At 43.3% G+C, this 221,728-nt stretch overlaps 7 protein-coding genes and 1 long non-coding RNA gene across 17 annotated transcripts; 4 read left to right on the forward strand and 4 right to left on the reverse strand.

Moving 5' to 3' along the window:
• The first annotated feature begins 828 nt into the window (after window positions 1-828).
• LOC109907793 (adenylate cyclase type 6-like) lies at window positions 829-51,327 on the forward strand. The gene is made up of 23 exons (XM_020506009.2): window positions 829-1,071; window positions 6,091-6,321; window positions 6,551-7,475; window positions 39,243-39,392; window positions 39,644-39,765; window positions 41,992-42,103; window positions 42,200-42,327; window positions 42,486-42,644; window positions 43,259-43,400; window positions 43,904-44,032; window positions 44,300-44,328; window positions 44,523-44,670; window positions 44,799-44,896; window positions 44,985-45,072; window positions 45,168-45,284; window positions 45,455-45,613; window positions 45,781-45,956; window positions 46,057-46,110; window positions 46,290-46,422; window positions 46,543-46,806; window positions 46,996-47,200; window positions 47,424-47,548; window positions 47,896-51,327. Exons 3-23 carry the CDS (start codon window positions 6,552-6,554, stop codon window positions 48,022-48,024), a joined length of 3,591 nt encoding a protein of 1,196 aa, XP_020361598.2. The 5' UTR covers window positions 829-1,071; window positions 6,091-6,321; window position 6,551; the 3' UTR covers window positions 48,025-51,327.
• On the forward strand, window positions 36,117-37,470 carry LOC116354418 (uncharacterized). Its single transcript, XR_004203646.1, has 2 exons — window positions 36,117-36,670; window positions 37,162-37,470. It is a non-coding gene; the product is annotated as an uncharacterized LOC116354418 (long non-coding RNA).
• Window positions 51,328-52,000: 673 nt separating the features above from the next.
• Window positions 52,001-53,727, reverse strand: LOC116354417 (testis-expressed protein 49). 2 transcript variants are annotated; one of them, XM_031793971.1, is made up of 4 exons: window positions 53,478-53,727; window positions 52,832-53,017; window positions 52,601-52,739; window positions 52,001-52,503 (listed from the first exon to the last, which is right to left on the reverse strand). In XM_031793971.1, the coding sequence occupies exons 1-4, from the start codon at window positions 53,611-53,613 to the stop codon at window positions 52,455-52,457; spliced, it is 510 nt and encodes a 169-aa protein (XP_031649831.1). In that variant the 5' UTR covers window positions 53,614-53,727; the 3' UTR covers window positions 52,001-52,454. The 2 variants fall into 2 exon arrangements, with proteins under 2 accessions (XP_031649831.1, XP_031649830.1); XM_031793970.1 differs by having other exon boundaries at window positions 52,832-53,050.
• Window positions 53,728-65,601: 11,874 nt separating this feature from the next.
• On the forward strand, window positions 65,602-76,884 carry g6pd (glucose-6-phosphate dehydrogenase). Of its 8 annotated transcripts, none has more exons than XM_031793972.1 (14): window positions 65,644-65,758; window positions 66,539-66,577; window positions 67,486-67,607; window positions 71,270-71,307; window positions 71,404-71,512; window positions 71,622-71,839; window positions 72,073-72,234; window positions 72,342-72,467; window positions 72,583-72,676; window positions 72,872-73,058; window positions 74,024-74,259; window positions 74,406-74,482; window positions 75,026-75,118; window positions 75,220-76,884. In XM_031793972.1, exons 1-14 carry the CDS (start codon window positions 65,737-65,739, stop codon window positions 75,308-75,310), a joined length of 1,614 nt encoding a protein of 537 aa, XP_031649832.1. In that variant the 5' UTR covers window positions 65,644-65,736; the 3' UTR covers window positions 75,311-76,884. The 8 variants fall into 8 exon arrangements, with proteins under 8 accessions (XP_031649836.1, XP_031649832.1, XP_031649837.1 ...); XM_031793973.1 differs by having other exon boundaries at window positions 65,722-65,758; window positions 72,076-72,234; window positions 75,220-76,882; XM_031793974.1 differs by lacking the exon at window positions 65,644-65,758 and adding an exon at window positions 65,805-65,944.
• A 2,608-nt stretch (window positions 76,885-79,492) lies between these two features.
• On the reverse strand, window positions 79,493-92,662 carry LOC109907795 (glycerol-3-phosphate dehydrogenase [NAD(+)], cytoplasmic). Of its 2 annotated transcripts, XM_020506018.2 has the most exons (8): window positions 92,501-92,662; window positions 88,742-88,919; window positions 86,631-86,771; window positions 82,760-82,898; window positions 81,940-82,052; window positions 81,219-81,455; window positions 80,711-80,817; window positions 79,493-80,488 (listed from the first exon to the last, which is right to left on the reverse strand). In XM_020506018.2, the coding sequence occupies exons 1-8, from the start codon at window positions 92,542-92,544 to the stop codon at window positions 80,392-80,394; spliced, it is 1,056 nt and encodes a 351-aa protein (XP_020361607.1). In that variant the 5' UTR covers window positions 92,545-92,662; the 3' UTR covers window positions 79,493-80,391. The 2 variants fall into 2 exon arrangements, with proteins under 2 accessions (XP_020361607.1, XP_020361608.1); XM_020506019.2 differs by lacking the exon at window positions 86,631-86,771 and having other exon boundaries at window positions 92,501-92,624.
• Window positions 92,663-94,184: 1,522 nt separating this feature from the next.
• Window positions 94,185-177,562, reverse strand: LOC109907801 (acid-sensing ion channel 1-like). The gene is made up of 10 exons (XM_031793980.1): window positions 176,243-177,562; window positions 171,228-171,423; window positions 100,661-100,811; window positions 100,355-100,482; window positions 99,903-100,053; window positions 99,752-99,808; window positions 99,496-99,649; window positions 99,181-99,272; window positions 98,979-99,058; window positions 94,185-98,719 (listed from the first exon to the last, which is right to left on the reverse strand). The coding sequence occupies exons 1-10, from the start codon at window positions 176,602-176,604 to the stop codon at window positions 98,603-98,605; spliced, it is 1,488 nt and encodes a 495-aa protein (XP_031649840.1). The 5' UTR covers window positions 176,605-177,562; the 3' UTR covers window positions 94,185-98,602.
• Window positions 177,563-181,024: 3,462 nt separating this feature from the next.
• Window positions 181,025-182,692, forward strand: LOC109907806 (SPRY domain-containing protein 4-like). Its single transcript, XM_020506037.2, has 2 exons — window positions 181,025-181,187; window positions 181,622-182,692. The coding sequence occupies exons 1-2, from the start codon at window positions 181,055-181,057 to the stop codon at window positions 182,161-182,163; spliced, it is 675 nt and encodes a 224-aa protein (XP_020361626.1). The 5' UTR covers window positions 181,025-181,054; the 3' UTR covers window positions 182,164-182,692.
• On the reverse strand, window positions 182,693-212,034 carry gls2a (glutaminase 2a (liver, mitochondrial)). Its single transcript, XM_020506026.2, has 18 exons — window positions 211,540-212,034; window positions 206,011-206,098; window positions 198,263-198,384; window positions 194,384-194,513; window positions 193,668-193,747; window positions 193,231-193,394; window positions 190,696-190,754; window positions 188,252-188,284; window positions 187,549-187,607; window positions 187,365-187,431; window positions 186,630-186,680; window positions 186,102-186,278; window positions 185,478-185,609; window positions 185,141-185,233; window positions 184,893-184,954; window positions 184,424-184,500; window positions 184,145-184,208; window positions 182,693-183,882 (listed from the first exon to the last, which is right to left on the reverse strand). The coding sequence occupies exons 1-18, from the start codon at window positions 211,752-211,754 to the stop codon at window positions 183,693-183,695; spliced, it is 1,863 nt and encodes a 620-aa protein (XP_020361615.1). The 5' UTR covers window positions 211,755-212,034; the 3' UTR covers window positions 182,693-183,692.
• Between the last annotated feature and the right edge of the window lie 9,694 nt (window positions 212,035-221,728).

Consider the following 221,728-nt stretch of genomic DNA (forward strand, 5'->3'; position numbering starts at 1 on the left):
GGGATGAGTTGGGTCATATATATATATATATATATATATATATATATATATATATATATATATATATATGTATATGAGAGAAAGAGAAGAAATCTTCATGAGATAGACCTGGCTAACCAGGTCAGAATCAGACTCTGAAAACCAGCAGACACTGCGACCCCCAAGGACCAGACCTATGCACCCCTGTTGTAGTTTAACCAAACAATCGTTGGTGTGTGGTATGATCATTAGATAAACATTGCAATCAGGAGTTTGTGATTGGTTGCTGTAACACTGCCTATAACTGTCATACTGTTGTGTGCTATTATCTCTTTATTACTGTATGCTTACACAGCCCAACATCATGACTGTTTTGATTTATAGGCCCTCTAGCTCTTCTGTTGGTAAGTTATCACATGTAATCTGCTGGTAAGAACTCTTAGGTTACAGGTTGGTCATGATAGAAAGTCTATTGTACCACAGTAGGCTACATCACAGTTGGCTACATCACAGTAGGCTACATTTTCCCAACTACATTTGAGGCATTATTCACTGTTTTGCATCCAATTGGGAATTGGGAAAAGTGCATTGGCCTCTCTGGTGTACAGGGTTTTTGAAAGAATTGGGCATTTTGATGGTTGGGCATTTTGATGGTGGTTTATCTGGCATCTGGCTTGGAACTAACCATCACGACCTTTCCTCGACGCACAAAGTGACAGGTGAGAAAAACAATGGTGTTCGTCGGCTGTGTTTTGGTTCCTACAGAGCCAAACACTGTTTCATACAGAGCTGCGCCTCTAGAGGGAGTTGCGAGATGCTGAGCAGAAGACAACTGAGGAGTGTGAGCGGTGGTGCTTCTAAGCTTGGAGAGAGAGGGGGGAGAGGCAGGCGAAGGAGAAGGAAAACATCAGAAGAGGCGCAACGAGAGCGATATTGTGCGTTTATGTCTGTTTGTCATCACTGGACTGGTCCCCCATTCTGACCATTCAAACCGTCAACGGTACCAGTGACTTCAATTCGGCTATCCTGCCCAATATCGGTTTGTCTCATGCGGTCTAGTTTGGAGGGAAAGAAGCGAGAAGGATGATCACGGTGAGTCCTCTTTCCAGCGTGATCCGGCCGAGTATGCGCATGTTTAATAATGTAGGTTTATTTATGCTGTTTAGGGAAGGCCAAACCTTACTAATGCTATCGTACACCCATTTGATTTGAGAAACGGGATTATTGCAATTCCATCAGTGCGTAATTGAAAGGGAGTCGGCAGAATTGTATTTGATTAATATAGGGGCTGTGCGCCGGAGACCTCTGTGTTTTTCGCAGTAGTGGCCCAGTGGGCTAATCGATCCGTGTTTCTTACGGCTCAATAATGTCAATAGCCCTGTATAAGCACTGATATCCAAACAAGCATACAATTAACGTTATAGGCTCTAATATCTTGATTTTAAAATCGATGAGTTTGCAGGTTAGAGAAGCACACTAAAATGACTGCTGCCATCCAGGCATCGCTGTCATAGCCACTAACTCAAAGGTCGCAGCTGCAGGAGGTAGACGTATAGAATGAATTACCAACCGCAGCACTTCTGTTTGTTGCCATGTTCGAGTTATTTCAAATGAAATATAGCCTAGGTCATCATGGTAGGAAGTAAACAATTAAAAAAAAAGTATAGGCTAATGTTTTTGTAGGTTAGCCTACTGATGAGCCAGCCCTACAAAAAATAAACAAGGTGGTGTGATGCGTTGGAATGTGGAATAGTGACACCTCAAGTCCACCAGATCCATCAAACTATTTGCATTCTGGCAGAAGTGATTAATTGTCAATGGATGCAGTGTGTTCCTTGTACCGCAGGCGCTCAATAATTTCAACTCGTGCTCTGCTCTACCGTGCGGTGGTACAAACGGAAGCTTGGTTTTTAGCTAGTTGAAAAGCGAAGCACGTGCTTTCAAGTACGGCGAATGTGGGCTAGACATCCGGCAAAACAAAACACTTATGCATCTGGTGGACTTCGGGCATGACAGTCCACAGTTTGTATTGCCTGTCATGTGTTTATTGATTCATGGCATTTGTTTGTCAGGGCCTGAGGCATGCTTGAATTTCCTCTCCCCTCGCTGGTTGAAGAACAAGACACATAAACTCCTTGGCGGCGGGTGGGACATGCAACATTGTAGCCTACAAGTAGACTAATCGCACACCGCTACTGTACAAAAACAACACAGCGTCAAAATGATAATAGCTGTGACCTCTGTTATGGTTGTCACATAGGCAACACTGAACAGTTATGTAACGAGTGTGTGAATGCCGGCGATAATATAGCCCTCACATAGCCTTTGCATGGAATGATACATTGCATCTAGCCTTGGATACACTCTTATTCGATGTTATTAGGCTACACGGATGTTAGGCCTACATACCATTAATACAACATGTAGTGTATGCTGACATAGGCTATTAATTAAACCAGTCTGCAATAATAAATAGTCTATAACAGACATTATAAACTGGGTGGTTCGAGCCCTGATTGCTGATTGGCTAACAGTCGTGGTATATCAGACCGTATACCACTGGTATGACAAAACACTTATTTTTACTGGTCTAATTACGTTGGTAACCAGTTTATAATAGCAATAAGGCACCTCAGAGTTTGTGGTATATGGCAAATAAACCATGGCTAAGAGCTGTATCCAGGCACTCCCCTTAGCCGTGGTATATTGGCCATATATCACACCTCCTCGTGCATTATTGCTTACATATGGCTGATGATGCGATGATCAAATATTTATTTACTTTGATGCGCTCCTCATAGGCTACAGCACAGTAGACTAAGCTAATAGAAATATAAGCTGTAGTCGAAACACTGAAACAAAGGATCTGATTAATAACAATTATGAATAGATGCCAATCTCAATGCACACGCTGTTTGTATTATGTAACGCCAGTGTGTCGCTGTCGCTGTCCCCCCCCCCCCCCCCCCACACATTCTGTCATAAAAGCGCTAGAGAGGTGGGAAAGGGTTCACACAGTATGTCTACAGCCACATAAAAACAGAGATAAATGCCGTACCAATTGGCAACCTCAAGACATTTGCAATGGGGGCACTGGACAACCTTGTGCACGGGAGAGAATGGAGTTTTCAGAGCTGGAGGGGCTGTAGTAGCGTCCATTGACTGAAGGCAAATCTCCTTGAACTCTCTTGATCCACCAGAAGCCACAATCAGCAGCCTGGACGGATACATGCCAGAGAAGGCACTAGCCATCAGGAATAAATTATATTTTTGCTTCAACAACACAACATGCCTTCCGACATGAGCGCCTGCTCATGTTCCCAATTCCCACAAAAAATATGCAAGGATAGGCGACAGCAGCACATCAGCATTGCGTTAAGTAGATAGAAGCCGTTCTGCACATTCAAGAGCTCTGGTTGTTTTGAGGCCTGTCTGTCCCTGTTATGTTCAGCTGATGCTAGCCTAATGTAGGTAATACTTACGGGAGTACATCAGCTTTGATACTGAAGAGTCGTGATGGTGATCAATCTAATTATTCAGATCATTTTTATGATGTTAAAGGCAATGTGTTCTTTAGTTCTTAGGGAGAACTAGACATATAGTAGCCTAATAATTATATATAACCATATAGTAATAATAAATCATTATGTAAACGATACGCATATATGCCTTAGCTAGGTTGAACTAGTCTTACTATTATCATGTATGAGTAGGCCTATAGCTCTGCACAGATGTAAAATCAGTGGTAGTGATTTGTAAGATAAAGCACCTTTAACACGTTAGAAAAACCTATAATGGGGATTCTCTTTCAATGTGCAATTTATATCAGTGGCTAGATTTGTTATGCTTGTGCCCAAATAGACCTCAATTTACAGGAATGAGAAGAATTCCCTTCTTTATCTAATTGATTCAGGAAATGCAAGTCTGATGGGTCATTAGCCTTGATGGTATACAGTGTCTTGCAAAAGTATTCATCCCCCTTGGCGTTTTTCCCATTTTGTTGCATTACAATCTGTAATTTAAATGGATTTTTTTTTGGATTTCATGTCATGGACATACACAAAATAGTCCGAATTGTTGAAGTGAAATGAAAAAAGAACAAAACAGAAAACAGAAAAGTGGTTCATGCATATGCATTCACCCCCTTTGCTAGGAATCCCCTAAAATGAGATCTGGTGCACCCAATTACCTTCAGAAGTCACATAATTAGTTAAATAAAGTCCACCTGTGTGTAATTTAAGTGTCACATGATCTCAATTTGTTCTGAAAGGCCCCAGAGTCTGCAACACCACTAAGCAAGGGGCACCACCAAGCAAGTGGCACCATGAAGATCAAGGAGCTCTCCAAACAGGTCAGGGACAAAGTTGTGGAGAAGTACAGATCAGGGTTGGGTTATAAAAAAATATCAGAAACTGTGAACATCCCACAGAGCACCATTAAATCCATTATAAAAAAATGGAAAGAACAAGGCACCACAACAAACCTGCCAAGAGAGGGCCGCCCACCAAAACTCACGGACCAGGCAAGGAGGGAATTAATCAGAGCGGCAACAAAGAGACCAAAGATAACCCTGAAGGAGCTGCAAAGCTTCCCAGCGGAGATTGGAGTATCTGTCCAAAGGACCACTTTAAGCCGTACACTCCACAACAAACACGTTTGGTGTTCGCCAAAAGACATGTGGGAGACTCCCCCAACATATGGAAGAAGGTACTCAGGTCAGATGAGACTAAAATTGAGCTTTTTGGCCATCACGGAAAATGCTATGTCTGGCGCAAACCCAACACCTCTCATCATCCCGAGAACACCATCCCCAGTGAAGCATGGTGGTGGCAGCATCATGCTGTGGGGATGTTTTTCATCGACAGGGACTGGGAAACTGGTCAGAATTGAAGGAATGATGGATGGTGCTAAATACAGGAAAATTCTTGAGGGAAACCTGTTTCAGTCTTCCTTCCAGAGATTTGAGACTGGGACAGAGGTTCACCTTTCAGCAGGACAATGACCCTAAGCATATTGCTAAAGCAACACTCGAGTGGTTTAAGGGGAAACCTTTAAATGTCTTGGAATGGCCTAGTCGAAGCCCAGACCACATACCACAGGTTCTCAATTGGATTGACTTAAAGATTGCTGTACACCAGCAGAACCTATCCAACTTGAAGGAGCTGGAGCAGTTTTGCCTTGAAGAATGGGCAAAAAACCCAGTGGCTAGATGTGCCAAGCTTATAGAGACATACCCCAAGAGACTTGCAGCTGTATTTGCTGCCAAAGGTGGCTCTACAAAGTATTGACTTTGGGGGGGGGTGAATAGTTCAGGGGGGGGGGGGGCGGGGGGTGAATAGTGCACGCTCAAGTTTTTTTTGTTTTTTTTGTCTCATCTCTTGTTTGTTTTCACAATGAAAAAATATTTAGCATCTTTAAAGTGGTAGGCATGTTGTGTAAATCAAATGATACAACCCCCCCCCATCAATTTTAATTCCAGGTTGTAAGGCAACAAAATGGGAAAAAATGCCAAGGGGGGGTGAATACTTTCGCAAGCCACTGTAAGTGCTTAGCTGCTCGGAATCAAAGTTGCCACTAACCCACTGATCTAGGTCCAGCTTGTCCTGCCCTAATCTGTATTGGTAAGCAGACGGAGGAGGGTTGTGACACAGGATATCCATGATGGTTGCCCAATCTGATTCGTTTCCTGTGGTCTTGTCTTCATCAGTGAGAGAATGAGTCAGTGATAATATTAATGTCTTCTGTGTTTCCTACCGGCGATGCCAGGCTCCCACCACCTGTTATCTCCTTCCTCCTTTACATCTAACGAGTCAAGCCACCAGACTGGTCTATGATGAAATTATAGGCTGAACCTTGACAAATGTTTAATTTGGGATGATTGTGATGTTGTTGTCTGACATTTCGTTGAAGACACGTATTGAGAGTCGCTCTGCATCTCCAACTGATGATTATATATCTTCCACGTATGACTTGTTTTTGGTTGCTGGCACTGACCCATGACATAATTGTAGTGTTAATTGGATTTCTGGCGTTCTTACTAACACAACTCTTACTTCTAATGCCCTTCTAATTCCACCTCTATTTGTGTGTGTTTTGTGTCTCTCCTCCCAGACTCAGAAGCACTGGAGATCATAGAGTATCCCCTAAACCTTTCACACCACCTGCTAGGTCCGAAGCTCTGGTCTGACACACCCCTGGACCTGCCCCGGTCACACCCACCCACCCACACCCCTGTAGAACAGCGTCTGAAACCCCTCACTTCTTCAAACCTCTGCCCACTGGAATAAATGAGTGGACCTGCTGGAGAGGATAGGGCTGGGATATATACCAGAACCTACACAGGTAAAGTCCACAGTCATACTGGTGTCCGTAGAATAACAGGTTAACTGTTTTTTATAGGATGTTAGGATGAGACAATTCAAGATGGTTGTCTTTTGTGGTTTTTTTCTGTCTAATCTTCAGAAAGACTGCTGCATGTCTAGTTAAAGTTGGTGGATTTATGAATGATTTTTCAAACTCTAACAGCCCCACCTGCCCTACGCTGTGCTTCTCCCCCTTCCCTCCTACACAGAATGTCCTGGTTCAGCGGCTTCCTAGTGGCCAGAGTCGACGACCGCAAGACCGCGTGGGGGGAGCGCAATGGCAAGAAGTCCAAGCAGAAGGGAGGCTCATCCCTCTGCAACCCGCGTTACATGAGCTGCCTGAGGGACCCGGACGCCATGGAGCCCCCCTCTGGAGCCCCCCTCAACCCCCACCACTGCGGAGGGGGGGCCGGGGCGGCGGGCGGGGGGGGCAACTTCGGTGTGCGCTGCATCTGGCAAGAAGACCACTACGGCAAAGGCGGCGTCACCGGTGAAGGGGTGGGGCTCAAATCTGTCGACCTGGGCTTTGAGGACGGGGACCTGAAGGGGAGGAATGGGGGGGGGGGCGGGGAGGCGGGTGATGAGGGCCTCAATGGGGGAGGGGTGGTGACGGCGGCAGACTGCTGGCTGCGGGTGGTGCGGGTGTTCCAGTCCAAGAAGTTCCAGTCTCATAAGCTGGAGCTTCTGTACCAGCGCTACTTTTTCAGGCTCAACCAGAGCTCCCTCACCATGCTGATGGGGGTGCTAGTGATCGTGTGTGGCGTGATGCTGACCTTCCACTGTGTCCACGCGACCCCGGACGTGGCCTACTCCTCGGCCCTCTCCGTGGCCATGGCCCTGTTCATGGCCCTCATGGTTGTGTGTAACCGGAACGGCTTCCACCAGGACTACATGTGGATGGTGAGCTACCTGGTTATCGGGGTCCTGTTGCTGATGCAGGTGTTCGGCGTGCTGATGGTGGCGCCTCGCAGCGCATCTGAGGGCATCTGGTGGTCTGTGTTCTTCATTTACATCATCTACACGCTGCTGCCTGTCAGGATGAGAGCAGCCGTGCTGAGCGGAGGGGTGCTCTCCACCATTCACCTGGTCACCACCTGGCAGTTCAACCAGGAAGACGTGTTCCTCTGGAAACAGGTAGGCTCCTTGGCCTACAGTGTGTCATATTCATTTATTTAGATTTTCCTAAGGCTGCAGTGAGTGTCTGCGCACGCTGAGACTTTGTGGTATCTGGGCCTTACCCTTGGGCCTACAGCACAGGCTACAATATTATTATTGTATCAGTGCAGGCAACCATGTGGTTCTAGTCTGACAAGTAGAGATGGGCATTGGAAATGATATCACTATTTGAAAAATAACACAATATTTTTTTGGGATATCTGGATAGTCGAAATACATGTGTTTAAAGAGTATATATGTTTAAAAAAAAATCAATGTAGACTTGCTCGCTCGACTCAAGTGAGAGCCTGCTTGGAAGGGTGGGTGAGGGGTGAGATTGGAGCAGGGGCCGGTGTGTGTGACTATGTGTCTATGTGTGTGGAACGGAGGGAAAGAGAGAGATAGAAAGTAGCCAAACCGACTCATGCTAGTTAGACTAACTTGTTGCTGCCAAAGTTGATCTATCACACCATCTGGTAGTGACTGTCTTGACTGCATCAACTTGTTGTGAAGAAGCTAGCTAGCTACAGTAGCCAGCTAAGTTAGCAAGCGAGCTAAAGTTGCAAGGCTAATTGAGGCTAACTGAGGCTATTTTGAGGCGTCCTTGCCAACAACTCACTTCACTTGCTACACATGGAGCCGCTGACTGTAGCACCGCTACAGAGTGAAACGTGTGTATGCTACCTGTGCAACTTTCTGTATGGGCCCCCGCATACTTTTTTTCCCCATAAAACACACGATTTTATATAATGATCTCAAAAATGAATACTCTCCAAAAGAAAATCCAATACTAAAGTTGGAATATTCTAATAACCCTGCCCCTCCCTACTGACAATACATCGTTTTTTGGCAGCTTGTATGAATGTGTTTCACTGTGTTTTGCTCAGTGGGTGGAACAGTGTGTTTGTCGCTGTGTTGCCAGTAGATTTCTGAATGTTTTGTAGGCAGTCTGTGTATCTTTGTATCTTTGTGTGTGTGTGTGTATGTGGCCTACTGTATGTTGTGTGTGCGTCATGCCAAGGACCCAGGGGTTAGCTGAAGGTCAATGGGCTGAATGAACCACCTCGGCCGGCCGGATGTGTGTGAGTTTGTGTGTATGTGTTTGCGTGTGTGTGTGCCAGAGAGAGAATACCATAGCCCATAATACTATTAAGCCGTATCACTCAGGTCTCTGTGCTCCCACACAAGGGACACTTTGTGCATTTTTACAATGGTGGGGGTGCTGTATGGAGGCTGAGGCTGGGTGCATTCTGTATGCCTGTAACTGTTGTGTAACTGTTTATGACCATTGGGAGAAGGTATGGGAAAGGAATAAGGGGGAGACTATTCCACAAAAACAATGAGGGGACACAAAAGAATGTTTGGCCTAGTTCATGGTGGAACATTAGTCGTTACAATGTTGTTTCCCCCCTTGATTTAAAATAACAGGATTTCTTCCCACTGGGAGAGTGCTCCGCCTCTGTCCAGGTTCACATTTTCAGAAGGCAATTGTTCACGAAATGACTTCACGTCGGAATTATAGGCTTTATATATACTAGTGATGGTGGAAAAATCGACACAGTTACATATCAGGATATTATTTTTGATGATATATCGTATTATTTTTGATGATATATCGTATTATTTTTGATGATATATCGTATTATTTTGGATGATATATCGTATTATTTTTGATGATATTATCGTATTATTTTTGATGATATTATCGTATTATTTTTGATGATATTATCGTATTATTTTTGATGATATATCGTATTATTTTTGATGATATATCGTATTATTTTTGATGATATATCGTATTATTTTTGATGATTTTATCGTATTATTTTTGATGATATATCGTATTATTTTTGATGATATATCGTATTATTTTTGATGATATATCGTATTATTTTTGATGATATATCGTATTATTTTTGATGATATTATCGTATTATTTTTGATGATATATCGTATTATTTTTGATGATATTATCGTATTATTTTTGATGATATTATCGTATTATTTTTGATGATATATCGTATTATTTTTGATGATATTATCGTATTATTTTTGATGATATATCGTATTATTTTTGATGATATATCGTATTATTTTTGATGATATTATCGTATTATTTTTGATGATATATCGTATTATTTTTGATGATATATCGTATTATTTTTGATGATATATCGTATTATTTTTGATGATATTATCGTATTATTTTGGATGATATATCGTATTATTTTTGGGGACAATATCGCAATATAATTTTTCGTGCTAGTCAGCTGTACATGCTTCAGTACTCTAGTATTTTCCCTTCAGAGCTTGTTCTCCATCATCTTTTTAAATAGTGAGCCAATTTGTTTTCAGCACATTTATTTCCACGACTCGTCAAAACTCCCTTTCTAATTGGCTGGCTCTTATCCCTCCACAGCAAACATGATGAGCGATATGTTTGGAAACAACAAAAACGCAATAACATCACAGTATCGAATTGCAATACATATAGAATTATGAGAATCGTAATACATTGTTTCCTTAACTAAGTATGGTGATAATATCGTACTATGAGTTCCCTGGCAATTCCCAGCCCTGATATATAGACACTATAGACTCCATACACATTATATTTTGTAGAAAGCGTAATTGTTTACCAAAGGATGTTATTGAGGAAGAGGAAAAGGGAACATCTTTGGTTACTACGAAAGAGAGCTAGGAGATAGTTTAAAACCTGTCATACATTGAGACTGAAATATACTAATCTGTCACCTCTGACTAGACTAATGTCTATTATTGATGAGGCATATGTTTGATTGTATTACTCAAGCCACTGTAAGGAAAGATCACTGCTCAAGACTGTGGTAGCCAACCAACATCTGTGTGACATCTTTATTGTGTTATATGGTGAGCACTGGGCTACTGGGCATGTGCGTAATGTAATGGTGTTCTCAATGACCCCCACGTCATGCATGTGACACAAAGCACATAGTGTTTTGTTTGCTGAGCTAAAGTGAACGAGGGTTCCTACTGAATGTAATCATATGTGTGTGTACATGGCTGTACAGTAATAAAGTGCCATCCATCACTTTTATATGCTTGTGTGGAAGTATTTCCCCTTTCTCCGATAACTCATTAACCTCGCTGGGTTTCTGTTGGCGTCGTTAGCTACAGATAATGAATTTGTGAAATCGTTACGCACACACACACACATAGTGGAATGACATTGTGGTATAATTAGGATGTAGGGTATGCTGCCTGCCTGCCACATGCGTGGCTGGCCTCACTCCGCCTGTCACTGATCCAATGCCCCCCCCCCCCCTGCTGAGAACATGGGCTGGATTAGAAATCTAGACCCAGGATGTGTTTGGGCCTTTGCTCTGCCATGGTCTATGTGGAAACAAGATCTCTTCTTCACTCACTGGCAGTGGAGCCTTTTTACAACAAAAAAAATGGAATCGCTTTGGCAGTGTTTTCACAAGTATGTGGTGCATTTTCACAACTCTTAGTACAAAACTCCAAACTGTTCACACTTGTAACGCAGCCAGTCCTTCGTTCAAAACCTGTCATTGTGCATTCATTTGGATTGCAAACATTTCTCACCACACCACCATTTATTCAACATACGTTTATTGTGAAATATAATGAGAACATGGGTTTAGTCACCAAAACACAACATAAGGATACCTTTTCAATTTAGTCGTTCTAACTACCAGTTAATCCAATAGCCAACAATGCAAGACACGTGTTTTAAATCGCCCTCAGGAAGTGCTGAAAGTAATATGCTAAAATACTTACATTACCCAATAATATCTATCCAATGTGTAATCAAAAGTGACCTCAAGGGAGACATTCTCTACAATCATTAATGCAAAAAAAACCATGTTATTTTTCAGATAGAATTGTGTCATTGGTGTACTGTATGTAATCACATGTAAGAAATGACATGAAACAAATGAAATGAATGAAAATAAAACAACATTTAGCACGCATTCATTTGCATCAAGACATGTCTTGAGCCTTTAGCCATAAATTCTCATCCACACCACAGTGAATGTCCTCATTGTTCATGCACTGCGGGATAAACCTTTTGGAATGGTGAATCCAAGCTTGACATTGGTCTGCATTGACGTCGTCGCATGCCTCTTCCATGGCCAGAAGGAGGGTGACACACTCATGGGGATGGCGATTGTGCACCTTCCAACTCCGCGCTGAAAAAGTATCCTCAATAGGGTTGAGGAAAGGAGCGTATGGGGGCAGGTATAGATTGGGTTACAGATTGGAGATGAGTCCGAAACCATGCGTGAACCACCTCTCCATGATGGAACCTGACGTTGTCCCACACAGTGACATAGGTGACCCCTTCACTTTGACAGGCCTGCTCAATTTCATTGAGAAACACAATGAGGTGTGCAGCATTGCAGGATCCAAGTAATGGCCTACATCCTACCACACACCATCTTCAGAGATAGCTGCGCACATGGAGATGTTTCCCCCACGTTGCCCAGGCACTTGGACGTTCGCCCGTTGGCTGATGTGGTTCCTCCCACGGCGCGGCGTTTTGGCCAGGTTGAAGCCCACTCCATCGACAAAGATATACTTGTGATGGTTCACAGCAGCATCAAGCACCATCACCATCTAAAAATATATTTTGGTTAGTATTCTCTAAAATGAGGCAGCTTAAGGTAGAGAAATGAACATCCAATTATCTGGCAACAGCTCTGGTGGACAATTGCACGCTGCCTCAATTTTAAGACATCTGTGGCATTATTTTTTACAATATAGTCCTAATATGGAGTTGTCAAGTAGCATGTGCATCAAACAGTAAGTGTAATACAGTATATAGTGGTGTACCTGAACATACTCGGCCTGCAATTGTTTCACCCGGTTGTTGTTTCTCTCGAAAGGCACCAGGTAAATGTGTTTCATAGATACCTGCTGCCTCTTCAAAAGGCAGGTGATTGTTGGTAGGCTGAGGGATGTCACATTGGCCAAAGGTGTCATCATTCTCCTCATTGGCCTGCTCTATTTCGGAAGCCATATGTCATTCCTGGCCCTTACCATTTTCACCGCTGCCCACTCCTGCTGGTCGGTCAGCTCACGGCCACAGACACAACCATGTGTTCTGTCAATTCTGAGGTTAGAACATAGTATACTGTCAATAGATCATACTGGAAGAATGATGTAGCATGTTTTGGGAAATTACATGCGTTACAGTATGTTATCTACTGTAAATATAATGGTAAAGCGTAGTGCATATCCTGCAGACGTTTTTCTTGGTGAAATGTTCTCACGTTCGAATTGACAGATGATCTTTTCAGATTGGGGGGGACGGGGGACTAATCTGGCAAGCCTCTGTTTACCCCATGGTCAACCAAGATGGCCCGGACTTCATTAGACACAACAGTTCCACGCCGTTTACCTCCCTCTCTCTGATGCCCACCTCTTTGAAAGGGCCCATACCCACCTCTTTGACAGGGCCCATACACACCTCTTTGACCTCTTTGACAGGGCCCATGCCCACCTATTTTACCTCTTTGAAAGGGCCCATGCCCACCTCTTTGACCTCTTTGTTTCAGGGCCCATGCCCACCTCTTTGACCTCTTTGAAAGGGCCCATGTCCACCTCTTTGACCTCTTTGACAGGGCCCATGTCCACCTCTTTGACCTCTTTGAAAGGGCCCATGCCCACCTCTTTGACCTCTTTGACAGGGCCCATGCCCACCTCTTTGACCTCTTTATTTCAGGGCCCATGCCCACCTCTTTGACCTCTTTGAAAGGGCCCATGCCCACCTCTTTGACCTCTTTGTTTCAGGGCCCATGCCCACCTCTTTGACCTCTTTGTTTCAGGGCCCATGTCCACCTCTTTGACCTCTTTGAAAGGGCCCATGCCCACCTCTTTGACCTCTTTGACAGGGCCCATGCCCACCTCTTTGACCTCTTTGAAAGGGCCCATGCCCACCTCTTTGACCTCTTTGAAAGGGCCCATGCCCACCTCTTTGACCTCTTTGACAGGGCCCATGCCCACCTCTTTGACCTCTTTGACAGGGCCCATGCCCACCTCTTTGACCTCTTTGTTTCAGGGCCCATGCCCACCTCTTTGAAAGGGCCCATGCCCACCTCTTTGACCTCTTTGACAGGGCCCATGCCCACCTCTTTGACCTCTTTGTTTCAGGGCCCATGCCCACCTCTTTGACTTCTTTGAAAGGGCCCATGCCCACCTCTTTGACCTCTTTGTTTCAGGGCCCATGCCCACCTCTTTGACCTCTTTGTTTCAGGGCTCATGCCCAACTCTTTGACGGGCCCCTTTGATTTCCTCCTCTCTCTTGCTGTCTATCCTGTTCCATGTTGAAAGAAATTGCAAGTGTTCACATACCTGCTTTTATATGATGACCAAATCAATTAGCAATAACGAGTAGTCATTATGTAGGGTTATCATGTATCATAGATGTTTATACTTTACAAAAACACATTCTATTTCTGTAGTTCTCAAAATCCATGTATAGTAGACAAACCAGTTGAAAGTCTATAGGTTTACCAAACAGTTAAGTGGTTAACCATTAAGCACTGTTGGATTAAGTGATGGTCAAATGTATTGAAACAAATGAGAAGAGAATCATATGAAAAGTATTGTGAGAGGCAATTACTTTATATGAAAGGAATTTCTAGATGAAACACTGATTAGGTTTGGTGAAAAGGTCACTGTGTGATTTTGTGTATTGTACTTAGTCAATTGAAAATGTGCTTAGAGTTTTGAAAATACAGCCTTTTCAAGGATCTGTTTTGAGTTTTGTACTAAGAGCTGTGAAATTTTACCACATACTTGTACCAAAGTGATAAAAAAATGTAATGTGTGTGTTTGTGTATGTATGTGTGTGTTTTGTGTGCCTGTGCCATGTGCGTGGGTACATGTGTGCATTTCTGTATAGGTTGAAGGGACTGCACATATTGTTTCCATTTACAATAATGGAGGGTTCAATGTAAAGACCTTAGTGGGTAGCTGCTGTGTGTGCGTGCACGTGTGTGTGAAAATCCCAATGCAACTCGTATACGTTTTTAAACACTGTAATAATTGCTATTCAAGCTTTATGAAAATCCTGGAATAGATTTACTGCTGTCTGGGGAGGTAAAGGCCAATTCAGGGCGTCTCCAGGCCAAACCATACCCCCAAATGCTAGACTACGGTTACAAAGGGAGGGTATATTACTGGAAACTTTAGAAGTTTACCAATAAACTACCAGAATTTTGGTATCTTTCAAAGACGTTGTGTAATTTATCACAAGACATCTAGTAGGCCTTTTTGGATGCTGCAAATCAAATCCCATTTCATTTGTCAACTGCTTCGTAAACAACAGGCGTAGACTAACGGTGAAATGCAACTATGCAGAGTTAAAGATAAAAAATAAAAAATAAAATAATGATAATCTAAATAATGACACAAGGAATGAATACACAGTGAATAACGGATAACAATAATGAGTCAAAATAACAACGCTTATGTACCACTACCGAGTCGATGTGCAGGGGTACGAGGTAATTGAGGTAGCTACAGTGCATTCAGAAAGTATTCAGACCCCTTCACCTTTTCCACATTTTGTTATGTTTTCCCTTATAAATCTACACACAATACCCCATAATGACAAAGCAAAAACTGTTGTTTTAATTTTTATTTATTTACATACAGTACCAGTCAAAAGTTTGGACACACCTACTCATTCAAGGTTTTTTTTTTTTTTTTTTTTTTTTTTACAATTGTTTACATTGTAGAAAAGTAGTGAAGACATCAAAACTATGAAATAACACATATGGAATCATGCAGTAATCAAAAAGTGTTAAACAAATCAAAATATATTTTATATGTTAGATTCTTCTTCCTTGATGACAGCTTTGCACACTCTTGGCATTCTCTCAACCAGCTTCATGAGGAATGCTTTTCCAAGAGTCTTGAAGGAGTTTCCACATATGCTGAGCACATGTTGGCTGCTTTTACTTCACTCTGCGGTCCAACTCATCACAAACCATCTCAATTGGGTTGAGGTCGGGTGATTGTGGAGGCCAGGTCATCTGATGCAGCACTCCATCACTCTCCTTCTTGGTCAAATAGCCCTTACACAGCCTGGAGGTGTGGCCCAAGCAAGTCTCTTCTTATTATTGGTGTCCTTTAGTGGTGGTTTCTTTGCAGCAATTCGACCATGAAGGCCTGATTCACATGGTCTCCTCTGAACAGCTGATGTTGAGATGTGTCTGTTACTTGAACTCTGAAGAATTTATTTGGGCTACAATTTCTGAGGTGCAGTTAACTCTAATGAACTTATCCTCTGCAGCAGAGGTATCTCTGGGTCTTCCTTTCCTGTGGAGGTCCTCATGAGAGCCAGTTTCATCATAGCACTTGATGTTTTTTGTGACTGCACTTGAATAATTTTTCAGATTGACTGACCTTCATGTCTTAAATTAATGATGGACTGTCATTTCTCTTTGCTTAATCAAGCTGTTCTTGCCATAATATTGACTTGGTATTTTACCAAATAAGGCTATCTTCTGTGTACCACCCCTACCCTGTCACAACACAACTAATTGGCTGAAACTCATTATGGAAAGAAATTCCACAAATTAACTTTTAACAAGGCACACCTGTTCATGGAAATGCATTCCAGGTGACTACCTCATGAAGCTGGTCATGATAATGTCAAGAGTGTGCAAAGCTGTCATCAAGGCAAAGGGTGGCTCCTTAAAATAATCTAAAATGTAAAATATATTTTGATTTGTTTCACACTTTTTTGGTTACCACATGATACATTCAGAGACTTGTCCCGAAGCCACTCCTGCGTTGTCTTGGCTGTGTGTTTAGGATTGTTATCCTGTTAGAAGGTGAACCTTTGCCCCAGTCTGAGGTCCAGTGCGTTCTGGTGCAGGTTTTCATCAAGGATCTCTCTGTACGTTGCTCCATTCAGCTTTCCCTTGATCCTGACTAGTCTCCCAGTCCCTGCCGCTGAAAAACATCCCCACGGCATGATGCTGCCACCGCCATGCTTCACCGTAGTGATGGTATTGGCCAGGTAATGAGCCGTGCTTGGTTTCCTCCAGACGTAGCACTTGGCATCCAGGCCAAAGAGTACAATCTTGGTTTCATCAGACCAGAGAATATTTTCTCTTGGTCTGAGAGTCCTTCAGGTGCCTCCAACCGGGCTGTCATGTGCCTTTTATTGGGAGTGGCTTCCGTCTGGCCACTCTATCATAAAGGCCTGATTGGTGGAGTGCAGCAGAGATGATTGTCCTTCTGGAAGGTTCTCCCATCTCCACAGAGGAAATCTGGAGCTCTGTCAGAATGACCATTGGATTCTTGGTTACCTCTCTGACCCTTCACCCCGATTGCTCAGTTTGGCCGGGTGGCCAGCCCTAGGAAGAGTCTTGGTGGTTCCAAACTTCTTCAAATTAAGAATGATGGAGGCCACTGTGTTCTTGGGGACCTTCAATGCTGCAGACATCTTTTGGTACCCTTCCCCAAATCTGTGCCTCGATACAATCCTGTCTCTGAGCTCTAAGGACAACTCCCCTCTACCTCATGGCTTGGTGTTTGCTCTGACATGCACCTTATATAGACAGGTTTGTACCTTTCCAAATCATGTCCAATCAATCGAATTTAACACAAGTGGACTCCAATCAAGTTGTACTTAGAAACATTTTAATACTTATGTATACTTATGAATACTTATGTAAATAAGGTATTCTTTTTGTTTATATACCTTTGCAAAACATTTAGAAAAACCTGTTTTCGCGTTGCCATTATGGGGTAATGTGCATAGATTTAATTGATTTAATCAATTTTAAAATAAGGCTGTAACGTAACAAAATGTGGAAAAAGTCAAGGGATCTGAATACTTTCCGAATGCACTGTATGTACTGTACATATTGTCACAACTTCCGCCGAAGTCGGTCCCTCTCCTTGTTCGGGCGGTCGACGTCACCGACCTTCTATGCCATCGTTGATCCATTTTTTATTTTCCATTGGTTTTGTCTTGTCTTCCTACACACCTGGTTCCGATCCCATCAATTGCATGTTGTGTATTTAACCCTCTGTTTCCCCTCATGTCCTGGTCGGAGACTGTTTGTTGTATGTAGGTGTTTATTGTTATTTCTGGTGGGCGACGGGTTTTGAACCCTCTATTTGCTATTTTGTATACTTTGGTTTTCAGAGGATTTGATGTTTATTAAACAGCTCAGTTTTTTAACCAAGTTCATTCTCCTGCGCCTGACTTCCCTGCCACCAGCACGCACCACATTACACATATAGGTAGGGGTAAAGTGACTAGGTAACAGGATAGCTAATAGACAGTAGCAGCAGAGTATGTGGTGAGTGTGAAAGTGTGTGTGTGGCGACAGTATGCATGTGTGCACATGTTGTGTATGTGTGTGTTGGGTTGTCAGTGTGTGTGGGTAGAATACAGTGTGTGTGCATAGTTAGTGCAAGAGAGTCAGTGCAAAAAAAGGTTGAAGCAAGGTAGTCCAGGTAGCTATTTGATGAGCTATTTAGCAGTCTTGTTTAGAAGTCTTCTACACCTGCTTCTACACCTGCATTGCTTGCTGTTTGGGGTTTTAGGCTGGGTTTCTGTACAGCACTTTGAGATATCAGCTGATGTACGAAGGGCTATATAAATAAATTTGATTTGATTTGACCTGTTGGTTCCAGACTTGGTGCACTGGTACCGCTTGCCTTGCGATAGCAGAGAGAACAGTCTATGGCTTTGGTGGCTGGAGTCTTTGACAATTTCTGGGGCATTACTCTGACACCGCCTGGTATAGAGGTCCTGGATGGTAGAGAGCTTGGACCCAGTGATGTACTGGGTCGTACTCACCACCCCCGGTAGCGCCTTGCAGCTGGATGCCTTGCAGTTGCCGTACCAAGTGGTGATGCAGCCAGTCAAAATGCTCTCAATGGTGGAGCTGTATAACTTTTGGTGGATCTGAGGGCCCGTGCCAAATCTTTTCAGCCTCCTGAAGGGGTTGAAGCTGTTCAAGGTCCTATTGGTTCCAGACTTGGTGCACTGGTACCGCTTGCCATGCGGTAGCACGGAGAACAGTCTATGGCCTGGGTGGCTGGAGTCTTTGACAATTTCTGGGGCATTACTCTGACACCGCCTGGTATAGAGGTCCTGGATGGTAGAGAGCTTGGACCCAGTGATGTACTGGGTCATACTCACCACCCCCGGTAGCGCCTTGCAGCTGGATGCCTTGCAGTTGCCGTACCAAGCGGTGATGCAGCCAGTCAAGATGCTCTCAATGGTGCAGCTGTATAACCTTTGGAGGGTCTGAGGGCCCATGCCGAATCTTTTCAGCCTCTTGAGGGGGAAGGAGCATTGTTGTTCCCTCTTCATGACCGTGTTGGTGTGTTTGGACAATGGTGATGTGGACACAGAGGATTTTAAAGCTCTTGACTCACTCCACTACAGCCCCATCGATGTGGATGGGGGTGTGCTTGCCCCTCCGCTTCCTGTAGTCCACGATCAGCTCCTTTGTCTTGCTGACATTGAGGGAGAGGTTGTTGTCCTAGCACCAGACTGCCAGGTCTCTGACATCCTCCCTATAGGCTGTCTCATCGTCATCAGTGATCAGTCCTACCACCGTTGTATAATCAGCAAACTTGATAATGGCGTTGGAGTCGTTCACCCACGCAGTCGTGGGGGAACAGGGAGTACAGGAGGGGACTAAGCACACACCCCTGAGGGGCCCCCGTGTTGATGTGGCGGATGTCTTGTTGCCTACCCTTATCGACTGGGTGCGGCCCGTCCCAAAGTCCAGGATCTAGTTGCTGGATCCTGAGCTTGGTGATGAGCTTGGAGGGGACTATGGTGTTGAATGCTGAGCTGCAGTCAATGAACAGCCTTCTTACATAGGTATTCCTTTTGTCCAAGTGGGTGAGGGCAGTGTGGAGTGCTATGGAGATTAGTGGTCGACCGACTATGATTTTTCAATGCCGATACCGATTATTGGAGGACCAAAAAAAGCCAATGCCGATTAATCGGCCGATTTCTATACATATATTTGTAATAATGACAATTACAACAATACTCAATTAACACTTTTATTTTAACCTAATATAATACACAAATAACATCAATTTAGTCTCAAATAAATCATGAAACATGTTCAATTTGGTTTAAATAATGCAAAAACACAGTGTTGGAGAAGAAAATAAAAGGGCAATATGTGCTATGTAAAAAAGCGTTTAAGTTCCTTGCTCAGAACATGAGAACATATGAAAGCCGGTGGTTCCTTTACACATGAGTCTTCAATATTCCCAGTTAAGAAGTTTTTCAAATGTATTATTATTTATTTATTTATTTATTTTATTTTTTATTTTATCTCTTTTTCTTCCCAATTTCGTGGTATCCAATTGTCTCATTGCTCATCGCTATAGGCACTATAGTATTGCCAGCCTAATCTCGGGAGTTGATAGGCATGAAGTCATAAACAGCGCTGTGCTTCAAGCATTGTGAAGAGCTGCTGGCAAACGCAGGAATGTCCTGTTTGAATGAATGCTTAAGAGCCTGCTGCTGCCTACCACCGCTCAGTCAGACTGCTCTATCAAATATCAAATCATAGACTTAATTAAAATATAATAGACACACAGAAATACGAGCCTTAGGCCATTAATATGGTCAAATCCGGAAACGATCATTTCGAAAAAATAACATTGAAGGTTGTGCAATGTAACAGCAATATTTAGACTTAGGGTTGCCACCCGTTCGATAAAATACGGAACGGTTCCGTATTTCACTGAAAGAATAAACCTTTCGTCATAATTATGTAAAATTCTGGCAAATTAATTATTGTCTTTGTTAGGAAGAAATGGTCTTCATACAGTTTGCAACGAGTCAGGCGGCCCAAACTGCTGCATATACCCTGATGTGAATGCTCTTTTGTTAAATCATCACCCGTTTGGCGAAGTATGCTGTGATTCAATGATAAATTAACAGGCACCGTATTGCTAACCTAGTAATTGACAAGCTAGTTAACCTAGTAATATCATCAACCATGTGCAGTTAACTAGTGATTATGTTAAGATTGATTGATTTGTTTTTTCTAAGATAAGTTTAATGCTAGCTAGCAACTTACCTTGGCTCCTTGCTGCACTCGCGTAACAGGTGATCAGCCTGCCATGCAGTCTCCTCGTGGATTGCTATGTAATCGGCGTCCAAAAATGCTGATTACCGATTGTTATGAAAACTTGAAACCTAACCCTAATTAATCGGCCAACCTCTAATGGAGATTGCGTCATCTGTGGATCTGTTGGGGCGGTATGTGAATCGAAGTGGGTCCAGGGTCTCTCGGATGATGGTGTTGATGTGAGCCATGACCAGTCTTTCAAAGAATTTCATGGCTACAGATGTATCTCGGACCTGCCTGGTGTGTTCCTTGTTCTTCATGATGCTCTCTGCGCTTTTAACGGACCTCTGAGACTATCACAGTGCAGGTGCATTTATACGGAGACTTGATTACACACAGGTGGATTGTATTTATCATCATTAGTCATTTAGGTCAACATTGGATCATTCAGAGATCCTCACTGAACTTCTGGAGAGAGTTTGCTGCACTGAAAGTAAAGGGGCTGAATCATTTTGCATGCCCAATTTTTCAGTTTTTGATTTGTTAAAAAAGTTTGAAATATCCAATAAATGTCGTTCCACTTCATGATTGTGTCCCACTTGTTGTTGATTCTTCACAAAAAATACAGTTTTATATCTTTATGTTTGAAGCCTGAAATGTGGCAAAAGGTCGCAAAGTTCAAGGGGGCCGAATACTTTCGCAAGGCACTGTATGTATACTCTACATTGCCATATATTATGTTAATTACCAAAATGATTGAAGACTTTGGTAAAGTTACCGGTAGCTTTGCAACCCGATGCTAGGCTAGTACCTTTAGCTGCATCATAGCCTCTAAATTCAGGGCGTAATCGTCTGGACCGCCTCGGAGGCATAGGATAAAGGTTGAGGCTGAGGGATGGGATGTGGCCCTTAAGTCTTTGAACCTTGTAGCACGAAAAACTGTTACAATGAAGTGACCGTGGCCCGTGGACTCTGGGAGTCGAAGATGACCCGACTGATCAGTAAAGTGTCTAACCGATCATGACGCAACAGCTAGCATACTGTAGCCGAGTGAAAGACACACCGCAGTAACCTGACTGGCCGTCCGAGAGAGTCTAGCTTCACTAATAGTATTAAGGCTAGTAGGTCATGAAGCTCACTGTAGCCAGCTGTTGTTGATAGCAGACTCAAATGAACTAAGACAAGCCTCCTGTGAGTGAGACGTCAGTGAGAGAGAGAGCACAATATAACCACTGATGGTATCTGCTACTGGTGGGGCATCGTAAATCCATATTGTGTAATAGGGCAAGAGGTCTAAATGTAGACCTGAAGGATGCTGCATTTAGAACCAAATATGTCCTATGGATAACATTTCGGGACGTGCCGGCAGTGTCACTAGCATTTATCGCTTCTGTGTGTAGTGTAGTCTCGTTTTTATGTTTGACTATTTTTGGTGTCAAAACCAGCGAAATAGGCCTAAACTTCTTCCTCCTATCTCTGTGTTTTTATTGTAAACAACCAAATAAACATTTTGGAAGTAAGCCTCATTCAATTAGAAAATACTCACCCTCCCCCTATTTTTTCTCTCTCTCTCTCTCTCTCTCTCTCTCTCTCAGTAATCCACAGTCTTCTCTTTTCCCAGCTGGAATCAATTAACTACACACACACACACACACACACACACACACACACACACACACACACACACACACACACAGGGCCAGAACACAACCCCTGGTTTCTGTTGGTTGACACCCTCCCTCAGGGCTCTCATTAAGGGCTTTGTCAGAAATGCCGTTCTTTGTTTTTCCTTAGGAACATGACGGCCAACACATTTTCCTCTGTGTGTGTGTGGTGTGTGTGTGGTGTGTGTGTAACCTCTTGGAGCTCATTAATGGGAACCATCTCACTGAGAGATTGTCGTAATAGTTGTGTGATTCATTGTTGTGATGTAAACATTGGAAAAGTTGGCAGGGTTCTTGTCAATGTGTGTCCGCCACCACAGACAAAGTGGAACTGTAACTGACTATGTACATTTTTGCTGGTCTTTGTAGTTTTTATTTCTTGTTTTTATTTGTTTTAAGAAAGGTGTTGTGGTTGAAACTGTAATACTGTAATAGATATATCTTGACTGTCCAGGAGTCCATGACACAGCAGGTTTGGTGTATTGTAGCGGGTGAACATTGTTGATATAGGGCTTGAGAGAGGTCAGAGACCTCCTAAAAATAACCAGCCCCAGGCGTTTCTGCTAACCGTTGTGTTGCGTCACATGGAACAGTCTTATCAGAGTCTGCGTCATATCAGCCACTCACTCTATCCCGCTCTGTATGCACACACTCCCACTCACAGCAATGCGTGCGTTAGCACGCCACACACGCACTAACACACACTCTCCCTCATGCATAAGCACACACATGCACAAACACACACACACACACACATGCACCAACACACAATAAACACACACACACACATGCACCAACACACATACAAACACACACACACACACACACACACACACACACACACACACACACACACACACACACACACACACACACACACACACACACACACACACACACACACACACACACACACACACACACACACATGCACCAACACACACACAAACACACACACACACACATACACAGGTACTACACGTAAACACACAAAGTCAAACATGCTGGTCATTTTTTCCATGGCACTTAGACAGACAGACAGCCGGACGGACAGACAGACAGAATCTTTCTCAGGCCTGTTTGACTCCTCACGACATGGTTAAAAAAGTATATTTCTTTCATTAGACAAATTAAGTGGAAAATGAGTACTTGTAGCTTCTCACTGTGTTAACAACTGTCTGGATGTCTCAAGTGTAATTGTTTTTCTATAGATATTGTATAAGTGAGTGTTTTTTAAGTGTTTCATAATATATGACCCACAAATATTGTTGAATATTCCCATATTAAGCTTTCGATAATGGGTCTTGAGCAGGAGGCCTACATGTATGATCTTGGACCTTGACGGGGAAGCCAAGGTCCATGTTTCCCTAGACAAGGGAAACATTAAAGGAAACACTGTTTAATCCATGGCATCCTATTCAGCAGTGTAGAACAGGTCATCAGAGGTTTTAACCCCTGAACAGCTATTCGGGTGTAGAACAAGATACCTCATGCGAGGTGGAGGAGGAGGTAGAGAAGGAGGAAGAGGGTGAGGAGGAGGTGGAGGAGGACGAGGTGGAGGTAGAGGAGGAGGAGTGTGTGGAGGAGGAGGAAGAAGAGGAGGAGGAGGTGGAGGAGGGTGTGGAGGAGGTGGAGGAGGAGGAAGAAGAGGAGGAGGAGGTGGAGGAGGACGAGGTGGTGGTAGAGGGTGAGGAGGAAGAGGAGAAAAAGGAGGAGGAGGAGGAGGTAGAGGTAGAGGAGGAGGAAGATGGTGAGGAGGAGGTGGAGGTAGAGGAGGAGGGCGAGGAGGAAGAGGAGCAGGAGGTGGAGGAGGATGAGGAGGAGGTAGAGGAGGACAAGGAGGAGGTGGGGATGGGTGAGGAGGAGGAAGAGGAGCAGGAGGAGGTGGAGATGGGTGAGGAGGAGGAGGAGGAGGAAGAAGATGAGCAGGAGGAGGTGGAGGAGGATAAGGTAGCGAGGCTGTGCAATTGAAGGAGGATAATACGACATTCTTCCCACACAGTCACCCCGATAAATTATTTGTGCGTTTAACACCACAGCAGCATTTTAACAAAGCTACCTGTCACACTGAGATTCTCATCCTTACCAGCACGTCTTCTGGGGATCACAAGAACACAACTGTGGGTTTTTTCAGAGTTTGAGGAAAAGGTTTCATTCCTTTTGCCTGGACAGGATTCTGAGCTGACTGTGTTAGTCATTTTGAGGGGTGTCAGGGGATTCTTCAAGAGATATTACACACTGATCTATACATATACACAGATATACAGGGTTTCTGCTGGTGAGAATACATCTAGTGTCTCGTTTTTACACTTGGCACTTCACACACTTGATATTTGCTGTTTATGAAAGTTGTTGTTTTCATTCCTTTGGAGCAGCAAGCTTTTCTAGGATCTTTGCAACAGGCCCCCTAGAGCAGACAAGGACCAATGAGCAACATGAGAAAGGAATCATCGTTTTAGCATCACTTCTGAGAATGACTGGAACAACAAAAAAAAGGCACCACCACCACTAGCCAATCATGTGTCTCTCTCGGTGCTTGTGTTCAGTTCAGTCCGGCGGTTGCCATGGAAACAACTACAACTCATGTCGTCAAGACCTAGTAGGCTGTGTCGGTATATACAGTTGAGTTGTTGTTGCATTTTAGCATGGGGGGGACATTTATTGTCCCCCCTTTCCATCAGATTGTGGAAAAGGATACCGTATAGGCATACTTGCCTGGTGACAAATTCTGAGCCTGTACCATTCTTGTTTAGTAACCCCAGTTTTTTTACCATCCGAATGGCAGAATTAGCGAGGGAAGGTTAAGACAAGGGTAATGGTTTACGTTAGTGGTCGGGCTGTTCTACGACTTTGTTCCCCTACCACACAAATGACAAAATGGCGGCTAAATGCAGCTGCCATCCACAGGCCTGGCCATAGGAACAGTACATTGGGCTGTAAGCAAGCTGTGCCGACGTGGCACCAGTCCAAATGTAGAATGGACTATGGCTGGGGGAGAGGACACTTGAGTGGAGATTGGGGGCAATGGGTGGGAGGGAGAGGGACACACAGGGTGTTTTTTGTTGTTGTTGCCTGTCGCTTGTCTGGTTCAGAGAAGCTTATCTGCGGTCGGCCAGCTGAGGGGCTTGTGAGGCTGCACGTTTTGGATGCTTCCGGGGCGTTGTGAAAGCTCACTGTTTTTTCAAACCCCGAGGAGTAGGAACTGTGTGGGAGGCTGTAAGCCTGTAACCCGACCCCCCCCCCCCCCCCCACTCTGATAATGGTTTGGCCTGGAGGTTTTGTTTGGGTGTTCCAACATTAGTATTATTATCATCAGACCTGTTCGATTGCTCAGATTCTGAATGATGGCACTGAGAGTTTGTGAGGCCTTGATAGAAAAGGGGTAATAATAAACTGGTGAAACGATGTGCGCTGAGAGTCGGGAGGCAAGTTCAGGGAGTGCGTATTTTAATCAAATAAAACACGAACAACGCACAGACATGAAACTGAAACCGAAACGATGAGGCCTGGGGAAGGAACCATAGGGAGTGACATATATATAGCGAAGGTAATCAGGGAAGTGATGGAGTCCAGGGGGAGTCTGATGACGTGCAGGTGTGCGTAACGATGGTGACAGGTGTGCGCCATAACGAGCAGCCTGGTGACCTGGAGGCCGGAGAGGGAGCACACGTGACAACTAGTTAGTCAGTCAGCAGCTAATCTCTTGTGGACAGATTAGTCTGCACCGATAAACGGTGGTGCAGAGTACAGTAGCGATGGGAATTGCCAGGCACCTCCCGACACGATATTGTCACGATACTGATACGATATGTATTGCGATTCTCTCGATTCTATATGTATTGCGATTCGACACTGGGATTTTATTGCGATTCGATGAGACAGCTCCTTAGAAAATGAGTTTTGATCCGTTATGGAAATAAAAGTGCTGAAAACAGATTAACTCCCTATTTGGGGGAGGCAGCGTAGCCTAGTGGTTAGAGCGTTGGACTAGTAACCGGAAGGTTGCAAGTTCAAACCCCCGAGCTGACAAGTTACAAATCTGTCGTTCTGCCCCTGAACTAGGCTGTCATTGAAAATAAGAATTTGTTCTTAAATGACTTGCCTGGTAAAATAAATACAATTAAAAAGAAGATGGCGAACAACCTATGAAGGAAAAATACTAGCATTTTGGTGCAAGCATAATATTGCGATATTATCAAAAAGATACAACACAATAAGATACAATCCTATTGTTAAACATAGGATCCCGATATGTAACTGTATCGATTTTGTTCCCCCCCATCACTGGAAGACAGGCAGGCTAGAAGAACTGGAATAGGCAGGTCCTCCCTCTCTCAATCTGTCCATACAGCTCTGGCCATTTCAGATAAGGGCAAGGAGAGAACTGTGTAGACATGGAGTCCAGGCTGAGTACACAAACCCAGCAGATGCCTTCCTAGCACGACAGCGGGAGGGAAAGAGGGAGGGAGGTAGGTAGGGAAAGGGAGAGACTGGTAGGGAGAGAAAAAGGGAGCCAATGAGAAACACAAAAAGAAGGGGAAGATGAAGAAAAGTCAACAGAAAAACTGAGAGAGAAATAGCTGAAGAAAAAGAGAGACAATCGCGCACACACACACACACACACACACACACACACACACACACACACACACACACACACACACACACACACACACACACACACACATACACACACACACACACACATACAGGTAGACATGAGGCAAAGCTCATAGAGAATGATTCATGTTCTGCTTTGTCACTAGTTCTCTCTCAGACTGATCTAACACAGATGTTTGAAGGACTTCCAGACGCTTCCGAAAGGCCAAAGCGCTCCGACTGCTCTCTCCCTGGCCCCGTTTCAGCAATAATATCCCATCAGTCACTGTTCCCACTGGGAAAATGGACTTATAAATTCACTGCAGCTCTCCTCTCCGCTTCCTGTATAGTTGTGTCCCACTAAATGGACTTTTCCCACCTAGTGCTTACATGTCTTAGTCCATGTCTTGAAAATGGCCTCAGTAGTAATAGAGTTCTGAGGGTCCTACTGTAAAGCCAGGCTGTTCGGTCTCTAAGACGCCTCAGGTTTCTGCATGTAGAAGGCAGCCCCTTTGTTTTTCCTGGCTGCACAGATTGTTGTGGATAGAATGTAGGAAAATGCATGATCGTGGCGTTCGATTGAGGAAGCTGATGTTCCAGGAGGATTGGTTCTGGATTACAGTGATTAGTTCTAGTTCTGGGTACAGTGAACAAACAAAAAGTGAATGAAAGTCAGTGATTGTGGTCCCAAACAGGGATAGCTAGCTGCTAGCCTGAGCCCCCAACACCCTCCCTCTCTAGACCCAGGTCTGTATCCTCTACTCTCCCTCTCTAGACCCAGGTCTGTATCCTCCACCCTCCCTCTCTAGACCCAGGTCTGTATCCTCCACCCTCCCTCTCTAGACCCAGGTCTGTATCCTCCACCCTCCCTCTCTAGACCCAGGTCTGTATCCTCCACCCTCCCTCTCTAGACCCAGGTCTGTATCCTCCACCCTCCCTCTCTAGACCCAGGTCTGCATCCTCCACCCTCCCTCTCTAGACCCAGGTCTGTATCCTCCACCCTCCCTCTCTAGACCCAGGTCTGCATCCTCCACCCTCCCTCTCTAGACCCAGGTCTGCATCCTCCACCCTCTCTCTCTAGACCCAGGTCTGTATCCTCCACCCTCCCTCTCTAGACCCAGGTCTGCATCCTCCACCCTCCCTCTCTAGACCCAGGTCTGTATCCTCCACCCTCCCTCTCTAGACCCAGGTCTGCATCCTCCACCCTCCCTCTCTAGACCCAGGTCTGCATCCTCCACCCTCTCTCTCTAGACCCAGGTCTGTATCCTCCACCCTCCCTCTCTAGACCCAGGTCTGTATCCTCCACCCTCCCTCTCTAGACCCAGGTCTGTATCCTCCACCCTCCCTCTCTAGACCCAGGTCTGTATCCTCTACCCTCCCTCTCTAGACCCAGGTCTGTATCCTCTACCCTCCCTCTCTAGACCCAGGTCTGTATCCTCCACCCTCTCTCTCTAGACCCAGGTCTGTATCCTCTACCCTCCCTCTCTAGACCCAGGTCTGTATCCTCCACCCTCCCTCTCTAGACCCAGGTCTGTATCCTCCACCCTCCCTCTCTAGACCCAGGTCTGCATCCTCCACCCTCCCTCTCTAGACCCAGGTCTGTATCCTCCACCCTCCCTCTCTAGACCCAGGTCTGTATCCTCCACCCTCCCTCTCTAGACCCAGGTCTGTATCCTCCACCCTCCCTCTCTAGACCCAGGTCTGCATCCTCCACCCTCTCTCTCTAGACCCAGGTCTGCATCCTCCACCCTCCCTCTCTTAGACCCAGGTCTGTATCCTCCACCCTCCCTCTCTAGACCCAGGTCTGTATCCTCCACCCTCCCTCTCTAGACCCAGGTCTGTATCCTCTACCCTCCCTCTCTAGACCCAGGTCTGTATCCTCCACCCTCCCTCTCTAGACCCAGGTCTGTATCCTCCACCCTCCCTCTCTAGACCCAGGTCTGTATCCTCCACCCTCCCTCTCTAGACCCAGGTCTGTATCCTCCACCCTCCCTCTCTAGACCCAGGTCTGTATCCTCCACCCTCCCTCTCTAGACCCAGGTCTGTATCCTCCACCCTCCCTCTCTAGACCCAGGTCTGTATCCTCCACCCTCCCTCTCTAGACACAGGTCTGTATCCTCCACCCTCTCTCTCTAGACCAAGGTCTGTATCCTCCACCCTCCCTCTCTAGACCCAGGTCTGTATCCTCCACCCTCCCTCTCTCGACCCAGGCCTGTATCCTCCACCCTCCCTCTCTAGACCCAGGTCTGCATCCTCCACCCTCTCTCTCTAGGCCCAGGTCTGTAACCTCCACCCTCTCTCTCTAGACCCAGGTCTGCATCCTCCACCCTCCCTCTCCAGGCCCTAGCCTGTACACTGTTGCTGTGATTTTGACAGTAACTTACTGGAAGCAAAGTGGCAAGTAAGTTATTGTATTTCATATTGCAGTACACTACTGTAATCTAAATATAGTATCAAAGCAAGTACTGTGTAATGACACAAAGTAATATACCATATAATTGACTGTATTGTACTGTAAACAAGTACATGCTACCGTAATTGTAATTAATTAATCAATTAATGAAATTCATTGATGGGAGATTTCACAGTGTTTTACCGTAATTTAATGGGATTGGTGCTAGCAGGTTGGTTGCTATAGTAATGTGTTTACACATTACAGCATATCAATGAATATTTTGTGTTTTATATCACTTGCACTTCTAGAGGCCTTAACAAAGGCCTCCAAACTGGCAACATAATAATGCTGATAATAATCAGCATTACCGTATAATTGACAGTTTATCCTGTTACAGTGTACCCTCCACCCTAACTCTCAAGGTCCAGGCCTGTACCCTCAGTGACCCCTCCTGGGTAGTGGGTGGCAGGTCTTTGGAGCCAGTGGAATGTGGGCAATGCCTGCTAAGTGAACACCTTGTGTGGTGCTAGCGTCTCTGACAGGTCAGAGTCTTCCAAGGTGTGAGGCACTGACCTTCGCCACATCGAGGGCTAATGCTAACCACAACCCTTTAACTCTGGGGTTACAGAGAAGGGGAGAGGACAGAGGGATATAGATTTTTTTTTTTAACATCACCATCATTAGTAGTATAATCATCATCAGTGTCATCAAGGTCTATTATCTGCTACACCTAAGTTAATGATTTAAGGACCTTTTCCTGCCCGCGTCGACTATATGGTGTTTCTTTGGTCTTTTGTTTTGAATATTGTATACCTCAGTCTGTGTGAGAGCGTGGGAGGAGCTAACGAATGGGACTTACTGTATGGGATTGTAACTGAACAGTCAACAACAACATCGCACATGGAGACAATCACATGCTCACAGTCACAGCTAGTAACCCAAGGGAAGTAGGTGTGAGGGGGAATGCTCGGAGAAGCGAGCTCAAGTGTCAAATGATTCCACTGGTTGCTGGTTTCACACACACACACACACACACACACACACACACACACACACACACACACACACACACACACACACACACACACACACACACACACACACACACACACACACACACACACACACACACACACACACACACACAAACACACAGTCTTGTACAGCTAACCTTGTGGGGACACACAATTCAGTCCCGTTCAAAATCCTATTTTCCCATAACCCCTAACCCATACTCTTACACTAACTCTAACCCTAACCTTAACCCAAAAACATGACCTTAAACCTAACCCTAGCTCCTAACCCTAACCCTAAAACTAACCCTAACCCTAAAACTAACCCTAGCTCCTAACCCTAAACCTTAATGTAATTCTAATTCTAACCCTAACACTAATTCTAACCTTAACCCTAAACCCTCTAGAAATAGTATTTGACCTTGTGGGGACTAACAAAACTTCCCCAGTCTGGTCCAAACACGTCCACATACACATGCACACACACACACACACGCACACAAACACTCCGAGCTCCTAGCACCCTGCTGTGATCGGTTCCTCAGTGTTGGGTGTTGGGTGTTGGCTGAATATTGTAAAGGGGGAAGAAGGAGGGCATGATGGGAGGAAGAGGGGAGGGATGAGCCTGCTGCAGTGTTACTATACCAAATGTGTCCTTGCTGGGAACTGTAAATCGCTTTGGATAAGAGTGTCTGCTAAAATGTAAAATATAAGTGGAATGAATTGAATGTCATTGAGAAAACATAAAGGTGTCATGTATATATTTTTTGCAAACCTTCCTGAATATAAAAGTAATCCAAGAAGTAATCATTTGTTTTTTCTAAAGTATATGTAATCCGATTACAATGTTTTGTAACAGGTAATGTAACATTACAGTTTTGGAATCAGATTACATCATGGTCATTGTAGTACATTACCACATTTCTGTGGTGAACTAGGTTGAATATTTGCTTAAGCCCAACGTCCCACATAGTTATTGACTTGATTTCTCTCATGAATAATTTGATTTCTCTCTAGAGAAACGGCACATTGGGCTCACAATTACTTTTTTTGAAAAATTGGGGGGGGGTGGGACGTCGGTCGGTTGTGGTTTAGTTGTTTAGTTTTATTTATTTAATAAATAAATAAACAACATTATCACTCAGCACTACTTTCTAACTCTGCTTATATGTGCCTCTACGCCCTTTACAAGCAGCACGAGGCCCCACATAGACCTTGTCCTCCTTCTCAGTTCAGGACAGTTTTAGGTCACACATAATCTCTGGTGACAGAAGTTAAAAGAATAGTCAGCTGCTAGCTTTAGCGTGCGTACGATTTGATTCTGGGTTCTGAGATTAGGTCACCGCCAGCGTTCCCCAAAGGACACCTGTTTGACCATAAATCATATAAAGTATAAGATGTTGGGCTCGGGCAATGCTTGATTGACTTGTAATGGGCAACTAGAAAAGGGATTCTAGACAAATTAGCAGAGTATATTGGACACGAGTGTGGTCCGTGGCACTATTCGAAAGGCGCTATTTAGCATAAGATGATGCTAAGCAAAAGAGCTCACTCTTTCTGTGTCTTTCTCTTCTCGCAGCTGTCTCTTTTCTCCAAATACATTCTGACTTTCTCTCTCCTTCTAAGTACAATTGTTTCCCTGGTGGAACTGATGTGTTGAAAGGATCTCCTCTGGCCTTAAAAGACGATGTTTATAGACACTGGGGCCAGAGCATAGACTTCCTGGTAAAGTAAATGACCGGTGAGCTAAATCCATCATAAAGGAACCGAACTTATAAATAAACCCCCTGGATATTCCATTAACTCACTCTCATCTTCATCTGGCCCTCCAGGGTGATGATGGCTAGGGAGAGCAGATGTAGAGCAGGGGGAGCTGTGGTGGGGTTCAAGGAGGAGAGGAGAGGAAGGGAGTTCAGCGTGGTGGAGCATGGCCTGGGCTGGGGGACTGGGTGTGAATTGCTAGTGGTTGATTGTGTATGTTTCAGTGTATCCACATAAGAATGCATTCTTGTTTATGCCACGATGCTTAAAGAGGTTTAGGTGCAATTCAATCAAACAAGATTATGAGGTTTCCAGGATAAATTCAAAATATATATATATATTTGAGAGCTGCATCAATGCATTTTGGGATTTCTTTACTGAACAAAACAGTATGCACCAATTCAAAACGTTACTGCATATCAACTGGAATGTTCTCTTGCTGTGAGGAACAAAACCAGATTCTGTATGGTTTTAGACGGACAAGTCTAGACTGTAGACTCTTTGGCATCTCAGGTCATCACTGGAGTCCGTCAGCCTTTTATTCCGCTGCGTATTCATTGAGTCATTTGGTCATTTATTGATGGACCCTGCCCATCCACGCTAAGCCTTTTAGAGGCTTTTTAAATGCATTTTAATGTATCCTGTGCTGTTTTTGTCATTGCTGCTGCTGCTGTTCTTTTTCCCTGTCTAAATCAGGGACTACTGGTTCTCTGTCTACAGAGTGGCTGGCTGCCCTCCGTGTGTCACTGGGGGAAGTATGGACTGTACCCCCTGAGATACTACAACTATTATTGTTTTAGAGGGTCCTCCTAATCACTATGTAATAGACTTTTTACCGCAGTGGGCTAAATCCGGTTCACAAACAGTGCTTCTCGGTGCTTCTCGGTCGCCTTGAAGAAATCGACTTTCAAACAAAAGTATGCATCTCGTGACGGGCTTTATAAAAAAGAAAGACACCTGTACCATGTCAGATATAGAGTTGGAATAGTAATTCAATTTTGAGTTTGCGTACACAATATTACACTTTATATACATCACAGAGGACTGAAATATGACAAAACTGTTTGTCATAGAAACACTGTTTTTTTTGGCGTTTAAAAAAAGACATACTGTTAATTAATTATGAAATTATGAAAAGTATTAATAACATGAGGCCACTCGGTCATTTGACTACAGGAAATGATTAATAGACAATAGTAGTATGTCCTACTGTATTGTGGCGTGGACAATATAAGGTTGTGTGTGTGTGTGTGTGTGTGTGTGTGTGTGTGTGTGTGTGTGTGTGTGTGTGTGTGTGTGTGTGTGTGTGTGTGTGTGTGTGTGTGTGTGTGTGTGTGACTGTAGACCGGGACAGGTGTAGGCCCACAACAGGTAGATGGTGCTGAGTGGAGCTCCTGAACAGTACGTGTGTGTGCTGTCGTGTAAACCTGCAGGCTCTCTCACTCTTGAGAAAAGCAAGCGATTAGGCCTGGCCTGTGATCCTACATACATACCGTATAGTACAACTATACACACAGACAACACTCTGTCACAAGCAAGAAGACACACAGGCAATGTCAACTCTCCCTCACATATATGCATACAGTACTCTCTAGGCAGCATACATTCACCTGTACACACAGACAACTTAAGTAAACACACACACACATACACACACACACACACATACCAGGTTTCATTCTTCTCTCTGGGCTGTTTTTGCTTGAACAGTGAGAGTAATGTAAACAGAGCTGAGTGCTAGGAGCCATCTGCCTAATGTCACTGTGGCCCATATCTGTCCTCTCCAGCTCTCTCTCTCTCTCGCTCTCCCTCTCTCCCCCTCACCCCTTCCCCTCGCTCCCTCTCTTACTATCTCTCTCTCCCTCACTCCCTCCCCTCGCTCCCTCCCTTATTATCTCTCTCTCCCTCACTCCCTCCCCTCGCTCCCTCCCTTATTATCTCTCTCTCCCTCTCTCCCCCTCACTCCTTCCCCTCTCTCCCTCTCTTACTATCTCTCTCCCTCACTCCCCTCTCTCCCTCTCTTGCCCTCTCTCTCCCTCACTCCCTCCCTTACTATCTCTCTCTCTCTCTCCCTCACTCCCTCCCCTCGCTCCCTCCCTTACTATCTCTCTCTCTCCCTCTCTCCCCCTCACTCCTTCCCCTCTCTCCCTCTCTCCCTCTCTCTCTCCCTCACTCCCCTCTCTCCCTCTCTTGCCCTCTCCCTCCCTCCCTCACTCCCTCCCTTACTATCTCTCTCTCTCTCTCTCTCTCCCTCACTCCCTCCCTTACTATCTCTCTCTCTCTCCCTCCCTCCCTCCCTCCCTCCCTCCCTCCCTCCCTCCCTCCCTCCCTCCCTCCCTCCCTCCCTCCCTCCCTCCCTCCCTCCCTCCCTTTCTATCTCTCTCTCACTCCCTCACTCCCTCCCCTCGCTCCCTCCCTTACTATCTCTCTCTCCCTCCACTACCACCACATCCTTCCTCCCCTCAACATCCCCCTGTCTTCCATGTTATCTGTTGTTGTCCATTGTATGCTATTCTATTTGTTCTATTCTCACCCCCTTCACCCCTCCCAGTCTCCACCCCATTCCCTTAGGTCACATATATTCCCGCCTCTCAATTTTTCATGACTGTTACTCATTCTATATCTCTTGCTCCCCCCTTGCCCCATGTTCTCCACGTTCCTGGTATATTTCTCTCTTCTTTAATTCTTCCTGTTTTAATTGTTTCCCTCTTTGGTGTAAAAACTCTGCATATCCACCTGTGCACTTGTTTTTCGGAAAGGTCAGGGAGAGTTCAAAGTTCATTCATGGGTCAGATGTGGATTAAGAGATCAGGGGGTATTAGCCACCAACTGACTTTCTTTGACGAAATGCACACATATTTTGGGCTTGGTGGGATTTCATCCCTTTCTGTGTAATATTCTTGGGAGGAAGCCTGTATTGAGGGTTAGAATGAATGGCAGTAGGTACGTGAGAAAACCATAAAAAGGACAAATCCAAGGAGGCCGAGATGCAAAGATATACTTAATTGAATCCGTGCTTAAAAAAATACAAAGCTGAAAGTGCACATTGCAAAAAAGTGCTAAAAGTGCTTTTTTTCTCCTCACTTTTTAGCACCGTGCACTTTCAGCTTTGTATTGTTTCGAGCATGGATTAAATTAAGTATATCTTTGCATCTCGGCCTCTTTGGATTTGTCCTTTTTTGGTTTGAGTGCGAGTATCTTCGGAAACTCTACAGATATTCTTGGGCGGAGGAATATTTTTAAAGTGTGGGAACTAATACGGTTGTATGTTTTGCTGTAAACTGAAATCAATTGAAGTCGTTCAAACCAATCCTACATGTGTTACTGTCTCTGGCCAGTAGGAGGCAGGCTTCACCTGCATAATGATGTGGCACCCCGACTGTCTATTTCAGGATGATTCAAATATTTACAAGGATAGAATCCCTTTCATATTAAGTAAAGGGAGAGCATAAGAGAGAAAGAAAGACGTGGAGGGTTGGCAAAATACATTCTCTTATACCTCAATGGAAAGATGTGGTATAGATTGGGGTGACCTTGTTTAACCCTCTCCGCCTCATTAGCACCATAACAACTTGTCTGTGCTAATTTAGGGTCTCCACATAGGATGTGACATCACAGTGTTTCCTGTTGGCATGCGGCCAGCCTGTGTTTGTGTCCAAAAGCAGTAGAGGGTGGAGGGTTTCTACTCTCTCTCTCTCTCTCTCTCTCTCTCACGCAGCGTGCTGTGAAGAAGAGGCCATCTTTAAAGGAAACTGCTTCTCGTCGGGTCAAAGGGGAGTGGTTTTTCCCACACTGCAGCTGGGGACACTCTGGGGACAGTGTGACATGCACAGGACACATAAAACAAAATGCCTGTTTAAAGTGTAAGGAGTTCAGAAAGCAAGCTGTAAAACATATGAGGTGGTCAATGAGGGGATGAGAACAGGAGGAAACACGATTTCACAAACAGGATCAGCATGCCTCCAAAGGGAATGTTAATGTTGCTGTTGTTGGTGTGCGTGTACATGTGTGGACGCGCGTGGGTGTGAATTTGGGTGTTTGCAGGAGTACATGCATGGATACTGTGTATTTCCATACAAGGTCAGGTGTATGTAAGGTATTATAATGATTTAACTGCACATCTCAGCCCATGAGAAGTACACTTTGTAATTGACCACCTGTGAATCTGTATGGAAGCCATATAGAATAAAAGAAAGAGAGCTGTGTAGGGATGAAACGGTTACCGGTTTCACGATCAACCACAGTACAATTCCCTACGATTAGTATTACCGTTTGAAATTTGAATTATCATTAAAAACTGTGTTTGATTACCACGGTTTGGAAAAACTCGCGGTAAATACTGTCCAGCATCAACCAAATTTAGCAACGGTCTGACGCAGGCGCAGCATGCAACGTGGGTTTTGTTTTGTGTGAAAACATGACGGAAGGAAATGACAGCACTCGGGAGATTTGTCAGCCTTCCAAGAGGACCACATGTTAAGTGTGGTCGTATTTTATTTATTTTTTTACAAGAGTGTTGAGGGGAAACTTCATCGAAGATGATCACCTTGTCTGCAGAACAACAACACCAAAAAATCGCTGCGAAAGGGCGCAACACTTCAAATCTCTTAGGTCAATCTTCATGACCACCACCCCACTACTTTATAGCGAATGCAAGGTAAGTTAACTTTTAGCTCAATGCATGATGTGGGGACTTCGGAATGGGGGGAACATGTCATGGTTTGTCTGTCTGACTTGCTAATATCTTGTCAATCAGGTAACTGAAGCTTTCAGTGTTGCAAACTCTTGTAAAAACACTACACGTTGTTCTGCTGTTGTATGCGTCGTGTGTCTGCAGACTCTATTCGCCAATTACACACGATAACACGTTATGTAGTTTTACCCAACCAATATATTTTGTTCATTTAAAATCCGGTAGACGTCGACTTGTTTCTACAACTGTTCGAGCAGGAGAGCCACTATAGACTCCTATACAAGGCTCCTGTATTTAAGGTCAATTGTTGGGCACATTGCGATTACTATCACAGTCTTAAGACTCATTTGAATTTATGTAAATTGTGCATGGGGTCATTGCATATACTCACACACTCTTGTTTGTGTAATTATAATGTAATAATAATAATACATTTGCTATTCCTTTGTTTACAGAGATGGACGTGCAGCAGGCAAACCCAGTGATGCTTACAGGTCTCTCCTCGTCTACAGTTGTGACACAGACACTCTAGCATTTAAAAAGGCAGGCTGCTTATGCACCCACATCAACAACAACAACAAAAATGCTCAAGACCTCGACTGTAGCCCTTTCATATTACATTGCAAAGGACGTGATGCCATTTCAAATTGTTGAGAGGCCTGGCTTTCTGAGGCTGATGAAGGTTGCCGTGCCTCACTACAATGTGAGTGCTGCTAATTGTATTTGTTGTTTATTGGTTTTCAATATAAAACTTGGTGAAATGATTTCAGTGTGTGTATTAGTACTTTTTGAACATTTCCAGCACATTTGAACAATACTGATAACGGTGATAATTCTGGTCACTAATTGTGATATGGAATTGAAAACAGTTTCATCTCTAGCAGGGGGAGGGGGGAGGGGGAAGGAGAGAAAGATGGGGCGGGGGAAGGGTAGATTGTATGCTATCGGTACATGTATTCATTACGGTATAATCTTGGTCCACTGTGAGGTATCCGTGTACTTTGAAATTCCCATCTAGAGAGTTAGGTGCATTTCCTGGAGATGTTGTCAACTGTAGAAATGTCAGTAGACCTGCGCCACTTTTATTGCATGGCAAGGAAAATACCATTTCAGTGTCAGATTCCTTGTGTAGTTCATTACTGTATGGCTTCTGTACAGTGAGTCCCTATCCAGGTACCCACAGCATGGCTCTACTCTGCCCCCTAGCACAGAATGTTAAAGGTCCAATGTATCTGTTTTTATCTCCATATCAAATCCTATCTGGGTAACAATTAAGTACCGTACGGGGATTGTTTTCAATAAAAATGGTCAGATATAGCAAAAAAATAGCATCGTTCGCAAAGATACATTTCTTAAGCAAAAAATGTAGCTTCTACTGTCAGGGAGTGGTCTGAAAGCAAGCTGTTAACTAGCTATTAACACTATTTACAACCTGGGGATGTTACCAGGCAGACCAAAACTCCATCCCACTAAAACAGGCTGAGATTTCAGGTGGTCTTTTCAAACTGCTCTTACACTCATAATGTTCACAATTTCACAGTATTATCTCATTTTCATAGTGTTCTCATAAAACACAGAGAAATCAAATGTTTGAATGCATTGGGCCTTTCACCCTTTACACTTGTGGGAATTGGCCTATATGGATAGGGCTACATTGAAATGTTTTACACAAGAAATATGGAAAGCGGGGAACTTCTACCTGTCTAACTTCTACCTGACTAAAGGTGAGGACACAACAGTTCACCTGACACGACTGAATCCAAACGTTACATTGTTGATTTTATGTACATTTTGTAATATTTTGCAATATTTGTTGCTAACTAAATTTGAAAATACTCTGGACACATTCAGTAACATAATAACAGTATTGGAAAAAATTGGGGTAGGTGCAACAGAAGACAATGACAAATGACAAAGTTGACGAACAATGACAAAGTTTTGAGTGAGATGTCAAACTGGTGTCTCCAAGTGGCCACACACCTCTCCAAAACGTGCATAGTTCCCAAGTCATTTCAATGCGCTTTTATGACTCAAAGAAGATTCTTCAACTACAAGGTACTTTTTTGAAGCTCTCCAGGCTGTGCCGTTGAGGAACTGGAGCAAGCACACTTGTAGTTGTTTTGTTTGGAACACAGCCCTGCATCCCAGAGTTTTATGATATGGGAAATGTGAAATGCACATTTGGACTCACGGGTGTTTGGCTTGCTTGTATGACATCAAAGCGGTATTTATTATCCTCCACATCTCATCTTTCAAAATACTTTTGAGCCCTCTTCATTTTCAGCTCAAGTTTAGAACGTCGGTCAGTCAAAACCGATACAGCTCTGTGAAGCAGAGACCCTGAGCTCTGACAGCATGTATAGCATGTTACTGTACAGCCACTGCGTTCCAATCTATGAACTTATCAGTGTCCAAATCTGACGTTTTCAACCAGTATACAGGTGTAAAGGGCTACGGGAAAAACGGATCATTTTTAAATGTGGGGTCAAGGCTCTAAATGTCCCCCCCCCCCTCCCTTTATCCTCCTCTCTTCTAGCTGAACGCCAATGTGCTGATCTTCCTGTGCACTAACATCATTGGGATATGTACCCACTACCCTGCCGAGGTGTCTCAGAGACAGGCTTTCCAGGAGACCAGAGGATACATTCAGGCCAGACTGCACCTGCAGAGAGAGAACCAGCAGCAGGTACACCACACACACACACACACACACACACACACACACACACACACACACACACACACACACACACACACACACACACACACACACACACACACACAGACAGACACACAGACAGACATATTAATACAGATACACACAAACACACACTGTAAACACCCCCATTGACTGACAGAAAGCAGGAATTTTGAAGGGCATAACTATTAAATGCAGCTGCTAACCTAGACAGTTTTTTTTTTCTCCCAACACTTCAGGAGCGCCTGTTGCTGTCTGTGTTGCCAAGGCATGTTGCCATGGAGATGAAGGCCGACATCAACGCTAAAAAGGAAGACATGATGTTCCATAAGATCTACATCCAGAAACATGACAACGTCAGGTCAGCATAGACACTTTCGTCTTTATAACCCCTGACAACAACACATCTGTATTCACAGCATTACTTGATCAAACCAAACTGACAAGAGCTATGACTTCTAACGTCTAACACAAAGTTCATGTGTTTTGTCACGCGTTTATCACGCTCCCGAGTGGCACGGCGGTCTAAGGCGTAACTACAGACACCCTGGTTCAAATCCAGGCTGTATCACAACCGGCTATGATTGGGAGTCCCATAGTGCGGCGCACAATTGGCCCAGCATCATTGGCCGGTGTAGGCCGTCATTGTAAATAAGAATTGGTTCTTAACTGACTTTCCTAGTTTAAATAAAGTTATTTTTATTTTTAATTGCTCTAGGCAAACTACTCTTAGAATTTCTGTGCCTCTTATTCAACAGTAGGGGAGAGCTGGGATGAAAGTAACACAGGCAAAAGCAGCTCACCCATTTTCTAAGTTAACACGGAGGCTAGAATGACGTAGTGAACTCAGCTCGTTCCTAATGCGGAGGACGAGCTCCCTGCAACAAAAAAAGCAGCCCTTTCCGAAAATGTTATCAGCAAAAAGGGGTTTCGACCATTGTAGAGTATTTAGTAGTTTAAGGTTCCAAAAATATGTAATTGTCTTAACCCATCTAGTGACTAAATGACAGCATAGGTTTCAAGTATCATACTAGCTACGCTATTAGAAAAAAAGGTTCCAAAAGAGTTATTTGGCTGTTCCTATAGGATAACTCTTTGGTTCCAGCTAGAACCCTTTTTGGTTCCAGGTAGAAAGAACCCTCTGTGGAAAGGGAACCCCAAAAGGTTCTACCTGGAACCAAAAGAGTTCTACCCGGAACAAAAAAGGGAGGGTTCTTCAAAGGGTTCGCCTTTGGGGACAGCTGAAGAACTCTTTTAGGTTCTAGATAGCACCATTTTTCTAAGAGTGTAGTCTTGGGTGTTAGCCTGGGAGAAGTTACAGGTGGAACAAAAGTAACACAATGGTAACTGATGTCCTGGAATAAAATACACTTTTAAGCACAGGCCATTGTCTCTAGTTCATATTGCTTTTATAATGTTAGCAAAATATCAACAAGTGACTGAATGTTTGAAAATTATATATGTCATTTTTAGAATTATGCCTTAATCAATTGAATTGAAGGATCAGCTTCTCACAAGCTTTTATCTACAGGTTAGTGGTTAAAAATATATATATTTATGATTCTGGGGGGTCAATTACTTTGTGTCAAGCCATGGACATGTGTTGAGCAGGATGAGTTTGCAGTTTGTGAAGAGAATTCAAATGTTTATTCTATCAAGACACACGGAGCGCACATGACAAGGACAGCTGTAGCGCACCTGATTGGTTGGGCTAAGCATGAATCGTCACTGACAATTGTGAGAAACATCTACTACATATACTATTAAAGTGAGATGAGAAAATTATGGTTAATATTTATTTAATCTATTTTAGTCAGATTAATATTTTAAGGCAAAATAGCGTGGTTGCGCAACATTGCGATGTTGATGCACGGTTCATTTCCATAAATTTCGATAGCATTGATTATTCAAATCGACACAAACATGAAATGATGGCTGATAGTACATTTGTTGAAAGTAACAAGCATTTACAAACCAGAAACATGGAGAGAAGACAGATATTGTGCACTTCTCGCCAGCTGTTATTTCCTGCACCAAGACTGTGTTTCTCCCGCCCCGCCAGCAGGTGCAAAAGTAACATTGTGGTAGTTCTGTTTTCGGTCTATTTAATTTCAACTAATTTACCTCAAAAAAATGAAATTATAGTTGCTAATGATAGAGGACATAAATAAGTTATTTGTCCTAAAATATGGTCTTTCTAGTGCTATCGATCTCTGAGTAATTACTTGAAAAATGAAGTGTTACTTGCAGATCAATATTCTCATACACACACACACACACACACACACTTAGGGTTTGATAAAGAGCAGGCTAATTAAGGATAGTAAGGGAATACTTAATTACCAGCAGCCAATATAAGATAATCCCCAAAGATGGGGAGCTCCAGCCCAGATTCAATTAAAGCACTGAGTATACACACTAAGTTTCAGATACACACACACACACACACACACACACACACACACACACACACACACACACACACACACACACACACACACACAGAGACAAGCAGAGGAGGCGGATAAAGGATCATCTGATAATTCAGTCAATCAATAATCAAGCCTATCTTTTTCCTTTTCCTCAGTATTCTGTTTGCAGACATTGAGGGCTTCACCAGCTTGGCATCTCAGTGTACGGCTCAGGAGTTGGTCATGACACTCAACGAGCTCTTCGCCCGCTTCGACAAACTAGCATCGGTAAATAAGCATTTCTCTTTCACCTCTCTCTTTTCGCCTTCTCCCCATTTTGTTAATTTTCTCCATTCAGTGTCCTGTGTTAATCTCTCTCTGTAGGAGAACCACTGTCTGCGTATCAAGATCCTGGGCGACTGTTACTACTGTGTGTCTGGGCTTCCTGAGCCCCGCGCTGACCACGCCCACTGCTGTGTGGAGATGGGCGTCGACATGATAGAGGCCATCTCGTGAGTATGAGGAACGTCTGTGTGTGGGGAGATGGCATATTTTCTAGACATGAAAATCATTAAAATATGTATAATGTATTGCCTCGGTCTGTTGGGGTATCATGTGTTTTTTGGAAAGAAATGGAACATACATCTTCTGTGTGTGTCTGTGTGTGCAGGCTGGTGCGAGAGGTGACAGGGGTCAACGTGAACATGCGTGTGGGTATCCACAGTGGCCGTGTGCACTGTGGGGTGCTGGGACTCAGGAAGTGGCAGTTTGACGTGTGGTCCAATGATGTCACACTAGCCAACCATATGGAGGCTGGGGGCAAGGCAGGGTGAGGGAAAAACACGCACGCACACACACACACACACACACAGACACACAGTGCTTTAAGCACCAACTGTCAGAGCAGCTCACAGATTACTGCACCTGTACATAGCCCACCTATAATTTAGCCCAAACAACTACCTCTTTCCCTACTGTATTTATTTAATTTATTTTGCTCCTTTGCACCCCATTATTTTTATTTCTACTTTGCACATTCTTCCACTGCAAATCTACCATTCCAGTGTTTTACTTGCTATATTGTATTTACTTTGCCACCATGGCCTTTTTTGCCTTTACCTCCCTTATCTCACCTCATTTGCTCACATCGTATATAGACTTGTTTATACTGTATTATTGACTGTATGTTTGTTTTACTCCATGTGTAACTCTGTGTCGTTGTATGTGTCGAACTGCTTTGCGTTGTCTTGGCCAGGTCACAATGGTAAATGAGAACTTGTTCTCAACTTGCCTACCTGGTTAAATAAAGGTGTTCTCAACTTGCCTACCTGGTTAAATAAAGGTGTTCTCAACTTGCCTACCTGGTTAAATAAAGGTGAAATAAAAAGAAATACAAAACAGACACATAGAGAGAGAGAGACTGACCTTGTGTCCCTTTTCCAGGAGGATCCACATCACCAAGGCCACTCTGCAGTATCTGAATGGGGATTATGAGGTGGAGCCTGGGTTCGGGGGGGAGAGGAACGCTTACCTGAAGGAGAACAGCATCGAGACCTTCCTGGTGCTGGGCTGCAGCCAGAAAAGGGTTAGTAACAAAACTATTTCCTACACCTGCCAACCACCACACATACAGTTCTGTTACAGTATACAGAGTTCTGGCAAGATGGGAGTACCGCTATGGACCGAAAGTGACTATGTAGCAGGTTATGACAACTAGCGCAGCTGGTTAGGAGAATGAACATAGCTGGTTAGGAGAAGTAGGTTAAGGTTAGGAGAAGGGTTTAGGGTTAGCTTAAATGTTACAGTTGTCCCCGACGCGACTGGAACATTCATCGTTTGGTCCCTAGCTGTACTCCATTTAGCCACAAACATTATACTGGACACTAGAGATCAGTCATGTTTCTCAGCCATTCCAATCAGCTTTACATTTCCACCAGGGTTAGAAACTATTGGGGATGCCTTAAAACGTGGGCAGGAATAACCGTTGTCTTTTTTTATGTTGGGTTGCACCCCTTTAATCCACACCAGGGTTTCACCAGATCAAATTGTCTAACCTCTCTCTCTGTGTGTGTGCTTTCCTCTGTGTAGAAAGACGAGAAGGACATGATGGCCAAGATGCAGAGGACGCGGTCCAACTCCAACGAGGGCCTGATGCCTCCCTGGGTGCCCGACACAAGGTTCTCCAGGACCAAGGACTCCAAAGTCTTCAGACAGATGGTGAGACGGGACCTCTCTCTCGGCTTATCTGTACCTCTCCGGCTTCTACTTATAGTCTCTCAATCGTCTCACCCATTAATGTCACCTCTCCTGAGAGAGCTCTGTGTGTCCACCAATTGTCTCTGCTGTCTCTTCCTCCCCTGTCTCCTGAGGGCCAGCTGCATCTCTCACAGCCAGGGTTTTATCTATTGCCTAATCCCTCTGTTTTACATCTCTCCTCTGGGTTTTTGTATGTTGGTTCATGCTAATTTTCTTTCTCTTTCTCAGGGGATTGATGAGTCATCCAGCAAAGACAAGTGAGTGGTTATTGCCCTGAGGATTTTTGGGATACACACACATAACGTCACCTATATACACACCCAGGTAGACAGGCTCACGCCCCAAGATACACTTTCGCGTACTCTAAAGGTCTTACCATTTGACCTCTCTTCTCTCCCTCGCTCTCTCGCTCCCGCCTCTCCTCCTCCCTCGCTACTCTCCCCCTTTCCAGCCGTGGTGCCCAGGAGGCAATGAACCCCGAGGATGAGGTGGATGAGTTTCTGGGGCGAGCCATCGACGCCCGCAGCATCGACCAGCTGAGGAAGGACCACGTCAAGAAGTTCCTGCTCACCTTCCAGACGTCCAGCTTGGAAAAAAAGGTCTGTCTGCCTCTGGGCATTATTTAGTTCATCCCTGGAGTATTATGTCATTCCTATCCACTGTCAAAGTCCCCTGATGCTTTCTGCTGAGTCCATTTTTAACGGGTTTGGATCTGTCTCTCTGGTAGTATTCGAAGAAGGTGGACGATCGCTTCGGGGGTTACGTAGCTTGTACTCTCCTGGTCTTCTGTTTCATCTCCTTCATCCAGATTGTCATATTTCCACAGTGAGTGACACACACACGCACGCACGCACACACGTGCACGTGCGCGTACACGTTTCTGAGTCCTCCGTCTGTGTGTCTTGTCCTGCAGCACCCCGGTCATGCTAGGGATCTACATCAGTATCTTCATCATCCTCGCCAACATCCTCTTCATCTGTGCCATATATTCCTGCGTTAAGGTAGGAACCTCCACGACACACACATTACCTAGTGTACACACCCACGTGCATTCCGGACACTAAACTCTCTTTCCTCTATTCCTCCTCTCCTGCAGCTGTTTCCAGCTGCGATGCAGACGGTGTCAAAGAAGATAGTCCAGTCTCGTACCAACAGCACTCTGGTGGGGGTGTTCACCATCATCCTCGTCTTTATCTCTGCCTTTGTCAACATGGTGAGACTGAACAGATTGACACGCACGCACACACACACACACACACACACACACACACACACACACACACACACACACACACACACACACACACACACACACACACACACACACACACACACACACACACACACAAATTAACATGTTTGTGTGCGTCTCCTCTGTTGCAGTTTGCCTGTGACACAGAGAGCTTGGTGGTCTGTATCTCCCGGGAGCTGAACATCTCTGTTGCCATGGTGACACCATGTCTCATCCGCAACCTGTCTGTGTCTGTAGACGGGGGTCTAGAGATCTGTCCCAGCCAGGGCCCCTCATGCCCCTTCCCAGAGGTGAGTGGGTGTGTCACTGACATCAGGTATGCCGATTGGAAAAACAACGTTTTTCACACGTCTTTATATGGACCAGAAAATACCTTTTATGTTCTTCGTGATAACAGATCAATTGGATCATCAATCAATCAATGTTGACAAATCCTCTCTGTCCTTCTCTCCCTCAGTATTTCAGCTACAGTGTGCTGCTGACCCTGCTGGCATGTTCAGTGTTCCTCCAGATCAGCAGTATAGGCAAGCTGGCCCTCATGCTGCTCATCCAGCTCACCTTCCTGCTGCTGGTGGAGTGGCCACAGGTGGCGCTGTTCGACAACGCTGACCTCTTTGTCACCTCCAATGCCCTGTGAGTACTGGGGCTGCGTTCAGGAGGGCACAACGTGGTCGTACATGTTTTCCTTTGAAAGTGTATTTGACTAAACCCTTCTCTTATCTTTCACCTCCAGTGATTTCAATGAAACTATTCAATGGTCCAGTTTCAATGAAACTACAGACGAGTGGTAGGTTTGGATTCAAAAGCTTTTCTGATTTTTTTTTAGTTTTAGATCTGTGTAGGGATGTGTGTATTGGCCAGTTTCTCTTTCTTTGACTCACTCCGTCTTTCTGCGGTTTGGCTTGTGTCTTTCTTTGTTTTCTTTCTAGCAATTTCTCTCTGACCTCCTCTTCCGTCTCTCTGCAGCCCGTTCAGTGAGACCAAAGTTTCCCTGAGGGTCATGACTCCTGTGATTCTCACTGTGTTTGTGCTGGCGCTCTACCTCCACGCCCAGCAGGTGGAGTCCACATCACGCCTCGACTTCCTCTGGAAACTACAGGTACCATGAGCCTACAGGGGAGCACTCCTCTTCCTTGACTACAGCAGAACAGTATAGCGTAAGATGCCCCCCCCCCCCCCCCACCTACCTTAACATTGCTCCCTCACATCCTCCTTCCAGGCCACAGAAGAGAAGGAGGAGATGGAGGAGCTGCAGGCGTACAACCGCCGCCTCCTCCACAACATCCTGCCCAAGGACGTGGCCGCTCACTTCCTGGCGCGGGAGCGGAGGAACGACGAGCTCTACTACCAGTCCTGTGAGTGTGTGGCCGTCATGTTCGCCTCCATCTCCAACTTCTCTGAGTTCTACGTGGAGCTGGAGGCCAACAACGAGGGAGTGGAGTGCCTCCGGCTGCTCAATGAGATCATCGCCGACTTTGACGAGGTAAAGAGGGAGAGGATAGGAGAGGGTAGCCCATGGGATTTTGGAGGCTGAGTATCATTGTTAATTCAGTGTCTTTTGCCCTTTGGTGAATTTTCGGTACTATCATCTTTGGTCCTCATGCATTTAAACAGGATACTTTTTTTGGTCTGTCTCGAACCTGAGCCTGTGTGTGTTTTGTCCTGCTCTAAGATCATCAGTGAGGAGAGGTTCCGTCAGCTGGAGAAGATCAAGACCATCGGCAGCACCTACATGGCCGCCTCGGGTCTCAATGACTCCACCTACGACCGCGAGGGCCGCTCCCACATCACGGCTCTGGCCGACTACGCCATGAGACTGAGGGAGCAGATGAAGTACATCAACGAGCATTCCTTCAACAACTTCCAGATGAAGATAGGTGAGGGGAAACAGTCTGAAAAAAGGGAAAACAAAGCTTTAAACAAGCTAGGTGAGGTTGAAGTTCACACAAACCCCTGAAACAGACAGGAATTGAGTGGGATCGAAACCGGTATGGCAGACCAAAGAGAGAGTTGGTTGATAGTAAATGGAGTAGAATTTAGTTGGATGCGTGAGTTTGGTATGAATAACCGCTATGTTAATAACTGGCTCTCTTTTCTCAGGTCTGAACATTGGGCCAGTGGTGGCAGGGGTGATTGGAGCACGGAAGCCACAGTACGATATCTGGGGGAACACGGTCAACGTGGCCAGTCGCATGGACAGCACAGGAGTCCCCGACTGCATTCAGGTATGGAGGATGTCAATCAGTTAACACTCAGTAGCTCATACTCAGCTCCTAATGTTTTTTTTGCATTAAGGTCCCCATTAGCCGGCGCCAATGGCGACAACTAGTCTTGCGGGGGTCCGACACAACGAGAAAGACATTACAGACAAAATACTTTACAATTTACATACATTTAAAATAATTAAACATGTAGTGTGCTTGTGTGTGTGCATCTGTCAGTTACATATACATGTGAGTACATACACACAACAAGTAGGTCACATGGCCATAGTGCAAAAAAAATGTCTCACCTGGTATTTTAGCCAACAACTTTTTTGTTTCTGTTATTCATTTTTCCGCAATCTCCTCAGGTGACCACGGACCTCCACCAGGTGCTTTCAGATATCGGATACGTTCTGGAGTGTCGTGGGGTCGTTAAGGTCAAGGGGAAAGGGGAAATGACGACCTACTTCCTGAATGATGGACCGCCCAATAGTTAGCAGCCGTGGCAGCGCTACCTGGGACCATTCCCACTGCAAGGACACGGCAGCACTCTTGAGGGAGGACTGGCACCGCGAGCTAGCGGCTAACAACTAGCGACGCCATCACTTTGAAACCCGAGCAAAGAGAAAAGACTCCAGGATTTGAGAAGGAAAGTGTTCTTGTGTGGCAGCCATGTTTTGTTAGGATGAGTGTTTTTCTCATGTCTAGCCTCTCTCTCAGAGGCTACTTGAAAGTTGCAAAGTTTGTCTATTTAAAACAACGCCTTTAGCCTGTGTCAAATGAAGGAAAAAGCTGTACATATGGCTACTTTATTTATTTTCTTCATTATGTGTGATTTTTTTTCAGTCATTTTTTATTTCGGGATAATTATGAAACAGGTACTCATGTTTTATTTCTGGGTTACTTATTTATTTTAATCTTGATGTTTTGTGCAAAAAGTCCTTTATGAAAAAGTGCGAATACATATGTGCACAAATATCCAGTTTATTACAAGTGTGTATGTACATGCATATTTGTGTGTGTATAATTGAGAAGGAAAATATTGACCAAAGACCAAAGTATTTACAAAAAAACAAGGCAAGACTTGTCTGTTATGTTCTCGCGGAAGTCTGCCATTATCACTAACTCAATCTGTTGCACGGCAATATCCTCAGTCTTTGTACTTCAGTGCCAAAGGCTATTTCTCAGTATGGGCAAAATGTGTAACAACTTTAATTTTGAGGTCAAGCACAGTTTATCATCGATGACATCTGTAGAATTACTCTGCCTCATCTCTAAAACATGTAATTCAATAGTAAATAGTGGCTTGGAAGCCTTTTTTAAGTCCGGGGGAGAAGGTTCAACAAAATGAGAGGAAATGGTTCCACCCAGGATGATGGTCCCCCTCCTCCTAAACCCTTGTCAGATTGGTTCCCCGCTCCATGGCTCAGTCCAGCTATTAACAGCTCAGAGCTTGAGCATCCAAGGCACAGCTGTATACATCATGGCCATAAAGGCATATAAGGTCAACTGCGCCGTCCCTTTCAATGAGGTATGTTTTCTGTGCAAATGGAAATGAAAGGTCTCAAAACTAAAAAAGATGCCCCAGAACCATTGAGGGGAAAACCTGGGCATTAGATGCACTGGTGCATATATACAATGCATTCAGAAACTATTCGGACTCCTTCACTTTTCCCACATTTTGTTACATTATTCTAAAATGTATAAAATACATAAAAATCCTCATCAATCTACACACAATCCCCCATAATGGCAAATTTTCGTAATTAGAAAAAAACAGAAATAGCTTATTTACATAAGTATTCAGACTCTTTGCTATGGACTCAAACTTGATTGGAGTCCACCTGTTTTTCAGCAGCAGGGACTGGGAGAATAGTCAGGATCGAGGGAAAGATGAACGGAGCAAAGTACAGAGAGATCCTTGATTGAAAACCTGCTCCAGAGTGCTCAGGACCTCAGACTGGGGTGAAGGTTCACCTTCCAACAGGACAACGACCCTAAGAACACAGTCAAGACAACGCAGGAGTGGCTTCGGGACAAGTCTCTGAATGTTCTTGAGTGGCCCAGCCAGAGCCCAGACTTGAACCCGATTTATTAAACATCTCTGGAGAGACCTGAAAATAGCTGTGCAGTGACGCTCCCCATCCAACCTGACAGAGCTTGAGAGGATCTGCAGAGAATGGGAGAAACTCCTCAAATACAGGTGTGACAAGCTTGTAGAGTCATACCAAAGAAGACTCAAGGATGTAATCGCTGCCAAAGGTGTTTCAACAAAGTACTGAGTAAAGGGTCTGAATATTTATGTGAATGTGATCGTTAAAAAAAAATTGTAATACATTTTTAAAATATATATAAAACCTGTATGTGCTTTGTCATTATGGGGTATTGTGTGTATTGACGAGGAAAATAATGATTACTGTGCTTTGTCATCTTGAAGGCCCATAACTATTTTCACTGTGAGGTTTCAATAATGGGACAAACTGCTTTCTTGCCAAACTTAACTTCTCTAAAGCATGTCTGATAGTATTATCCTCTTTTCATTTTTCATTCTGTTTTAACGTTGGGTATCTTGTATCACCTCTGTATTCATCATTTGCGTTATTCTTATGGCTGTTATTATTATGAATAGAATTATGATTCATTATTATGCTCATTATGATATTTCCATTCCAACGATAAGGATCAAAGAGCAGAACGCTTTCTTTTAAAATGCCAGATGTAAGCTCAAGCTCATTGGTACCAACTGATCAACTGCAGCCAACTCACTCAGTGCTGTTCCCTCACCACCCTACAGTATTCAAACACTGGCTCTAGACCTGCTGACACATACACAGTAGCTGTCGCTTTTGCATCAAACCCCAAGTGGTGCATATTCCCCAATCGCGAAGGACTGAAGTGTTTACACGCAGATAAACTAATTATACACTGTACCTTTTTATTGCGCAAACACTACTTCAAGACTTGACTCAGTCAGGTGGAGAGCTGATCCCCTTCCTATCGGACTTCAGGGCAGAGAGACGGGACACAATCAGCAGTGTGAGCAGTATTTCCTACTTGAACTCTAGCTTAATTGAACAAGCCACTGGAGAATACAGTGTGAGCAGGAACTGTGCCTGATTGCCACATCTGAGTTTCACAGTATGTTATACATAGAGAGGGAAGGGTAGAGAGAGAGCCTGTGAAAGCTAATCTAAATCATTTATTGACCTTAGCATGGACACAACACTGAGTTCATTTTGACTTTACGTTTCCCCATAACATCCTCAAAACACCCCAGTCATCGTTCCTCTCTCTACCATACTTAACTATGGCAACTACAGTAACAGTTGATCATGTTCGTACCAAAGCAAGCTAATACTGCCTCATGCTATTGGTCCCTCCCAGTGCAGTGATATTTGGCCTTGAGCGTGTGGGACCGCCAGGCAACAGTAAAGGTCATGGGATCGATAAATGACATAGGTGACCAACTAAGAGTGATTCACATAGAAATATAATACATAGAATGGATGTGGTAAGTAAGATGATGCACGTTGTGTCCATTCTATTTCTATGGGCTGTCCTGTCTTTGGGTTGGGTGGAGGTCGATTGTTGACACTTGGGATGTTTTTAGGGGACAGGGGAGGAAGAGGGTTGTCCCAGTGCTACTGAAACAGTGTTTTGTTCAGGCCTAATGAACCCTTTTCGAACCCTTTCCTTTTTGTTAGTTTGTTTTCTACCCCTGAGTTGAAGGACAAGAGTTGGGGACTTTGACAAAGAGAAAAATAACATTTCCCCTTGAATAAAAAAAAATCTAAAATCAATGGCTGTTTTTGATTAGTTGTATGCGGTATTAGTGCAGCTTTCTTTACCTGCTGTAAAAACTGTGATTACCATTGGCTGATATTCATTGAGCAGATGTTGACCAATGAAAGCCTTAGAGGATGTTGAGAGCAAGCAGCCACAGATACCCACAAACGTTCATACAGGAGAGGATTCGTAGCTTTGTTCCTCCATGCACTGTCATGAAGGAGTTGCAGTGCCAAACATACAGGAACTTGGTAGCTACAGCCACGTCCTCTGAATTGTTAAAGGCCACCATTGAGATGGGTGCGTGGGTTGACTGACTCACTCAATGACCCTGTAATCGGAAACAGCGTCGCTCCTCGGGCAGAGTGGCTCTCTCCCAGATCATTACATTTACACGTGCATATCGGAAAGGTACTAGCAAGTTAAAGCACACTGCATACGAGAGAACAGGGAAGGATCCTACCAGGCGAGGGAGGTGTTAGGATAGGGCAAAGATCATGAATGTCTGAAGGCCTGTTATGCTGCCAAAAGTGTACCGACAGAAAGTTTAAAAAAATGACTGGTGCCTAATAACGTTCCAGTAACATAAAAAAACATATCTGGATATTCCTTTGACCTCATATGTCCTAATAATGGTACTGTAATGTTAGCTGATGTAGAAAAAAGTTTTAAAGGTAACACAAGGAAAACGTTTAGTTATCATTGTATTGCTTTGGTTGATGTACTGAAATGATGCAAAATACAAGCTTTACCAAAAATACAAACACACTATCAAATATTTGGCAGCTAGACACTATTCCGTAACAATATACCCGATCCCAGATATTCAGTTACTGTCCCCAAGGTCTCCTGAATGATCTAAGGTCTACTGAATGCTCTTACTGAGTGACAGTAGCTAATTACTGAAACAAAACTCCCTATTCTTTCCTTGTGGGTATTACCATTTCATTCCTCTGGAGGGAGGCAACAGCTCAACTGTACCAGTTGAAAGGCAGACGTCAACTGACTACATGATACAGTAGCTCCAAAAAATATAGCATGCTATGAAGAAAGTGGCCGTTTATCAAACCACAAGAGTCCTTACAATAGCCCCAAGGGTCTTGGGATCGTGGGAATGCGTGTCTTACTGCAGGATAGGAAATCAGAATAAGCTGAACTCCCGGTCCGTGATTGACATCTCTTTCACGAACCTGAGGAAAAAGAAGTAGGCAGAGTGAGAACAAGGCCACTGACACATCTGACTTCCAAGAAACAAATCGTGAAGCTAAAGTCAGACATGACACTCACTTGGTCATCTCACTGTTCTTGCGGGGGAATCGTCTGACTTGGGTCCAGCGTTCCTGCGAATTCTGTTGGCCTCCATTGGGCATCCACCATCCATACTGCTGGCTGTCTGTCAGGGGCACTGAGTACAGCTGGTTTGGGGCTAGGGAAGAGAGAGCCCATGTCAGTCAATACTGATCCTAGGGATGATAAGTGTATTCCATTAATGCAAAAAAGATGGTCACATAAACTGACATCTGGGTGTCTGAATCCGTTTGAGCATCTCTCTGTATCGCTCCTGGCTCCCCTGGTGTATGTCTGGGCTGAAGGGAGGTGGCTGGTTGTAGATGCTGCAGGTATCAGTGCATTTTGGGGGTCCCCTCTGGACTTGGATAGGGGGCAGTCTTGACTGTTTGGTACAGCTCCTTAAATCAACCTCATCTGTAAAGGTCAGGGAGTTTGGCGTGCTTTTACCTTCAAATGATTATCCATGTCAGCACAGATTAAATAACACAACGTTTATATCATAATTTACAGACTGACAAATTTGGAATTATTATAATTGAACATTAATAATGAACATTTAGCTAAAATGTTCATATTTTGAAATAATAACCAAGTAAAGGTATAAAATAAAATAAAATGCCCCTCAATTTTATTCTGTTACTACACAGTTCTTCCGGTAAATGTGTTTTTGGAAAAATGTCTTTGGAAATTGTTAAAAGTAATCCATGTGCATAGTAGAGTTATATTGTTTGTTAAACTTTGAAATCAATGTTTTTTGTTTGGTATGGCTACATTTTAAAGTGAAACATCTGAATCTCAGCGTAATTCCGTTACTATGGAATTGCCCAAACCAAAGGCCAATGTAGATCGAATTAACAAAGCCCTTGTCACTCACCGCGGTGGGAAGCAGACGCTCGTGGATTCACTAGCATCTTGTCTCCGATGGGATTTTGATAGCCCAAATTTGTTATCCCGAAGAAAGCCATCAAGTACCGTCGCCAGCAACAGTCTGAAGCTGTCCAGGATAGCATAAAAACGTGGGCAAGTCAAGGCAAGCGCTCTGTAAATAAATCACAATGTCTTCTGTTTTACACGGAACCATGGTAACAAGTGCCAACCATCAGCTGGACTTCCGCCTATCAGTGGGTGGAGCCGGGGTTAGCGCTATTTTGAATCCTTGGCACGTCCCTATCCTCCCTAAACCCAACCGGTCTACAGGATCGGTGAGTCTTTAAAACATTTTTTTATTATTAACAACAAATCAATACATAAAGCACATGAGGGAACACAAGCATACATAGATTACAAACAATAAGCAATCGAGCTAGGGGGTACAATATCACATTACAATTACACAAGGACCTTAAGGGACATGCATATACTTACAATTCTAACAGCTTTTTTGTTAGTAGAGCATTTAACCGTCTTAAAATACAGTTCAATTTATTTTTGTAGGGTACGAAAATGTGGTTTTCTGTTTGTAAATTTACATTCGTGTATATGAAATTTGGCCAAAAGAATAATGAAATTAATTACATAAAAATGTTTCCGCTTATTTCTATTGTATGTAAAGAATCCAAACAGTACATCTCTCCACAATAGTGTAAAATAGGATCGGCGAGTCCCCCGCGCTAACGCAGGCTAATGTGACTCTTAAGGATCCGCCCCTTTTTTCAATTTTAGCCTAAAATGACAACCCAAATCTAACTGTTTGTAGCTCAGGACCTGAAGCAAGGATATGCATATTATTGATACTATTTCAAAGGGAACACTTTGAAATTTGTGGAAATGTTAAATTAATGTAGGAGAATATAACACATTAGATCTGGTAAAAGATAATACAAAGAATAAAAGGTTATTTGTTCATATTTTTTTTGTACCATCATCTTTAAAATGCAAGAGAAAGGCCATAATGTATTATTCCAGCCCAGGAGCAATTTAGATTTTGGCCACTAGATGGAAGCAGTGTATGTGCAAAGTTTCATACTGATCCAATGAACCATTCTATTTATGTTCAAAATGTTGTATCAAGACTGCCCAAATGTGCCTAATTGGGTTATTAATACATTTTCAAGTTCATAACTGTGCACTCTCCTCAAACAATAGCATGGTATTCTTTCACTGTAATAGCTACTGTAGATGTATTGTTACTTACAACCTCATGCTCATGTGACAAAGTGAAAATGAAGAGTTTCCATCAATCTCAACCGCAATGTAGATGTCGAAGAACGCCGCAGTTCGCGGGTAGACTAGTGGGTGAAACCATTCACTTCAGGAAAAAGTGTGATACAAATAAAGTTTCCTTTCATTATGTGTTGTTGAATTCATAAGAATATTTGCTGCCATTGTAGTAAGGTTGGCATACGAGAGGTCTTCGGTCTTCGGACCATTTTTGTATTATTTTCTTTGAAAGAACAACTAGTGGTTTTTGAGTGCTTCTCCCTGATTTGGGAAGTTGGTCTGCCTGCTCCTCAGTCTGAGAGAGATATTCTGAGAGCAGGTTCGTGTCCCCTTCCTCTGTATATAAAAACTGTTTAAAACTGTCACAATAGTGTCAAAGTCAATAGTGAATGTGATTATCTTACTACCTTAATAGGTTTATATAAAAAGGCTTGTGCTTGTGCTCTGTATTTATGGATTAATATCACTTCACATTGAGGACATGTATCATTACTGTTGCTCATATCTAAAATATATATTGTGTCCTACCTAACCAGTGAACGTGTGGCTGTGACCATCCTGTCAATGCCTGTCATCACTGTTTGATATCTTTTACTGCAGATCAAAACCGAGTCAACCTGAAGTGTGGGTGTCCATGTGCCTTTCTTCTGAGGGGCTATGTGACGTTGGTTACACTCATTTTAACCAACCCTACCCTTACATAACCCTTACATTAACCGTCCCAAGTATCCCATTTAAACTTTGCCATGGAGCCTGGGCGAAGAAGCAGGGGTCTGTTCAAAAGGTTGAGAAGTTACAAAACATCCAGATATAATTGCATTTTGACAGATGCTCTTCTTGCTCCATTATTTTTTTTAAATCGAACAATGTGCTTGAGACAAAAGGTGAGCAGGGAAGATGTAACAACAGGTACATTAAGAACAATGATATGCTGAGAAGTTTTTATTCGGATCCCCATTAGCTGGGGCGGCAGGTAGCCTAGTGGTTAGAGTGTTGGGCGAGTATCTGAAAGGTTTGCCAGGTCAAATCCATGAGCTGACAAGATCAATAATCTGAACAACCCACTGTTCCTAAGCTGTGATTCTAAATAAGAGTTTGTTCTTAACTGACTTGCCTAGTTAAATAAAATAATCTGTTGAAGAAGCAGCAGTGGAGAACATGACAAAATACGGAACACTAATGGACAAGAACAGCAACACAAATGTAAACTAAGACCACAATGACTAAGGAAACATATTACTATTTAAAAAAGAAGAAGATAGAGAAAATATAGAAAAAAAATCAGCATTGTGCTCTTTTTGCCAGTTTAACATCTTATTTCAAATAATGCATGTACTGTGTTTATTGTAGTCACTGTGACAAACATTCTTTATAGTGGTTCAGAAGGCACACAATAAATTGACCACAAATGTTTCCAACTAAGGCCCCTTTTTTCTCAATTTCCGCCTGAATGACTTGCCCAAATTAAAATGCCTGTTGCTCAGGCCCTGAAGCCAGGATATACATATAATTGGTACCATTGGAAAGACAACACTTTGAAGTTTGTAGAAATGTTAAAATAATGTAGGTGAATATAACACAATAGATATGATAGGAGAAAATCCAAAGAAAAATCAACCGGAATTTTTGTTTTTTGAGAGACAATGCTCTTACAATGGATTGTATAGGGGCATACTGAAATCTAGCTCCCAGGATGCAATTCCTATGGCTTCCACAGGGTGTCAGCAGTCTATGTTCAAGGTTTCAGGCTTGTAACTTCCAAAACGAATAAGAAATATCAGTTTTAGTACCTTGACACAGTCTTGGAAATTCGTGTTTGGTCGCGCCATGAAGACAAGACGCACCTGCTAAAGTCGGCTTCCTATGGAACATACTTATTTCCGTAATAGATATTCTAATTTGATTACATTTTAGGGTATCTGAGGAGTAAATAGAAACTTATTTTGACTTGTTGAAACAAAGTTTAGTGGTAGATTTTTGGTAGAGTCCTTTCTCAGCATGTTGAACGAGTGGATTACTCAAATCGATGGCGCCAACGAAACAGACTTTTTGGGATATAAAGAAGGATTTATCAAGCAAAACGACACTACCTGTTATAGCTGGGACGCTTTGGATGACAGATCAGAGTAAGATTTTCAAAAAGTAACAAATATTTAATCGCTATTTGTGAATTTATGAAACCTGTGCCAATGGAAAAATATTTTGATGTGGGGCGACGTCCTCAAACAATCACATGACATGATTTCGCTGTAATAGCTACTGTAAATCGGACGGTGCAGTTGGATTAACAAGAATTTCAGCTTTCAACCGATATAAGACACTTGTATGTACATAAATGTTTAATATCCATAATTTTTATGATTATTTATTTGAATTGCGCGCCCTCCAGCTTCACCAGAAGTTGTCCCGCTAGCGGGACGCTTAGCCCTAAGAAGATTTATTGTGGTTCAAAAGGCACATAATAAATAGACAACAAATGTTTCCAATACAAACTTGGTGCATAATGGGACATTTGGGTCTCTTTTCCTACAATAATGCTGTTAGACACACTGGCTTTATGTCTGTAAGGAAATCAGTGTCTTCAAGACTCTGAGCAATATTATTTTTTCAATATAATTTTTTCTTACGGTAAACATATTTGTTCCAGCTATTTATAATAAAGGAATGAGGAACTTGTGTACTGAGACATGACGTCGTAGCCTCATCCTTGTTATGTAGAGATATGAGTGAGATGGCTCTGGACTCCAGTTCAGCATAGGGAAGTGTTAAGGTTAGTGCTTCGGAGACTCTTTTTATTGTTTGATAAATGGGTGTGGTCAGAGGTGCCGTGTCAAACATGGGCTTCCAGGTCGGTGGTCCCCTGCCCCCTCCCTCAGAGCCTGGGACTAACCCCCCTGACCGACGCTGTCTACCTGGGTTCTACACCTGGAGAGGCCCCTACAGGACCCTGAGGGCCCGGGGCCTATGGTCAACCCTTTATGTCTGGCAGGATGACCCCTGCAGAGATTACAGAGAAGCAGGATGGGCTGGCCAAATGTGTGTCCATATAAATATTATATGGATGATATGTGTACAATCAAAGCTTATGTAGCAGATCACTTATCTTTGTTGTCGTCAGTTGTATGGGTCAAAGGTTCCGGCGCTGCTCTCCTCTCCCCACCACCAGTCTCATCATTGTTTCAGTGAAAAATATATATATATACAGTACCAGTCCAAATTTTGGACACATCTACTCATTCAAGGGTTTTTTCTATTTTTTTTTTACTATTTTCTACATTGTAGGACAAGAGTGAAGACATCAAAAAAGTGTTAAATATATTTGAGATTTTAGTAGCCACCTGTCATGCCTTGATAACAGATTTGCACACTTATGGCATTCTCTCAACCAGCATCATGAGGAATGCTTTTCCAACATTATTGAAGGAGTTCCCATATATGCTAAGCACTTGTTGGCTGCTTTTCCTTCACTCTACAGTCCAACTCGTCCCAAACCATCTCAACTGAGTTTAGGTCGGGTGATTGTGGAGGCCAGGTCATCTGATGCAGCACTCCATCACTCTCCTTCTTGGTCAAATAGCCCTTACAGAGCCTGGAAGTGTGTTTTGGGTCATTGTCCTGTTAAAAAACAAATGATAGTCCCACTAAGCGCAAACCAGATGGGATGGCATATCGCTGCAGAATGCTGCGGTAACCATGCTTGTTTCATGTGCCTTGAATTCTAAATAAATCACTGACAGTGTCACCAACAAAGCACCACCACAACATCACACCTGCTCCTCCACAGTTGGAACCACAAATGCGGAGATCATCCGTTCACCTACTCTGCGTCTCACAAAGACACGGCGGTTGGAACCAACAATCTCAAATTTAGACTCATCAGACCAAAGGACAGATTTCCACCGGTCTAATGTCCATTGCTCATGTTTCTTGGCCCAAGCAAGTCTCTTCTTCTTATTGGTGTCCTTTAGTAGTGGTTTCTTTGCAGCAATTCGACCATAAAGGCCTGATTCACGCAGTCTCCTCTGAACAGTTGATGTTGAGATGTGTCTGTTACTTGAACTCTGTGAAGCATTTAAACTCAGCAAAAAAAGAAACGTCCTCTCACTGTCAACTGCGTTTATTTTCAGCAAAATATTTGTATGAACATAACAAGATTGAACAACTGAGACATAAACTGAACAAGTTGCCCAGACTTGTGACTTACAGAAATATAATAATGTGTCCGTGAACAAAGGGGTGGGGTCAAAATCAAAAGTAACAGTCAGTATCTGGTGTGGCCACCAGCTGCATTAACTTCTTAATAATAAAATTAATTGCTTACCTTTGATGATCTTCTAATGTTTGCACTCACGAGACTCCCAGTTACACAATAAATGTTCCTTTTGTTCCATAAAGATTCTTTTAAAATCCAAAAACATCGCTTTGGTTGGCACGTTATGTTCAGAAATCCACAAGCTGGAAGCCATAGGAAAAGGAATCTGGAAAAGAGAGGTTTCAGGAAAAACTGCACTTCCTGGTTGGATATTCCTCAGGTTTTCGCCTGTAATATCAGTTCTGTTATACTCACAGACAATATTTTGACAGTTTTGGAAACTTTAGAGTGTTTTTCTATCCTAATCTGACAATTATATGCATATTCTAGATTCTAGGCCTGAGAAATAGGCAGTTTCATTTGGGTATGTTTTTCATCCAAACATCAAAATACTGCCCCCTACACTCAAGAGGTTAAGTACTGTAGTGGATCTCCTCCTCATGGACTGCATCAGATTTGCCTGTGAGATGTTACCCCACTCTTCCACCAAGACACCTGCAAGTTCCCAGACATTTCTGGGGGGAATGGCCCTAGCCCTAGCCCTCACCCTCTGATCCAACATGTCCCAGACGTGCTCAATGGGATTGAGATCTGGGCTCTTTGCTGGCCATGGCAGAACACTGACAGGAAATCACGCACAGAACGAGCAGTATGGCTGGTGGCAATGTCATGCTGGAGGGTCATGTCAGGATGAGCCTGCAGAAAGGGTACCACATGAGGGAGGAGGATGTCTTCCCTGTAACAACAAGCTTAGTCCGATGACGCTGTGACACACTGCCCCAGACCATGTCGGACCCTCCACCTCCAAATCGATCCCGCTCCAGAGTACAGGCCTCTGTGTAACACTCATTCCTTCGACGATAAACACGAATCCAACCATCACCCCTGGTGAGACAAAACCGCCTACAAGCCCTCAGTCCAGCCTCTCTCAGCCTATTGTGGACAGTCTGAGCACTATTGGAGGGATTGTGCATTCCTGGTGTAACTCGGGCAGTTGTTGTTGCCATCCTGTACCTGTCCCGCAGGTGTGATGTTCAGATGTACTGATCCTGTGCAGGTGTTGTTACACGTGGTCTGCCACTGCAAGGACGAGCTTTTCGTATTGACTGTGTCTTAAACTGTTGTTTCTCGTTGCTTATTTGAGCTGTTCTTGCCATAATATGGACTTGGTATTTTATTAAATAGGACTATCTTCTGTATACCACCCCTACCTTGTCATAACACAACTGATTGGCTCAAACGTATTAAGAAGGACAGCAATTACACAAATTAACAAGGCAATTGAAATGCATTCCAGGTGACTACCTCCTGAAGATGGTTGAGATAAAAATATATTTTACCAGGCAATTCAGTTAAGAACAAATTCTTATTTTACAATGACGGCCTACCTCGGCCAATCCCTCTCCTAACCCATACGATGCTCAGCCAATTGTGCGCATCCCTATGGGATTCCCGATCACGGCTGGTTGTGATACAGCCCGGAATCAAACCAGGGTCTGTAGTGACACCTCTAGCACTGAGATGCAGTGCCTTAGACTGCTAGGCAACCCGGGAGCCCAAATGCCAAGAGTGTGCAAAGCTGTCATCAATGTAAAGGGTGGCTACTTCGAAGAATTTCAAATATAAAATATTTTCTGTTTTGACCTTTTTTGGTCTCTTCCATATGTGTTAGTTCATAGTTCTGATGTCTTCACTATTATTCTAAAATGTAGAAATAGTAAAAAATAAAGAAAAACCCTGGAATGAGTAGGTGTCCAAACTTTGCCTGGTACTGTATATCATAATAATATCATTGTTTCAGTGTCAGCAACCGTTTACAGCATCCTGCACACTGCTCCTGCCTCCCTGCTCACAAAGATACTACTGCCGGATGATTCTAGCACAGATTGTGGTACAGAAGGTGTTATAAGCCTGACTGAAAGTGGCAGACTGTCCTGGCCTTAAATAGCCTTACTGAAAAGCTCAGTGACTTTCATCGTGGCACCGTTATAGGATGCCATCTTTCCAGCAAGTCTGCCCTGTTAGAGCTGCCCTGGTCAACTGTAAGTGCTGTCATTGTGAAGTGGAAACAACGGCTCAGCCACAAAGGGGTAGACCACACAAGTTCACAGAACAAGTGCTGAAACGCGGAGCGCGTAAACATCGTCTGTCCTTGGTTGCAACACTCACTACTGAGTTCCAAACTGCCTCTGAAAGCAACCTCAGCACAAGAACTGTTCGCCGGGAGCTTCATGAAATGGGTTTTCATGGCCCAGCAGCCACACACAAGCCTAAGATCACCATGCACAATGCCAAGTGTCCGCTGGAGTGGTGTAAAGCTCGCCGCCATTGGACTCTGGAGCATTCTCTGCAGTGATGAATCGCGCTTCACCATCTGGCAGTACGACGGAGGAATCTGGGTTTGGCGGATGTCAGGAGAACGCTACCTGCCCCAATGTATAGTGCCAACTGTAAAGTTTGATGAGGAATAATGGTCTAGGGCTGTTTTGGGGAGAGCCCTTTCCTGTTTCAGCATAACAATGCCCCAGTGTACAAAGTGAGATCCATACAGATATGGTTTGTCGAGATCAGTGTGGAAGAACTTGACTCTCCTTGACAGAGCCCTGACCTCAACCACATCGAACACCTTTGGGATAAATTGGAACGCCGACTGCGAGCCAGGCCTAATCGCCCAACATCAGTGATCGACCTCACTAATGCTCGTGTGGCTGAATGGAAGCAAGTTTCTGCAGAAATGTTCCAACACGTTGGTGATCGCCCACAACCAGGTGCACTTAGTCGAGGTCTGGAAGGACGATTACAAGCAGATCTTCTTCCACAGGAACAAGAGGGTTGCCACCATAGCCAAAGAGGTTTGGAATTGGAATTGGAATGGGAATTGGAAGGTTGTGAAATTACATTGTAGTGCTAGGACAACAACCTATACCCTCAATGTCAGCAAAACAAAGGAGTTGATTGTTGATGTCAGGAAGCGGAGGAGGGAACATGCCCGATTCATGTCAATCGGACTGCAGTAGAGAAAGTCAGTCGTTTTAAGTTCCTCTGTGTCCACAACACCAATGACTTGACATGGACCAACAACAACACCACTCTTGTCAAGAGGGTGCAACACCACCTTAACGTCCTAAACCGGCTGAAGAAATTCCCACCCATCCAGGACATCTACTTGAAACGGTGCCTGGGGAAGTCCCGCAGCATCATCAAAAACCGCATATGCCCCAGCCACGAGCTGTTCCCTCCTTTACCGTCGGAGCATGAGGTCTGACACCAACAGGCTCAAGGACAGTTTCTATCTACAAGCCATCAGACTGCAGAACACAAACTGGACCGACCACCTGCACTGATTGTCCACACCGTTGCACTCAATCACACACGTAAACATTCAAACATTCACGTAAACATACACACACATCACAATTGCTGCTACTGCTACCAGACTCTTATTTACTATTGTTAGTACTGCACAATTTAAACACTTGCCCCCCAATCCAAATACATGTGTATATATTGTCCTATAAATTGTGCCTGCCTGTATATATGCCATTTAGCAGACACTTTTACACAAAGCGACTTATAGTAATGCATGCATATATTTTACGTATGGGTGGTCCCGGAAATCGAACCCACTACCATTACAAGCACCATGCTCCATCAATTGAGCTAAGTATTATACTTATGCTAAAATGTCTATTCTACTCAGCCATTTACTTTATGTTTGTATTTGTTTATTTGATTATTTCTTGTTGTTGCATTGTCAAGAAGGACCCTGCAAGTAAGCAGTTTGCTGGACCGTATATACCATATGTATCCTGTAAAAGCCACTAATAAAACTTGAAACTTGAATAGTGTTTCCTCACAAACCTTTTTACACATGACAATTGGGGGTCTAGGTTCTGTTCTCACACTGTTGCACATATCGCTCAGCTGATTAAAGTGTGGTATTGCACTGTTATCCTGCACTATTAGAAAAAAAGGTGCTATCTAGAACCTAAAAGGGTTCATTGGCTGTCCCCATAGGAAAACCCTTTCATTAACCTGTTTGGCTCCATGCAGAACCATTTTGGTTCCAGGTAGAACTGTTTTGGGTTCCATGTAAAAAATCCTTTCCACAGAGGATTCTACATGGAACCTAGAACATTTCTCCTATGAGGACAGCAAAAGAACCCGTTTGGAATGCTTTTTTCTAAGAGTGTGCATTATTGTTCACATAATGGACAAATTTGAGCGTTGGGCCAGTAACCGAAAGGTTTGAATACCTGAGTTGTCAAGGTGAAAAATCTGTCGCCGTGTCCTTGAGCAAGGCACTTAAAGGGCAATTCTGCCTCTTTACAACCTCATCTTCAGCACCAAACCAGTATCTACTTATGTGAAAACAGTGCGTTTCTATTATCTGTGGGTAAAAAGATAAGAAAAAAGGTCCTAAAAAAATGACATTACAGGGTAAGTTTGAAAGCAAAAAAAGGGAGGGTATTTTCTTGCTCACCCCCCCAAAAAAAAAAAATCACTGTTAACTTTTGATGATGGATAGAACTTTTTCACATTATATTTTTTTCTAGGAATGTGCTATTTCACATATGTTGACACTCGTACTGTGCTGGAGATAATGAAAATGACGACGAAAAGTGGTGGAATTGCCCTTTAACCCTAATTTGACTATGGCTGACCCTGTAAAAAAAACACACACACATTTCACTGCAGCTATTCGGTGTACGTAACAAAAAAACGAAAATGACACAGCAATCTTTGCTTTATTTTTCTTCTTCCTCTTCGCTCAGAACAAATTATGGTGACATCTCAGAAAGCCTCAAACGTAAAGAGAAGCTAAGCTGCAAAAATGTCACATGGTACTTGCACAAGGTCTATCTTCAATTTATTTCACTTTCATTAGAATGTGGATTGTCAGTTTTTAATCATCTACTTTTTAAATCTATATTCTGCCAAAAAGCATTTTATCAGCTCAAGAACTCTGGCTCTAAGACTTGCCTGGATGTGGGAGAAAAGAATAAGGGTGGGAAACCAGTTATCTTACACATGCCACAACATGGGAGGAAACCAGGTACTTTAGTATAAATCATGTACAATATACAGAGCCATGTGTGTGCAGGTTCCACATAATTGCCACAGTTTTTTCCTAACATAACATTTCTGCGTGTAGTATTTTGAGGACACATCCCACTAAGCTGTGTCTGCATGTGACCCCTGGGGCAGTGCATGTGACCCCTGGGGCAGTGCTGGTTGTTACTGAACTCTCTCGCCTGTAGAAATGTGGTGGACCCTGCGCAAGTGTGTAATTTCACACCTGTACCTAACCATGACATTCTAAACGGTCAAGAAATATTTTATTAGGGTTAGTTTATTTCACAATGGTAATAACAATGATAATAAATACATCTCTTTTTCACTGCTCTGGAAGTCTTATTGTGGGTCTTGTACATGGGTTTGTTCCATTTACAGTATTTGGAGACCATTTGGAAGTTATTTTCTCCTCTCCAGGACAAAAGGACAAAACACTGATTGTCTTATATTGCAGCACAAGAACATGAACTACTTTACAGTATATACATGCTGTTACGCACAGCTTGGCTATATTAATGCTGCACTGTTTTTTAGGAGGCAAGTGCAGAACAGAGCATTGTGGTCACTTGCAGTGCACAATAGCCTTTTATTCTGCTCAACATTGTTCTAATTATGTTGTATGTGTGTGTATATGGTGCTCTCTCCTGAAGAATCGCTCTTCCGGGCAAATGCTTGACAGTAGACCGAGATAAAGTGGTGATGAATAGCTGTGACTCAGCCAGCTGAGCAATGGGATCCATGGAGGAAGGTGGACTTGGAAGGTGGACTCCCCATGATGCACTTTTTTGATTACAACACATGAATTTATGAAATATGGCACACTGCCCAGTTCGAATGAATGTTTTGTATTATTTATTTATTAAAAGGAAGAAGTTGAAAATGTTGAGGCTTTTGAAGATCTTTTGTAGAGGTTCCCAATTAGAGGAACGTGTGATCGTTTCTGAATTGGCACTAGTGCTTTACACACTCCGAAATACACATTTCAATTTGTGAGATTCTTTACAATTCACCATCCCAAACGACATTTGTTTTGCTTTAATTTTTTTTGTGTACTGTGTGTCGCATATATTGTAGCTATCCTCGCTATTTGAGCTATGTTACAATTACTACCAAGTGTGTTAACCCTATTTGCGCGATGCATATGGTGCTTTCTTTTTTCCCCACCAGCGACGCGGATTCGCTTCCCTGAACCGCCGTTCTCTACAATAGCATGAAGAATTAAACCAAGCATAAGCATATACACCGTTCTAATAATCCCCTCTGAAATAAAGTATTTTCAGATAATGGACTAAGGACATCTTCCATACCAGATGATGACCTGTTGACCTTTAGTACTTAGCATTTGAAGTGTTTGCCTTTTGGTATCTCTTCCATGTTCGTTCATGCGGTTTAATACATGACTGTATTGATAATCCCAGTCAGTATTGGCCTCTAGTAGCCTACTACTACTGATCCACTTAATGTACATGTCAGTGGGCTAGTTCTTCACTTCGATTGGTGTATTATTCTCTGAAGAGTGCACACTAGAACTCCACCCCATCCATTTTTTGTCTTTGGGAATGTGCGGTCACTGAAGCCATCAGTAATGGGAAGTGCATCGAGCGCTGGTGAGTTTCTCTTTAAACCAATAAAATCACTGAATTCCGTTGTGTCATTTTAACAGGGAAGAAGGAAACTGCGATCGAGATGCACTGCAAGTAGCCTGGTGATTTACAGAAGTGTCGGTTGGGGTTTGCGCTGTAATCGCCACATTCTCAGTTAAAGTGAATCGTTTGAATTGGAAATGGCTGGAAGTAAGTGTTGTTTATAAAATAAAATAAAAAGGTATTGTTCTGCCTACTACGAACACATTGACAGCTAGCCGCGCGTTAACGGGTCATTTTGCTGCTGACTGCATGCTTGTCATTCTGTCAAAACAGCCACGAATATGATGCTGGGAGGTTTTAGCTAACGTCTGTTTGGTGTTTTGTTGTTAAAGAGACTCGTGTCATTTCATAGTTAGATAGTGACTTTGGTGGGTAACCTAGGTCCACATCTTTTGTACAGAGCGTGGCTAGTTTGCTAGCTAGCTAACCTAACGTCTCCGTGTACAGGTGCAAATTCGTCTAAGTTAGCTAGCTTGGCTAGCTAAACGTACCCCGTGTTATTTGTGGTCACAGCACGGCTAGATGGGTTGAGCCCTTTTAAATACGGGATTGGGTGGAGGATTTTGCTAATAACATTAGAGTGGGTGGTGTGTTGTGACTATTTGTGTTTGCAAAGTGGAGAATGCTTATCCCGAGAGAGGTGCACATTCTGTAAACTGTAGCTAGCTAGCTAATATTACATTGACCGTTTAATTATCTCTCCCTGCTCTTGTTGTGGGTCCTCTCTCTCCCTGACCCAAGAGAGACCCGCCGGTGGTGCCATTGCACAACAAGGACCTGGTATGATTATGATTACTAGCGCTTACAGAAATAGTGATGTAACTGTGCCGTCTTGCATGTAGATTTTGTGTATTTCTAAGTGGACTTATTTAGTCTATTCCACTTACATATTATGTGACAAAACATCGATTTATAGCAATGTATCTTGATTTAGAAGAGGTACACAAGGACTTAAGTCTTTAAGATAAGAGTATTACTATTTTTGAAGGTGGCACACGTCTCGATTTCGTACCAGCCATATGAGAAAAGGTTGGCCTAAAATGGTGTAATGTCTTTACCATATGATTTGTGTTTATGGTGGTTTTATAGACTCTATAAAGTCTGTGTTTTTAAGTGTCCTTTTCAAATAAAGTGGCATTTGTCAAAAATATTTCGGGCTAAAACTGTTGTCCTGAAAAGAAAACGACAAGTGCTTCCTGAAAGTAGATCTACATTTTCCAAATATCCGTTCCTCTATGTCCGATATTACTGCCTATAGCACACACGGAGGTACAACTAAGAATGTTACAATCTATTGTTCTTTCACTTATTGGTGCCACCCTCCTCTATTTATCCCAAGGCGGTTTCGCTGAATGTCTAGAAAATTCATTGTTTGAAAGCAGTGTTTAACTTGTTTTGTGTTTGGAAAGTGGTTGTGTCTGTCTGTACTCCATTGGTATGAATCATGGTCAGTCAGTGCTCTAGTCTATTTGCGTAATGTTATGATATTCAACAAATAGTTTTTACTTGAAGTCACGCCTTCACTAGGCCTACGCTATTAAACTAGATCACAGTGTACTGTATTGTGTGTGTGTGTGTGTGTGTGTGTGTGTGTGTGTGTGTTCCTCCTACAGGTGTTCTCATAAATGTTAGGCCAATCAATCCTGTTCTCGATAATAACTTGTCTTTTGACATTTACCTTTGCCTAGGAAAAATGAGCTCCATTCCCCTCTCTCGGTCCGAGGTGTTTGGAGAGCTGCGGAAGGAGCTGCATGAGGATGAGGAGTTCCGTCAGTCCGACGCTCACATCTTCATCATCATGGGAGCATCGGTGAGGGGGGGGGGGGGGGGGGGGGGGATTATTTGATAATTTGATCAATGACCCTGCACGGTTTAGACTTTCAAAGCACTGTCAAAAATGATTTTGTATCGTTACAAAAGTTGTTTGAGTAAATGGAATGATGGATGTGAGTGTGTGTGTTGGATGCCTACTGGAGAGAGTGACTGACCAAATAAGTGAATCCGATTGTGAACATCTAACCTTTTTATGGACATTTATGAAATGCTCGGAAAATGTATGAGGGATTATGAAATGAAACCTGTAATACATTCTCTAGCTAGGTTTCCATTATATTGGCGACAGATTTTCATGCGAATATTCTAAAATCTGCATAAAAACAATATGCGTATTTTCCATAATGTTGTTTCCATAAAATGTCATTTTTGCATATAAAAGGCTGTGCGAGATGACGACGTGCACATAAAAATAAATTTAGCGGTTAAATTCCCATGTACCAAATAAATAAAGTTAGAGGTTTCCAACGCATTTTCAACTCTACTGGTGGTTTTCTCACCGAATTGGTTTTGTTACTGTATATAGAGAATGTGCCGACTCTGATATTTGCACATGCGCTCTAGCCAACAGTGCTATCTGCACTCTGTTGGCTGGAGTACATGTATAGCCTACATGATGAGGTTATTATGGACAAAAGAGCAATATTATTTTTTATATGTCATGGCAGCCGAGCATCGATTATCAGAATAAGATCCTCGATATTTATTGAAAAGGAGCATCAAGCTCATCACCTTGCACTTTCACCACCCTGTGAAGTTCATCACTTATTTCATCAGTAGCCTAATAAACTGCATGCTTTCCTGATGAGTTGTAGTGGGAGGACCACACAACATGTCATCGCGGGACTCCAAGCTTACTTCCATATGATGGTTGTTATATCAATGTTTGTGTGTAAAAGTGTTTCCACCAACATTTCTCGCAATATTAATTTGACCGACACAGAAATATCCCACCTTGTGTAGCGTGTTGTTTTGTCGACATTTGGAAAGTTTACGGCAAAATTTTCTGTTACCATCAGGCTTGTCATTACTTTTAATTAAAAAAATAAATAATTATCCGACATGTACTTTACTCGCATAAAAAGGTTGGTTAATGAGGAAGGCCAGATTAATCCAGTGCCTTAGATTTGCCAAACTATTTACTAAATGTAGGCTACCAAACTGCAGAATCTGTTATAACTATTTTATAAACACTTTATACTAGATTTTAGGTGGACATAGAAGGAAACACATTTTGTGAGAAAGTGTGTGTTGAAAATTTTTTGCGGAAAAGAGGTTGCACATGACTGTTTTGAGGAAATGTCTAAATTTCATTGAGACACAACAGCGCTTGTGTAACTAAGCAACCCCAGAATCACTTGGGCTTTCTGTAGTCTGGCCTTGATACAGAGAACATATCAAGGTTCCTGATTGTTGGTTATGATTTGGACACAGGCTGTTTGTTAGCCAATCATGGTCAGCTCAGACCAATTGTTAGGCAATCATTTGGTCACGGACAGTTTGTTGGCCAATCATGGTGTAAGAACGGATCTTTTGTTGACCAATTGTTTTGAGAGCTCAGCATAATGACCAAGATACCCCAGTCATTTAGAGCGAGTTTAACGAGCCAGAATTTCATATTTCCCACAGCCTATAATAATTTATTCTCCTTTCAATACCTACTAAGATTATCAATCCAGTGACTAAGTCCAGTCACTCCGAAGTTGCATTTTCTTCTACTATTTCCTTCTCTAGGAATGACACCCTCTCTAGGCCTACCCGGTTTATTTCCTGTTTCCTTGTTCTCTGCTGACTTGTAAGATGTGCCTAGTTGCTGATAAAGTGTGGGAGAGTAGTTCTGATTTTTAAAAAATGATTCCACCCACTTCTCTTCCATCTACTTTGTCCTGCTCTATTTACTTTTGTTTGAAAGGAGTGGAACGAGGGCTGAATAGTGCAGTGTCACTGTCTGTCAGCAGTTTCCTGTCATAGCAATAGAGGCAAGTCTGGAATCAGGATGGGGGAAGGGTAATGCTAAGGCAGAGCTGTGGTTTTTAGGAACAGTGATTGTACTACAAAAGGCTATGCATAGGCTACTGTAAAATATGCTTTGTTTCCAATGCTGCAGTCTGTCCTTGTCACTCCACAAGCACAAACCAATCACCAGCTAAACCAATCACCAGCTGGTTTTGCACGTGCACACCACCTCACTCAACATGGCCTCATTGCAGTTGCTGTGCCAATGAAAGGGTTCAGTAAATATTGCACGATTACCTTGGTACAAGGCACCATACAGGCTTGCCGGATGGTACTTCGCCTAATGGTGATGTAAGATTGTAGGCCAAATATTCATCTGTTGATACATGGCACAGGAACATGGTCACATTTCCAATTATTGAAGGTAATCTCAATGTTCACTTCACTGAAGCAATGAAAACAGTCATGGTGAGAGAAACTAGGCTATCTAATAAGGCTTATGTTTCATCACGTGACTCCAAGTTTACTTCGATATGATGGTTATTATATCAATATTTGTGCATAAACACGTTTCCACAACCATTTCTTGCATCATTAACAGCAAGATCCCACCATGTTGGAAAAAAATAAATATCTGTCGACATTTATACAATTGTACGGAAACGTCCTGTTTTCGTCACAGCAGTGGTGATAATATTTTTTATGGTATGACTTGCATAAAAACTGTGGATGGAAACGTTGTAATTGAGATGGTGTGTGTGTGAGAGAGTACTTTTGTGAAAGGGAGAGACAGGAATATAGTGGGATCGGTGTTCATGCCTCATCATGAACGGAACAGTGAAAAGAGATGTTTGCCGAGTCACCCCACATTTGCATTTTTCTCTCAGCTGAGGCGGGACAGTAGGCCAGCATTTCATAGCATATCAAGTTTAAAGGTGTAACTCAATGTGTAATTTTAAAGGCACACTAAGCAAATGATTCAGTATTACACAGCCAGCCAACACACCTCACTGGAATAGGAGACAGATAAGCTCACAAAGAACAGTCAATAAAGCCATTTGGATGAATGATTTATTTTTGAAGCATTTCCTGAAGTGACAAACATCAGATAACCCAGCATTCGCTGGAAAACATTACTGAGGGACCTGTGGAATAGTGGTGCTGAAACTAGTGAGGAATGCTTTGTTAGAATTATATATATTTTTTTGTGTTCCTCAGTTATTGTTCCTGTATTGATGTTTAACAGTGTAGCTCTGTCATCTATAGTTGTATTTATTTATTATGCTCTGTGGTGATAGGTAATCTCTCATTTATTCCATACCAGCTTTCGTAAGGGTTATTGCCTTCAGAATATTCTTTGGCTTTGTACTCTGCCAGTTTTCCTCAGGCTGTGTCGCTGCTGCTGCCTCTCTGTAGTAAGCAGTGCTCCCAGTTGGATTACTGCTATTGCATAAATCCTAAATAGGCCACTACAGCCTACTAGTAACTGTCCAAACTGCAAACAGCAGTAGTATCAAGTAAGGAACCCTTTTATTTATAGCCTTGTTTACTGTACTAGTAATCGCCACACTGACAGACCTTGAATGAACTGTCTTGTAGTGCCACTAGGCTATATAGGCCAGGGGCCTCTGTTTCAACTAACATTTTAGAGGTGACTAATCTGTGTTTTACAATGCTCTGTAGGGGGATCTAGCCAAAAAGAAAATCTACCCAACTTTATGGTGAGTATGTGTAGCCCAGGGCAGTTGTGAGGTGTCACGTAATAAGACTAATTATGAGCCTTTCTCTATTTCCCCCCCGTCCCCCGTCTCACTCAGGTGGTTGTTTAGAGATGGGCTCCTTCCTGAACAGACTCACTTTGTGGGCTTTGCCCGCTCTGACCTCACAGTGGATGCCATCAAAACTGCCTGCATGCCCTATCTGAAGGTAAGACTTTCCCATTAACACACCATCTAGCATTACACAAGGACCCACAGTTAATGCATTTGTGTTTGTGCTAAACACCAATGACATTCCTATCTCTCTGTGGTCCCAGGTGGCAGACTCTGAGGCTGAGCGGTTGTCTGTGTTCTTCAGCCGTAACTCTTATGTCAGTGGGAAGTATGCGGATGAGAGTGCCTTCTCCAACCTCCACACCCACCTGCTGTCCCTGCCCGGGGGTGGTGAGGCCAACCGCCTCTTCTACCTGGCCCTGCCGCCCAGCATCTACCACGATGTCACCAAGAACATTAAGCACCACTGCATGAGCACCAAGTCAGTGAGCCTGTTATGTCTACTGTAGTTCTGACGGTCTGTCTCGGACTCCCTCTCCTCTGAATCATTCTCTATTGGTAGGGACTGGGACAGGCCTGGTCATATTTAATCCACTTGCTGTATATGTAATTGGTATTGTCTGGGAAAGGTTGGTCATGAGATTAAAGTTCCTCTCTTCTGCTGTTAAATAACCAAAACAGGCTGAACTTCCCTCCCTATCTGTGTGTGTTTAGTAGGGGCTGGAACAGGGTGATTGTGGAGAAGCCGTTTGGTCGTGACCTGCAGAGCTCTGAGGAGCTGTCCACCCACCTCTCCTCCCTGTTTACTGAGGATCAGATCTACCGCATAGACCACTACCTGGGCAAGGAGATGGTGCAGAATCTCATGGTCCTCAGGTACAGAGATGAGAGAACATGAATAAACCTTGTCACAGACAGCTGTGTCTCTCAGCTATGTCCATGTCATCAATAAGTCTGAGGTTAAACGGTGGTAAATGTTCCAGGTTTGGGAACCGGATCTTTGGGCCCATCTGGAACAGGGACAGCATAGCATGTGTGGTCCTCACCTTCAAAGAACCCTTCGGCACCCAGGGCCGAGGCGGCTACTTTGATGACTTTGGCATTATCCGGTAGGGGGAATTGCCTTCGTGCATAATGTTATCAAAACCTCAATGAAGGCATTTATTCTTGCCATCTTCTACTAGTCCGTCTAACTTCTCACCACCAATTCCGTATTTTCTTTAGTGATGTCATGCAGAACCACTTGCTCCAGATGCTCTCTCTGGTTGCCATGGAGAAGCCGGCCTCCACCAGCTCTGATGATGTCAGGGATGAAAAGGTACAGTAACATGGGCACAACCTGTTTAAAGCCCAAAACACATCTCTACTTGACTTTACCATTGGCTCCTCTAGAAAACTACTGATATCATCTTTATAAGTAAAAAAACAAACAAAAAAAACAACGGAATCAACAATTGGTCTTCAAACCCATCACTTCTTACTTACTCTCCCTGACCACTGTCTCCCCCTGCAGGTGAAGGTGCTGAAGTGCATCGCCCCCATTACCATGTCAGATGTGGTGTTGGGGCAGTACGTGGGCGACCCAGAGGGAGAAGGGGACGCCAAGCTGGGTTACCTTGATGACCCCACTGTCCCCAAAGGCTCCACCCAGGCCACCTTTGCCACAGCTGTGCTCTACGTGCACAACGAGCGCTGGGATGGTGAGAACCTCTGCTTTCTCTCTCCATCGCATGGTGTTGCTTGTTGTGCTTTCACTGTCTGGTCAAACCAGCTCACTACTCAGTGATAACTCTTAACGGCCCAGTGCAGTGAAAAACGTTTTATCTGTACTGTACCAGTCAAAGGTTTGGAATCATGTAGTAGCCAAAAGTGTTAAACAAATCTAAATATAGCTAGATTCTTCAAAGTAGCCATCCTTTGCCTTGATGACAGCTTTTCACAAACGCATTAAGAAGGAAAGAAAATCCATAAATTAACTTTTAACAAGGCACACCTGTTAATCGAAATGTGTTCCAGGTGACTACCTCATTAAGCTGGTTGAGAGAATGCCAAGAGTGCAAAGCTGTCATCAAGACAAAGGATGGCTACTTTGAAGAATCTCAAATATATTTTCATTTGTTGAACACTTTTTTTTTGGTTACTACATGAATCCATATGTGTTATTTCATAGTTTTGATGGATGTCTTCACTATTATTGTACAATGTGGAAAATAGTTTAAAAAAAAACCTGGAATGAGTAGGTGTCCAAACTTGATTGGTACTGTATTTCCACATGGAGGTTCAAATAAAATTGTGAAAGTTATGATAATGCCCTTAGTATAAGAGCTATTTGAGGAGATTTCAGCCTGTTTTGGTGGGAGGTAGTTTTGGACTTCCATGGTCACATCACCATGTGGTAAATGAGTTAGACCAATAATAAAGAGTTTGAAACCTCTCTGCCAATAACAACACATTTTCAGTTTTCCCCTCCTAGCTCAAACCCCTCTGACAGTATTCGCAAAATTCTTGCTTGAGAAATTGCTCTTTTCTAAGAAGCTTTTTTTTTTTACCATTGTTTTCAATTAAAATAACAGTAAGGTACTTAATTGTTACCCAGAAATGATTTGATAGAGATAAAAACGGCTGCATTGGACATTTTTTAAATAACTATTTGTTCATCCAAAAGGTGTTCCCTTCATCCTGCGTTGCGGCAAAGCCCTGAATGAGCGGAAAGCAGAGGTCCGGTTGCAGTTCACCGACGTCCCGGGGGACATCTTTGGCGCGCAGTGTCGTAGGAATGAGCTGGTGGTGCGCGTGCAGCCCAACGAGGCCGTCTACGCCAAGATGATGAGCAAGAAACCAGGAGTGTACTTCCACCCCGAGGAGACGGAGCTAGACCTCACCTACAAGAGCAGATACAAGGTGAGATACTGAATGAGAACACACCCAATCATTCCTAGAAAAGGGACACCCACACACACTACCTTGCCACACTCTCCAATTTTAGCAACCCATATGCAGACACAAATGTTATTTGCTCCATTTTCACTGTAATCTTCTCTCCTCAGGATGTGAAGTTGCCAGACGCCTACGAGCGTCTCATCCTGGACGTCTTCTGTGGCAGCCAGATGCACTTTGTCAGAAGGTCAGTCCGTCTGTCTCGGCAGTTCCCTCTGTTGCCATAATGTTTTGTGTTATGTAAATAAGACCATGGACATGCATTAGGGTTGGGCCGTATCCAGAGTTCCCACCCTGTTTCTGTACCATATTATAGTATTACTGGAGGGGGGTGCACTCCCAGGTAGGAGTGTGCAGAGTACTCGGACAAAAGGAGTATCGTAGCAGATATGGCGAATTTTCATATTTCGTATTTTATAATTGACAGAATTACAAAAATATATCTCTTTCACTCAAACCGTGTGAAGCGCTGTGTGATCCGAACAACTATTGTCTAGGTCTTAAGAAAACGGGCGGGGTATCGGCTGAGCCTGCTGCAACGATTGGATTAGACCAAGCCGCTCTCCCTCAGAAAATCATACCATCGGCATTTTGAAATACCCCGGTATACAGTATATCGCCCAAGCCTAACATGCATTATTCTGTCCACTACATAGTGCCATAAGGTTGCTTCTCCCATTGGCTGCATTACTGTATGTGGTACTGTCCCTTACATTATATTTTCTCTTAGTGATGAGCTGAGGGAAGCCTGGAGGATCTTTACGCCTCTCCTTCATCAGATAGAGAATGAGAAGACTCCCCCCACACCCTACAAATATGGAAGGTAAGATTTACCAGTCACAGTTTAACAACTGACATCTCATGTCATGTCATTTGTCAGGGATATTGTTATTTTTGTGATGGATTTGTTCCTTTCCTTCCTAGCCGGGGTCCAACGGAAGCGGACGAGCTCTCAAAGAGGGTCGGTTTCCGTTACGAAGGAACATACAAATGGGTCAACCCCCACCGACTGTGAGAGAGGAAGAGGGATGGGTAGAGAAAGGAGGCAGGGTGGGGTAAATGAGTAGCGTTACGTTGCAATATGTTTGAATGTCTTTGGGTCTGGTGGTTTCTACTATTGCTCTTTCCTTTCCAGACCTGTCACGGCAACCGCCAAGAAAGACTAGGAAATATGGAAAGGAAGCTATTTAATAGTATTGGAGCATAGCCTAGGTCTCAGGTACTACATTAATGCTCTGGTGTCACTTGTATCTGTCAGGTCTTAACTAGGGAGGGAGGAGGTGCCTAACCACTGGGGAACAAGGGAAGAGTGAGCGAACACTAGCCCAATTCTGTTTCAGAATTCTGTTTCAATTCTGAACACTAGCCCAAATCCATTTCATCATGGATTCAGAAGCTGTGGTTGCGATCCGATTCTCTACCCTTCACCCAGGAGAGTGCACTTACTTCCAACATACTCATCACACCAGTCTATCCCATAAGGGGGGGGGGGTACAAGTGCAAACTTCGGACTGGGGTACAAGTGCAAACTTCGGAATGGTAGAGAATAGGACTGATTCCATTGAATGGGTGTAAGCATGGGCTGGAGAGGTTTCCACTTTCTTCAGTACACACTTCAGGCAGAAGGGAGAGAAACAGAATTAGGCTACTCTTAGACAAAACATTCTACAGCTCTGTGATCAGCTAGTGATCATAGCTACCAAAAGTTAGACCTGGGTGTTTTTACATGGAGACTGAGAACAAAACATGGATTAACCTGTTTTAATGGTGGGAATTACAATGAATGTCTACTATCCTCTGCTATTATCACCTGTATTAAAGGGGTACTTTGTGATTTTGGCAATGAGGCCAAAACTTGTGGATACCGTTATGTCTGTGTTCAGTATGAAGGAAGTTAGAGGTTGCTTCGTGAGACCCTGTTAACTACTGTAGTGTTCGCATGAAAGACTGGCATGGCTTAATCTTTGAGACAAGCATATGCTACTAGCAGGATCAACTATCTGCTATTATGCTAGTAGATACCTATAGACTTTATCATTGCGCTAACCTTAGTTAACATTTGCTTGCCCGACTACCTCGAACGTCCTTCATACTGGACACAGACACACATGGAATCCATGAGTCCATCTGACTCTGGGGAAGTAAATAAAGTGCCTCATTGCCAAAATCCCAAAGTTTCCCTTTAACAGATTAAGGTTTTTTCTATTAATGTAATCTTTTTGTTTTTCTTATGCTATTTTGGACCAAGCAAAATCATGATTGCATAATAATTGTGTTGAAGTGGGTTTAAAGCATGGTGGTTGAATGCAGGGGTCAATATTTTCTGCAGGCAGTTTCCTCTCCAATTTCTTACAAAGCAAAATTGTACAAGAACAAGGCTTTAGTGTGCTTAATTCCAAGAAAAGAGCTGTGACTTTCATTCCTTTTTGTTTACATTTTCAGGCCTATTAAGTTACTGAGGTTTGTTTAGAAACAAAGTCTGTCACAGGGTCAACATATGATGCCATCTTTATAATGACGTACTTTATTGCTATAGACCGAACATTCATGTTATATTTCCAAACTTGCAATAAACCAGTAATTTCTTCAGTGTGCATTCTCAATTGATACAGGTATTTTGTGTTAAGGGGTTGGTCTGTGTGTGTGTGTACACACACAGTCACGTTTGGACACCTACTCATTCCAAGGTTTCTTTTCACTTTTCTACATTGTACAATAATAGTGAAGACAGCAAAACTAAGAAATAATATATGGAATCATGTAGTCAACAAAAGTGTAAACAAATATTTTGAGATTCTTCAAACACTTTGATGACAACTTCGACAGTGCATGTCAGAGCAAAAACCAAGCCATGAGCTTGAAGGAATTGTCGAGGCAATTCCGTAGAGCTCAAACAGAAAGGATTTTTGTCGAGGCACAGATCTGGGGAAGGGTACCAAAAAATGTCTGCAGCATTTGAAGGTCCCCAAGAACACTGTGGCATCCATCATTCTTAAATAGAAGAAGTTTGGAATCACCAACTCTTCCTACAGCTGGCTGCCTGGCCAAACTGAGCTATCAGGGGAAGGGCCTTGGTCAGGGAGGTGACCAAGAACCCGATGGTCACTCTGACAGAGCTCCAGAGTTCCTTTGTGGAGATGGGAGAACCTTCCAGAAGGACAACCATCTCTGAAACACTCCACTAATTAAGCCTTTATAGTAGAGTGGCCAGACAGAAGACACTCCTCAGTAAAAAGGCACATGATAGCCCGCTTGGAATTTGCTAAAAGGCACCTAAAGAACTCTCAGACCATGAGAAACAAGATTCTCTGCTCTGATGAAACCAAGCTTGAACTCTTTGGCTTGAAAGCCAAGCGACACATCTGGAGGAAACCTGGCACCATCCCTACAGTGAAGTATGGTGGTGGCGTTATCATGCTGTGGGGATGTTTTTCAGCGGCAAGGACTGGGAGACTAGTCAAGATCGAGGGAAAGATGAACGAAGCAAAGTATAGAGATCCTTGATAAACCTGCTCTAGAGCGCTCAGGACCTCCGACCGGGGTGAAGGTTCACCTTCCAACAGGCCCTAAGCACACAGCCAAGACAACGCAGGAGTGGCATCGGAACAAGTCTCTGAGTCCGGACTTATACCCGATCAAACATCTCTGGAGACCTGAAAATAGCTGTGCAGCGACGCTCCCCATCCAACCCGACAGAGCTTGAGTGGATCTGCAGCAAAGAATGGGAGAAACTCCCCAAATACAGGTGTGGCCAGCTTGTAGCATCATACTCAAGAACACTCGAGGCTGTAATCACTGCCAAAAGTGCTTCAACAAAGTACTGAGTAAAGGGTCTGAATACTTATCTAAATGTAATCTTTCAGTTTTTATAAATTAGCCAAAAAATCTAAACGTGTACATTGAGGTAAAAAATAAATGAATAACCTAACAAAATGTAGAAAAGGTAAAGGGTTCTGAATACTTTCCGAAGGCACTGTGTGTGTGTGTGTATACAGTGGGGAGAACAAGTATTTGATACACTGCCGATTTTGCCGGTTTTCCCACTTACAAAGCATGTAGAGGTCTGTAATTTTTATCATCTGTGAGAGATGGAATCTAAAACTCTTCTTCCTCCAAAAAAACGGCGAGTGGAGTTTAGACCAGAAAGCTCTATATTTGTCTCATCAGACCACATGACCTTCTCCCATTCCTCCTCTGGATCATCCAGATGGTCATTGGCAAACTTCAGACAGGCCTGGACATGCGCTGGCTTGAGCACGGCGACCTTGCTTGCGCTGCAGGATTTTAATCCATGACGGCGTAGTGTGTTACTAATGGTTTTCTTTGAGACTGTGGTCCCAGCTCTCTTCAGGTCATTGACCAGGTCCTGCTGAGTAGTTCTGGGCTGATCCCTCACCTTCATCATGATCATTGATGCCCCACGAGGTGAGATCTTGCATGGAGCCACAGACCGAGGGTTATTGACCGTCATCTTGAACTTCTTCCATTTTCTAATAATTGCGGCAACAGTTGTTGCCTTCTCACCAAGCTGCTTGCCTATTGTCCTGTAGCCCATCCCAGCCTTGTGCAGGTCTAGAATTTTATCCCTGATTTTATCCCCAGGTGCAGTTAATACAGGTAATGAGTGGAGAACAGGAGGGCTTCTTAAAGAAAAACTAACAGGTCTGTGAGAGACGAAATTCTTACTGGTTGGTAGGTGATCAAATACTTATGTCATGCAATAAAATGCAAATGAATTACTTAAAAATCATAATGTGATTTTCTGGATTTTTTATTCCGTCTCTCACAGTTGAAGTGTACCTATGATAAAAATTACAGAAAACCTGCAAAATCAGCAGTGTATCAAATACTTCTTCTCCCCACTGTATATAAATATGATCAACAAAGAAAAAGCTGTGTATTACAATTGTCATATATTTAAGTACAAAGACTTCATTCAAAAAAGATAGTTCCAGCAAAGCCCACAGCCAGGAGCTAGCCAGTAACTGTAGACCCATTTTATTCACAGTGCCTTGGCTGTTAACCTGAAGAGTTTTCATTTTTCTTCGATTCTCCGTTCCCTGACATGTGCTTGTCCATGTAAATAGCAACTATTTATTCTGACCACGAGCTACAGTGCTGAGATTCCAGTTGACATCACTGAAATAGAACTGCCCTCTAGAGCTGTGAACAAGCAGCCAAATGAAAAGGGCAGCCATTTGACAGCACTGGAATAAAACATTTATTTCAAAAGGCAAATCTTATTTTTTTTTAAATACACCCTTTTCAAACATAAGCCACATGTTAGTGCAATTCAAAGGCAGCGTCATGGTTACGAATATTAAAAAGGTATTTGGTTTCACAAAGCACAACAGCCAAGACTTTTCAGCAATGTGATATTGAAAGGCCCTTGCATTTTCTTTTAACCGTTGCTATGTAAATCTAGGGCTCGATTCAATCCTTATTGCAGAAGTTGAGCACTATAGTGCGATTGAAATTTAAAGGTAATTTCTGATTGAGCAGACATACGTAGTCTCCGTGAATGCAGGAACATTGCCTTTAAATTCTAATCGTTCTATAGAGCTGAACTTCCGCAACATGGATTGAATCGAGCAACAAGCCTAACAACCAATACAAGTCAAGAATCAAACGCCAAAGGATGCAGAGAGAACCAGAATTACACAAGACAAGTGAAAAATGGACACAAATAGCCTAGCATCTGCCACAAAACCTAACCACAATTAACATGAATAAGACAAACGATAACGAAGTGAGGTATCACAATGGACGTGCCAACAACAGCTGAGGACAGATTGGTATCTGATTTGGCGCCAACAAATACATGCTGGGTCATCATACTCCTGTAGAAAACCAAGAGCAGGAAAACCAAGAGGTACGTACAAAACCCGAAAGACAGTACACAGTAGAATAGCTGCAGCATACACCACAAGTCCAATGCAAGCTAACCTTACTTCACGTCGTCCGTTGGGAGTCTGCTTGCTGCATCGGAGCTGTGGACTATGCAAGTGTGCGTATTTTCCCATCTATTTTCTAACAGGTACAAAGTGAAAGTGGTGTTGATCCTGCTTCTCCAGTCACCTTGGCCAGTCTGTTAGCTTACATGTGCTCTGGGTGGTTCTGCAAACACTTGATAAACTCTGTGACCGGATGGCCCTGGTAGCAGATCTGGTACACAGCGTTGAACAGTGGGAACCTGGGACGAGAGAGGGATTGTTGAGTTGTCACAGTCAATATCTTTGGCTTTTAAGAATAACTGCATTGTTTTTACTATTTCAGATGTATCCTTTTATTTGCATTTAACTGAGGTGATTCACTCAACAGAGCCAGAGGTTATTTGTAAGGGAATCCCCACATGCAAAGTAACATCAGTTTCTTCAATGGGTGAAAAAGCTGTTTGATTTCTGTGCCAACTTACTTGTCAAGCAGATTTTTGTTCTTTAGGATGACATGGACTTCAGCTGCTGTTGCTGGTCCCTGGAGCTTTTGTCCATTCAGAATCTCTTTCTCCAGCTCTTCAATTGACTGAGCAGAATAAAAACATGGCTGTTGAAGTCAAGGCCGCTCTCACCCCAAAAATAAATTTAACTAAAATTCACTCTCTGGCCCCCTTTTTATTTTCAAAGCTTATAATTAAAGGGATAGTGTGATATTTTTGGCAATTATGCTCTTTATCAGATTAAATAATGGATACCATTTCAGTTCTCTGCGTTGGCTAACGAAACTACCTCCAACTTCCTTCATACTGGATGCAGAGACATACAAACGGTATCAATGAGGTCATCTGACAACATAAAAAAATCCCTTTAAAGCTCTCATCTTCTGTATTTACCCTGTTCCAATCCTAAAGGCAATAATTCAAACCATTTTTCCATTTTTATGTCTGCCCTGTCTTTATCTAAAAGCCAATTAAGTCACCGTCTCACCTTCCCCGTCTTGGCAAAGGCTTCGGCCACTTTACGGTTGCGGCCGCCATAGCAGGTCGTGATGAGGTCGGCGACGCCACAACTCTCCAGGAAGGTTGCTGAGGAGACGGGCCCTGCGGTGCAGAAGATGCGCGCGAAGGCGATCATCTCCATCAGCCCCAGTCGGATTACAGCGGCCTTGGTGTTGTCCCCGAAGCCCAGGCCGTCACAGAAGCCCGCCCCCACCGCCACAATGTTCTGACAGCCACAGAGAGGAGGGCAGGGGTTAATGGCTTCAACACATAAAGACAGCCTTTTTTCTTACAAGCAGACTTTTCTCGAGTCTGCCCTTCATCTAAGAAGTAGATGAATGGCATGTAGAAAGTATACAATTGGAAATGAGGAAAGTTTAGAGATTCCGACGTCGAGACAACAGGTCTTTTGCTTCAGTCCGTCAGGGCCCTCATCCACACCCTGGAGTAGAACACGTAGCATGAGTACACAGTAAAGCAATTCAAAAGACCTACAGCGGGGTCTGAAATTATTGACATGGTTGATAATGGTGAGCAATAATGACTGTATAAAATAAATAATTCAAACAACTCATTAAGTAAGGAGAGGCCAGGGAGAATCTATAAGGCTGCGTTAACAGCTGTTCTGATTGGTCAAAAGACCAATAAATGGAAAAGGAATCAGAATTGGTCCGCTTATGTAAACACATCCTTAATGGTTGAGTGTTCACCTTCAGTGCGCCACAGATTTCAACCACATCGGACTCCTCCACTACAGTGACCCGGAAGTTACTGGTCTGCATGAGTTCCTTCAGCAAAGCCCCATGTTCTTTATCCTTACATCCTTGGGAGAGAGAGATTTGGAGAGAGAAATAGTTAACCCTTTTCAATCCTAACATATATTTATCTTTCAAATATTTATTGAAAAACTCTAGCACTTACCATGTGACATAACGAGGAAAACTCAAGGTACAGGCCCTAATTAAAGGCCTAATTACCAGGCTCTAGTTACAGGCTTAGTGCACAAGGTTTTCATGGTAAGGTCACATGCACAAAAAGAAAATGCACTAATGGCCCTCAAAGTTGGCTATTACACCACTTTTTTATCAGTACCACATGTCAGAGTCATGAAACGAGTGAATGGACTTGAAAACGGGTGGTATAGCCTACACTCTAAAATGCGATGTGGTTCAACGAGAACACTGGCCTTATGAAAAGGCAGAGTCACACGCGAACTGCAGTGGACGCATACATTCTGACCTAATGGCAATCGGAAAACGTCATTACACTTTTGGGTGTTTTGTGTAACAGAGGTCTCTTTCCATTCACCACTGTTTGGAGGTTGGAAATATGTTGAGAGTGAATACCTTTATTAAATGTCTCCACACATAGACAAAATAGAATGAAATGAATACCTTACTTTGAAGTTTGCACTGTATATATTTACCCAAACCAAATGTTCAGAAAGTGGAAGAAAAAGAAAAACACTGGACAGCACACCATTCAGAAGTAACAATGATAACCCAAGCCCGTTACAATGTGGAATCTAACCGATAGTGGTCTCACAGAACTTCTCATCGGCGACCTCGTTGGCGATATTGGCCCCCATCAACACACTCATGGCGATGCCCAACTTCTCCTGGATCACATCAGAGATGAGCTTCAGTCCGTCAGGGCCCTCATCCACACCCTGGAGTAGAACACGTAGCATGAGTACACAGTAAAGCAATTCAAAAGACCTACAGCGGGGTCTGAAATTATTGACATGGTTGATAATGGTGAGCAATAATGACTGTATAAAATAAATCATTTAAAATACTGAGCTATATTGTATGCTGAAAAAAAATGTTATTTAAAAGATTTTATACTGATACAATTGCTCAGAGAAAGAGATTTTGTTAAACAAGTATTTTTTGTTGATCATTACCAATAACAGAGGTTAACACGCATTGACCGTTTTGTAACTTTCTCACTCATTATTCACAGTTCATTCCGTAATCATGGTAGGATCAATACTAATGTAGAAGTGTTTAGAAACATATTCTATTCTTATTTATAATAAAAGTGATTCCAAATGACAAATAATTTACCATTCATTTATATTGAGCACAAAATAATCGATAATAAAATTAACTGCAAATACATTTAACAAGTTTGTGCGTGCTAGGAATATGGGACAAAATACTAAACTCGACTACTTTCTGTAATAAGAATCTTTAGAGGTGTCAATCATTTTGACCCCTACCTTTGAGAGGAAAAAAAGTACTAGTTAAACCAAATCTCTTTCTCTGTGAAATTGTATTAGTATAAAATATAATTTCCTAATTATTTTGGGCAGACAATATAGCTCAGCATTTGAATTTTTTATTTTATACTTCCGTTATTGCTCATCTTTATCAGGGCCAAGGGTGTCAATAATTTCAGACCCCACTATATATTACAGTGGAGCTATGACCTACAGTGGGGCAAAAAAGTATTTAGTCAGCCACCAATTGTGCAAGTTCTCCCACTTAAAAAGATAAGAGGCCTGTAATTCTCATCATAGGTACACTTAAACTATGACAGACAAAATGAGAGATTTTTTTTCTCCAGAAAATCACATTGTAGGATTTTTAATGAATTTATTTGCAAATTATGTTGGAAAATAAGTATTTGGTCAATAGCTAAAGTTAATCTTAATACTTTGTTAAATACCCTTTGTTGGCAATGACAGAGGTCAAATGTTTTCTGTAAGTCTTCACAAGGTTTTCACACACTGTTGCTGGTATTTTGGCCCATTCCTCCATGCAGATCTCTAGAGCAGTGATATTTTGGGGTTGTTGCTGGGCAGCACGGACTTTCAACTCCCTCCAAAGATTTTCTATGGGGTTGAGATATGGAGACTGGCAAGGCCACTCCAGGACCTTGAAATGCTTCTTACGAAGCCACTCCTTCGTTGCACGGGCAGTGTGTTTGGGATCATTGTCATGCTGAAAGACCCAGCCACGTTTCATCTTTAATGCCCTTGCTGATGGAAGGAGGTTTTCACTCAAAATCTCACGATACATGGCCCCATTCATTCTTTCCTTTACACGGATCAGTCGTCCCCTTTGCAGAAAAACAGCCCCAACGCATGATGTTTCCACCCACATGCTTCACAGTAGGTATGGTGTTCTTTGGATGCAACTCAGCATTCTTTGTTCTCCAAACACAACGAGTTGAGTTTTTACCAAAAAGTTATATTTTGGTTTCATCTGACCATATGACATTCTCCCAATCTTCTTCTGGATCATCCAAATGCTCTCTAGCAAACTTCAGACGGGCCTGGACATGTACTGGCTTAAGCAGGGGGACACGTCTGGCACTGCAGGATTTGAGTCCCTGGCGGCGTAGTGTGTTACTGATGGTAGGCTTTGTTACTTTGGTCCCAGCTCTCTGCAGGTCATTCACTAGGTCCCCCCGTGTGGTTCTGGGATTTTTGCTCACTGTTCTTGTGATCATTTTGACCCCACAGGGTGAGATCTTGCGTGGAGCCCCAGATCGAGGGAGATTATCAGGGGTCTTGTATGTCTTCCATTTCCTAATAATTGCTCCCACAGTTGATTTCTTCAAACTAAGCTGCTTACCTATTGCAGATTCAGTCTTCCCAGCCTGGTACAGGTCTACAATTTTGTTTCTAGCGTCCTTTGACAGCTCTTTGGTCTTGGCCATAGTGGAGTTTGGAGTGTGACTGTTTGAGGTTGTGGACAGGTGTATTTTATACTGATAACAAGTTCAAACAGGTGCCATTAATACAGGTAACGAGTGGAGGACAGAGGAGCCTCTTAAAGAAGTTACAGGTCTGTGAGAGCCAGAAATCTTGCTTGTTTGTAGGTGACCAAATACTTATTTTCCACCATAATTTGCAAATAAATTCATAAAAAATCCTACAATGTGTTTTTCTGGATTTTTTTCCCCCTCATTGTGTCTGTCATAGTTGAAGTGTGCCTATGATGAAAATTACAGGCCTCTCTCATCTTAAGTGGGAGAACTTGCACAATTGGTGGCTGACTAAATACTTTTTTGCCCCACTGTACATAACAATATACAGTGTCTTCAGAATGTACTCATACCCCTTGACACATTCCATATTTTGTTGTATTACACCCTGAATTCAAAATGTGTTCTACACACAATACCCCATAATACCAAAATGAAAACATGTTTTTAGACATTTTGGCAAATTAATTGAAAATTAAATCTCATTTACTTAAGTATTCACACCCAAGTCAATACTTTGAAGAACATTTGACAGCAATTACAGCTGTGAGTATTTCTGGGTAAGTTTAAGTTTTTCACACCTGGATTGTGCAACATTTGCCAATTATTATTTTCAAAATTCTTCAAGCTCTCTCAAATTGGTTGTTGATCATTGCTAGAGAACCATTTTTAGATCTTGCCATAGATTAAGTAAATTTAGACCAAAACTAACTCAGCCACTCAGGAACATTCACTGTCTTCTTGGTAGATGTGGCCATGTGTTTAAGGTTATTGTTCTGCTGATAGGTAAATTCATTCCCGAGTGTCTGATGGAAAATAGACAACCAGGTTTACCTCTAGGTTTCTGCCTGTGCTTAGCGCCATTCCGTTTCTTTTTTATCCTGCAAAACTCTGCAGTCCTTAACGATTAAAAGCATACCCATAACATGATGCAGCCACCACCAATATGGAGAGTGGTACTCAGCAATGTGTTGTGTTTGGGCCAAATCCAATTCAACACCTTATTCAGGACAAAAAGTAAATTGCTTTTGCCTCATTTTTTGCAGTATTACTTTAGTGCCTTGTTGCAAACAGGATGCATGTTTTGGAATCTTTGTATTCTGTACAAGCTTCCATCTTTTCACTCTGTCAATGAGGTTAGTATTCTGGAGTAATTACAATGTTGTGGATCCATACTCAATTCTCCTATCACAGCCATTCAACTCTGTTTTAAAGTCACCATTGGACTCAGCGAAATCCCTGAGCGGTTACTTTCCTCTCCGGCAGAGTTCGGAAGGATGTCTGTGTCTTTGTAGTGAATGGGTGTTTCGATACACCACCCAATGTGTAATTCATAACTTCGCCATGCTCAACATCTGCTTAATAATATTATAATTGTTTTTACCCATCTACCAATAGGTACCCTTCTTTGCGAGGCATTGGAAAACCTCTGTGGTTGAATCGGTGTTTGTAATTCTGTGTTTACGGGACCTTCCACATAATTGTATATGTAGGGTACAAAGATGAAAAGCAACACTATTATTTAAACTTATGTGACTTGTTAAGCACAATTGTACTCCAGAACGTATTGCGTGTAGACCAGTGAATATGGGTGGTCCCGGGAATCAAAACTCTACGATGCCATGCTCTACCTACTGGGCTACTGTTATAGGTCTGCTGAAGAGAGCATGGCTGTTAGCCAAACCTTGATGAGTGACATTCCTAGTGCATTAATCTTTATCTTCCCCTTCATGGTGTCACACACTCTGCCAATGAACTGGTGGGGGATCACAAACACTAGGATGTCTGCTTCCTTGGCAGCATCCACCAGCTCAGGAACTGCCAACTGGAGGAGAAACAGGAGGGGATAGTTAGGGGCACTGGTCTTGGTCTGCTTGTCTCATGTAGTCCTTGCACATTGTAAATAGAAAAGAAAGAGCTTGCACACTCATAAGCTCCATCATGCACCTTTATTCACAAACAACGTTTCGATCCTGCAAGGATCTTTGTTAGGTTGTACATTGTCAAATTAATGTGTTATTGATTCTAAATAGTGGGTGCCACAGTCCAAAAAGCTACAGTACATCAAAGGTATCAAAAATCAAATTAAAAACTGTTATTTTATAATTGTGTAACATAATGTGACTGCTTGATCTGTGCTAAATCAGCATGACTCATCCTACCAAATCTGTTGAGCGCAAGCCAGGGGGCAGGGGTTCAAATCAATTCAAAACTATTTGTCACATGTGCTGAATACAACAAGTGTAGACCTTACCGTGAAATGCTTACTTACAAGCCCTTAACCAACAGTGCAGTTCAAGAGTTAAGAAAATATATACACCAAATAAACTAAAGTAAAAAAAGATATAAAAACACAATAACAAGGCTATATACAGGAGGTATCGATACAGAGTAAATGTGCCGGGGTACAGGTTAGTCAAGGTCATTTCTACATGTAGTTAGGGGGTGAAGTGACTATGCATAGATAAACAGTGAGTAGCAGCAGTGTACAAAACAAATGGAGGGAGGGGTCAATGGCAATAGTCCAGTGGCCATTTGATTAATTGTTCAGCAGTCTTATGGCTTGGTGTTAGAAGCTATTAAGGAGCCTTTTGGTCCTAGACTTGGCTCTCCGGTACCACACGGTAGCAGAGAAAACAGTCTCTGACTTGGGTGACAGGAGTTTCTGACAATTTTTGGGCTTGGTCTGACATCACCTATTATATTGGTTCTAGATGGCAGGAAGCTTGGCCCCAGTGATGTACTGGGCCGCACGCACTTCCCTCTGTAACGCCTTACAGTCAAGATGCCAAGCAGTTGCCATACCAGATGCAACCGGTCAGGATGCTCTCGATGGTGCAGCTGTAGAACTTTGAGGATCTGGGGATCCATGTCAAATCTTTCCAGTCTCCCGAGGGGGAAAAGGTGATGTTATGCCCTCTTCATGACTGTTTTGGTGTGTTTGGACCATGATAGTTTGTTAGTGATGTGGACACCAAGGAACTTGAAACTCTCGACCCGGCCCACTACAGCCCTGTTGATGTTAATGGGGGCCTGTTTGGTCCGCCTTTTCCTGTAGTCCACGATCAGCTCCTTTCTCTTGCTCATATTGAAGTAGAGGTTGTTGTCCTGGCACCACACCGCCAGGTCTCTAACCTCCTTCCTATAGGCTGTCTCATTGTTGTCGGAGATCAGGCTTAATGATGGTGTTGGAGTCGTGTTTGGCCACGCAGGCATGGGTGAACAGGGAGTACAGGAGGGGACTAAGTACACACCCCTGAGGGGCCGCAGTGTTGAGGATCAGCGTGGCATTCGTGTTGTTGCCTACCCTTACCACCTGGGGGTGGCCCGTCAGGAAGTCCAGGATCCAGTTGCAGAGGGAGTTGTTAAGTCCCAGGGTTCTTAGCTTAGTGATGAGCTTTGAGGGCACTATGGTGTTGAACGCGGAGCAGCATTCTCAGTTTCATTCTAATCCGTGGAGATCTCCTCTCGGAAATTGCTATGGGGTGTACTGTGGATTGTAGTGAGTGCTGCAAGGACAGCTGCAACACATAACTGAGCCAGGGCTGAACCTTTACACATATAGTCCAGCAGAAGGCAGCTGACAGCATTCCCCACAGCAGTTTATTACTCAAACTGTCACATAGCATTAGGCAAAGATGTGATGAGGGTAACAATTAAACAGGCAAGAAGGGTATTGGTTTAGGGGTAGGTCAATTTAAATTATGTGAATAATGGATTATAGAATTTGTATTTTTTTAAATCACATTCCTGAGCAGGATTACAACACATAGCAGCATGTGATGTGCTCCTCACCACATTGGGGGGTAGCTTGTGTCCAGGCAGGTACTTGACGTTCTCATGGTCTGTGTTGATGATCTCTGTCAGTTTGCGACCGTCCACCAGCTCCTCAAACACCCACATGGTCACAGTGTTGTCAAACTTGGAGTTGTGAGCAACATTGGTGCCTACTATCTTGGCAATGGCAGAGCCCCTGTGTAGTAGAGAAATTGCAATGTAAATTATTATATTCGCTCTGTGGTTTTCTACAAGAACAATTGCACCCTAGACTGAAGAATGCAAGTGCTAAAAATACTTGACGGAAAGGAGCCCAAACAACTTAATCTTATTGTAAATGTACAATTTGCCAGATTGACCCTTGATTATCCTATTAAATAGGCAAATGGTAGTTGCTCTATTTTATGGTTAAGGGCAATTGGATTGATGGTCACCCAGCTGAAGTTTGTTTGCATGCAGTGGCCAATTATGGCTAACATTACATAATGCAACAGCACTACTCATCTCATACCTGTGGCGATACATGAAAGATTACAAATGTTGCAAACTCCATCTGAAACTGTGCATGTCATTTCAAGCCAAAGGCAGCTTCACATTTAAAATTGGCATGGCAGGTGGGTAACAGGGCTGGACTAACTGATTTGGGGCACTAGGGTCAAATATAATTATTTCCAGCCCCCCACCCCTCCTCAAATCTATATTTTGGGGGGAAACGACTCACTTCCTCAGGATGGTAAGTTGGTGGTTGAAGATATCCCTCTAGTGGTGTGGGGGCTGTGCTTTGGCAAAGTGGGTGGGGTTATATCCTTCCTGTTTGGCCCTGTCCGGGGGTGTCCTCGGATGGGGCCACAGTGTCTCCTGACCCCTCCTGTCTCAGCCTCCAGTATTTATGCTGCAGTAGTTTATGTGTCGGGGGGCTAGGGTCAGTTTGTTATATCTGGAGTACTTCTCCTGTCCTATTCGGTGTCCTGTGTGAATCTAAGTGTGCGTTCTCTAATTCTCTCTTTCTTTCTCTCTCTCGGAGGACCTGAGCCCTAGGACCAAGCCCCAGGACTACCTGACATGATGACTCCTTGCTGTCCCCAGTCCACCTGGCCATGCTGCTGTTCCAGTTTCAACTGACCTGAGCCCTAGGACCATGCCCCAGGACTACCTGACATGATGACTCCTTGCTGTCCCCAGTCCACCTGGCCATGCTGCTGCTCCAGTTTCAACTTCCACCTGACTGTGCTGCTGCTCCAGTTTCAACTGTTCTGCCTTATTATTCGACCATGCTGGTCATTTATGAACATTTGAACATCTTGGCCATGTTCTGTTATAATCTCCACCCGGCACAGCCAGAAGAGGACTGGCCACCCCACATAGCCTGGTTCCTCTCTAGGTTTCTTCCTAGGTTTTGGCCTTTCTAGGGAGTTTTTCCTAGCCACCGTGCTTCTACACCTGCATTGCTTGCTGTTTGGAGTTTTAGGCTGGGTTTCTGTACAGCACTTTGAGATATCAGCTGATGTACGAAGGGCTATATAAATAAATTTGATTTGACTTCCTGCATTTCAACACATTTTGTCATGAGGCTGACAGAAAATGTTGCAGTTTTAAAGAAAATGTCCTTCTAGTCTGGTAAATCAGGCTGTAATAGACAATTAACTGGTATATACATTCTGAAACTAATACCTCCAAACTAGTGTAAATGTTTCTTACAATTCAAAATGTGGAATACAATATGTAAACTTACTCTACTGGTTGTCTGTGCGGTTTGTTTGTCAGCTGCTCGAAAATTTGAGGCAAAATATTAACAGGAAAGTATTATTTACCTGACTAGAGAGAAGGTAGGTATGGCTTGGTTCAGCACAGAGGTAAAATTAGTTTCATATTGAATAGTCGGTTCTCTCTTGTCAATTGCATTCACCAAGCATGCCATGACAATGAAAATGGGATATTCTGAATCAGGGGAGGATGGAGAACAATGAACCTTTTGTGTGGATTTTTTATTCAGATTTCAATCTTTACATTTTTTTATAATAATTCACACGAAAAAGGTGCTGATTGTTCTCCATCCTCCCCTGAATCAGAATATAACATCATGTTGGTTCAATAGCTATTGACGAGAGAAAACCAGAATACCCAATATAAAAACAACCTCTTTTGTTCTCGGTTGCTTGTAGACTAATTTATGCTTTTTTGGGAAGTACATATCGGCCTTAGCTGGAGTAAATGAAGATAGCTGCTCAACGGCAGGTAGCCTAGTGGTTAGAGTGTTGGGCCAGTAACCGAAAGATTGCTAGATCGAATCCCCATGCTGACAAGGTAAAAATCTGTTGTTCTGCCCCTGAACAAGGCAGTTAAAGCCACTGTTCCTAGGCCATCATTGTAAATAAGAATTAGTTCTTAACTGACGTGCCTAGTTAAATAAAAGGTTAAAATAAAACAATTTGGTGAGTAAGGAATGTATTTTGGCATAGCTGTCTAATGGGAGTTTGAAATCACAGCTTCCTGGGCATTAAAGGTTAGACCCATCACACTCATAACTTGCTAACTAAACCAGCCGCGTTGTGTGCACAAGTGTTGCAAAATAAAATGTACACATGCATGTTATTAAATCTTTTCATCCACCCTGCTCGCGCACGTCAACAGCGGTCTGCATAGCCAGGTGCTAAAATAGAACTTGGACACCGCAGTCCCACCTCTCCCGTCGACTCATTGATTTTTACAAGCATACTAACCCATGTGAGTAATTGAAAGATGAACGAGGTCCACACTAGTCGGTGAGCGTATACCGCTTACGTCTGTCTAGCAACCCAAAGGTTATGTATTTGAATCTCATTATGGATAACTTTAGCATTTTCACTAATTAACTACTACTTTTAAGCTACTTTGCAAATACTTCCCCTAACCCTTTAACTACTTAGCTAGCCCTAACCCCTAGCCTAGTTAACATTAGCCACCTAGCTGGCCTAGCTAAAGTCAACCACAGCAAAATTGGAATTCCTGTAATGTACACAAGTGTTATTTATTTTCAGGGATTCATACAGAGGCCAAGGTCTCATTTACAGATGAGCCTTGAATTACAGAAAAACACACACACACACACACACACACACACACACACACACACACACACACACACAAAAAATACAAGCAGAAAGGACATGGTCATTAAAAAAAATCTAATTAAAAAAACATGTCAGTAATAAGGCCCTCAATTATGAAGAAAGAAAAGTGTGTACTCACGAAATACATTGTGATAAATCATGTACAAACAAAGAAAGTGGACTTTTCCCATGTGCATGTCACAAATTTTGAATAAAATCATGTCACAATAAGTTGTGATGGTGTGTTGTGCGTTCTGACTTCAGTGCAGCTCAGTGTAAACAAGCTTAATGTTAGGGTCTGTATCTTCTGGCAAGTAACACAACAACCCAATGTTTATCTCCAGTTCCAGGACAAATTAGTTAGCAACAGAAAGCTAAATACAATGCCTATGAGTGTTTCGACCGGTCGTCAAATTAATATATAGTTGGCTTTGGTATTTTAACCTGTGTGTCATGAACGCGTCGGGTGATAATTGACCAAAATGAATCAACAGTTGGTAGAGTTTGGCCAAGCCGTAACGCACAGATAGTGTCCCCTCCCCGACCTTCGGTGATCCGTTTGAAACAATTCGCTCGAGCGACCTGTTTGAAAATGCGGCTAGAATTAGCCGGTCAGTCAAGCCAAGCTATGTTAGCTAGCTGCAGTACACCCACATACAAAGCTTTCGGTATAGATACATTTTCTTACCAATTGCCAGAGCCAATAATGCAGACTTTCTTGGGAGTTGCCATTGAAAAGACCCTTGCCGACGTTCAAAACTGTCATGTGAATTAAACTGTAAGTAAAGGCAGTGTACAGAGGGCTTGGCAGATCTAGCTCTTATTTCATTGGTTAGTCTAAGGTAGACACAGTCCCGCCCACTATTTTCATCCGAGTACTATCACTGAGGGCATTCGATTATCTGGTCCGTTTTTCCCCGGTTAAAGGAGATTACACCGGGTAAAAAGTAATTGCATTCGTTTTGGAACCGGGTCTCAAAACAAAAGTGACGTGAGTTAAACGCTTAAGCACGTGGATTAATGAGCAGGATTCTGTGTTTTTCATGCAAAAGGGATTGCTGGTTATAAACATGCTTTAATTCGAACATATATTTTATGGAAATATATGTATGTTTCTGAACGATGTTGCCTTGTTGACAACATGGCCGAGTGGCGCAGAATAGTGTTCGATTTGAGAAGGGAACTTCCCTCACAGCTTTTGTCCGTTCACGCTACGGGCGATAGACCGGTGCTCCACGGTTCAGCTTAATCGAACTCCTCCAGTCGTTGTTGAGTAGGGTGAAAAGTTACCTACCCTGGCTGAAAAGTAACTTGGCCAATGGTTCCATGTGGGACAATTTTAATTGATGAAACTTAGAAAATTAAGTCACACTTCATGATTTTTTTGCTCATGAAGTACAAACATCACCATCTGGAAAAAAAAACACAACTGTGAGGGACATAAGGCTCGTCATTAATTTCCTAATGAGAATCGATTGAATCAAAGCTGAGACTTGCATCATAACCTTGGATGACCTTGGATATATACACCGTGAATACAAATCGGCCTTTGTTAAACAGATTAGTTTAGCAGGGCTGGCATACTCAACATTCCACTGATCTCAATTCAAATGATTTCATATCTGCAACTCAGCAGATTTAAAAGGAGAGGGCAAAATATTTACTTTGTTACACCTTTCCCTCAGTCAATGATGCATCTCTCCTTCAATTACATTTTTACTACCCTGCCCGTTTGTCTTTTAGGCATCTTTAACTATCCTCCCAATACTGTGACTAATCTCAATGGGTTTAGTGTGTCTCATGCAGAAGTTGTGCATGCAACATTAATCTCCTCTGATGTCCTCAGATGGGTATTGTTCATTGTCTCAATTGTACATTTCACAGACCATAATCTCGTAATCAAACACTAACTGGCAGAAGGAGGGAGTCTTGTGTGAGACACCATTGAAGTGTTGTAACAAAATGGGACCTTCTTGGGGGGAGGAACTGGTCACAAGGAAACACAGACATTCCAATAGAATAATATATTCAGCAGTTTAGATTTGACAATATGGTCAAATTGAGGAAGTTTTCGGTTGTTTGTTTTTTTACACAGAAAGTGCCTATTCAGACATGGTTTACTTAGACCCTGGTTGAAAACTTCCTTTACCTTTACCCCATGTTGTGAACAAATATTTTTGTATGGTAATTCCTTTTAAGATTAAGTTCTGGGAAGTATTGTACGTGCTTTTTCTGTTTCTTTGTAGTACAGGAAAGGTATAGCTGGCATGGATATGAAGCAGTTGTAAGGAGTTTGGGCCATCGTAAAAAATAATAAAGATTTAAAAAAAATAATCTTGCCAAAAATGCAGCCAGATTCCGCTGAATTGAAATGTCATTATACTTTATTGTTGCTTTTGAGATAAATAAAACATTTGAAAACATGTAAACTGGTAGGCATAGTATTAATAGAAAAACAAAGGTAAGATCACATACACATACTGTAGCTACATTAATTACATCAACAACAATAGGCAAGACTCTGTAATCACGATCAGAACATTATCCATATTCCTTACTTGCAGCATTTTATTTACATTCAATTTACATGTTGATGATACTGTTGTGCTTGAGAATAACACTACACAGTTACACACTATCATATAACTCCCATTTTCCTATGAGAAAGACATCTAGCATGGTTATATGAGGCATGAGTGATAAGAGATTGGCTTCCTCATTCGTAGGTGTTCCTAACTACCTCCAATGGTTCATAATAAAATATATTGTAGTGACAGTGGTCCAATTGTTTAACATTGGGGAATGAGGCAATATTACCATTGTCAAAGAGGTGGTTTGACATCTGTCATCATAGTTCTATCTAGTCTATTTCTTTAGCTCTAAAACTATTAACAAGGAAAGCACCATTTGGACTTTTATTTATTAGAAAATGGTGAACAATCTTTTCAATTTAAAAATGTATTGTTTTTCTACACTATAATACATTATGAAAATGCAACATCATTGAATTGTGTCAACTTGACCAATTGGACAGAGGGAGTAAATTAGAAAACGGGCCAATTTCATGACTGTTATTCATCAACTTGAGAAAGTGTATTACTTTTGAAGTATCACACACACGTACATTCAAAACACAAATAGACACACTCAAAAAAAGCATGCACCCCCCCCCCCCCCACCCACCCACACACACACCCACAGACACACCCACACACACACATAAACAGACAACAGATGTAACATGGACAAACATGCCAATATACTGCTTACAGATAACACACAGTTTATGATGACATACATGCAACCCAGTGGTGAGCCCTGAAGATCTCATCACACATTCAACCAATATCTACAAGTTGATCAGAGGACATTTCCCACTATCACACAACCAAAGCCAAAATCCCTTAGTCCTGGTTTCTATATCTACATGTAGCCTGAGTAAAATGACATTCTCAGAAGACAATACAAGAACAATTGTATTTTGTACTGAACAAAACTATAACGCAACATGTAAAGTGTTGGTCCCATGTTTCGTGAGCTGAAATAAAAAATCCCAGAAATGTTCCATATGCAGAAATGTTTTGTGCACAATTTGTTTACATTCTTTTTAGTGAGCATTTCTTATTTGCCAATATAATCCATCCGCCTGACTGGTGTGGCATATCAAGAAGCAGATTAAACAAGCATGATTATTACAGAGGTGCACCTTGTGCTGCAGACGATAAAAGGCCACTAAAATGTGCAGTTTTTCACAGAACACAATGCCACAGACGTCTCAAGTTTTGAGGGAGCATGCAATTGTCATGCTGAGTGCAGGAAAGTCCCTCAGAGCTGTTGCCAGAGAATTGAATGTTCATTTCTCAACCATAAGCTGCCTCCAACGTTGTTTTAGAGAATTTGGCAGTACGACCAACCGGCTTCACAACCACAGACAACGTGCAACCACACCAGGACCTCCACATCCGGCTTCTTCACCTGCAGGATGATCTGACACCAGTCACCCAGTCAGCTGATGAAACTGAGGAGTATTTCGGTATTCTGATTGGCTGGGTCTGGCTCCCAAGTGGGTGGCCTATGCCCTCCCAGGCCCACCCATGGCTGCTACCCTGCCCAGTCATGTGAAATTCGTAGATTAGGGCCTAATGAATTCATTTCAATTGACTGATTTCCTTATATGAACTGTAACTCATTAAAATTGTTGAAATTGTTACATGTTTAGACTAAATATTTGCTCAGTATACATGGGATGAAATAGCAAGTTTCAATGACGTTGTGGGCTGCAGTAATTATCATCAAGCAAGCTATACGTGGCTATCACTAATCTTGCACCAGTGGAGATCTAAGTGCTATTGAAGTGTTACGCATTACCCATCATCAAGATTCTGTACAAATAAGCTTTATACTCTGACATCTGTCTACTTCTGAATGAAACTGAAATGCTCCACTTCCTTACTACCTTGTGTTCTTATTGGCTCAGCAGGTGAAGTCCTCTGAGTTGCTCCGCTCTGTGTGATAAGGTAGCATATTGGCAGAGTATGGAGGTGGTGGATGGGAATTGTCACGGAGAGACTGGGGTGGATAATGTGAAATGGATAGTTGGTGACAAAAAAAGAGTGGGAGTATGAGCCAATAACAAAACAAAAAGACAAGTTAAACTTAAAGGGTAGGAAGCATGAGTTCTTACTCACCAATGTAACAACACATTGTGATCAAAGACTTATTGTAAACTGGGTGGTTCAAGCCCTGAATGCTGATTGTCTGATAGCTGTGATATATCAGACCGTATACCACAGGTATGACAAAACATTTATTTTTACTGCTCTAATTATGTAGGTAACCCGTTTATAATAGCAATTAGGCACCTCGGTGGTTGTGATATATGGCCAATATACCACGGCTAATGGCTGTGTCCAGGCAATCCGCGTTGCGTCGTGGTTAAGAACAGCCCTTAGCCGTGGTATATTGGCCATATACCACACCTCCTCGGGCCTTATTGCTTAAGTAACTTAGTTGTAATCACGATCTGGTTACCTATAAGTACAAACATAGTTATATATTTGGGTTATTACATGTTTATAAACTTATTTACGGATATTTTCTAAACTACCCACAATGCACTATTTCTCACTGTAATATGGATAACCTACTCTGTGCTACCAAGTTCGTATGCTAGCTCGGTAGCTAGCTCAAGCTGGCTATCGTTAGCCATTAGCCATGCTAGCATGTAATTACATTCCAGACCAAGTGTTGATGGTGGTGAGCTACAATCCACCAATCAGAAGGAAGTGTGATGTAAACAATGAACAGATGGGGCACGTGCGGCCATGCTGCATCATGATGCTCTCCATGGACTTTGTGACTGTGTTATGGTGCCTTCTTGCTGTGGGCTTAAAAAGAAAGAGAAAATCATACCTGCTTGCTCTAATTGTGTAGTACCGCATTTGTTCTCCTTTTTGTTTTGTCAACTTTTCAGCATGTTCTCTGGCTACAGGAATTTTGTAACTTTTTCCACCTTGGCTTTGTGCTAGCCCACTAGCTGACTGACATCTGTAATCTATCTATTTTGGATTTTTCTCACTATATAGCAATTGGATTCTCCTGACTCTTCCTCCCTGGTGAAGCGCCCGGCTCCCCCTTGCTTTGATAGCTAACTCCGCCTGTACTCTTTTAAAAGTGTTACTATCGGATGGGCCCCAGCCATGAATCTGTAAGTCTCTACTCTTTCTTTCCTTTAAATCTGCGGTTATAGTGGTGATGTGTTGGTTGGGCTAATAGCTAGTGTGCTAAATAGCTATCGTTACCTGGCTGGCTAAGATAACTTCATACTGTATAGCTACCATTATTTTGATAACTGGTTAGGTGGCATTGTGTATTTTCAAAACGTTGGTTTACTTTAATGTAGCAGTAAGCTAGGTGTTGATAGCAACTGTCTGACTCATTCTGTGCTAACATGATGTTAGCAGGCTGGTAGGGCTAACATGAGCAGGCTAGTAGTGATACCATGAATAGGCTAGTTGGCTAGCAACCTTACACTTTGATTTGTAACAATAATTTCATAAAGTATTTGTTTGTAAGTTGGCCGAAAATGTCATTGAAACCAGTAGTCATGAGTGCATTTGGACTTTTGATACATATTTAAAATCCATATGTTACATGTGGTTGTGTTTATGCTACCTACTCTGTAAACTCATAAAAGACACCCAGTGAGAAAAGCAGAGTTAAGGGACAACATAGTCATGCATTTAACATTTAAAAGTGTATCCTTTTGTAGATATGCTTTAAACGTTTTTAGAAAGCACCCTTTTAAATTAGACACTAAGATTTTAAGATTGCGATTTTTCAAAAAATATAGATGAGACAACTTGATGGAAATTGATGGGGTGAGGACATGTTTCTCAAGCTGATACACAACACCACAAACTCCATTGATATCCATTTTAACTATAATGTTGCTCAGAAAAAAATATCAACTTCAGTTTTGGAGATAATACTTTTCTATATTTGGATCTTTGATTTGGTAATTCCATTGCTCTGTTGCAAAGCAATTTACATTAGCCAATGAAATCTAAGGGATGCATGTGGATCATTGGATTGGTTGTCTTGTATCCTGCTGTGTGCAAGGTAAAACTAGGAATATCCCCACACACACATTCATGAACCTCACCAGGTACGTTCATTTAGAACACATTTTCTTTTACAAAAACAACCTGGCTTCATGCATATCAAATTCTTAATTGAGATGTTTAGACATGAAGCAATATGGCTGCCTTCTTCCGAGAGCTGCAAATGCTTAGTGAAAGTTACTGACGTGACATTTCACATCGTCCAGGCTCAGAACAGCTCCCTGGTCGTTGTTGCTGTGTTTGTGTTTCTTCTCTGAGCTTCGACAGAGCTTGTACTTTATCACCTGTAAGGAAACATAGATACCCCTTGCAAAGGTCAGTGATGCTCTACGATTTGAGACAAAGGCTGGTAAGAGAAAAGGTGGACATTTCTGGAGGAATTCCTGTGTGTGTGCCTCTCTCTTTGAGAGTTATGTGTAGCAAGCATAAATGTTTCATTCTGCTTTTCTAAGAGCTTAAAATAATGAGTCAGGCAGAAAGCATGACGGAAATGTGTCTGAGTTCTGTCACTGTAGAGAGTACTAGAAAGAATTAAAAGATTACCTCATAGATGTAGTCAAACAGCTCCAGAATAGTAAGGAGACTGGCTCCAATGAAAAGACCCATCTGACCACCAATATCACCTGGGAGGAACAGAGAAGGACAAGATGATCAAAGATAATAAACTTCTCCAAAAGATACACATTTCCAACAAAGTATCCTTTAAAAGAGAATCCATGTTTTTTACTCATCATCATTGAAATACCTAAAAGTCCTGCTACTTCATAGGCTTTCTTCTGTTCGATCATCTCATAGTTTAGAGCCTCAAAGAAGATGTCCAGAACCAGGATATTGTCACTGTTACAGGAAGAGACCATATTCAAGATCTAAACAGCAAACAGTTCACATATGAAGGTTCTGATAGAGAAAATCATTATTTCGTTGCTGTGTATTGGAAATGGAACTGGAGGGTGAAAGATGCAAGGGCCAAAGCCCGAAGCGAATGCATTTTCCATTTCTTGCCTGGTACTCCATAATCACTGTAAAGTTTTTTATCTGGTGTTTGGAACACAATACTCACGCTATGTATTGCTCTGACTTGTTGTATTTCTTGGCCAGATACTTGGCAGAGGCCTTGCTGGGGATCTTGACGAAGGACAGCTCTTTGCTGTATCTGGTCATGTTGCACGGTGTCTCACACACACAAAAATCGTTGTCTCTCTCCACCAGGAAGTCTGGGGGGCCAAAGAGAAAGGCCGCAGCATTGTGATAGTGATATAGGGACCAAAATAGAGTTGCTATGGTCTTAGAAACAACAGTCGGGATCTATTCCTTACCAAGAGCTGGATCAGCACACTCTTTGTACAGCTCAGGGGTGCAGTATGGGGCATCTCCTGCACACAGAGAGATAATCAATCAATATAAGTTGAACTTGAAAATGTAAAAAGTCCAGACTAGGTAAACGGCTGGATGCGAGGGTTCACCTACCAGGCATATGTACCATGCGACAGTTACAGTTCTCTACCAGGTAGCGCGTCTCACAGTCGATACGGCAGGCGGTGATGCTGTAGGACTCAAAGAATTCTGAGTCTATCCGTGTCACCTTACAGTCCCCCCAGGGTGGGGGCAAATATATCAGCTAGAACACACACACGCACGCACGCACGCACACACACACACACACACACACACACACACACACACACACACACACACACACACACACACACACACACACACACACACACACACACACACACACACACACACACACACACACACACACACACACACACACACACACACACACACACATAAGCTACAACTACAATTGCATAGGTGTTCAGCACCACAACAGTTACACAGGTGGTGCTGACGGCATATTGTAAAATTATGACTTTGTTGAAATAAAGTTTTACAAATAAGGGTAACGTCCCTACCCGTTGTTCCTGGCAGGAAACAAAGGTCTGGAACCCAGGTGCCACCCCGAAGCCCAGCTGGTCGATGAAGGAAGGCTCCTCCTGACTGTGGATCTGAACTTTGATCCCAGCCTCAAACGTGGTCTCATCTGTGGGGAGGGGAACAGAGGCAGGGGTCACTGCGCCATCCATGCATGTTTTATTTAACTAATGAACCCACTGGCTCCAGCGAGCAGCTAGAGTAGTCTGTTTGATAGAGCAACACACATGTGAGCTGCGTAATGAACTGGAATTAAACCACACACACACACACACTTTTGTCCTCACCCGTCTCTCCCCACACAGGGATGTACTCATCCTGCTGAATGTCCAGCATGAGCTCCAGCCCGTTACCCATCCCTCCCTTGGTAGTTATGAGAGGGGTGCGGCCCTCACCCCCCGCATTGAACGTGTAACACTTCCCATAGCGAGTGAACACCTGAGGAGAAAGATGAAAAATATGAAATATGAATGAGATAGCAAGACCAGATGTCCATCACAATAGCAGAGCCATAGTAGATGTAACTTGCCACTGGGGGTCAGTGTTAATCTACATTAGATACCACAGTTACCATGAGTGATGAGGGTATTCCTTTGGGTTTGGGGCTGATGGAGACTAAAGGGCCAGGGATTTAACATTCCCTCCCAACCTCTTTTCTATAGCAACTATAATAGGATGCTGTTGATACTATTTCTGAATATTTAAAACCTTTTCTGTCACCTGAAGTAGTTATTTTAGGAGATTTTAACCTGGATCGGTTTACCCTGGGCTCTGATCATTTGAAGAATATTTGTCTCGACTTTAACCTGACTCAACTAATCTCCAAACCTACATGGATTCATGTAAGAAACCTAGCAAACTCCTCGCCGATTGACCTAATTTTGACAAATAGCGCTCACAAGAACTTGTTGACTGGTGTCTTTGATAAGGACATCAGTGATCACTGTCCCTTTGCATGGACTGGAGATAATAAACAGAAAAACATTATGAAGATACGTGTTTTTTGAAAATTCCCCCCCAGGTGTTTTGTTCATCATATGTATAGCTCTTAGAGCTGCATGTCTGACCCTGAATTGGCTCTAGAACATCTCTCATATATTTGTATATCTCTGGCAGGCAAACACGCCCCCTTTGAACGCCTTAGAGTTAGAAATAGAACAAATGCGTGGTTCTCTATAGAACCTTCAGATCTCATTATGACAAGGAATCAGGCCTGGGCCAAGCTTAGAAGAACTGACTCTAGAAGAACTGACTTGGCAGCTGATTGTGCATTGTTTCAGGCAATTGAGAAGTAGATGTACTTCCTCAATTAAGAAAGCTAAATCAAGCTACTTTCTGAGTTCTAACTCAGACTCTGCTGGTGATCTGTCTACATTTCGGAAAACAGTTCATGTAAAAACAGTTCTGTCTGGTACATTTTTAAAATTTTTAAATTGTATTTATTTCACCTTTATTTAACCAGGTAGGCAGGTTGAGAACAAGTTCTCATTTACAATTGTGACCTGGCCAAGATAAAGCAAAGCAGTTCGAACACATACAACGACACAGAGTTACACATGGAGTAAAACAAACATACAGTCAATAATACAGTATAAACAAGTCTAAATACGATGTGAGCAAATGAGGTGAGATAAGGGAGGTAAAGGCAAAAAAAAGGCCATGGTGGCAAAGTAAATACAATATAGCAAGTAAAACACTGGAATGGTAGATTTGCAATGGAAGAATGTGCAAAGTAGAAATAAAAATAATGGGGTGCAAAGGAGCAAAATAAATAAATAAATTAAATACAGTAGGGAAAGAGGTAGTTGTTTGGGCTAAATTATAGGTGGGCTATGTACAGGTGCAGTAATCTGTGAGCTGTTCTGACAGTTGGTGCTTAAAGCTAGTGAGGGAGATAAGTGTTTCCAGTTTCAGAGATTTTTGTAGTTTGTTCCAGTCATTGGCAGCAGAGAACTGGAAGGAGAGGCGGCCAAAGAAAGAATTGGTTTTGGGGGTGACTAGAGAGATATACCTGCTGGAGCGTGTGCTACAGGTGTGAGATGCTATGGTGACCAGCGAGCTGAGATAAGGGGGGACTTTACCTAGCAGGGTCTTGTAGATGACATGGAGCCAGTGGGTTTGGCGACGAGTATGAAGCGAGAGCCAGCCAACGAGAGCGTACAGGTCGCAATGGTGGGTAGTATATGGGGCTTTGGTGACAAAACGGATTGCACTGTGATAGACTGCATCCAATTTGTTGAGTAGGGTATTGGAGGCTATTTTGTAAATGACATCGCCAAAGTTGAGGATTGGTAGGATGGTCAGTTTTACAAGGGTATGTTTGGCAGCATGAGTGAAGGATGCTTTGTTGCGAAATAGGAAGCCAATTCTAGATTTAACTTTGGATTGGAGATGTTTGATATGGGTCTGGAAGGAGAGTTTACAGTCTAACCAGACACCTAAGTATTTGTAGTTGTCCACGTATTCTAAGTCAGAGCCGTCAAGAGCAGTGATGTTGGACAGGCGGGTAGGTGCAGGTAACGATCAGTTGAAGAGCATGCATTTAGTTTTACTTGTATTTAAGAGCAATTGGAGGCCACGGAAGGAGAGTTGTATGGCATTGAAGCTTGCCTGGAGGGTTGTTAACACAGTGTCCAAAGAAGGGCCAGAAGTATACAGAATGGTGTCGTCTGCGTAGAGGTGGATCAGAGACTCACCAGCAGCAAGAGCGACCTCATTGATGTATACAGAGAAGAGAGTCGGTCCAAGAATTGAACCCTGTGGCACCCCCATAGAGACTGCCAGAGGTCCCGACAGCAGACCCTCCGATTTGACACACTGAACTCTATCAGAGAAGTAGTTGGTGAACCAGGCGAGGCAATCATTTGAGAAACCAAGGCTGTCGAGTCTGCCGATGAGGATGTGGTGATTGACAGAGTCGAAAGCCTTGGCCAGATCAATGAATACGGCTGCACAGTAATGTTTCTTATCGATGGCGGTTAAGATATCATTTAGGACCTTGAGCGTGGCTGAGGTGCACCCATGACCAGCTCTGAAACCAGATTGCATAGCAGAGAAGGTATGGTGAGATTCGAAATGGTCGGTAATCTGTTTGTTGACTTGGCTTTCGAAGACCTTAGAAAGGCATGGTAGGATAGATATAGGACTGTAGCAGTTTGGGTCAAGAGTGTCCCCCCCTTTGAAGAGGGGGATGACCGCAGCTGCTTTCCAATCTTTGGGAATCTCAGACGACACGAAAGAGAGGTTGAACAGGCTAGTAATAGGGGTGGCAACAATTTCGGCAGATCATTTTAGAAAGAAAGGGTCCAGATTGTCTAGCCCGGCTGATTTGTAGGGGTCCAGATTTTGCAGCTCATTCAGAACATCAGCTGAACGGATTTGGGAGAAGGAGAAATGGGGAAGGCTTGGGCGAGTTGCTGTGGGGGGTGCAGTGCTGTTGACCGGGGTAGGAGTAGCCAGGTGGAAAGCATGGCCAGCCGTACTTTACAGTGTCCCAGAACTTTTTTGAGTTAGTGTTGCAGGAAGCAAATTTCAGCTTGAAAAAGCTAGCCTTGGCTTTTCTAACTGCCTGTGTATAATGGTTTCTAGCTTCCCTGAACAGTTGCATATCACGGGGGCTGTTCGATGCTAATGCAGAACGCCATAGGATGTTTTTGTGTTGGTTAAGGGCAGTCAGGTCTGGGGAGAACCAAGGGCTATATCTGTTCCTGGTTCTAAATTTCTTGAATGGGGCATGTTTATTTAAGATGGTTAGGAAGGCATTTAAAAAAAATATCCAGGCATCCTCTACAGACGGGATGAGATCAATATCCTTCCAGGATACCCCGGCCAGGTCGATTAGAAAGGCCTGCTCGCTGAAGTGTTTCAGGGAGCGTTTTACAGTGAAGAGTGGAGGTCGTTTGACCGCTGACCCATTACGGATGCAGGCAATGAGGCAGTGATCGCTGAGATCTTGGTTGAAAACAGCAGAGGTGTATTTAGAGGGCAAGTTGGTTAGGATGATATCTATGAGGGTGCCCGTGTTTAAGGCTTTGGGGAGGTACCTGGTAGGTTCATTGATAATTTGTGTGAGGTTGAGGGCATCAAGTTGAGATTGTAGGATGGCTGGGGTGTTAAGCATGTTCCAGTTTAGGTTGCCTAGCAGCACAAGCTCTGAAGATAGATGGGGGGCAATCAGTTCACATATGGTGTCCAGAGCACAGCTGGGGGCAGAGGGTGGTCTATAGCAGGCGGCAACAGTGAGAGACTTGTTTTTAGAGAGGTGGATTTTTAAAAGTAGAAGTTCAAATTGTTTGGGTACAGACCTGGATAGTAGGACAGAACTCTGCAGGCTAACTTTGCAGTAGATTGCAACACCGCCCCCTTTGGCAGTTCTATCTTGTCTGAAAATGTTGAAGTTTGGAATTAAAATTTCTGAATTTTTGGTGGTCTTCCTAAGCCAGGATTCAGTCACAGCTAGAACATCCAGGTTGGCAGAGTGTGCTAAAGCAGTGAATAGAACAAACTTAGGGAGGAGGCTTCTAATGTTAACATGCATGAAACGATGCATGCACTGAAGCTCGGAAATTCCTCTCCTTCCCTGCCTCAGCATGTTGTACCAGACTCTGGCATCAGGATTTTATCTCTGAGGGCTTTTTAAAAGTTTTTTTAAATGGTGGTTTAATGGGGCGGCAGATAGCCTAGTGGTTAGAGTGTTGAGCCAGTAACCGAAAGGTTGCTGGATTGAATCCCCGAGCTGACAAGGTAAAAATCTGTCGTTCTGCCCCTGAATTAGGCAGCTAACCCACTATTCCTCGGTAGGCCAACATTGTAAATAAGAATTGTTCTTAACTGACTTGCCTAGTTAAATAAAAATACATATATTGACCCTGGTCAGTCAGTCAACTGCTCTTCCCTTGCAGCCTCCAGTTGGCTCGATGGAAGATCAGTGAATCTGTAACGGCTGTCGTGGTTTGAAGGTGAGGAAGAAGGTGAGGACCAAGGTGCAGCGTGGTACATGTTCATCTTTTATTATGAATTGAACACTGAATGGAAAAACAACAAAAGAGAATGACCAAGACCAAAACAGTTCTGTCTGGTACAGAATACAAAAACAGAAAACAACTAGGCTACCTAAATTTGGTTCTCAATCAGAGACAACGATTAACAGCTGCCTCTGATTGGGAACCATACCAGGCCAAACACATAGAAATACAACACACTGAACAAAACATAGAATGAAACACATAGAATGCCCACCCCAACTCACACCCTGACCAAACCAAAATAGAGACATAAAAAAAGGAACAAAGACAGAATCTTTGTTTTCATTTCAACAACTTCCAACTCGTGATTATCTCTGGTGCTAATCCCAGGGTTTGGAAGGCGGACCATGTGCTCCCGCTCCACAAAGGTGGTGATCCTTCCGACCTAAATAATTATCGTCCGATCTCAAAATTGTCTTGCCAAGCAAAACTGTTCAAACCATTAATCAACTTTTAGCTTAGATCCTTCCTAGCAATGTCTTCGAAGTGTTCACCAGTCTGGTTTCAGGCAGGGTCATATCATCATCTCTGCTACGCCCTTGGTGTTAAATGATGTGTTAAAGGTCATGGATAGGAGAAAGCACTATGCTGCCCTTTTTATTGACTTTTCGATACTGTTGATTCGAACATTGTGTGCAAACGGTATGAACCACGTGCCATTGTTTTGAAATTACTTGATAGAAGGGACACAATGTGTTTTTTCTGATGGTGTTAAGTCAGTTTTCTTTGATATTATGAAATGTGTCCCACAGGGATCAATTTGAGGTATTGTACTTATTACTGTCTATATAAACAATGTTGGTCTAGTTGCAATTATTTTTTAACATACACCTGTATGCAGATGACACTGTTGTGTATGCTATTGGCCCCACGGTTGACCAGGTTCTGTTCAGAGCTTCAATCTGCCTTGGTACTTAATGCAGGTCAAACCAAGTATATATTCTCCAAATCATGTAAAAAGGTATGATGTATAATTTATGCATATGTACACTGAGCAAAATATAAACACAACATGCAACAAGTTACAGTTCATATAAGGAAATCAGTCAATTGAAATAAATTAATTAGGCCCTAATCTATGGATTTCACATGACTGGGAATACATATGCATCTGTTGGTCACAGATACCTAAAAAAAAAGTATGGGTGTGGATCAGAAAACCAGTCAGTATCTGGTGTGACCACCATTTGCCTCATGCAGCACAACACATCTCCTTCGCATCGAGTTGGTCAGGCTATTGACAGTGGCCTGTTGAATGTTGTCCCACTTCTCTTCAATAGCTGTGCGAAGTTGATGGATATTGGCGGGAACTGGAACACGCTGTCGTACAGGTCGATCCAGAGCATCCCACACATGCTCAATGGGTGACATGTCTGGTGAGTATGCAGGCCATGGAAGAACTGGGACATTTTCAGCTTCCAGGAATTGTGTACAGATCCTTGGGACATGGGGCTGTGCAATATCATTATTACGGTATCTCAGTGCATCCAAATAAAATGCAATTGATAAAATGCAATTGTGTTCATTGTTTGTAGCTTATGCCTGCCCATGCCATAACCCCACCGCCATTATGGGGCAATCTGTTCACAATGTTGACATCAGCAAACCGCTTGCCCACACGACGCCATACACACTGTCATCTGCCCAGTACAGTTGAAACCGGGATTCATCCGTGAAGAGCACACTTTTCCAGGGTGTCAGTGGCCATCGAAGGTGAGCATTTGTCCACTGCAGCAAGGTCAAGACTCTGGTGGGGATGACAAGCAAGCAGATTAGCTTCCCTGAGATGGTTTCTGACAGTTTGTGCAGAAATTATTTGGTTGTGCAAACCCACAGTTTCATCAACTGTCTGGTTGGCTTGTCTCAGACCATTCCACAGGTGAAGAAGCCAGATGTGGAGGTCCTGGGCGGGCGTGGTTACACGTGGTCTGCGGTTATAAGGCCAGTTGGACGTACTGCCAAATTCTCTAAAACAACATTGGAGGCGGCTTATGGTAGAGAAATTATAATAAAATTCTCTGGCAAGAGCTCTGGTGGACATTCCTGCAGTCAGCATGCCAATTGCACACCCCCTCAAAACCTGAGACATCTGTGGCATTGTGTTGTGTGACAAAACTGCACATTTTAACAGCCTTTTACTGTCCCAATGTAACGGCCATTGTTGGTGGAAGAAGGTGAGGACCAATGCGCAGCGTGGTAAATGTCCATCTTTTTAATAACGTAACACTGAACAAAAACAACAAAGTGAATGAACAAAACAGTTCTGTCTGGTGCAGATACAAACGCTCAACAGAAATCAATCACCCACAACTCAAGGGTGAAAACAGGCTACCTAAGTATGGTTCTCAATCAGGGACAACGATTGACAGCTGCTTCTGATTGAGAACCCTACCAGGCCAAACACAGAAATCCCAAATCATAGAAAAAAGAACATAGACCACCCACCCGAACTCATGCCCTGACCATACTAAAACAAAGACAAAAACAAAGGAACTAAGGTCAGAACATGACACCCAAGCACCTGTGTAATGATCATGTTGTTTAATAATTTGCTTGATATGCCACCCTTGTCAGGTGGATGGATTATCTTGACAAAGGGAAAATGCTCCCTAACAGGGATGTAGACAAGTTTGTGCACAACATTTGACAGAGATAATATTTTTGTGCGTATGGAAAATTCCTGGGATCTTTCATTTCAGCTCATGAAACACAGGACCAACACTTTACATGTTGCGTTTATTTTTTGTTCAGTGTACATTGGATGGTGCCTTTATTGACCGTGTCCCCGCTTATAAATATCTGGGTATCTGTATTGAAAAAAAGCCACCACTGCATGCTGTATCAGAAAGTAGGCTGACCCTCTTTGATGTCTGGTAGTGTAACGGCTTTCTTCTATCTCCTCCTCGGACGAGGAGGTGTAGCAAGGATCGGACCAAAATGCAGCGTGGGTATTGCAATCCATGTTTATTAAATAATAAAGAAACACGAACTTTACAAAAACAATAAACGTAATGTGAAAACCGAAACAGCCCTATCTGGTGCAAACACAAAGACAGGAACAATCACCCACGAAAACACTCACAGAATATGGCTGCCTAAATATGGTTCCCAATCAGAGACAACGATAATCACCTGACTCTGATTGAGAACCGCCTCAGGCAGCCATAGACTACGTAGACACCCCACAAAACCCCTAAGACAAAACACACCACAATAACCCATGTCACACCCTGGCCTGACCAAATAATTAAAGAAAACACAAAATACTAAGACCAAGGCGTGACAGGTAGATCGATGCACTGAATGCTTTTTGCTTCTAAAACATTCCTTCAAAAACGCTGTACCTTACTCCATTGTTTACTTACAGACATAAAAAATAATAAAAAAATGTGCAAGACCTGGTCTCAAGGTTGGCTAACTCTGGATCTCCCTTCGATCTCCACCGAGTTAGGTTAATCTGCTTTGTACTGAATAGTGTGTTTGTTTTCTATAATTTGGGTTTTGGTTGTCGTGTATTGATGTGAGTATTGGTGTGTATATTGATATGTACACTGAGTATACCAAACATTAGGAACAACTTCCTAATATTGACTTGTATTGTCTTGCCCCTTCACCCTCGGAATGGCACACATACACAATCCATGTCTCAAGGCTTAAACAATCTTTCTTTAACCTGTCCCTTCATCTTCATCCACACTGATTGAGGGATCATAGCTTTCATCTGGATTCACCCGGTCAGTCTGTCATGGAAAGAGCGCAATGTTTTGTGTACTGTTTTGTATATTGATGTGTGTAGTGTGTATTTGTGTATACAGGGCTCATCTGTGAAAGAGACCTTGGTCTCAGCATGACTCCCTGTTAAAATAAAGGTTAAATAAAAAATAAAAATAGACCTGCTGTTACCATGGAGACCAAACATGCCTGCGAAGAAGCTGCCTTCTGGTCAAGGGAACAGACAACACTCAGAAAGTATCGCAGAGAATGGTATGGTTCCTGTATGAACTCATCATCTGTTATGATAGCTTAAGAAAGAAGCTGTCCAAGCATGTCAGAAGTCATGCTAGCAGACTGCTAGCAGACTGAAGCAATGCTATGAGAAGCTCAACGAATAAAGATCGAGCACGCACATCCGGCGATGCAGGGCACAGAAAGGGCAGTAAGGGAACGCATGGAAATATGTTAATGTCGCCTCTATAAGTCATTTGTCTTTCTGACACTGTCTGTAAATAACTAACTATACAGTAACTTGAGGCGTGCGATTTGAGTCACAGCCTATTTATGAAGAGAGAGAGAGAGAGGGGACGGGAGAAAAAACATGTGAGAGAGGGAACGAGGGAAAGAACGAGAAAGAAAGCGAGGGAGAGGTTAAGAGAGGTATAGAGATAAAAGGAAGTAACGAGAGAGCTCCATTCTCACTGTGCGAAGCTGGGATTGGATCATTGCTCGGCGCTATGGTACAACAGGACACATCTGCGATTAGAGAGAGGGCTGACAAACACACCCACTGATTGACGACTGAATTTGTGCCATGCTAAGGGCAGTTAAATGGCTCAGCCGTGCCATCTTTCAACACACACGCACACACACACCAGTGGTGGTCGGGGCTGTTTAAGATTAGGGAGGACAATTTTTGTCAAATAAAATTATGAGCATGGCCTTATTTCTATTACAGTATATTGGATGACTGTCATTCATATTCCATTCGCCCTGCTCAATGTAACATCGATAGGTTTAGGCTACTACATGATACTTGACCTATACCCATAGGTTAGGTTGCTACAACCTAGCCTACAAATGAAAGTTTATAACGTAGATGCACAGGTCAAGAGACATTGGAGTAAGGGAGTGAATGTTATTTATAATAAGGGTTTCATGTAGAAAATCGGAACTCTCTGAAATGAAAATGGATGGCCCTCCCTTCAGCAAAATCGTATTTACCTAAACCCTTGATAGGCCTATGTGTTCATCTTATCATATTTCTCCAATGCCAAATCAGTGCGTCTTGTTTTCAACTAAACTGTCCCTGTTTGTAAATAATTAAAACTGAGACGTCATCATGAATCTGAAGCACGGTACGTTCAAAAGTTAGGCCTACCTTTCCACCCCAGACAGTAGGCCTACCTTTCTACCCCAGACAGTAGGCCTACCTTTCCACCCCAGACAGTAGGCCTACCTTTCCACCCCAGACAGTAGGCTTACCTTTCCACCCCAGACAGTAGGCCTACCTTTCCACCCCAGACAGTAGGCCAACCTTTCTACCCCAGACAGTAGGCCTACCTTTCCACCCCAGACAGTAGGCCTACCTTTCTACCCCAGACAGTAGGCCTACCTTTCCACCCCAGAACAGTAGGTCCTACCTTTCCACCCCAGACAGTAGGCCTACCTTTCTACCCCAGACAGTAGGCCTACCTTTCCAGCCCAGACAGTAGGTCTACCTTTCCACCCCAGACAGTAGGCCTACCTTTCTACCCCAGACAGTAGGCTTACCTTTCCACCCCAGACAGTAGGCCTACCTTTCCACCCCAGACAGTAGGCCTACCTTTCCAACCCAGACAGTAGGCCTACCTTTCCACCCCAGACAGTAGGCCTACCGACACAGAAAAATGTAAGCTTAACTTCTGGCTACTCTTCCTCTGTGGCTTAACCCAACGAGACAAGGTCACAAGTGTTTCCCTAAAAGCTGTCTGAGTTTAAACATCTTCTATTGTACGGAAAGTGAATAGCTTAATCAAATCAAATCAAATCAAATCTTTGTTATATCTGGAGTACTTCTCCTGTCCTATTCGGTGTCCTGTGTGAATCTAAGTGTGCGTTCTCTAATTCTCTCCTTCTCTCTTTCTTTCTCTCTCTCGGAGGACCTGAGCCCTAGGACCATGCCCCAGGACTACCTGACATGATGACTCCTTGCTGTCCCCAGTCCACCTGGCCATGCTGCTGTTCCAGTTTCAACTGACCTGAGCCCTAGGACCATGCCCCAGGACTACCTGACATGATGACTCCTTGCTGTCCCCAGTCTACCTGGCCATGCTGCTGCTCCAGTTTCAACTTCCACCTGACTGTGCTGCTGCTCTAGTTTCAACTGTTCTGCCTTATTATTATTCGACCATGCTGGTCATTTATGAACATTGAACATCTTGACCATGTTCTGTTATAATCTCCACCCGGCACAGCCAGAAGAGGACTGGCCACCCCACATAGCCTGGTTCCTCTCTAGGTTTCTTCCTAGGTATTGGCCTTTCTAGGGAGTTTTTCCTAGCCACCGTGCTTCTCCACCTGCATTGCTTGCTGTTTGGGGTTTTAGGCTGGGTTTCTGTACAGCACTTTGAGATATCAGCTGATGTACGAAGGGCTATATAAATAAATTTGATTTGATTTGAATAGCTTAATCAATTGATAGTGGCAGAATTAGATTACTTCCCATGCAAAGTCAGCCTCTGAATGTCAAAGAAACAAAACAATTTCTAGCATAAAGCATTGCGGACCAAAGTGCAGTTCTAGATCACTTTATAAATCGGATCCGTTTTATTTTCTTCAAAATGTTAAGCTAACAAGGCTTAGGCCTGTGCTTTTTGCCATTTTCTTTACAAAAGGTAGGTCTATGGCATACCCTCTCATACCCCCTCAATTCCAGTCTTGATTTGAACTTAATAGCCATTCACTGGCACGCTATTGTCGTGACTTTACTTTAATGAATCTGATGACTGTTATTCAATCCCCTAACTATGTTGAATTGTTACCTGATTAAATTAATCATGTAGCAATTAACTCATTAGGATTTGGGGCGCCACGGAATAAGTTGTCAAGAGAATTCAACTCTATGAGGTCTTTACCTATTTCATCGATAAACAGTCATCTTATTAATCATTACATCTTGTCAAATGCTCATTCTGAACAATCGTAACCTTCTTGGATCTGCAAAAACCCCAGCCTTGCGCATTATTCAGTACTACACAAATTGGATTCATCATTTATTTACTAGCTAACTAAATAATAACACAGAATACACACACTTACATGAGACAAAGGTCCCTAGTGGACTGACAAGATATGACGGCTTGTTACAACATAGATGCAGGAGGGGCACACTTATCGTCAAGACATTTCAGAACGATTCTCACAGTAATGTTAATCATATAGTTTTCTCACGAACCGCCGCCCGTTTGGAGTAGGAAATCATGAATGTATTTACATGTGAAATGCCTTTGTTCATTCCTCTGTCGGAACCAAGCCTTCTTGGAAAGGGTTTGGTGGGCCTTTCCTGTGGGTGACTTGTACATGCTCCGATTGTCCACCAATGATCACAATGTCCTTCTTCTTAGTTGTCCGGTCTATATGGGATGTTTCCTCAGAACTTCCTCTTAGCCGTACCAGTGATTACCTGAGAGGAGAGTTGTCTCCTTTCTCCATCTCAGAGTTTGAAACACTTTATACTCGCAGCTGCAGACGGGCAATGTCCTGGTCTGGTAAGTAAATTTTTCTTCACCTCGTGTTGAGGTTGAGTTTCAACCATTTCAAACGTGTAGCTCTCTGGCCTCACGTTTCCCGGTCTAAAGGTTGATTCCTCTTCCAAGCCCTTTTGCACTCTTAGTCAAAAGTTGCATTCCATCATGCTGACAAGCTCTCTGACCTCACTCGGGACGCGGCTACTTAATGTGCAAAGGATATGATTAGAAGTTATCTCGTATGACTCCTAAAATCACATTCATATCTTAACAAAAAATACGTTAATCATTTATCATATCCTATGCATGACATATTGGATGAACACTTCACAGATATAGGTGGTATCCTTTCCAAGTTACAGTATTTGGTCCATACAGTTTTTAATAACGTTACAAAATGAAAAGCAATATTCCATTTTTTTTTTTACTATAGTTCCCCACTGACCCTTTCCCACATCGTTACGTTAGGAATATTGTTTTAATTATTCACTTTTTCGGACGTTAGAGTGTTGGGCGGACAAAAGTGTCTGTGAACAAAGACATTCCTTTGATTGATACTAAAGAGCAAGAGAGAGCTCTCTCTGGCTTAATTTACAACCCAGTGTGAGCTGTCAACCGGGCAGTTCCCTCGTCTCCCCCTGGGAGAGGGTCTGGTTATTGTCAGCCATTGCCAAGTTGATCTGATCCATTGTGATCCTCACAGGACAGTCATGACACTATTTACACGAGGTAGGCTATTTAAAGACTGCATGGTGGGTGGAGGAATTGACCAACAAATCTACGGATATAGCAGCCTATAGCCTAATTTCGTCTGTCAAACAGGTAAGCCTACCTTTAATTTCTTAAATAGGAAGAAATAGGCTCCAACACAAAGCCCTCTTCTGTTAGTAAAGTCTAATTGTAATAAATATGTTTAAATTAATTATGTCTACTCGAATTTGCCTACTTTCAGCACCATGAGCTGTCCATTTCGATTGATTGTTCCAGCACCATAAGTTATGCGAATCTGGCTTAATGCGAGGTCGGTCAATACATTATGGGCAAGAAACATATTGTTTTTAATAAAAGCAATTATAGCCTAGTAGTAGCAAGCTATCAAAGTTAACCTCCGGTCCTCCTTCTCATCTTTGCACTTTCCTTCTCAAACTGAACAGAACAGGCTATAGCAGGGGTTCTCCAACCTTTTCTAGTATTCAAATAGGCACCTTATATCCCTTTCCCCTTCAACTCTAAGGGGGCCCCAATAAAATCTGTATTTTTTTTTCAAAAAATGATGTTTTATATTCTCCCAAATTATGTTTTCTCTGTTTTATTTTTCCTCATTTTTCACTCTCAAAAGTACAATTGTTCATAGAGAAACAGCTAAATTGAATGCTCTGAGGCCATGTCAATGCTTAAATCCCATCAGAATATTATTCTTTTTGGTCTGGAAGGAAAAAATGTAGATTTTTAGAATTAGAATTCCCCTTAAATTGTGCATCTGACCTGTAAATTGCTGCATTTAGCTAGTGAGGAATGTGCTGTCTAATGTGCCGGTCTAGGGAGGATTTTGTACTGTTAAATATCCTATTTACATAAGTATTCAGACCCTATGCTATGAGACTGTTTACATTAATCCTCATTGAGATGTTTCTACAACTTGATTGGAGTCCACCTGTGGTAAATTCATTTGCTTGGACATGATTTTAAAGGCACACACCTCTCTATATAAGGTTCAACAGTTGACAGTGCATATCAAAGCAAAAACTAAGCTGTGTGTTAATTCACATATCTGGGAGAGGGTACCAACAAATGTCTGCAGCATTGAAGGTCCCCAAGAACACAGTGGCCATCATTCTTAGATGGAAGAAGTTTGGAACCGCCAAGACTCTTCCTAAAGCTGGCCGCCTGGCCAAACTGAGCAATCGGTGGAGAAGGGCCTTGGTCAGGAAGGTGACCAAGAACCCGATGGTCACTCTGGCAGAGCTTCAGAGTGCCTTTGTGGAGATGGGAGAACCTTCTAGAAGGACAACCATCTCTGCAACACTCCACTAATTAGGCCTTTATAGTAGAGTGGCCAGACAGAAGCCACTCCTCAGTAAAAAGGCACATGACAGCCCGTTTGGAGTTTGCTATATAAGGCACCTAAAGAACTCTCAGACCATCAGAAACAAGATTCTCTGGTCTGATGAAACCAAGATTGAACTCTTTAGCCTGATTGCCAAGCGTGACATCTGGAGGAAACCTGGCACCATCCCTACGGTGAAGCATGGTGGTGGCAGCATCATGCTGTGGAGATGTTTTTCAGAGGCACGGACTGGGAGACTAGTCAGGATCGAGGGAAAGATGAACGGAGCAAGATACAGAGAGATCCTTGATGAACAGGACAGTAACAGGACAACGGCCCTAAGCACACAGCCAAGACAACGCAGGAGTGGCATCGGAAACAAGTCTCTGAGCCCGGACTTATACCTGATCTAACATCTCTGAAGAGACCTGAAAATAGCTGGGCAGCGACGCTCCCCATCCAACCTGACAGAGCTTGAGTGGATCTGCAGAGAAAAATGGGAGAAACTCGCCAAATACAGGTGTGTCAAGCTTGTAGCATCATACCCAAGAAGACTCAAGGCTGTATTGCTACCAAAGGTGCTTCAACAAAGTACTGAGTAAAGGGTATGAATACTTCTTTATTTATTTTTAATACATTTGCAAAAAATTCTAAAAAAATGTTTTTGCTTTGTCATTTTGGGGTATTGTGTGTAGATTGATGAGGAACATTTTTTATTTTATCCATTTTAAAATAAGGCTGTAACGTAACAAAATGTGGAAGAGGTCAAGAGGTCTGAAAACGATAAACACAACATGTACAGTATTGATCCCATGTTTCAATAAAAGATCCCAGAAATGTGTTTTCCTACTTCCTTCATACTTTATTTATCCCACATAAACACTAACCCTCTCCTTTCTCCTTAATGCTACCCTCCCTCCTTCCCACTGAACTTTTTAATGACTGTGTAAGGTTAGAGTGCCAGATGTTCGTTATTAATAAATGAATCAATGAATGAGTGTGTGATGTCAGCAAGTGCTTTATGAATACATTCATGAATGAACATGTTTTGTCTGAAGTTAGGTATGAGATTTTATGTATTACAATGTAATGCATGTTCCTGACGAATGAGTGCATTTGTGTGTGGTGTGCAGTTTCAGTGTCTATGCACATTGCTATCTATTTCACATTACAGTTTGCCTACGTGATCTGACAGTGGTTTTGGAGGGCTCCCCTAATGCACTGTTGACTATAAGATGACAGGCCACATTGACAGGTCAACACCAGCATACCAGAAAAAGAAACTTGCAGTTGCTTTTTGAATACAGTGTCTAAATGTTTCACTTAGTTTTCCTCCAGGGTTGTTGGGCTCATCTTTCCTTTGACTCTCTCCTCTCTTTGTTGGCACTTCACTTAAGGGAATCAATCCTCTTTAACCACCCTAATGATTAAAAACACATCTTAAAGAGTTTGTACATTCTATCATCTTTGGAGCTCCCTAGTCAATCACTGACAGTCACTCATAGTGCATTCTCCACCATTAGAAAGCACTTAGCGCTCTCCTGTGTTTAATCATACATCAATGTGCATTTCCTTCCTTCCAGGCCAGACAGTGGAGAACAAGTCCTAAATCACTAATCCACACACTCCTTGCTGTTGGAGGAGCCCTAATATGCCCCAGCCTTCCCTGATCTGCTAATGGATGCCTCCGCAGGGTGAATTCAAATCCATTAGCATTCTTTTATGAGGGAATGTTCCAGAGACTTAGGGCAGCCTTTGTAAACCAGCTCGGTTATTAATCTTCTGTCTCAAACAGCCATGGCACTGGCAGAGCGATTGTGATTTAGACTGCGGTAGCAGCCATGCGACAGGCACCAGTGACCAGTCGGTACCCATCATCTTTGTCCCAGAGAGTGGTTTTAGCCCTGTCGTGCTAATGTTGTTATATGCTTGTTGATGCAGCAGGCATTCTAAGTCATCTGGAAAATCTGTAACATCTCCCATGCCAACTTTACAGACAAAATTGACTTTGTTGAACTGTCGTTGTCAGAGGGTAGACAGAACCCTTTAAAATACACTTTGATTGAACGGGGGAAGAGGGGAAGCAAAGTTATGCATTGTTAATTGGGCTCGTTAAAAAAAAGCACGTCTATTCAAATTCATTGAAAAAAGGACACAGCTTCCACTGCCATAGTTCAGATCTGAGTCTTACCAACCTGAGACCTGTCTCTGCTGATCTAGCTAACATCTGTCTTTCCCGCCCAAACAGAAGGGCAAACCGAGAACAGTTAGAACAGGGAGACTCTCGACTACGGACTTCTGTGAGGGAGAGAGATTGCAGCTCAAAGACTCTTGGAGCCCTAATCCGTCATGTCCGAAACACAGGTAGATAACAAGTCCGGATGGAACAATAACAACCCCCTGTCCTACCCTGTTCTGTCATCATGGCTCTCTGCTCCGCTATTGACTGTGTGGACGACGGCTGCTGACTCACCGAACTAACGACAAAGTTAAACTGAAGGTCTTCCCAGAGGGAGGACTTCAAATACCAAGGCTAGGGGATTTCAAATGTGTATGTGTGCCTGTGTGTGTCAAGCTGAGTGTGTTAATGGCGGCTGAAAAGCGTGACGGCTCAATAGACGCTTGTCAAATTTTGTCACGAAACAAACAAACAACTGTGGGGAACAAGTGAACTGAAGTAAACCACAGGCCTCCGCGGGGAAGATGGCTAAATGAAAGCCTGCCACACACTAAGTCTTTCCTTTCATTTGTGTTCAGGCAGTAAAAAGAGAGATCCATAAACTGTCACCAGCAATCGTTATTCTACAACCCCAAAAAAAGATGTGGATAAAATGGTGTAAAAAACTGCAAAAAAGTTTTTTTTCATCCAAAGATTTTTTATTTTTATATAGTACACAGAGGTGTATAAAGACGTCAACTCCCTACTGCATTTTCTATTTCAACATCCTAAAACACTGTACATTCAACTGTCAGTAAGAAAAGGAGACATGTCTGTGTGGCCTTTAAAACCACCTCCACACAGTTCAGAGTAATGAGACAGAATTGATCACCCAATACCATCCACTTCCAATGGATTTCCTGTCAGATAGCACCCTGAGCCAGACAGGCCTGTAAGCAGAGTTGTCTAATGATCAGTTAATGGATATACGGACAACAAGACCTAAGACATACATAATTAACAACGATGGAGAAAGAGAGTGAAGAGAACAGACGCTGTTGACTTGTATTTTTCCACTTTAGTGGATTCGCAGGGGAGAGCAGCACTACATGCCTTGATGCTCTCCAATTCCGTTAAATCCTCAAATACATTTTTGCCTGTCAGAATCACATGATTTATTACTACAATCATTAGCTGTGTGGTTTATATGATATCCCTGAGACGAATCCTCTCTTTTACCGTTCCATCACAAACCCACATCCTTTCATTCGCGAGCCCGGGTTTTAAACCTTCTCACACACAATGAGTTTTTCTCTCCCTTCACTGCTCCCTTCTTTCCTCCCTCCTTCCCTCCTTCCCTCTCCTCGCCGTCTACGCTGAGCTGTGACGTGATGTTCCCAGTGGACTCCTTTCCATCTCCTCCCTCCGCTCGTCCCCTCCCACTCAGTTTGATGAACATTTTACAGGCCGGCGGAGACGCTCCGTTCTTCACCGCCACTCCTCCCGAGCCCAACCCCAGACACCGCCAGGACTCTCGGTACCGATCACCTTCAGAGCCGATAGCATCATAGCATGGGGCACGAAAGACATCGGCAGAGAGAGAGAGAGAGGAAGATGTCTTTTTTTTTAAAGAGAGGGAGTGAGTGGAAACAGAGGGAGGGAGGGAGGGAGGGAGGGAGGGAGGGAGGGAGGGAGGGAGGGAGGGAGGGAGGGAGGGAGGGAGGGAGGGAGGGAGGGAGGGAGGGAGGGAGGGAGGGAGGGAGAATAGAGAAAGCGTATCATATAAAGAAGGGGAAGTACACTCCCACTTAATAAGTAAAAAGCCTGTTGCTAGGAGGGAAAGTAACAGACCTCACTTTTGGGTGAGTTTATGTCAGGTGGCATTATAAATATTGCAGAGAGTTGATTTGTGTCAAAGGTTAGGACTTGAATTTGTTGAATATATCAGACCAGAATTCAGATTAGGATAGGAACCAAATATGCAAGATGTTAGCAGGGTTAAGGTGGCTGCATGTCTGCATCTATTGGATGATGCATTATGATGATGTTTTTGAGATACATATTTGGAGAATAATTGCAAAAAGGCATTTAAAAAGCAATGAACAACAGCAGTTGCATTGGCAATTCCCTGATGTATTAATTATTGTATTCAGCCTCTAGTACTCAGGCATAAAAAAACAACACAGTGTTGAGATCCAAAACTACTAGCATATGAAAATAAAAGTTCAGAAAGGTAAAAACTGCATGGGGGTCCAATCAAATGGTGAATAACACTTCTGGGTAGAATCTGCTGTGCGGTATTTCTCCAGGGGAGACTATAACTGGCAGTTTGAAGCCATGCCTGTCGTCTATGGTTCGAGGAAAACTGCTGAAAAAAGGAAAAATGAAAAAATGCTGAAAAAAATGTACCTTTTCAAGACAGAAAAAAAGCAGGTGGGAAAAATAAAGTTACCCCACCTCCTGCTGGCTTTTTCTTAAATGGAGAAGAAAACAACTCCATATTTAAACAAGGGTATACTAAATGATTATTGAAAAAGGGGACTATTGCAGTCATTTGTATAGTCCTCCCCTGGAGAATGGTGAAAGCGGGCATTTGGATATCAACGCTAGATAAAGAATGTGGTTGGATTGCAGACAATCTCTCTATCAGAGACATGCAATTTGCTATACAATCTCCCAGGCACCAGTAAAGCCATGATTCCCCCCAGAGTGAGCCAAACAAGGCTTGAGTGAGGTGGAAAACAGCAAGGAGACTGGGCTATTCCCTGTTAGTCTGCCTTAGTTTATACACTTCCATTTTCCAACCATGTGTAGTATCTACAGTGAATATGGTAGTAACTCTAGATAGCTACAGTACATACAAAATAGATCTGAACCCATAAAGATACACCACATGACCAAAAGTATGTGGATGGACACATGCTCGTCGAACATCTCATTGCGAAATCATGGGCATTAATATGGAGTTGGCCCCCCCTTTGCTGCTATAACAGCCTCCACTCTTCTGGGAAGGCTTTCCACTAGATGTTGTAGCATTGCTGCGAGGACTTGCTTCCATTCAGCCACAAGAGCATTAGTGAGGTCAGTCACTGACGTTGAGCAATTAGGCCTGGCTCGCAGTCGGCATTCCAATTCATCCTGAAGGTGTTCGATGGGGTTGAGGTCAGGGCTCTGTGAAGGCCAGACAAGTTATTTCACACCGATCGGGCATTGTCATGCTGAAACAGGAAAGGGCCTTCCCCAAACTGTTGCCACAAAGTTTGAAGCACAGAATTGTCTAGAATGTCCTTTTATGCTGTAGCATTAAGATTTCCCTTCACTGGAACTGAAGGGCCAAACCATGAAAAACAGCCTCAGACCATTGTTCCTCCTCCGCCAAACTTTACAGTTGGCACTATGCATTCGGGCAGTTAGCGTTTAACTTTCAAGCGCAAACCCAGATTTATCCTTTGGATTGCCAGGTGGTGAAGCGTGTTTCATCACTCCAGACAATGTGTTACCAATGTCCAATGGCGGTGAGCTTTACACCACTCCAGCCAATGCTTGACATTGCACATGGTGATCTTACGCTTGTGTGCAGCTGCTCGGCCATGGAAACCCATTTAATGAAGCTCCCGACGAACAGTTATTGTGCTGACGTTGCTTCCAGAGGCAGTTTGGAACTCGATAGTGAATGTTGCTACCGAGGACAGACAATCTTTACGCGTTACGCGCTTCAGCACTCGGTGGTCCTGTTCTGAGAGCTTGTGTGGCCTACCACTTCGCGGCTGAGCCGTTGTTGCTCCTAGACGTTTCCACTTCAAAATAACAGCACTTACAGTTGACCGGGGCAGCTCTAGCAGGGCAGAATTTGACGAACTGACTTGTTGGAAAGGGTGAGGCTGAAATAGTCTAATCCACTCATTTAAATATATACTTTTGTATATATAGTGTACATACTTTTGTATATATAGTGTTCAATTTCTGTGCCTGAAACTCTATATTAGCGGACAAAACCGTAGACGATATCATCAACAGTGAGGCAAGGCAGCTATATCTGGTAATTTCATCCAATTAAAGTGAATTCTCTACCTATGTACAGACAGGCACAGCTATTGACCAATGGCAGCCTTTATGTTTCCTGCTGTGCTCCCCCAGCTCTCCTCCAGTGATACCCTTCATCTTGTTAATAAAGTCAACCATAAAAACATGCACAAGCAGACTTCCAACCCCAACCTGTCAGTTCCTTTCATTTTTTTTTTATCGACTACGAATCGGCCGAATGGTTCTGCCGGCCGCCTACAATACCCACGCTCCCTGCGCTGGGAGAGCTCTGCCGGGCACAGAGGTGATAGCTGTTAACTCCAGAGTGCTGTGTCCTCTCATACACAGCTGAGTAAACATCAATGGATAACCAGCCTGAGGGAAGTCAATGGCCTTATGTCGCCTACTGTAGCAGAAGGGTTTCTAGAAGATAATTGCTATGAGAGTCTCTGCCGAGTTCATCTGTGAGCTTGACTGAATCAAGTGGGTGTATGGGACCCTGTTTTACACCCTGGCTCTCTCAAAAACCTTTGCCATGAGAAGATTCATTTAAAGGTCTTTTTGGGCCCGCTTTAATAAGGGAAATGTTCGACTTTACACACTACTGAGCCAAACGAAGCTGTACTGAGCACAGTTTGGATTCGGGCGGCACGGTATTGTTTAAAGGGTGCTTCGTTGTGTCTTGAGTTGAGGAGCTGTCAATCACGATCGTGCGTATGTCTGTTTTGTAACAAGGCTCAGTCAGTAGCTTGTGTTTGAGAGAATTCTGTCCTCCGAACACACATTCATCAATGGTTTGGGGGACTCTGTTGTAAGTAGGTACATGTTGTGCTTCAGATCTGGCTGATTGCCTCTCGAGCTGGCACCCTGCACCCTGCTGAGAGGGAGTGAAGAGGTTCATTCATTAACGCAGACTGCAGAGTTACTACTCATCAGTGATCAGAGTTGACAATGTATTTTAGGATAATGAGGAGAGGGGTGTGTGTGCCAGTATGTGTGCATGAGTGTGTATATGTTCACATCCATACCAACTATCAGAACACCTTCCTAATATTAAGTTGCACCCCCCATCTGACCTAAGAACAGACTCAATTTGTCAGGGCACGGACTCTACAAGGGGTCGAAAGCGTTCCACAGGGATGCTGGCCCATTGTTGACTCCAATGCTTCCCACAATTGTGTCACGCTGGCTGGTGGAACAGTCTTGATACACACAGGAAAACTGTTGAGCGTGAAAAACCCAGTAGCGTTGCAGTTCTTGGCACCTACTACCATACTCTGTTCAAAGGCAATTTTGTTTCACTTATTCACCCTCTGAATGGCACGCAAACGCAATCCATGTCTTAGCCATCTCAAAGTTTAAAAAATCCTTATTTACACTGATTGAAGTGGATTTAACAAGTGACAGCAATAAGGGATCATAGCTTTCACCTCGATTCACCTGGTCAGTCTATGACAGTCTATGTCAGTCTATGTGTGTCTGTGTGTGGTAAGGCAGCTGTGGGGAATGGTGCGTGTGTGTGCGTTTGTGAGTGCGTGTGTGTGCACGCGAATAGGGAGCGCTCAGGAAAAAAACTATGCATATCTATAGGAACCATAATCACCTAAAAAATGGAAAAGATGACAATTAAGAAAAGAAAAGCTACCTTATAGAGAAATCTACTCAATTTACTTCCTTCTCTCTGATTTCATTGTATCCTAATAATTTGGGCACACTCAAATCATTTCAGTTCTTTAATTCTCATTCTCCTGAATTTACAACACATAGGACATTCTGTGCTACTTGCAGTGCATCCATAGCGAAGTGTAGGGCAAATAGAGGAACGCATAGTGGGTACTACACCAGGGAATGCTGATGTGTGCTTTTCCCTGTTTCACTCTGACATCGCTCTAGAACAGGAGAAAAGAGACACATTAAGTCAGGCCGGCAAGCCTTCAGGCTGCGAGGAAACGCCTCTATACATACTGTATGCATCCACAGAAACGCCTCTATACATACTGTATACATCCACAGAAACGCCTCTATACATACTGTATGCATCCACAGAAACGCCTCTATACATACTGTATGCATCCACAGAAACGCCTCTATACATACTGTATGCATCCACAGAAACGCCTCTATACACACTGTATGCATCCACAGAAACACCTCTATACATACTGCATGCATCCACAGAAACGCCTATATACATACTGTATGCATCCACAGAAACGCCTCTATACATACTGTATGCATCCACAGAAACGCCTCTATACATACTGTATGCATCCACAGAAACGCCTCTATACACACTGTATGCATCCACAGAAACACCTCTATACATACTGCATGCATCCACAGAAACGCCTATATACACACTGTATGCATCCACAGAAATGCCTCTATACACACTGTATGCATCCACAGCAACACCTCTATACATACTGCATGCATCCACAGAAACGCCTATATACATACTGTATGTATTCACAGAAATGCCTCTATACATATTGAATGAGAGAAAATGCATAGAATGTATCGTTCTTGTGCAATTCATATCTATAGGCTACATTGAGGTTTTTCTTTCATTATTTGTATCTGATATTAGTGCGTAAGCCTATAAGCTTTAGGGCCTAACTGTAGCCTATGATTAGATTAGATTGAGTTTATTAGTCACATGTACAGGGACGCAGATGTAATTGCAGGGTACAGTGAAAATCTTATGCTCTGGGCTCCAACAGTGCAGGTTAAAATAAAATATCAAATAAAAAGAGAAGTGAATGAGATAAAATATGTATAGTAACAATAATAATAACAATAATAATAATAATAATAAATACACATTTACAACTGTAGCAATGTTAAATGACCGTTGGGGAAGAGTCCGTTGTGGAATGTCCATAGGGGGAGCAACAGGGGGGGGGGAGTGAGAAGTGAATGGAACATTCATTAAAAAAATTATAATATAAACATATTTACGCTGTAACAATGATTTAATGTCCATCGGGGGGGTGGGTGGGGGCAGGGTAAATGTTTGTTGGGGGCGGGTAGCATAACCATGGGGGGGGCAAGAGAGGGACAGGGAGAGCAGGTAGCTGCCTATCGGCTATTCAGCAGCCTGATGTTCTGGGGGTAGAAGCTATTGGCCCGTCTTCCAGTTATCGCCCACGACGCTCCTGTACTGCCCGCATCCGAGTGAAGGAAGTGTGGAGAACATGCTCAGGTGGCTGGGGTCCCTGATGATCTCATTGGGCATTCTGCAACACCTGGTGTTGTGCCTTGCAGTGGAGTTGCCGTACCAGGCCGTGACGCAGGCCAACATTATGCTTTCAATAGTGCTCCCGTAGAACGCTGTTAAGGGCCCTCTGGGAGAGACCGAATTTCTCCAGCATCCTGAGGTTGAAGAGTGCCTTCTTCTCCATGTGTCCGTCCGTGTGGTATATGCCAGCCAAATACATGCCATTCGCCAAATGCTTTTGGGAAGTTGGGCAGAAAATGTTTACTGGACGGAAAGTTAAAGGGAGAGTTGAAAATAAAGAGAAGGGAAGGCCGGAACAGAAATATTTGGGTAAGATTTGGTGAAGTGGTAAGAGAGGATGATAGCGGTGCCGGCTTTGTTACGGTGCCTTCGTAATGTATTCCTACCTCTTGACACTTTCCATATCTTGTTGTTACTCAGTCTGAATTCAAAATGGTTTAAAAAGAAGAAGAAGAATTCTCACCCATCTACACACAATACCCCATAATGGCAAAGTGAAAACATATTTTTAGAAATTTTAGCAAATGTATTAAAAATGAAATACATAAATATCTCATTTACATAAGTATTGACACCCCTGAGCACATTTGGCAGTGATTACAGCTGTGAGTCTTTCTGTAATTCACTTCATTTTCATTTGTGGCAAAACAAGCATGTCCAGTATAGTGTAAAGGATCATTTTACCATCGAAACTGCTGTGAAATATATTTTACATAACCGAAAATATTGTATTCTTAGCTGTTTGTAGTTGATGTACAAAACTGAAAGTAAAAGACGCAGAAACTAAACCTAAGACCGGGAAGCACAAAAATAGCGCACATAGAACAGATATATAGCTTCTTAGACATGCTTTCAATGAGAATGACAGATCTATAACTCACAATTCTATATGAATTTGGTTGGGTCGCCCAAAAAGTTAAATATAGCAAATGTAAGAATTTTTTTACACCCAAACTTATTTAGGCTTGCCATAACAAAGGGATTGAATACATATTGACTCAAGACATTTTAGCTTTTCATTTTCTATTAATTTGTAAAAAAAAATATATATATATATTTTGACATTATGGGATATTTTATGTAGCTAGTGACCAAAAATCTAAATTGAATCTGTTTTAAATTCAGGCTGTAACACAACAACATGCGGAAAAACTTTCTTTCTGAAGGCACTGTGGGTGTGATGATTGAGGCTCCATACAAAGACATTCGACAGTCACAGGACAGGGACTTCAAATATGACACAATTCAAGGAAACTGTACTGTTCAGATGGGTTAAATGAAATAGTAGCCTAACTGAAAGAATTATGATACACCAAATGTAAATTTGACTTGGAAACAGGAGTGGAGAAATATGATTTCTTTCAGCATCTTGGGAGAATGAATGCACGGCTAGGGATCGCCTGTAAAGGTGCTAACTTTATCAGCATCATTAAAGCTGATAGTATTTCAACTACATCAAATATGCATCCAAGCTGAACTGAAATCTTATCAGAAAAATGTTGGGTCATTTTCACAGCTTTTAATTTCCTTAAAATCAGTCAAATTCATTTGGACAATTTGCACAAAGATCTTACCATTTTTGTTTTCGTTATTGCATTTTCTCTCTAATCCCTAAATGTCTTTGCCCCGAGAGAGGAGCAAGACGAGATGAAAGTGAAAACTTCACCGATGTCAACTAGATTGAAGCATTCATTCGATTTATGACATTATTCTTGTGAGCAAGGGTTTATTTATTCTTATAGGGTAACAAGCAATTAAAGAGAGCAGCTGCATGTATCTAATTATAGTCAAGTTAACTAACAAATAGCCTTACCAAAATGTTGGAAATTAAGCAGAAACATATCAAAATGAGGCCCCCAAAGAATCCTGCACCCACTGTAAAAACAAAACCTGCTGTCTCTTACTGTATTGGCTACAGCGCATAGGGTCGAGTGCAGGCCTCAGGTTTTCACTTAATCACATAGTGAGGCGGTTGCGGATGTGTCACGAGCAATTGTGGACGGGTGCGGGTGAACAAACAGCTGACCAGCGCAACACTAACACACACACACACTCACACGGTGGGGTCCACTATACGACATCTGAGTATCTCCCTAATGAGGCCAGTCAAGACAGTGTAAACATTGCGGGTAGACGGCCACATACTGTAGATCCGCCCTCTGACACTCCCTCCAGTGAGGCTCCATGGCAGTTTGCCCAGAGCTCTGTGTAGTGGGCTGTTTGACCACTGGGAAAAGAAGCAAAGAAAGTGGAAGAAGCCATGATGCAGATACAGAGCAGAGTCACTGCTGTAGAGGATAAATCCCGTTTGAGATTGACTTCCCTACTGTCTAACTCTCCACTCCTCATCCTCATTTCCCCATCTGTAGATGTCTCTACGGGCCTAGATATAGTGTACGCTCAAGACAAAGGGCAATGACAAGAAAAGGTTTGGGCGAGGGATAAGAAGGGTCTTCATTCAACCGCATGCTCTGTTCTGTACAAGATGCTAATCAGGAAAGTCTCTGTTTCACCAGATTCGCAGCAGTCAGCTTGATTTTAAGATTTAAGTAGTGAGTTCGTCTTTAATGTAACACCGATCATTTTGATACTCCAAAGTCAGCCATCATCAGCCAAATACAGGGTTCCAACAAAGTTATTCGGAGAAATATGGAATGGCCTCATAGATTAACTCATTTATCATCAGTGGGACCCGTGTTGCCTTTGGTGCAGTCAGGAGGGAAAGGACTGACTGAGGGGAATGAAACGCTGGCAGTTTCCCCCACCAGCGAACCCCCCTCCCTCGTGTGACAAATTTTACACTCTGCTGACGGAAATCCGCTGAGGTTCCAGATTTCCCAGGCTGTCGCTTGGTGTTCCTGAGCACATAGAGATTAATACATTTCCCAGATAGCGCATGTAAGCAACTCTGACTTCTCAACGAGCGGCATTCACACCATCACTTCCTGCTGAACCGCAGAGTGACAGGAAGCTGGGAGTTCAAGATAACTCAGCGCTTGGCTGGTCACAGGGAACCAACAGGAGGTGTGAGTGAGAACGGACATCACAACGGATCCGACACACAAAACTTGAAGTGCTCACCTCAACAGACAGGAGTAGCTGGATCATTCTACAATTTCATACAGCACCTAGCCACTGGCCAGCTATGATGATTTAATGTGAATCGAAAATTCTTTAATAACTCTGGAGGGAATAATTCCTACGGCTATGTTTATAGCTAAGGGAAAGTGCTTTGCTTTGTGCACAAGGCTTCAGTTTAAACACAGACACAGCTTGAATAGAGAATCGATTGTTTTCTTTTTGTCTCTGTGCGTGTGTTTGGTTAGGGGGATGGTGTTTGGCTGTGAGTGGTCCAGACAGCCCAGTGAAATGAACGCTCAGAGCTGAAGCCCCAGCCTCCCTGCTGCGCTCTGCCAGAGAGAAAAGGACAGCGGGGGATGCCGATCGCCACAGGGGCCTTAACATACACACACACACACAAAAGTATGCCCTCAAAAACAGAGAGACAAACCCTCCCAAAAGAATACTGCTATAATAGTTGGTAGAGGGCCAAGGTTTCAGGGTGAAAAATTAATTAGGACAGTTTTATGCAAACACACATTTTTGACCAAAAGGTTAAGACGGGTTATAGCTCTGAGCTTGAAAATGGCCACATTGTGAAAGTCACACAAATAGGGCAGGCAGTGTGAACAGTCTCCCTTTGTTGTGATATAAATGAATATGAAAATGGTTTTGGAATTGGATAATCGGTTCCATTCGCAACACATTTTGTATGATTGAGAAATGTAACAATTCAAATAATGTCTATGAGTTAACACTGATCAACACTGAGGCCTACCACTCCATGGCGAATAATTATGAAATAGATTTCTGTGAGTTGGCAGCACTGCCTTCATAATGGGTTGGCTCTTAGAGAATATGCGCTCCTCTTTTCTAATTCAAACGTAGAAATATAATTGCTCAACACCTTTAATGAACACAGGCATTTTCAGTAGCTACAGAGTATCTCACTCCTCTATTTTCCAGAAATGCGTCATAGTGAGGTCCCATTTGGTTTTCATAGTGTGGATCACAGACTGGTGTGAGAGTTGAGGAGGAGACTGACCTGAGAAGCAGCTCATTCACAGATGCCCGAGGGAGTAACTGGAATCCAAACAGCACCTGACCCACTACTAACACAGTTATGGAACGAATGTATTGTAATGTTTTTTAAATTGTATAACTGCCTTCATTTTGCCAGACCCCAGGAAGAGTAGCTGCTGTCCTGGCAAATACAAATCACAGGTGTCAAGTCCTACAGGTCTCTCTCTCTCTCTCTCACTCTCTCTCTCTCTGTCTCTCTCTCTCTCTCTCTCTCTCTCTCTCTCTCTCTCTCTCTCTCTCTCTCTCTCTCTGTGTGCATGCATGTTGTTTGTCTGTGTGTGTGCAGGAGTAATTGTCTCATTGGAGCAGTTGCTATGGTGAAGCCATAGTACCATAAGCACACACTGAAACCTGAAGCTAGCTGATCCATCCCAGTGATGAATGTAATTAAGAGAAATGAGGAGCTGGATTTGAAGAAAAGTGGGGACATTTGAAGTGGACATTGGGTTTAAAAGGCATTAGCATCAAACAGGACAACCATTAATACCACAGGAGTCTGAGTTAGAAGGTCTGCTTAGTGTGAACGACAGTACTGGGGAATAGAGCAGTACTGGGGAATAGAGCAGTACTGGGGAATAGAGCAGTACTGGGGAATAGAGCAGTACTGGGGAATAGAGAGGTACTGGGGAATAGAGCAGTACTGGGGAATAGAGCAGTACTGGGGAATAGAGAGGTACTGGGGAATAGAGCAGTACTGGGGAATAGAGCAGTACTGGGGAATAGAGCAGTACTGGGGAATAGAGAGGTACTGGGGAATAGAGCAGTACTGGGGAATAGAGCAGTACTGGGGAATAGAGCAGTACTGGGGAATAGAGCAGTACTGGGGAATAGAGCAGTACTGGGGAATAGAGAGGTACTGGGGAATAGAGAGGTACTGGGGAATAGAGCAGTACTGGGGAATAGAGAGGAGTGGGGAATAGAGAGGTACTGGGGAATAGAGCAGTACTGGGGAATAGAGCAGTACTGGGGAATAGAGCAGTACTGGGGAATAGAGCAGTACTGGGGAATAGAGCAGTACTGGGGAATAGAGAGGTACTGGAGAAGAGAGCAGTACTGGGGAATAGAGAGGTACTGGGGAATAGAGCAGTACTGGGGAATAGAGAGGTACTGGGGAATAGAGCAGTACTGGGGAATAGAGCAGTACTGGGGAATAGAGAGGTACTGGGGAATAGAGCAGTACTGGGGAATAGAGCAGTACTGGGGAATAGAGCAGTACTGGGGAATAGAGAGGTACTGGGGAATAGAGCAGTACTGGGGAATAGAGCAGTACTGGGGAATAGAGAGGTACTGGGGAATATAGAGGTACTGGGGAATAGAGCAGTACTGGGGAATAGAGAGGAGTGGGGAATAGAGAGTTACTGGGGAATAGAGCAGTACTGGGGAATAGAGCAGTACTGGGGAATAGAGCAGTACTGGGGAATAGAGCAGTACTGGGGAATAAAGCAGTACTGGGGAATTAGAGTAGTACTGGGGACTAGATCAGTACTGGGGAATAGAGCAGTACTGGGGAATAGATCAGTACTGGGGAATAGAATAGTACTGGGGAATAGAGTAGTACTGGGGAATAGATCAGTACTGGGGTATAGATCAGTACTGGGGAATAGAGTAGTACTGGGGAATAGATCAGTACTGGGGAATAGAGCAGTACTGGGGAATAGAGCTGTCCTGGGGAATAGATCAGTACTGGGGAATAGAATAGTACTGGGGAATAGAGTAGTACTGGGGAATAGATCAGTACTGGGGTATAGATCAGTACTGGGGAATAGAGTAGTACTGGGGAATAGATCAGTACTGGGGAATAGAGCAGTACTGGGGAATAGAGCAGTCCTGGGGAATAGAGCAGTACTGGGGAATAGAGCAGTACTGGGGAATAGAGCAGTACTGGGGAATAAAGCAGTACTGGGGAATAGAGCAGTACTGGGGAATAAAGCAGTACTGGGGAATAGAGAGGTACTGGGGAATAGAGAGGTACTGGGGAATAGAGCAGTACTGGGGAATAGAATAGTACTGGGGTATAGATCAGTACTGGGGAATAGAGTAGTACTGGGGAATAGATCAGTACTGGGGAATAGAGCAGTACTGGGGAATAGAGCAGTCCTGGGGAATAGAGCAGTACTGGGGAATAGAGCAGTACTGGGGAATAGAGCAGTACTGGGGAATAAAGCAGTACTGGGGAATAGAGCAGTACTGGGGAATAAAGCAGTACTGGGGAATAGAGAGGTACTGGGGAATAGAGAGGTACTAGGGAATAGAGCAGTACTGGGGAATAGAATAGTACTGGGGAAAAGAGCAGTACTGGGGAATAGATCAGTACTGGGGAATAGAATAGTACTGGGGAATAGAGTAGTACTGGGGAATAGATCAGTACTGGGGTATAGATCAGTACTGGGGAATAGAGTAGTACTGGGGAATAGATCAGTACTGGGGAATAGAGCAGTACTGGGGAATAGAGCAGTCCTGGGGAATAGATCCGTACTGGGGAATAGATCCGTACTGGGGAATAGAGTAGTACTGGGGAATAGAGCAGTCCTGGGGAATAGATCAGTACTGGGGAATAGAATAGTACTGGGGAATAGAGTAGTACTGGGGAATAGATCAGTACTGGGGAATAGAGCAGTACTGGGGAATAGAGCAGTCCTGGGGAATAGAGCAGTACTGGGGAATAGAGCAGTACTGGGGAATAGAGCAGTACTGGGGAATAAAGCAGTACTGGGGAATAGAGCAGTACTGGGGAATAAAGCAGTACTGGGGAATAGAGAGGTACTGGGGAATAGAGAGGTACTGGGGAATAGAGCAGTACTGGGGAATAGAGCAGTACTGGGGAATAGAGAGGTACTGGGGAATAGAGCAGTACTGGGGAATAGAGAGGTACTGGGGAATAGAGCAGTACTGGGGAATAAAGCAGTACTGGGGAATAGAGAGGTACTGGGGAATAGAGCAGTACTGGGGAATAAAGCAGTACTGGGGAATAAAGCAGTACTGGGGAATAGAGCAGTACTGGGGAATAAAGCAGTACTGGGGAATAGAGAGGTACTGGGGAATAGAGAGGTACTGGGGAATAGAGCAGTACTGGGGAATAGAGCAGTACTGGGGAATAGAGAGGTACTGGGGAATAGAGAGGTACTGGGGAATAGAGCAGTACTGGGGAATAGAGCAGTACTGGGGAATAGAGAGGTACTGGGGAATAGAGAGGTACTGGGGAATAGAGCAGTACTGGGGAATAGAGCAGTACTGGGGAATAGAGAGGTACTGGGGAATAGAGAGGTACTGGGGAATAGAGCAGTACTGGGGAATAGAGCAGTACTGGGGAATAGAGAGGTACTGGGGAATAGAGAGGTACTGGGGAATAGAGAGGTACTGGAGAATAGAGCAGTACTGGGGAATAGAGAGGTACTGGGGAATAGAGAGGTACTGGGGAATAGAGAGGTACTGGGGAATAGAGCAGTACTGGGGAATAGAGCAGTACTGGGGAATAGAGAGGTACTGGGGAATAGAGAGGTACTGGGGAATAGAGAGGTACTGGGGAATAGAGAGGTACTGGGGAATAGGTTGGCTTTATTAAGAGTTTCCTGGAACAAGGAAAAAGACAAGCAGTGAAAAAGAGAGAGGGAGATTTGTCTGAAACTGCATGTATTTCCATTGAATGACCCAAACAAATCTGTTGTTTTCCACCAATGACTTCTCAGGGCTAGTAATATACTGTTATCCTCGAATGGATCAATATTTCCCATCACTGCAAAGCCTCCACTGGCAGCCTTATAATTTGTTGAGACTTATGCCCTCATATTCTTCACAAAGACCCCATTTACATTCCCGGAGTGTTCAAGTGTAAGAGCAATCACCTTCTCTTTAATTCCAAACCACAGCGTCGTAAACCCCCTCTTTCCTCTCTCAATGCTATCTTCCTTTCGCTACTCTCTGTGCAAGTCAATGGATGCCAGCTTTCCCCCGTCTATCCATAATCTGAACCTATCCAGCCCGCGGCCACAGCATGAAGTCATTTGTGAATGTCAGTCTCAGAAGTGTAATAAGACACAGGGGATGACTGCCACTCAAAGTTATCTCTGCCTGCTGCTATCTGGCTGTAATTAAAACAACACAGGCCTCTTAATACGCCTGCTGAGTTGATAACGCTGCTGGTAATACACCTTGTAATTCCTCTGTGTTATTTCTTGAAGTCGTTTATTTGCATACAGTATATTGCATGTTGTGTGTTTGATTATGGCGGAAACGAATGCTCTATTGTTTGAGTCACATTCAATAAATGGGACAGGCCGCATCTCTACATCCCAGATAACACACACACACACACACACACACACACACACACACACACACACACACACACACACACACACACACACACACACACACACACACACACACACACACACACACACACACACACACACACACACACACACACACACACGTCTGCTCAACGTAGGCACGATGTATACACGATCCATCGGGAAGATGTCATATGGAGAGCGCTTGCTAATTGGCAAAATTCCCTACACATTTTGATACGAGGGCTATGACGACGGTTGTAACTGTAGTTATGCATGCAGCGGCTGCTACATAAAAAAACTAAGACAGTGGAGACAGTTGCAATCTGGAGAACAGCTGGTGATGCTTGTGGTCTTTTCGGCACACCATAACCCCAGCCATCCAAACACAATCAACCACTCACCGTCCTCTCCTAATGTTGCCAAGCTCAAGGCTGCATGATGAGAGGGCTAGAGGAGGGGAACTAGATTCCTCATAAAGAGACAGATTAATTAAGACCTGAGGCAGGGTATGTGATCTGAGCTAAGCTTCTCCTCAATCTGGTGGGCCTCGCTCGTCTCTCCCTCCCAGAGCTCCACGCTGCTGTTGTGTATACCCTTCTGGATGTGAACAAATAGTCCCTTTCCTAATTGAGCACAAGGGGAGGGGAATGAAGTGGCTGAGCCCGGGTCTGGCGGCTCCTGCGGGGCCATAATCAGCGAGAGGAAGCAGAAGCTGTCGGCTGGAGGAGCATAGTAAGATAACACAGCCAGCCACATTACGCAGGTGTGTCCCCGTCATCTGAAGGTTACAGAGAGAGAGAGAGAGAGAGAGAGAGAGAGAGAGAGAGAGAGGGCTGGGTGGAGAAAACAACGCTGTCCAACTCTGGAGCTCCACTCGATTTATCAGCATAGCATAAATAAATAAAAACAATGACGAAAATAAAAAAGAAGACAAATACATCTTACAAATGTAGAATCTTCATTTGAACCAGTTTGCTACAGCAGGAAATAATCCTGCAGCAACAGGAAATGTGAATTATTATGTGGATTATTATCAACTGAAATGTCTAAAATGTTCAACTTCATATTCCTCATCTCCGTCACCACCCCAACATCAACATATTTGAAAACGGTGTGTTTCTACAGTATGTTTTGTAGTAAAAGAGATAAGAGGAAGATAAGTGATTCCAATGACATCATCCCCAATTAGTAGATCATTAGTAGGCAACACCTACCCCTAATTGGTTAAAATCACAAGATGCACACCGATGATGTCATTGAAAACACATCTTCCTCTATCTTTTGTCTTTACTACAAAACATTGAAACGTGCAGTTTTCACATATATTGATGTTGAGGTGTTGCTGGAGATGGTGGATATGGAGTTGAACATTTTAGAAATGTCTCTTTAATGGACATTTCTGTAGAGGTTGATGCATTTTTCAGTAGGGCAAATCAAGTCTGAAGTTTCAAAGTAGAAACTACAGACTTCAGTAGCCTTTTCAAAACTCAAATACACTACAAGTTTGAATTTGGCGGCGGCAGGTAGCCTAGCGGTTAGAGTGTTGGGACAGTAACCGAAAAGTTGCTTGTTCAAATCACAGAGCCGGCAAGGTGGACAAATCATCCATTCTGCCCTTGAGCGAGGCAGTTAACCCCCACAACAACTGCTCCCCAGGTGCCGATGACGTCGATTTAAGGCAGCCACCCGCACCTCTCTGATTCAGAGGGGTTGGGTTAAATGTGGAAGACAAATTTCGGTTGAACACATTAAGTTGTGCAACTGACTTTTCCCTTCCTGATGTTTTTATGTATAGTAGAAAATACTGATCAAATTAAGATTCTGTGTCAGAGATTTCACATATAGCTGTCATTCTGAAACGAGAGCTTAGGCTGTAGATTGGGGAGATGAATTATGTCCCCTTTCTGGGTCTGTTTGGTAATCAATGAGTGTAATGGTTCGGTCTATGTGAGTGATGAGTTTAATTTCATCCCGTTGTATGAAGAGAAAAGACGGATCACATTTACCCTTGTAGTGTGTGGGTGGTAAACACTAGCAGTTAACACATTAGTGTTGGGGTGAACAGTCACAGTTGGTGGGGAACACTGTCTTCTGCTCTGTGCCCTTGATCGGCTGAAGAGTCCACTCATCGGGTGTAAAAAAAAACGACGCTGATTAAAAGGCAGGATGGAAAGGCCTCTCAAAAGACACATTGACTTATGAGTACGGTAGCCGTACAGCTCTCTGTGGGTTAATGCTTGCATTGCCACAGGAGACACGGTTTGGCAATGTTTTGGATGCAACAGGAGACATATCCTCAAAATGAGTGATATGAGGTACGAAGGGAAGTCACATGCAGTTAGATTCACATGTCACACATGCACACTTTACACTCACTCACCTTGTATATCCTTGCTTACACACGAATCCGCATGCATTCACACACACACACACGTGCACACACGTACACAAAAACACATTCTCGCACAGGCACACTTAATTCAACGTGATTGCTCATCAATACCTGGAGGATGATGGCTCATAAATCTCCATAACATCTGCAACCTGAGGAGGGAGGACACACACACACACACGCAAACACACACATATACACACACCATCTTGCTCCCTCTCCACCCCCTCGGATGCCGAGGCTGTTATTCTTCACAAATCACCCAACAAAACCAAAGACCAACCAAATAAATGATCCTGAGACCCAGCCCTGCAGGCCAAGACAGAGCCGTCGGTTGTTAATTGAATAGTTCAGTGAAGGTGGAGATAATGCTAGTCTGAGTCTGACATAAAACTGCACATGAACATAAAGGAAATATGAATCCGCTTTCAGGGCCTCAGCAGTATGAGACCACCATTCCCCAGACACTGCTGGCAGAATGTCACTGCATCCTGCTATAGCCTGTAGGACCGTGGACACTGGAGTAGGGGAACACCGCAAGGCTAGGGGGTGGGGTGGGGTGGGGGGGGGGGCTCATGGGCCCTTCATCTCATACCTATGTCTAAATTGTATTTAAAAAAATGTAATAAATCATTTTGACAGTAGCCCTGTTTAATTTCCACATGTAGCAAGGGAAGTGTTTGTTGTCCAATCTACATGGGTAGAAGGTGAGTCAGACAGACAGTATTGTTTTCATGCATCTAATTAGCCTATTACTTGGCAGCGCAGGATGCAGCCCTCCTCTGCCTCTTCACCTAATTTGCTGTCCAGTTTTTTATAAAGTTTGGTACATCAGGTCGGACTCGGACGGAGAGTTAGTGCGTTGTTCAAGATGGACGAACAAAAGGAAAGACCAAGTGGTGCACAAAAACGATGCCAAAAACCTTGATCTGATCAAGCTCGTACGAAATTACCGAAGATAGCTATATCAGCAAAGCTCCCACCTGGTCCTCGACTGACGAAACACCATCGCAGGTGGACGCTAGTACTGTAGGCCAACTTGTGCAGCACCTAGCACTTGCAGCCACCCAGTCCCGACAGAGATCTCACTGCCCGGGCCCGGCAATGACAGTGGCCTTGCTCCTCCTCTTCCTCCTCCCCACGAGAATAGTGACAGTTCCTCTAGTGAGAGTGCCGGCCCTCTTCTCCTCATCGTCCTCTCCCAGAAAACAAATCTGATGACTGCAGAGACCCAGTGGCGCTCATGAGTGGCGACTCCCCTTCTGTGAACACTTGGTAAAGTCATACTTCCTTAAAAGACCTTTGCTTGAAAAACTAGGGAAAAAGCGGCAATAGTACTGTCTGTCCCTTTTGAGAATTCATCTAAGATAAGAAATGTGTTATTCGTTTTGACGTTTTTGCCAAAGAGATCTCAGTCGTGCATTTCTACATCTAACTAAGATTTTTGGTGCAGCATTTAATGACGACAAAGACTTTATAGAAGAAGCGTGCAGACGGCTTGAAGTGTGCGAGGGATGAGACGGATAGCCCCGACAGGGTGGACTCCGAGTACCAATGTGTGATATAAATAGGCTTTCAGCTAAATGCTGGTTTTAAGCAGCACAAACTCTCGATCCAAACTGCGAGAGAGCGACAGGACGGCTGACACAGGACAACAAAAAAATCTATTTGTTACTGATTAGTATGCTGTTGCCCCGAAAATTCTATGTTTGAATTTCAAATTTCAATTACTGAACAAGTAAATACATTATTACCACCTGACAGCATTCTAAATAGCAGCATTGCGACACCGTAGGCTTATAGTTTCGTGGAACATAAACGTTAGGCTTAGCATGAGAAGACTAAACATGTACAGTGCCTTGCAAAAGTATTCATCCCCCTTGGTGTTTTTCCTATTTTGTTGCATTACAACCTGTAATTTAAATGGATTATTATTTGGATTTCATGTAATGGACAAACACAGAATATTCCAAATTGGTGAAGTGAAATGAAAAAAAATAGCTTGTTTCAAAAAATGTGAGAAAAAAAAATGGAAAAGTGGTGCGTGCATATGTATTCGCCCCCTTTGTTATAAAGCCCCTAAATAAGATCTGGTGCAACCAATTACCTTCAGAAGTCACATAATTAGTTAAATAAAGTCCACCTGTGTGCAATCTAAGTGTCACATGATCTCAGTATATATACAGCTGTTCTGAAGGGTCCCAGAGTCTGCAACACCACTAAACAAGGGGCACCACCAAGCAAGCGGCACCATGAAGACCAAGGAGCTCTTCAAACAGGTCAGGGACAAAGTTGTGGAGAAGGACAGATCAGGGTTAAGTTACAAAAAAATATCAGAAACTTTGAACATCCCACGGAGCACCATTAAATCAATTATTTAAAAAATGAAAATGAAAGAATATGGCACCACAACAAACCTGCCAAGAGAGGACCGCCCACTAAAACTCACGGATCAGGCAAGGAGGACATTAATCAGAGAGGCAACAAAAATACCAAATATAACCCTGAAGGAGCTGCAAAGCTCCACAGTGGAGATTGCAGTATCTGTCCATAAGACCACTTTAAGCCGTACACTCCACAGAGCTGGGCATTACGGAAGAGTGCCAAGAAAAAAGCCATTGTTTAAAGAAAGAAAATAAGCAAACACGTTTGGTGTTCACCAAAAGGCATACGGGAGACTCCCCAAACATATGGAAGAAGTTACTCTGGTCAGATGAGACTAAACTTGAGCTTTTTGTCCGTCAAGGAAAATGCTATGTCTGGCGCAAACCCAACACCTTTCATCATCCCGAGAATACCATCCCCACAGTGAAGCATGGTGGTGGCAGCATCATGCTGTGGTTTTTCATCGGTAGGGACTGGGAAACTGGTCAGAATTGAAGGAATGATGGATGGCGCTAAATACAGGGAAATTCTTGATGGAAACCTGTTCAGTCTTCCAGAGATTTGAGACTGGGATGGAGGTTCACCTTCCAGCAGGACAATGACCCTAAGCATACTGCTAAAGCAACACTTGAGTGGTTTAATTAAGGGGAAACCTTTAAATGTCTTGAAATGACCTAGTCCAAGTGCAGACCTCAATCCAACTGTGAATCTGTGGTATGACTTAAAGATTGCAGTACACCAGCAGAACCCATCCAACTTAAAGGAGCTGGAGCAGTTTTGCCTTGAAGAATGGGCAAAAAAAACAGTGGCTAGATGTGCCAAACTTATAGAAACATACCCCAAGAGACTTGCAGCTGTAATTCCTGCAAAAGGTGGCTCTACAAAGTATTGACTTCGGGGGGGTGAATAGTTATGCACGCTCAAGTTTTCTGTTTTTTAAAAGTTATTTCTTGTTTGTTTCACAATAAAAAATATTTTGCATCTTCTAAGTGGTAGACATGTTGTGTAAATCAAATGATACAAACCCTCAAAAAAGGTTGTAAAAGTTCCAGGTTGTAAGGCAACAAAATAGGAAAAATGCCAAGGGGGGTGAATACTTTCACAAGCCACAGTATCCATTAAATCAAAGTGATAGGCTACTACATAGGCTACCACATAATATGATAGCCTATTGATAGGCAGCTGCGTGGACGTTGCAATTTCAGAACCATGGACAGCGATCAGTAATCTATACTTTGTGAATGGCTGACGCATTAGGAGGCGAACTCCGACTTTGCTGGGGTCCAGAGAAACTGTGCTAAGCCATGCAGTGACTGTGGATCTGTGGGTTTGTGTACTGTGTAATGTGTGTATGGATTTCTGGGTCCCCAAGGGCCTACAGTACTAGCTAATGGTAGATGGAAAACATGTCATTACATTAGACTGCATGTAGAGTACATCAGGGTGGGAGATGGTTTGTTGTCTGCTGAATATTGATCAAATCCATAATACTGTATACTAAGTATACTTCATATTTACCACCGCATTACAACATAGCGAATATACCACTGCTGTCACTGTATAGTAGAAAGCACAGTATATTCATTGGAGATGATGTAAGATGGCGTCGGGGAGGAAGCAGTTTTACATGTCCCCAACCTATTGTGTTTTTTTGTTCGTTTATTTGCGTTGTTTGTAACTTATTTCTTTACTTATTTTGTACATAATGTTTCCGCTACCGTCTCTTATCACCAAAAATAACTTCTACACATCAGGACTGTGATTAGTCACCACGGACTGGCAGAATTCTTTATTTCCTTTCACGACTCTGACGAGCCCGACACGAAGGATATACTGCTTTTTCGGGAACAGGCCCAGATCCCCACAATTTGCGTGAAGATGAGGTGGAGAAAAAGGGGTCAAAGGGCGGGTTGCCATCTGAGAAGTCATAGGCGATCAAATAAACCCCCACTTTCCTCCATTCTGCAAGCAAACGTGCAATCTTCGGAGAATAAAATTGATGAGCTACACGGAAGATTAAACTACCAACGGGACATTAAAAACGGTAACATCTTATGCTTCACGGAGTCATGGCTGAACGACGACACTATCAACACACAGCTGGCTGGTTAAACGCTACACTGGCAGGATAGAACAGCGGCGTCTGGTAAGACAAGGGGCGGTGGACTATGTATTTTTGTAAATAACAGCTGGTGCACGATATCTAAGGAAGTCTCCAGCTATTTCTCGCCTGAGGTAGAGTATCTCATGATAAGCTCTAGACCACACTATTTTTCGTAGCTGTTTACATACCACCACAGTCAGAGGCTGGCACTAAAGTCAGCATTGAATGAGCTGTATTCCGCCATAAGCAAACAAGAAAACGCTCACCCAGAGGTGGTGCTCCTAATAGCCGGGGACTTTAATCAATTTTACCAAATTTCTATAAGCATGTTAAATGTGCAACCAGAGGGAAAAAAACTATACTAAAAACTATAGGACCACCTATACTTCACACACAGAGATGATTACAAGGCTCTCGCTCGCCTCCATTTGGCAAATCTGACCATAATTCTATCCACCTGATTCATGCTTACAAGCAAAAATTAAAGCAGGAAGCACCAGTGACTAGATCAATAAAAAAATGGTCAGATGAAGCAGATGCTAAGCTACAGGACTGTTTTGCTAGCACAAACTAAAATATGTTCTGGGATTCCTCTGATGGCATTAAGGAGTACACCACATCAGTCATTGGCTTCATCAATAAGTGCATCGATGACGTCGTCCCCACAGTGACCGTACGTACATACCGCAACCAGAAAACATGGATTACAGGCAGCATCCGCACTGAGCTAAAGGCTAGAGCTGCCGCTATCAAGGAGTGGGACTCTAACCCAGTAACTTATAAGAAATCCCGCTATACCCTCCGACGAACCGTCAATACAGGACTCGTACTACACCGGTTCTGACACTCGTCGGATGTGGCAGGGCTTGCAAACCATTAAAGACTACAAAGGGAAGCACAGCCGAGAGCTGCTCAGTGACACAAGCCTACCAGACGAGCTAAACTATTTCTATGTTCGCTTTGATGCAAATAACACTGAAACATGCATGAGAGCACCAGCTGTTCCAGAAGACGCAGCCGATGTGAGTAAGACCTTTAAACAGGTCAACATTCACAAGGCAGCAGGGCCAGACGGATTACCAAGACATGTACTGTGAGCATGCGCTGACCAACTGGCAAGTGTCTTCACTGACATTTTCAACCTCTCCCTTTCCATGTCTGTAATTCCAACATGTTTTAAGCAGACCACCATGCACTGACCAACACTAAGGTAACTTGCCTAAATGACTACCGGCCCATAGCACTAACGTCTGTAGCCATGAAATGCTTTCGAAGGCTGGTCATGGCTCACATCAATACCATTATCCTAGAAACACTAGACCCACTCCAATTTTCATACCGCCCCAACAGATCAACAGATGATGCAATCTCTATTGCACTCCACACTGCCCTTTCAAACCTGGACAAAAGGAACATCTATGTGAGAATGCTATTCATTGACTACAGCTCAGCGTTTGACACCATAGTGCCCTCAAAGCTCATCAATAAGCTAAGGACCCTGGGACTAAACACCTCCCTCTGCAACTGGATCCTGGACTTCCTGATGGGCCGCCCCCAGGTGGTAAGGGTAGGTAACAACACATCCGTCATGCTGATCCTCAACACAGGAGCCCCTCAGGGGTGCATGCTCAGTCCCCTCCTGTACTCCCTGTTCACTCATGACTGCACGGCCAGGCACAACTCCAACACCATCAGTAAATGTGCTGATAACACAACAGTGGTAGGCTTGATCACCGACAAAGATGAGACAGCCTATAGGGAGGAGGTCAGAGACCTGGCCATGTGGTGCCAGAACAATAGCCTCTCCCTCAACGTGATTAAGACAAAGGAGATGATTGTTGACTACATGAAAAAAATGACCGAGCACGCCCCCATTCTCATCGTTGGAGCTACAGTGGAGCAGCAACAAACTAACATGGCACATCAAGACAGTCGTGAAGAGGGCACAACAACACCTATTCCACCTCAGGAGACCGAAAAGTTTTGGCATGGGTCCTCAGATCCTCAAAAGGTTCTACAGCTGCACCATGGGGAGCATCCTGACTGGTTAAATCACTGTTAAATCTACCTGCTCGGCCTCTGATTGCAAGGCACTATAGAGGGTAGTGCCTACTGCCCAGTACATCACTAGGGCCAAGCTTCCTGCCATCCAGAACCTCTATATCAAGCGGTGTCAGAGGAAGGCCCTAAAAATTGTCAAAGACTCCAGCCACCCTAGTCATAGACTGTTCTCACTGCTACCGCACGGCAAGCGGTACCAGAGCGCCAAGTCTAGGTCCAAGAGGATCCTAAACAGCTTCTACCACCAAGCCATAAGACTCCTGAACATCTAATCAAATGGCTACCCAGACTATTTGCATTGCCCCCCCCCTCTTTACACTGCTGCTACTCTCTGTTGTTGTCATCTATGCATAGTCACTTCAATAACTCTACCTACATATACACACTGCCTCAAATAACTGGTGAATCCGCACATTGACATTCTACCAGTACCCCCTGTATACAGTCTAGCTATTGTTGCTTTACTGCTGCTCTTTAATTATACTTTTATCTCTTGTTCTTGTCCGTATTTTTTTTAACTGCATTGTTGCTTAGGGGCTCATAAGTAAGCATTCCACTGTAAGTCTAGTCTATATCCCTCTGTTCCTCTAGTCTACATCCCTCTAGTCTATATATCTGTTCATCTAGTCTACATCCTTCTAGTCTACATCCCTCAAGTGCTTCTAGTCTACATCTCTCAAGTGCCTCTAGTCTACATCTCTTAAGTGCCTCTAGTCTACATCCCTCATGTTTCTCTAGTCTACATCCTTCTAGTCTACATTCCTCTGTTTCTGTAGTCTACATCCCTCAAGTTCCTATAGTCTACATCCTTCTAGTCTACATTCCTCTGTTTCTGTAGTCTACATCCCTCAAGTTCCTATAGTCTACATCCTTCTAGTCTACATTCCTCTGTTTCTGTTGTCTACATCCCTCAAGTTCCTCTAGTCTAAATCCTTCTAGTCTACATTCCTCTGTTTCTGTAGTCTACATCCCTCATGTTACTCTAGTCTACATCCCTCTAGTCTACATCCCTCATGTTTCTCTAGTCTACATCCTTCTATTCTACATTCCTCTGTTTCTCTAGTCTATATCCCTCTGTTCCTCTAGTCTACATCCCTCTGTTCCTCTAGTCTACATCTCTCATGTTTTTCTAGTCTACATCCCTCATGTTCCTCCAGTCTACATCCCTCATGTTCCTCTAGTCTACATTTCTCTGTTCCTCTAGTCTACATCCCTCTGTTTCTCTAGTCTACATCCCTCTAGTCTACATCCCTCTGTTCATCTAGTCTACATCCCTCTGTTCCTCTAGTCTACATACCTCTAGTCTACATCCCTCATGTTCCTCTAGCCTACATCCCTCTGTTCCTCTAGTCTACATCCCTCTGCTCCTCTAGTCTACATCCCACATGTTCCCCTAGTCTACATCCCTCATGATCCTCTAGTCTACATCCCTGTTTCTCTAGTCTACATCCCTCATGTTCCTCTAGTCTACATCCCTCATGTTCCTCTAGCCTACATCCCTCATGTTCCTCTAGTCTACATCCCTTTGCTCCTCTAGTCTACATCCCACATGTTCCCCTAGTCTACATCCCTCATGATCCTCTAGTCTACATCCCTGTTTCTCTAGTCTACATCCCTCATGTTCCTCTAGTCTACATCCCTCTGTTCCTCTAGTCTACATCCCTCATGTTCCTCTAGTCTACATCCCTCTGCTCCCCTAGTCTACATCCGTCTGTGCCTCTAGTCTACATCCCTCATGTTTCTCTAGTCTACATCCCTATGTTCCTCTAGTCTACATCCCTATGTTTCTCTAGTCTACAACCCTCTGTTCCTCTAGTCTACATCCCTCTGTTTCTCTAGTCTACATCCCTCTGTTTCTCTAGTCTACATCCCTCATATTCCTCTAGTCTACATCTCTCATGTTTCTCTAGTCTACATCCCTCATGTTCCTCCAGTCTACATCCCTCATGTTCCTCTAGTCTACATCTCTCTGTTCCTCTAGTCTACATCCCTCTGTTCCTCTAGTCTACATCCCTCTGTTCATCTAGTCTACACCCCTCTGTTCCTCTAGTCTACATCCCTCTAGTCTACATCCCTCATGTTCCTCTAGTCTACATCCCTCATGTTCCTCTAGCCTACATCCCTCATGTTCCTCTAGTCTACATCCCTCTGCTCCTCTAGTCTACATCCCACATGTTCCCCTAGTCTACATCCCTCATGATCCTCTAGTCTACATCCCTGTTTCTCTAGTCTACATCCCTCATGTTCCTCTAGTCTACATCCCTCTGTTCCTCTAGTCTACATCCCTCATGTTCCTCTAGTCTACATCCCTCTGCTCCCCTAGTCTACATCCGTCTGTGCCTCTAGTCTACATCCCTCATGTTTCTCTAGTCTACATCCCTATGTTCCTCTAGTCTACATCCCTATGTTTCTCTAGTCTACAACCCTCTGTTCCTCTAGTCTACATCCCTCTGTTTCTCTAGTCTACATCCCTCTGTTTCTCTAGTCTACATCCCTCATATTCCTCTAGTCTACATCTCTCATGTTTCTCTAGTCTACATCCCTCATGTTCCTCCAGTCTACATCCCTCATGTTCCTCTAGTCTACATCTCTCTGTTCCTCTAGTCTACATCCCTCTGTTCCTCTAGTCTACATCCCTCTGTTCATCTAGTCTACACCCCTCTGTTCCTCTAGTCTACATCCCTCTAGTCTACATCCCTCATGTTTCTCTAGTCTACATCCTTCTAGTCTACATTCCTCTGTTTCTCTAGTCTACATCCCTCTGTTCCTCTAGTCTACATCCCTCTGTTCCTCTAGTCTACATCTCTCATGTTTCTCTAGTCTACATCCCTCATGTTCCTCCAGTCTACATCCCTCATGTTCCTCTAGTCTACATCTCTCTGTTCCTCTAGTCCACATCCCTCTGTTTCTCTAGTCTACACCCCTCTAGTCTACATCCCTCTGTTCATCTAGTCTACATCCCTCTGTTCCTCTAGTCTACATCCCTCTAGTCTACATCCCTCATGTTCCTCTAGTCTACATCTCTCTGTTCCTCTAGTCTACATCCCTCTGTTCCTCTAGTCTACATCCCTCATGTTCCTCTAGTCTACATCCCTCTGTTCCTCTAGTCTACATCCCTCATGTTCCTCTAGTCTACATCCCTCTGTGCCTCTAGTCTACATCCCTCATGTTCCTCTAGTCTACATCCCTCTGTTTCTCTAGTATACATCCCTCATGTTCCTCTAGTCTACATCCCTCATATTCCTCTAGTCTACATCCCTCTGTTCCTCTAGTCTACATCCCTCATGTTCCTCTAGTCTACATCCCTCTGTTTCTCTAGTATACATCCCTCATGTTCCTCTAGTCTACATCCCTCATATTCCTCTAATCTACATCCCTCTGTTCCTCTAGTCTACATCCCTCATGTTCCACTAGTCTACATTCCTCTGTTTCTCTAGTTTACATCCCTCTGTTTCTCTAGTCTACATCCCTCTAGTCTACATCCCTCATGTTCCTCTAGTCTACATCCCTCTGTTTCTCTAGTCTACATCCTTCTAGTCTACATCTCTATGTTCCTCTAGTCTACATCCCTCATGTTCCTCTAGTCTACATCCCTCTGTTTCTCTAGTCTACATCCCTCTAGTCTACATCTCTATGTTCCTCTAGTCTACAACCCTCTGTTCCTCTAGTCTACATCCCTATAGTCTATATCCCTCTGTTTCTCTAGTCTACATCCCTCTAGTCTACATCCCTCATGTTCCTCTAGTCTACATCCCTCTGTTTCTCTAGTCTACATCCCTCTAGTCTACATCCCTCTAGTCTACATCTCCCTGTTTCTCTAGTCTACATCCCTCATGTTCCTCTAGTCTACAAACCTCATGTTCCTCTAGTCTACATCCCTCTGTTCCTCTAGTCTACATCCCTCATATTCCTCTAGTCTACATCCCTCTGTTCTTCTAGTCTACATCCCTCATGTTCCTCTAGTCTACATTCCTCTGTTTCTCTAGTTTACATCCCTCTGTTTCTCTAGTCTATATCCCTCTAGTCTACATCCCTCATGTTACTCTAGTCTACATCCCTCTGTTTCTCTAGTCTACATCCCTCTAGTCTACATCTCTATGTTCCTCTAGTCTACATCCCTCATGTTCCTCTAGTCTACATCCCTCTGTTTCTCTAGTCTACATCCCTCTAGTCTACATCTCTATGTTCCTATAGTCTACAACCCTCTGTTCCTCTAGTCTACATCCCTCTGTTTCTCTAGTCTACATCCCTATAGTCTATATCCCTCTGTTTCTCTAGTCTACATCCCTCTAGTCTACATCCCTCATGTTCCTCTAGTCTACATCCCTCTGTTTCTCTAGTCTACATCCCTCTAGTCTACATCCCTCTAGTCTACATCTCCCTGTTTCTCTAGTCTACATCCCTCATGTTCCTCTAGTCTACAAACCTCATGTTCCTCTAGTCTACATCCCTCTGTTCCTCTAGTCTACATCCCTCTGTTCCTCTAGTCTACTTCCCTCTGTTTCTCTAGTCTACATCCCTCTAGTCTACATATTTCTAGTCTACATCCCTCAACTCTACATCCCTCTGTTCCTCTAGTCTAGATATTTCTAGTCTACATCCCTCTAGTCTACATCCCTCTGTTCTCTAGTCTACATATCTCTAGTCTACAACCCTCTGTTCATCTAGTCTACATCCTTATGTTCCTATAGTCTACATATTTCTAGTCTACATCCCTCTAGTCTACATCCCTCTGCTCCTCTAGTCTACATCTAGTCCATATCCCTCTGTGTCTCTAGTCTACATCCCTCTGTTCCTCTTGTTTACAAAACTCTGTTCCTCTAGTCTACATCCCCCTGTTCCTCTAGTCTACATCCCTCTGTTCCTCTTGTCTACAAACCTCTGTTCATCTAGTCTACATCCCTCTGTTCCTCTAGTCTATACCCATCTGCTCCTCTTGTCTACAAACCTCTGTTCCTCTAGTCTACATCCCTCTGTTCCTCTTGTTTACAAAACTCTGTTCCTCTAGTCTACATCCCTCTGTTCCTCTAGTCTACATCCCTCTGTTCCTCTTGTCTACAAACCTCTGTTCATCTAGTCTACATCCCTCTGTTCCTCTTGTCTACAAACCCCTGTTCCTCTAGTCTACATCCCTCTGTTCCTCTTGTCTACAAACCTATGTTCCTCTAGTCTACATCCCCCTGCTTTGTCCCTGCATGTGCCTCTATCTATCCTAGATTCAACCTCCTCTCTCAACAATTACTGTGTTTGTCATCTTTCTTTCTGTTTCTTTTAACTCTGTCCTATCTCACCCGCCCCCCCATTCACACCTCTATTATTTCAGTCCTATCTCACCACCCCCATTTACACCTCTATCTAACCTAGCCTGCTTATTCTCCTCGGCTATTATATCTTTCTGTCCTATATCACCGCCACCATTTACACCTCTATCTAACCTAGCCTCCTTCTTCTCCTCGGCTATTATATCTTTCTGTCCTATCTCACCACCCCCATTTACACCTCTATCTAACCTAGCCTCCTCTTCTCCTCGGCTATTATATCTTTCTGTCCTATCTCACCACCCCCATTCACACCTCTATCTAACCTACCCTGCTCTTCTCCTCGGCTATTATATCTTTCTGTCCTATCTCACCGCCCCCATTTACACCTCTATCTAACCTAGCCTCCTCTTCTCCTCGGCTATTATATCTTTCTGTCCTATCTCACCGCCCCCATTTACACCTCTATCTAACCTACCCTCCTCTTCTCCTCGGCTATTATATCTTTCTGTCCTATATCACCGCCACCATTCACACCTCTATCTAACCTAGCCTCCTCTTCTCCTCGGCTATTATATCTTTCTATCCTATCTCACCACCCCCATTTACACCTCTATCTAACCTACCCTCTTTCTTCTCCTAGACTATTATATATTTCTGTCCTCTCTCACCCCCCATTCACACCTCTATCTAACCTAGCCTCCTTATTCCCCTAGGCTATTATATGTTTATTTTCGTTTTACTCTGCCCCTTCCTCATCTCTCCTTTCCCCTCATCCCTGTGTGGTTGTGTAGTTTAGATCAGCTTCCTGCCCATACTGGGATGTCCATGGGTGTCTGTGTCTGACAGCTCCACAGCCTACAGCCTCTCTCTCCCCTCACTTTGTCCATCTGTTCGGTTTCATTTCTCCCCTTCCCTTGTCCCCTGCAGCCCCCGCCCTTCCCTCCACCCAGAGGGCTTGCATACTTCGGAGTTTATGTTTAGATATTAGGCCCACGCCAAACATTTAAATACACAGTTTAAGCAGTCTGTGACAATGACATGCCACAGACACACTTTGTGCTGTGGATAAATTGATTCAAGGAGCCTGTCCCTGCCCATCCAAGACACACGTAACAGTGCACGGGGTTAATATTGAGTTGTCCGCATGTCCGACCTTGCCAAAGGATGTGCTGAGGATGAAGGGAATACTTATTAGGACTTCAAAGCCTCCTGCTGTGGTTACAGTACAATTCCCCTGCATTCATATGCATAGGAGAGAGACTGTGGCTTTGTAATGGTTCACATGAAAGACACACAAGACACACAGGCACACGGAATCCCATCTATATGACAGAAACCAGAACCTGCAGCACCTGCCTCATTATCCTTCCTCATTCCCTTGCTTTTGTGTCTGGATTATTTTTCAACGCAGTTGCTGTTTTACAGGTTCTGTCCCGTGTCTGCCATTATTTGAAATGTAGCCCTGTTTTCTGTGTATTTTCCCTAAGAAGGGATTGTGTGTGTGTGTGTGTGTGTGTGTGTCTGTGCGTGCATGTTTGTGTGTCTGTTTATATCTGTGTTTTTCATGTTGCAATCATTTTCCACGGGGAGGCTTTAAAGGGGTGACACTGGATGAAATGGAACAAAGGCAGCATCAGCGACTAAATAATATCCAAACACACACCCACTTACAGACATATTTACCATCACAACCCCCTGAGACACATATTTGGGGTCAGTACAGTCCAGTCTAAATTCCACCACCACAGCTCCCCACTAGGGTTGAATGGCAGGTTTACCAGGATTTACCACCCAAAACCACTCCCTTTTCATGGGATAAATAACTGTGAGAAACCGGTAAATTATAATAAATTATTTACATGAACAGCATGGTGTGAAATGGAACTGTTCAATTATTATATGCAATGTCTAAATCTGGCTTCTCCACGGCCTCTGCATGAAGAATCATCAACTCTCAGGGTGGGAACAGACAACCCGTCTCAGTATGGAGCGCAGTTCACAATGCATGTAGACCTATCTCATCACGGTAACTTTTTTTTCTTGTGACAGGTAGGCCACATTTTGTCATGACTCTCCTGTGACGATCTGAAGGATCAGGTTACAGTGGGTCCGCTCTACAGCGTGCTCTCTCTCGTAGAGAGGGAGAGCGGGAAGTCGGCTGTTTTATGGTCGGTCATAAAATACGCTGCCTCTATGCTCTGTGGTGTTCCAGATTGGAATGTAAACTGTGGACCACAGAGAGACCCTTGGACATCAAAAGTTTGAATAATTAAACAATATTTCTATTTTGGAGAATGTGGGAGTGGTCCGTGGACACTTAAGGGACAGTCATGACGAGTCTGCTTCATTTGGTGATCTCATGAAGGACAGGAAACCCACATTACTGTATCTCTCTTTTCAATTATCAGATTCACATCTAGATGTTGGATAAAAATGAATGAGTAAATATGAAACTATTTGTGAGAAGATGCAATGTGATGTTGGCCTTATAAACAAGATACCTTAAGTTAAGATGTAAAGGTTTAACTCGTCAGTGGCCACGCCCCCATGAGGCCAGACATTACATCAGGCTTCATGGGATCGCCCCCTTTTCCACATAGTATAAAATCACTTCCTACAAAATGTATAATAATTCAGAGAACGCGGTGATGGAGTTCCCACGTCAGACCAGAAAATATGGAGCTGACACTACATGTTGAAATGGTTAAGACCTACAACTCCATAGGCCACGGAGACCAGACAGTGTGTAGCGTTGGCTACACGGCTGGAAATGGTTAAACTCTAAGACAATCGATCACTACAGAAGAAGAGCAAATCCTAGACGTAGAATTACTAGTCTGCAGCTGGAAATGACGTAAGTCTAGTACGAGAATACCGACAACCGCGGAAGCATCTATTCTATGCAATGACCATCTGTACGCCTGACGTATCCATTAGAACAGACACTATCTAGAGCAGCGGAGAAAGCTACAAAACCATGAAAGACATTGTGACTTCTGGGGAAGTTAACCAGAGACTCTCTGATGAACTGACTCTCCAGCAGACGGACCAGCGATTCCAACAGAGAAGACAACAATGACATATGGGCACAAATATATATATTGCAATTATTTTTGAATGAGCGGCCATTAATGTGCAAAGAATTAGCATTTCAATGAAAATAATTATCAACTGTGTGTAGTGAATCCATTTTGTCTCTCCCGCTCTTTCTCTGTCCCCACCCCTTTCCATTGTCTACCAAGCCGTCATAACGGTTTAGCCCACTAGGGACTTATTAATGCATTGTGTTAGTAACCAACAACTATATTGTTTGTTAATGTATTTCTGTGATTTATCTAGTTAGTCAGTAAATAAATAATTAAGCCAATTTGTATATCGCTGATTCATTATGGAAACCTGGGTTTGTGCAGATAACCAAGAGTTTGCGACGTTCAGTAATGAGAACTAATGAGGTAATAATAACACATTAATACAAGACTGTACTTGATAAGATATGAAAATAGTTTATTCGGGAAATAGAGACTCGATAAACATTTTCCCGTGGTGCACCGAAGTTTACACGATTAGCTTAATCACGTAATAATAATTACACATTGAGAATTGATTTGATAAAATAACAGTCTTCACATTTAATGATAGTCGAGACATAATAATTTGCTACAGCATAGTTTATAATATAAAGACCAAACGCACGTCTAATTTACCCATCTCCTTCTGGCCTTCGGGGGTCACCTTATTTTATTTTTACAATTTTTTTTACAATTGCAGCTGCAGAATATTAAAACAGCCTATCACTCGAATATTGTTGCTTTCAATCAGTGCACGCACGAGCACTCTCTCACAGTCTTTCTCTCTCCATCAATTCCATTCAAATTGCATCGAAAATAGATATTCCTGTTTTAGATTGATATATAGCCCTATATATAGATGTCTTAGACAACCTCTTCCAGTTAACAAATGTAATGCAGTATTAACCTTCTATTTAGCTAATGAATGATGGGTTATCGCGCACCAGCGACTCCTATGGCGAGCCGGGCGCAGTGCGCGCTAACCAAGGTTGCCAGGTGCACAGTGTTTCCTCCGACACATTGGTGCGGCTGGCTTCCGGGTTGGATGCGCGCTGTGTTAAGAAGCAGTTCGGCTTGGTTGGGTTGTGTATCGGAGGACACATGACTTTTAACCTTCCGAGTCGCTTCCGAGCCCGTACGGGAGTTGTAGGGATGAGACAAGATAGTAGCTAATAACAATTGGATACCACGAAATTGGGGAGAAAAGGGGGATAAAGTTCACAAAAAATAAATAAATAAATAAAGAATGATGGGTTTGTCACGCCTTGGTCTTAGTATTTTGTGTTTTCTTTCATTATTTGGTCAGGCCAGGGTGTGACATGGGTTATTGTGGTGTGTTTTTGTCTTAGGGGTTTTGTGGGGTGTCTACGTAGTCTATGGCTGCCTGAGGCGGTTCTCAATCAGAGTCAGGTGATTATCGTTGTCTCTGATTGGGAACCATATTTAGGCAGCCATATTCTGTGAGTGTTTTCGTGGGTGATTGTTCCTGTCTTTGTGTTTGCACCAGATAGGGCTGTTTCAGTTTTCATTATTTCATTATTTCATTTGGTTAGTTTTGTAGTTTCTGTATGTATAGGTTTCCCTTCATTAAAATATATCATGAATCATCATCACGCTGCATTTTGGTCCGATCCTTGTTCTACCTCTTCGTCAGAGGAGGAGATAGAAGAGAGCCGTTACAGAATCACCCACCGCAACTGGACCAAGCAGCGTGGTGACAGGCAGCGACAGCAACGAAAAGAGGAATGGACATGGGAGGATGAATTGTTCGGAGAAGGACCCTGGGATCAGCCTGGAGAATATCGCCGCCCCAAAGAAGAACTGGAGGCGACGAGAGCCGAGAGGCGCTGGTATGAGGAGAAGCAACAGCGGCAGCAGGAGCAACAATATCGGGACTACACTACTTGGGAGGAAATAGACAGGTGGGCTGTCGACCCAGAGAAAGTGCCGGAGCCCGCCTGGGATTCGCTGGAGCAGTGTGAAGCAGGCTATAGGCGAATGGAGTTGAAGAGAAAAGCACGGCGGCGCAGAGGGAAACCCGAAAGTCAGCCCCAAAAATGTATTGGGGGGGGGCTCAGGGAGAGAGTGGCAGAGTCAGGAGTCAGACCTGAGCCAACTCTCCCTGTTTATCGTGAGGAACCAAGGAGGAGACCAGAACCAGAGCCGGTGTTAGAGGTGAGCGAAGCAGAGACTGTGAAGGAGTTAATGGGGAAATTGGAGGAGAGAGTAATGAGGGAGTTGCTAGTTTGGTGCTTTAGGTATGATATTCGTCCGACGGAGCGTGTCAGGGATTTGATGGCACCTGGGTCAGCGCTCCATACTCGTCCTGAGGTGCGTGTTAGTCGGCTGGTGAAAATTGTGCCAGCCTCACGCACTAGGCCTCCTATGTACCTACCTAGCCTTGCACGTCCTGTGCCAGTCCTGCTCTCAGGCTCTCCAGTACACCTTCACGGTCCGGTCCATCCTGTGTCACCTTTACACACCAGTCCTCCAGTGGCAGCTCCGCGCACCAGGCTTCCTGTGCGTGTCCTCGGTCCAGTACCACCAGTTCCAGCACCACGCACCAGGCCTTCAGTGCGCCTCGCCTGTGCAGCGCAGCCAGAGCCTTTCTCCTCTCCAGTGCTGTCGGAGTCTCCCACCTGTTTAGCGCTGCCGGAGCCTCCCGCCTGTTCAGCGCAGCCAGCGCTTTCCTCCTCTCCTGCGCTGCCGGAGTCTACCGCCTGTTTAGCGCAGCCAGAGCTTTCCTCCTCTCCTGCGCTGCCGGAGTCTCCCGCATGTTCAGCGCTGCCAGAGCCTTCCTCCTCTACAGCGCTGCTGAAGTTTCCTGCCTGTTCAGCGCAGCCTGAGCTGCCAGCCTGCATGGAGCAGCCAGAGCTGTCAGTCTGCAGGGAGCAGCCAGAGCTGCCAGTCTGCAGGGAGCAGCCAGAGCTGCCAGTCTGCATAGAGCTGCTAGTCTGCATGGAGCAGCCTGAGCTGTCAGTCTGCATGGAGCAGCCTGAGCTGTCAGACTGCATGGAGCAGCCAGAGCTGCCAGTCTGCATGGAGCAGCCAGAGCTGCCAGTCTGCATGGAGCAGCCGGAGCTGCCAGTCTGCATGAGGCAGCCAGAGCTGTCAGTCTGCATGGAGCAGCCAGAGCTGCCAGGTTGCATGGAGCAGCCAGAACTGCCAGTCTGCATAGAGCTGCCAATCTGCATAGAGCAGACAGAGCTGCCAGTCTGCATGGAGCTGCCAGTCTGCATAGTGCAGCCAGAGCTGCCAGTCTGCATAGTGCAGCCAGAGATGCCAGTCTGCATGGAGCTGCCAGTCTGCATAGAGCAGCCAGAGATGCCAGTCTGCATGGAGCAGCCATAGATGCCAGTCTGCATGGAGCAGCCAGAGCTGCCAGTCTGCATGGAGCAGCCAGAGCTGCCAGTCTACATGGAGCAGCCAGAGCAGCTAGATCCGCCAGTCAGCCAGACTCTTCCAGATCTGCCAGTCAGCCAGACTCTTCCAGATCTGCCAGTCAACCAGACTCTTCCAGATCTGCCAGTCAGCCAGACTCTTCCAGATCTGCCAGTCAACCAGACTCTTCCAGATCTGCCAGTCAACCAGACTCTTCCAGATCTGCCAGTCAACCAGACTCTTCCAGATCCGCCAGCCAGCCAGGATCTGCCAAAGCCAACTACCTGCCTGAGCTTCCTCTCAGTGCTGAGCTTCCTCTCAGTGCTGAGCTTCCTCTCAGTGCTGAGCTTCCTCTCAGTGCTGGGCTTCCCCTCAGTGCTGGGCTTCCCCTCAGTGCTGAGCTGCCCCTCAGTCCCGAGCTCCCCCTCAGTCCCGAGCTACCCCTCAGTCCCGAGCTACCCCTCAGTCCCGAGCTACCCCTCAGTCCCGAGCTGCCTCAGTCCCGAGCTGCCCCTCAGTCCCGAGCTGCCCCTCAGTCACGAGCTGCCCCTCAGTCCAGTGGGGTTCTGGGTGAGGACTATTAGGCCATGGTCGGCGGCGAGGGTGGATTATCCCAGGACGCGAGGGGGAGGAACTATGACATTTATGGAGTGGTGTCCACGTCCCGAGCCGGAGCCGCCACCATGGACAGTCGCCCACCCGGACCCTCCCTATGGTTTTGAGGTGCGTCCGGGAGTCCGCACCTTAGGGGGGGGGTTCTGTCACGCCTTGGTCTTAGTATTTTGTGTTTTCTTTAATTATTTGGTCAGGCCAGGGTGTGACATGGGTTATTGTGGTGTGTTTTTGTCTTAGGTATTTTGTGGGGTGTCTACGTAGTCTATGGCTGCCTGAGGCGGTTCTCAATCAGAGTCAGGTGATTATCGTTGTCTCTGATTGGGAACCATATTTAGGCAGCCATATTCTGTGAGTGTTTTTGTGGGTGATTGTTCCTGTCTTTGTGTTTGCACCAGATAGGGCTGTTTCGGTTTTCATTATTTCATTTCGTTAGTTTTGTAGTTTCTGTATGTATAGGTTTCCCTTCATTAAAATATATCATGAATCATCATCACGCTGCATTTTGGTCCGATCCTTGTTCTACCTCTTCGTCAGAGGAGGAGATAGAAGAGAGCCGTTACAGGGTTATGCATAATAAGCTTCTAACTTATAGCCTCTGTCTCTTGCGCAATACGCACACACCTGTGCTCCGCTGGCCCTCTTGCAGTCCCATGCAGGAAAAGCTAGACTAGAATAGTTTGCTGGACAGAATTGATTTTGCATTTCTCATACCAATAGACTATTTCGAAGAGGTAAGCAAGCTCTTGTTCGCTGAATGTAAAACACAGCAGCCAATAGAAATCCCTGGTAGGTGGAAAGAAGAGCGAAAGTGCGACGTCGGCAGGCTACAGCAGTTATTTACTCAGACCCATAACCATTCAATCTTCACCACTTGATCTACGTCCTATAATATTCAAGGACGTCATTGGGCGGACGATGACGAGGACAACAAAACCTATTTCAAATGAACTGTTGAAGGCAAGAAAGGAAGGAAGCAACAATAGAGAAAGAGGAGGTAGACGAATAACATTAGGGGGAATATTATGAAAGGTATCAGCCTACTAATTATACATATAGGCCCGATTATATTTCAAAATGAAAATCAAATTTACTAGCCTATACTTGTTGGCCGCATGTGCTGCACCAGAATGAGTTTCATAATTCCAGTCATATAATACTGCATAGTACAATACAGCACAGTAATACAGTTCACACTCAAAAAGATGAGCCCACTGGAGCTAGTTTCATTACAGTATTTACCAAAGAGAGCATATAGATAGCTACATCTATGGGCTTTTATGTTTTTCTGTCGTGTGTAGTAATGTGCAGTAGACTGTATCGTACATGTATTGGATAACGACACAATCATTTTGACTATTTAGGGCTTGGGCTCATTACATGTCTTTACTGTAGGGCTCATCAAATGTATTTCATGTATGGCTCATCAGGCAGTATCAGGCTTGAATTTTCGATCCAAGCTCTAATCAAATCCAGACATAGGCCTATTTATATGCTGTATAATGCTTTTGAATGACACTTCCAGTTTTGGCGGGAAATACCGGGTTACCTAGGAGAAAAAGGATTTATTCATGGATGGAACATCTGTAAAAAAAAAAAAAAAAAAAAGGGAAAATATTGAACTCTACTCCCCACTCCTGTCTCTGCCATTCCCTCAGAGCGGCATGAAAGGGGTCTGAGTCAGAGGCGGTCCATGCCCATGCAAGCCTGCATCAAACCCCCACAGCACAGAAAGCCAGCCCTCCATTCACCTGCACTAATCCTCGGGATAAATAAACCATGCGCAGAGAAAAGCTGTGCAGCCAGCATAGAGCTATTTTCAGACACAGTGTTTTTCTACACCGTCTGAAATGTATTCATAAAGAGCGTTTCTCCCTCGCTCTCTCTCTCTCTCTCTCTCTCTCTCTCTCTCTCTCTCTCTCTCTCTCTCAGGTCTGGGCAAATAGGGTGCGTTTGAGCAACGCCACCGATCCGTCTAGGAGCCAACTGGAGTCCCAGTGATGCACGGTGACGCTCCATTCCCAGAACAATAGGAGATGCATTATCGCTCATCTGGAGGCCGCTTTCAATGAGGGGTTTGGATAGGGTTATCAGACTGGGCTAAGACACGGGGAAGCTTTGAATTGATGGTAGAGAAATGCATTCATCCACTTTAAACTTCTGTATCTCATTGAATGTATTTTTTTTTATGCCGCCTGTAATCTATCTTGCTGTATTTTGTGGAGAAATGGCAAAACAAATCAAATATTTATTTAGGGTCAGTTCCTCTTGTCCCTCTGGGTTGGTTTCTCGGACAAGATCATGTGCGTTGTGTGGAGAGTGAGCCATGAAGTGCGTGTGTGCCTATGCCTGTGTGCGCGTGCATTATGCATTTGAAAATGCGTATGCCTGTGTGTGCATCACAAGAGATTGGTGGCACCTTAATTGGGGAGGATGGGCTCATAATAATGGCTGGAATGGAATAAATGGAATGGTTTCGAAATTCATTGATACCATTCCATTCACTCCATTCCAGCCATTATTATGAGCCCTCCTCTCCTCAGCAGTCTCCTGTGGTATGCATATGCCTGTGAATGTGTGTGCACATTTGCCTATGCCTGTTTGTGTGTGTGTGTTTTTAATGAAAATAAAGTCATGTGTGTGTGTGTGTGTGTGTGTGTGTGTGTGTGTGTGTGTGTGTGTGTGTGTGTGTGTGTGTGTGTGTGTGTGTGTATTCATGCGTCTGGTGTCTGCCAGTGTGTGCTTGTGTGTGTGTGCATTCCTGTCAGCTTAAGTGTATGTGAACATGTGCACACATACAGTACCAGTCAAACGTTTGGACACACCTACACATTCCAGTGGTTTTCTTCTTTTATTACAATTTTCTACATTGTAGAATAATAGTGAAGACATAACAACTATGAAATAACACATATGGAATTATGTAGTAACCAAAACAGTGTTAAACAAATCAAAATATATATTTTATATTTGAGATTCTTCAAAGTACTGACCCTTTGCCTTGATGACAGCTTTGCACACTCTTGGCATTCACTCAACCAGCTTCATGGGGGTAGTCAACTGGTATGCATTTCAATTAACAAGTGTGTCTTGTTAAAAGTTAATTTGTGGAATTTCTTTCCTTCTTAATATGTTTCAGCCAATCAGTTGTGTCGTTACAAGGTGGTATACAGAAGACAGCCCTATTTGGTAAAAGACCAAGTCTATATTATGGCAAGAACAGCTCAAATAAGCAAAGAGAAATGACAGTCCATCATTACTTTAATACATGAAGGCCAGTCAATGCGGAAAATTTCAAGAACTTTTAAAGTTCCTTCAAGTGCAGTCGCAAAACCCATCAAGCGCAATGATGGAACTGGCTCTCATGGGGACCGCCTCAGGAAAGGAAGACCCAGAGTTACCTCTGCTGTAGAGGATAAGTTCAGTAGAGTGACCAGACTCAGAAATTGCAGCCCAAATAAATGCTTCACAGAGTTCAAGTAACAGACACATCTCAACATCAACTGTTCAGAGAACGCGTGAATCAGGCCTTCATGGTTGAATTGATGCAAAGAAACCACTACGAAAGGACACAAATAATAGGAAGAGACTTACTTGGGCCAAGAAACACGAGCAATATACATTAGACTGGTGGAAATCTGTCCTTTGGTCTGATGAGTCCAAATTTGTCTTTGTGAGACGCAGAATAGCTGAATGATGATCTCCTCATGTGTGGTTCGCACCGTGAAGCATGGAGGAGGAGGTGTGATGGTGCTTTGCTGGTGACACTGTCAGTGGTTTATTTAGAATTGAAGGCAGACTTTACCAGCATGGCTATCACAGCATTCTGGAGTGATATGCCATCCCATCTGGTTTGCGCTTAGTGGGACTATCATTTGCTTTTCAACAGGACATTGACCCAACACACCTCCAGGCTATGTAAGGGCTATTTGACCAAGAAGGAAAGTGATGGAGTGCTGCGCATCAGATGACCTGGCCTCAACCCAATTGAGATGGTTTGGGATGAGTTGGACCGCAGAGTGAAGGAAAAGCAGCCAACAAGTGCTCAGCATATGTGGGAACTCCTTTACTGTTGTAAAAGCATTCCAGGTGAAGTTTGTTGAGAGAATACCAAGAGTATGCAAAGCTGTCATCAAGGCAAAGGGTGGCTACTTTGAAGAATCTAAAATCTAAAATATGTTTTGATTTGTTTAACACTTTTTTGGTTACTATATGATTCCATATTTGTTATTTCATCGTGTTGATGTCTTCACTATTATTCGACAATGTGCTCTCCCATCACCTCCAGTCTCCTGCTCTATTTGGAAGGTCCAGTGTTGGCAACTGGGCATTGGCTAGCCTATAACATTACTTATATCACTCTTCTTCATAAGCTTTACGAGTATTCACCCACTGCTTTGAGTAAAGCCAAATTGATCAAACCATTGATCAAACTTCTGAGATGGTCAGCACTAGACACATTGTATTCAGCAGAGGGAAAGAAACTAATTTGGTACAGTGCATGCCTCATCACAACGGCACGAGGGATCAACTTCCACGCTGCCCCTTTAAGTGATTTCACATGCTCCTTAAATTTCCGCCTCACTTCTCGTCTTTTTTTTGTTTGTTTTTTTGAAAACCTGACACTCACCGAAAAGGGATGAAGAGGGATTCTGGGGGAATGGGAGAAATGGCAAAGGAGTGGAGGATAGAGAGAGTGCAGCATGAAAAGATAATGAGAATTGTCATGCCCATGGGGGTGGTGCGAAGGAGATGTAGTGGTCAAAATGAAGGAGCGGTGAGGGACATTGTTGAAAGGAGAAGAAAAGAGAGAAAAAGAAAGCGGGAGAATGGTTGGATAAACACCACTCGTGGGCCTGAGGGTATTTGTACTTGCATTTATTAGTGATCCCCATTAGATAATGCAAAGGCAGCAGCCACCCTTCCTGGTATCCAAATACATTAAGGCACTTACATCACACACACAACAAAAAAAAAAGATAAAACACCACATCAAATAACATTATTACACCAGTACATCTACAATACAAAATGTATAATACCACCATACAACAATATTACAATGTACCAGTGTGTGGAGTGTGTGCTAGCGTGTGTGTGCATTTGCATGTGTCTGCACCTGTGTGTGTCTCCTCACAGTCCCCGCTATTCCATAAGGTGTATTTTTATCTCTTTCTTACATCTGATTCTACTGCTTGCATCAGTTACCTGATGTGGAATAGAGTTCCATGTAGCCATGGTTATACGTAGTACTTTGCGCCTCCCATAGCCTGTTCTGGACTCGGGGACTGTGAATGGACCTTTGGTGTCATGTCTTGTGGGGCATGCATGGGTGTCTGAGCTGTGTGCTAGTAGTTTAAACAGACATCTCAGTGCATTCATCTTGTCAACTCTTCTTACAAAAACAAGTAGTGATCAAGTCAAGAGAGAGATTAACATGCATATGATGAATGTTATCTCTCCGTGTGCTTTTAAGGGCCAGCCGTGCTGCCCTGTTCTGAGCCAAGTCCCTCTTTGTGGCACCTGACCACACGACTGAACAGTAGTCCAGGTGCGATTAAAACTAGGGCCTGGAGGACCTGCCTTGTTGATAGTGGTGTTAAGAAGGCAGATCAGCGCTTTATTTTGGACAGACTTCTCCCCATCTTAGCTACTGTTGTATCAACATATTTTGACCATGACAGTTTACAATCCAGGGTCTCTCCAAGCAGTTTAGTCACCTCAACTTGCTCAATTTCCACATTATTCATTACAAGATTTAGTTGAGGTTTAGGTTTTAGTGAATGATTTGTCACAAAAACAATGCTGTTAATTTTGAAATAATTAGGACTAACTTATTCCTTGTCACCCATTCTGAAACTAACTGCAGCTCTTTGTTAAGTGTTGTAGTCATTTCAGTCGCTGTAGTAGCAGACATGTATAGTGTTGAGTCATCCGCATACATAGACACACTTTAATGGCTTTAATCAAAGCCAGTGGCGTGTCATTAGCAAAGAATGAAAAAAGTAAGGGGCCTAGACAGTTGCCTTGGGCAATTCCTGATTCTTCCTGGAATATGTTGGAGAGGCCTCCAATAAAGAACACCCACACAGGTCACAAAGCTGAAGTTAAGTTAATCGTCTTCACACAGAGTGCTTTTGCTTCGGCCCAATTTAGACGCAATTTGATGCTTTCTATCGGCTAAATGCCTTCACGGCTAAAATGAGGCAGCGATGTGCAAGGATCCAAAGTTATTTTTGTGAGGATGCCGGCGATTTGTTGCTTTGCATTTGTCTATCACCAAACCCCGCAAGGAAAAGGAAGTTGCCGGAGTCGACATGACAGACAGACAGTGATCAGAGGAAGGAAGTAATAGCACAGCTGTCATGGCACAGCGTACAGCAGGGAACATAGAAGAAACCCACAGTAACCTAACAGCTGCTGTGCCTGGTTCCCTGGATAGGCTTGTCAAAGCCTGCATTTGACAAACAGGAAAGAGGGGCCGACAATCAGTGCAGGATGCAGAGGTCCCTAGAGGTGTTTTCTCACCCTTTCTATTCCTCTCTGTCTCCGTCTGTCTCTCTCTCTGTATATCTCTCTCTGTCTCTCATTTTTCTCTTTTTTCAGCAGCTCTTTCTCTCTCCCTCAGTTCTTTTGGGAGGATTTTTGAACCAGCTCCATCTCTTTGTCCCACAGCCATATTTAAAGAGGCCAATTATCCCCGATCATTCCCTCCATCCATCAGTCGTTGAGAGGCAGCAAGGGGGTGGAGGATTCACTCAATGGCTCAGTAATCGCTGCCTCTTTATCATTTATGCTTATTCATTTGGCAATCACTTCGTCATTTTCCCTCTTTCCTAAAACATTTGATTGTTGACACGAATATCTCAGACAAACATGTTTCCTAGTTGCTTCTTGCACTTCTACTAGCTCGCTGAGAGGTTCCCAAACTAAGGGTCACAACCCCATGTGGGATCCTGGATAGAAATGCACTAAGAAAATAAAAACGATATATTATAATATCTTCTTTTGTATCTCAAAACCATTGTAATGTAAAACCACTATTCAAATCTAAAATATCAAATTCAACTAGAGAGTGTCCTTGGATCACGGGAAAAGGCCACACTTGACCGTTGCACTTGAATCATTCCCATGGAGAATGACTAAGCCCGCTACGCTATGAAACCCCACACTGTTGCAGAGACCTTGATATTACCGGCTGCAGTTGATATGGTGAGAACAACGATTGGGGAGGCAGAGGCACAGAAACTCACGTCAATAACTGTCAGAGACCACTCTTAAATGAGGAATGTATGCTATTGCTATCAATCAAGAGTAAACTTTGACTGAACGAATCAAAAACTATGCAGCTTATGCTCTTCCAAATGGATGTTGGCTGTGAGGGCTGAGATGCCCATGCTTTGACTTCTGTCCGATATACATGTTGGGGGGGGGGGGGGGGGGGATGCTATTCACGAGGACATACTGTTCTGTCTCAAGATTCCCGAGCATGAAACGGCACAGAGGATGTTCAGTGTGCTATATTGACAAAAAAACAGATTGCATGGGATCGAATGGTGGGCTTTTTGCACAGATGAGGCTCCATCTATGGCGGGACAGACTCTGCACTCCAGTTATGAATGTGTCTGCCTCTGCCAGATGGACGCATTGTATGATACACCGAGAGGAACTAGCAGTCAAAAGGGCTGAGCACAGGACTCAGAGATACACTGCAGCAGGTAACTTCCATTGTGAACCACATCAAACCACATCCTCTGCACGCACGCCTGTTCACGAAACTAAGTGGAGATATGGGATCAGAGTATGACAATGTTCTATTTCACACAGAGGCTTGGTGGTTGTCAAGGGGGAGTTTTGGAAAGATTTTTCACACTGAGAGAGGAACTGTTCATCATTCACAATGGATGTAAAAACGTAAATAAAAAACAGACTTGGTTGACTTTCTAGGTAATGAAAATAGAATGTGTCTCCTTGCCTATGTAACAAAAACATGGAGTGACCTGAATCAGTGGATTCAGAGGAAAGAATTCTTATTGGAGAGATCCTTCACAAAAGCGAACCATGCCCCCTTGCTTCGGCTGTGTATGTTTGCTAACAGAAAACAGCATCAGTAAGTGTCCCACACGAGTGATGACTGCGCACCTCCATCGCTTGGAAGAGCACTTTGGGACCTACTTCCCAATCCATTTTTACTGTGATCCTGGCTCAGTTGACATGCCAGTAAGTGAAATCTCCCGACTTCCGACTTCAGTGTGTTCAAGATGCCTAGGAACTAACAAAAAAAATGGAGCTCTTGACTGGGATAAAAATCATTTGAACGGTCATCCAAGTTGGAAATCAAACTCGGGAACTCGGGCCTCTTTCCAGAGCTCCGACTTTCCGACCTGAAGATCACGGACGTCATGATTTGACCACGTATTTGACCACTGATGGTGCTTTCAAGTTGTCTTGAAAGCACCATCAGTGCTCTCGTCTGCACGAAAACCAAATATTGATCCAGGTTGGATGTGAGAGCAAAGATGAGGTCCGCACTGTCAACCACGCCCGCTGACTTTGAGAAGCTCCGATTGGACAGGCAACGACCACACCCATCTCACTGGTGGTGGTGAGGTAAGATACATTGTGTCAGACTCATTTGCAAATGACTGTCACAGCCCGACATTAAAAAGTAAACATTGGCTGTTAATTACATCATTTCCGGATGTTGCACACCTCGTGAGTCTGTTGTTTACTCCGGGCTGAGAGCGCACCGCAACATCAGGAAGTAGCATTTTCCACTCAAGCATGGTGGTGAAAAAGTATGCAAATTTTCCATTTTTTTTCTCCCCCCACCATTGAGCCCTTAAATCGAGTTATGGATGAGCTTGACTCCTTTTCAGACTGAATGGAGCTTGTTTTATATATGAGCCAGTCCATGGGAGACGCGGGTTGTATTACCGACTGGGCCGACTGCGTCGACGCCTAGAGGTAATACGACATCAGGAAGAACTACGCCCTCTAGGGGTCTCTGTGCTAGGGGTATTGGCACAGTACCTGAATAACGCTAATCAGCCGAAAGTAGATGATTCAAAAAGTACTCTGTGTAGATCAAGTGGACAATAATTTCTCTCCCTACATGCACATCGGGCTATTGCTTTAAAGGCAATGGTCTAAGAATGAGGCCGATACCATAAACAAATCTAGGAAGGATGTTTTTCTAATCTTTTAATTAAATGAGTGTTTTTTTTCTCACAAATCAGTTTTTAAAATCAGATGCAATTGGGCCTTCCACTATTCCACATCATTGGATTGGTTGTTAAATTGCACAAGCATCCATCACCCCAGGCACTTTTTGCAATATATCATCTCTGTCCCCGTGGTTGGCATATCATAATGGAATATATCATTCAGAATTAATGGCTGAGGCTTATTACATGAAAAATCTCATCAAACTCATCCTCGAACATCATCTTACTCATCGTAATGATTGGGTAACGTGCTCAAAAAATCCTACTTGATCCCAAGGGACGTTGTCGCGATGAGACCAATATGAAAACACAATCTTACTCCACACATGCTGACCTGATCTATGTCCAGCTGATCTGAAAAATATAAATACGGTAGCTAGCGTTCACAGTGTATTGCAAAACATCAAAGACCAGAAGATCCTCAAAGCAAACACATTTTCCACTGATCTAGAGCTTGTAGATCCTGCAGTGTGTGTTTGTGTGTGACCGACTAGTATGTTTGATGAGGTGCCAGGAACTGATCAACACTGCTATGCCCATCAATGGGGCATTGGCAAAGACCTCACTTCCAGCCTCACCTGTACATGCCAGAAAATATTGTAAATAATTAACAATTCACATCTTAACACCTTGGCTCAATTCTCTCTCTCGCTCCCTCTCTGCCCTCCATAACTGTCCTCTGGTGAGATATGATCGTGTCCTGGAAAATCACAATTTAATTGAAACTAAATCAATGGGGCAGTAAGCAGAGTACAAAGACAGTGTACTCTCCAAGACTGAAAATGAATGGAAGACAGCTAAGTCTATTGGCAACTGGCGGAGGATCCATCACCAGCCAACGCAGCAGATTTATGGCAAGGAGACTTTAACCCAGTGGGAGATTTTAGAGTAAAACCATATGATGAATTAGCATCAGCTAGCGGCAGATTTTTTTTTTTTACTGTGCCACCCACATATGTCGTCCATTACATACAGCATCCCACAGTCTCCCTTGAACATGAATCTTTCATCCCATCTCTACCGCATATTCCACATCTACTTCCCACATGCAGCTTTGAATGCCAAGTCTCTTAGGAGAGCTCTCTCTCTCTCTCAGGAGTGCTGCGTGGACAGCAGGGGAGTGGTACAGGAGAGGGATGGCCGGACAGGGCTTTCAAAGATGCATTAAAGAGAAAATCCTCCATAACTGTCCTCTGGTGAGATACGACAGTGTCTAGGAAAATCACCATTTCATCAAAACTAAATCAATGGAGCATAGTACAAAGGCCGTGTACTCTCCAAGACTGAAAATGAATGGAACAACGACACACTCACTCCTCATCACAAACTGTAAGCAAGCTAGTTACATTGCCTCCATCCAGCTCCATATTCTAGCCCGCCAACTCCAAGTCATGCAGTTACATCCTTCCACCATCACCTGGGCCATGGACTACCTCACTGACAGACCGCAGTGGGTCAGACTACAGAACCACTCGGGCTCAGATAACATCATCACTAACACAGGTGCCCCACAAGGGACGGTTTTGTCACCATTCCTCTTCACCCTCTACACAGCAGACTGCCGGGACTCCCAAGCCACCTGTCACTGTAACGTTTGTCATCTTCCTCTGATGAGGAGTAAGAGAGGTCGGACCAATTTGCAGCGTGGTAAGTGTCCATTTTAATAAGACAAACTGAACACAATACAAAATAACAAAGTGAAACCAACGAAACGGTCCCGTGTGGTAACAAACACTGACACGGAAAATAATCACCCACAACTCAAAAGTGAAACCAGGCTACCTAAATATGGTTCTCAATCAGGGACAACGATAAACAGCTGCCTCTGATTGAGAACCATACCAGGCCAATCACAGAAATCCCAAAAAGATAGAAAAGGGAACATAGACAACCCACCCAACTCACGCCCTGACCATACTAAAACAAAGACATAATAAATGAACTGAGGTCAGAACGTGACAGTCACCTACAAAAGTTTTCAGACAATTCAGCCATTGTAGGCTGCATCATGAAGGATGATGATTCCCTATACAGGGAGGACATATCCTAATTTGTGGCATGGGGCAGCCAAAACCACCTGGAGCTAAATGTGATTGACGATAAGCTGCACTGGAAAGAGAACACATCCATGGTTTTAAAAAAGGCTCAGCAAAGGTTATTCTTTTTAAGGAAGCTCAGATCTTTCGATGTCTGCTCAAAAATGCACACATTCTGTGGCTAGTGTCCTGTTTTACTGTGTAATCTGCCTGGGAGGATGCAAGGCTGGATCTAGCATCGGCACCAACCAGAACAAATTAGAGACCATGCTGGATAAGGCAATCCTCAAATGGCGTAGAAGTTGAGAAGCCAACACTCCACAGTACCTGCCTGGAGCATCACAGTGTGATGGCAGACAGATTAACTTGACCTTCAACAGAGCCTTCTTACCATAAGATATGAGGCTTTTTAACACGGACACTTAATTATTTTTACATTTTGTATAAATATTGATGATGATGCGTTTATGTTTGTTGTGTTTTTATGGTGTATTTATTGGTGATGTATGTATTGGCTGGTGCAATCCAATTTCCCCTCTGGGGATTGATAAACTACTATTTTATCTTAAAGGCGTGATTGACATCGGGAAAAGAGGGTGGGCTATCAGCTGATCATTGATGTGGATGATTGATGTATATCTGCTTGTTGGCTAGCTCGATTTTATTCTACTGATTGTGATTTACCTCTCTGTCTTTCTGCTGAGTGTATCAGCACACAGCAGGGGGGAAATTATACCACCACCCAAAAGGGCACTTTGGAGTTTGGAAGGGCAAGTCTGGAGTCGGTGCACGTGCCTGCCCCTAGTCTAAGGGCCCAGGGCTGAGTTTCTCCTTAGCCAACATATGGAATTGTTTCAAGGTGGTCCTACCAAGGATCGATTGGCTATTTGATTTTGAATGTTAGCACCCCTTTTGGTATAAAAAAAATATATATTTAAAAAATCTATTTGAAGAAACATTGAATTTGGCCTCACTGCTACTAGCAGATAGACATGGATTTAATAAGAGAATCATACATGGAAAAACAGATAGTCAAAATTAAAATAAAAAAGAAGTACAGTGGGGAGAACAAGTATTTGATACACTGCCGATTTTGCAGGTTTTCCTACTTACAAAGCATGTAGAGGTCTGTAATTTTTATCATAGGTACCCTTCAACTGTGAGCGACGGAATCTAAAACAAAAATCCAGAAAATCACATTGTATGATTTTTAAGTAATTAATTTGCATTTTATTGCATGACATAAGTATTTGATACATCAGAAAAGCAGAACCTTTGTTTGCAATTACAGAGATCATACTTTTTGTGTAGTTCTTGACCAGGTTTGCACACACTGCAGCAAGGATTTTGGCCCACTCCTCCATACAGACCTTCTCCAGATCCTTCAGGTTTCGGGGCTGTCGCTGGGAAATACGGACTTTCAGCTCCCGCCAAATTTTTTATTTTGGGTTCAGGTCTGGAGACTGGCTAGGCCACTCCAGGACCTTGAGATGCTTCTTACGGAGCCACTCCTTAGTTGCCCTGGCTGTGTGTTTCATTGTCATGCTGGAAGACCCAGCCACAACCCATCTTCAATGCTCTTACAGAGGGAAGGAGGTTGTTGGCCAAGATCTCGTGATACATGGCCCCATCCATCCTCCCCTCAATACGGTGCAGTCGTCCTGTTCCCTTTGCAGAAAAGCATCCCCAAAGAATGATGTTTCCACCTCCATGCTTCACGGTTGGAATGGTGTTCTTGGGGTTGTACTAATCCTTCTTCTTCCTCCAAACACGGCGAGTGGAGTTTAGACCAAAAAGCTATATTTTTGTCTCATCAGACCACATGACCTTCTCCCATTCCTCCTCTGTATCATCCAGATGGTCATTGGCAAACTTCAGACGGGCCTGGACATGCGTTGGCTTGAGCAGGGGGACCTTGCGTGCACTGCAGGATTTTAATCCATGACAGCGTAGTGTGTTACTAATGGTTTTCTTTGAGACTGTGGTCCCAGCTCTCTTCAGGTCATTGACCAGGTCCTGCCGTGTAGTTCTGGGCTGATCCCTCACCTTCCTCATGATCATTGATGCCCCATGAGGAGAGATCTTGCATGGATCCCCAGACCGAGGGTGATTGACCGTCATCTTGAACTTCTGCCATTTTCTAATAATTGGGCCAACAGTTGTTGCCTTCTCACCAAGCTGCTTGCCTATTGTCCTGTAGCCCATCCCAGCCTTGTGCAGGTCTACAATTTTATCCCTGATGTCCTTACACCCTCTCTAGTCTTGGCCATTGTGGAGAGGTTGGAGTCTGTTTGATTGAGTGTGTGGACAGGTGCAGTTAATACAGGTAATGAGTGGAGAACAGGAGGGCTTCTTATAGAAAAACTAACAGGTCTGTGAGAGCCGGAATTCTTACTGGTTGGTAGGTGATCAAATACTTATGTCATGCAATAAAATGCAAATTAATTACTTAAAAATCATACAATGTGATTTTATGGATTTTTGTTTTAGATTCTGTCTCTCACAGTTGAAGTGTACCTATGATAAAAATGACAGACCTCTACATGTTTTGTAAGTAGGAAAACCTGCAAAATCGGCAGTGTATCAAATACTTCAGTGTATGTGAGAGATATATGATGTAAGAAAGCTAAGAAAAAGATCTATAATAATTTATTGTGGAATTACCCGTATGCCTTTTATGTGGAAATGCCCTATTAATTTCCATTCATTTTTCGGCCTGGCACCGGGTTACCTTTAGACTAGTCTCGTGAAATTTGTGGGGCTTATAGAGCAAAATGGAGAGTCCCATCTTTCCATATAGGGTCATATTAGTGTGTATCCCAAACCGTTCGGACACTACAGATGTTTTTGTGAGAAGACCGATTTTTGGGATGTCTCCTAGTCTGACAAACACTGCTGTAGCTCGACCACCTTCCACCCCAGATACGGACGGCCGAAATCGGTGGATGCGGTGGTTTGAGACGCAGCCCATGCAAAACAATAATATCTCTAGCTTAAACACACATTTTGATGGGGATCTTTTAATTATTTCTTTATTATGCCTCGAGAGGAGCATGAGGGAGCCTCAAATAGAAGATATCTGATATCATACAAAGCAGGAGCTGAGAAAAACACTGGTTGACTTGACAAACAAAACGAACTGGCAACAAACAAACAGAGAACACAGGTATAAATACACAGGGGATGATGGGGAAGATGGGCGACACGTGGAGGGGGGTGGAGACAATCACAAGGACATGTGAAATAGATCAGAGTGTGACAGAACATGGAGATAAAGCCAGTAAATGATTAGCTCACAAGCTACGTCAAATATCATCATCACACCAGATTCCTAAAATTCATACATTGACAACCGCAGGGTAGATGAGGCCAAACTTCATGCCCGGGCAGGCGCGTAGCTGGCGCGTCACAGCTCCGAAGCTAACCCGCTTCTTAGATACAGCCATGGTGTAGTCCATGGTGTAGTCCGCAAATACCGAGACTCTTTTACCCTTGCAGAGGAGAGGATATGCTTCTCCCAATCTCCTCAGTATGTCATTGCAGCCGTGAAAGCAATGCGCCCTGATGACAAATGGTCGCGGGGGGTTCTCCATCCCGGGGGCCGGCTACGCAGGGCGCGGTGGGCCAGGTCTAGCAACGGCTTCTCCTCCAGGCCGAGCAGCTCCTGAAGCAGCAGGGCCATGAACTCTGTCAGTCTTGGGCCCTCCACTCCCTCCGGTATTTCCAGAAGACGAATGTTGTTCCTCTGCATTCTACTTTCCATATCTTTGCATCTATTATCGAGGTATGCCACCCTAGTTGTTATTGAGCCAACGTTAGCCTCTAGCTCACTAATGCGAGAGCTGTGGTCTGTAGCACCGCGCTCCAGCTCCAATAAGGCTGCTCCGTGTGCATCAAGCTTATTCTGTATACTCTCAATAGATTTCTTTTAAGCTTGTCTTTGACCATTGATATCTCTGACCTGAGATTGGTAGAGAGACAGTAAATTTTAGGGTGCCCATCACGGATTGTAGTAGCTCCACAATCAGTGTTCCCGTGGGGCCGACATTAGCCTTGGCCTCCGGTGGCGGGGTGAATCAGGAGAGGGTGCGGGCTTGCTGCGGCCTGCTCTTGCAGATTCCGTTTTTTGGCCAGGTAGACGACATTACAAACGTACATTTCTCAGACCTGATCTGAATTGTTTGGAAGTCTCTTCAGACGCCTGACCAAACATAAATACTGTATATACCATTTTGCAAGGTTAAATATATAAATTTGGTCACTAACTCAGGGGCGATAGGGAATCACGTTCTATATCCTTGGCTTCCAACAGCGCCCCGTGAAAAAAAAAAATGAAACAATTTTTTACAGTGTCAAGAAAAATTATGTGAACCCTTTGGAATTACCTCGATTTCTGCATAAAATGGTCCTCAAATTTGATCTGATCTTCATCTAAGTCACAACAATGGACAAACACAGTGTGCTTAAACTAATAACACACATTATTGTATCTTTCTTGTCTATATTGAATAGATAATTTAAACATTTACAGTGAAGGTAGGGAAAGTATGTGAACCCCAAGGCTAATGACTTCTCCAAAAGCTAATTGGAGTCAGGAGTCAGCTAACCTGGAGTCCAATCAATGAGACGAGTTTGGAGATGTTGGGTTAGAGCTGCCCTGCCCTATAAAAAACACTCACAAATTTTGAGTTTGCTGTTCACAAGAAGCATTGTCTGATGTGAACCATGTCTCGAACAATAGAGATCTCAGAAGACCTAATATTAAGAATGGTTGACTTGCATAAAGCAAGAAAGGGTTACAAAAGTATATTTTAAAGCCTTGATGTTCATCAGTCCACGGTAAGACAAATTGTCTATAAATGGAGAAAGTTCAGCACTGTTGCTGAAAAAACGTTTGGTTGAGGTTTGGTTGAGGTTATTCCTGTCAAAGGAGGGTAAACCAGTCAACAAGGGTTCACATACTTTTCCCACCCTGCATTGTGAATGTTTACACGGTGTGTTCAACAAAGACATGAAAACGTGTAATTGTTTGTGTGTTATCAGTTTAAGCAGACTGTGTTTGTCTATTGTTGTGACCTAGCTGAAGATCAGATCAACTTTTATGACCAATTTATGCTGACATCCAGGCATTTCCAAAGGGTTCACACACTTTCTCTTGCCACTGCATTTTTGTATATGCCCAGCTCACGAGACCCCTTGATAATGGGAGGCCTAAAGAAATGGCCTCTTCTGCCTAATGGTAAGTCCACCAGCGACCCTATGATGAAGTTGCATCAGCTAGCTGCAGTAAATTACAAAACAAATGTTTACAGTGCCAGCCACATATGTCGTCCATTACGTACAGTATCCCACAGTCTCCCTTAAACATGAATCTTTCATCCCATCTCTACCGCATATTCCACATCTACTTCCCACATGCAGCTTTGAACACCAAGTCTCAGAGGATAGCTCCACGCAGCATGCCGTGCCAGCCGCTCTCTTGTTTTGATGGGGGAAAAAATCCCAAATAATGAAAGATAAAAGACTAGCTTCCAACCTGAGTTTGAGGGATTACACTACAAACAGTGTTTGAATAGATTAACAAACACATTACGAAAAGGGATTCTGTTTGTTGCCAAAGCTCTCAAACATCAGCTGTGGGCATGGTGGGTGATCACAAGAGGGCATTCCTGCCTGGTTGAGTCAAATAGCACAGTGGAGCACAGTAGAGCCACCACGCTCATAACAGCATTAAATTAGATATGAAGAGAAATGTATTGTGATATAGGTCAATTTTGACTTTGAGTAGCAGTCAGATGTACTACAAACAGACTCAGGAAGCAGAGCAGAGATGCACATACTGTATCATACCGTTTTTGAGAGCATTAGTAGTAGTTGCTGTTGTTTTTTTGTGTGTCTTTGGTACATAAACACAACGATTGTCTTGAAAGATGATCCAAGGCCCTCGGGTAACTTACCACTTGGAAGTCATCGGCACTGCACTCGGCCCCCCGGAAGTGACACGCCAGCAACATGTCCTTGATGTCATGTCCTGTGCGGTCATAGAACTCGCGCATGTTGAATGGGCGGGGCTTGAAGTTGTGGAAGTCAGCTTTGTCCTTCAGGGCCTCCAGAACACTGTCCTCCACCAGGTGGGTGTCCCTAATTTCATATCTAGAGAGAGAGATAGAGAGAGAGAAGGAAGGAAGGAAGGAATCCAAAATAGTTTAGTCACAAACTTAATTGTTCAACATATTCAAAAGTAGGTCAATTGATGCCCTTCCTCCTGCTATTACTCTTCCCACAAAAAAATACATGTTTGAAATCATGGCAATTAGCTTGGGCAGACGTGAGCTTTTAAGAGTAAGATGTAGCCATTCTCACATTTATGGAAAAGGCATAACACAAATAAATATTTTGGGGGGGGTTTAGACAATGTCACATTGTGATTTACATTGAAAAAATGTATTGTGAATCCCTTTAGTTTCGGTTTACTAATAAGAAGTGAATTCCATCAACTCTTGGGAAAACAAACTGTCTTCCCTTGGGCCATGTTCCCACCCATCCAGGACATCTACTTGAAACGGTGTCTGAGAAAGACCTGCAGCATCATCAAGAACCCCACACACAGCCCAGCCACGAGCTGTTCACTTCCTTACCGCCGAACAGACGGTTTCGGAACATAAGGTCTGATATCAACAGGCTCAGAGACAGTTTCTATCTGCAAGACATCAGACTGCTGAACACTTGAGCTGCACTGACCACCTGCACTGACTCTCCGCACCTTAGCACCCATGCACTCACTCACTCACTCACACACATAGACACACGCACACACACTGTGTGTGTGTGTGGTTACTCATTCACACTGTGTGTGTGTTTGTGGTTGTGCATGTGCATGTGTGCGTCTGTGGGTGTCCATGTGAGTTGGATTGTGCACGTGTGTTTGCACAAGCATGTGTGTTCCTGTGTGTATGTTTTCCTTCCATCCACACAATAATAAGTCACAGAGTGGGAAGGGAGAGTCTACCCACTCACTGCACACAACATAATCAGTGGGAGATCTTCTTGTAATAGAGCAGCGGAGAGGCCGGCTAAATCTGACCATGATGTCTGCCTGCTGCCCAGCATGAATAAATAGCAGCGTAACGTCCACTGGCACGCTCCATATTGACTTGGTGGTGCCGTGTTGTGCTATCACAACACGGCATCACCAAACACCTCAAAACGTTAAAGGAATGAGCGTGATTAAAAAAAAAATTCAAATAGGTTTGACTCATAAGAAGGGGTTTTTAATCCGATGTGGGATCTAGAACAATTGGTCTTGGCAGAGTGTAAACGGGCACACAATGATTCTCATAAAATAAGTGTGCTGCATTAAAGTCTGTGGCCAATCTATGTAAAAAGATAAATAAAAAAGTCTAGGGGTTACAGAGCCATCAAATCACCTGAGTAAACTAAGTTTAATAGAAAGCCAGACTCTTCAAACTGAAAGCCATTAAACATTGAATTACCCATCTACTATTCCTCCTCTCATATTTGGTTCATTATGCCGATGAGGTGAGAGTACGGCCCAGTACCTCAGGAGGTACCTATCTGATCCAATTTAGATGTTCTCTATGGCTGTTGCTAAGTGCCATCTCAAACAGAGCCTTCCATTGATTAAAGGAGGACTTAATTGAGTTGAGGCCTTTGCTCCCGACAATGTTGCTGCAGTGGATAAAGCTGTCAAGTGTGCACTTATGAGATAAAAATCCCAAACGCACACAAGCCTGACAGAATCAGTACGAGCTGACACTTTTCCCACAGTATGGATGGAGTTTTAATATCCCGCCACGAGACATTTCCCCAGAGCAGCCATGGCAAACACTGGAGGTGGCGTGGGGGGAGAGATGGGAGGGAGGAAGGGGGAGAGAGAGAGAGAGCGAGACAGAGAGAGCGAGAGCGAGAGAGTCGCTCAATTGGATTTCACACCACCAGCACTTTCATTTCTGGATGAGGGTTTAACAAATGAGGGAATAACCACATTGCCTCTCCACCATGGGAGACAGGATAAGTGAATAAGCACCGACTCTAATTCTCCAAACAAGTCAAGTGGTTTTAAAGTTGTGGAAATGGGGAAGAAAACCTGATATTTCCCTCTCTGCTAAGCAGCCATTCTCGCTGACTCCCTGAATGGACAAAGTTCATACTTTTTGGAAACTGAATTCTTAAGTTCTCCCTCTTGGGAATCGAAAAGCTTGCCGTTTTTGAAAATATTTTTGATCTAATCTCTCAAGCGTTTTTCTTTCCTGAAGACTATGGGTTTAACATAACGACATAAACGTAGCCTCAGAACAAGTGCCCGCGTGATGATATAATGTCGGCCTACCATTTCAAACAGTTACTGGGTCTGCTGTCATGTGATACTACATGGAAATGCGGCCTCTTGATAATGTGACACACGTTTCTTCCCCTGAGAGCGAGGACAAGGAGACAAGTATTCATTCATAAAGCTTACTTCACAAAGACTGACCATTTCAATCAAGAAGCAGAAACCTGTACCAGATGGTACATTGTACAAAGCATTCATCAGTCATACCACCATGACGTAAATGCCCGTTCTAGTGACTGTGTGGAATTGTCATAAATGATGAAATGGGACGTTTCCCCCTGAATGAAAACCAGACCACCAAACTCATTGTGCCTACGGGGCCCTATATCATATTATTTGGGATTTCCTCTTTTACATTCCCTAATTATGTCAGTTCTTGTGTTTCTCTCCCACTTTCGACAGCCATCTCTCATCTTCTCCCTCATTCTATCCCTTCGCTCTACTCCCTCATTCTATCCCTTCGCTCCACTCCCTCATTCTATCCCTTCGCTCCACTCCCTCATTCTATCCCTTCGCTCCACTCCCTCATTCTATCCCTTCGACTCCACTCCTCATTATATCCCTTCGCTCCACTCCCTCATTCTATCCCTTCGCTCCACTCCCTCATTCTATCCCTTCGCTCCACTCCCTCATTCTATCCCTTCGCTCCACTCCCTCATTCTATCCCTTCGCTCCAATCCCTCATTCTATCCCTTCGCTCCACTCCGTCATTCTATCCCTTCGCTCCACTCCCTCATTCTATCCCTTCGCTCCACTCCCTCATTCTATCCCTTCGCTCCACTCCCTCGTGGTTTTTCTCGGTCTCTCTGCTGTCATTTTTCTCTCTGTCCAGTGACAGTCCTTCCTCTTCCTGCCACCACTTGTGTCTTTCCCGTAGCTCCACCTCAGACGCTGTGTGTGTCGATGAAATGCATCAGCTGTTGCTGCAGAGCCCGGCGGGCAGCAACACGATCAAACAGGGAGGGATGGAGAGCCAGACGTGCCTGCTGTGATCGTCTCATCAGCCATCAGCACTGACATTTGCGAGACGATACTGACACCATACACACACACCCACATTATTATTCTTCAGCTGTATTGTTCATATTTAAACGTGTGCGTCTTTAGTTGTCTCTCTTCTTTTTTTTTAAGTCTGTGATGTTCACACGTTTATGTTTTTGTATGTAAAGCGTAAACTATTGTTGTCTGTGATGTCTCTTTCACTACGTGTCAGACCACAGTTAGACTAGCTGTTGCCAATGGGGATCCTTATCAAATCAAATCAAAATGCCATGGGGATAGCAGTGTGTTAATCACACAGTCTCAGGCAGGTATTAGTCAAACTCTTCTCTGCATGGAAATATGATACACCTCCTCCACTCCCTGCTCCCACTCTTAGAAAGCCAATGTCTAGTCGCACACTGTACAGTGTGTACAATATAAACCATTTTCATTTCAGACAACTACACCTTATCTGTCATCCCTGGTAGAAACAACAAGGAACCATACACTCTTAGAAAAAAGGTTGTATCTTGAACCTAAAAGGGTTATTTGGCTATCCCCATATGAGAACCCTTTGAAGAATAATTTTTGGTTCCAGGTAGAACGCTTTCTATGGGGACAGCTGAAGAACCCTTTAGGAGTGTCGGATTTGGAATTGGGTAATAACGAATCCCAAGGGTTTGATGGAATGCAGGGACTAATATTACAATACTTAGTAAAGACTGTGGAGTGCAGTCTGCCAAATGCATTCTTTACAAATATGGTTTCATTTTGGCTCCTGTTAATCAGAGCAAGCAACGTCTGTCTCTAGCGTCTTAAGCCCCACACATTACCCCAAGTTGGAGATGGCACGGGGCTGTGCACCAGTGAGCGAGGCGGTAATACCGTCCTCTCACAGCTGCTGCTGCTGCTCTTCTCTGGGGTTTTGTGACAGTAAAGCCCTCTCGGCTCATCCAACCAAGGCCAGACAAATCAGGGCTTCCTCTCTAAGCGGGGCTGGCATGACTCACCAACAGTAAGGAAATCAAAGCATCAGAGTGAGAAAAAAGTGCATCCTGAGGATGTGAGGCACAAACACCGTTACAGACGACGGAGCACCTTGCCAGCCTCACCATTCGTCTTACTTATGACTGATTCAGTTCTGCCTCTGACTTGTCATGACTATTGTAAAGGCTGAATGTCTCACAGAGAGGATCTGTAAATCAATAAGCTAACAATATAGGCCTGCAGTACAGCACTGTTGAATTGAACTTACACGTCTTACACCAAACTGGTGGCTACTGGTGACACCTGTGTGCACTGTGCTCTGCACAGGAGATCACGTCACACACATCTCTCTACACTGCATATCCTCTTCTTTAGGCAAACATAGCAAAACAGTCTGAATGTGATTATTAGTCGAAGGGAACCAAATCCTTTGAGGGAACTAGGGCTACTGCCCGACTATGTCTAATGAACTCCCACTGATGATTCCACTCTGATCTATGGTTATGAGTTCAAATGTCCCTGTGTAGTTTGGTCCAGGGCCACATGAGCATAAGGTACCATTTCAGGGCTCCAGACAAAACGTAACGTAGTGCATGCTATAGGGAATAGAGTGCCACTGCAAATCCACATTTTGTCACAAGTTTAACGCACCTCTGGTTGAGCAGCGCGAGCAGCTCGCCTGCGTGGTACAGGTCATTGCGCGTCACGTGACTGAAGCGGAAAAAGTTTAGGTTGCAGAACGTGACAGCGGGGAACACCATCATCGGGGTCGAGATCTCGTCCAGTTTGGTGACGTGCGGATACTCCAGGTAGAAGTGTATACGGTCCACGCACACAAACATTAATAAAGTCAAGGAGCCCAGGAAGAACACGACCCATAGACAACGCTTGACGCAGACTCGCTCATAGGTGAAGATGTGCGAAATTCCGTGCAGCGTTGAGTTGTGCGCAAAAACTTCAATAGCGGGTGGCTTTTTGCAGTCCATTTCTTCTGATTCTACTTTGAGGTCCATTGTGTTACAGCCTGGGTTAATAGCTATACAGAATGCGGAGGGACATTGAAGTTGTTTGCAGTTCAGAAGGCGGGTAAATTACTTCGCCTCACAGCCGTATTCAACTATCTATCCAAGCTGATAAAAAAACACACGCTACAGAATCATGTACTCGTTCAATTTCGTACGAATAATATGTGATAATAATAATATGAATATGTCGAATAATATGTGATCTTTGAGCATCTGCTTCATATAAAATCCATACCATGCACCTGTGGCATCTCCGATACACCTGGCAATAGGCAAGTAATAGCTATTTAACGACTAACTGCCAGAACGTGCGGGAAACCAGCGCGGGATTTGCTGTCGCGTGGTTATCACCATCCAAAAGGCGGAATGCAAAAAACGCAGGATTCCCACATTGAAGTCAGGCGCGCATGAATTCTCAGTAAGAGTCAACATAAAGCTAATAATTCAAGAGTAGTCTATGAGTCACCAAAATGCTTCTCTTTTCCGCAAGAAAAGTCTTGATCGTTGGACGGTGTTCGGAAACACTGCTTCTGTGCGGTCTTGTCAAGTCCAGGTAGCCGATCTCAAAACGCGTAAAACAGTTGCAGCTGTGAAAGATATGGACCACGTTCGGTCATCGAGCGTTGGTCTCAGATTAATTGTTGACTGAAAAAAAAGGAGAAACGCACGTCATGGAGGCATGAAGAGGAGTGAGTGAGACAGGGCTCATCCGTGTTGACTGTCCAGCTTCAGCTCCCTGTTGAAAACGAATTCATATCCGTCGTTCCTTTGTGTCTGTCTTTTGGCAGAACCGCGGTTATATCCGCAGGGAGAGGTCCGAGGGGATGTTCCGTGGGACTGAGGGCTTCGCTGTTGCATTGGTCGGTCGTGACTCGTGAGCGTTTTTTTCTTCATGCATATTTGTCTAGCACTCGCAGTGAGAGCAGAGTGCAAGCGAGAGGACAAGTCCTGCGCCACACTGAGAGGTGTGAACTGTGGCATGCAGTTGTGATCTAAGTTAACTCCCCAATCATGCAAACAGATGATAGGAGAACACAAAAGAACGCACCCGCCATATCATCATTTTAATCTCTCTCTCTAACGCTATATGCACTAAAGAGATCAACTGTAGGCCTACATTGTATGTATTGTATGCGTGTTCATCAATAAACCAAGACACATTTAGCCCCCAATGGGCACAGTGCCTACAGGAAGTGTTCAACATTTTGTTGTGTTATAGCCCGTATTTAAAATGTATTACATTTATATATATTTTTTGTCACGGGCCTATACACAATAGCCCAACATGTCAAAGTGGAATTATGTTTTTCGAAACGTTTACAAATGTAAATAAAAATGAAACGCTGAAATGTCTTGTCAATAAGTATTCAACCCATGTTCTATGGCAAGCCTAAATAAATACAGCAGTAGACGTGGACTCTGTGTGCAATAATAGGGAGGGAGGCATACAAGCTAGAACCGCCACTGGGAAGATGGGTAAAAAAAAAAAGCAGACATTGAATAACCCTTTGAACATGGTGAAGTTATTAACTACACCCATTCACTGCAGAGATACAGGCATCCTTCAAACTCAGTTGCTAGAGAGGAAGACAACAGCTCAGGGATTTCACCATGAGGCCAATGGTAACTTTGAAACAGTTACAAAAGTTTGAAACAGGCACTGAGTTTAATGGCTGTGATTGGAGAAAAACTGAGGATGGATCAACAACATTGAAGTTACCCCACAATACTCATCTAAGTGACAGAGTGAAAAGAAGGAAGCCTGTACAAACTAGAAATATTTGACAAAGAAATGAACTTCATGTCCTGAATACAAAGTGTTATGTTTGGGGTAATTCCAATACAACACGCCACTCTTCATATTTTCCAGCAATGTGGTGGCTGCATCATGTTATGGTATGCTTGTCATTGGCAAGGACTAGGGAGTTTTTTTAATGATAAAAATCAACGAAATAGAGCTAAGCACAGGCAAAATCCTAGAGGAAAACCTGGTTCAGTCTGCTTTCCAACAGACACTGGGAGACAAATTAACCTTTCAGCAGGAAAATAACTTAAAACACAGTGCCAAATATACGCTGGAGTTGCTTACCAAGACAACATTGAATGTTCCTGAGTGGCCGAGATACAGTTTTGACTTAAATCGGCTTGAAAATCGATGACAAGACTTGAAAATGGCTGTCTAGCAATGATCATCAACCAACTTGACAGAGCTTGACATTTTTTTAAAGGATAATTTACAAATATTGTTCAATGCAGGTGTATAAGGATCTTAGTGACTTACCCAGAAAGTCTCACAGCTGTAATTGCTGCCAAATGTGATTCTAACATGCATTGACTCAGGGGTGTGAATAATTATGTAAATGAGATATTTCGGTATTTCATTTTCAATACATTTGCAAACATTTCTAAAAACAGGTTTGCACTTTGTCATTATGGGGTATTGTGTATAGATGGTGACAAAACATGTTGAATTCAGGCTGTAACAACCAAATATGGAACAAGTCAAGGAGTCTGAATACTTTCTGAAGGCACCTGTTTATGCATGAAAAATGAATGTAACGTGGGAGTAATTCAGGCCTTACTAATATAACAAAATATATATTATGTGTCATTAAATATGTGAGAGTCTCTCAGGGATATGGACAAGCACTTTTTAAATCCTCACTAAATTAGTGTTTCACTTGACACTGGTACAAAGTATCAAGGGACAGTCCTAGCGACCTCTATCATCGACATTGGGACTAGGTGCTTGAATTTCAAAATGAAATACAGACTAGCTATTTCTGTATTCAAAGTAGCCTAAGGTTAGACATTGCCCTACATTAGAAGTTTTTAGGAGGCTCTTCTGTCACCTGTAAGTCATTGACTGTCTGAATATTCTTAAAAATAAAGACAATTTCCTCACACCAAGAAAAATAATTAGGCCTATATTAAGCCAATAGTTATCTTCCTCTTTTCCTTGAATGAACCACCTGTCCCCCTTCGTGACGCATGGTAGTCGAAGAAACGTTTGAAAAAATTCAATTTCATGTTGATGTGTTGGCTGTAGGATGACGAAACAAACATTTAAAACAACATAGCCAGAGCCATAATAGAGCCCCACAGTGGAAGTCTCATAATACCCATAAGCCCTAGCAGTCAAACAGGGAAATGGTTCCAGTCATTTTTCTGCCATGACTTTTTCCCACTGGGAATTTTAGAAACTCTTAAAATAAGGTGGCTCTCCCTGGCCATGGAGAGGCTTTTATTCTCTATTTTGGTTAGGCCAGGGTGTGACTAGGGTGGGCGTTCTATGTTCCTTTTTCTATGTTTTTGTATTTCTTTGTTTTTGGCCGGGTATGGTTCTCAATCAGGGACAGCTGTCTATCGTTGTCTCCGATTGAGAACCATACTTCGGTAGCTCTTGCCCACGTGGGTTTTGTGGGTAGTTGTTTTCTGTTGAGTGTTTGTATCTGCACCAGACAGAACTGTTTCGGTTTCGTTCGTTCACTTTGTTGTTTTTTGTATTTTCAGTGTTCTATTCCTATTAAACAATATGAACACGTACCACGCTGCACCTTGGTCCTCACCTTCTTCCACCAACGGCCGTTACATAAGGGCTGCGTTTCGTGTAGGCTTACCCTGGCGTGACGTTTTGATAACCATGTAAATCTCTCTCAGACAAGGTGACTTTTATCAATATATATTTGGCTTTATTTCCTGTCAGATTCAAAACTGCTAATCAGCACCAAAGTAGACATCATGCAAATCTACAAATCTCTGCAAGCTGCACGTCATCTCCAGCTGACACCTTTGCTTACTGATATTGTGTCAGTTTAAAACTTGCACAAGACACTTCACAGAATAGTCAGTTTAAAGAAATGTAGCCAATTTATTCATTACTACATCTATCTAACATTAGATAGTTAATCCAGAGATTGTTACCTTTGCCTCGATTCGGCAGTCTCGTCCAGATCATCATGGCATTTGTAGTTCTTTATGATAACCAAATTATCAGCTAATTAGCATTTAATTTTGGGGGAGTAAATACAGGCGAATATCTCTATAAAAGTCACTTCCTGGAGAGATTTACACAGTTATCAAAACGTCACGCCAGGATTATCTAAAATCCCCTATAGAAAAAATGAATGATGGAAAAACGATTGGAACCATTTCCTGTTTGACCGTTAGGTTTTATGGGTATTATGACTCCTACTGTGGTACTCTATAATCTAAAACAACTAAGTGTAGGTCCTACCACGGGACATAGCCCACGTGTTGAGCGTTACTTCGCCAGTCAAATCAGGACCATGGACAGCGCCTAACTAGGTTTCAATTGTAAATTAAGTCCAGTATGGTATGTTCAATCCATTCTCCGGTGCCGTAGATGGCGCCATTTAGCAAGAATCATAGTTTGAAGATTTACCAAGAAGGAAATAGCTTTGTTGTGTGAGTAAAGATGGCGATGCCCCTTGGCTTGGGACAATATTGTCGCTTGGCAGGACGAGTTATGGGCGCATTGTCCCGCAGACAAACACGTGGAACACTTCTTCCAGCGATAAGATGGTATATTACCCAAACGGCAGGCAATAGTGAGTAGATATTTGAACTGCGTGTGGACACTGAGTGAGGCGCCCTTTGCTTTAGTTTCAGCTCATAGCAAACTAGAGGTCAGAGCAGGGGATATTGCATAATAAGAATTCTGACCGCGCTCGTGACCAGCTGCTTGTGTTGTAATTCTTAACGTGTAAGTTTCCATGCGTAAATTAACTTTCGTTTTGAAATCTGACATTTCACCAAGTTTACAAGCTTTGAAAAGTTTGGTTACGTCATGTTGGACGGACTAGTAAACTGCATTTCGGCTTTCTTACCGTAGTAGCTTAAATCGATTTGCTGGTAAATCACAACGTTTTAACATGGCTTATGTCATGAACCCCATGCATATATATTTGCCCCTCTAGAGAACGTTCTGCAGTTGCCAATATCTATGAATCATTTTTGCTCTCTATTCTGTTTCTCTCTATAGACGTGCAGTTTAAGCTGGACGACAGGACAGCCCACAGCAGTCTGGACCTCTTTAAGAAGGACACAGGTGTCATCTATCGCATCCTGGGCCTAGACCCCAGCCATGTCCAACAGAACCCTGAGCGCTTCCGTGATTGGGCCGTGGTGTTCGGAGACGGGCGAATCACAGGCGGCCGCCACTACTGGGAGGTGACAGTGAAGAAGTCGTCAGAGTTCCGTTTAGGCGTGGCCGAGGCGGCGATGTCAAGGGACGACTGCGTAGGCACCAACCGCTCCTCCTGGGTGTTCGGCTATGTCCAGCGCAAGTGGTTCGCCATGACAACCAACCAGAGGGTGCCGGTGCCTCTGGTGGGTAAGCCTGATCGCGTGGGCATCCTGTTAGACTATGAGGCCGGCCTTATAGGCCTGGTGGATATCCCAAAGGCCAAGGTGATCCACAGCATGAGGGTCACATTCAGGGGGCCTCTCTGCCCAGCGTTTGGCTTGTGGGATGGAGAGCTGCTTACACACTCAGGTCTGGAGGAGCCTGAAGGCTTGAAGTGAAGCAGAAGGATCTCTGGACTCTGGTGACAATATGGCAGGCAGGTGGATGGCTTTGATGGCAAGGCGAGAGGGGGCCAGGAGCGGCGATGTGCATTAATTTTTGTAAACTGAACACTTACAGCAGGCAGCACTTGAACATGTCTTTCAAATCTCCCAATGAAGAGCAATATTCTCCATCCGAATGTAAAGCTTGAAGTTTATTTTCAATGGGGGAAGCAAGGAGTTGATCCAATCTGTAATTTCACTGCCATACAGACCCGGCACAATAAATTTTGTTTTTGTGACCTCTCGTGTTCTCTTTTTTTTTTATGTGAAATAAAATGGCAACAATATGTAGCCATCCTGTGTGTAACAAGAGATCATTAAGTGCTGGGAATGTTGCTGTCATTACTATTGCTTAATGTCTTGACATCCTCCACTACCTTGTCAAACTTGGAATTAAACCAAAAACATGCATTTTTTTAACCTTTTGATATAATCCAATTGTGTGCTGAGATTGTATGCTGAAATAATAAATTAAAAAACGTTACACATTTTCACTCGTTTATTTACAGCAGCGAGCTGACATTGACAGTTGAATAACCTGAGGAAGCAGTCTGTAGAACAGCATCACTTAATCCCAGTAAGAAACCCCTGGGTGTGCGCGTCTTTGGTTTTTATAACATATCAAAAACAACAGTCATCTGACTCAGATTCAAAGGAAATGCTGATGGGACACTGTCATACATGAATATTCATCAGTCTCACGTCACTCAAAAGATCCCATTTAGACATGCCATTTCTATAGTTACGTAACAGTTGTGTTTCTCTTATGTTGGGCCAATTAGTATTTGCACCAAAGAGGAGAAAAGACCAGAAGCAAAATGATTGTCAAATACCTCATCCTCACGATCCATGGGTCATAGTTCACTCATATCTTCTGACCTGCTTATGAAACGTCCTACTGAGGTAGATTAATATATACTTTCCAACTTAATATATTTCTAGATTTGTACAGTATATGTATAACCTGCCAATATGTAACGTAACAATGCTGTGTGCGTTATGCAGTTATAATGTATGTATAGTGGCATAAAATCCACTAACTAAATACTAATGTTGTAGCTTCATACATAATTTAACCATCACAAACCATTGTATAAATACATTTCAAACACTGGTCACATACCAGGCAGCATATACACATAAAATGTGCATCACACTGGCATTTTTAAGTGACGAGTAAGGACAACGTGTGTGTACTTACAAATTTAAATAACTGCCAAGTTCACCTGAATGAGCAACTGATCACTTGTTGGTGCCCATGTCAACATGAAGCAGTATTACATTGATGCTGTCCACTCCTGAAGACTCCTGAAGCTTATGTGCAGCAACTTGGACAAAGAAAGTGTGCTTGGGGCCAGCACAATCTCTCACAGCGGAGTGCGATATGCTGCTGCGAACCCCAGCCTTTAGACACAGTGACGTGTGACCCTATCAAATATACTACGCTTACACCTCTTCGCTAAATGGCACGAAATGGCCACATTTCATATGGTCAGGCACGTCCGGTCCGTCTGGCTTAAACCACCACCTTCAATGTGTCTTAACTTTCTCTGGTCTTCGGTTTCTGACTGGGACTCACTACTGCATGGGTACAGCCGCTGGTACTCCGTCAGGACCGACACCACCCTGTCCCGACCAAACTGCCTGGCGTCATCCAGGGGTGTGTTTCCCCACCTGATGACACAGAGAAAGATAATGAGCGGCCAGGAAAAAGCTTTGAAACGGGCGTAGAGCGGTGCGAGGCAAAGGGGAACAAGTGACACAATGAGACTCAGTTGAAGACATCACTCTAGCCCTGAACTATTCTGGTGTAGCAGAGTGATTTTAATGATCTGGGCACTCTATTATCCATGCCAAAAATGGCCTTTATTATGGAACATTTCTCAGAGACGTGTGAGTTATTAAAAGTGTCAGGCAGAGGCAATGGTGTCCCTACCTGTCCTTTATATGGGGGTTCACTTGACACGTCCCTGTTAGGAAGATCACCGCTTCCACATTACCTGAATAAAACGGGAAGGAAGAATTCAACTTCAATATACGGCAATGCGTTTGTGCAACCCACCAGTGATGCATTCACATCTCTGTGGTCCACACAGCGAAGCCATCCACTCCAATTCAACCATATCAGCCACACTTGAATTCCAAATGTGAACGATAATGTTGCAGCACATGTTATGTAGGAGTACAGTATTATCATGACAAATTACAGGGTCACCTTCAGCTGACGCCACGTGGAGGGCTGTACGAGAATCGTAGTCTTTCTCTTCCATGTCCACAGCCGAGAGAGCAAACCTTGGGGGGAGGACAGGAGCGAGAGAAGGAAGAAAAGAAGAGTATAGCAAAAGGTTAATTGGAATGACAGATGGACGAGACGAAGAGATAAGGGATTCGAGACAAATTACTTTCTGAAAAGCTCTACAGTGATGATATTGAAGTTAACCGAAATTGATTTGATACGAGGGGTCGTCTGTTCCATGCAAAACATGCATTTAAATATATTATGGAAATCATTTCACAAGTTTCTTCTTGTCTGTCTGGCGCCCAGCCCTTAGTTATGGCAAGCTATAATTTCTTATAAAATATCATTTCTTATAAATCATTAGGACCGACTATGATGGATTGAATTTATATAACTATAAATTTATATAATAATTTATATAACTCTCCCAGGGTTCCGTCTTTACCTCCTCAGGGCAGAGACATCTCCACTGTAAGCTGCAAACATCAGGTTCACCACTGACCTGTTCTGAAGGGGGCAGAAGAAAACATCTCAATGATGGGCGATCAACATAGAAGAAGGCTATTGAAGCATAGAGGTGTTTCAAGTGTTGTAAAGGAGACAACAGAAAATGTGAATTTCCAGAGAGTTTAAAAGGTTAAAATAAGAAAAAATTCAAATAAGTATTTAGTGTGTACTCTATCCCTTACTTACCCTATCATCAAGTGATTGTCTGCGAGGGTCCAGCTTCCTTGCAAAGTGTCTCAGGTTGTCATAGTTATGGAAGTTGAAGAGAGAAACCAGCTCCTGATCAATCAGCAGATAGAAGGGGTCAATACAGACAGGAAAATGACCGATTACTCTACTATTCAACGTTCTATTCTACTTGAATCTTCCATTTCTACAATGTCTCATACAGTATGCAAAGTATACTTTCTAAATGTAAAAAAACAACAACAAAAAACAAGGCCATCACCGAGAATAAATATCGACTGCTGGGTTTGACAAAAACGTAAGTCATAGGTTATTGGAATTCTTCTCGTCTGTGTACCTGACAGAAGTGAATGCCTCGGACACTATTTCCGACACGGTCTAACGGAGGAGACCAACACATTATTCCCATGACATTAGGGACCACCAGCAGTACTGCACCAGAAACGCCAGACTTAGCAGGCAAACCCACCTGGGAAAAAGAACAGGCGAAATGAAGGTTAGCAGTACACTTATAACCAGCCGGGTGTATCTCAAATAGTCTCAAATAGATTCCTGTCTTCAAAAAATAAGCAATACAATCCAGTTGGGAACATAGAGACATTGTAAACAATGCAACATCCCCAGTCCTTACATCAACCCACACCCACGGCACCCATCCCTCCTATCCCACCCAACCCACACCCACGGCACCCATCCCTCCTATCCCACACAACCCCACCAAGGCATCACACCAAGACGGTACAAAACAAATAAACAATAACAGAAACAAAAAAACAATAGCAATACATTCTGACAATAGCAATAACGTGTCTCCTCTCATTTAACTACTCATCTGACAACATAGGATAGGTGAAAGAAATATGGCACATCTGAGATAAAGGGGAATGTTCTAATTGACCACATACTGTATAGTAGGATAAGGCCACCTCGGGTCATTGACCTCTGTTTCTCAATAACTCACATGGAAAGCGAACTGGCCAGAGAAGTCATACATTCCACAGGAATGCATGAGGCTCAGGGTGTTCCGAACGGCCTCCGCACTCAGCACCTGCTCGCCTGTGATTGGACAGATGCCCCCGTTGGCCAGTGTGGCAGCCATGACACTGCCTGACTCACACGTCACCTCGATGGAGCACAGCTGAGAGGAAAACAGAGAATAGTTAAGACCTCTGGTTTGCTGTAGAGGGTAGTACTTTAGTCGAATACTACAGAGTGTTTCCACCAGGGACAGAAAGTCAGAGATAGATTCAATCCGTAGCGCTGAAGATCTGCGCTGTAGCGCGATTGAAATTTAAAGGCAATGTTCCCGCGTTCGCAGAGACTGCATTCATGGTAAACACTGCATATGTAGGTTCAATCGAAAATCACCTTCCAATTTTCCATCGCACTACAGCGCAGACCTTCAGTTCTACGGTTTCATTGTAGGCCTAGGAAAAAGCTAAAGACCTTCTTGGATTCAACAGCAAACTTCTTAAAAAATTTGTCTCACCTGGAAGTAAAAGTCGAGGGCTGCAATCATATCTGCATTCTTAGGAAAGCACTGTCAGGCAAAATGAGAGAGAGGCCACAGTTTTAGATCACAATCAACCGGTGACTTAGATCACAATCAACGTGTGTTTACGGACATATTCAATCAATCCTTATCCCAGTCTGCTGTCCCCACATGCTTCAAGAGGGCCACCATTGTTCCTGTTCCCAAGAAAGCTAAAGTAACTGAGCTAAACGACTACCGCCCCGTAGCACTCACTTCCGTCATCATGAAGTGCTTTGAGAGACTAGTCAAGGACCATATCGCCTCCATCCTACCTGACACCCTAGACCCACTCCAATTTGCTTACCGCCCCAATAATGTTTACATACCCTACATTACTCATCTCATATGTATATACTGTACTCGATACCATCTACTGCATCTTGCCTATGCCGTTCTGTACCATCCCTCATTCATATATCTTTATGCACATATTCTTTATCCCTTTACACTTGTGTGTATACGGTTGTAGTTGTGGAACTGTTAGGTTAGATTACTCGTTGGTTATTACTGCATTGTCGGAACTAGAAGCACAAGCATTTCGCTACACTCGCATTAACATCTGCTAACCATGTGTATGTGACAAATAAATAAATAATAAATAAAACATTTGTTGATAACTCATAGTCTAAGAGTTTAGGAATTGGTATAACTATTGGTAAGACTCCGTGAAGCTCAAACACACAGACTCACTTTTTTCTCCTTCAGGTAGTAACCAATAGCAAAATTCCTATCTCCGGTCTCTTTCTCTGACTGGAAACTGTGAAGGCAAATACATATCACAAGCAGTTTATCGCACCACAAAGTGAAGTTACTGCATGGGCTGCAACATTGGATAATTGCATTTGCATATTATAACATTCAATTCGACACTCACGTAGCGTTGCTGAAGCCCACATACTCTGTGCCGGCCATCTTCTTTAAGTATTCCATTACCTACGATAAAAGATGTGTCAGTTGTGAGATGAAAGAATACGCCGAGTGTACAAAACGTTAAGAACACCTGCTCCTCCCATGACATAGACTGACCAGGTGAATCTAGGTGAAAGCTATGATCCCTTATTGATGTCACTTGTTAAATCCACTTCAAATCAGTGTAGATGAAGGGGAGTGGTCAGGTTAAAGGAGGATTTTTAAACCTGGAAACAATTGAGACATTGATTGTGTATGTGTGCCATTCAGAGGGTGAAGGAAAAAGAAGTGCCTTTTAAACGGGGTATGGGGTATGGTAGTAGGTGCCAGGCGCAAAAGTTTGTGTCAAAAGAACTGCAACACTGCTGGGTTTTTCATGCTCAACAGTTTACTGTTTTTATCAAGAATGGTCCACCACCCAAAGGACATCCAGCCAACTTGACACAACTGTGGGAAGCATTGGAGTCAACATGGGCCAGCGTCCCTGTGGAACACTTTCAACACCTTGTAGAGTCCATGCGCTGACAAATCGAGGCTGTTCAGATGGCAAAAGGGGGTGCAACTCAATATTAGGAAGGTGTTCTTAATGTTTTATACACTCAGTGTATAACATGTACATTGTTACTAGTAAGACGTGTTAGAAGTCTGAAATCTTAAAGGATACTCACATAATCAAACCGCTCTGCCTTGTTTGAGTTAGGCTGTAAACAAACAAAGAAATACAATTTCAGTACGGTATTTCTGTATTGACACTATGCAGAGAGCTTTTCGGCCCCTAGGTGGCAGTGTTTGTGTATTCTGGCACAGCGTGCTGTTGATGTCAGACAGATTCTGGGTGGGCGTGTGGGGTACATTTAGTCACGGTGTCTGTCTGTCCGCCTGTCTGTCCACGTGTGGTAATGTGATGAGTATGACATGGGCTTGCAGCTGCGGGGCAGGTTATTGCCCTGCTTGGGTTTCAGGGTCCAGTGAAAGATCGCCGCCAAGTCGTTAAATCACCAAAAAGGGCAGAGACTGGTACTTCCCCTTACTGCTCTGAGCCACCCTGTCCTGAAAGGTCAGAGACGATCTGAAACATTACGGTGACTAGTTGAGTTGTCCTCAAGGAATAGGTTTCTTCTGACGTGGTGCAACCCATGGCTTGTTGATCAGTAATGTTCTGATGGAGTGTTCATGACTAGTGACACGTTTTTTACCACTCGTAACTTCTGAGAGTTCTGCTCTCTCTGAAAGATCAACTGAAATTTGCACAACCTATATAAATATCAATTGAATAAACTCAAATTAAAACTTGCTAGAGGTGCTGCACTGACTTGGACGAGTACAACTAGTACAGTATGTGCAATAGACTTATTAGCCAATTAAATGACGTTCGGCCATCTCCATCTGTTCTTGCTTCATGTACTTAAAGGCCCAGTGCAGTCAAAAAGTCAATTTTTCTGTTTTTATATATATTTCCACACTATGAGGTTGGAATAATGCTGTGAAATTGTGTACATTTAAAAAAAGACTGCTTAAAATTTCAGCCTGTGACGTCACCAGGTGGTAAATGAGCTAATAGACCAATAAGAGAGTGAGTTCCAAACCTCTCTGTCAATAACAGCTAATTTTCCCACCCCGCTCAGACCACTCCCAGTCAATCCTAGCAAAATTCTTGCATGAGAAATTGACTCTTCATAAAGCCCAGCCCCAGAATTTCTTGATTAGCAAGGGGTGGTCTGTGTTTAATTTAATTGTTTATTACAAACACAGTTTGAGATCATTGTGAGGGGATTTCACCATTGGTTGAATGGGGATGTGTTATCCGAGGTTGCAACAGTAACCAAGGGGGGTGTGATTAGGGAAGGGGCAATTGCCCTTCGCTAAGAAGCATTTTTTTCTCTTTTTGACCATTTTAATTGAAAACAAACACAGTAAGGTACTTATTTGTTACCCAGAAATATGATATGATATTGAGATAAAAACATCTGCATTGGACCTTTAAAGGACCCTATGTAGACATTTTAATTTCACTTTGTCATTATGGGGTATTGTGTGTAGATGGGTGAAAAAATAAATCATATTTAATCAACTTTGAATTCAGGCTGTAACACAACAAAATGTGGAATAAATCAAGGGATATGAATACTTTCTGAAGGCACTGTAATTGTTACCCAGAAATGATATTGAGATAAAACCGTCTGTATCAGACCATTAAAGAACCCTGTGATTGTCAAAGACGTAAAAAATAAACACACAAACACACCTACTCTTCCCAGCTGTCTCATTGGCCTGACTCACCCCCCCCCCCCGACCGTAACCCCCTTCCCCACTACTGTACGTGACCCGCATAGCCAAGAGGCATATCTCTCCAGTCAGCTGGTAAGGACAGGCAGCCAGGCAGGGGGAGAAAAACACAGTGGAATAGAGGTCCATGTCTACATAAGGCAGAGGCCAGCCCTCTTTCCCGGCTGCTTTAGCTGTTAGAATGAGGGCAATGCTGACTGATAGGGAGTCAGCTGGTGATAGCTTATTGACCTCTGTCCACACAATATAGGGCAATTGGTCAATGATTGACGGCAAAGTCTGACCGTGACACTTGGCTGTACTAGTTATGACAGTTTTCCTGATTTCTTGTATATCTGATGTTGGAGTGGATTTGGTGTATAGCAGTTTGCATTCATACAGTATATGCAATGCAATGCTTAATCTGTGTGAATGTAATGTACTACTGATTTTGTTTCAGTTATCGAGCAAAGATTAGAGCTCTAATTCCAAAACCTCATGAAAATCTTATAAGAGATTATACAACGGGTGGGTCTAATCCTGAATGCTGATTGGTTAAAATCGCATTACAGCCGGTGTCTATTCCACAAGTTACCACCGGCTAACTCTATGATGTTAAAATGCCTATTTACGCTGTTCAATATGACTGCGCAATCCCACTGTCTCATCAGCCTAGCCAGCCAATTTATAAACTTGATCTCCATTATAAAAAGCATCAAGACATTATCTCACATTTCTTTTAGAGTAAAACATTTAACAGCACCAGTGCCAATATATCCTCCAAACACCGGCTTTCGAGGACATTATCACTTAATTATAACATCAGTGCACCCAGGAATCCCCTTACCTTGAGCAGAGAACTGATGACAATAGCCCCGGCATTCACCATAGGGTTGTGTGGTTTATCTGTCCAGAGAGAGAGAGGACAATGTTGTCACTGTCGTGCACTCCACCACCACCCTATAACCTAAAGATATGTCCAGTAAAATAACTTCCACTAAGAAAGTTAACACATGCATGTGTGTGCCAGAGATGAACATATGTAATGGCACCTAGCCAGCTGAGAGGGAACATGCAGATAAGATGCATTGACTTGCTAATGATCAGATGGCCTCTTCTTGCTCTATTGACTGTACCTACTGCTTGTTGCAATCATTGGTCAAGCTGATGGATATTTTCCCCCGTAGTTGCAGAGAGGTTGGCTCTCTTGTCTTACCACAACTGTTTACTGAAATGTGTAAGTGTTTGCTTCCACGGTGTGACATTGGAATGAACTATTTACAACCCTACAACCGAGTTAGGTTAGATCAGGCGATAGTCAACGTTCTCATTTGAGGGTTCAACGTAAGGACGTTTTCCCCCCAGTACTTAGATGCATTCAAGTGTGGAGCATCTACATAGAAGTGGATACAGAGACATGGGTCTTTCTATGAACTAGGGTACCGCTGAGGATTTCCTACACTGGACAACTTGTTACAGTTGTTGATAAGTCATTGATAATAATTCGCCATTTTTTTCTTGTCATTACATTGAGATATAAGGTGGATCATAGCTTTAAAAAAAAAAATTTCACCTTTATTTAACTAGGCATGTCAGTTAAGAACAACTTCTTATTTACAATGAAGGCCTAGGAACAGTGGGTTATGACAGTGTAAGTTGTCATTATATCACATGTAAAGCATTAATCATTTCAATTTGACATGGAACTTGAACCATGTAAGAATCCTGGTTCTAGCTGTCACAGTTGTTAAATATAGGAGATCTCAGAAATGCAGCGTAACTACATGTTATGGACTGAAAACAGTTTTCATGGGCACACATGTCCAAAATAAGAATTGTGTTGCGAAATCGAATCCTTCTAACCGAAAGTCACCTTACACTGATAATTAAAACCTAAATCGGTACTGCCATTAAAGTGGTTCTTGAGCATTTGGTGCCAAGCTGATTAGATATGCAGGGATATTTTCTCACATCGTCATCTGATCTAGGAAGGAATTTCCCGAATGACAGTCAAGTGACGAACAGCTGTTGTGATAGTGCATGCGATGCAGGAACAGCCCAAGTGCTGGAGAAAAAAAATCTGTTCGCAAGGAATGTCCAGAATGTTTTGGTTCTCATTTGTTAAATTGGCGAAGACAGTTGTGCCTGGATCCACGTTGGATCTAATATCCCTAGCGAATGGAGGTTGATCATCTGTTGTCTGCTTGATTTGCAACAGGGTCTCGTTAGAATTAGCAGAGAAAGCATCAAGGTAATGTGTTCATGTTTTTGTGCCTTGGTTTGGACACCAAGGCTACAGTGCGCAATCGTGTAGGATAGACTATTGCGCAACACCCAAAAATAGTCCTATGGATTTTTCTGGATATAATGACAACAAATGACATAGCCTAGTGGGCTTATTAACAATATGATCTGGTAATGAAATAACACGACAGATACATACTTTTTTTCATGTTACAACTGCAATTTTAAACATAGGGGCTTGATGTTGCCTACTTGAAATTGAATTTGGAGCTCAGAAATGCAAGTACTGGAATAGGCCTTACCTTGAAAATCAGACATTTCCTCAATTTGGTGATTGAAAGTCCTTGTAATTATTGTATCCAATTTACAAGTTCTCCTGCTCCCTTATAATTATCCGTAATTAAATTTTGTATCCGTTTTTTGTGAGAGATGTGGCCACTTTCGTTTGTTTCCCGCGGCTTCAATTGAAGGGTGTTGCGCTACACTGTCGTGGTCAAACTAAGTGCGGTTATTATGAGAACGACATCTAACATATAATGTAGGATTCAACTTGACTTTCCATACAAGTCAGTCAATTAAAAAATGAATCTGTTTTTTGGTAACTTTCTCATTATAAAAACAGCGATGGTGAGATTCAAATGGTGAGATTAATGCTACTGCCACAAACTACAGACAAACCGCCAAATTTACATCCAATCTATTAAATCAGGCAATGTCCACATTATTCTCACATATTTTAGAATATAATAATAGTTTTAATATCAATGCTAGGCCTAAAAAATGAAAGTGGTAATGGCCTACTTTTTCATTTTCTTTTAACGCTTTTTGAGGGGAGATCTATACTACGCCCTATTTGTACAATTATATACATTATACAATTGCATTACATCGAGGTCCTTGAAAATGAAAACGAAATGCTTGACAAAGTCTCTGAAAGTCCTTGAATTTGACTTGCCAATGTCTGTATGAACCCAGCTTTAAACGATCCTTAGTCCTAGGCCTATAGAACCCAAAATAGTTCTACCTGGAACCAAAAAGGGTTCTCCTACGAGGACAGTCGAAGAATCCTTTTAGGTTCTAGATAGCACCTTTCTTTCTAAGCGTGTAGGCAGACAGGGTTAGGGTAACAGTCTCTCACCCTCCTCATCCAGTGACAGCTGGTTGAATTTGAGTCCGCTGGGCTCTTTGCCCACGTAGCGATGCACATGCTCAGTGCCAATCTCGTGCACAGCGATGGCGTACTCCAGAGGCTTCACACATGATTGAAGACAGAATGGAACCTTGGTGTCACCTGCAGAATGTCTGCCTCACGCCAGCAGGGCACAGGGGAGAGATCATGGGACAGTGAGAGGAAGGCTGAGGTGAAAGCAGATACAGAGGAGGATTCTACATGAACAAGTTAGGCAGACACTGACAAGGCAAGATGGAGTGGGGGGGGGGGGGGGTGACATGCGAACTGCCTGTTCAATGCTCTTCATTTCAGTGACATGGGATAAGTGTGTTAAAATGGAAACCAGTGGGGGATAAAAGGAGACGATGTACATAGAGCAGATAACACAAATGCTGTAATCTCACCTTTGTCCATCCACGGTGCATAGTGACACACCCCACAGATCAGGGCTGAATTTAGCCAGTTGAGGAATATAATCTGCCACCTGAGCAAAAGATACACACACACACACACACACACACACACACAAACACACACACACAAAGGAATGGAGTGGATAAGTCACGTGTCATGTATGTCAAAGGCAGGTATGTACAGTACATGTGTGTATAGCATGTGCATGCGTCTACGAATGTACAGTGTGTGCATGCTTTCATTCAGTACATGCTTGTGAGTGCGTTTTCAGTGAGCTCTGGTCCGTGAGCTTGTGTGCAGTGATGTAACCTAGCGAATGTTTTTTTTAATGTGTGCAAGCAAATGTTTGGTGGTGTGCTTATTTTAGCATGTCCTCATATGTGAATGTGTAGGTGTGTCTGTGTACAGTATGTGAGAGAACGTTTTTAACGTGGGAATGAATGTGTGTATTGTGTAGCCCAGCGGTTCGCAACCTTTTCCATTTCCCTGAGACCATCATTGTCAAAAGCTCTTGAGGACCAAGATATTTTACGTAAAATATCTTGGAGGTCAAATGTTCTCAATTTTAGCAGTGCATTTAACACATTAAAAGGCCTATTATAAACCATTTACATTGTAAAAAGTCACCCCAAAAACATCTACCAACATTTGCAGACCACCTGCAGTGCACCGGTCCGCGGACCAAAGATTTGAACACAGAACTCACGTGTCCCCCAACCTGCCTCTGGGTGCTGTAGTACAGCTGGTTGATGTTGGACGCAAATGCCTCAAAGTCTGGGATGATGAACTTCCTCCTGAACGCCTGGGTCAGCAGCAGGATGTTAGCGCCCACACACCTGAAACACATACATAAATATCACACACAGTTGGTGGAGCGTTGTGCTTGCAACGCTAGAGGTGTGGGTTCGATTCCGGCTGGGGTCAGCCGTACAAACGTATGCACACACACTGCAATCATTCACATTAGATTTTTTTTTTTTTATAGTATAACTACTGTATTATCACACACAGTGTCTGTGACCTATAGTCCCAATACAAGGCTGTTGACTCTTATGCAGTGTCTAGGAGTCAACAGCCATGTATCAGGGCTAAGTGACCTGTAACTGTGGAGCAGATACACCACTGACCCTATGACGAAATCCAAATGACACCAACAACTTAAAAACTGTACCCCAACCCGGGACCAAATTAAATGCTGAGAATAGTCAGCCTATCATATTGTAGACACACACCTGCCTTTACCACTAGACAAACATTGCGCTAAGTTTAGTAAGCACTGACGTGATCTCAAAGAACAGCATTGAAAATTGCTCTCATAGCTGTGATGAGCCGAAAGATCCGCCGGAGCTTGTTAATACGCAACTTGGTTTAGAGTTTGGGGCAATAGGGAGCCGAGCAGAAGGATCGCATCATTTATAGAAATGTGATTTTTTTTTTGTGGCCTATCGCTAGTGACCACCACAGAAGAAAAGACCCATGTCTAATCACAACACATTCTTATTCTGTTCTACATGACTTTCTCTCTGTGTGTGTGTGTGTGTGTGTGTGTGTGTGTGTGTGTGTGTCTGTGTGTCTGTGTCTTTAGACCTAGTTTAGAAACAATACCAAGCACAACACCAAGTATCAATCTAAGATTTACAAAGGGACTGTAGATTTGCAGTTTTCAATCACTGGAATATAGTAATTCAATGTAAGAAGAAGTCTACCAGACAGGACTCGCTACTGTAGCAGGCCAGTGTCTGAATCATCATGGCATTCATTAAGTTAGCTTTGCCACTTAGGAAGTAATACTGTTTGGACAGCAGTCTAGAGCCCATCAGACCTCGCTGATAAGCCGAGCTCCTAATACAACCAGCCGTCTGCAGTTCACCCACTACGCTGGCCTTTCATTAGCTCCTGTCCAGCCTTAAGCCCTGCACAAATGTCATACTCTGTTCGCCAACAATTCCAGAACTCTCTCTCTCTCTCTCTCTCTGCATGTGTTACGTTTACATGTGCATCAGTGAGGATCAGAGGCAGCTGTCGTCCATTAAAACGACAGACGCTGTCCATCTGTTTTCGCCTCACATTAACCGCAACAGAAACACTGCTATACACCCACATTCAAACATCCCTGACAATCAAAACATCCCTTCCATAACAAATCTCCACCTGTCCACTGTAGAGGTATGAAGAGCAGACACAGATACAGGCAGAGAGAGAGAGAGAGTGGAAAAACAAAGTAATGGATATTTCTCGTTAACACTGGGGGCAATAGTATAAACAGTTCCTCCGCACAGTGAAATATATATACTTTCAAGAAAATGCAATGTAAAAAAAATATGGGATAAGGTGTGTGGGGTGTTTTGCCAATCAGCCAGAAGAATGAGAATACTCTACGTGGGATAGAGACACAATACATCATGCAAACTTTCTGAATGAAATCATCAGTGTTTACTAGTAAATAAACCATCCTACAAGATCATTTATATGATAAAAGGGCCAAATAAGGATGTATCCATTCCATCTAATCCCAAATCATTCGAGAAAAGAATAGAATAAAACTTTATTGTCCATCCAGGATGGACATTTTTCCATTAAAAGAATCAAATACACATAAATTCTCACATCAGACACATTTAAAACAGTCAGTCCATCTTGTTGCATACACTAACAACAGAGGACATTAATACATTCACTCACAAACGACCACAGTCCCAACTGCACTAGATAGATAAGTACATTATACCGATACAATGTACTTTACATTTAGTAGTCCAACAGCACAAGGAACAAATTCATGTTTGAACACGTTCTTCTCAGCCATGGTCATTCTGAAGCGCCGGCCAGAGGGAAGCCTCTCCAACTGAGGGTGTAGAGGGTGGGAGGGGTCGCCAACGACAGCCAGTGTCTTCTTTTTGGTTGCCTTGTGAAACAGACTGCTCAAATGTGCCTGTGGTCGACCAATTACTTTGCTGGCTGTGTTTACTATGCTGGTCAGTTTGCTTTTGCTCCTCACACTCAGATGACTATACCATAGTGTCATATTGAATGTGAGGATGCTCTCCAACACGCTGCTGTACACCCTCGCCTGAACACCCTGGTTGACCCCAAACCAATTTCATTTCCTGATTGAGAACAAGTGTGGGCTTGCTTTTAAATTTAAAAAATACAACCTGCATTCTCTGTATAACTTAGCTTGTTATCAATTTGTGTCCCTTGGTATTTTAAACACTCAACCACCTCCACTGGTTGGTCGTTCAGAGAGAGTGGTTGGGACATTGGTAAGAATGGTAGCCATTTTCACTCACAGCTCCTGTCATCCTGTATACGGGTTGAAAACGATTTTGCCATCGATAAGTAAAATTGGAGCCCGTAAAATACTATACATGACGTCAGAGCTTAAGTTCTCCGGTTAACAGCATTGTATGGGTCTTGACTGAGCGCAGTTATAAACTTGAGCACCGCGCACAACAAAACGATTCCCCCATCCCTCCCGCTAATTGGGCTAACTTTTGCACCTTTGTTGTCGTCTGAGTGAGGGAAATGCTGTAAACACAGAGGGGTCGATGTGTTCTGAAAGATGAGATTTCAATAAATATCACTTTGATGTCACACAAGCAAACCGCACACCCGTGGGTCCAAATCTACACTTCACATTTCTACATTTGAAAACATGTCATTTACAGTATCAACCTTTATGATTGCTGTGTTTGATCCACAGTTAGAAGGATGACATGCGCTACAGCCTGGACAGAATGAGCCTGCATTTGTCGTATTGTGTAGAAAATTTGCCGCAGAACACAGACTTGAATGCACGCCATTCTATGCACACAAACAATTACAATCTGTTAGTCTGAAGTGCCTTTTAAAAGCCTAACCATGTATGAGCATATTTTACAGCTTAGCTAGCCATGTCGGCAATAGAATAAGCTTTCAAATTATTCCCGCCTGACCCAGATGGCGATTTTCAAATGGACCGTTTTTTGGGGAGACTGTGTAAACAACAACAGTAAATGTGTGAGGGTGGGGACACAGGGCTTTATTACAAATACAAAGGGGCAAGTGTGCTTGATTCAGTTACTCAATGGCAAAGCTAGGAGAGCTCAAACAAGCCCCTTATGGTTGAAGGCTCTTTCCTTGAGTCATAAAAGTGCATTGAAATGACTAAGGAACTGTGCAAAGTTTGGAGAGGTGTGTGGCCACACCAAGTTAGACCTTTCACTCAAACCCTTGTCATCTTTTTTTTCCCTCATCTTGCACATGCTTCAACATGCATGTTACTGAATGTATCTAAAGTATTTTGTTATTGACAAATGCTGTGTAAAGTACTGTAAATGTAAAATGCACATAGAATCAACAGTGTCATTTTGGGGATTCAGTGTTGTGTTGTGTCCTCATCTTTGGTCTGATCATTTCCCCATTAATCTCCAAAGTGTCGTCTTTCAAATTGCATGCCTATTCTTATTATATTTCTTCTGTTAGAAGATGTGGCCCTATCCTATCCTGGCCCTATCCTGTTTTAAATGTTTTAAATGTGGCCCTATCCATATAGGCCAATTTCCACAAGTGTAAGGGGTTAACGTGAAAATAGAGCATTGCTCACTTCCTGAAGAGTTTCGGGTCCATCATGACTGTTCCGGCAGAGTCCTGCATTGACTGGCGCAGCTGACGCATACAGTCACTCAGCCTGGGATCCGATGTCAATAAACCTGTGCTCCTCAACGCCTGGAAGAAGGAGAAAGGAACATTTGCAAAATGAGAGTGAGACAGAGAGACAATTAGACCGAGAGAAATGAGAGGGGGGGGGGGATGGGGTTGTGGTGAGCTGATCAACACTGACACACCATCTCTAGAATAGGGAGGTCCATATTGGAGCTCTCTCAGTAGACTGCTGAGCTAACCCCCGTGCTGGTCCTGCAGATGCTGGGCCTAATAGAGTAGATATATATTTGTACATAAGGATAAGGACATGCGTAGTACATTAAAAGGTTCATAATCATAATAATAACTTTTTATTTTCGTTTTAAAGAAAGCTGAGGTTATACAGGACTACAATAATTGTTTTAGTGTGTCATCTTCTATACCTGAATTGGAACAAACCCTGTTTTCCATTAAGTGAGCAACCACAAGGGTTCAAGCAGTCCTGTAAATGACTCTGTAAAGGAGGAAGAAACATACTGTACCTACTGTATTGAAATCAGTGATGTAGAGGTTTTTGTTGCCCACCTTTGGCGGAAAAAATGCATTAAGCGTTTAGGGAGCGCAACTTTTTTCACTGCAACCAGCGATCAGTTTAGCCACCTACTTTCTTTTTTTTTACCAGTACATCACTGATTGAAATCCCTCCCCTAAGCCAACTTCAAGTCATTCTGACAGCTATATGCAACAAGTGTGCCTATTTCTGGGGCATCATATGCAGTGACAGCAGACTTGCCTCATGGGAAGGTCCGGGAGGTTATTTTCGAGCCTGTGTGTCTGATCGATGCATTAATGATCAACACACACTGCTTGACTGAACTGTTGTGTTTAGTTATCGCATGTCAATACTTCACATCGGGCAGTGGCTTTCATGAGAGGCTGATATCAAATTCAGACGTACTGTATAGGACAGCAACATTCAAAGCTATATATACTGTGGGAAGTACAGTGTGTGTGTAATTTCTGGCAGAAGAAATGATGACAGAATTGTAAAGCTATTGAGATATTGAGATGTTAAATGAGAGAAAGTACTTCAAAGAAACTAGTTAAAAAACAGAATTGCTGGCCTCTCGAGTAGCACAGCGGTCTAAGGCACTGCATCGCGGCGTTGAGGCATCACTACAGCCTGGGGTTGTAGTGACGGGCTGTGTCATTACCGTCTGTAACATGGAGTCCCACAGACGACGCACAATTGGCCCAGCGTGGTCCGGGTTAGGGGGGGATTTGGGGTAGGGGGCCTTTACTTGGCTTATTGCGCTCTAGCGACTCCTTGTGGTGGACCGGGCACCTGCATGCTGACTTCGATTGTCAGTTGATGGGGTTTCCACCGACACATTGGTGCTGCTGGTTGCCGGGTTAAGCAAGCAGGTGTTAAGAAGCGCGGCTTGGTAGGTCATGTTTCGACGACTCGACCTTCGCCTCTCCCGAGCCCGTTGGGGAATTGCAGCGATGAGACAAGATCGTTATCACGAAATTGGGGGATTAAAAGGGGGGGGGTTATTCAGTAACCACAGCTACAGTTCAGTGACAGTCCTTTCAGATCACTGTGTGTTACAGCCAACTCCTCTGCCGTGTCACTGTCATGCTAAACACATACAGCCTAACATGACAACAAATGGCAGATCTCCCTTGTCTAAACTGGCAGATCTCCCTTGTCTAAACTGGCAGATCTCCCTCGTCTAAACTGGCAGATCAATCGAAGGTCAAAGCAGATATCATTATGTAAGAATATCAAGCATTGCATCATATTGAAATACAAGGTGGTAAGACATGTTGGTATGTGACATGCACACAAAGATAATACAGTGCTCAGAGAGGAAGAGGCAAAGTGAGAGGCTTGACTCTTGCCCCAAAATCTGTCAGCATGAAAAAAACAGCGAGAAGCAGAGAAAGTGTAGCCTGACGGCTCACAGTATATTCTTCCGCTGCTCTGTCGCACGCTACATACTACAGTCGCGACTGCCATCATAAAAGTTGTTTGCGGGGATGAGGGGCACGAGGGGTGTTGTACAAAACAAGTCATTAGCGATTGGATCGTCTCTAACCAATTAGAGTATCAAAGCCAGTGACGGATTTTCAAACTGCCGCTTTACCCACGTGTTCTGGCTCTGGCCCAACCCATCAGTTTCTGGACCTAGACTAGCTGGCCTAGCTAACTTTAGCCACAACATATTGGAATTTGTGTAATGTAGGTAGGCTATAATGACACGGAGGTAGGCTATTTAAAGAGTACATGGTGGGTGGAGGAATTATGAATATAGCAGCCTATTGCCTAATTTCGTCTGTCAAACCGGTACACCTACCTCTTAAATAGGAAGAAATAGCCTCCAACACAAAGCCCCCTTGTTGTTAGTAAAGTCTAATTAAAATGAAGACGTTGAAATGAATTATGCCGACTATAATTCGCCTACTTTCAGCACCATGAACTGTCCATTTCCCATTGATTATGCTGTAGCTGCTGCTTCAAGTTTCAGCACCACAACGTAATTTACTCTAATCTGGTTTTACTGTGAGGTCAATAACTCTGCTAAATACATCATGGGCAAGAAACATTGTTTTTAATCCAATCAATTATAGTAGTACCAAGCTATCAATGTTGACCTCCGGCCTTCCTCCTTCCTTCGTTCTCCGCTTCTCAAACAGAACAGAACATAGGCTATAAGGCTAGTCCGCTCACAAGATAACAATGAATTCATTAATTCGGAAGAAGCCTTTGACTCTCCTCCTGAACTGCCACCATAGCCCTGCACAGCACAGCCCTTGGTTAGACAGCACAAAAAAAGGTTTTGATCAGCAAGAGCAGAGCAGGGGCTCAGGGTTGGAATATCCGTTGCAGTGTGTAATGCAGCTTAGTTTTATTTACACCATCCCAGCAGCTATCTTAGAAATATAACTTTGCGCTGTGCTTCTCCGAGCATGCACTTCATAGCCTATAGGCTATGGATCATTTGATTGAGAGCGCACTAAATGGCCTATAGGCCTGCTTGATATTGCGCGCCCAGTGGAGATTCAGAAATGAGAGGCGGCATCGGGCACACATCAATATATAGCCTAATGAGAAACTCATTCTAAAACACAGAAAAATATAGAAATTTCATCAATTAAAAATGACATGTCCCTTCCCTGGACTGGATTTAAAAAAAATACTAAACACTCCCCATGACTGAAATTGAAAAAGCATGGCCCTCCCCCATTTTCCTCCAGGTAACCATTCTGTACATTTGGAAACTTCCCTAAGGATAATTTAGTTGCTAATGGCAGCCTGCCGTACCCCGGGCGGCCATCAACATGAGATTCTTAATAAATGGTGGCAGCACTGAGCTGTCACTTCCTGGAGTAGCTCAAACTGCACTCTGTCTCTCCATGAGACACCATCTTAAAGGTCCAATGCAGCCGTTATCTCCATATCAAATCATTTCTGGGTAACAATTAAGTACCTTACTGTGCTTGTTTTTTTTTTAAGAATTAAAAATAGCTTCTTAACAAAGAATTTAGCTAGGACTGTCTGGGAGTGGTTCATAGAGGGTAAGGGAAAACTGAAAACTAGCTGTTATTGGCAGAGAGGTTTGGAACTCTATTTCTTATTGGTCTATTAACTCATTTACCACCTGGTGATGTCACCAGGCAGGCCAAAACTCCATCCCACCAAAACAGGCTGAAATTTCACAGTGTGGATATATTCACTGCTCAAAAAAATAAAGTGAACACTAAAATAACACATCCTAGATCTGAATGAATGAAATATTCTTATTAAATACTTTTTTCTTTACATAGTTGAATGTACTGACAACAAAATTACCCAAAAATTATAAATGGAAATCAAATTTATCAACCCATGGAGGTCTGGATATGGAGTCACACTCAAAATTAAAGTGGAAAACCACACTACAGGCTGATCCAACTTTGATGTAATGTCCTTAAAACAAGATGAGGCTCAGTAGTGTGTGTGGCCTCCACGTGCCTGTATGACCTCCCTACAACGCCTGGGCATGCTCCTGATGAGGTGGCGGATGGTCTCCTGAGGGATCTCCTCCCAGACCTGGACTAAAGCATCCACCAACTCCTGGACAGTCTGTGGTTCAACGTGGCGTTGGTGGATGGAGCGAGACATGATGTCCCAGATGTGCTCAATTGGATTCAGGTCTGGGGAACGGGCGGGCCAGTCCATAGCATCAATGCCTTCCTCTTGCAGGAACTGCTGACACACTCCAGCCACATGAGGTCTAGCATTGTCTTGCATTAGGAGGAACCCAGGGCCAACCGCACCAGCATATGGTCTCACAAGGTGTCTGAGGATCTCATCTCGGTACCCAATGTGAGTCAGGCTACCTCTGGCGAGCACATGGAGGGCTGTGCGGCCCCCCAAAGAAATGCCACCCCACACCATGACTGACCCACCACCAAACCGGTCACGCTGGAGGATGTTGCAGGCAGCAGAACGTTCTCCACGGCGTCTCCAGTCTCTGTCACTTCTGTCACGTGTGCTCAGTGTGAACCTCCTTTCATCTGTGAAGAGCACAGGGCGCCAGCAAACCTTCTTGCCACAGCTCGCATTGATGTTCCATCCTGGATGAGCTGCACTACATGAGCCACTTGTGTGGGTTGTAGACTCCGTCTCATGCTACCACTAGAGTGAAAGCACCGCCAGCATTCAAAAGTGACCAAAACATCACCCAGGAAGCATAGGAACTGAGAAGTGGTCTGTGGTCACCACCTGCAGAACCACTCCTTTATTGGGGGTGTCTTGCTAATTACCTATAATTTCCACCTGTTGTCTATTCCATTTGCACAACAGCATGTGAAATTTATTGTCAATCAGTGTTGCTTCCTAAGTGGACAGTTTGATTTCACAGAAGTGTGATTGACCTGGAGTTACATTGTGTTGTTTAAGTGTTCCCTTTATTTTTTTGAGCAGTGTATATAAAACAGAGAGAAATCACATTTTTGACTGCACTGGGCCTTTAACCGACTTCCTTGGCTTCAAATGCGCTATATGAGTCTTGGCATGGAAATGAATGGTGTCACGTGATTAAATGCTTTGTTTATTCATATACAGTCATTGGTTGGAGCCATCTAAAAACCATTGCCAGTGTTTCTTTGATTCAATGTTAAAAAGCCATGTTGATGATGATTCAAAGGCCATGACACAATGGCCTGTCAAATACCATGCCGTGCCACAACACCACCCAGCCTTCTAATAGACCCCGGTACCCTGTACTGTTCAGAGTTCATTTGAATATGCATATGAGGGGCACCAAGAAAGGCTCTGAAGGTATGAATTACAGTGTAAAAGCACTGGGAGGGGACATTCGACACAGAGTCTCTTCACACATCGTAAAATGCCAAGTTCAGCATGCATGGTGCTATGGATGACTGTGCTTGTATGACCTTTTCACCAACTGAGCTGAGACTTCTATGATGTTCTAAAATCAGGGGATGGACAACTCCAGTCCTCGGGGGCTTGATTGGTGTTACATTTTTCGCCCCCAGCTAAAACAACTAACAATGCAATTTGTTTAATCAGCTGTGTTTGCTAGGGATGGGGGAAAAGTGTGACATCACTCAGTCCTCGAGGACCGGCGCTGCCCATCCCTGTTCTAAATTGTGTCGTAAAAGCCCTGGGATGGAACACAGCAGGTGTTTCTCAGTATGCATACTTCCGCGCTCCACACTCTCATGCGTCGAGTTCGAGGAACTTCTCTTGAGTACATTCTGGTGAGGACAAGAGTGTGGAGAACGCGTAGAAATGTACATTTGAGAGGCACTGCGCACTCCCCTTTGACCACAACACACAGAATAAGACGCACTACGAGCACCGCACGAGACGAGACCTCCATCCCTCCCGCGAATTGGGAAACTTTTGCAAAATGTTTTGTTGTCCGAGTGAGGGAAAGGCTGTACATTTTGAGCGCTCTATTTATGGGGAGACGTTGATTATTACAATAAATACTGCTTTGATGTCATACAAGCAAGCCAAAACTCCCGTGAGTCCAAATGTGCACTGGTCCAAATGCCCATGTCATACTGTACACAGTGTTAATGATCCCTATGATTGATGTACAGTTGACATGGCGTCATACCCTGGGTTGTTCTGAACAGAAATAGCCTGTTGTCTATTGTGTAAAACAATTGTTTTTAAATGAATACACTCATGGTTCCATGTGGACCAGAATTACGATCCGTTTCTCTGTTTTGCCTTGTGAAAGCCCAACACTGTAAAATCACATTTTACAACTTAGCTAGTCATGTTGGCAATCGAACAAGCTTTCAAAATGATGCCCACCTGTTCACAGATTGCGATTTATAATGGACCGTTTTTTGGATTGCGATAAACAACAGTAATTGTGTGAGGGTGGGGATGCAGGGCTGTGTTCCAAACAAAACAACTACAAGTGTGCTTGTTCCAGTTCCTCAATGGCACAGCCTGGAGAGCTTCAAAAAAGTACCTTGTAGTTGAAGACTCTTTCTTTGAGTCATAAAAGTATATTGAAATAGCTTAGGAACTGTGCCCACTTTGGAGAGGTGTGTGTGGCCACATGGAGACACCAGTCAGTCCTCTCACCCAAACCTTTTGTCATTTATTTGTCTTAAGTTGCACCTATGGTCACATTTTCCAGGAATATTCTTATCATGTTACTGAATGTATCCAGAGCAGGGGTGTCAAACTCATTTGGCTCCTGGGGCCACATTCAGTCTTCAACAAGGTCCAGAGGGCCACACTGAAAATGTGTTATATTTCCTTGCTGTCAAAATGTGTTAATAATAGTCCCATAACCATAGTTTAGGGAATTTATCGATGCGACCTGACTGTCTAGTGATTATTAGTGAGCTGGACAGTCAAGAAACTCTATGAATATAGGCACATTATTATTTCTACACCGTTTTGATTTGGTTTTAGTCATTTTAAAGTAAATTGAGTAAAACATATTTTTATTCAAACCACCCGCAGGCCGGATTGGACCCCCTTGATGCTCCTGATCCAAAATATTTTTAGATTTCGTCATCAACAAATGCGGCGAAAAGTACAGTAAATATGAAATGCACATAAAATCAACACTGTAATGCTTGGATTCAGTCATGTGTCAGCTGAACTGTTGTGTCCTCCACTTTGGTCTAATAATGTTACCACAATCTCCAAACAGTTCCCTTTTAATTGCTACAATGCTTATGCATTTCATATTTCTTCCGTAAGAAACATTTCAATTTTGCCCTATCCATATATGCCAATTTCCACATGTGTAAAGGGTCAAGGGAATTCACTTCTAGCCTCATTAACAACAGCTACACCTGTCTATTAGTCATAAAGTTACATAAGGCGTTTCCTCAACACTTTTCAAACCTGAGCCTGGGCTAGTAACATGGTGTGATGGATTCCTGCCTTGGCTCGTCTTACACTTCCTGGGATTCATTCAGTGTTCATTTAGCTGGAGGGAAAACAGCAAGCCCAAAGGCCGCTTTAGGAACTAGAATGTGTTGTGGTACAGTACATGATGGGTCAACTTTAAAAGGACGTCACGGAAAGCCGCAGTAGTTGTCAATATGAGCAACTCTCATTCCAGCAAAAAAAAAAATTGGTTACATTTTAAAAAAACACTGTATGGGTTAGTGTTGGTGGCACACAGTGAGGGTGGATGTGGTGAGATGGAGACTCACAGAGATGAACTGAGAGACAGGGATCATCTCTTTGCCCTCTGTAATGGTGTAGAAGAGAAGGTCCTCCATCCCAGAGATCAACCTGTTCCTGTGAAGACCAGACAACACAGTGCATCATGTCAATCAGTGGAGGCTGCTGAGGGGAGGACGGCTCATAATAACGGCTGGAACGGAGCCAATGGAATGGCATCAAACACATGGAAACCATGGAAACCATGGGTTTGGTGTCTTAAATACCATTCCCCTTTTTCCACTCCAGCCATTATCACGTGCCTGTCCTCCCCAATTAAGGTGCCACCAACTTCCTGTGATGTCCATACTACTGTAGGTCTGACAGGGTCATTGTTAAAGATTACCAGTGCATATACGTTGTACACTGTGTTTTGATAGTTGACTCTCATCTGCATAACTTTTCTCAAAACATACAACATGTGCAAAAGAGCACTTAACCACTAAAGACAAGTGTGTATGAACAATGTTCTATGTTTTTATTTTCTCCCCAGCAAGGAGAGTGTAGTAGTGTTTGTAGTGTAGGCCTAATGTACAGTAGTGTAGTGTGGAGTAGGTCTAATGTACAGTAGTGTAGGTCTAATGTACAGTAGTGTAGGTCTAATGTACAGTACTGTAGGTCTAATGTACAGTAGTGTGTGTGGTGTAGGTCTAATGTACAGAAGTGTAGTATAATGTAGGTCTAATGTACAGTAGTGTAGTGAAGGTCTAATGTACAGTAGTGTAGTATAATGTAGGTCTAATGTACAGTAGTGTAGTGAAGGTCTAATGTACAGTAGTAGTATAGTGTAGGTCTAATGTACAGTAGTGTAGGTCTAATGTACAGTACTGTAGGACTAATGTACAGTAGTGTAGGTCTAATGTACAGTAGTGTGTGTATGTCTAATGCACAGTAGTGTAGTGTGGTGAAGGTCTAATGTACAGTAGTGTGTGTATGTCTAATGTACAGTGGTGTAGTGTGGTGAATGTCTAATGTACAGTAGTGTAGTGAAGGTCTAATGCACAGTAGTGTAGCGTAGTGAAGGTATAATGTACAGTAGTATAGTGTAGTGAATGTCTAATGTACAGTAGTGTAGTGTAGTGAAGGTCTAATGTACAGTAGTGTAGTGTAGTGAATGTCTAATGTACAGTAGTGTAATGTAGTGAAGGTATAATGTACAGTAGTGTAGTGAAGGTCTAATGTACAGTAGTGTAGTGTAGTGAAGGTATAATGTACAGTAGTGTGGTGAAGGTCTAATGCACAGTAGTGTAGTGTAGTGAAGGTCTAATGTACAGTAGTGTAGTGAACGTCTAATGCACAGTAGTGTAGTGTAGTGAAGGTCTAATGCACAGTAGTGTAGTGAAGGTATAATGCACAGTAGTGTAGTGTAGTGAAGGTATAATGTACAGTAGTATAGTGTAGTGAATGTCTAATGTACAGTAGTGTAGTGTAGTGTAGATCTAATGCAAAGTAGTGTAGTCAAGTGTAGAAGTGTAGTTCATCTTAATATCTGCTTTCAAACTAATTCCACTGACTATTCAGCTCCATGTTCCTACATTTAGTCTATGATTAAAGTAGTTGTTTGGATGGAGTATTATTGGGAATTTCGTTTGAAGTCCACTTTGTATGCATAACAAAATGTCTGAATCAAAAATAATAATTTTCTGTAGACAAGCCTAATTTGAATACAAAATCAGCAGTTATAGGGATGTTACTCCGAAAATATACCCTGAGTGTACAAACCATTAGGAACAGATGCTCTCTCCCTGACATAGACTGACCAGGTGAATCCGGGTAAAAGCTATGATACCTTATTGATATCACCTGTTAGATCCACTTCAATCAGAGTAGATTAAGGGGAGGAGATGGGTTAAAACCTCTAGTGACTCACCATCCCGCATGAAGGAGCGTAATCATCGACTGACACTAATTAGCATAACGCAACGGACATAAAAATATTCCTATTCATGAAAATCACAAGTGAAATATGAGACACAGCTTAGCCTTTTGTTAATCACCCTGTCATCTCAGATTTTCAAAATGTGCTTTACAGCCAAAGCTAGACAAGCATTTGTGTAAGTTTATCGATAGCCTAGCATAGCATTTTGTCCAGCTGGCAGCAGGTAACTTGGTCACAGAAATACGAAAAGCAATCAAATTAAATCGTTTAGCTTTGATGAGCTTCGGATGTTTTCACTCACGAGACTCCCAGTTAGACAGCCAATGTTCCTTTTTTCCAAAAATATTATTTTTGTAGGCGAAATAGCTCCATTTGTTCTTCACGTTTGGCTGAGAAATCGCCCGGAAATTGCAGTCACGAAAACCCAAAAAAGATTCCAAATTAGCTCCATAATATCGACAGAAACATGGCAAACGTTGTTTATAATCAATCTTCAAGGTGGTTTTCAAATATCTATTAGATAATATATCCACTGGGACAATTAGTTTTTCAGTAGGACCGATTGGAATAATGGCTACCTCTGTATTTTACGCGAGAATCTCTCTGGGAGCATCAGGTGACCACTTGCGCAATGTAGCCACTTACGGGTATTCTTCAACATAAATGCGTGAAAATACGTGACAATGCTGTAGACCCCTTGGGGAATACGGAGAAAAAGTAATCTGGTTGATAGCCCATTCACCGCTCAATAGGGACGCATTGGAACGCAGCGCTTTCAAAACATGAGGCACTTCCGGATTGGATTTTTCTCAGGCTTTTGCCTGCAACATCAGTTCTGTTATACTCACAGACAATATTTTTACAGTTTTGGAAACTTTAGAGTGTTTTCTATCCTAAGCTGTCAATTATATGCATATTCTAGCATCTTGTCCTGACAAAATATCCTGTTTACTACGGGCACGTTATTTTTCCAAAAATGGAAATACTGCCCCCTAGTCACAAAAGGTTATGAAAGAGGATTTTTAAGCCTTGGGAGAATTGAGACACAGTTCATGATGCCGATTTGTGTCAAGAAGTGCAACACTGCTGGGTTTTTTATACTCAACAGTTTCCCGTGTGTATCAAAAATGGTCCACCACCCAAAGGACATGCAGCCAACTTGATACAACTGTGGGAAGCATTGGAATCAACATGGGCCAGCGTCCCTGTGGAACGCTTTCGACACCTTGTAGAGTCCATGCAGTGACCAATTGAGGCTGTTCTGAGGGGAAAATGGGGTGCAACTCAATATCAATAATGTCCCTAATGTTTTGTACTCTCAGTGTGGTTTACCAAGCTACCGATGACTTCACACTGGAAGAAGTTAAGCTACATTAAAACTAGAAACGTATAGTTCACTTAAAGTTATATTGAAAAAGTAGTTCACTACATCCAAACTACTTCGTGGAAAGTTATATTTAAATCTGAAACGTCAACAACTACAAATTGGAAGAACAGATCACTTTGTAGTCAGAAGTTAACATAATATGTCATTTAGCCTATTAAACACAAAAACTGTTTCAAGTGAAAATTAGGCATGTTTGATGCCGAAAAAGAAAGGAAATCTTGTCTACCGTAGCTATATTTTCTGTTCTTTTTGAAAAAATGTAGTGTGTAGTTCCAGTAGTTAGCTATACCACTACATGGTAAAACAATATATTACTTACTGGGCACGCACTGGTTGAATCAATGTTACTTCCACATTATTACACTGAAATGACGTTGAACCAATTGAATTGATGTCTGTGCCCAGTGGGTAACTACTGAAAACACTACCAAGATTTGAATTTAGTTCAACTACCACCACCAAGCTACAGCTACATTTATTTAAATGACTAGTTGATGTACATGTAGTTCACTGCTCCCCATCACTGAAAATCAGTAACTCATTATTATAGGGTCATTCCATTTGGGTTCAATCCCTTTTTTTCCGCACCCCTTTTGATTTGAACAGCACTTCCCATACATATTTGATTTGAACAGCACTTCCCATACATATTTGCTTATGGGAGAAGCGGTAAGAAAGTGACCTGAATGCCAAAACATTTAGGTGATAAAGGTTCTCAAAGTTGACCTATTTTGCATACACCACCCTACCATGAGACATCCATGTCTTCATTACTGGAAAAAAATAAACGGTTGAGTTTGATATCCCTTAAAAGCTTACCAAAACAGGGTTGACAAACTATTTTAGAATTTCTTGAATTGTAATTATTTTAATAACAATGATGTACTTTTTGTTGTTGTTGTAATAAACTGATTATTTTGCATTTCGCAAATGTTGTAGCTTAAGACCCTATTTTGACATCAACTGAGGTGTTTGTGTTGCGCCCGCCATCGGTTGAGACACAGCATGCTCTTGAATAAGGGTGCATGTCATTCAACCATAGAAACACAATTCATCGTCGAATATCATCATAAATTCAACTGTCTATTGTATTATCCATCTTTCCATGATTTCAATAGGTTGCCTATGGAGGGTTGACAGTATAATTGATTTATAAACTAATATTCCCATGCCATTCAACATTCTCTGATGTTTGGACCTCCAATTATTTTTGTGCTACCATTTTAAAGTTGAAATGCACATTTCATTCCCATTTCAGTCAACCAATCAAATGTATTTATAAAGCCCTTTTTAGATCAGCAATTGTCGCAAAGTGTTTACACAGAAACCGAGCCTAAAACCTTAGAGAGCGCTCAATGGAGATGTAGAATCACAGTGGCTAGGAAAAAAACTCCCTAGAAAGTCAGGGAACCTAGGAAGAAACCTAGAGAGGAACCAGGCTACGGGTGGCCAGTCCTCTCCTGGCAGTGCCGGGTGGAGATTATAAGAGTACATAGCCATTAAGGCCAGATCGTTCTTCAAGATCGTCAAAATGTTCATAGATGACCAGCAGGGTCAAATAATAATCACAGTGGTTGTAGAGGTTGCAACGGGTAGCACTTCAGGAGTAAATGTCAGTTGGCTTTTCTTTGAGCACCTCCATTTTCGAAATGTTTTGGCATTCAGGTCCAAAAAATTACTTTCTGTCCACTTTACCATCGGCAAATATGTATAGAAAGTTTCGTTCAAATCAAAAGGGGTGCGGTCAAAAAGCGATTTAAATTAAATGGAACGACCCTATAGGATCGCAACAGAAGAACATAATTTCACTCTTTCAGACAACGTGTCACTACTGTAGGCCAGGGTTCCCCAACTAAATTCAGATTTGGGCCGATTCTTTCTTGAGCAGATGGTCGGCGGGCTGGAACAATTATATTAAAATTGTTGCAGCTTGACATCAAGAAGCACAAAGATATAGTAATTGACAAAAACCTAATCATTTCAAACCTGTATTACATTAGGATACGATAACACATGTCTATATTTATGGGTGGGAATACTTGGGAAAATATTTCCTCAATTAAAATTGATATCCTGGTGATTTTAAAGTATTGTATGTCCAACAAAGAAAATGTATTTTAATAAATGGAGGTTTAAATAAAAATCACCTGCTGGTCGAATTTGGCCTATGAGCCGCCAGGTGGGCAACCCTTCTGTGGCACTGCATAGTCACATTATTCTACAGTACCAATTAGGGGAAGAGTAGGTATTTACCTGCACTCTGCTTCATCCATGTCATTGACAGCTTGATGATGGAAGGGTTGCTGACGCTGGCTGTGTGATGCTGCGCTTGTGCATAACAGCTGAGACTGTTGCTCGATCCTGGATAAGCCATTGCTGTCACTCCCAACCCGTGCGGAGTTGACAGCGTGTTTGAGCAATTGTAAAACTCCCGCATTTGTAGTCCGCAGACGTTTCAGACAATGCATTATTAAAGGGGTGGATCGCAACCAAAAGAACAATACACTTAGAATATAATAAACACTGTAGAGGCATCAGATCTGTGTCCAGTGCTTCGTTCCTCGGGGGCTTTATGTCAGTTTTCATGTACGCGAGCGCACTTGAGGACTTGATACTATCGCGTGGGGGTGGAGTTGTGACTGGCACAAGTTGGTCGACAGATGAAATGGGCCAGTGACCAATGACAAGTGAATCCAGAACGGGAAGGTGGCTGTGCTGTTTCGGGATCCTTGGGACGTCCATAACCTAAACCTCAAACCTAACCTAACACCCTACCATTACCCCGTCCTTTACCTAAACCTAACCCCAATCTTAACTCTTACCCGGGTAGAGCTGTCAGCTTCAATGGGGGTGACGTCAGAGTTTTTCGTCCCGAGGATCCAGATTAGACTTTTCCCAGGGAAGAGGGTGAGAAATGTACGATCCTTGGCACGCGCATGGATAGGATTTCAGTTACGTGATTCAGTGGCTAGGGGCACAGTACAAATCTAATTATAGGCTACTTCTCTGAGCAGTTTCTATGGAAAACATTGCCAAAACCTTTAAATACCTCGCTGCAAGATATAATATGATCTAACCTTGTTGCAATTGTTGAACAAGAAGTTGTATTATCACCTGTGTCGTGTTTTTGGCTATGCCGGATTAAGTGATATGACATGCTATTCTATAAAATCCTTTCTCTGTCATTAACATTACCTGATTGAGCTAATCATGTAAATGTAATTAACTAGAAAGTCGGGGCACCACTAAATAATATTTATAGAGCAGTTATCTCCCGAATAAACTCTTAAAGACCTTTGTAATATTTTACATCAATAGCAGTCAATATTAATCTTCACCTTATTTCAGTCTCATCTGAAAGTTGTACATTCCTGGTTATCTTCACGAACCCTGGCTAACAAGTTGGATCAGCAATACAAAATTGGGTTTCATTATTTATTTACTAAATACCTAACTAATCACACAGAATTACATATACACAGAATGAACCATACATTGATTACAAATTATGTCATAAAGGAAAACGTCCCTAGCTGAGTGAAAGAGCAGGAAGACTGAAGAACAAAGGGAGAAGCATGTCTCTATCTATAGTTATTATCTGAACCCTTCTGACATCGGATCGTCATCCTAATGTACCCGGAACAGAAAGTTATATTGTCATCAAGGCTTTATATAGGAAGGGAGAGGAGGGCGTGTTTCATAGTTTATAACCAATGTCTCTTCACGTGGGCGGGCCACTGAGTCGGGCCTAATTCACTCATGAAAACCTAATTCTCACATTTTAGAAGCTAAAATCACATTTCATCCCCTCCCAAATAAATTCATATTCAAACATTTGAATTGCACAACAATTCCATGTGAATCTGATAACCATAATGTGTAGACTTTCCACTGTACCGTTTATGTCATCCTATCATTGATGAGAATGTCTCAGATGACAACCGAACTGACATCATATTCATTAAGTACCAACGCATATGTTCAACTGGTTGGATTACCAATATATAGTTAACTTCCCCTCACCTTCTGAGGTTCCCAGAATCTCTGTTTAACAAAGGCTATTCAAGAGTCCCTCTGTAGAGTCAAGAGAGAGGGAAGGGAGAAAGGTATTTATGGGGGGGGGGGTCATAAACCTTACCCACAGGCCAAAGTCATGACACCTGTGAACCTGTGAATAAATAAATAATACAATTACCAATAAAACATTGTTTTAACTACTTACAATTTCATGGTTACATTGGTTATGGTGAAATGAAGCATACCAATGAGCAGAGATGACATTGGGGGATTTTCTAGTCATTTGTAGCTTGTGTAGCGACACCATATGGTAGTGTGTCACATTTCTTTCAGAATGTATTCTTATTTTACTCCACATTTTGTTCTGTTACAGTCTGAATTGAAAATGGATTCAATTGATGTTCTCCCCCATCTACACACGATACCCCTCAATGACAAAGTGAAAACATGTTTTCAAATGTAGGCTATTGAAAATGTAGGCTATTGAAAATGTAGGCTATTGAAAATGTAGGCTATTGAAAATGAAATACAGTTATTGACTGTATGTCATTTACATAAGTATTCCCAACCTCGAGATGTCACTACAACTTGACTGGAGTCCACCTATGGCCAATTCAATTGTGTGGACTTAATTTACAAAGAAACACACCTGTTAATATAAGGTCCCACAGATGGCAGTGCATTTCAGAGCAGAAACTATACCATGAAGTCCAAGGAACTGCCAGTAGATCACAGAGGTAGAATTGTGATGAGACAGATATCTGGGGATGGGTATAAAACAATTTCTATAGTGTTGAAAGTTTCCAAGAGCACAGTGGTCTCCATCGTTGGGAAATTGTAAAAATATGGAACTACCCAGACTCTGCTTAGAGCTGTTAGTCTGACCAAACAGGACCTTGTTAGGGAGGTGATCAAGAACACAATGACCACTCTGACAGAACTACAGAGTTCCTTGGATGAGATATACAAAAACGAACTACAAAAATCTCTGAAACTGGAAACACTTATCTCCCTCACTAGCTTTAAGCACCAACTGTCAGAGCAGCTCACAGATTACTACACCTGTACATAGCCCACCTATAATTTAGCCCAAACAACTACCTCTTTCCCTACTGTATTTAATTAATTATTAATTTATTTTGCTCCTTTGCACCCCATTATTTTTATTTCTGCTTTGCACATTCTTCCATTGCAAATCTACCATTCTACCATTGCTATATTGTATTTACTTTGCCACCATGGCCTTTTTTTGCCTTTACCTCCCTTCTCACCTCATTTGCTCACATTGTATATAGACTTGTTTATACTGTGTTATTGACTGTATGTTTGTTTTACTCCATGTGTAACTCTGTGTCGTTGTATGTGTCGAACTGCTTTGCTTTATCTTGGCCAGGTCACAATTGTAAATGAGAACTTGTTCTCAACTTGCCTACCTGGTTAAATAAAGGTGAAATAAAAAATAATAAAAAAAGATGGAAACTACAGTTGTAACAATGTGTACTTTAATTTTACTAGGCAAGTCAGTTAGGAACAAATTCTTATTTACAATGACAGCCTAGGAACAGTGGGTTACACTGCCTTGTTCAGGGGCAGAACAACAGATTTTTTACCTTGTCAGCTCGGGGACTCAATCAAGCAACCTTTCAGTTACAGGCCCAACGCTCTAATCACTAGGCTACCTGCTGCCCCAGGAAATGAATGGGGAAAGAATGGGGTTTTGGGATAAACGCATAAAATAAGGTCTGAAGTTAACACACGCTTGGGAGATCTTAGACATTTTGTTCAATGATGTAATATCAGTCAGTTAACTTAACCTTTAGGAATTTTGAAGCTTTCGTGTGATTCAAGTGCTTGTTTTGATTACACAAATGTCACAAAAAGTGACGTGAGCTGATGAAAATCTCATAGAACAAAACATATAAGAACGCCCAGGCCAGTGTTCACCACGATCTTATTCTCTGCGTTTATCCAGTTTCCCATAGGCTTTGGCCAATGAGCCATGCTGGAGATAGTGCCTAAAAAAGACTGTTACTCTATTGTTTAAAATAACAACCGGTCCCCCCTATGCACTACCCTTTCAAATCCACAACCTTGAAAAACAGTAAATACACAACCGTTTTAAGATCAGTAGAGCAGGGCAGGTGGCGGTTTACATTTCTAGCCTGAGGCAACTCCATGATACTCCACAAGAAACCCAGAAGACCTGTTCTGCTGTCTGTTTACATCTCTTGCCTGCAGGTGGCAGACTCATCCCAGATCTAGCACCTCACATCCGGGCTGTGTCACTGTGTCTGTGTGTCTGTTGTATCCATGAGAAGGCATCCCTCAGGGGTCCATCACGCGCAAGCACACTCTCTCTCTTGCGCTGCACGCACACACACAGGCCCAGTGTTCCTACCCACAAGCCTCTGAGTGAGGGGACACATCACACCTCACCTCTCTGATCCTTCATGTGCTCAGTGTTTGTGTACAACACACGAGCTGAGCTTTTTATCAGCAGTATCAGCACACTGGTATAAATTAGCCGCTCCTGCTAAGGGGAAATTATTTGACTGATTAAGACATTACCGGCTGTTACAGTAAACATAAGATAATAGGAACCGACACAGGTGCATTTATCAACTTTTTCTCAAATCTTTAAACAATTACAACTCGCATGTAGTATGAAAAACCTCACTAAGGAGAGGAATACATTGGTGGATTACATTTACCAAGACTCTATCAAGAGGAGCTCACTTCAAGGCACTTCAAGGAATTCTTTCAGGAGACATTATTGTCATGCAGACGGTCAAGGCCCCCCAATGGTCCCCAGACTCCCCATCCAAAAACGTCCTCGTAGTTGAAAAGTTCCTGCACCCACCCGTATAGGGTTACATGTTTTTTTAGACTGTGTAGTCTGTGCAGCTGTTGGGTGTAGAATGCTATAGTATCCTCTCCCAGATTGACTCTACGAGGTGACATAATGTTACCTGCGTTACCAAATAAACGAGGCCTCACCCGGCACTGGTGGAGCCTCTGGATTTGCCTCGCTAGGAATGTGACCGCTCCAAAGGGCCACATGCTAACCAATGGTCTACCTACACCACCTCTCCCAGGTTGTAGCTTCAGGAGTTTTCAGGAGAAAATGTTTTCCATTCCTCAGCCCATGAATGCCAGCTTTGTCCCCCCCAGCCTCAATCGTGTGTGAGAAGCCCCCATGCCCCACCCTTCCTGCCTGCACAAACTTAACTACCCACCCCCACCCCCGTCGTCGTCTCACACAGGAAAATAAATATACCGGAGCCTGCTGCTTTGATTCAGCCTCAGTAGTCTGAGAGCCTGGATAAAGCCCTGGAGCTTAGAATAACCTACAATGGACAGTCAGTTTGAAACACTTGGGGGTTGGAGATTCTGTATTTGGACAGGATTATGGGTCAAAAAGTATTCTGGTGAAATATGGTAGTTAACAGACTCACCTAAAATGTCACCATGATATCCTGGATTTAGGAGAAACTGCTATATATTTCTATTGGGTCCAAAGCTTGTCTGGGATTCCTTCAGCAGTTCAGGGCGTCTCAAATAGTGGTATCTACCTGACCAGGTTTGGGGAGTAATGATTACATGTAATCAGTTACATGTAATCTGATTGCAAAAAACCCCTAACTGTAATAAGTTATGTTACCAGCTAATATATTGTATTCAGATTACAGATACTTTAGAAAAACTTCATGATTACTTCTTGGATTACTTTTAAATTCAGAAAGGATGTTTGCGGAAAAAATACATTATGACGTTCAATTCAACATTGAAAAAAGGTGCAGATTTAAGTTTGTTCCACATGAGCGAGTCTGACCACAAGTCAGAGACCATTATGATGACACACCAGATGCGTTTGATGGAACATTTCTGTCTTCTAATGCCTGTTAAAGTGAAAGTAATCCAAAAGTAACGGAAAGTAATCAGGTTACGTTACTGAGTTTGGGTAATACAAAAGTCACACTACTGATTACAATTTTGGACAAGTAACCTACTAGTAACTGTAACGGATTACATTTAGAAAGTAACCTACACAACCTTGTACCCAGCTAATATCATTGGACGATTTCACACAAGCACATATCAGAGTGCACACAACCCCAAAATCACAACTACTTCATGAAGTGCTAAAGAAGAGATCAAAGAGAAGTGTTTTGCCCAGTCAGGCTACTTCTCACTGGCATCTTTCTCCATTTACCCTGTCGTTCTCTGAGGAAGAGGGGGATGTTGTTTGTTTGCATTAATACTGAGGGTTTGGCGGGACTTTGCAACATATTACCACAATCATGACTACCTCGGTTGGTGGAATTAAAAGTACAGGCTTTGCTGTTGGCAAAATCGTTCATATACAGTACAAAGAAAAGTCTGCAAAAAGTTGGCGGCAAAACGTCTTGGTTTGAAAGGTTCGTTTTTCTGACCCTCGCTAAACTCTCTTGGGTCTGAGAGTCATGCTTTCTACTTTGTAGGACAGAAGGTTAGAATGATGTTGGAAGAAAAGCCAATGAGGAAAAAAGTGTCTGCGAAGTCTTCATTTTATGCTTTTACTATCCAAAGGAAATTGCTACTTTCCAATCTCAACATATCCTCTGCTTTCAATTTTCGATGACTTCTTAGACGTTAATTTGATATTGATCATAGCGAGAGGAACATTTTAATTGTGTGCAGAGTGGTGAAACAAAACTCCCTAATTAGAGAATTGTAGAGATTTGATGCATCGTTCATTTCGCTTCTCAAATTAAAGAACACGGTCCATTATCCATCTACCACCCAGCGTGAATGGAATTCTCACTCATTGCCAACTTTACTCTCTCCCACATTCCTCCCCATAATGACACAGACATACAGGCCTTACAGTGCAAACAGGCACACACACGCACACACACACACGCACGCGCACGCACACACACACATACAAGCACACCGCTAAAGCAAGAGTAGCCAGACAGTTCTACCCGACTTCCACTGGAGGGAGTTTTGTCACCAAGACATCTTTACGCCAGAGATGTGCACTGAAATCCAAATATTCCACAGATTTCCCTCATTCTCTCCAGCCGAATTTAGAGTTCCTCTAGTTAAACACAGCGCAATTGTACAGCGTTGAATTTTTTTTAGATTATATTCTATCACCTTTTTGGTCCCATTATCTACTATTTGGTAATCTGGGTATGCTATTCAACTGTACAAATGTTACCTCCTGCACCATTTATGAAATTATAATAGAAAATGTATACAATAACAAATATATTTTATAGACTGAGACTGGCCCTGTGCTTTGCTCGACTTCCCCAGGTACGTTGAAGCAGCCCCCCCACCCTCCTCTGTGTACTCAGCAAACCACAGCCACCCCTCCACAGTGGTCACCGTGCCGAAACCTAGACACCCTCTAGACCCCTGGAGCCTCTTTGCAGTCATACAGTCCTGAATGATCACTCCCCTCCCCGAACCCCTCCATCCTCCCACCTTTACCCACCATTCCTCAACCCCCCAGCCACCATCCTCATCAGGCAGCGATCCCCACTGCCCTGCCATCTCACAGCATTCCGTGGGCCCAGCACACAGAGGCCTATTGTGTGCTCAGGGAGACGGAGGCAGCGTACAGTCAGGGGAACGAGAGACATTTCTTGAACGGACAGTTTTCTATCGCACATTAAGTTCTTTGGACCTTGGCTACCATTGTGGAGGCGCAGTTCAATTGATCTATTGTTGTGATCATAAGGCATGGTACACTGAGAAATCCAGCAGAAGTTATCAGTAAAACAGAACATTCCAAATAAGTCCCCCCAAGATGGCCGTCTAGTAGTCATGCATTTGAGTGATGCTTTCAGATTGCAGTTCTATGTACAGGTAACTGCCTAAATAATGGAGACACATGAGTAAATGAGGGATACACAATATATTGAAAGTAGGTGCTTCCACACAGTTGCAGTTCCTGAGTTAATTAAGCAATTAACATCCCATCGTGCTTAGGGTCATGTATACAAATGCTGGGCAGGCCATTATTTTGGCAACCATGGCTATGTCCCAATAGGATGACAATGCCGCCATCACAGGGCATCACAGAGCGGTCACCGAATGGTTTGATGAGCATGAAAACAGTGTAAACCGTATGCCACGGCCGTCTCAGTCACCAGATCTCAACCCGATTGAACACTTCTGGGAGTTTCTAGAGTGGCACCCGAGACAGTGTTTTCCACCACCATCAACAAAACACCAAATTATGGAATTTCTCGTGGGAAGAAGGATGTCACGTTACTCTGACAGAGTTCCAGACACCTACACCCTATTTAGTCACTTTATGTTGCTATTTCCTTTATTTTGTTACCAGTATATTCCAGTTCTACAATGAGTACACCAAACACCTTCCTAATATTGAGTTGCACCCCCTCAACCCCTTTTGTCCTCAGAACAGCCTCGATTCGTCAGGGCATGGACTCTACAAGGTGTCGAAAGCATTCAACGGGGATGCTGATCCATGTTGACTCCAATGCTTCCCACAGTTGTGTCAAGTTGGCTGGATGTCCTTTGGGTGATGGACCATTCTTGACACACACAGGAAACTGCTGAGCTTGAAAAACCCAGCAACGTTGCAGTTCTTGACACAAATTGGTGCGCCTGGCACGTACTATCATACCCACGTTCAAAGGCACTTAAATATTTTGTCTTGATCATTCACGATCTGAATGGCACACATACACAAACCATGTCTCAATTGTTAAAAGGCTTAAAAATCCTTCTTTAACCTGTCTCCTCTCCTTCATCTACACTGATTGAAGTGGATTTAACAAGTGACGCCAATAAGGGATCATAGCTTCCACCTGGGTTCACCTGGTCAGTCTGTGGCATTGAAAGAGCAGCTGTTCTTAATGTTTTGTACACTCAGTGTATGTACCTACTGTTGGTCCTATGATCTATCAATCTCCCTTTTTCTGGGGCGGCAGGTAGCCTAGTGGTTAGAGCGTTGGACTATTAACTGAAAGGTTGCAAGATTGAATCCTTGAGCAGACAAGGTACAAATCTGTCATTCTGCCCCTGAACAAGGCAGTTAACCCACTGTTCCTAGGCCATCATTGAAAATAATCATTTGTTCTTAACTGACTTGCCTAATAAAATAACCTGGCTTCACTTTGTAAATTGGAGAGGGTGTTAATGAGAGTGTGATTTTGTTCTTAATAGAACATAATATTGGTTTAGCTAGGACAGGCATGATGGTCATTTACGACAGACATTCAGAGCTCGCTAGTTGCTTTAGGAACAGATATGAGGACTGCATTGGTCAAGATGCTTCCTGTGTTCTTCCAAATTAACTGATTTAGGATCAGCTCTCCCTAACCTTAACCAATATGCACCAAATAATACAACTGTCCCTGGATCAGTTGTTACTGTATCTGTAGAAAGTGATCAGGGGTGTGATGAAGGGTTCAGACGCTTTCTTCCCTATATGACAGGTCTCTCGAAAAGGTTATGACCCCGGTGTGATTGTGCCTCTCCACTCAACAAAGACCCGCTTTCAGACCCTCTCACCTGGCCCTATCTGCCTCAGAAAGATACACGATAAAGATCATAGTGGCATTTCATCCCCTGGGTCACTATTTCTGAGCTTCACAATGAAGAGAGCCCATGTTGTTTGCCTGGAGGGGACTGTTGGGCATCTGAACTGTTGTGACAGGTAACTAGTATAACATTAGCAATAGCAACAAGCTCCATGTACTGGTGGAATTTGTATGTACTGTATGTACTGCATGTACTGTAATTTGAAGGGATACATTGTTGGTTTAGAATAGACAGTGCGGTGCTGCTTGCTGAGTAATTACAGTTGGCGTGTATTTCTGTTCACAGTTACATTTAATCAAGCCAACACTATTACTGCATATGCAGGAAAGTTAATGGAAGTGCATACAACACGCCTTCAGTTTCCAGCCCCTTAATATACATCGCAAACAGTCATGGCAGACATCTTCTTTTAACTGGTTCTCACAGCCTCATGTCAACTGGTCTTTGCTCAAACAGACAGGCCTCTTGCCGAAACTCTGACTGACCCTAAGTATGCAACGTGACCATGACATAACACTGTCATGGACTGGAGTGCTCTACACACCCAGGGGTAGCCTCAGGTCCCGCAATAATTAGACACCCATAAAGCCATAATCCAAGAATCGCTGTAGAGTCAGACAGGTTTAGAATGAGTTAATCCTCAGAGACAGGCTGGCCGTTTCCCGTGCCCTCGGTGCTCCCTACGGTTCACACCATGGTCCACTTCATACACCCTCAACTCCCATTGTTAGCTAAGTGGATTAGCCTTATTTGATTTTGTATATATTTTTTTACAGGTAGGTTAGTTGGAGGCCTGTGAGCAGATGAACACCAAGTTGATTAACAATTCCTGCCAATAAAGCCCTTTGAATTGAATTGA

The sequence above is a fragment of the Oncorhynchus kisutch genome, linkage group LG17 (assembly GCF_002021735.2).
Source record: "Oncorhynchus kisutch isolate 150728-3 linkage group LG17, Okis_V2, whole genome shotgun sequence".
Lineage (NCBI taxonomy): Eukaryota > Metazoa > Chordata > Actinopteri > Salmoniformes > Salmonidae > Oncorhynchus > Oncorhynchus kisutch.

Excerpts from the sequence above, each read along its gene's own strand:
- LOC116354417 (XM_031793970.1), bottom strand. The coding sequence starts at position 53,613 with ATGCTATCCTGGACAGCTTCAGACTGTTGCTGGCGACGGTACTTGATG. Across the intron at positions 52,740-52,831 it reads ACGGATTCAGACACCCAGAT|CCCCAAACCAGCTGTACTCA; the intron begins GTCAGTTTATGT and ends TCTCTTCCCTAG. Across the intron at positions 52,504-52,600 it reads AAGAACAGTGAGATGACCAA|GTTCGTGAAAGAGATGTCAA; the intron begins GTGAGTGTCATG and ends CTTTTTCCTCAG.
- LOC109907795 (XM_020506018.2), bottom strand. The coding sequence starts at position 92,544 with ATGGCAACTCCCAAGAAAGTCTGCATTATTGGCTCTGGCAATTG. Across the intron at positions 82,899-86,630 it reads TAGGAATGTCACTCATCAAG|GGTGTGGATGAGGGCCCTGA; the intron begins GTTTGGCTAACA and ends GTTCTACTCCAG. Across the intron at positions 81,456-81,939 it reads AAATCTGTGGCGCACTGAAG|AACATTGTGGCGGTGGGGGC; the intron begins GTGAACACTCAA and ends TGTGGCTGTCAG.
- LOC109907801 (XM_031793980.1), bottom strand. The coding sequence starts at position 176,604 with ATGGACCTCAAAGTAGAATCAGAAGAAATGGACTGCAAAAAGCCACCC. Across the intron at positions 100,054-100,354 it reads TTTCCTGCCAGGAACAACGG|CTGATATATTTGCCCCCACC; the intron begins GTAGGGACGTTA and ends TGTGTGTTCTAG. Across the intron at positions 99,273-99,495 it reads AAGTCAGAGCAATACATAGC|TGACAATATCCTGGTTCTGG; the intron begins GTGAGTATTGTG and ends TTCCTGTAACAG.
- LOC109907793 (XM_020506009.2), top strand. The coding sequence starts at position 6,552 with ATGTCCTGGTTCAGCGGCTTCCTAGTGGCCAGAGTCGACGACCGCAAG. Across the intron at positions 42,104-42,199 it reads GCTTCGACAAACTAGCATCG|GAGAACCACTGTCTGCGTAT; the intron begins GTAAATAAGCAT and ends CTCTCTCTGTAG. Across the intron at positions 44,033-44,299 it reads CCAAAGTCTTCAGACAGATG|GGGATTGATGAGTCATCCAG; the intron begins GTGAGACGGGAC and ends TCTCTTTCTCAG.
- gls2a (XM_020506026.2), bottom strand. The coding sequence starts at position 211,754 with ATGCATTGTCTGAAACGTCTGCGGACTACAAATGCGGGAGTTTTACAA. Across the intron at positions 193,748-194,383 it reads AGAGGCAGGTTGGGGGACAC|GTGGCAGATTATATTCCTCA; the intron begins GTGAGTTCTGTG and ends TCTTTTGCTCAG. Across the intron at positions 188,285-190,695 it reads TCATCAGTTCTCTGCTCAAG|CCTAACTCAAACAAGGCAGA; the intron begins GTAAGGGGATTC and ends GTTTGTTTACAG.
- g6pd (XM_031793972.1), top strand. The coding sequence starts at position 65,737 with ATGGGAAGTGCATCGAGCGCTG. Across the intron at positions 66,578-67,485 it reads CATTGCACAACAAGGACCTG|GAAAAATGAGCTCCATTCCC; the intron begins GTATGATTATGA and ends ACCTTTGCCTAG. Across the intron at positions 72,677-72,871 it reads ATGATGTCAGGGATGAAAAG|GTGAAGGTGCTGAAGTGCAT; the intron begins GTACAGTAACAT and ends CTCCCCCTGCAG.
- LOC109907806 (XM_020506037.2), top strand. The coding sequence starts at position 181,055 with ATGGCGATGCCCCTTGGCTTGGGACAATATTGTCGCTTGGCAGGACGA. Across the intron at positions 181,188-181,621 it reads TACCCAAACGGCAGGCAATA|ACGTGCAGTTTAAGCTGGAC; the intron begins GTGAGTAGATAT and ends TTCTCTCTATAG.